This window comes from Bombina bombina, chromosome 7 (assembly GCF_027579735.1).
Source record: "Bombina bombina isolate aBomBom1 chromosome 7, aBomBom1.pri, whole genome shotgun sequence".
NCBI classification, from domain to species: domain Eukaryota; kingdom Metazoa; phylum Chordata; class Amphibia; order Anura; family Bombinatoridae; genus Bombina; species Bombina bombina.
In genome coordinates this window covers 84,566,059-84,838,622 of record NC_069505.1, presented here as the reverse complement: position 1 = coordinate 84,838,622, position 272,564 = coordinate 84,566,059, and the positions used below count along the sequence as shown (strand labels likewise).

General features: G+C 38.0%; 1 protein-coding gene across 1 annotated transcript; it reads right to left on the bottom strand.

Annotated features, from left to right (window-relative positions):
- Positions 1-88,571: 88,571 nt before the first annotated feature.
- Positions 88,572-250,052, bottom strand: LOC128636240 (mucin-5AC). The gene is made up of 28 exons (XM_053689278.1): positions 249,938-250,052; positions 225,391-225,494; positions 224,739-224,961; positions 218,373-218,498; positions 206,704-206,821; positions 202,924-203,062; positions 201,464-201,574; positions 163,080-163,149; positions 158,428-158,565; positions 156,131-156,295; positions 149,722-149,816; positions 147,238-147,364; positions 146,129-146,381; positions 139,725-139,750; positions 139,352-139,368; positions 137,451-137,460; positions 134,024-134,124; positions 129,644-129,795; positions 129,429-129,567; positions 127,102-127,212; positions 124,789-124,968; positions 117,149-117,388; positions 114,864-115,020; positions 100,663-100,791; positions 97,853-97,997; positions 91,190-91,233; positions 90,904-91,101; positions 88,572-88,633 (listed from the first exon to the last, which is right to left on the bottom strand). The coding sequence occupies exons 1-28, from the start codon at positions 250,050-250,052 to the stop codon at positions 88,572-88,574; spliced, it is 3,495 nt and encodes a 1,164-aa protein (XP_053545253.1).
- Positions 250,053-272,564: the final 22,512 nt, after the last annotated feature.

Genomic DNA, 272,564 nt, shown 5'->3' with positions numbered 1-272,564 from the left:
TTCAGATCAGGTGAACAAGGAGGCCATGTCATTAGATTTTCTTCTTTTATACCCTTTCTTGCCAGCCACGCTGTGGAGTACTTGGACGAGTGTGATGGAGCATTGTCCTGCATGAAAATCATGTTTTTCTTGAAGGATGCAGACTTCTTCCTGTACCACTGCTTGAAGAAGGTGTCTTCCAGAAACTGGCAGTAGGACTGGGAGTTGAGCTTGACTCCATCCTCAACCCGAAAAGGCCCCACAAGCTCATCTTTGATGATACCAGCCCAAACCAGTACTCCATCTCCACCTTGCTGGCGTCTGAGTCAGACTGGAGCTCTCTGCCCTTTACCAATCCAGCCACGGGCCCATCCATCTAGCCCATTAAGACTCACTCTCATTTCATCAGTCCATAAAACCTTAGAAAAATCAGTCTTGAGATATTTCTTGGCCCAGTCTTGACGTTTCAGCTTGTGTGTCTTGTTCAGTGGTGGTCGTCTTTCAGCCTTTCTTACCTTGGCCATGTCTCTGAGTATTGCACACCTTGTGCTTTTGGGCACTCCAGTGATGTTGCAGCTCTGAAATATGGCCAAACTGGTGGCAAGTGGCATCTTGGCAGCTGCACGCTTGACTTTTCTCAGTTCATGGGCAGTTATTTTGTGCCTTGGTTTTTCCACACGCTTCTTGCGACCCTGTTGACTATTTTGAATGAAACGCTTGATTGTTTGATGATCACGCTTCAGAAGCTTTGCAATTTTAAGAGTGCTGCATCCCTCTGCAAGATATCTCACTTTTTTTGACTTTTCTGAGCCTGTCAAGTCCTTCTTTTGACCCATTTTGCCAAAGGAAAGGAAGTTGCCTAATAATTATGCACACCTGATATAGGGTGTTGATGTCATTAGACCACACCCCTTCTCATTACAGAGATGCACATCACCTAATATGCTTAATTGGTATTAGGCTTTCAAGCCTATACAGCTTGGAGTAAGACAACATGCATAAAGAGGATGATGTGGTCAAAATACTCATTTGCCTAATAATTCTGCACTCCCTGTATACACTTAAAACACGGCATCGCTGCCTCCACGCCATCCTCCCGTGATGACGTCATCAGAGGCTTACACCTCATGACGTATTATGTGCGCCACTGTTAAGTATTACATATATTTTAATGTGAATAACATTGAAAAGTGTAATATTATAGGTGTTAGGTTTATTTTTTTTTCAGTTTGCGTGCTTCATTGATGCCTATTGGGATAAAAGTTAGCACGGTTGTGGTATCTGAAGTCCAACTCTTTTTGCGTGTCAGGTTTTCATTTGCACGCAACTTTTTACTTTCAACTTGTTATATGAGCATTGCTAAGATGTATGCAAAAAGTTAACTTCTAGCAAAGTTAACACACAAGCGGGAGTGCTAAATAGCGTGCAACTTGTAATATAGCCCTAAATGGGTTGCACATAGCGTATTTCATGGAAGGCAAAGATTCAACACTAAACAAATGGTTTCTTTGAGGTCTCAGAGTTCCTTGGATAACTTGTATCCCTGTGCTCAGAAGCTTGCAACAATACTCCAAATTTGGATATTAAAAATAAAGATTTAAAAAAAAAAAAAAACTTTGAAAAGCTTAAAACATTAAGGACCAGATTACAAGTGGAGTGCTATTCAACGTTCCCGCTCGAGCTTTAACTTCGCTACAAGTAAGAGCAAATTCTACTATGTGCAGAACATTGGAATGTGAAATGTTTACAGTAAATACACAGCATTACTAAATTAAATATGAATATTGCATAAATATGCTTTTACATGTTTTCATCTACTTAACTGCACTTTTTTATGTCTATATATGTATACATTTGTATTTATTTGTTTATATGTGTAAATATGTCTGTAAATACATATATACACACATATAAATACATATATATATATATATATATATATATATATATATATATATACTTATACATATTTAGACATGTATGTATCTCAATGTTAAATCCCTCTGCCTGCTTTTTTTTTTAACACCTGAGACGTCATATCTTTGAGCCCCTATAACTTTTTTGTGCAATATTTTTTTTAAAATAATTTTTATTAGTTGGTGTTAGTATCAGTGTAACTGGACTTTTTAATGTATTTTTTTTTTTTTGTGTGATTTGTGAGACTTTTTTTATTTTGCAAAACAGTTAAATAGAGCTTTGAGTTTGTGCTAACCCAACATGCATTATCTTCAATTCCACTCAAGCGATCGTGTTTATTTTCAACTTGCAATATGAGCGGAAAACTTGACGAACGCAGACACTCGCAAACAATCCACTTTTCACTTGGGTGTAACTGTTGATGTGCCATTGATAATCTAGCCCAATAAAAACTTATTAGCTAAAAAAAACAGACTTTGCTACATGTATATCAGCCCACTGGGATCTTGGCTGTTTTATCAGGCCTGATGAAGGGACAAAGACCCCACTAAACTGAGAACCATGCTGGAAAATGTTATCTCTGCGCAAACCTTTGCCTTTTGCGTGATATGTCATGTGCCCCATTTATATTTTACAGTGATTTAGAAGCACATTTTGGACCATAAGTCCACCGTACCAGTGGAAGAGTAGCCAGTGTAGTGGAATTATTTTTCCTTTTACATTGTGATATTTCATTCACATGAATACTCAAAAAGATATAAAATAATAATAATAATAATAATATATATATATATATATATAGCCACATACTAAGATAGCGCTCACTGGATGAAAATAAAACTTAGCTTTTATTGTAGAATCTTAAAGGTTAAAACGGTCCCATGACGTTTCGGTGCCAACCAGCACCTTTATGAAATGGATCAGACAGTTCCTTCAGGCAGATGACAAAGCCTGACATCCAAAGAAAAAATTAGTTAAAAACATGGGGGAATAGCAGCTTTATATACATACGCCTAGATTTAGAGTTTTGCGGCCAAAGGGGTGCGTTAGCTACGCTGGCTTTTTTCTGGTCGCAACTTTTAAATACCGCTGGTATTAAGAGTTCACAGAAGGGCTGCGTTAGGCTCCAAAAAAGGAGCGTATAGCATATTTACCGCAACTTCAACTCTCGATACCAGCGGTGCTTACGGACGCGGCCAGCTTCAAAAACGTGCTCGATTCCCCCATAGGAAACAATGGGGCTGTTTGAGCTGAAAAAAAAACACCTGCAAAAAAGCCGCGTTCAGCTCCTAACGCAGCCCCATTGTTTTCTATGGGGAAACACTTCCTACGTCTGCACCTAACACCCTAACATGTACCCCGAGTCTACACACCCCTAACCTTAAACTTATTAACCTCTAATCTGCTGCCCCCGCTATCGCTGACACCTGCATATTTTTTTAACCCCTAATCTGCCGCTCCGTAAACCGCCGCTACTTACATTATCCCTATGTACCCCTAATCTGCTACCCCTAACACCGCCGACCCCTATATTATATTTATTAACCCCTAATCTGCCCCCCACAACGTCGCCGCCAGCTACCTACAATAATGCGGCTTGATAGAAGACTTCATCCCGATGATGGAGTTCCGACTTCAGCCCGATGATGGAGTTCTTCAGCCGCCGCTTGGATCCAGACTTCAGCCCGAGGATGGACGTCACTCTTCAGCCCCCCGCTTGGGCTTGGATCAACACTTCTGAGGCTTGGATCAAGACTTCCGAGGACGGATCGGTGAACCTGGTATGGTGAAGATAAGGTAGGAAGATCTTCAGGGGCTTATTGTTAGGTTTATTTAAGGGGGGTTTGGGTTAGATTAGGGGTATGTGGGTGGTGGGTTGTAATGTTGGGGGGGTATTGTATGTGTTTTTTTTACAGGCAAAATAGCTGAATTCTTTGGGGCATGCCCCGCAAAGGGCCCTGTTCAGGGCTGGTAAGGTAAAAGAGTTTTGAACTTTTTAAATTTAGAATAGGGTAGGGCATTTTTTTATTTTGGGGGGTTTTGTTATTTTATTAGGGGGCTTAGAGTAGGTGTAATTAGTTTAAAATTGTTGTAATATTTTTCTAATGTTTGTAAATATTTTTTTATTTTTTGTAACTTAGTTCTTTTTTATTTTTTGTACTTTAGTTAGTTTATTTCATTGTATTTATTTGTAGGTATTGTATTTAATTAATTTATTGATAGTGTAGTGTTAGGTTTAATTGTAGATAATTGTAGGTATTTTATTTAATTAATTTATTGATCGTGTAGTGTTAGGTTTAATTGTAACTTAGGTTAGGATTTATTTTACAGGTAATTTTGTAATTATTTTAACTATTTTAGCTATTAAATAGTTCTTAACTATTTAATAGCTATTGTACCTGGTTAAAATAAATACAAAGTTACCTGTAAAATAAATATAAATCCTAAAATAGCTATAATATAATTATAATTTATATTGTAGCTATATTAGGGTTTATTTTACAGGTAAGTATTTAGCTTTAAATAGGAATAATTTATTTAATAAGAGTTAATTTATTTAGTTAGATTTTAAATTATATTTAACTTAGGGGGGTGTTAGTGTTAGGGTTAGACTTAGCTTTAGGGGTTAATCCATTTATTACAGTAGCGGCGAGATTCGGTCGGCAGATTAGGGGTTAATAATTGAAGTTAGGTGTCGGCGATGTTAGGGAGGGCAGATTAGGGGTTAATACTATTTATAATAGGGTTATTGAGGCGGGAGTGAGGCGGATTAGGGGTTAATAACTTTATTATATTAACGGTGCAGTCCGCTCGGCAGATTAGGGGTTAATAAGTGTAAGCAGGTGGAGGCGATGTTGAGGGGGGCAGATTAGGGGTTAATAAATATAATATAGGGGTCGGCGGTGTTAGGGGCAGCAGATTAGGGGTACATAAGTATAACGTAGGTGGCGGTCGGCAGATTAGGGGTTAAAAAAATTGAATCGAGTGGCGGCAATGTGGGGGGACCTCGGTTTAGGGGTACATAGGTAGTTTATGGGTGTTAGTGTACTTTAGAGCACAGTAGTTAAGAGCTTTATAAACCGGCGTTAGCCCAGAAAGCTCTTAACTACTGACTTTTTTCTGCGGCTGGAGTTTTGTCGTTAGATTTCTAATGCTCACTTCAGACACGACTCTAAATACCGGCGTTAGAAAGATCCCATTGAAAAGATAGGATACGCAAATGACGTAATCTGCGGTATGGAAAAGTCGTGGCTGGAAAGTGAGCGTTAGACCCTTTAATGACTGACTCTAAATACCGGCGGTAGCCCAAAACCAGCGTTAGGAGCCTCTAACGCTGGTTTTGACGGCTACCGCCCAACTCTAAATCTAGGCCATAGTGTCTGGCTTGTTTACAAACTGGTAACCCTGTGTGTTTTCACGTCCGTGTGCACATCACTGAGGCCACGCCCCTTCCGGATTCATAATGAGCTGTAATAGGTGCAACCAGCATCAACATAGCTTGGATCCTTAACAACGGAGTTGCGTGTGGGACATGGCTAATTAGCATATCAACTGCTGCGTGACGTATCAGTACAGGAAAGCTTCTCTATGTAAACCTGCGTAAATCCCATATCGATGTTTAAAATCCCGAACTGTTTGCAGAGGACACAATGGATCTTTAGCAATTGATGTATCATGTCAGACATGTATTAATGTATGATATAATCCAGGTTTAACAGGTATGATTTGAACGTATAATACAGACACATAATAGATATTAGGGTTTCCATAGGGGTTTGATCACATGAGCCAATCAGATGCAGAAAATTGAAATGATCAGGTAAAGAGAGTGGGCATCAGCTGGGGACCCAATTATTATGATGTAAGACTTCATCCTATAAAGGGGCCATAATCAAGCTGTATGTTAAGCCCCCTAGGCTCCACTGTGTCTAAAGTATAAATCCATTTGATCTCACGTTGAAGGAGGGTTCTGCCACAATCACCTCCCCTTGTTAAAGGTGGTATGTGGTCTATGATAATAGTTCTTAAACTGGAGACACTGTGTTTCAGTTGCGCAAAGTGCCGTGCCACTGGTTGGTCTGAGGTGCCCTTCTTGATAGCATCCCTAATGGCGTGTCTATGGTTGGCCATTCTTTCACCGAAGGTTGCAATAGTTTTCCCTACATGGACAAGGGAGCTTGGGCAAATCAGGATATAGACCACATACGTGCTGCTGCACGTCACTCTGTGTTGTATCCTGTAGTGATTATTTCAGTGTGGATGTTGAAAGGTGGGGCCCATTTGCATCCCATTACAGGTAATACAATCACCACATCTGAAACATCCTTTTTTAGTGGATTTGAGCCATGCATCCTTTTGATAGGAATCCTTGGGGTCAGTTTTGACCAAGATATCCTGTATATTCCTGGCACGTCTATATGCCATAAGGGGAGGATTGAGTCTCCAATTTGACAAGTTCTTATGAATCTGTAGAATGTCCCAGCGATTGCGGACCACCTTGGCAACACAGTGATGATCCAGAGTGAATGTCGTGATGAAATTCAAATCAGAGGTCACAGTCTGTTTCTGTATTTTACCCCTTTCTAAAAGTGTATTTTGTGATTGGCCATCCAAGCATTGTCTGGCTGTGCCAATGTTCTTTTTTGCATACCCTCTAGCCTGTAGTTTAATATACATATTGTCTAACTGATATTGGAGGATGGTAGAATCAGAATTATTGTGAACCATCCTCGTTAACTGAGAGGCGATTATACCCTATTTCTGGTGGTCAGGGTGACAGCTTGTAGATAGAAGAAGTGAGTTTCTATCTGTAGTTTTAGTGTATAATGAGGTGTCAAACCTTTATGACCCTTCTGTGGGGACATTAAAGATATTGAGGTCCAGAAAATGTACACTTTGTGTACTACATTACATTTTGAATTTGATAGGTGAATCAATGTGATTCAAATCAAATAGCCACTTTTGAAGATATATTAGACTCCCTGTCAAGACAAAAAATAGATCATCTATGTAGTGAGTGTAAAAAGAAATACATGGATGTGTTGAGGGTTTCATGATAGTAGACTCATAACCCAGCATAAATAGATTGGCATATACAGGGGTCATAATCGACCCCTTAGCCGTGCCAGACAGTTGAAGATAAAAGTACTAGCGTACAGTGTACTCTTGGCTGTTTTATCAGGCCTGATGAAGGGACAAAGACCCCACTAAACTGAGAACCATGCTGGAAAATGTTATCTCTGCGCAAACCTTTGCCTTTTGCGTGATATGTCATGTGCCCCATTTATATTTTACAGTGATTTAGAAGCACATTTTGGACCATAAGTCCACCGTACCAGTGGAAGAGTAGCCAGTGTAGTGGAATTATTTTTCCTTTTACATTGTGATATTTCATTCACATGAATACTCAAAAAGATATAAAATAATAATAATAATAATAATATATATATATATATATAGCCACATACTAAGATAGCGCTCACTGGATGAAAATAAAACTTAGCTTTTATTGTAGAATCTTAAAGGTTAAAACGGTCCCATGACGTTTCGGTGCCAACCAGCACCTTTATGAAATGGATCAGACAGTTCCTTCAGGCAGATGACAAAGCCTGACATCCAAAGAAAAAATTAGTTAAAAACATGGGGGAATAGCAGCTTTATATACATACGCCTAGATTTAGAGTTTTGCGGCCAAAGGGGTGCGTTAGCTACGCTGGCTTTTTTCTGGTCGCAACTTTTAAATACCGCTGGTATTAAGAGTTCACAGAAGGGCTGCGTTAGGCTCCAAAAAAGGAGCGTATAGCATATTTACCGCAACTTCAACTCTCGATACCAGCGGTGCTTACGGACGCGGCCAGCTTCAAAAACGTGCTCGATTCCCCCATAGGAAACAATGGGGCTGTTTGAGCTGAAAAAAAAACACCTGCAAAAAAGCCGCGTTCAGCTCCTAACGCAGCCCCATTGTTTTCTATGGGGAAACACTTCCTACGTCTGCACCTAACACCCTAACATGTACCCCGAGTCTACACACCCCTAACCTTAAACTTATTAACCTCTAATCTGCTGCCCCCGCTATCGCTGACACCTGCATATTTTTTTAACCCCTAATCTGCCGCTCCGTAAACCGCCGCTACTTACATTATCCCTATGTACCCCTAATCTGCTACCCCTAACACCGCCGACCCCTATATTATATTTATTAACCCCTAATCTGCCCCCCACAACGTCGCCGCCAGCTACCTACAATAATGCGGCTTGATAGAAGACTTCATCCCGATGATGGAGTTCCGACTTCAGCCCGATGATGGAGTTCTTCAGCCGCCGCTTGGATCCAGACTTCAGCCCGAGGATGGACGTCACTCTTCAGCCCCCCGCTTGGGCTTGGATCAACACTTCTGAGGCTTGGATCAAGACTTCCGAGGACGGATCGGTGAACCTGGTATGGTGAAGATAAGGTAGGAAGATCTTCAGGGGCTTATTGTTAGGTTTATTTAAGGGGGGTTTGGGTTAGATTAGGGGTATGTGGGTGGTGGGTTGTAATGTTGGGGGGGTATTGTATGTGTTTTTTTTACAGGCAAAATAGCTGAATTCTTTGGGGCATGCCCCGCAAAGGGCCCTGTTCAGGGCTGGTAAGGTAAAAGAGTTTTGAACTTTTTAAATTTAGAATAGGGTAGGGCATTTTTTTATTTTGGGGGGTTTTGTTATTTTATTAGGGGGCTTAGAGTAGGTGTAATTAGTTTAAAATTGTTGTAATATTTTTCTAATGTTTGTAAATATTTTTTTATTTTTTGTAACTTAGTTCTTTTTTATTTTTTGTACTTTAGTTAGTTTATTTCATTGTATTTATTTGTAGGTATTGTATTTAATTAATTTATTGATAGTGTAGTGTTAGGTTTAATTGTAGATAATTGTAGGTATTTTATTTAATTAATTTATTGATCGTGTAGTGTTAGGTTTAATTGTAACTTAGGTTAGGATTTATTTTACAGGTAATTTTGTAATTATTTTAACTATTTTAGCTATTAAATAGTTCTTAACTATTTAATAGCTATTGTACCTGGTTAAAATAAATACAAAGTTACCTGTAAAATAAATATAAATCCTAAAATAGCTATAATATAATTATAATTTATATTGTAGCTATATTAGGGTTTATTTTACAGGTAAGTATTTAGCTTTAAATAGGAATAATTTATTTAATAAGAGTTAATTTATTTAGTTAGATTTTAAATTATATTTAACTTAGGGGGGTGTTAGTGTTAGGGTTAGACTTAGCTTTAGGGGTTAATCCATTTATTACAGTAGCGGCGAGATTCGGTCGGCAGATTAGGGGTTAATAATTGAAGTTAGGTGTCGGCGATGTTAGGGAGGGCAGATTAGGGGTTAATACTATTTATAATAGGGTTATTGAGGCGGGGAGTGAGGCGGATTAGGGGTTAATAACTTTATTATATTAACGGTGCAGTCCGCTCGGCAGATTAGGGGTTAATAAGTGTAAGCAGGTGGAGGCGATGTTGAGGGGGGCAGATTAGGGGTTAATAAATATAATATAGGGGTCGGCGGTGTTAGGGGCAGCAGATTAGGGGTACATAAGTATAACGTAGGTGGCGGTCGGCAGATTAGGGGTTAAAAAAATTGAATCGAGTGGCGGCAATGTGGGGGGACCTCGGTTTAGGGGTACATAGGTAGTTTATGGGTGTTAGTGTACTTTAGAGCACAGTAGTTAAGAGCTTTATAAACCGGCGTTAGCCCAGAAAGCTCTTAACTACTGACTTTTTTCTGCGGCTGGAGTTTTGTCGTTAGATTTCTAATGCTCACTTCAGACACGACTCTAAATACCGGCGTTAGAAAGATCCCATTGAAAAGATAGGATACGCAAATGACGTAATCTGCGGTATGGAAAAGTCGTGGCTGGAAAGTGAGCGTTAGACCCTTTAATGACTGACTCTAAATACCGGCGGTAGCCCAAAACCAGCGTTAGGAGCCTCTAACGCTGGTTTTGACGGCTACCGCCCAACTCTAAATCTAGGCCATAGTGTCTGGCTTGTTTACAAACTGGTAACCCTGTGTGTTTTCACGTCCGTGTGCACATCACTGAGGCCACGCCCCTTCCGGATTCATAATGAGCTGTAATAGGTGCAACCAGCATCAACATAGCTTGGATCCTTAACAACGGAGTTGCGTGTGGGACATGGCTAATTAGCATATCAACTGCTGCGTGACGTATCAGTACAGGAAAGCTTCTCTATGTAAACCTGCGTAAATCCCATATCGATGTTTAAAATCCCGAACTGTTTGCAGAGGACACAATGGATCTTTAGCAATTGATGTATCATGTCAGACATGTATTAATGTATGATATAATCCAGGTTTAACAGGTATGATTTGAACGTATAATACAGACACATAATAGATATTAGGGTTTCCATAGGGGTTTGATCACATGAGCCAATCAGATGCAGAAAATTGAAATGATCAGGTAAAGAGAGTGGGCATCAGCTGGGGACCCAATTATTATGATGTAAGACTTCATCCTATAAAGGGGCCATAATCAAGCTGTATGTTAAGCCCCCTAGGCTCCACTGTGTCTAAAGTATAAATCCATTTGATCTCACGTTGAAGGAGGGTTCTGCCACAATCACCTCCCCTTGTTAAAGGTGGTATGTGGTCTATGATAATAGTTCTTAAACTGGAGACACTGTGTTTCAGTTGCGCAAAGTGCCGTGCCACTGGTTGGTCTGAGGTGCCCTTCTTGATAGCATCCCTAATGGCGTGTCTATGGTTGGCCATTCTTTCACCGAAGGTTGCAATAGTTTTCCCTACATGGACAAGGGAGCTTGGGCAAATCAGGATATAGACCACATACGTGCTGCTGCACGTCACTCTGTGTTGTATCCTGTAGTGATTATTTCAGTGTGGATGTTGAAAGGTGGGGCCCATTTGCATCCCATTACAGGTAATACAATCACCACATCTGAAACATCCTTTTTTAGTGGATTTGAGCCATGCATCCTTTTGATAGGAATCCTTGGGGTCAGTTTTGACCAAGATATCCTGTATATTCCTGGCACGTCTATATGCCATAAGGGGAGGATTGAGTCTCCAATTTGACAAGTTCTTATGAATCTGTAGAATGTCCCAGCGATTGCGGACCACCTTGGCAACACAGTGATGATCCAGAGTGAATGTCGTGATGAAATTCAAATCAGAGGTCACAGTCTGTTTCTGTATTTTACCCCTTTCTAAAAGTGTATTTTGTGATTGGCCATCCAAGCATTGTCTGGCTGTGCCAATGTTCTTTTTTGCATACCCTCTAGCCTGTAGTTTAATATACATATTGTCTAACTGATATTGGAGGATGGTAGAATCAGAATTATTGTGAACCATCCTCGTTAACTGAGAGGCGATTATACCCTATTTCTGGTGGTCAGGGTGACAGCTTGTAGATAGAAGAAGTGAGTTTCTATCTGTAGTTTTAGTGTATAATGAGGTGTCAAACCTTTATGACCCTTCTGTGGGGACATTAAAGATATTGAGGTCCAGAAAATGTACACTTTGTGTACTACATTACATTTTGAATTTGATAGGTGAATCAATGTGATTCAAATCAAATAGCCACTTTTGAAGATATATTAGACTCCCTGTCAAGACAAAAAATAGATCATCTATGTAGTGAGTGTAAAAAGAAATACATGGATGTGTTGAGGGTTTCATGATAGTAGACTCATAACCCAGCATAAATAGATTGGCATATACAGGGGTCATAATCGACCCCTTAGCCGTGCCAGACAGTTGAAGATAAAAGTACTAGCGTACAGTGTACTCCAGTAAAATTATGATGGTGCCGGGTACAGAAAATATGTATGGTTGTATTTATATAACAAGCCCTGGAAAGAGGAATGTCTCTGTATGTGGAGGGTATCGTAGCGGTAAAAGTGAAGAGTGTAAATGCTGAGAGGTAGTAGAACTTGCTATTCACAAGTATGCAAACTCACCCGCTCGACGGGAGAACAGCAACATCCAGCCGGTCCTGTTTCAAAGGCTTATGAGCTGATAGCCCAAGTGTGACCGGTAAAACTGTTTGGCGTTCTGTGCCTTCACCTCAGCGAGGCTGCACGACTATGCGCAACGGCACTTCCTGTTTGCGTGGTCCTACGTCAGCTCTGAATAGCACCAATTGTGAACAACGCTACTCACTTAACCCTCCTCCACACTTAACAACGGTGCTCAGGGAATATACAACCACCCGTGGCTGCAAGGCAACATAAAGACAGAAGGGCTCCTTACCCTTCTAGATAAATAGAAAAAATAAGTCCAAAAATCGCCAATGTAGATAAATAAAATCCAAACTTTATTCAGGATCCAAGGCCAAATTCATTAAAAGCATATGGAGGTAACATCAAGGGATGGTGGAAGATACAAAATAAGTCTTACATGTTTCGGCAGAGTATAGCCGTAATCATAGACATAAATTCATACAGGTGTCACCCTTATTTACACAGGTAAAATGTTCCCCATTGGTTAAAACATAAAACACCCCTCCCCTTTTATCCCTTACAAGTGAACAGAGTTTAACCCTTAACACTCCACTGAAGTTAAACAGTAGTACTTAACATAGAATGGTGTAGGATATCAATTAATTATTCTAGTTTGAGGACCTGCCTTAGGTCTTTATTTTAGGTGTTGGGACTGATGGGTTGGCATTATATGCATTTATATGCTTATGCATGAGTCAATCAATATGAAATTAAATTGTATTTCTCTTTTTTTCTTTTTTGGTATTTTGTAATTGCTATTAATTTTTTGGGAACTCTGATTTACAGTATAGATTAGGACTTCAATGAATCTAACCTAACAGTTTCTATGTTTTTAATTTTATTGCAATTATATTTTATCAATGGCTCTTATATTTATATATATATACCTTTTATAAAGATTTGCCATCCAGAGTCAAACAGTTTTTGTATATATATATGTCATTTCATTGCTATTATGTCTTTTTTTTTTTTTTCTTTTTCTTTTGCATTTTCTCTATGTTAAGTACTACTGTTTAACTTCAGTGGAGTGTTAAGGGTTAAACTCTGTTCACTTGTAAGGGATGGAAGGGGAGGGGTGTTTTATGTTTTAACCAATGGGGAACATTTTACATGTGTAAATAAGGGTGACACCTGTATGAATTTATGTCTATGATTACGGCTATACTCTGCCGAAACATGTAAGACTTATTTTGTATCTTCCACCATCCCTTGATGTTACCTCCATATGCTTTTAATAAATTTGGACTTGGATCTTGAATAAAGTTTGGATTTTATTTATCTACATTGGCGATTTTTGGACTTATTTTTTCTAGTTGAAGATAAAAGTCTTGTTAAAATTTAAAATAGTTTTTCTTCAAACAATGTTCCATAAGTTCTATAATGAACTCAAGTGGTGGACCTGTATAGTCAGAAGAATCCCCCACTATGGTTCTGATAGTGTCTAATCCATTCCTGACTCATAGGGCATAACAGTATATAAACTGTCAATGTCCATGGTAACAACAATATCCTCAGAATGAAGACAAGTGTGCTTTTGCAATTAGCGAATCAAAGATGACTTAGCAGTAGGATTAGTGTCTAGTTTAATATAGGTATGTGCATCATTCAATTGTCTAATGGCCTCTAATTTATAGTCACTGTAATTCTGGACCACTATGGCCCCATCCTTGTCAGCCGGACGTATGATAATACTGTGGTCATGGCTTTATATTCATTAAGTGGAAGATTAGAGAAAGTGCGTGTATTGTCCTGCTTGGTACAATCATTGCGTATTAGCCAAGTGAAACTTTTAATAGAGGGATTAGTAGTTTGTGGATCAAATTTTGATGGTGGTTTGAATCTATTGTTACTGGGTATAGGTCTATCATGTATGTCAACCGAGGTTTGAAAATTATCACATTTAGGTGTTGGAATAAACGACAGGCCCCTGTTGAGGAGATGGTTTTCACTGACAGTCAGTGGTCTAGTGCTTAAATTGTATACTATGTCAGTCATTTGCCTTTTTCTTTGTGCCCCCCTCATCTAATGTGGGGCCTTTCCCATTTTCTGACTGAGAGTGTGGTGGTTTGCAATGCCACTACGTGTATCCCTGTTGTCAATCTGTGTATTAATAGTGCCCCCATCTGAGGAGTCTCCACCACTGTTATCAATAGTATCTACTTGTATTTTATATCTCTGTGTTTGCTGTCTAGGTCTATACGGTCTGCTAGTGTCATCTTTACCATAGAGCCATTTATAGATATGTTTCTCATGGTAGTCTTTTTCTACCGTGTTAAGTTTTCTGTTCTTAAAACTAAGTAGTTCATTGTGGTATTTTGTAACTAAGCCCTCCGATTTGGTCACCCAGTCCTCAGTTTTATCATTAATTAATGCTTGATAACCATTGACTTTAATGATATCAATCTCAATCTGAATTTTCTTTTCCAAGCGACTAACTTTCTCAATGGTAAGTAATATAAGATCATAGGAGCACTTGTTAAGTATGCAGCACCACATTCTGCAAAATTCAGGATTTGATCTACCTAGTGTTGGTACATTACTGACCCTAAAGCCTCTAGGGATATATTTATTCTTGTGATAGATAGAGAGATAAACAGCGTGTAAGTTGTAATCTACCTTACGTTTCCTTAAGTTTACTACCTTATGGTATATATTAATGGGTATTTCCCCCCTCAGTTCACGGACATCCGTGGTAGCATGGAGTCTATCTGCATCCTCCTCAGTGAAGACAAAAATGTCTGTGTTATTATCATCATTACAGTCATAGATTTCTGTTGCATTAGCAGCCATCAGTGTTCTTGTGTCCATTGCAAGCAAACAGTGCAAAAAAGTTAAAAACAAGTCAAATCCAGTAAGATGTCAGAAAGTGCCAGTGTCTTAAATAAAGTAATACTATACAGCAGCAGGTATTATCTCAAAATATAGCAGCAGTTTAGGGTGCACAAAGTCCAAAATCCATACAAATATTAGTACATAGAGACCTGCACTCCAATTCTCAAATATTGAGTGAACAGCCACCAGGGTGCTATATCAAAAAATATAAATAGTCACATAATAAGTTAACACTCACTGGATAAAAATAAAACTTAGCTTTTATTGTAGAATCTTAAAGGTTACAACGGTCTGATAACGTTTTGGTACCAACCAGCACCTTTATCAAATGGATCAGACAGTTCCTTCAAGCAAATGACAAAGCCTGACATCCAAAGAAAAAATGAGTTAAAACATGGGAGAATAGCAGCTTTATATACATAGTGTCTGGCTTGATTATAAACTGTTAACAAACTAGAAACTCACTTCTTCTATCTACAAGCTGTTACCCTGACCACCAGAATTTGGCTATAATCGCCTCTCAGTTAACGAGGGTGGTTCGCAATAATTCTGATTCTACCATCCTCCAATCTCAGTTTGACAATATGTATATTAAACTACAGGCTAGAGGGTATGCAAAAAAGGACATTGACACAGCCAGACAAAACGCTTGGATTGCCAATCACAGAATACACTTTTGGAAAGGGGTAAAGTACAGAAACAGACCGTGACCTCTGATTTGAATTTCATCACAACATTCACTCCGGATCATCATTGTGTTGCCAAGACGGGCTGCAATCATTGGGACATTCTACAGACTGACAAGAACTTGTCAAATTGGAGACTCAATCCTCCCCGTATGGCATATAGACGTGCCAGGAATATACAGGATATCTTGGTCAAAACTGACCCCAAGGATTCCTACCAAAAGTATACATGGCTCAAATCCACTAAAAAATGATGTTTCAGATGTGGTGATTGTATCACCTGTAATGGGATGCAAATGGGCCCCACCTTTCATTATCCACACTGCAATAATCGCTACAGGATGCAACACAGAGTGGCGTGCAGCAATAAGAAGAAGGGCACCTCAGACCAACCAGTGGCACTCAATTTTGCGCAACTGAAACACAGTGTCTCCAGTTTGAGAACTATGATCATAGACCACATACCACCTTTAACAAGGGGAGCTGATCATGGCAGAATCCTCCTTCAACGTGAGACCAAATGGATTTATACTTTGGACACGGTAGAGCATAGGGGGCTTAACATACAGCTTGATTATGGTCCCTTTATAGGATGAAGTCTTACATCATAATAATTGGGTTGGGCAGTGTGCTATTTATTTGGATTGCTGGTTTGGTGCCTATTTAGTCAACAGATGATGCCCACTTTCTTTACCTGAGCATTTCAATGTTCTGCATCTTATTTGCTCAGGTGATCAAACCCCTATGGAAACCATAATGTGTCTGTATTATACGTTCAAATCATACCCTTTAAACCTGGATTATGTTATACATTAATACATGTCTGACATGATACATCAATTGCTAAAGATCCATTGTGTCCTCTGCAAACAGTGCTTGACTTTAAACATCGATATGGGATTTATGCAGGTTTACATAGAGAAGCTTTCCTGGACTGATACGTCACATCACACAGCAGTTGATATGCTAATTAGCCATGTGCCAAACGCAACTCCGTTGTTAAGGATCCAAGCTATGTTGATGCTGTTTGCACCTATTACAGCTCATTATGAATCTGGAAGGGGTGTGGCCTCAGTGACGTGCAAACACACAGGGTTACCAGTTTGTAATCAAGCCAGACACTATGTATATAAAGTTGCTCCCATGTTTTTAACTCGGTTTTTTTTTGGATGTCAGGTTTTGTCATCTGCCTGAAGGAACTGTCTGATCCATTTGATAAAGGTGCTGGTTGGCACCGAAACTTCAAGAGACAGTTTTAACCTCTTCTACTATAAAAGATATAAAAGATAAGTTTTATTTTTCATCCAGTGAGTGCTATCTTATTATGTGCCTATTTATATTTTTTGATATAGCACCCTGGTGGCTGTTCACTCAATATTTGAGAATTGGAGTGCAGGTCTCTATGTACTAATATTTGTATTAATTTTGGACTTTGTGCACCCTAAACTGCTGCTATATTTGAGGTAATAACTACTGCTGTATAGTATTACTCTATTTAAGACTCTGGCACTTTCTGACATCTTATTTGGATTTTTTACTTTTTTGCACTGTTTGCATGCAATGGACACAAGATCACAGATGGCTGCTAATACAGAAGAAATCTATGGATTGTAATGATGATAATGTTAACACAGACATTTTTGTCTTCACTGAGGAGGATGCAGATAGAATCCGTGCTACCACGGATATCTGTGAACTAAGGGGGGATATACCCATTAATATATACCATAAGCTATTAAACTTAAGGAAACGTAAGGTAGATTACAACTTACACTCTGTTTATCTCTCTAACTATCACACGAATAAATATATCCCTTTAGGGTCAGTAATGTACCCACACTAGGTAGATCATATCCTGAATTTTGCAGAAAGTGGTGCTGCATACTTAACAAGTGCTCCTATGATCTTATATTACTTACCATTGAGAAAGTTAGTCGCTTGGAAAAGAAAATGCAGATTGAGATTGATATCATTAAAGTCAATGGTTACCAAGCATTAATTGATGATAAAGCTGAGGACTGGGTGACTAAATTGGAGGGCTTAGTTACAAAATACCACAATGAGCTACTTAGTTTTAAGAACAGGAAACTGAACACGGTAGAAAATGACTACCGTGAGAAACGTATCTATAAATGGCTCTATGGTAAAGATGACACTAGCAGACCATATAGACCTAGACAGCGAACAAAGAGATATAAAACACAAGTACATACTATTGATACCAGCGGTGGAGACTCCTCAGATGGGGGCACTATCAATACACAGAACAACAACAGGGATACACGTAGTTGCATTGCAACTAGATCCTCTTTCATACAACCACACAAAGAAAAAGACAAATGTGGTAAAGAAGTGACTGACATAGTATACAATTTGAGCACTAGACCACTGACTGTCAGTGAAAACCATCTCCTCAACAGGGGTCTGTGGTTTATTCCAACACCTAAATGTGATAATTTTCAAACCTCGGTTGACATACATAAATTTCAGAGGACTTTAAATATCAAGGAGGTTTTCAAACATGATAGAACTATACCCAGTAACAATAGATTCAAACTGCCATCCAAATGTGATCCACAAACTACTAATCCCTCTATTAAAAGTTTCACTTGGCTAATACACAATGATTGTACCAAGCAGGACAATACACGCACTTTCTCTAATCTTCCACTTAATAAATACAAAGCCTTGACCACCTTGTCTAATGACCACAGTATTATCATACGTACAGCTGACAAGGGTGGGGCCATAGTGGTCCAGAATTACAGTGACTATAAATTAGAGGCCATTAGGCAATTGAATGATGCATATACCTATATTAAACTAGACACTAATCCTACTGCTAAGTACAAAAATGTATAGACTTGTCTCTATCTCGTGGTTTACAAATGCAGTACATTAATGAGAATGAATTCAATTATATGTCCATATCTTACCCTAAGATACCATTTTTGTATTTACTCCCTAAAATACACAAGCGTTTAAACAACCCACCTGGCAGACCTATTGTGCCTGCCAGGGGGTACATTTTTTCTGGTATTGCAAAATTTATAAATTTTCATCTGCAGCCAGTGATACGTAACTCTTTTTCATACCTACAAGATACTACATCTTTGATTCACAAATTGCAAAAGCTTGTCTTCATTCTGAGGATATTCTTGTTACCATGGACGTTGACAGTTTTTATACTGTTATTCCCCATGAGTCAGGATAAGACACTATCAGAACTATAGTGGGGGATTCTTCTGACTATAAGGGTCCACCACTTGAGTTCATTATAGAACTTATGGAACATTGTTTGAAGAAAAACTATTTTAAATTTGAACAAGACTTTTAACTTCAAATGTCTGGCACGGCTATGGGGTCGAACATAGCCCCTGCATATGCAAATGTGGTCTATATCCTGATTTGCCAGTGCTCCCTTGTCTATGTAGGGAAAACTATTATAACCTTCCGCAAAAGAATGGCTAACCATAGACACGATATTAGGGATGCTATCAAGAAGGGCACCTCAGACCAACCAGTGGCACGCCTGAAACACAGTGTCTCCAGTTTGAGAACTATGATCATAGACCACATGCCACATTTAAATAGGGGAGGTGATTGTGGAAGAATCCTCCCTCAACGTGAGACCAAATGGATTTATACTTTAGACACAGTGGTGCCTAGGGGGCTTAACATACAGCTTAATTATGGCCCCTTTAAAGGATGAAGTCTTAAATCATAATAATTGGGTTGGGCAGTGTGCTATTTATTTTTTTGGATTGCTGGTTTGGTGCCTATTTGGTCCCCAGCTGATGCCCACTCTCTTTACCTGATCATTTCAATTTTTTGCATCTGATTGGCTCATGTAATCAAACCTCTATGGAAACCCTAATATCTATTATGTGTCTGTATTATACGTTCAAATCATACCCGTTAAACCTGGATTATATCATACATTAATACATGTCTGACATGATACATCAATTGCTAAAGATCCATTGTGTCCTCTGCAAACAGTGCTTGATTTTAAACATCAATATGGGATTTACGCAGGTTTACATAGAGACGCTTTCCTGGACTGATACGTCACACAGCAGTTGATATGCTAATTAGCCATGTGCCACACATAACTCTGTTGTTAAGGATCCAAGCTATGTTGATGCTGGTTGCACCTATTACAGCTCATTATGAATCCGGAAGGGGCGTGGCCTCAGTGACGTGCACGCAGATGTGCAAACACACAGGGTTACCAGTTTGTAATCAAGCCAGATACTAAATATATATATAAAGCTGCTATTCTCCCATGTACCCATGTACCGAAATGTCATGGGACCGTTTTAACCTTTAAGATTCTACAATAAAAGCTAAGTTTTATTTTTATCCAGTGAGTGCTATCTTATTATGTGACTAATTATATTTTTTGATATAGCACCCTGCTGGCTGTTCACTCAATATTTGAGAATTGTAGTGCAGGTCTCTATGTACTAATATTTATTTACTAATTGTATTATAGTGATTATCTATATTGGTGGGAATGTGCACTATCAGATTACTTTTTGTAGCTGTGTATAATATAATATTTGTTGATTTGATAAAAATATTAGGCATAATGAAATAGTGGATGCAAACTAAAAGTAATTGAAACTCCAGTATACATTTGAAATTTAATAATACATTTACCCATTAATGACAAGCAATGTACCCTGTAAGTCGCTGGTTTTTCTATGGGGTTCCATTTTGAATAGCGAGACTGCACTATTTTAGTAAGCTATCTGGATGGAGGGATGGACTTATAGCATGGTCTTGCTGCTGGTGGCAAGACCCGCAATATTATAGGCACGCCATCCCTTAACGACCAGCAGCGTACAGCTCAATTGTTGCGTTATTTTACTTACTCAATTTTATCCAGTACCTCACAATAACCCTAACCATGTCAAGCTTAGATATATTATTTATATGAACTCACCAGTCTTTATTCTTTTTAAGGCTTCAAGAACTATTTGTAAGGAAAAGTTTTCATGATTACATAAATAAATAACAAACTGTTAATGTATTATCAGATCATATATAAACATTGCTTTTAAAGAACAAATAAGTAGGCCTTGGAAATAAGGCTTTGTTTACTTTCCTTGCTTTGCGCATGACATAAACAATATAGGCTTTCAGTATTGCATAGCGCTATGAAAAGCTAACTTTATTATGACAGATTATTTTTAAACAACTGGTAAGAATTAGCAATGTCACTGGCAGTTCTATATGGTGCTCAGGGGTGCTATGCACCTCCCAATTCATGTATAGCACCCCTGTTGACCTGCTCTATATATTGGGTGTGCTGTATCTTCACTACCTCTGTTACCCCCCAAATATTAAGTTCTAGAACCGCTACTGCACTACTTGTTATTTAATATATTGTTCATAGTCTTGTAAAAAAGTTAGTATTGTGGTTCAAAAAAGCGCTCTCTGTCACGATGCCTTTGAAGAGTATGAGACATGCTCCCTTCACCCTTGAATTAGCACATCCCTTACATATAAAAGGGATAATGTTTTAAAGGTTTTCAATCAATGTGTTTATCATTTTTTACTGTAGTGATATGTTTAAAAATTCTTCAGCTAACCAAAGTAAGTGCTCTGTGACCCAGATCTACTCTTTTTAGTTTTATCTGCATGGTGAAAAAAACAACAGCCAAGCTTCTTCACCAGTGCTGAGGTCACACTTTGCTTTACTGTGTTTTCAAGGGATTTCCCCCAAATCTTGCAAGATTTCATAGTAAACTTCCATAAGCTGAAGAGGAAAATAAAATTAATCTTACTGTACGCTCCCTTACTAGTCCTGGGACAAGCATCCTGTTTGGATGGTTAATGTCCTTTTTCACTTGGTTATGGCTAATGAGGAAATTTTGAGGTAAAATGTTTTCATTTTTTTATATAGAGATGTTCATGTAATATTTTCTAGTCAGTTTTTATTAGATATGCAACATCACTTTCAGGTGATTCAATATTTAGGTATCATGTCCTTTTAATTGCATAAATCATGAATAGCAATGTGAAGCAACTGTACTTCATCCATGACGTTTTTTGAAAATCCTTAAGAGAACCTACTTGAAAAACAGACAATACCATGTTTTCCTATAATTTAATGTGTTTATGTGTGTTAACCTTCTCAACAATTGCACAACTAAGAGCTCGCTTCCATTGAGCCATTAAAAATTGAGCTGTAAGCTACCGAAGAGGCCGACAGCTAAAAGTAATTTACGGCTCCATTTTTGTAACAGGTTTCCATTGAAAGGTTTTCCGCTTTGTGAGTGGTCGCTCTTTCTGTGTAGGTGTAAGTTAGCATTGTGTTAATGCTTCCACCCGATGCCGGATTTCTGAAACATTAATAGGTTACTATGATAACCCGACCTTACACTACACTCGATCGCATATACAGCGCTCACTGTTAGAATCAAATCAAACACCTAATGCATGCGTGATATCTACCTTTCCACCGCAACCCCCCACCTCAATAACTAATGTATTAAGCCCTAATCCACCAACCCCCATACTGCAAAGTATCTATCATTTATTAACCCCTAAACAGTCATCCCCCACAACGCAAAATATCTATTAAATCTATTAACTCCTAATCCGCAATGCCCCCACATCACAAACTATCTATTAAATCTATTAACCCCTAATCTGCCTTTAACCCACATCCCAATTAACTTAATAAATCTATTAACCCCTAAACCACCAAACCCCACAACGCAAATAACTAATCACTAAGCCCCCTAACCTAACACCCACTAAATTAACCCCATTACATAAATTAAAATAATCCTAAATTACAATTAAAATAAAAAACCTAGCATTACTTAAAAAAATAAAAAAAATAAGTTTCAAATTAAGCTAAAATTAGAGAAAATAAAAAAACTTACATCACATAAAATAATAAACAAAATGATCAAAAATAAAAAAATTAAACACCCCTCACCCACCAAACCTCCCAAAATAAAAAAAGCTAACACTAAAAAATCCTAAACTACCCATTGCCCCTAAAGGGGCATTTGTATGGGCATTGCCATTAAAAGAACATTTAGCTATTTTACTGCCCTTAAAAGGGCATTCAGCTCTTTTTCAGCGCCCATTAAATCCTAAATCTTAAAAAAATAAAAAAAATAATAAAAAAAAAGCCTAACTCTAACCTCCAGATAGGTACTCACGGTTCCTGAAGTCCGGCGGTGAAGTCTTCTTCCAAGTGGCAACCTCTTCTATCTTCATCCAGGACTGCGGAACTGAAGACCGGTGACCACAGATCCATGGAGCGTGGAGGATCCTCTTCGTACGCTCGCCAGCGTACACTGAATAGTGAATTTAAGGTACACGATTAAATATGGCGTCCCTTGCATTCCTATTGGCTGATTTGATTCTTCAAATTTAAATCAGCCTATAGGATCAGAGCTACTGAAATCCTATTGGCTGTTCAAATCATTAATAGAGGGGTTTTGACGTGTTGGGTTAGATTTCAATGGGAAAAAGGCCTCAAAGATCACCTTTTTCCTGTTTTACACCTCATTGAGCTGTATGTAATTTTTGTTAGTGTATCGGCAGCCTCCGACAGTGTATTAACGGATTGTGTCTGCATTGGAAATCGTGTATAATTTAAAGATTAGCGGCTTCCTATACTTTGTATGGGACACAATAATATTTTAGGCAGCCGGAGTCTGGTTGCCGAAATTGTGTTATAACGGGCCGTTGGAAGCAGTCAATAAATAATATTGCTTCAGACAGCTTGGAATTACGGCTCAATTGAAAATAACCCTAAGTATGATTAGACACTAGCAGTGAAACTTAATAAATCAGTCTCAAATGTCAAGCATGTAACGCAAAGGTAACAATAAATGCTCTGATATATACTCTAAGAGAATATTATCACTACCTCCAAAACATTTGAGAAATAGCAAGTTTCTAGTGACCACTGTTCTAGAATGGGAGTATTTTACCCATAATGCAGTGCACATTGCAACATTCCTCTAAAACCGTATCCCCTTACTGCTCTGTTGTCAAGAACTCTAGTGATATTAGTAGATTAAAAAAGAAAAATTTGAAAAGGGCCAAACCAAATGAGCTTGCAGCTTGGGTGAAAGTGAGCAAGGTTTTGTATCTTAAAACCGATAATCTCTTAAAGAGAATTCCTTAAAAAACTTGCTAAAGTGTCTAATCTTAGTGTGTAATATATCTAGGCCATGCTATGTATAGATGTTAGGGGGCTAGTCAGTGGGTGCAGAAGGAGACATTTTTGACTCACCTGCAGCACCTTGTATTTTAGAAGCTGCCAACAACATTTAGTAGAAGGCCCATCAGTACAGTCTCAGAGGCCCATTTATCAAGCTCCGGACAGAGCTTGAGGGCTTGTGTTTCTGCTGAGTCTTCAGACTCGCCAGAAACAGCAGTTATGAAGCAGCGGTCTAAAGACCGCTGCTCCATAACCCTGTCCGCCTGCTCTGATAAGGCGGACAGGAATCGCGACAATTCAACCCGATCGAGTACGATCGGGTTTATTGACACCGCCCTGCTGGCGTAAAGTGCCTTTTGGCCATGAGTCTGCAGGGGGCGGCGTTGCACCAGCAGCTCTTGTGAGCTGCTGGTGCAATGCTGAATACGGAGAGCGTATTGCTCTCCGCATTCAGCGATGTCTGTCAGACCTGATCTGCACTGTCGGATCAGGTCCTCAGAGTTTAATCTTATACTAATAAATGTTAAGGACAATATACTCTGCACATTGTGAGACTGTCGCCATTTATGAGCTCTGCCTTGCTGTCCTGTCCTAAGTATTTACTCTTGGAAGCAAATGTACCGGTTTCCAAAGCAAAACCAGGGACTTCCATTGATTCTACCCACAGCACAATATTGGCCCATAACTCTGCCCTTCCTTTGAGGCTCTGCCCAAAAAAAAAAAAAAACACCTGGGGTCACCTCTTATGTCTCCCTTATCAATGGCATAATTTAAAGAAAAGCTGCCTTAACAAATATTAGTCTTTCCTGAAGTACATTTTCCTGTAAGTAAAACTGAATGTCATTAACATATTAGGAAATTATTTTGTATCAATAATTATAGTAGATTATAAATCTTAGTTATATTGCTTACACCATTAAAAAAAATTAGATTACAAGTAGGTTCCATAAAAAACAGAAATGCTTTGAATGAATATCAGTTTTTTTTTGTTGCTCCATTAGGTTGGCTCTTGGGACACTAAAAAGTGTTCAACCCTTTAGTAAAAAATATTATAAGACATTATGTAAAAAACACATTATTTTTGTCACCTTTGTTCAGAAAATGAGTTGGTCTAAAATATTTAACAATAAATGTATAAGATGTAGAAGAGTGGATAGAATGTCAAAACGTACTTAGTTCTCCCATTTATTTTTTAAAGACAATCAGCTGGCATAAGGGAGGACATATGAAGTTAGGGCTAACTTGCAATGGATCACCCAGGGTAAGATTATGGTTAAGATAAATAATGGTGGGGAACAGCAAAGGGAACAAATGTAAAATAGGTAACAGTTTAATTACAACCAGGGCCAGAAACTTCCCTGATGGCTAATTGTAGCTACTGTGTGGTGAGCTTTCACTAAAAAGCAGCTGAATATGTGGCTACTATACAAAAAATTAAAACATTATTATTTGTGTTAAAGTTATTTATATGGGTTCTAGATTTAGATATTTTGATACTACGAAGGTATCTCTAATGTGTGTAGTTATTGCTTTAAAAAACATCCAGACACAAAGTCAATTTCTCCCCTTTTATAATCAATTACAATTCAGTTGGGTCACAGTTACCTTTCTTGTACCACAATCTTCAAGCTTAGTAGTTGGGGATAATGTACTAAATGTAGATGTAGATGAAGAGAATGAAGATGGAGGTGGAGTCGTAGGTTGAGGGGTAGACGTTGGTGTTACAGGGGTAGGACAAGGCTCTGCATACCTCTCCGTCACACAGTTTTTACCACAAATTGCATAAGAATAGCAACCAGATCCATCTGATACATTGTATATCAGTTCACCTGTAGTAAAGAAAAACATCTAAGTGTTAAGGTTCATGGGTAAAACTAAATGCAAAATTATACTATCAATAGTAGCATTGCATGGAAAATGTGAAAAGTATGTAGTTACTCTATGCTCCAAACTTATGATACTTTGATAACACTATGACAATTTCTTATGGAGATATACTCATAAGATTGCTTACTTTGAGGGTGAGGAATGACAAATGTGGATAAATCAGTTTTATATATACTGTATATATAAATATATATATATATATATATATATATATATATATATATTACTGTATTTTAATGTTTTACAGAGATGTCATCAGAACATCACGCCGCAAAGGGGGTAAGTACTGCAGTGATGGGTAGGTTTTTAAAATATATATGTATATTGATATAGACATATAGATTTATGTGTTATTATGTGTGTATAAAGATATTAACACAAATATATATGTATATAATCATATATATTTACATTGTGGTCTATGGGTCTATTGTCCGCAATGTAAAGGCACTTTACACTTCCACCAAGTTTAAAGCCCCAAAACAGCCTAGTGTAGTTGTTTTTAATTTTAAAAAATGCTATTTTTTTATTAAAAACTGTAATACACTATTTTGAGGGCATTTGTGGAACTTTTAATAATGAACCAGAGATCGGATCTCTGTTTAAGTTTTTTTTTTTAGCGCTAATTGCTACCGCGAGCTTGCGGTAGCAATAACCATCCACTTGCAATAGCTGGTTAATTATCTCGCTCCCACAAAAGGGCAAATTTGCCCATTTGTGAATCACGATAATTTAGAGCTGCACTTGTAATCTAGCCTTATATGTCTGTTTGACCCAAAAATATTTTAAATTTTTTAAGTTAACGCTATTTTGAAACATTCTGACACTATTGAGTCTCCAAGTTTTGACCCCTTTTTAAAAAACATTTTATAGCAGTTTGGGTGTTTTTTAAATTTACTTTTTAACCAATCCAACCCATCAGAATAACCACATGCTTTGTAAATATTTTTTAGTGTATGTAAGTGTTTTTATGCCTCTTTATCTGGCTTTACTCTTAGTAAAGACCCCATTTATGAAGCTGTGGTTGCAGCTTCAGGGTTGAGAATTTCAGGCTTGTCTGAATGGACCTGAAAGCTAGTTACACAGTACTTGTGGCCTTAAGATCTCATCTATTTAGCCTCCCCACCACCTCAAGGGTCACAGAGTTAAATCATCCCTATGAAATTGGGATGATTGCCCAGCCAATTGGTTATTCTAGAGCAAGGGGCACACTTGTTTGTGCAATCGTAAATGCGGGCAGTAAATCCAGCCTGATTGCCCCTATACCAGACGGATGAGATTCGCGAGAAAGAACCTTGTCTGTTCAGGATTTAATAAATGGGGGACTATTTCATAAGAACGTTATAACCAGCCAATGGAATGTCATTGCATCATCAAACACTTATAATGCAAGTGGAATTTGTAGAGAAAGGGTTTTATGTTTTCCACATAATTTCTTCATATAAACTGCATACACACATAACATACACACATCACACTTTTTGCATTTAGTTTGATCAGTGAGAGGAGTAATGATGGGATTGTTGAAAGAATGGAGAATAGGAAGAAGAGCGACATGAGAGGGAGAGAGATTTGTAATTTGTAAAGTGTTTTTTTTTTTAATATTGTAATATAGGTGTCTCTCTATATCCAATCTCTCCATAGTAAGATAAACAGCTCTCCTGCTAAAAGGTTCCTTTATAATATTCTTTGAGGGACCTCACAGTACTGACAAGACTTCTTAGAAAATCTCTCTAGTGCAGAGAAGTTTGGATCATCAGGCCGTTTGTCACATGAAATAGAAGAAAAGTGTGCAAAGACATTTTTTTTTTCACAATCACATAGTAGAAATGAAAAAAAAAGAGTGCAGTTTTGAGGATTCTACTGAGCATACATAAGAACTTAAAGGTGCATAAAAATCAAGACATGTTCATGAGTGCATTTCAATTTTGTTTTTTTTAAATGTACTTGTTTCTACTAAGAAATGTCACTGTTCTAGCAGCATATTAACATATGCTAAACAATGCACTGTGCACTCTCATTCAAACACCACTTTATCTTGGAGAGCATGTGATGGGAGGTACTATGTCAGCTTTGACTTACTTTGCATCACACAATTGGTCACACAATCGGAACAGCCAATAGAATGATCGGAACAGCCAATAGAATGCGAGCTCAATCTGATTGGCTGATTGGATCAGCCAATTAGATTGAACTTGAATCTGATTGGCTGATTCAATCAGCCAATCAGATTTTTCCTACCTTAATTCCAATTGGCTGATAGAATCCTATCAGCCAATCAGAATTCGAGGGACGCCATCTTGGATGACGTCACTTAAAGGAACCTTCAGTCGTCGGGAGTCGCCGGAAGAAGAGGATGGATCCGCGTCGGCTGCTTCAAGATGGTCCCGCTCCGCACCAGATGGATGAAGATAGAAGACGCCGCCTGGATGAACATGTCTACCGGTCCGGATGTCCTCTTCTTGCCGGATAGGATAAAGACTTCGGACCCTCTTCTGGACCTCTTCTTGCCGGATAGGATGAAGACTTCGGACCCTCTTCTGGACATCTTCTTGCCGGATAGGATGAAGACTTCAGACCCTCTTCTGGACGGATCAGTGATACCCGGGGTGGTGAAGATAAGGTAGAGAGATCTTCAGGGGCTTAGTGTTAGGTTTTTTAAGGGGTGTTTAGGTTAGATTAGGGGTATGTGGGTGGTGGGTTGTAATGTTGGGGGGGGGGTTTTGTATGTTTTTTTTAAATGCAAAAGAGCTGTTTTCTTTGGGGCATGCCCCGCAAAGGCCCTTTTAAGGGCTGGTAAGGTAATAGAGCTGTTATCTTTTTATTTTAGAATAGGGTAGGGCATTTTTTTATTTTGAGGGGCTTTGTTATTTTTTTAGGGGGCTTAGAGTAGGTGTAATTAGTTTAAAATTCTTGTAATTTTTTTTTATTTTTTGTAATTTAGTTTAGTTGATTTAATTGTAGATAATTGTAGATAGTTTAGTTAATTAATTTATTGATAGTGTAGTGTTAGGTTTAATTGTAACTTAGGTTAGGATTTATTTTACAGGTAATTTTGTAATTATTTTAACTAGGTAGCTATTAAATAGTTATTAACTATTTAATAGCTATTGTACCTAGTTAAAATAAATACAAAGTTGCCTGTAAAATAAATATAAATTCTAAAATAGCTACAATATAATTATTTGTTATATTGTAGCTATATTAGGGTTTATTTTACAGGTAAGTATTTAGCTTTTAATAGGATTAATTTATTTAATAAGATTTATTTTATTTCGTTAGATTTAAATTAAATTTAACTTAGAGGGGTGTTAGTGTTAGGGTTAGACTTAGCTTTAGGGGTTAATACATTTATTAGAGTAGCGGCGAGGTCCAGTCGGCAGATTAGGGGTTAATACTTGAAGTTAGGTGTCGGCGATGTTAGGGAGGGCAGATTAGGGGTTAATACTATCTATTATAGGGTTTTTGAGTCGGGAGTGAGGCGGTTTAGGGGTTAATACATTTATTATAGTGGCGGCGAGGTCCGGTTGGCAGATTAGGGGTTAATAAATGTAGTTAGGTAGCAGCGACGTTGGGGGGGGGAGATTAGGGGTTAATAAATATAATATAGGGGTCGGCGATGTTAGGGGCAGCAGATTAGGGGTACATAGCTATAAGGAAGATTGCGGCGGTGTACGGAGCGGCAGATTAGCGGTTAATAATAATATGCAGGGGTCAGCGATAGCGGAGGCGGCAGATTAGGGGTTAATAAGTGTAAGGTTAGGGGTGTTTAGACTCGGGGTACATGTTAGGGTGTTAGGTGCAGACTTAGGAAGTGTTTCCCCATAGGAAACAATGGGGCTGCGTTAGGAGCTCAACGCTGCTTTTTTGCAGGTGTTAGGTTTTTTTCAGCTCAAACTGTCCCATTGTTTCCTATGGGGATATTGTGCACAAGCATGTTTTTGAAGCTGGCCGTGTCCGTAAGCGACGCTGGTATTTAGAGCCTAACGCAGCCCTTCAGAGAACTCTAAATACCAGCGTTGTTTAAAAGGTGCGGGGGAAAAAAACACGCGTAGCTAACGCACCCCTTCTAACGCAAAACTCTAAATCTAGGTGTTTGTTTGTAAAATATGGTTATAAAATTATCATACACATAAAAAAAAATCTTAAAATGACAACTTGACCTATGCTATTCGCACTGAACAAAAATATGATAATTAGAATGTTGATTTATTATAACAAATATAGCCCCAATACAATCTATCTGGGGCAGTGTTTTGCAGTTTGATGTGAAATGGCTACTTTTCAATTCAGTGTCAACACAATATTATGATTTCTGCTGATTCTTGCACTAACAAATGGGTTTTAGGTTGCTAAAAAAAAGCCCTATTTACTCTTTAGAGCCAAAAGCTACTCGACATTAGATTGCAAAAACGCTTTTATTCAAAAAATTCATTCAAATTTTGGATAGAACATTCCTTTAAAGGCAGATATTAAGAAGTTAAAAGGAACTCCATATTTTTGTTTGTTTTTTCAAAATATTGATAGAAAATATTGATGGTGTACTCTTGTCATCCCTAGACTTAAAGGGACAGCAAATAGATTTTTATATAAAATGTTTAGTTATGTGTCATAATGGAGCCCTGTAGGAGTGCCTACTACGTAGGGGCATATGACCCTAATGTAGGTGCAGCACTGTGGATTGGGCAGAGGATGAGAGGAGGAGCAGAGGGGAGTCTCTATAAGAAGAGGAGGCGGGGAGAGAAAAGAGCGCCAAAGCAATTATCAAGGTCCGTGGGGAAGAAGCTTATACGTTCCACCACGAACCTTGGATTGGGACTGTAACGGCCCTGGCTCAGACCAGGGGCATTGACTGGCTGCAGAAGCAGCTATCTGCGGCGGGCATTGTGCCGCCTGTGAGGTCGGGAGAAGCGGTGAGAGGCAGGACGACACGGCCTGGCAATAGGCCAACGAGGAGGGCCAGACCCCCAGCGCGACTCAGCCCGGAGGTGGCGGCCAGACCCAGGACTCGTGGGTCATGTTCCAGGGGCCGCGGCAGATCGGAGGTGGAGGCGGCAGGAGCTGCAATGCCGCGAGTGATGGTGGCTGGCGTGGACTGTGCAGAGCGGCGGACCAGGAGCCGGGAGGATGACGTCACCGCGCGGCGGTCGGGCGGCAGAGGACGGAAGGCCAGAGGCGGAGCAGGTAAGAACGGCTGAGTGCGGCGGGAGTGTGCTGGGGGTTGAGTGCGGGGCCTGGTGCGGGGTCAAGCGGTGGACGCCAGCAGGCTGGGAGCCAAGAACGGCTGGGAAGGCCATGAGTGCAGGCCACTGGGGTGGGGGGGGGGGGGCGCAACAGGAGGGCCCGCAACTGGAGGGGTTGGACATGGATGGTGGGGCTTGGGGGATAAGGTGCAGGGATGAGCACCGGGGGGGGGTGTTGTGGCAAAAGGGAGGATATTTTGGGATGAAGTGGTATTAGTTAGCGCAGGGACAGTTAGGCTACAATTCGTTACAGCTTGTAGGCTAGCGAGGGAGAGGTAGATATGGATGGTAGCTTCCCCCCACTGTAGATAAAGTGGTCTGGGATTAAAGGGCAAAGGGGGGACAGTCCTGTAAGGGGTTGGGATGGTAATGGGGGCCTCAGGGGAATGGGGGGGGGGGGGTAAGGGTTTGAGATGCCATTTGGTAACAGGGTCAAGTTTAGATCTGGCTGGGCCACCTGGCAGTTGGCCTTAGGCCACTGGGAGCATGGGGTTAGGAGGGGACCCCTGACTGGGAGGAGTGTGATGAATTGGGGAAAGTGGGGTTAGGCAAGCCTGCTGGGGAAAGGGGGGTGGCTTGACAGCCAGTTTGACGAAGAGATGCTTTGCCCCCCCCCTTTTTTGTTGGTTGTGCCCCCCCTCTGGTTTTGTTGTGCCCCCCCCCTCCCTCTTGTTTTTGTTGTGCCCCCCCCCTTTCTGCTGTCTGTAACCCCCCCTTCCTTCTGTCTGCCCCCCCTCCCTCTTTTTCTGTATGTCCCCCCTCCCCCGGCATGGTTTTGTGGTTGGATATTAACATGGGGCCTTCTGTGTGCACCTTCTTTCTCTTCTGGTAACGCAACAGGGATTGGAGTGTCGGGCAGGAGCGGGGACGGCGGACCTGTGGAGCAGGGGTCGCCTATGCCGGAGCCAGATTTCAATGAGGCGGATACGGACACCATCTTCTTGGATTCATACAACGAGTTTGAAGAGGAACAACAAGATGGTGGGGACGTTGGAGCTAATACGGCGGATCAGGTAGGCGACATGAGGGTCTTAGCTCAATTGTTGCAAATGGTGACGCCTGGTGCTGCTGGGGGAGAAAGGGGTGGTAGGGGGCCCAGCCAGGAGACGGGCCGGGAGCAGAGGAGCAGTGGCAGCGGGGGCAGGACTGGTACGGGGTGGTCCGGTGGGGCTGGCCTTGACAATCCTTTTTCTTCACAGGCTGGAGCGGGATACGGCGCTAGGCGTAGCGCTCAGAGGAGCAGTGGATCTGGAGCAGGGGGTCGGCGGGAGAGGTCCCGTTCCCCAGTGGACAATAGGAGAAGGAGACAACGGCATGCTTCCCCTACATGGGGCAGGTTGGATAGGTCCCCAAGGAGAGGCAGGAGCATGGATAGGGGGAGGTCTAGGCCCAGAGCGCACTCGGCTGAACGGACGGGAGCAAGCAGGATGGAGAGGAGGTCGGTTGAAAGGAGAAGGACAGACGCAGACAGAAGTGAAAACGGAAGGGCCGGCAGCTCTGGACCGGCGACGGTATCTCCCAGTACAGGTGAGGTGTCTGGAGTAACTCCAATCGCATCTGTAGGCACAAGTACTATAGGGAATTCTTCTGAAGGGGTGGCAACATTATTGAAGGGTTTTAGAGATTTGGTAGCGCAGGTTGAGAAGCAATGTGGGGAGGGAGGAACGGTGGCGGGGGTTTGGGGACAACAGGTGGGGGCTCAGAGTACACTGGCAGGGGCAGCGGTGAGTGGCTCTGGGGGTTCCATTAAAGTGGCGGAAGTGGCCATGACCAGGCCCTGTTTATGCACGATTGGGCTGGGGATTCACTTGTCGCAAGAAGTGAAAGAAAAGATTTGGAAGCAGGAATTCTTGGAGATATTCTCCTTACTCCCTCTTGAGCAATTTGTGGAGATCAAGGAGGATCCGAAGGTGGAGCAAGGAAAGAAAGAAGAGGAGGAGCATAAGAAGCGTTACAGAAAGCTGCCAAAGACATTTGGAAATTGGTCTCGGGCCTTCTGCATCTTAGCCAGCGTGACGGCGGAGAAGTTTCCAGAACAGGGCTCAGCATTATTCTGTTACTATGACGAAATATCAGCGGCCTATCGGACGTACGGGGGGATGGAGTGGTGGAGGTACGATGAGCAGTTCCGGCAGAGGATAGCTGTACGACCAGACATGAAGTGGGACGACCGGGACATGGGACGACTGGGACATGGGGATCTGGTTGGAGATGATGACGCCGCTTAGGGGGGGCAGTCCTTTCGAGGGTCAGGGGGGACGGGGTCCGGGGGGGCAGGAACAACAGCGGCAGTGGCACTCAGAAAGGGCCTGTGTTTCCAGTTTAACGATGGCCAGTGCAGATTCGGACGGTCCTGTAAGTATAAGCACGAATGCTCGGGTTGTGGGGGAGCCCACAGTTTCGCAAAGTGTTTCAAGAAAGGAAAAGAAGTTGGTAAGCCAGGGGAATTGGGTCCACAGGGCCAGGACACCGGTGAGGGTCGTAGAGATGGTCCCTTGGTTAAGACGATACGCTAAGGGGCGGAGGGGGAAGCAGGACGCGGAGCTATTGTTGTCGGGATTTAGCTCTGGGTTCTGGATTCCGTTTGATGACACAATGGGATTTAGGGCGCATGGGAATTTGAAATTGGCTAGGATGTTTCCTGAGGTGGTGAGGGGAAAATTGGGGAAAGAAGTGGCGTTGGGGAGGATGGCGGGCCCATTCAAGGAGATCCCGTTGGATAACCTGAGGGTTTCCCCGCTCGTAGTGGTCCCGAAAAAGACTGTGGGCCAGTTCCGGATGATCCACCATTTATCGTATCCCAAAGGGGAGTCGTTGAATGATGGGATTGTGCCGGAGGTGGCAGCAGTTCGCTACGCGTCATTTGACAGAGCGGTGGAGCTCGTGCGGTCTGCAGGGGTGGGGGCTCGGATGGCTAAGGTGGATGTGGAGGCAGCCTTTCGGCTGTTGCCGGTGCACCCGCGGTGTCACCACTTGCTGGGTTGCTCTTTTGAAGGGGAATATTTTGTTGACCTCTGCCTTCCGATGGGCTGCTCGATATCATGTGCATATTTTGAAAAATTTAGCTGTTTCGTGGTGGTTAGACAAAAATCGGGGTTGGACTCTGTGGTCCACTACCTTGATGATTTTTTATTTGTGGGCCCGGAGGGAACGCAGGATTGCGAACAGTTGATGGATGGTTTCATGGAGGTGGCAGAACAATTTGGTATTCCGGTGGCAGCCGACAAGACAGAGGGCCCGTCTACGTGCCTGAGCTTTTTGGGGATCCAGATCGACTCAGTGCGGATGGAGTGTAGCTTACCAGCAGACAAAGTGAAGGACTTGGCGGAGGCGATTAATGTGGCATTGGGGAAGCGGAAGCTTCAATTGAGGGAGTTGCAGTCGATGATCGACAAGTTTAATTTTGCACGTCGGATCATCCCGGTAGGAAGGATATTTACGAGGAAGCTGTCCTTGGCTACAGCCGGGGTGCGGGAGCCCAGCCATAGAATCCGGTTGGGGGTCGAACTCAAGGAGGATTTAGTCATCTGGAAACAGTTTCTGGAAACATTCAATGGAAAGGCGCTGGTTCAGGAGGCCGCGGCAGCAGAAGAGGAGCTGCACCTGTATACGGATGAGGCAGGGGCGATTGGTTTCGGGGCTTACCTTCAAGGGAAATGGTGCGTGGGACAATGGCCAGAGGAGTGGGTGAAGGTAGGGTTGACTAAGAATTTGGTGTACTTAGAATTGTTTCCCCTGGTGGTAGCACTGGAAGTATGGCCTCATCTGCTAGCGGATAAGAGGGTTACGTTTCACTCAGACAATATGGGCGTGGTGTTAGCCGTAAATCGTTCGTCTGCTTCATCCCTGCCTGTGGTTCATTTGTTACGCTTGTTTGTGTTGAAATGCTTAAAATGCAATGTTCTGTTTCGTGCTGTGCATGTGCCAGGTAAACAGAATAATGTGGCTGATGCTCTTTCCCGTTTGCAGTGGGAGCGATTTCGGTGGTTGGCTCCGGAGGCGGAGGAGAGGGGATCGCAATGTCCAGTGTCGTTATGGGAGAGAGCATTCGTAACAGGTTGAATATGGTGAGGGGAGCGGTAGCTCCAGGCACATGGAAAGCATACACACAGGTATGGTCGCTGTGGTTCGAATTCTTGCAACACTGGGGGGGGGTACAATCACATGTAGATAGGGTGGCGGCCTTACTGGATTGGATGCTGGTGTGGCAGCAAAAAGGGATCTCAAAATCCATGGTGAGGAGAAGGCTAGCATCTATGTCATTCCTGTGGCAACTCATGGGTTTGGAAGACGGGACAAAAAAGTTTATGGTTAGGATGGCGGCGAGAGGATTATGTAAAGGCAAAAAAACGCAGGATGGCAGGAGGCCTGTGGTATTTGCGGTACTGACCAGGATAGTGGACAAGTTAAAGGAAGCGTGTTATTCAGATTTCGAGGTGAGATTGTTCAGGTTAGCGTTTGTGTTAGCGTTTTTTGGGGCCTTTAGGATATCGGAACTGGTGGGGAGGAACAGGAAAGATGGTAGTGGGATCCAGTTGGCGGATGTAGCTATAGGGGAAGGGGTGTTATCAATTTGGTTAAGGAAATCTAAAATGGACCAAGAAGGAAAAGGGTGTCAGATAACGCTGAAAGCTATGGGAGGGGCTTGTTGTCCGGTTGGGGGGTTTCGAGAGTACATGGGAATGAGACCTCAGAAAGGGGGTCCGTTGTTGATCCATAAGGATGGGTCAGTGTTATCACAGTTTCAATTCCAGGCGTTTTTTAGGAGATGTGTCAGCTTAGGGGGTTGGGAGCCGGGGAGTTTGGAACGCATTATTTCAGAATCGGGACGGCGACGGAGGCTCACGCCTTAGGGATAGAGGTGGCAGGGATAAAGAGAATTGGGAGGTGGGCTTCTAGTAGTTATATGTCATATGTTAGACCGGTGCTGATACGATGTTAATGGTTTTTTGTTGTGTGTTGTTATGTTTATACAGGTCCGGTGCAGTGTTGGTTGATGGGCCATTCGTATATATACTGGGCAAAGAAAGCAGCAGTGGTTAAGGACAATAGGGGACAGCTGGGGTGGTCGCCAGAGAAAGTCAACATTCGCTGGCTGGGCTTCAGAGGCATGAGGTGGGACCAGTTGTTGGTGAAGGTGGTGGAATATGCTCGATTGTTCCGGCCTCCTGAGGTATTGTTGATACATGCTGGGGGGAATGATTTAGGGTTTATGTCCCAAAAAGAGTTGGTAGAAAGAATGAAGAGGGATGTGAGGAGGTTTTTGGAGCTTTTTCCGGGGTTAGTATTGTTATGGTCTGAGATTGAGCCTAGACAAGAATGGAGGGCGGCATGGGATGTGGCAAGACTGGAGGCATCTCGAAGGAAAATCAACAGGATGATGAGTAGCTTTATTAGGAGGTTGGGTGGGCTGTCTTTACGGCACGTGAAGTTCGAAGGGGACTCGGGCAAATGTTTTTTCCTTCGAGATGGGGTGCACTTAAACAAAGTAGGTTTACATTTGTTTAATTTTAATTTAAAGGAAGGGGTTACAATCGCCTTGGATTTGGTTGGCAGGGCACGGCGGTAGCCTTTGCCTGTGGCGGAGTGCTTGCCTTGGATTAGCAGTTAGGGGGTACCTCCTGGAGAGGCAGGAGAGAGCTTGGTGGGTAAGGTGTTTTAAAGTGGAATTTGGGACTGCTATGGGCAAGCCTTGTGTGTTTTAAGTTAAAAGATGTTTATAAAGTATGTTATAAATAAAAGCTGCAGCCTTTGTACCCCATGATTGTGTTGTGTATTTATTTAGCAGGTACCGAGTGGAAGGGTCATGGAGCCCTGTAGGAGTGCCTACTACGTAGGGGCATATGACCCTAACGTAGGTGCAGCACTGTGGATTGGGCAGAGGATGAGAGGAGGAGCAGAGGGGAGTCACTATAAGAAGAGGAGGCGGGGAGAGAAAAGAGTGCCAAAGCAATTATCAAGGTCCGTGGAGAAGAAGCTCCCTCCCTCCCTCCCTGTAGTTAGGCAGTTTGTCGCAGCTATAAGGGCGCAGTGCTTGCCTTGGATTAGCAGTTAGGGGGTACCTCCTGGAGAGGCAGGAGAGAGCTTGGTGGGTAAGGTGTTTTAAAGTGGAATTTGGGACTGCTATGGGCAAGCCTTGTGTGTTTTAAGTTAAAAGATGTTTATAAAGTATGTTATAAATAAAAGCTGCGGCCTTTGTACCCCATGATTGTGTTGTGTATTTATTTAGCAGGTACCGAGTGGAAGGGTCATACAGCTTTGTAATATATTTACTCCCATTGCATGTAATTTCTTTCTGAAAATTAAGCTGTTTCTAATTTTCAGAACTTGGAATGCACTCTCAAGTGTAACCCTGTTAAATTTCTTCTAATTACAAGGTGTTTACTGTCCCTTTAATTACAGATTTTAAATGGTTGGCTTGAATCCACTTAATTTTATATAAATAGACCACACCTTACAACAAAGAACATATAAGATATATAAAACAGAAAAAGTTAAATAGATTTCCAATCCCACCCGACACTTGAAAATGTAATATATTTTAAAGGTAATACAGTGGCTTACCTGGTAAGAAAACTGAGTTATTGAAATAACAATAGCATTGAGTTGTTGTTAATTGTGAAGTGTAAAAAGAAGTCTCGGTTGAGGCCATTGTTGGAGAGGTAGTTGTAACTGTACAAAGAAAACAAAAATAAAATCAGTTCTGTGGTCCAATAACAGTCAGTTCTGTGTTAAATTAATAGTCAGTTCTGTTTTCAATCACAGTCAGTTCTGTGTTCCAATAACAGTCAGTTCTGCTTTTCAATCAGAGTCAGTTCTGCGTACCGTGTTATAATAATGGTCACTTCTGATTTCCATTAACAGTCAGTTCTGTGTTCCAATCACAGTCATTTCTGTGTTCCAATCACAGTCAGTTCTGTGTCCTAATTACAGTCAGTTCTGTGATCCAATAAAAGTCAGTTCTGTGTTCTAATAATAGTCCGTTCAGATTTCCAATAACAACAGTCAGTTCTGTATTCCAATCACAGTCAGTTCTGTGTTGTAATAACTGTCAGTTCTGATTTCCATTAACAATTATCAGTTCTGTATTTCAATCATAGTCAGTTCTGCTTTTCAATCACAGTCAGTTCTGTATTTCAATCACAGTCAGTTCTGCTTTTCAATCACAGTCAGTTCGGTGTTCCAATCACAGTCAGTTCTGTAATCTAATAACAGTTAGTTCTGGGATCTAATAACAGTCAGTTTTATGATCTAATAACAGTCAGCTCTGTGATCCAATAACAATTAGTTCTGTGTTCCAAAAAACCCAATAACCCAATATTTATTATATTTAAATGAATAACTTACTTTCAGGTTTCAATACTAACTCCCTAAAAGACTAGTTATTTTATTTTAAAGATGCAGGTGATATAATTAAAACATTTTTTACCAGGAAATTTGAAAATATTATATTTCTAGTCTAGATTACGCTAGACTTGATAGTAGCTTTTAAGGAATTTATGGCTAGAATACAAGTGGTGCGCCATTGTCAGCATGGGACGCGATAAGCAATATCGGGACTATGCTAACTTGTGCACATAATGCATAATAAGTTTAAAGAAATGGGTGCTCTAGAAAATTTGCACTCAGCGAGTTAGTGCAAATGAAGACCTTGCGTAAAGTTTAAGGGGTAAAAAAATGTTCACCAAATACAACATAATATTACACTATTACACTCATATATACACTGCTAAAAAAATATTTCAAATATCTATATGCTTGATACTGGCAAAGGTTTGGATAAAGGATTGTGTACCTGTATACAGGAATATTTGTATATTTGCATCTGTAAAATGGTGCAACTTGGAGAGGGGATGGGACCAAGTGAAAACAACAATAACAATGTAATTTCGGCAATATTTACATGTCATAAATCAGCTTATACATACAACATAAAGGTAGTTTTATATCATGTTTAATACTGTTGTATACATAGTACCATCATAAATATAGTACAGTAATCTAATCAGAAATAGTTGTTGTAAATAATAAATTATCATTTGAATTTCAGAGCACAAAAACCAAATCAAAAGTTCAGATAGAGAAGATGGAACACTGTCATTTTTTTATTGTATTTTATAATATATATATCCAGTTGACTTCTATTAACAAATTTATCTTAACTCCTTTTTATATTACCACCATATTAATCCATCATAATTCATTTTGATAATGTTCCCTTACGAATCCTTTATAATTCTTTTTTATATATTGCCCCCCTATGAATTCATCATACCTCCTTTTTTATATTGCCCCACATGAGTCCATCTTAACTCCTTTGCAAAAACATTGTATGTCCATTTAATCTAGATGAACTATAAATTCACTCTAATTAGTAAACAATATAGGGCTTAATAACAAGTGATGCGTTATGTTTTGTGTGTGCGTGTTTCAGCACTAACTGCACTCTAGATAAACTGCACTTAAGACGAATGTGTGTTAGAAATATTTCACATTCCTATGTTCTTCACATAGAAGAAATCATTTTTTAACTTTTAACCATAATATATATATATATATATATATATATATATATATATATATATATATATATATATACCCAGTCCGGTCTTGGAGTGCAGTCTCCTTCCGTGTCTTATATATATATATTATTTTTTGTAAAATATATTTCTATATGAATATATATATATATATATATATATATATATATATAGAGAGAGAGAGAGAGAGAGAGAGAGAGAGAGAGAGAGAGAAAGAGAGAGAGAATATATTCTATCTATATTTAAATATATATATATATATATATATATATATATATATATATATATATATATAGAAAAATATTATTAGCGAAGAACATAGGAATTTCAAATATTTCTATTCAAAACACATTAAAAAGCATAAGAATTAATATATACACATGTATTGATGAAAATGCCTGGATTTCAGAATAATCTCAGATTTTGGAATTCCAGATTTGGGGATTTTTTTTATTATTATTTTTTTACCTTTATTAGCCTTCCAGTAGAAGTAATATGAACAAGTATTCTGATCATCTTGTTTATTAATAACTAATAAAAGCTTTAGGGTTATCCAGATTAATTGTAATATAGTCTAGAGCAGAAGCTGTTGACCAAATCTATTTCTAGGTAATGACTTTGAAAGTAGAAAAAAAAAAAAAAGAATAGAAAAGATAAAAGTAAAATAAAATATTAGAGCTAAAGATTTTAACCGTTCTCCAGTCAGTGATCTTCCCTTTGGGCACCTTTTGTTGTAGCTAGAGCGCTGATTGGACAACAATTAAAACTTTTAGCTCATAGAAAAAATTACTTTGGAAGTTGCCGGCGGATTGCAGGGAATTTGAATTTTATATCTACATTAAAAAGTAAGTTAAATAGCATCTTTGTTACATCTGATGCATTAAACTCCATCTAAAATATTGCTAACCTTCCGGATCTGTTTTTATCAAGGGGAACGTTTACCATCATTTTAACTATGGGACCCTAACCTTATTAAAGGGACATGAAACCCAAAAAATTTCTTTCATGATTTAGGTAGAACATAAAATTTTAAACAACTTCCCAGTTTACTTATATTAGCAGATTTGATTAATTCTCTTGGTATCCTTTGTTGAAGGAGCAGCAATGCACTACTGGTTTCTAACTGAACAAATGGGTGAGCCAATGACAATAGGTTTATATATATATTGCCACCAATCAGCAGCTAAAACCTAGGTTATTTGCTGCTCCTAAACCTTCCTAGATAAACCTTTCAGCAAAGAATAGCAAGAAAAGGAAGCAAATTAAATAATATAAGTAAATAGGAAAGTTGTTTAAAATGGTGTTTTACCTAAATCATAAAAGACAAAATGTGGGTTTCATGTCCCTTTAACAGAGGATTCATTGGGATACACATCTGCTCTTTTTGAAAACATGACAAAAACATAATTTATGTAAGAACTTAACTGATATATTAATTTCTTTCATAATGGGCAAGAGTCCATGAGCTAGTGACGTATTGGATATACAATCCTATCAGGAGTGGCAAAGTGTCCCAAACCTCAAAATGCCTATAAATACACCCCTCACCACACCCACAATTCAGTTTAACGAATAGCCAAGAAGTGGGGTGATAAAGAAAAGAGTTAAAAAGCATCAACAAAGGAATTTGGAAATAATTGTGCTTTATACAAAAAATCATAACCACCATAAAAAGGGTGGGCCTCATGGACTCTTGCCAATATGAAAGAAATTAATTTATCAGGTAAGTTCTTACATAAATTATGTTTTCTTTCATGTAATTGGCAAGAGTCCATGAGCTAGTGACATATGGGATAGCAATACCCAAGATGTGGAACTCCACGCAAGAGTCACTAGAGAGGGAGGGATAAAATAAAAACAGCCATTTTCCGCTAAAAAAATAAATCCACAACCCAAAATATAAGTTTAAATCTCAAAAATGAAAGGATAAAACTTAAATCAGAAGCAGAAGAATCAAACTGAAACAGCTGCCTGAAGAACTTTTCTACCAAAAACTGCTTCCGAAGAAGCAAATACATCAAAATGGTAGATTTTAGTAAATGTATGCAAAGAAGACTAAGTTGCAGCTTTGCAAATCTGATCAACTGATGCTTTATTCTTAAAAGCCCAGGAAGTTGAAACTGATCTAGTAGAATGAGCTGTAATTCTCTGAGGTGGGGCTTGACCCGACTCCAAATAAGCTTGATTAATAAAAAGTTTTAACCACGAAGCCAAGGAAACGGAAGAAGCCTTCTGACCTTTCCTGGAACCAGAAAATATAACAAATAGACTAGAAGTCTTCCTGAAATCTTTAGTAGCTTCAACATAATATTTCAGAGCTCTCACCACATCCAAAGAATGTAAAGATCTCTCCAAAGAATTCTTAGGATTAGGACACAAAGAAGGAACAAGAATTTCTCTATTAATGTTGTTAGAATTTACAACCTTAGGTAAAAATTTAAATGAAGTCCGCAAAACTGCTTTATCCTGATGAAAAATAAGAAAAGGAGATTCGCAAGAGGGAGCTGATAATTCAGAAACTCTTCTAGCAGAAGAGATGGCCAAAAGAAACATCACTTTCCAAGAAAGTATTTTAATGTCCAAAGAATGCATAGGCCTATATTTATCAAAGTCTGGTGGACCTGATCCGCCAGTGCGAATGAGGTCCGCCAGACCTCGCTGAATACGGAGAGCAATACGCTCTCCATATTCAGCATTGCACCAGCAGCTCACAAGAGCTGCTGGTGCAACGCCGCCCCCTGCAGACTCGCTGCCAATCGGCCGCCAGCAGGGGGGTGTCAATCAACCAGATCGCACTCGATCGGGTTGAATTCCGGTGATGTCTGTCCACCTGCTCAGAGCAGGTGGACAGGTTATGGAGCAGCGGTCTTTGTGACCGCTGCTTCATAACTTCTGTTTCTGGTGAGCCTCCAGGCTCACCAGCAACACGGGGCATCAAGCTCCATTTGGAGCTTGATAGATAGGCCCCATAGGCTCAAATGGAGGAGCCTGTAAAGCCTTCAAAACCAAATTAAAACTCCAAGGAGGAGAGATTGATTTAATGACAGACTTGATACAAACCAAAGCCTGCACAAATCAATGAAAATCAGGAAGTTTAGCAATCTTTCTGTGAAATAAGACAGAAAAGATTTGTCCCTTCAAGGAACTTGCAGGCAAACCTTTATCCAAACCATCCTGAAGAAACTGTAAAATTCTAGAAATTCTAAAAGAATGCCAAGAGAATTTATGAGAGGAAAACCATGAAATTTAAGTCTTCCAGACTCGATAATAAATCTTACTAGAAACAGATTTACGAGCCTGCAACATAGTATTAATCACAGAGTCAGAAAAGCCTCTATAACTAAGCACTAAGCGTTCAATTTCCATACCATCAAATTCAATGATTTGAAAAACGGACCTTGAGATAGAAGGTCTGGCCTTAATGGAAGTGGCCAAGGTTGGCAACTAGACATCTGAACAAGATCCGCATACCAAAACCTGTGAGGCCATGCTGGAGCCACCAGCAGCACAAACAATTGCTCCATGATGATCTTGGAGATCACTCTCGGAAGAAAAACTAGAGGCGGGAAAATATTAGCAGGTTGATAACACCAAGAAAGTGTCAATGCATCCACTGCTTCCGCCTGAGGATCCCTGGACCTGGACATGTACCTGGGAAGTTTCTTGTTTAGATGAGATGCCATCAGATCTATTTCTGGAAGACCCCACATCTGAACAACTTGAGAAAACACATCTGGATGAAGAGACCACTCTCCTTGATATAAAGTCTGACGACTGAGGTAATCTGCTTTCCAATTGTCTATACCTGGTATATGAACCGTAGAAATTAGACAGGAGCTAGATTCTGCCCAAATAAGTATCCAAGATATTTCTTTCATAGCTTGAGGACTGTGAGTCCCACCCTGATGATTTACATATGCCACAGTTTTGATATTGTCTGTCTGAAAACAAATGAACAGTTTTTTTTTTTCAATAGAGGCCAAAACTGAAGAGCCCTGAGAATCGCACGGAGTTCCAAAATATTTATTGGTAATCTCGCATCTTGAGATTTCCAAACCCCTTGTGCTGTCAGAGATCCCCAAAAAATGGTTAGAAGCTTTAAATTTACCCTTAGGTCTTTTATCCTGAGGCAAAAAAACTCCCTTCCCCCCAGTGACAGTGGAAATTATTGAACCCAACTGTGAACCAAATAACTTATTACCTTGGAAAGAAAGAGATAGCAATCTGGACTTAGAAGTCATGTCAGCATTCAAAGATTTAAGCCACAAAGCTCTTCTAGCTAAAATAGCTAAAGACATAGATTTAACATCAATTTTGATGATATCAAAAATGGCATCACGAATAAAATGATTAGCATGTTGAAGCAAGCAAACAATGCTAGACAAATCAGAATCCAATTCTTGTTGTGCTAAATGTTCCAACCAAAAAGTTGATGCAGCTGCAACATCAGCCAAAGAAATTGCAGGCCTGAGAAGATGACCTGAATATAAATAAGTTTTCCTTAGATAAGATTCAAGTTTCCTATCTAAAGGATCTTTAAAAGAAGTAATATCTTCTGTAGGAATAGTAGTACGTTTAGCAAGAGTAGAGATAGCCCCATCAACTTTGGGGATCTTTTCCCAAAACTATAAAGAAACTGCTGGAAAAGGATACAATTTTTTAAACCTTGAAGAAGGAATAAAAGTACCAGGCCTATTCCATTCCTTAGAAATCATATCAGAAATAGCATCAGGAACTGGAAAAAAACTCTGGAATAACCACAGGAGGTTTAGAAACAGAATTTAAACATTTACTAGTTTTAATATCAAGAGGACTCGTTTCCTACATATCCAATGTAATCAACACTTCTTTTAACAAAGAACGAATATACTCCATTTTAAATAAATAAGAAGATTTGTCAGTTTCAATATCTGAGGCAGGATCTTCTGAATCAGATAGATCCCCATCAGAAAAGGATAAATCAGCATGTTGCCGGTCATTTGAAATTTCATCAAATTTATGAGAAGTTTTAAAAGACCTTTTATGTTTATTAGAAGGCAGGATGGCAGACAAAGCCTTCTGAATAGAATCAGAAATAAATTCTTTTAAATTTACAGGTATATCTTGTGCATTAGATGTTGAAGTAACAGCAACAGGTAATTAACTACTACTGATGGAAACATTCTCTTCATGTAAAAGTTTATCATGACAACTATTACAAACCACAGCAGGAGATATAACCTCCACAAGTTTACAACAAATGCACTTAGCTTTGTTTAAACTGTTATCAGGCAACAGGGTTCCAACAGAGACTTCTGAGACAGGATCAGATTTAGATATCTTGCAAATGTAAGAGAAAAAAACAACATATAAAGCAAAATTATCAATTTCCTTATATGGCAGTTTCAGGAATGGGAAAAAAGAATGCAAAAAGCATAGCCCTCCGACAGAGAAAAAAGGCAAGAAGCATATAGGAATGGGGTCTTAAATAATTAAAATATTTGGCGCCAAGTATGACGCATAACAAAGAGAAAAAAAATTTGCTGCCAAAAATGTCCAGAATGGCACACTCGCATCACGGATGACGCAACCTTGTGAAGGACTCGGCGTCAACTAAGACCCCGGAAATGACGAATTTGCGTCAACGAACGTAACTTTGTACCAAAAAAATCTTGCGCCAAGAATGACGCAATAAACTGGCATTTTGCGCCATTCTTGCGAGCCTAATTCTGCCCACAAATTTAAAAGACAGTCAATTGAAAAAAAATTTTTTTTTTTTTTTTATTAAAAAAAACGTTTCCCAGATATGAAACTGACAGTCTGCAAAAGGAAGTATACTGATACCTGAATCATGGCAAATATAAGTACAATACATATATTTAGAACTTTATACAAATACATAAAGTGCCAAACCATAGCTGAGAGTGTCTTAAGTAATAAAAACATACTTACCAAAAGACACCCATCCACATATAGCAGATCGCCAAACCAGTACTGAAACAGTTATCGGTAGAGGTAATGGTAAATTGAGAGTATATCGTCAATCTGAAAAGTGAGGTAGGAGATGAATCTCTACGATCGATAACAGAGAACCTATGAAATAGATCCCCCATGAGGAAAACCATTGCATTCAATAGGTTATACTCCCTTCACATCCCTCTGACATTCACTGTACTCTGAGAGGAATCAGGCTTCAAAATGCTGAGAAGCGCATATCAATGTAGAAATCTTAGCACAAACTTACTTCACCACCTCCATAGGAGGCAAAGTTTGTAAAAACTGAATTGTGGGTGTGGTGAGGGGTGTATTTATAGGCATTTTGAGGTTTGGGAAACTTTGCCCCTCCTGGTAGGATTGTATATCTCATATGTCACTAGCTCATGGACTCTTGCCAATTACATGAAAGAAACAATTTTCATTATTCATCTTTTTCAAATTGCCCTTTTTAAATTCTTACCTTTATGTATCTGAGTACAGTTGTTAACCTTGCAAAAGCTAGAAAGAATGGGTAACATATTAAGTTGAATGTATGTAACATTGCTTAAAAAATGATAAATAAATTCTAATAAGAATATGAACAGATTGATTATTTTGTTAGTTTCAATATGTATAAATGATTACTATTAGACTTGTGCAGCGGCAAATATTTTGTTTATATGAATCTTTTGTAACGAATATTCTGGGAAATTAAATTCCCTGAATATTTGTTGGCTCCACTATTAGGTATTAATTTAGTTTAACACGAAACAAATACTGTATATTGCGTTGCATAACAGTGGGCTCCAATGCTATTATTTACCCCTGAATATGTGCACTTTTTATGGTTTTATTAAATTTATGCTTTTAACTGCAGTTGGAACATAAGTGCTTTTTTCCATTGCTACCGTATATGCTAGTTTGTTTATTTCTCCTGGAGAGAGCCGGTGGCCGTAAATCAGTGAGCTGGGGTCTTGTATCTGCACATTAAGGTGCTACTATACTGTGTGAGTATCCTGTGATTTCATATTGTCCAATTTCTACTGACATATTTATATGCACATGAAGCGCCCTCTGTTTTCTATATCCAGAATTTGTGTCACCATTTTGGGAATTGGTGGAGAGGAGCAGCTGTAATCCTGAGCATTCTGAGAAGAATGAACTATCCTACTGCATTTTAGAAACCAGCTCACTTGGATCTACTCAATTTTGTTACACTTTGTATGGACACTGTAGGACTTTTATCACAAGATATGTTTATATATTTGATAAATGTGTGTGGGTCCGAACACCTGAACTGATTATTAGCACCAGCTAGTGGAACTTAGATTCCCAGTTTTTAGTATTTTAAATACTGAATATTCGTTAAATATTTACATTCATTTTCATTACAACAAATGTACATTTTTAAAAGCTATCAGTATTTTTTTCATTTTCTTTAAATTTCCTTGGGACATTCATTCAGATATTCATTTTGTTAAAAGAAAATTAATGTACATTGTTTTTTACGAATTTGCATTCAAAATTAAACAAATGCACATCTCTAATTACTATGTGATTTTCTTCTTAATACGTCTTCAGTAGGCGTGTAAAGGCAAAAAAAAATATCAGTTTTTCTGAATGACTTGCTTCGGAATTTTTGTCTCATTCTGGTTGACAAAATTTTGTTTTTCATCACGTTCGGTTTTGAATAATAATTTAACGTCTTTAAGAATCCCACAAAACATTTCTTTTAGATACAAACTTACACACTACTAGGGAATCGACAAAAATTCAGTGCTAACTGGGACATGAAAAACATACAGGAAATATAACAGTTTTTATAAAGATAATTACAATAATATGAATTATTCACTAGAACAACCTTTTTTACACCACACTATTGTCTCCCTCCATTAACCTTTCACTTCATACCACTACATCCTTTCCATACAATCTTATTTTTTTCTTCAACTCTCTCATTCTTTTTTAAATCTCTTATGCTACCCACATACCTCAATTTCTCACACACCTGCCCCACAACAGGATTGTTGCTAGTTATCCTTGGAGACTCAATCAGATGGCTAGATTATAAGTCACAAGCTGACTGCAGCGCATGGGTACAATATGTTTTTTCTTTAGGCTCCCTCAAGCACAGGGTCAAAACTGCAGGGTGTGCAGAGGTCACAATTGCAACTGGGCCCCCAAGGGTGGGGGCCCAGCTTCAAAAAAATTTTTTTTTTAATTCTTGCACCTGGGCACTGTGGTTTCTAGTTATGCCTCTGCTCAAGCATCTTCAACCTCTCCTCTCTAGCTTCACCAGTCCTTATTTTATTAAATATTATTTAATAAAATAAGGATTGGTGAGGTTAGAGAGGCTGAAGATGCTCAAAGGAGCCTAAAGAAAAAACATGTTGCACGCAGTAGTCAGCGTGCGACTTGTAATCTCCACGAGAGAAGGGCACGGTATGCAACACCAGCAGGCAGCAGAATTACTGAACAAGTTAGGCCTCTGATTACAAGCACATAAACCTCAAAACTACAAGTCCAAGAAAGGAGGAAAAACATGTGTTTAGAGTCCCTTTTGACACAGTAGCCAGCAGTTCCCTGAGGATTTATCACTGACCGATGATGGCCACCAAAGAGCAGGAAGGGCAGGAGCAGGAGAAGTAGCAGAGTTACCGGATTAGGTAAGCCTCCGGTACAGAAACCCACAAATACACATCAAAAGGAGAAGGGCAAACATGCTTAAAGACCTTTGTGCTAAGAATCCAACAGTTTGCTATAATTTTTTACTTTAACTGATGATGACCACCACAGCAAGGGCAGGAGAGGCAGCAGCAGGCAGCAGAGTTAATGTACCAGGTAGGGCTCTGGTACACAAAGCCCAAACATACACCTCCAAGTGTGGAGGACAAGGACGTGCTTTGATCCCCTTGGACAAAGCATGTAATAATTTGCTGCAATTTTTTTATTTAAACTGATGACGACCACAACAGAGCAGTAAGAGCAGGAGCAGGAGAGGCAACATCAGGCAGCAGACTTACCTCTGCTAAACAAACAACAAAACTACACTTCCAAGAAAGAAGGACAAAGAAGTACATAGAGTCCCTTGGGCACAGCAGGTAACAGTTCCCTGTGAATTTAACTGATTATGACTACCACAGAGCAGGAAGGGAAGGAGCAGGAGAGGCACCAGCAGCAAAAGAGTTACTGGACTAGGTAGGCATCCTGTACACAAATCTTAAAAATACACCTCCAAGAGAGGAATAAACCAATATGTCCCTTTGATACAGTGAGTAACATTTTACTATGATTTAAAACTTTAACTGATGATGACCACTTCAGAGCAGGCAAGGCAGGAGCAGGAGTTGCAGGAGGCAGCAGCAGGCAGCAGAGTTACTGAACTAAGTAGGCCTCACAGTACATAAACTTCAAAAATAGAACTCCACGGGAGGAGAAGACGTGCATAGACCCCCATGGTCACAGCAGCCAGCATTTACCTGAGGATTTGTCATTAATGGATCATGATCACCACAGAGCAGGAAGGGAAGGGACAGGAGTGGAAGCAGCAGCAGGCAGCATACTTACTGAGCTAGGTAGTTCTTACAGTACATTAACCTCACAAAATCACCTCCAAGGGAGGAGGACATCCATGTGTTTTGATTGCCTTGTACACAGCAGTCAACATTTCCATGAGGATTACAGTTTAATTGAAGCTGACTCCCACGGGACAGGAAGGGTAGCAACAGGCAGCATAGTTAATGGACTAGGAATGCCACTGGTACAAAAACTACAAAAAACATAATTTATGCTTACCTGATAAATTTATATCTCTTGTGGTGTATCCAGTCCACGGATCATCCATTACTTGTGGGGATATTCTCGTTCCCAACAGGAAGTTGCAAGAGGACACCCACAGCAGAGCTGCTATATAGCTCCTCCCCTAACTGCCATATCCAGTCATTCGACCGAAAACAAGCAGAGAAAGGAGAAACCATAGGGTGCAGTGGTGACTGTAGTTTAAATTTAAAAATTACCTGCCTTAAAATGACAGGGCGGGCCGTGGACTGGATACACCACAAGAGAAATAAATTTATCAGGTAAGCATAAATTATGTTTTCTCTTGTAAGGTGTATCCAGTCCACGGATCATCCATTACTTGTGGGATACCAATACCAAAGCTAAAGTACACGGATGAAGGGAGGGACAATGCAGGTACTTAAACGGAAGGTACCACTACCTGTAAAACCTTTCTCCCAAAAATAGCCTCAGAGGAAGCAAAAGTATCAAATTTGTAGAATTTTGAAAAAGTATGAAGCGAAGACCAAGTCGCCGCCTTGCAAATCTGTTCAACAGAAGCTTCATTTTTAAAGGCCCAGGTGGAAGCCACAGCTCTAGTAGAATGAGCTGTAATCCTTTCAGGAGGCTGCTGGTCAGCAGTCTCATAGGCTAAGCGGATTATGCTTCTTAGCCAAAAAGAAAGAGAGGCTGCCGAAGCCTTTTGACCTCTCCTCTGTCCAGAGTAGACAACAAACAAAGCAGATGTTTGACAAAAATCTTTAGTAGCTCGTAAGTAAAACTTTAAAGCACGAACCACGTCCAGATTGTGTAATAGACGTTCCTTCTTTGAAGAAGGATTAGGACACAAAGATGGAACAACAATTTCTTGATTGATATTCTTGTTAGATACCACCTTAGGTAAAAACCCAGGTTTGGTACGCAGGACTACCTTATCCGCATGGAAGATCAGATAAGGAGAATCACATTGTAAAACAGATAACTCGGAGACTCTACGAGCTGAGGAAATAGCTACCAAAAAAAGTACTTTCCAAGATAAAAGTTTGATATCTATGGAATGAAGAGGTTAAAACGGAACTCCTTGAAGAACCTTAAGAACCAGATTTAAGCTCCATGGCGGAGCAACAGGTTTAAACACAGGCTTGATTCTAACTAAAGCCTGACAAAATGCCTGAACGTCTGGAACATCTGCTAGACGCTTGTGCAAAAGAATAGACAGGGCAGACATCTGTCCCTTTAAGGAACTAGCTGACAATCCTTTTTCCAAACCTTCTTGGAGAAAGGATAATATCCTGGGAATCCTGACCTTACTCCATGAGTAACCCTTGGATTCACACCAATAAAGATATTTATGCCATATCTTATGGTAAATTTTCCTGGTGACAGGCTTTCGTGCCTGTATTAAAGTATCAATGACTGACTCAGAGAAGCCACGCTTTGATAAAATCAAGCGTTCAATCTCCAGGCAGTCAGTCTCAGAGAAATTAGATTTGGATGATTGAAAGGCCCTTGTAGTAGAAGGTCCTGTCTTAACGGCAGAGTCCAAGGTGGAAAGGATGACATGTCCACCAGATCTGCATACCAGGTCCTGCGTGGCCACGCAGGCGCTATCAAAATCACCAATGCTCTCTCCTGCTTGATTTTGGCAATCAGTCGAGGGAGCAGAGGAAATGGTGGAAACACATAAGCCAGGTTGAAGGACCAAGGCGCTGCTAGAGCATCTATCAGCGTTGCCTTGGGGTCCCTGGACCTGGATCCGTAATAAGGAAGCTTGGCGTTCTGGCGAGACGCCATGAGATCCAGTTCTGGTTTGCCCCAACGATGAATCAATTGAACAAACACCTCCGGATGGAGTTCCCACTCTCCCGGATGAAAAGTCTGACGACTTCGAAAATCCGCCTCCCAGTTCTCTACACCTGGGATATGGATAGCTGATAGGTGGCAAGAGTGAATCTCTGCCCAGCAAATTATCCTTGACACTTCTAACATCGCCAGGGAACTCCTTGTTCCCCCTTGATGGTTGATTTAAGCCACAGTCGTGATGTTGTCCGACTGAAATCTGATGAACCTCGTTGTTGCTAATTGAGGCCAAGCCTGAAGAGCATTGAATATCGCTCTCAGTTCCAGAATATTTATTGGAAGGAGTGTCTCCTCCTGAGTCCATGATCCCTGAGCCTTCAGGGAGTTCCAGACTGCACCCCAACCTAGAAGGCTGGCATCTGTCGTTACAATTGTCCAATCTGGCCTGCGAAAGGTCATACCTTTGGACAGATGGACCCGAGATAGCCACCAGAGAAGAGAATCCCTGGTCTCTTGATCCAGATTTAGTAGAGGAGACAAATCTGTGTAATCCCCATTCCACTGACTGAGCATGCAGAGTTGCAGCTGTCTGAGATGTAGGCATGCAAACGGCACTATGTCCATTGCCACTACCATTAAGCCGATTACTTCCATACACTGAGCCACCGAAGGGCGCGGAATGGAATGAAGAACACGGCAGGAATTTAGAAGCTTTGATAACCTGGACTCCGTCAGGTAAATTTTCATTTCCACAGAATCTATCAGAGTCCCTAGGAAGGAAACTCTTGTGAGTGGGGATAGAGAACTCTTTTCTTCATTCACTTTCCACCCATGCGACCTCAGAAATGCCAGTACTATGTCCGTATGAGACTTGGCAATTTGGAAGTTTGACGCCTGTATCAGGATGTCGTCTAAATAAGGGGCCACTGCTATGCCCCGCAGCCTAAGGACTGCCAGAAGTGACCCCAGAACCTTCGTAAAAATTCTTGGGGCTGTAGCTAATCCAAAGGGAAGAGCTACAAACTGGTAATGCCTGTCTAGAAAGGCAAACCTGAGAAACCGATGATGATCTTTGTGTATTGGAATGTGAAGATAAGCATCCTTTAAATCCACTGTAGTCATATATTGACCCTGCTGGATCATAGGTAGGATGGTACGAATAGTTTCCATCTTGAATGATGGAACTCTGAGGAATTTGTTTAAGATCTTTAGATCCAAAATTGGTCTGAAGATTCCCTCTTTTTTGGGAACCACAAACAGATTTGAGTAAAATCCCTGTCCCTGTTCCTCCCTTGGAACTGGATGGATCACTCCCATAACTAGGAGGTCTTGTACACAGTGTAAGAATGCCTCTCTCTTTATCTGGTTTGCAGATAATTGTGAAAGGTGAAATCTCCCTTTTGGAGGGGAAGCTTTGAAGTCCAGAAGATATCCCTGGGATATAATTTCCAACGCCCAGGGATCCTGGACATCTCTTGCCCACACCTGCGTGAAGAGTGAAAGTCTGCCCCCTACTAGATCCGTTACCGGATAGGGGGATGTTCCTTCATGCTGTCTTAGAGGCAGCAGCAGGCTTTTTGGCCTGCTTACCTTTGTTCCAGGTCTGGTTAGGTCTCCAGACCATCTTGGACTGAGCAAAAGTTCCCTCTTGTTTTGCATTAGAGGAAGTTGATGCCACACTTGCCTTGAAGATTCAAAAGGCACGAAAATTAGACTGTTTGGCCCTTGATTTGGACCTATGCTGAAGAAGGGCATGACCTTTTCCTCCAGTGATATCAACAATAATCTCCTTCAAACCAGGCCCGAATAGGGTCTACCCCTTGATGGGAATGTTAAGCAGCTTAGACTTTGAAGTAACGTCAGCTGACCATGATTTAAGCCATAGCGCCCTGTGCGCCTGGATAGCAAAACCAGAATTCTCAGCCGTTAGTTTAGTCAAATGAACAATGGCATCAGAAACAAAAGAATTGGCTAGCTTAAGTGCTCTAAGCTTGTCAAGTATGTCATCCAATGGAGTCGCTACCTGTAAAGCCTCTTCCAGAGACTCAAACCAGAACGCCGCAGCAGCAGTGACAGGCGCAATGCATGCAAGGGGCTGTAGGATAAAACCTTGTTGAATAAACATTTTCTTAAGGTAACCCTCTAACTTTTTATCCATTGGATCTAAAAAAGCACAACTGTCCTCGACAGGGATAGTAGTACGCTTTGCTAAAGTAGAAACTGCTCCCTCCACCTTAGGGACTGTCTGCCATAAGTCCCGTGTGGTGGCGTCTATTGGAAACATTTTTCTAAAAATAGGAGGGGGAGAGAACGGCACACCTGGTCTATCCCATTCCTTATTAATAATTTCTGTAAACCTTTTAGGTATTGGAAAAACATCAGTACACACCGGCACTGCATAGTATTTATCCAGTCTACACAATTTCTCTGGCACTGCAATTGTATCACAGTCATTCAGAGCAGCTAAAATCTCCCTGAGCAACACGCGGAGGTGTTCAAGCTTAAATTTAAATGTAGAAATATCAGAATCAGGTTGCATCATCTTCCCTGAGTCAGAAACATTACCCACAGACTGAAGCTCTCCTTCCTCAGCTTCTGCATATTGTGAGGCAGTATCAGACATTGTTCTTAAAGCGTCAGTATGCTCTGTATTTCGTCTAACCCCAGAGCTATCTCGCTTTCCTCTAAATTCAGGTAGTCTGGCTAATACCGCTGACAGTGTATTATCCATGACTGCCGCCATGTCTTGTAAAGTAAACGCTATGGGTGCCCTAGATGTACTTGGCGCCATTTGAGCATGAGTCCCTTGAGCGGGAGTCAAAGGATCCTACTCTAAGCCCCCCCCAAAATAAAAAAATGCCCTACCCTATTCTAAATTAAAAAAGTTCAAAGCTCTTTTACCTTACCAGCCCTGAAAAGGGCCCTTTGCGGGGCATGCCCCAAAGAATTCAGCTCTTTTGCCTGTAAAAAAAACACATACAATACCCCCCCAACATTACAACCCACCACCCACATACCCCTAATCTAATCCAAACCCCCCTTAAATAAACCTAACACTAAGCCCCTGAAGATCTTCCTACCTTATCTTCACCTCGCCGGGTATCACACCGATCCATCCTGGCTCCGATGTCTTGATCCAAGCCCAAGCGGGGGGGCTGAAGATGTCCATGATCCGGCTGAAGTCTTCATCCAAGCGGGAGCTGAAGAGGTCCATGATCCGGCTGAAGTCTTCTATCAACGGCATCTTCAATCTTCTTTCTTCCGGAGCCATCATCTTCCAGCCGACGTGGATCCAACCTCTTCTACCGACGCCTACTCGCCGAATGACGGTTCCTTTAAATGAAGTCATCCAAGATGGTGTCCGTCGAATTCCGATTGGCTGATAGGATTCTATCAGCCAATCTGAATTAAGGTAGGAAAATTCTGATTGGCTGATGGAATCAGCCAATCAGAATCAAGTTCAATCCGATTGGCTGATCCGATCAGCCAATCAGATTGAGCTCGCATTCTATTGGCTGATCGGAACAGCCAATAGAATGCGAGCTCAATCTGATTGGCTGATCGGATCAGCCAATCGGATTGAACTTGATTCTGATTGGCTGATTCCATCAGCCAATCAGAATTTTCCTACCTTAATTCCGATTGGCTGATACAATCCTATCAGCCAATCGGAATTCGAGGGACGCCATCTTGGATGACGTCCCTTAAAGGAACCGTCATTCATCGGGAAGTCGTCGTTGAAGATGGATGGATCCGCGCTGGAGGTCTTGAAGATCAGTCGGTCTTCATCGGATTGAAGAACATAGAAGATGCAGCTTGGATGAAGATGTTTGCCGGAGGATGGTCACTCTTTAGCCCCCGCCTGGGCTTGGATGAAGACATTGGAGGCTCTTCTGGATCGATCGGTGATACCTGGCATGGTGAAGACAAGGTAGGAAGATTTTCAGGGGGTAGTGTTAGGTTTATTTAAGGGGGGTTTGGGTTAGATTAGGGGTATGTGGGTGGTGGGTTTTAATGTTTGGGGGGGTATTGTATGTGTTTTTTTTACAGGCAAAAGAGCTTAATTCTTTGGGGCATGCCCCACAAAAGGTCCTTTTAAGGGCTGGTAAGGTAAAAGAGCTTTGAACTTTTTAAATTTAGAATAGGGTAGGGCATTTTTTTATTTTGGGGGTCTTTGTTATTGTATTAGGGGGCTTAGAGTAGGTGTAATTAGTTTAAAATTGTTGTAATATTTTTCTAATGTTTGTAAATATTTTTTTATTTTTTTGTAACTTAGTTCTTTTTTATTTTTTGTACTTTAGTTAGATTATTTAAATGTATTTATTTGTAGGTATTGTATTTAATTAATGTATTGATAGTGTAGTGTTAGGTTTAATTGTAGGTAATTGTAGGTATTTTATTTAATTTATTTATTGATAGTGTAGTGTTAGGTTTAATTGTAACTTAGGTTAGGATTTATTTTACAGGTAATTTTGTAATTATTTTAACTAGGTAACTATTAAATAGTTATTAACTATTTAATAGCTATTATACCTGGTTAAAATAATTACAAAGTTGCCTGTAAAATAAATATTAATCCTAAAATAGCTACAATATAATTTTAATTTATATTGTAGCTATATTAGGATTTATTTTACAGGTAAGTATTTAGCTTTAAATAGGAATAATTTATTTAATAAGAGTTAATTTATTTCGATAGATAAAAATTATATTTAACTTAGGGGGGTGTTAGGGTTAGGGTTAGAATTAGCTTTAGGGGTTAAAAAATTTATTAGAGTAGCGGTGAGCTCCGGTCAGCAGATTAGGGGTTAATGCTTGAAGTTAGGTGTCGGCGATGTTAGGGAGGGCAGATTAGGGGTTAATACTATTTATTATAGGGTTAGTGAGGCGGGAGTGAGGCGGATTAGGGGTTAATAACTTTATTATAGTAGCGGTGCGGTCCGCTCGGCAGATTAGGGGTTAATAAGTGTAGGTAGGTGGCGGCGACGTTGGGGGGGGGCAGATTAGTGGTTAATAAATATAATATAGGTGTCAGCAGTATTAGGGGCAGCAGATTAGGGGTACATAGGGATAATTTAGCTGGCGGCGGTGTACGGAGTGGCAGATTAGGGGTTAAAAAATGGGGTACATAGGTAGTTTATGGGTGTTAGTGTACTTTAGAGCACAGTAGTTAAGAGCTTTATAAACCGGCATTAGCCCATAAAGCTCTTAACTCCTGGGTTTTTTTGTCGTTAGATTTCTAACGCTCACTTCAGCCAAGACTCTAAATACCGGCGTTAGAAAGATCCCATTGAAAAGATAGGATACGCAAATGGCGTAGGGGGATCTGCGGTATGGAAAAGTCACTGCTGTAAAGTGAGCGTTAGACCCTTTCCTGACTGACTCCAAATACCAGAGGGCGGTAAAAACCAGCGTTAGGAGCCTCTAACGCTGGTTTTGACGGCTACCGCCCAACTCTAAATCTAGCCGTTAGTGTTTATGGTATTGATTTGAATTTCTTCTAATATAACAATATGTATGAGGGTAAGAGCTGCAGGATGAACTGGTACTTTTAAGGTAATGAGTTGGCACTTATCATTCCTAAACTAAATGGTCAGTTAGAGTACCTGGGGGAGCAAGTGAATTTAAGAGACTTCTGCACTTGTAGAGAGACACATAGAAAAGAACAAATAACAAACAAATAAATAGCAACAATACTTAATGGTAAATTATTTTAACTTTAGAATTAGACATGTGCATGTCGAAAAAATTTGGTTCGGTTCGGATCGATTCGTTTTTTTTTACAAATTTCGAATTCGGAAAAATTTGAATCAATTAATTTCGGATTTGTTTCGGATTCATTCGGATTCAAATAAATTTGGCTGGATTCGGTTCGATTTGGTTCGGAAATTCGGAATTTCGGTAAGTGTTAGGTGGGATGTGCTGTGTATTAGACTAGTATTATGTACTGTATATTAGGTGTAACCCATAGCAGAGTGATATAACCTAATATACTGTACAATACTAGTGTAATCCATGGCCATCCGAATCTACCGAATAAATCTGAATAAATCCGAACTAATTCGGATTTATTCGGTAGATTCTGCACCATTTTAATTCGGAAATTTGAATCGATCCGAATCCCAAATTTTACGAATTCGGCCGAATTTCCAAATCGATCCGAAACGAATCGCACATTTCTATTTAGAATTCCCACACCCATCCCAACTTCCTTAGTAAAATATATATGTAGATTAATTAGTGGCCTAACTATCACCTAGATTACGAGTTTTGCGCTAAATAAGGTGTGAAACTAACGCCAAAAAAGTTGTGATATTTCACTCTCCATATCGCTGCCATTACGAGTTACTAAAAAGCCTCCTTGTGCATGTGATATGGTGGCGTTAAGCTCCATACCGCACAAAATCCAAGGGCTGCTTTGATATGTTCGTGCATGCTTTCCCCCATAGACATCGATGGGGAGAGAGTGTTAGAAAAAAAACACCTGAAGTGCGGAATGAAAAATCTCCATAACGCAACCCCATTGATGTCTATGGAGAAAAAAAATTATGTTTAAACACCCTAACATAAACCCCAAGCCTAAGCACCCCTTATCTGCCGCCCCATCGCAGAAACCTAAAAATAGTTATTAACCCTTATTCTGCCTGCTCCCCGACATCGCCGACACTATAATAAAGTTATTAACCTCTATTCTGCCGCTCCCCGACACCGCCGACACAAATAAAAGCTTTAAACACCTAATCTGCCGCCCACCCACGTGGCGAGTATTAAATAAACCTAATAACCCCTAATCTGCCGCCTACCTACATTGCAAACACTATTTAAATATATTAACCCCTAAATTCACCATTCCCCGACATTGCCGCCACTATAATAAAGTTATTAACCCCTAAACCTGCGGCCTCCCACATTGCCGCCACTATAATGAAGTTATTAACCCGTAAACCTCCGGCCTCCCACATCGCCGCAACTATAATAAAGTTATTAACTCCTAAACCTCCGGCTCCCACATTGCCGCCACTATAATTAAGTTATTAACCCCTAAACCTCCAGCCTCCCACATCGCAGCCACTAAATAAACATATTAACCCCTAAACCTTAGGACTCTCACATCACTGCCACTAAATAAACCTATTAACCCCTAAACCGCCGCCCCCCCCACATCGCAAAACACTAAATTAAACTAATAACCCCTAAACCTAACACCCCCTAAACTTTAAATTAAAATTACAATATAACTATATTTAAATAAATAAAAATTTACTTGTGAAATAAAAATAAACCCAACATTAAACTATAAATTAACCTAACATAACTATTATAATAAATTTAAAAAAAACTAACACTACGAAAAAAATTAAAAAAATCTAAAATTACAAAAAATAAACACTAAATTACGAAAAATAAAAAACACTCAGCTTACAAAAAATATTAAACAAAATTATCAAAACTAAGAACAATTACACCTAAGCTAATAGCCTTATAAAAATAAAAGCCCCCCAAAAATAAAAAAAAACTCCTAGCCTACAATAAACTACCAATAGCCCTTAAAAAGGGCCTTTGGTAGGGCATTGCCCTAAATTAAACAGCTCTTTTTACTGTAAAAAAAATATAAAGTCCCCCCAACAGTAAAACCCACCACCCACCCAACCCCCCAAAATAAAAAAACCTAACTCTACAAAAAACCTAAGCTACCCATTGCCCCTAAAGGGGCATTTGTATGGGCATTGCCCTTAAAATGGCATTCAGCTCTTTTTCACTTTCACTTAAAAGGGCATTCTTTTACAAAAGCGCTAAGCCCTAATCTAAAAAAAAAAAAAAAAAAAATTAAAAAAAACTAACACTAACCCCAGAATATCTACTCAGGGTTCCTGAAGTCCGGACATCCATCTTCATCCAGGTGGCGAGACCTTCATCCATCTCGGGGACACCTTCTATCTTCATCCTGGTGGCACGGAGCCATCCTGGAAGCTGATCCCATCCTGCACGGAGCATCTTCTTCATACGGTCACCACTATACATTTAAGTTGAATGCAATTCATTTAATGCCGTTTCAAAATGGCGTACCTTGCATTCCTTTTGGCTGATTTGATTCTTCAAATTCAAATCAGCAAATAGGATGAGAGCTTCTGAAATCCTATTGGATGTTCAAAACAGCCAATAGGATGAGAGCTACTTAAATTCTATTGGCTAATTTGATTTTTTTTCAGCATTAAAAGCCGTACCGCAAAACTTGTAATCTAGCCGTATATTAACCGTCTGTCATTGAAAACACAGCATCCATATATACTTTTATATATATTTCAAACTTACACCTTGTACAAATACAATTTTTTAAACAATTAAAATCCCTAAATCAAATTAATCCATAAAAAATTCTTTACCATCCAATATAAGGTCCATTTAAAGTGATGGTAAAGTTACGATCATCACTATCAACTATCACATCAAATGATTAAACAAAACATACTATTTCTATAATTTTATATATAAACATAGTCTATCAGCCAATCGGAATTCAAGGGACGCCATCTTGGATGACGTCCCTTAAAGGGAACCTTCAGTGTACAGCTGGGACCATATGAAGAGGATGCTCTGCGCCGGATGCCTTGAAGATGGAGCCGTTCCGCGCCGGAAGTATAAATATAGAAGATGCCGTCTAGATGAAGACTTCTGCCCGCCTGGATGATGACTTCTTGCCGATTGGATGAAGACTTCTCCCGACTTTGTTGAGGACTTCTTGCCGCTTGGATGAGGACTTTGCCAGCTGGATGAGGATGGATGTCCGGTCTTCCAAAACTGTGTGGATCTTCAGGGGTTAGTGTTAGGTTTCATTAAGGGTTTATTGGGTGGGTTTTATTTTTAGCTTAGGGTTTGGGCAATGTAAAAGAGCTGAATGCCCTTTTAAGGGCAATGCCCATCCAAATGCCCTTTTCAGGGCAATGGGTAGCTTAGGTTTTTTTAGATATAATTTTATTTGGGGGGTTAGTTGTGTGGGTGGTGGGTTTTACTGTTGGGGGGGATTTTTGTATTTTTATCTGCCAGGTAAAAGAGCTGATATCTTTGGGGCAATGCCCCGCAAAATGACCTTTTAAGGGCTATTGGCAGTTTAGTTTAGACTATGGGTTTTATTATTTTGGGTGGCTTTTTTCTTTTGATAGGGCTATTAGATTAGGAGTAATTAGTTTAAATATTTGATAATTTCTTTTTTATATTGTGTAATTTAGTGTTTATGTTTTTTGTAATTTAGTTAATTGTATTTGATTAATGTAATTTATTTAATTTTAGTGTAATGTTAGGTTTTACTGTAAGACAGGTTAGGATTTATTTCACAGGTAAATTTGTATTTATTTTAATTAGGTAGCTAGTAAATAGTTAATAACTATTTAATAACTAATCCACCTAGTTAAAATAAATACAAACTTGCCTGTGAAATAAAAATAAAACCTAAGATAGCTACGATGTAACTATTAGTTATATTGTAGCTATCTTAGGTTTTATTTTACAGGTAAGTATTTATTTTTAAATAGGAATAATTTAGCTATTAATTGTAATTTTTATTTGGAATTATTTTAATTATGTTAAAGTTAGTGGGTGTTAGGGTTAGGTTAGGGTTAGATATAGGGTTAGGTTTAGGGATTAATAACCTAAGTATAGTGGAGGCGACATTGGAGGCAGCAGAATAGGGGTTAATAAGTGTAGTTAGGTTGCAGCGATTTGGGGGGCAGCAGATTAGGGGTAAATAAAAGTAATGTAGGTTGCTGCGATTTTGGGGGCACCAGATTAGGGGTTAATAACAGTAATGTAGGTTGCAGCGATGTTGGAAGCAGCAGATTAGGGGTTAATAACAGTAATGTAGGTTGGGGCGATGTTGAGGGCAGCAGATTAGGGGTGTTTAGACTCGGGGTTTATGTTAGGGTGTTAAACATAAAAATAAATTTCCCCATAGACATCAATGGGGCTGTGTTACGGAGCTTTACGCTCCGTGATTGCAGGTGTTAGGCTTTTTTTTTTAGCCGACTCTCCCCATTGTTGTCTATGGGGAAATCGTGCACGAGCATGTAACAGCAGCTCAAAGCAGCACTGGTATTTGTGTGCGGTATGGAGCTCAAAGCAGCCATATTGCCCACAAACACCGGCTTTTTTTAAACTCGTAATACCAGCGCTATAGGGAGTGAAATACCGCCGAAAATGCTGCGGTCGTTAATTTCCCTATAGAGCTCAAAACTCGTAATCTGGATGATTGTTTTTTAAAAAATAAATATTTTTATAACAAATATTTAGCAAGAATATTTTACATTTCTATACCTAAGAGGAATATTATGTGGCAGTAAAAAATGATTTACATTACATACTATAGTGTCTTTATATAACTTGTAGTTGGCTTTGTAGCACACTCTTTCTTTGTATAGATTGTGGCATTTAAAATTCCACAAGCATTTCTGGTGAAATACTTGTGCAATGCCGCCCCCTGCTCACTGCTTGGATCGGGATGATTTCAGTCCGGCGCGACCTCTGCTTCTTAACTTCCGTTTCAGGTCTGCCTGAAACGATAGGGCTCCAAAGCAGCATCTGCTTAGAATGTTTGTGTAATGGTTGAAAATCAGCTTGGGATGTGTAAAGATGGGATAGTGCCCTGGGATACATGCCCAATAGTGATAGAGAGCTATTATATTTAAGATGATCTCTCCCAGTAGCAAGAGAGACACAATTTGCAGAGCTGGGGGAAGGTAAGGGAGGATGGGAAAACAGTACATAGCACTGACTTTTAGTTTTTTTGTTTTTGTTTATGTTTTTTTTTCATAAAGTTTTTTTTTATAAACAAAGCACGGTTTAATGGCACGTCATTAGTGATTCACCTGGAACTCCTCAGTACTCTCTTTCCAGCTCACCCACACTAGACACCAGGTCCTTCCCCAAGGACCCTCCAGAGAAGAGGTAACTGCTCTGAGGGGATAATATATATGGGTGGAGTAGGAGTATTTTAATGCATAAAAAATAATAGATAAAACCACATAATTTTACTTAAAGGGACAGTCAACACCAGAATGTGTGTTGTTTTAAAAGAAGGCTAATCCCTTTATAACCCAAAGTTTTGCATAACCAACACTGTTATATTAATATACTTTTTACCTCTCTGATTACCTTGTATCTAAGCCTCTGCAGACTGCCCCCTTCTCTCAGTTCTTTTAACAGACATGCAATTTAACCAATCAGTGCTCATTCCAGGGTAACTTCACGTGCATGAGCTCAATGTTATTTATATGAAACACATGAACTAATGCCCTCTAGTGGTCAAAATGCATTCAAATTAGAGGCAGCATTTAAGGTCTAAGAAATTAGTATATGAACCTCCTAGAATTAGCTTTCAACTAAGAATACCAAGAGAACAAAGAAAAAATTTGAAAGTTGTTTAAAATTACATTCCCCATTTAAATCATGAAAGTTTTTTTTGGACTTGAATGTTTAACTTTGACTTTTTTTTTTTTTTTTTTCAATGCTGTGTCTACTATCACAGTTAAGTTAACCAATTCTCCAAAGCTTAGTTTTGCAAGCATATTATTTTATACTTTCAGGAGCATAATAAATTAACATGCTTGGAATTTTAAGGGTAAAATATTCTTAATTAATACCTACAGAACCTTTGAGGCCTATTTATCAAGCCGTCAACCGCAAATACCCTGGAATTCCGCAGCGTAATTGTGGCGAGCCTGATTTGCCCCATTTATCAAAGCCTACAGACCAGCAAAAGTTTAAATTTGTGACATAACATACGATTCTCCGGTCTCAGTCCAACACAGATCGATGCTTACGTCATTACAGATGTTCCAAATACAAATGTGACACTATCTGACACCTTTGCAAGTTATCAAAGTTCTAACAGGTACGCTCGCCACTATTCCGGCCCAGCGTACCTGGTTTTTAATCCGCCACCCTGGAGGCCGCGGATTCCATAGGAATCAATGGGAGTCTGAAAGCAGCAAAAGCTTATGTTCGATGCTGCCAGATATCCCATTCATTTCTATGCTAGAATAAAAGTAATGTTTACACCTAAAACCCTAACATAACCCCGAGTCTAAACACGTCTAATCTGCCACCCAGACATTGCCACAACTTATTAACCCCTATCCCGCCGCTCCCTGAGCCCACCGCAACTAAATAAAGTTATTAACCCCTATACCGCCGCTCCCGGACCCAGCCACAACTAAATAAATGTATTAACCCCTAAACCTCTGGCCTCCCACATCACTACCACTTGCTAAACCTATTAACCCCTAAACCACCATCCCCCCACATCGCTATAAACTAAATTAAGCTATTAACCCCTAAACCTAACAACCCGCTAATTTTACATGAAATATTACCTCATCCCTATCTTATAATACATTTAAACTTACCTTTAGAATTAAAATAAACTATATTAAACTACTAATGAACCTACCCTTACTATTATACTAAAATTACATGAAACTATATTAAACTATTCATTAATCTATCCTAACTATTATACTAAAATTACATTAAATTATATTAAACTATATTAAACTATTCATTAACCTACCCTATTATACTAAAATTACATTAAACTAACAATTAAATTAACTATATTACATATTTAAACACCTCAAATTATTTAAATCTACAATAAAGATATACTAAGTTACAAAAAATAACAACTAAATTACACAAAATAAAAAACACTAGGTTACACAAAATAAAAAACAATGTTACACAAAATAAAAAATAAATTATCAAATATTTAAACTAATTACACCTAATCTAATAGCCCTATGAAAATAAAAAGCCCCCCCAAAATAAAAAACCCTAGTCTACACTAAACTACCAATGGCCCTTAAAAGGGCCTTTTGCGGGGCATTGCCCCAAAGAAATCAGCTATTTTACCTGTAAATAAAAATACAAATACCCCCCAACAGTAAAACCCACCACCCACACACCCAACCCCCCAAATAAAAATCTAAATAAAAAACCTAAACTCCCCATTGCCCTGAAAGGGGCATTTGGATGGGCATTGCCCTTAAGAGGGCATTTAGCTCTTTTTCAGCCCAAACCCCTAATCTAAAATTAAAACCCACTCAATAAACCCTTAAAAAAGCCTAACACTAACCCCCAAAGATCCACTTACAGTTTTTGAAGACCGGACATCCATCCTCAACGAAGCAGTAGAAGTCCTCAGCGAAGCTGGCAAAAGTCTTAATCCAAGCGGGCCAAAGTCTTCATCCAAGCCGGCAGAAGTCTTTATTCAGACAGCATCTTCTATCTTCATCCATCCGGCGTGGAGTGGGTCCATCTTCAAGACATCTGGCGTGGAGCATCCTCTTCTTATGACATCTTCTGAAGAAGGAAGTTTCCCTTTAAATGATGTCATCCAAGATGGCGTACCTTACATTCTGATTGGCTGATAGAATTCTATCAGCCAAAAGGAATTAAGGTTGAAAAAATCCTATTGGCTGTTGCATAGGATTGAGCTTTCATCCTATTGGCTGATCCATTCAGCCAATAGGATTGATCTTGCATTCTATTGGCTGATTGGAATAGCCAATAGAATGCAAGCTCAATCCTATTGGCCGATTGGATCAGCCAATAGGATGAAAGCTCAATCCTATTGGCTGATTGCAACAGCCAATAGGATTTTTTCCACCTTAATTCCTATTGACTGATAGAAATCTATCAGCCAATCGGAATGTAAGGGACACCATAGTGGATGACGTCATTTAAAGGGAAACTTCATTCTTCAGAAGATGTCATAAGAATAGAATGCTCCGCGCCGGATGTCTTGAAGATGGACCCGCTCCACACCGGATGGATGAAGATAGAAGATGCCGTCTGGATGAAGACTTCTGCCAGCTTGGATGAAGACTTCTGCTGGCTTTGTTGAGGACTTCTGTCGCTTCGTTGAGGATGGATGTACGGTCTTCAAAAACTGTAAGTGGATCTTCGGCGGTTAGTGTTAGGTTTTTTTAAGGCTTTATTGGGTGGGTTTTAATTTTAGATTAGGAGTTTGGGCTGAAAAAGAGCTAAATGCCCTTGTTAAGGGCAATGCCCATCCAAATGCCCTTTTCAGGGCAATGGGGAGCTTATGTTTTTTTAGATAGATTTTTATTTGGGCGGTTGGTTGTGTGGTTGGTGGGTTTTACTGTTGGGGAGTTGTTTGTATTTTTATTTACAGGTAAAAGAGCTGATTTCTTTGGGGCAATGCCCCACAAAAGGCCCTTTTAAGGGCCATTGGTAGTTTAGTGTAGGCTAGGCTTTTTTTATTTTGGGGGACTTTTTTATTTTCATAGGGCTATTAGATTAGGTGTAATTAGTTTAAATATTTGATAATTTATTTTTTATTTTGTGTAACTTGGTGTTTTTTATTTTGTGTAACTTAGTAATTTTTTATAGTAGATTTAAATAACTTGAATAGGGTTAGGTTTTTAAATATGTAATACAATTAATTTAATTTGTAGTTTAATGTAATTTTAGTATAATAGGGTAGGTTAATGAATAGTTTAATATCGTTTAATGTAATGTAATTTTAGTATAATAGTTAGGGTAGGTTAATTAATAGTTTAATATAGATTAATGTAATTTAGTATAAAGGTTAGAGTAGGTTCATTAGTAGTTTAATATAGTTTATTTCAAATCTAAAGGTAAGTTTAAATTTATGATAAGATAGGGGTGAGTTAATATTTAATGTAAAGTTAGCGGGTTGTTAGGTTTAGGAGTTAATAGCTTAATTTAGTTTATGGCAATGTGGGGGGCTGGCGGTTTAGGGGTAATAGGTTTAGTAAGTGGTAGTGAAGTGGGAGGCCAGGGGTTTAGGGGTTAATACATTTATTTAGTTGCGGAGGGCTCCAGGAGTGGCGGGATAAGGGTTAATAACTTTATTTAGTTGCGGTGGGCTCCGGGAGCAGAGGGATAGGGGTTAATACCTTTATTTAGTTGCGGTGGGGTCCGGGAGCAGCAGGATAAGGGTTAAACATTTTAGTATAGTGGTGGTGTTTAGTGACAGGGTATAAATAAAGTTGGGAAAAAGCCGAATAGCAGCGAAATCGATGACTTTTAGTTAACAACAGTCCGCTGCTCATCGCCTTGTACTTGGTGCACGGCTTTTTGACAGCTTTTTTTATAAATATAGAGAGCGTATTCAGGTTTGCGGCTGCGATGTTAGGCGAGTGTATTGGTGCCGTAGAATGCAGCGTAGTTGATGGCTTGATAAATAGGTCTCATAGTCTAAATATGAAATTGCAGAAGAGTTCTTCAACACGTATAATGATTGATCATAGGAGTCTGCATTGTGTATATTCAGTGCAGCAAAATATTTAATTAAATACAAATACATAGATTAGTGTGTAAGAAATAAATAATCCTCTGTTGTACAGGGGACAAAATAGCAGACCACTAATCAAAAATAGTATTTGTGCACGTTACAATAGCGTTTTTGTAGTGCTTCTGAAAGTTCAATCAAGCTTTGCATTTACCTATGTTTCCTGTTCTGTTTTTAATTTTGCTTTTCATACTGATGGTCATTTAATGTATATGTATGAACCATTTGCAGAAATAATACTACTGTGAACAAGAAAGTACAAAGGGTTAGACAAAATATGCAGATATGAACAAGGTAAGGGTTAAGACAAAGACTATGGGATCCATTTATTAAGCTGCAAATATAGCTTTGGAGCACCTTTGAAGCAGGTTCCCTTGAGTAAACCTGCAGCTGATAGTGAAAGGGACATGAAGCTCAAAATTGTTTTTGTCATTATACAGATAGAGAATACAATTTTAAAAATGTTTCCAATTTACTTATTTACTATTATCAAATTTACTTCATTCTTATGTTATTCTTTGTTGAAAAGATACCTAGGTAGGTAGTGTGCACATGCCTGAAGCACTACATGACAGTAAATAGTGCTGCCATTTAGTGCTCTTGATAATGTATAACATTGTTGCAAAACTGCTGCCATATAGTGCTATCTGAATCATGAAAGACATTTTTGGGTTTTATGTCCCTTTAAAAAGCAATAATCATCAGACTGCATCAGACAGATCTAACCTGTACACCAGCTCTGTCTGTCTGTCCTTCCTTTCCGTCTATCCACCTGTCTGTCTGTCTGTTTGACTGCCTGTCTGTCTGTCTGTCAATCTATATATCAATCAATCTACAGAACTGATGCAGAATGTCTTGAATATCTAACAAAGTCTGAAATGTCTAACATTAATTTTGTCAATTTACTAGAAGTAGCAGTTAAGGCTTAATAAACTGTTTGCTTCTGAGATTGTGGCAAACAGTAAAGTAGTGGTACCTTTTGTTGTACTTGTTGTTCTCTCTGTTGTGAATGTTGTCAGAGGTTTTGTAGACACTTGAGTAGTCGTCCGTTGTGTTGCACTGGTTGAACTCTCTGTAGCAGTGGTTGTTGGAGATATTGTAGACAGTGACGTAGTTCTGATTTGTGTTGTACTTTTTGCACTCTCTGTAGCGGTGACTGTTGGAGATGACGTAGACAGAGATGTAGTTCTAATTTGTGTTGTAGTTTTTGCACTCATTGTAGCTGTGGCTGTTGGAGATGTAGACAGAAGCGTAGTTCTAATTTGTGTTGTACTTTTTGCACTCTCTGTAGCAGTGGCTGTTGGAGATATCGTAGAAAGAGGCGTAGTTCTAATTTGTGTTGTAGTTTTTGCACTTTCTGTAGTTGTTGGAGATATTGTAGACACTTGAGTAGTTGTGCTTTGTGTTTTACTAGTTGAGCTCTCTGTAGTGGTAGATGTTAGAAATGTAAACAGGGTAGACAGTGGTGTAGTTGTACTTTTTTTAGTACTCGTTGAGCTCCCGGAAGTGGTGGTTGTTGTAGACAGTGGCGTAGTTGTAATTTGTGTTGTACTTTTTGCACTCTCTGTAGCGGTGGCTGATGGAGATATTGTAGACACCTGAGTAGTTGTGCGTTGTGTTTTACTGGTTGAGCTCTCTGTAGTAGTAGATGTTGGAGGTGTTGTAGACAGAGTAGTCCGTGGCGTAGTCGTACTTTGTGCTGTACTGGTTGTGCTCTTTGTAGTGGTGGTTGTAGACAGCGGAGTAGTACTTCTTTGGGTTGTACTGGTTGCACTCTCTGTGGTGGTTAATATAAATATGTCAACATATTAGCTTGATATTTACTGGTGATGTTTTGGTATGGAAGTTAATAATAGGTATATGTAATTGTATATAGAATGCTATTATTTTGTTTGTTCTACAATGAGCAGATATTATAGTTACACAGTAACAGTGATAGTTACAGTCAGAAAATAGGTAAAAACCATTATAAAAAATATTTTAAATTCATATTGTAGTTGAGTGTTTTAAAATTAGTATACAATGACAATATTTTAACCTTAATTAGTTTTTCTTAATTATTTAAACAGTATGCTTAGTTCCAATTTAAATACATCTTCATCCATGAGAAAAATGATCTCTAATGGATTTCAAATGCCTTTGCACAACTTTAACACGTAAGACCAATCTCAAAATTAAAAAAAAAAAACGAAAAAAAACAACTTTTTGCTGCACTTTTGCATGTTTTCTAAAATATTTTTAAGAGATTTTACCTCTTTAAATTATTTTGTGTTCTGCTTTGTAGAGCTTTTTGCAAGATATGTTGGTATATAATGTCGCTCATGCTAAGTTCACATTTTATCAAACAGAACTGATTCCTGATTTCACTTTAACCAATAATATATATACTGTATGTGCACACGTACTTACATCTATACAAATATAAACATATATACAAATGTAACACATATCTATACACTTCTGAGCCCTTCCCAATCAAATAACTATATATATATATATATATATATATATATATATGAGGCAAAGATAAGAACAGAAAAGCGCACAAAAGTACCTACATAGTGCAAATCAGTTTTATATTTTTAAAAAACACACATAAACATATATCTGTATATACTATACGTATCTATAAATCTTTTTATCTATCTATCTATCTATCTATCTATCTATCTATCTATATATATATATGTATCTATATATATATCTATCTATATATATATATATATATATATATATATATATATATATATATATATATGAAAAATTGTAAGGGTAGACAAGCGCACGAGAGGCACTTCTAGTGTAGTATGTCTTAAAATGATGCACTTCTAAAATTAAAAAGAAATATCCACACTCATTTGATTCCACCTCATCCACTATGAGGTATTTATACAGCTCAGTGTTTATAGATGGTGTCTCCTTAGTGTCAGCCCTCAAGCATCTTCCAGTGAACCCAGTTCTCTCTGGATCTCTCTGTGTAATTGTAGTGATACTGGAACAGGCTATGCTTTTCTGAGCTTGCAGTAAGGTTGCCAGCCAATAGGGGGCTTGCGCTTGTCTGTGAAGAGGATAACTCTATACCAGACAAACTGCTGAGTTTAAAGGCACATAAGAACCAGTACCGTGGACTATATTTAAAACTACTGCCCAAGGACTATTCATCCAGAATTGTGCAGATTTAATATATTTTCTGTTTTCTCTTACTATATTGATCTTAATATTGTAGTGCTAGTAGTCCTGCATATAATATATTATTTCTAAGTGCTGATACCTATTCTCTTTTTGTATATATATATATTTAAAAGTAAGTGAAAAACATAGGAATTAGAAGTATTCCGAACATAACTTGCGCTTTAGTGCAGTTGACCTAGCGCACTTAAGTTAGCACGTGAGCAATAACTATTGTTTTATTAGTGCGCCCCATAGATGTCTATGAACAAGGGGGAGTTAGCGCAATGAAAATATCAAAAGTCCTAAAGTTAGTACGTCTTTTGCTAACAAGCTATTTTTTTATTTTTATCCTGTAATACCAGCCCAAATGCAGATGTGCTATTTTTTTAAAATTTGAGCGCAGTTTGCACTCAAGCTGAAAAAATAATAATGTTGCGCCACTTGTTATTTTGCTTTATATCGTTTAATCTATTTAAACATGGTCATGAAGTTGTTCTTCAAAAATTAAATTTTATTAAAAAAAAATTTAAAAAAAAGAAGCAATTTGTATTGAAATTGTGCAGGAAATGAAAATTTAAGGTGCACAGTAAAAATTGTAATAAACACTGCACTATCAAAAATATCAGGGAAATTTATAATTTTAAAAGGAAATTCAAAGCGTTTTATTTACTTTATTGTAAAATTACTTTCCCCTACTTTGCTAGTGAGCTGAACAGGAGTAATATATGGGTGTATCTGAAATTTCTCTTTCAGTTCTGGCATATTCTGTAAATATATTTCACCTGCAGTTCTCTCTGGTTTTTCTCACAAACTATACAGTGGGGAGATTGTGTCAAAATATGAAAAACACTTATAACCCTAATATAAAAACACCTGCATATGAAAATAGAGGAGATTGTAAGGTACTACATGCTGCAGCAGAGTAATCTGATTTGTATTGGCTACAGCAGTGTTTCTCACCCATGATTCTCAAGTATCCTCAACAGGCCAGATTATTATGGTATCTGAACCAGAGCACAGGTGAAATAATCAGTTGATCAGTAAACATGGTTACTAACCTACTTTCAACAATCAGCTGATTTTCCCCCCTGTGCTCTAGTTAATATATCATGAAAATCTGGTCTGTTAGGGGTACTTCAAGACTTGCAGTTGATAAACATTGATCTAGGGAACTAACTGCACAATGAGGTTAATTCAAACGCATTATTAGTTGACGCTATGGGAAAAAGCCCCACAGGCTGAAACTTTTTTTAGCGTTTTAGTGTTTGTCTTAAAGTGTTTCCTTCTTTTATCAGTGAACTCAGGTTGTATGCTTTTCACAGAGTAGAACTTTCCTGTAGTATATCAGTCTGATCCCACCTTTTACGGTCAGTTCAGGGCCAAAATACCAGGCAATTCCTCTCTGAACAAGGAACACAGCAACCCCAGACGATCGTTTCAGCCTTCATTGGGCCTCAGTGAGGTGCACCCATATTCCTCTAAGTACACTGAGCAAGGAGTCCATGTCTGGTTTCCCCTTTTTTCCCATAGGGAGACTAAATACACACAGAGAGAAGCACACTCACAGGAATGAACAACCAGCTCAATACCATTGTTAGCCTCTTCTATGGCGATTTACCATCTGGGTGCAGCTTCTTTTAGCTCAATAATGCTTTTCACAGAGTAGAACTTGTACTATATCAGTCTGATCCCACCTTTTACGGTCAGTTCAGTGCTGAAATACCAGGCAATTCCTCTCTGAACAAGGAACACAGCAACCCCAGACGATCGTTTTGGCCTTCATTGGTCCTCGTCAGTGAGGTGTAGCAGTATTCCTCTAAGCACACTGAGCAAGGAGTCCACATCTGCTTGCCCCTTTTTCCCATAGGGAGACTAAATACACACAGAGAGAAGTGCACTCACAGGAACAAACAACCAGCTCAATACCATTTACCATATATATAAACTTTGCAAACATATGAGGGCACTCACATTACTCTTTTATGTTTTATTCAGATAATTACAACATATATTTCAACCACAAACTCAACATTTTGGCTTTTAATTTAAGGCTTTTTAAGATGTATTATCTTATCCAGCTGAACATTGTTTGGTGTTCTATATCACCACATGAGCACATGAATGGCGATTCTATGTATTGAAGAAGGCTTAAATTAAAAGCCAAAATGTCGACTTTGTGGATGAAATGTTTTTTGAAATGATCTGAATAAAACATTTTTATTTTTTATTTTTTTATATATTTTTTTTTTCTTCAAATTATAGGTTCTGTGAGTGCCCTCATATGTTTGGAAAAGTTTGTGAATATTGACAGAGGAGACAACCGGGCTCATTAAGAGTGACAAAGCTTGGAGTGAGTGCACAGAGTCTGCAGAAAATATACCGTATCTCACAAAAGTGAGTTCACCCCTCACCTGTTTGTAAATATTTTATTATATCTTTTCATGTGACAACACTGAAGAAATGACACTTTGCTACAATGCAAAGTAGTGAGTGTACAGCCTGTATAACAGTGTAAATTTGGTGTCCCCTCAAAATAACTCAACACACAGCCATTGATGTCTAAACCATTGGCAACAAAAGTGAGTAGACCCCTAAGTGGAAATGTTCAAATTTGGCCCAATTAGCCATTTTCCCTCCCCGGTGTCATGTGACTCATTAGTGTTACAAGGTCTCACGTGTGAATGGGGAGCAGATGTGCTAAATTTGCTGTTATCACTTTCACACTCTCTCATACTAGTCACTGGAAGTTCAACATGGCACCTCATGGCAAAGGACTCTCTGAGGATCTGAAAAAAAGAATTGTTGCTCTGCTCTACATAAAGATGGCCTAGGCTATAAGAGGATCTCCAAGACCCTGAAACTAAACTGCAGCACGGTGGGCAAGACCATACAGCGGTTTCACAGGACAGGTTCCACTCAGAACTGTCCTCTCAAAATAACTCAACAAACAGCCATTAATGTTTTAACCGTTGGCAACAAAAGTGAGTACACCCCTAAGTGGAACTGTCCAAATTGGGCCCAAAGTGTAAATATTTTGTGTGGACACCATTATTTACCAGCACTGCCTTACTTTCTTGGGCATGGAGTTCACCAGAGATTCACAGATTGCCACTGGAGTCCTCTTCCACTCCTCCATGACGACATCACAGAGCTGGTGGATGTTAGAGACCTTGCGCTCCCCCACCTTCCGTTTGAGGATACCCCACAGATGCTCGATAGGGTTAGGGTTTGGAGACATGCTTGGCCAGTCTATCACCTTTACCCTCAGTTTCTTTACCAAGGCAGTCGTCGTCTTGGAGGTGTGTTTGGGGTCGTTATCATGTTGAAATACTGCCCTGCGGCCCAGTCACCGAAGTTAGAGGATCATGCCCTGCTTCAGTATGTCACAGTACATGTTGGCATGTACTAAACTAAACTAACAATAGCCCTTAAAAGTTAAACAGCTCTTTTACATAAACAATTCTAAGTCCCCCCCAACAGTAAAACAACCCCACCCACCAAACCCCACAAAATAAAAAAAACTTAACACTAAAAAAACCTAATCTACCCATTGCCCCTAAAGGGGCATTTGTATGGGCATTGGTCTTAAAATGGCAATCAGCTTTTTTGCTGCCCATTAAAATAAAAATACCCTAATCTAAAAAAATCCACTAACACTAAACTACCAATAGACCTTAAAAAGGCCTTTTGTAGGGCATTGCCCAAAGTTATACAAGTCTTACCTAAAAAAAAATTACCAGTTACCCCCTAACACTAAAACCCCCCACCCAACCAACCACCCAAAATAAAAAAAATCTAAGTCTAAAAAAACCTAAGCTACCCATTGCTCCTAAAGGGGCATTTGTATGGGCATTGCCCTTAAAATGGCAATCAGCTCTTTTGCGCCCCAAAAAAAACACCCCCAAAAAATAAAACCTAAAGTCTAAGCCCGAAATAGGTACTCACAATTCCTGAAGTCCAGCGGTGAAGGTCTTTATCCAGGCGGTGAAGGTCTTCATCAAGCATGGGGACATCTTCTTTCTTCATCTGGAGCGAAGGTGGTACGGAGCAGAGGTTATTGCGGAGTGTAGATGACCGTGGAGCAGGATCAGCGATCGCGGAGAAGGACCGGCCGTCATGGAGCAAAACCAGCATGGAGGTTCCTATTCATGCGATCGCCGCACACTGAAGATTGAATGCAAGGTACCCCATTTATAATAGGGTACATTGCATTCCTATTGGCTGAAATTTTAAAATCAGCCAATAGGATGAGAGCTACTGAAATCCTATTGAGCTGATTTGAACAGCCAATAGGATTTCAGTAGCTCTCATCCTATAGAAGATGTCACTGCGCTGGATGAAGACCTTTACCTTCTGGAAGAAGACCTTCGCCATCGGACTTCAGGAACTGTGAGTACCTATTTCGGGGTTAGACTTAGGGTTTTTTTTTATTTTGGGGTGTTTTTTTTTTAATTAGGGATTTTTTTTATGGGCGTAAAAGAGCTGTTTGTAAAAGAGCTGATTTTTTGGGGGGGGAGTTATTTTTATAGGGGTATTAGATTAGGTTTAATTTTTTGTTTTTGATCATTTTGTTTATTATTTTCAGTAATTTTCAATAAACTGGCCTCTGGGCAGGCTTATCGAATAGTATATAAATAAATGAGTAATAGGGGTAGATTTAACAACTGTTTTGGATCATGTATGTCCGAAATCGCTAAATGTGTCAGCATACACTCTCTGCATTTAACATTGCACAAGCAATTCTAGTGAAATGCTTGTGCAGTGCCGCCCCCTGCAGATCCACAGCTAATCTGCAGGGGGGTGTCAATCATCCCGATTGTATCTGATTGGGATGATTGCAATTCGCCACCTCAGAGGTGGCGGACAAGTTAAGGAGCAGTGGTCTTAAGACCACTGCTTCTTAACTTATGTTTCCGGCAAGCAAGAAACATTGGGCGATGAAAGCAGCATTCGCTGATGATATATTAACCCCTATACTGCCAACCCCACCACAACGCAAAAAAACTAATTTAATTACTAAGCCCCCTAACCTAACACCCCCTAAATTAACCCCAATTACTACTAAATTACAATTAAAATAAAAAATCCTAACATTAAATTACAAAAAATAAAAAAAATATAGCTAATCCCTATGAAAAAGCCCCCCCAAAATAAAAACACCCCACCCATCAAACCCCCCAAAATAAAAAAAACCTACCACTACAAAAACCTAAACTACCCATTTCCCCTAAAGGGGCATTTGTATGGGCATTGCATTTAAAAGGGCATTCAGCTATTTTACTGCCCTTAAAAGTGCAATTAGCTCTTTTTCAAGCCCATTAAATCCCTAATCTTAAAAATCAAAAAATTAAAAAATAAAAAACAATCCTAAAACTAAGCCCCAAATAGGTACTCACCGTTCCTGAAGTCCAGCAGAGAAGGTCTTCTTCCAGGCGGCTCCATCATCTTCTATCTTCATCCGGAGCAAAGGCGGTATGGAGCGGAGGTGCGGAGCTGGCTTCCTCGATGTACGGATCCTCAGCGGTGGTCCTCAATGGCGGCAGTCCTCAACGGCATGAAGGCTCCTCTTCATGGGTCATGTTTTGTATATGTCTGGGGTGATTAAATAAGCCTGTGCACCCTTCACTTGTTCCCAGTTTGTTGGATTGAAAGCTTGCATTGTGTGGCTATTTTAGGGTCCCAGGTTTTTGGAAGGGACCTTGAGGTGGTACCTGGGCTTGTCCTATTTGGCCAAATGCGGTAAAAACACTTTCATTTTTGCTTTTAATCTTAGCTGAGAGCTTGTGAGTGCTAGACTTTCTCTGTGTGTTGTATTAATTTGTTTTGTAATTTTCCCTATGGTTCTTGCACGCAGACCTGTCTGTGATTAACTGCCTGGGACTCTAGGGACAGCAAAGCTTCCTGTGAGTGCCACTGAGCACCCAGGGCTGAGCATGTTGCAGGGTCATGGGATATGTACCCGGTCCGGTCTGAGAGTACAGTCCCCTTCCATGTTTTGTATATATATATATATATATATATATATATATATATATAGTCTACAAAATGCTCATAACATAGCAATAGAGTGTCTAAATATTAATAAATTGTCCTTACCGTTAGACATTCATCCACCAGTACAAAGGAAGCAAAACCAGTACTGAAACATATCAGTGGAGGTTATAGAGTAGGAGTATATTATAAATCCATAGAAGGAGGCAAAAGACAAATCCCTGCAACCAATTATGGAAGGTTTTTTAAAAAAATTCCCATCAGGGTGAAAAAAGAATCACAAACTATAACCAATATACATCCCTCTGACAAGCACTGTATTCTGAGTGGAAACCGGGCCTCAATAAAGACTAAAAACCCCTCTCTCTGAAGAATCAAATGCACATCTTCATTTTTCAACCAGCTTCAGAAGAGACAAAGTAAATACTGAGGGATCTTGAGCTTTGGGAATCTTTGCCTCCTCCTACTGGTAGAGAAAAATTATTTCCAGGAGTAGTGGATCTTGGACTCTCACCACCTGTATGAAAGAAATTGGGTTTCATTTCCCTTTAAAGGAGAAATTAGATCATGGACTGTACCTGTAGTGGTCTGTGATGAGATGGCGGTGGTTGATGTTCTTGATACTGAAGTAGTTGTACTTTTGCAGGCTTTATATTCCCTACAGCAGTACACACTGATCTCATAGTTGTAACAAACTGGTATGGAGGTGTCCTGTTCTTTGTTAAGGCAAACAAGACCATAGTTGATATCACAGGTCACACTTTGCCCCAGGTTGTCCAGTGGTGTGCCGGGGAATTTAGCTGCTCTACAGGAAATATTTTCAGGCTTTTCACACACATACAGTCCATTTTTCCTGATGTTGTCGTAGGTTTCAAAATCACCTCCATTATTATCGGGTTTAGGGTAACTCACATCATACCATTTAGTCCATGAACAGTCACGAAAGATTTCAGGGATACAAACTGAAAGTAAAAATAGGCAAATATATAAACATATTTATCTGATGTTTTGGTAGGTAGTATTTTAAAGTTACATGAAACATCTCTTGCTTTTTATTAGTAAAAATTAGCTTTTTCCACATTCCCTAAAGAGGCCAAAAAGTAAATTCTATAAACAAGGTTTATAAAAATAAAATCCTAAATCAGTTTTTTTAATTTTTATACACAATGTTGATATTACAGTGCCAGCTTTAACACTGGCTAGTTATATATGCAAATTATATGGTTAAAAAAATTATTGATAAATACATTTTTTCATTAATTTTGTTAATTGGATATTTTTGTTTGTGTGAACAGATGATTATTCTATATAAAGGGCTAGATTACAAGTGGCGCACTAACTGTTGCACGCGAGTGAAAAAGGGTTTATCTCGGTAATACCTAAACTCTGTTGCGATATACAAAAATTTTACAAAAAAACTGTTCTCTAAATGAGTCTGCACCATGTTAGCTTGGCAAATATTTAAAGGGACAATCTGTCCAATTATTAATTTTACCTACTGGAGTGTATTAAATTGTTAAAAAATAGCTCCTTTACCTTTATTGTGTCATTTGTCGTCACTACCGACACTAAGCATATGAAAACTGTAGTATGCATTATACAAATGCTTTTTATACAAGAGATAGCCGCAGGAATTAACCTCCCAGTGGATTCTGAGAGACAGAAAGTAGCCTAGATTAACTCAGAGATTACTTCCTAATAAAGCCTAGTTTACAAGTGGAGTTCAATTAATACTTGCACAAACACAATATTTTTACCGCATGAACCCATTTCACAAGTTGCACATTTAAAAAGAATATTGCAAAAGCACTTGTGAGAACTTACATCCTATTTTTTTAATAACAAGCCCAAAGTGGATACTCAAGCTCATATTACAAGTCAATGATTGATCGTCACACTTAAATGATAATTACATTAAAGATGGAAATATTAAAAGGACATGAAACACAATTAGTAGTGCATTGCCTCTCCTTCAGCAGAGGATACCAAGAGAATGAAGCCCCTTTGATATTAGAAGTAAATTGGAAAGTTATTTAAACTAGTATGTTCTTTCTAAATGAATTAATAAATTTTTGGGTTTCACGTCCTTTTAACTAAAGTGAAAAGCTTTGGTAAAGTCATTCCGACTGCTCAAACAACCTTTGAATAAAAAGGACTCTGTTGATTAAGTTACTGGAAACTCCTAAATATTAAGGCTTCACTGCAACTTTCATTTGTCTTCAATTTTGAAACAGTATTTGATGGACAGGAGAACTTATTTTCAAGATTGTATTCAAAATATATATTATTTATTAAGTCTCTAAGGGTTCTATTTCAAGTAATTTATTGTATACTCTCTGTGATGTTGGACTCTCTTTATTTTTGTTAAATAAATCATGACACTGTGTAATATGTCATGTGTTGTTGTTCATCTGAGTTTGTATTTATCTAATTTTAAGACCTGCTAAGGACCAGATGATTATTATGATATCCTGATACTTAAAACCATAGAATTCAACGAGGGTCTCCTTTCTTTTTCACATGACTGTATATAAATAAATAGTTTATGTGATTTAGTAAGCACATAAGAATTAATAGTTTTTTTCACTTATTGTTTAAGAATAAGTATGTCTATAAAACCAAATTTAAATCTCCTAATATGACATCTAAAAATAAAAATCACCATAGAAAGAATGTGTATATTTTTAAAGAACAGAATGCATTAGTGAAGTAAATTATGTACAAGGCACTAATAATAATGATTTAGTTTATCAATTAAGCTCACTGTCCACACCACAATTTGACTTAATCCAAAATAGCATAGTTGCCTTATCAAATGAGGTTAAGCAGTTTGCTAATAGACTATCCCAAACTGAACAGAGAATCAGATATCTAAAAGACATATAGGTTCAAAGAGATCAGTCTACACAAACATTACTAGAACAAATAAAGAGTATGCAATTTAAATTTGAAGACATATAGAACTGGAATAATCTAATTAATTGGATTGCCTGATGATATTTTAGATAAGTATTTAAACAAATTTGTGAGAATTCATTTTAACACTTCTAAACATTAAGATAGACAATCCAACAATTCTAGTGGAAAGGATACATAGAATGAGCCCAGCGAAAAAGTCAGCTGAAGGAACTCGTATTAATAGAGCTATCATCATGAGATTGCTAAATTTCCAAGATAAAATTAAAATAATTAATGCCTATAGGGCAATGAATAATAACTTAAATTACATAATTAAAAAAAAAATCTGTTTAATGATTTTGTAGCGGAAACATATGACAAATTATCTTTAATGGCCCCACTATGTGCTATACTAATACAGGAGGGCTGGAAAGCTAGATTCATTTTTCATGCAAAGATGTGTGCTATCTTTTGTTTTGTTTTTTTCAAGACAATCAAATATAAATTTTAACAAAATCTCAGAAAGTATAGATTTGTTTTTTGCTTTTTAAGGCTATAAAGGAAATACAAATAAATTGGAAGTTCTATGGATCTATAAAAACATAAATGTGTGTTGAATATGTTTAAATAATGTCAGCACTTAGTTTATTTTGGGATTAAAATTTCATTGAATCTAGAAGAATTGTATAAATTAAATATTTTTTCAGGGGTTAACATTTTTGTAAAACCATCAAAAGATGGGAATCACTTAGGCCTAGATTTAGAGTTTGGCGTTAGCCGTGAAAACCAGCGTTAGAGGCTCCTAACGCTGGTTTTAGGCTACCGCCGGTATTTGGAGTCACTCAAAATAGGGTCTAACGCTCACTTTTCAGCCGCGACTTTTCCTTACCGCAGATCCCCTTACGTCAATTGCGTATCCTATCTTTTCAATGGGATCTTTCTAACTCCGGTATTTAGAGTCGTGTCTGAAGTGAGCGTTAGACATCTAACGACAAAACTCCAGCCGCAGGAAAAAAGTCAGTAGTTAAGAGCTTTCTGGGCTAACGCCGGTTTATAAAGCACTTAACTACTGTACTGTAAAGTACACTAACACCCATAAACTACCTATGTACCCCTAAACCGAGGTAAACCCACATCGCCGACACTCGAATACATTTTTTAACCCCTAATCTGCCGACCGCCACCTACGTTATCCTTATGTACCCCTAATCTGCTGCCCCTAACATCGCCGACCCCTATATTATATTTATTAACCCCTAATCTGCCCCCCACAACGTCGCCTCCACCAGCCTACACTTATTAACCCCTAATCTGCCGACCGCAAAGAGCCACCACCTACATTATCCTTATGTACCCCTAATCTGCTGCCCCTAACACCGCCGACTCCTATATTATATTTATTAACCCCTAATCTGCCCCCCACAACGTCGCCTCCACCTGCCTACACTTATTAACCCCTAATCTGCCGAGCGGACCTGAGCGCTACTATAATAAAGTTATTAACCCCTAATCTGCCTCACTAACCCTATAATAAATAGTATTAACCCCTAATCTGCCCTCCCTAACATCGCCGACACCTAACTTCAATTATTAACCCCTAATCTGCCGACCGGAGCTCACCGCTATTCTAATAAATGGATTAACCCCTAAAGCTAAGTCTAACCCTAACACCAACACCCCCCTAAATTAAATATAATTTAAATCTAACGAAATTAATTAACTCTTATTAAATAAATTATTCCTATTTAAAGCTAAATACTTACCTGTAAAATAAATCCTAATATAGCTACAATATAAATTATAATTATATTGTAGCTATTTTAGGATTAATATTTATTTTACAGGTAACTTTGTATTTATTTTAACCAGGTACAATAGCTATTAAATAGTTAAGAACTATTTAATAGCTAAAATAGTTAAAATAATTACAAATTTACCTGTAAAATAAATCCTAACCTAAGTTACAATTAAAACTAACACTATACTATCAATAAATTAATTAAATAAAATACCTACAATTACCTACAATTAACCTAACACTACACTATCAATAAATTAATTAAATAAACTACCTACAATTAACCTAACACTACACTATCAATAAATTAATTAAATACAATTCCTACAAATAAATACAAATAAATAAACTTGCTAAAGTACAAAAAATAAAAAAGAAATAAGTTACAAAAAATAAAAAATATCTACAAACATAAGAAAAATATTACAACAATTTTAAACTAATTACACCTACTCTAAGCCCCCTAATAAAACAACAAAGCCCCCCAAAATAAAAAATGCCCTACCCTATTCTAAATTACTAAAGTTAAAAGCTCTTTTACCTTACCAGCCCTGAACAGGGCCCTTTGCGGGGCATGCCCCAAGAAGTTCAGCTCTTTTGCCTGTAAAAAAAAAACATACAATACCCCCCCCCAACATTACAACCCACCACCCACATACCCCTAATCTAACCCAAACCCCCCTTAAATAAACCTAACACTAAGCCCCTGAAGATCATCCTACCTTGTCTTCACCTCACCAGGTATCACCGATCCGTCCTGGCTCCAAAATCTTCATCCAACCCAAGCGGGGGTTGGCGATCCATCATCCGGTGCCTGAAGAGGTCCAGAAGAGGCTCCAAAGTCTTCATCCTATCCGGGAAGAAGAGGCGATCCGGACCGGCAACCATCTTGATCCAAGCGGCATCTTCTATCTTCATCCGATGACGACCGGCTCCATCCTGAAGACCTCCACCGCGGACCCATCTTCTTCCGGCGACGTCCAACTGCAGAATGACGGTTCCTTTAAGGGACGTCATCCAAGATGGCGTCCCTCGACTTCCGATTGGCTGATAGGATTCTATCAGCCAATCGGAATTAAGGTAGGAATATTCTGATTGGCTGATGGAATCAGCCAATCAGAATCAAGTTCAAGCCGATTGGCTGATCCAATCAGCCAATCAGATTGAGCTTGCATTCTATTGGCTGTTCCGATCAGCCAATAGAATGCGAGCTCAATCTGATTGGCTGATTGGATCAGCCAATTGGATTGAACTTGATTCTGATTGGCTGATTCCATCAGCCAATCAGAATATTCCTACCTTAATTCCGATTGGCTGATAGAATCCTATCAGCCAATCGGAATTCGAGGGACGCCATCTTGGATGACGTCCCTTAAAGGAACCGTCATTCTGCAGTTGGACGTCGCCGGAAGAAGATGGGTCCGCGGTGGAGGTCTTCAGGATGGAGCCGGTCGTCATCGGATGAAGATAGAAGATGCCGCTTGGATCAAGATGGTTGCCGGTCCGGATCGCCTCTTCTTCCCGGATAGGATGAAGACACTGGAGCCTCTTCTGGACCTCTTCAGGCACCGGATGATGGATCGCCAAACCCCGCTTGGGTTGGATGAAGATTTTGGAGCCAGGATGGATCGGTTATACCTGGTGAGGTGAAGACAAGGTAGGATGATCTTCAGGGGCTTAGTGTTAGGTTTATTTAAGAGGGGTTTGGGTTAGATTAGGGGTATGTGGGTGGTGGGTTGTAATGTTGGGGGGGGGTATTGTATGTTTTTTTTTTACAGGCAAAAGAGCTGAACTTCTTGGGGCATGCCCCGCAAAGGGCCCTGTTCAGGGCTGGTAAGGTAAAAGAGCTTTTAACTTTAGTAATTTAGAATAGGGTAGGGCATTTTTTTTGGGGGGGGGGGCTTTGTTGTTTTATTAGGGGGCTTAGAGTAGGTGTAATTAGTTTAAAATTGTTGTAATATTTTTCTTATGTTTGTAAATATTTTTTTATTTTTTGTAACTTAGTTCTTTTTTATTTTTTGTACTTTAGCTAGTTTATTTAATTGTATTTATTTGTAGGAATTGTATTTAATTAATTTATTGATAGTGTAGTGTTAGGTTAATTGTAGGTAATTGTAGGTAGTTTATTTAATTAATTTATTGATAGTTTAATTGTAACTTAGGTTAGTATTTATTTTACAGGTAATTTTGTAATTATTTTAACTATTTTAGCTATTAAATAGTTCTTAACTATTTAATAGCTATTGTACCTGGTTAAAATAAATACAAAGTTACCTGTAAAATAAATATTAATCCTAAAATAGCTACAATATAATTATAATTTATATTGTAGCTATATTAGGATTTATTTTACATGTAAGTATTTAGCTTTAAATAGGAATAATTTATTTAATAAGAGTTAATTTATTTAGTTAGATTTAAATTATATTTAAGTTAGGGGGGTGTTAGTGTTAGGGTTAGATTTAGCTTTAGGGGTTAATCCATTTATTAGAATAGCGGTGAGCTCCGGTCGGCAGATTAGGGGTTAATAATTGAAGTTAGGTGTTGGCGATGTTAGGGAGGGCAGATTAGGGGTTAATACTATTTAATATAGGGTTAGTGAGGCGGATTAGGGGTTAATAACTTTATTATAGTAGCGCTCAGGTCCGGTCGGCAGATTAGGGGTTAATTATTGTAGGTAGGTGGAGTCGACGTTGTGGGGGGCAGATTAGGGGTTAATAAATATAATATAGGGGTCGGCGATGTTAGGGAACCAGATTAGGGGTACATAGGGATAATGTAAGTAGCGGCGGTTTACGGATCGGCAGATTAGGGGTTAAAAATAAGATGCAGGGGTCAGCGATAGCGGGGGCGGCAAATTAGGGGTTAATAAGTGTAAGGTTAGGGGTGTTTAGACTCGGGGTACATGTTAGAGTGTTAAGTGCAGACGTAGGAAGGGTTACCGCATAGCAAACAATGGGGCTGCGTTAGGAGCTGAACGCGGCTTTTTTGCAGGTGTTAGTTTTTTTTTCAGCTCAAACAGCCCCATTGTTTCCTATGCGAGAATCGTGCACGAGCACGTTTTTGAGGCTGGCCGCGTCCGTAAGCAACTCTGGTATCGAGAGTTGAAGCTGCGTTAAAAATGCTCTATGCTCCTTTTTTGGAGCCTAACGCAGCCTTTATGTGGACTCTCGATACCAGAGTTATTTTTATGGTGCGGCCAGAAAAAAGCCGGCTTTAGTTTTTCGGGTCGTTACCGACAAAACTCCAAATCTAGGCCTTACACTCTCCCTATCTGTGAAGATTAATTTATTGAAGATTATTGCCTTCCCAAAATTATTCTATTTATTTCAAAATATTACATTGTTGCCAAGTAAAAAAGAGATTAATAAGATGAATGTTTCTATCAAGAATTATCTTTGGGGCAATATGAAACCTAGATTAGTTATAAAAATTAGTTCTGAATAAACATTATTTAGAGTTGGCTCTTACAAACATTACAAGTTACAATATTGTTGCATTAGGTGAAATTGTTTTGGACTGGATATTAAATTTAAGACATTTTACCCTGTTAGATGTAGAATCACAAATTACTAAACCCCTTCTTTTAAGAAATATTGCTCATATGAAGATGATCCCCTGTTTACATCAAGAGAATAGATTTTCTAGAAGATCCTATTGTAGCATGGCATTGAATTTACAAGGTTTAAAAACCATAAAAAATTTAGTAAGCTTACCTGATAAATGTATTTCTTTTTTGACACAGTGAGTCCACGGACCATCATAATTACTGTTGGGAATATCACTCCTGGCCAGCAGGAGGAGGCAAAGAGCACCACAGCAAAGCTGTTAAATATCACTTCCCTACCCACAAACCCCAGTCATTCAACCAAAGGGAAAGGAGAAAGGAAGTAACATAAGGTGCAGAGGTGCCTGAGGTTTATAGAAAAATAAACTGTCTGAAAAATACAGGGCGAGCATAAATTTTCATTTCTTTCTAATGACACGGTGAGCCCACGGATCATCATAATTACTGTTGGCAACCAATACCCAAGCCAGAGGACACAGATGATAAGGGAGGGACAAGACAGTTAACCTAGACAGAAGGCACCACTGCTTGAAGAACCTTTCTCCCAAAAGAAGCCTCAGTCGAAGCAAAAGTATCAAACATGTAAAATTTAGAAAAAGTGTGTAAGATGACCAAGTCGCAGCTTTGCAAATCTGTTCCACAGAAGCTTCATTTTTGAAGGCCCAAGAAGAAGAATAAACCCTTGTGGAATGAGCCGTGATTTTCTCAGGAGGTTGCTGTCCAGCAGTCTCATATGCCAAGCGAATAACACTCCTCAGCCAAAAAGAAAGAGAAATATCCATAGCTTTCTGACCCTTGCACTTCCCAGAAAAAAAGAAGAAGACCCTTAGTTGCCTGCAAATAATATTTCAACACACAAACCACATCCAGGTTGTGCCACAAACACTCCTTATGAGAAGAAGGATTTGGACACAAAGAAGGAACAACAATTTCTTGACTAATATTCCTTCAGAAACTACTTTGGGAAGGAAACCTAAGGCAGTACGCAGGACCACCTTCTCAGAATGAAAAAAGGGGATTCACACTGCAACGCTGAAAGCTCAGAAACTCTTTGAGATGAAGAAATAGCAACCAAAAACAAAACTTTCCAGGATAACATCTTAATATCCAAAAAATGCATAGGCTCAAATGGAGCATGTTGAAAAACTCTAAAAACCAAATTAAGACTCCAAGGAGGAGTAACAAACTTAAACATAGGCCGGATTCTAAGCAGGGCCTGACAAAAAAACAATTGAATGTCTGGCACATCCACCAGACACTTGTGTAACAAAATATATAAAGCAGAAATTTGACCCTTCAAGGTACTTGCAGATAAACCCTTCTCCAGACCCTCCTGGAGAAAAGAAAAAATCCTAGGAATCCTAACTCTACTCCAAGAGAACCCTCTGGATTCACACCAATACAGATATTTACACCATATCTTATAATAAATTATTCTAGTTACAGGCTTACAAGTCTGAATCAAAGTCTCAATATCGACTCAGAAACCCCCCGCTTAGATAATATCAAGTGTTCAATCTCCATGCAGTCAGCTTTAGAGAAACAAAGATTTGGATGAAGGAAGGGCCCCTGAAGTAGAAGATCCTTCCTCAGTGGAAGTCTCCAAGGTGGAATAGATGACATCTCCACCAGATATGCATACCAGATTCTGTGAGGCCACGCCGGTGCGATGAGAATCACTGAGGCCCTCTCCTGTCTGATCCGAGCAATGACCCGAGGAAGGAGAGCAAACAGAGGAAACGCGTATGCCAGACTGAAATTCCAAGGAACTGCCAGAGCATCTATCAGTACAGCCTGAGGATCCCTTGACCTCGACCCGTACCTTGGGAGCTTGCCATTCTGACGAGGTGCCATGAGATCCAACTCCGGCTGTCCCCATTTGAGAATCAAGCTGGAAAACACCTCCCGATGAAGTTCCCACTCCCCCGCATGAAAAGTCTGTCTGCTCAGAAAATGCACTTCCAAATTGTCCACCCCTGAAATGTGGATCGCAGACAGATAGAAGCTGTGAATCTCTGCCCACTAAATAATCTTGGCTACCTCTGTCATGGCCAATGAACTCTGAGTTCCTCCCTGATGATTGATGTAAGCCACTGATGTTATGTTGTCCGACTGAATCCTGATAAACTGGGCTGAAGCTAACTGAGGCCAGGTCAGAAAAGCATTAAAGATTGCCCTCAGCTCTAGGATATTTATGGGAAGAACCGACTTCTCCCGAGTCCATAAACCCTGAGCCTTTAATGAGTGCCAGACAGCAACTCATCCCAGCAGACTGGCATCCGTGTTCACAATCACCCAGGTAGGTCTGCAAAAGCAAGTTCCCTGGGAGAGAAGATCTTGAGACAACCACCACGGAAGAGAATTTATTGTCGCCTGATCCAGAACAATTTGCAGAGACAGATTCGCATAACCCCCATTCCATTGTCTGAGCATGCATAATTGCAGAGGTCTGAGATGGAACCAAGCAAATGGAATGATGTCCATAGCTGACACTATCAGACCAATAACCTCCATACACTGAGCCTCTCATGTCTGAGGAGAGGACTGAAGGGCAAGACAAGAGTTGAAGTTCTTTGTTCTTCTGGCTTCTGTCAGAAAAATATTCATTGCTAGAGAATCTATAATGGTTCCCAAGAACACCACCCTTGTAGCTGGAATCAAGGAACATTTTCCTAAAATCACCTTCCATCTGTGGGAGAGCAGAAAAGACAACAACAACTCCATGTGGGAGTTTGCTAGTTGAAAAGATGGCGCCTGAGCCAGAATGTCATCCAGATAAGGCACCACTGCAACACCCCGCAACCGGAGCACCACCATTAACGCTCCAAGAACCTTTGAGAAAATTCTGGGAGCTGTTGCAAGACCAAATGGAAGAGCCACAAACTGAAAGTGTCTGTCTAGGAATGCAAACCTCAGAAATTTGTGATGGTCCCTGTGGATGGGAATATGCAGATACGAATCCTTTAAATCCACTGTGGTCATAAACTGACCCTCCTGAACAAAAGGAAGAATGGAACGAATAGTGTCCATCTTGAAAGATGGAACTCTGAGGATATCGTTTACGCTCTTGAGATCTAAAATAGGTCTGAAAGTTCCCTCCTTTTTGGGAACTACGAACAGATTGGAATAAAATCCCAGACCCTGCTCCTGTACTGAAACAGGAACTATCACACCTAGGTCAAAAAGATCCTGGACACAACATAAGAAAACCTCTCTCTTTATCTGGTCTACAGATAATCTTGAGAGAAGGAACCTGCCCCTGGGTGGAAAGGTCTTGAACTCTAATTTGTATCCCTGGGAAACAATATCCACCACCCAGTGATCCAGAAAATCCCGAAACCCAGGCTTGAGTGAAAAAGGAAAGTCTGCCCCCTATAAGAGCCGCTCCCCCATCAGGGGCAGACCCTTCATGCTGACTTTGAGTCAGTAACATACTTATTAGATTGCTTCCCCTTGTTCCAAGACTGATTGGACTTTCAGGAGGACTTAGACTGTACCTGCTTGGAAGAGGAGGGGGAAGGTTTATCTGAAAAGTTTTGAAAGGAAAGAAAATTACTCTGATGCCCTTTCTGCTTATTTTTCTTATCCTGAGGGAGAGAATGACCCTTTCCTCTGGTAATATCTGAAATAATCTCAGCCAAACCAGGCCCAAACAAGGTCTTACCCTTGTAAGGAATTGACAAAAGCTTAGACTTAGACGACACATCCACAGACCAAGACTTCAACCACAAGGCTCTGTATGCCAGATCAGCAAATCCAGAAATCTTTGCTCCCAACTTGATGACCTGTAAGGAAGCATCTGTGATAAAGGAATTGGCTAACTTCAAAGCCTTGATCCTATCCTAAATCTCTTCAAGAGGAGAATCAGTCTGAATAGAATCAGACAACGCATTAAACCAGTATGCTGCCGCACTAGTGATAGTAGCAACACACACCGCAGGCTGCCATTGCAAACCCTGGTGAACATACATCCTTTTAAGTAATGCTTCCAACTTCTTATCCATAGGATCCTTAAAAGAACAGCTATCCTCTATGGGAATAGTGGTTCTCTTAGCCAAAGTGGAAACTGCTCCTTCCACCTTGGGAACCGTCTGCCAAGACTCCTTAATAGAATCGGCTATTGGAAACATCTTCTTAAAAATTGGAGAAGGGGAAAAAGGAATCCCAGGCTTCTCCCACACCCATGCAATAATCTCTGTAGCACGGTCTAGAACAGGAAATACCTCCACAGTGGAAGGAACATCAAAGTACTTATTCAGCTTACTAGACTTCTTAGGAGTGACAACAACAGTCGAGTCAGAGTCATCCAACGTAGCCAAAACCTCCTTAAGTACCAAACAGAGGTGTTCTTGTTTAAACCTGAAGGATACAACCTCTGCATCAGAAGGAGTAGCACTATCTGAGTCTGATATTTCACCCTCAGATACTACAGAAGAATCATACTCCTCAGACTTCTGGAAGGGAACATTCGGAATAGTCACAACTGAGTTAGAAACCTTACTCAATGATTCCTTAAATTTCCTCTTGCGCTTTGCCTGCAACATGGGAAAGGCAGACAGCGCATCAGTTACAGCAGAAGATATCTGTGTAGCAATGTCTTGCAATGTAACCCCAACCGTAGGGTGAGAGGAAACGCAGGGCACTGCCTGTATGGACAATAATGTTTGAGACACTTGAGGAGAAAGCAGCGGCATCTATTTGAACAGGAGACCCCTGAACAGCATCCACCTTAGATAATGGTGGCTCAGAATCAAAAAGTCTATCCCTGAAATGTAAAGTTCTATCAATACAAGAGGGACAAAAAGGGATTGGTGGTTCCACATTGGAATCAAAACACAAGCTACATGTAACGTTTTTCAGGGCCTCTTGGTTCATCTTTACCCAAAAACCCAACCAATTAAAGAAAAAAACTGCTTTCATTTACACATAAGAGATTAAAATAAGGTACTTACCTGAATTTACATCTGCCCAGCAGCAAGGCAGCACACCCGGTTTGAGAGGTCTCCTCCCTCCCATGGACCTGTGGAAAAAAAGGAAGACTGAATAAACATACACAGGCTTCCAAGATAGGGCAGCAACAACAGATTGGGAGGCGCAGTGAGGATTATACCCCACAAGTTTCCAGATGCTTAAAAGCCACCACTGCTCTACTGAAGAGACTGACGTGGACTATGGCTTAACCCCCAGGAAGACAGAGCAAACCTGCCATGCTTCAAAATAATAAACTCTTGATAGAAGAAACTTCTTTAAGACAACAAAACACCTCCTTGCAACACAGGCAAAGAGAATAACTGGGGTTTGTGGGTAGGGAAGTGATATTTAACAGCTTTGCTGTGGTGCTTTTTGCTTCCTCCTGCTGGTCTGGAGTAATATTCCCAACAGTAATTATGATGATCCGTGGACTCACCGTGTCATTAGAAAGAAATAATGTTGCTGTTTTACATTTCCGATCTACTATATAAAGGAGAAAGGAAATGCTGATTTCGCAAGGGGACTTTCCTCAAACTTATTCAAACAGTAGTTAGATAAAGGAATAGAATATGTATATCAATTAATCAACAAATAATAAGATAATCCTGTCATACATTTTGATAATTTGAAACTAAATTACTCAATAAGGGATGAATATCTTTTTGCATATTCACAAATAAGACATGAATGTCTAGTATTTTTATAAGATTATATTGGAAATCATGGTATGAGACTCAATTTTAATTAATTTTAGAATAATAGATTTTATATTTCATTACTTTATAAACTGATTAATAATGTGGACTACAAAAGCTTTTTAGATAATCGTGTTAAGAAATGTAGTAACTTACAATTTGCTAATATTGATGAACAAGTAATTTGTCATAGCTTAAAACAAATTGAGGAAGTTTATCTGTCAGCATTTATGAGAACAACATATAAAAAATAATCTTTGGTGTCATATTTAGCATCTGAAAGGATTTCTAACTGGGGGAGTAATACAGTTTGGATTTATTGTATGAAGTGTAAAATGTGCAGTGCAAATACACTGCTTTGCTTTTGGTTATGTCCAAAATTCTGAAATTTTGAAGAACGGTTTATTAATGGATCAACATAACCTGTAATATTCAGATCTTTTTCAACTAGAGCTTTTTTTTTTTCTAATAACAATTATACCCATTTTAAAGATTTTATAAATATTAGTATTCCTGTTGGTGGAAATATAATTTTAAAACATTGTAAATTTAATCTTGTGCCATTATGTAAAATGTTTAAACAATTCCTTATTGAACAATGTGATATTTGATTTAATTTTGAAATGTAGAAATGTTTTTTTGAGAAATGGAAATTTATTATTTTGAGACTAGAATTATACAAGCAAAGTCAATTGGTTAAAAAATGTGAAATGAATCAATAAATTATTGATAGAAATTTTAAAGGGGAATGGCTTTTTCCATCAGATTGACGACTGTTATTATAATATCATTATTATTTGTTTATGATTATGTTCACTATATGCCAAGTTTTAACTCCATTTTTCCATGGATATACATTGTAAACTCTATAAAAAAATAAAATAATAAAAATAGAAAAAGGTTCTGAATGTTTTGTCAAACATTTATACCAGTGTTTATAACCAATACATTGTGTAATCCAGATTTAAGCAATACATTCTTTTTAGCGGGCATTGTGACATATTATTAAGATTTTTTTAAGGAAATATAACATCAGGAATACATTACAAAACTCAGTTTTATATCTTTCTAAACACCATTTGTATTAAGCTTTTATTGTTTAAAATGTTTATTTCTTTAAAGTCTAATTTTCTGACATTTGTTTAATTGTTCAAACATTTGAATTTAAACATCACCCATGCTAATTCTGCTATTTCAAATGTTATTCAAAACACACAAAGGAATATGGTTGACAAAAAATAAATTACTTTTAATTTTCACCATTCACTTTAATGTCATGTTGAAATCAAGGACAATTTTTTTATTATTATTTTATTGAAATAATGCCTTTAAAAATTTTAATACTACAACTGCATATATTAAATGAGTGATATGGAGGAAATCTGATAAATTCAAATTAGATATTATATATAAAAAATATTTATAAAGGAAATTAAGGAATTTTTAAGGAAGCCAATTATCCATAAAAAAAATAAAATAAAATGTTTGTTGTCTTTGCCCACATAATATACAGTACATGAGGATATAGAACTCAATTGTGTTTTAGACGATAAAAAATAAACAAAATTGTTATCAGAATCAAATTCCAAATCTTTAAATTAAATATAATAATTTCAAGTCTTACCTGTAGAACTCTCAGTAGTAAACTCTAATGGGGTTGTTCGAACAGATGTTGTAGATACTGTGGGACATGGGTGGACTTCTCTATAGATGGTTCCATTTTCTTTGCATATTGCAATAATACAGCCTCCAATATTATCTGTGGTGTTGTAAATGACTTCATTGTATTTATAAATCTTTCCTTGATACTCGCACTTACAAGCTGCAAAATAAACGTACAGTTTATAATAATAAAAGTAACATATCAAATATTTAATAAAATGTATATATATATTTTTTTTTTATCATACCTTCTACTTTGTACTTGCATTCAATACCATTTAAGGTACAAAAACTGTGGGGGGAAAATCAGGAGATGTATTTTATTAAATTATATATGAAAGGTTTTATGGTCAAAAGAGTTGAAAATAAATATTTGGGAAAAAAGAGATCTTGGGTTAATTTATCAATGTACGAGCGGACATGATATGATATAGCGTATCATGTCCGCCGTACATCGATAAATGCTGACAACATACACTGTAAGCATTTATCATTATATAAGCAGTTCTCATGAATGTGTGTAGGCAAAAAAATTGTGTAGGCAAAAAAAAGAAATCAAAAAAGAAAAAGAAAAAAGAAATAGGATCTGTTTTGGCACTATGCACATTTACAATAACTTACAAAAAAATTGAATAAATGGTTTTGGCATAGAGAATGGTCTCGCTACCTTTATTGTGCTATTATCAAATATTTTTTCCTTAATGGCATTTTTGAAAGAAAAAATGTAAATGATTTGTGTTTGCTGAAATCAGATATTTGTATTTAATTGAAACCACATAGTAATGTTATTGTTAATGTTTTTTTCTTGACTTTGTACTTTAAAAGTACTTTCACTTTATACTACATATCAGCTGTATATACATGCCTCAGAAATCACTTTTCAATAAAGTTTTCAGATGCTTTTAAAAAATAATATATTTAGGAAAATTTATGGGAAAGGTTTACAAAAACTGTATGTTTTATGCTGTTTCCTGTGTTTATTTAATGGTTGGATCTATGTAAACAGCCTGAAAAACTGTTTCTTACAGATGATTGTTCATTCATTCATTCACTCATTCAAATGTTTATTCCTTATGAAATTCAGGCTGCTTAAATAACCCAAATGACCAGTCTTCTAATGGACTGGAATGCCATAGAAAAGGAAGTACACATTTTTTTGCAAAACATATTCAAATAGATTGGAACATATACCAAACTCTCCAAAATTAGATTACAAAAGGTAAAAAACATTAACTTTAAAAAAGTACAATTATGTGAAAAAAACATGCAAAAAATATTTTCTAATAGGTTTGAATACTAGTGATAAGCAATTTAAAAAGTTGAACATATATTGAGTTATAACTGTGAAAAGTTAAAAAAAGAAATATGGAAAACAGGTTTTCTATTGGATTTGTTATTCATATCCTGTCTTTTTGAAAGAATTTTAAGTTCTTATTCAAATGTTCAAAACCAAAAACATCAAAACATAAATCCTCAACTGTCTGGGATGTTATACAAAATAATTCATGACATCACATACGATTAGCCCTTTCACTGCTGTGCCATTTTTACTCCCCTGTACAAGAGGAGTTTTTAGTTATTTGGCCCTCATCACATTTACATTTTACTTTTCTGTGAGGTAGCTATACAAATTATACATCATTTTATTCAACAGACCAACATTTTTTAGAAATTAACTTCAGTTCATAATGTGGGAAAACACTGCCATTTGGAAAGAAAACAAACGTGTCATTTTCTATGCTGTCTGTAGTAAATAGCAGCATTATTTTTTAAATATTTCAACCTCACATTTTACTTTTTAACTTAAAGGGACAGTCTACTTCAGAATTGTTATTGTTTAAAAAGATAGATACTCCCTTTTATTACCTATTCCTGTGTTTTGCATAACCAACACTGTTATATTAATACACTTTGTACCTCTGTGATTACCTTGTATCTAAGCCTCTGCAGGCTGCCCCCTTATTTCAATTCTTTTGACAGACTTGCTTTCTAGTCAGTCAGTGCTGACTCATAAATAATTCTACAGGAGTGAGCACAATGCTATCTATATGGCACACATGAACTAGCACTGTCTAACTGTGATAAAAATAACCAAATGCTCTGAGGTAAGAGGTGGTCTTCAAGAGTTTAGCAATTAGAATATGAACTTACCTATGGTTTAGATTTCAGCAAAGAATACCAAGAGAAAATGTTTTATTAAAAAAGGAAAGTAGTTTAAAATTGCATGCCCTATCTCAATCATGAAAGTTTAATTTTGACTAGTCTGTCCCTTTAATAATTGATTTGCAGAATTTGCTTTTGGACCTCTCTAGGTAGGGAAGGCGGAAGAGGCGGGGCATTGGAGCGCATGCAGCTTACAGAATCTGTGTGAATCGGATGGAGGATGTGGTCTCCAGGAAAGCAATGGCCCCGTATCAGTCTTGCTTCAGGGGGAGAGGTAGCCCTGTTTGCTTTATGTTGCATGTGGACATGCAGAGAAAAAGATGCCACATTTAGCGTCCACCGGCGGTCTGGCAACAGGGGGCACAGTAGGGAACAGTGTATGGGGGAATAATATACTGAGGAGGAGTATTGGATCCTGTCAGGAGAAGCAGCACTGTGGTAAGCACATCAAAAACCACAACTCTATACATTTGGGACCAACCTCGACTGAAAAACCTATTGGTGAGTGACTGTTTCCTTTTATCTTGTTTTCCTTTTAACGGAATGGCTGGGAATGTATAAACAAGGTGTAGATAGAAAGTCAAGTATGCAAGAGAAGCCATAATCCTGGTCCCCATGGGCGTTAAATGCTGTTTCTTCTGCTTTGTCTTGTCCCTGTGATAAAGTGCTATCGGCCATAAAAAGGAGGCAGAATAAAAAGCAGAGAAAAGGGAATACAAGCAATACATCTGTGGTTATGAATGAGGATATAACAAATGAACAAATACAAGCTAACAACCTATCAAAGCAATTGGGACTTCGGTTTGTAAAATTGATAATGTACAAAACGTCAGGAGGTGCAGCAGATTACAGCTAGAATATCTGGAATTGAACAGCGAGTATCAGATACAGAGGATGCCCAGGTCAATATGGAAAAGAAGGTTAAGATTTTTTAAAAAAGAAAATAAAAAATTGAGTAATAAAACTGATGAACTAGAAAATTATTCAAGAAGAAATAACAGGCTAGTTGGATTCTTCCCATTTAATTGAGTTTGCTGAAAAAACTTTACCAAAAATGCTGGGTTTGGGAACAGATATGCAAAGCTTTCAAGTAGAAACAGCGCACAGGCTTGGGGACCTATTTATGAAAGGTCTTGCAGACCTGATCCGACAGTGCGGATCAGGTCCGCAAGACCTCGCTGAATGCTGACAGCAATATGCTCTCCATATTCAGCATTGCACCAGTAGCTCACAAGAAATGCTGGTGCAACGCCGCCCCCTGCAGACTCGCGGCCAATGGGCTGCCAGCAGGGGGTGTCAAGCAACCCGATCGTACTTGTGCTCAGAGTAGGTGGACAGGGTTATGAAGCAGCAGTCTTTGTGACCGCTGCTTCATAATTGCTGTTTCTGGCGAGTCTGAAGACTCGCCAGAAACACGGGCCCACAAGCTCCGTTCGGAGCTTGATAAATGGGCCCCATGGCCTTAATAATCCAGTGATGCGGAGCCAGCTGAAATCCAGAGTAGTTATTATAAAATATCTTAGCTTTCAGGCAAAATTAAAATCATTAAGAGCATACAGAAATATGGAAAGTGTATTCTTTCAAGAAAAAAAAATTCTGTTGTTTCAAGACTACTCTGCAGATTTGTCAAAACTTAGGAAAATATTCACTGAAGTGTGTCAAAGGCTAGTCAAGTAAAAAAAGCAATTTGTATTGCTATATCCAACAAAATTTAAAATCCAGTAAGGGGACTTAATACAGTTCTTCTATACACCAGCAGAGGTACTCGATTCCTAGACCAAGGACAATATAAGTCTTAGAAAAGCACTCCCAACTGTTAAATTGAATATGTGTAGCCTAATATATGAAGTATTAAACAATGTTACTAGACGACTAGATCATGGCTCTGAGTTGTAGTAGATGGGGGGTGGATGAAGTGATGTAGTTTGATAATAAAGGGGATGGAAGAGGGAAATCACAAAGGGGAGATACACAAGGTGAGTATTGATATGAAACATGAGTTCATAAAAAAAATTAGAATTAGTAGAGGTCTAAAAAATCATAGAAAAAACAATAAATTGATATTTTATATCAACATTTTAAAGCAAATCTGTTTAGTTAAGATGGTAGACACTGGGGTATTTAAGTGGGTATTTTGCTATAGGTATAGGATATGTGTACAAATAAGGCAAGGTGCAATAACACTAATTGATGGTTATTATTGAATATGTTTAGTTAACCACTTGAAGTGTATAATATTAACATTATATGATAGGACGGAGTGAATAATATACTGGGTTTTTTTTTTATTCTAATTTTTTTTTCTTCAAAATTTTTCAATTAAAAATCACAACAAGGGGGATTCACAAGAGCAATATAAAATCACAAAGATTAGACTCATTAGAACTTAAGATTAAAAATGCATAAAAACAACAACATGTGTGAATGTATATATTTTGCTAACACTGTAGGGTTGATTTGTTTAATTTTACTGGTAAACACTAATTGGATATCCTAATTTAGGAATAGGATTTTAGGACATCTAGGCTATGGTAATTATTATTATCTTAGAATGAATACAGTAATAATAATACTTGGAGCACATTATTATAATTATCTAACTTGTATTGCAATATGTATAAATCTATTTAGTTACATATAAATCTATTTAGTTACATATATATATATTTGCAGAGATAACAGCATATAGGAAAGCTGTAATAGCTGGAATGTGACCTGACTTTTGACTTGGACAAAAGGATGGTAGCAGTGGCGATCCCTGCATACCCTGAAGTTACGTTTCTGGGACTTATAGTACTGGAGATTACTTATGGTATATCATAAGCCCAAAGAGCTTTATAGAATTGGCTCAAAGTCATAATTAATGTCTAGATAGTGGAGGACGACAGATGGTTGTCTTCTACAATAAGGACAAATACAGATAAAAGCTCCAGTCTCCTTCTCCATTGTGTGCATGCTGATGTCACAGATAACATGAAACTATGAAACAGCTCATATAGATGCTAAATGCTATAGAGCAACTTGGAGAAAGAAGAAAGAGTTAGAAAAATATTGCATACAATGCCTGTGTGGCTTCACTCACTTCCATTGTGTGCATGCTGATGTTCCAGATAACAAGAAACTCCCTGCAGCAGAAGCTGAATACAACACACCCACAAACTCCCTGTTATATAAATTAGGGAATTACTTATTTTTTGGAAGATAAGGCTACAAGTGGGTATTTACTATATTCCTGGCTTTAAAAGGGACCAAAACCTTTTTTAAAAAAAGAAGCAATTTAATTGGGCAAGTATACCATCTTTTGAAAGAGGATAGATCCCTTTTTTCAATGGAGGGGTCACATTGATTAAAATGGTCTCCTTATAGAATCACAGGCAATTTAAACAATATCAGTATTCCCATGTCACCCCCCAAAAAAAATAAAAAATAATATGTATATAAATTTGAGACCCCTTGCCTAAAATAGCAATCCTGTTCTTTCAAATGTGTGATCCGGTGTCAATCCAGATACCAGGTGTTGTCACTCCAGATACCAGGTGTTTGTCATAATATTGACCAATACCTCCAATGATTAGTTCCATTTTTGGGGTTCTGGTGATTTTTTAAGGGGCCTTGATTATCCACCACCAAAAATACATTTAAATACTATTAATTTGAAAAAGGCATTTCCCTCCATTCAAATAAGGGTTTTGCATCCTCAATAACTATTAAGATTGTGCAAAGATTGTGTTTTTGAAAAATCTAAATATAAAATCCTAAATTTTGGTGTTCTGTGAAGATGAACTGAAGCTAAATGCTACACCAAAAATTTTCTTGTTTTAAAAAAATACTTAGGAAATAAAGTCTCCAGTGTCGTTATATAGCATTTACAGCATAGAAAATGTCTCCAAAAAAAACAAAACAAAAAAACAATTAAAAAAATGCAAAAAAAAAATGCAATGATTTTTGTGGATACCTCTCTCTAATACAATTGTTAACTGTGAAAGAGATGCTTTATATAGCTATGATTGCTAATATAAAATTTTACAATATTTACAGGACATACTCGTCTGTAAGAAAATACATTTCTCTTAATTGGTATATTTACTTTTCTGCAGTATGATTTATTTGAGCTCTAATGTTTGAACAAAAGTGGACATTACTATCATGTTTACAAAATGTAGAGTCTATTTCAGTCCATTAGAAGATGTGTTTTTAATGAATAATAAAAAAAAATAATCTAACAATCATTTAAAAATGTACTTGAAAAGTGTTTTCTGATAGTTTGGAACATAGCTGTTGAATTATGTTAATGAAAAGTATCTATGAAGTTAACACAGTTCCAAATTACTTAAACACACCATGATATATGTTTAAAGGTTCAAAAGGTTCATGCATTGATTATATTGCTCTACTGTCCTGTTTTAAGACACGTTCATTTGCTTTTGCTCATTATCAAAAGTTAGTTAATAAAGAAGTGTATATCTTGGTTTACTAAAATATAAAGTTAGATTTAAAATGATTATTTTCAGTGAAGTAACTGGTATACTGGTCATTAAAAGATTATTTGAACAGCCTGCATTCAAACTTATTAGGCAGGCAGACATTATCAATATTCAAAAAATGTTTCCATTATATTTTACTTTTACATTTACTAGAGAGAATAACATGTGGTGAACACTATACATGATTATGATGGCTATACATGAATATACATAATTAAAATGTATATGAATTCTCTTTTGCTGTAAGGAAATAGATTTGTTTACCAGACTGTGCAGTTTTCATTTGTAGGGACTATGGCACCCAGTTTATAGTGCTTCCTGTCTCCATCATAGCAGCCACATACTGATACACATTCCATTTCATCCTCATCAAAATAGGGCTTATCCTCTGGGCATTTTGGGTAACACCCTTAGGAAAAGAAAAAAGAGGGAAAGGAAATATGTTCAACTTCATTAAAAAGTAGACTTATGACTCTGTGTAATAAACCACAAAATTATGATTAATTTAGTTAAATGTAAATTAATTAAATATATTAATTGATTACATTAAAAGTACATAAAAGTGTAATTAATATTTAAATGTGTTAAAACCTTTCATTATTGCGCTATTGCTTGCATAAAATTGTGTTTAAATCCTACAAAGGTGTTAAATACATTGTAAAAGTCAGCAATGCACCACTGGGGGGCCTAGCTATATACATTGGGTTAGCCAATAATAGCAGCTTTATGTGTGCAGCCACCAATCAGCAGTTAGCTCCCAGTAGTGCATTGCTGCGTTCAAGCTTATTTAGTTATGCTGTTTAACAAAAGATTCCATGTAACTTGAAATATTAGTGTAGTACTAAGTAAATTGATAATACTCAGACAAAGGTAATCAATGGAGTCACAGGGATTAGTACTTGACCCTCTACTTTTTAATATTTTTATTATTGACTTTGAGCAAAGATTAATTAGCAACATCTATATTTTGCAGATGATACAAAGGTTATTAGGTTAGTGCCGGATGGAACTGCTTTACAAGGGGATTTACAAAAATTAGAAGAATGGTCGGGTAAATGGATAATTAGATTTAATGCTGGAAAATGTAAGGTTCTACATTTTGGAATTAAAAATAAAGCAGGCAATGTATTATTTAAATGGGACTAGACTTAGCCAAACAGAGATGGAAAGGGATTTGGGAGTAGTAATAGATAACAAGCTAAAGATGGGTGAACAATGCAGGGCAGCAACTTATAAGGCTAATACAGGTAAGATACTAGCATGTTTTAAAAGAGGCATTAATGCAATGGAGGAAAGCATAATTCTGTCACTGTATAAATCCCTGGTATGACCTCACCTTAAGTATGGAGTGCAGTTCTGGGGACCAATGTAAAAAAAAAAAACATAGCAAACTTAGAAAAAGTTCAGAGAAGGGCCACAAAACTAATCAGGGGAATGGAGAATTTAAGTTTGAGGAGAGGCTAGCCAAACTGGGCGTTTGAGAGGTGATGGTGAAAATTGTTTGTTACAAGACGTTACAATTTAAGACTGGAGGAAAGGAAAATATTTTGCAACGTAAATGTTTTTTCACTGTAAGAGCAATTAAAATATTCTAGTAAAGCAATACAAGGCACAATAGATCAGAGGAACTGAAACCTTACAATACAATACTCTTGCCCCGAGGGGTATCATAAGTGGCAACATGTGCAGAAGCCTCATCATACAGGTATGATACTCATAGAGCCTTAGCAGACCAGATTTCAAATATTTCTATGTTTGTGTGCAGTTCATGCTATCAAACAAATACCAAAAAGCCAAAGAGAAATATTTGAAATCTGAGCTATTAGAGTTCTCTGATATCTGCTTCCTTCCTTTCTTTTTTTATTTGTCCGATTGTAACTGTATTGCCCATGATGGGTGTTCAATTGGAATTGATCAACAGTTAATTGACTTTCATTGCTTAGGGATCAGAAGTAGCTAGCTTAATTTTGTAGGTTGTGTTTTAGTCATAAAAAGGAATCCATAGGTAATACTTCTACAATTCAACTAAAATTTTCAATGAATATTGGACACTTCTATGTTAAAAGTTTGTCAGGACCCTCTTTCTAAAAACTGCACCTTACTTCCACCTAAACATTAAGGGCCAGATTACAAGTAGAACACTAAATATTGCTTTCATGAAAGTGATGTTTGCGCTCCACTGTGTAATACCAGCACACGCTAATGTGCACTGGTATTAGAAATTGACAACAACGCAAACATGAGCTCGCATTCGCATTGCTGGGAAGCATTGTGCTATTTAGAGCAGGCTTCCATAGGCTCAAATGGAAGCCTCGTTCTGTTGCCCTCGTCATTAGAGCCTAAATGCAGTGAAAGGGGTAAGTAGTGCAGTGAAAGCAGCAACTATAAATATATATATATAAATGATTATATTCACAGTTCCCATTGACCGCAATGTAAAGGCACTTCTCAGTGTTTTTTGTTTTTTTTTCTAAAACCCCACTCTTGCCAACTTTACCCACATAATAATGCTTAGTGCAGTTATTTTTATTAAAAACTAAAGATGCTGCTATCTTTATTTTTTTAATAAAATACACTATACTGTATTTTGGGGAACATTTATAAAATTAACCAGAGATCTGATCTCTGGTCAATTGTATAAGCTCTAATTGCTACCTCAAGCTTGTGGTAGCAATAACCAGTCACTTGAAATGGCTGGTTAATTATTGTGCGCCCGCAAATGGCTAGTTTGCCTGCTTGCGGGTGCGCAATTATTTAGCGCTACACTTTTAATCTAGCCCTAAATATACACAAACGTTTAGAAGGAAAAAGGTAACTTTTCTTCTTCATGAAGCATACACAGTATTATTATGGTATGCGTGTCTCTATTATGATCACAGTGCACAAAAACAAGAATACTATCTCAGAATATTCAAAAACGTACAAAAAAGAGACAATTTGTGCAAATCATATAAAAGTGAATAAACTTTTGTAGCAATATAATTTACAGGCTATGTAATGATGAGTAAAAAGTGAGAGATTATGCACAATCATATTCTGTAAAGAGATGTTTGACAGTTTTAGCTTTATTGTACCTTCTAAACCTCTTATCTCATAAGAGCATTTCCCCATGGGATTCCTACAGGTCTTCATACAGTGGGATCCACAAGCTTTATAGTGCCACTCACAATTTCCATCCCGGTTGTAGTAATCACAGAATAAAGCTGTTAAAAAAAATAGAAAATACAAATAAGTCAAACTGGATGCACACATGATAATAATAAAACAGGTCATTACAAATGTATAATGAATATGAGATAAACCCTATTATGATCATTACCAACATTGCTGTATAAAGATGATTAAAAGAATATTTAATCTTCATACCCTTGACAATTCACTACCTTTCTCTCTTGTTCTCTCTTTGTCTATTTTATATTTTTATGTCAAATGATATTGGTATACTTTATAGTTGGCTTTTTACATTATACACTTTCATAGCTTCCAATATTCACTGTTAATATCTGTGGTAGGGAGCAAGAGGTAGAGCTATTGCATCCTGTGTTTGGAGACCCATTGAAGGATGGGTGGAATCAGGGTGGAGCAGGATGTATCAAGGGCAGAGAAGATGCGTATTATCACAGGACTGGGTGATCCAAGGACATTTAAACTCAAAATTTAAAGTAGTGGTAGGCACAGCAGCACAGAGATTGCAAACTGAACATGTTGGATAGTTGGGGGGTCTGCATTTGTCTGCCATAAAGTTTTTACTTTCAATTTCTTGTATCTTTTTTTCTACCTACCATCTCTTCTTCTTCCACTTTCCTATATGTTTATTTATTTTACTCTTTCAACATATCTAACTTGTTTCTGATAAATCCATGTCTGTTTCTCACCTGTCTTTCTCTTTTGTTTCTCCTTTATTTTTCCCCACTCTTATTCCATATTTCTCCTTTTCCTATATAACTGATTTCAGAAGGTTTCATTTCTCTTACATTCTTTATCTCATAGATTTAATTTATTTTAAAACATTAATGGATATTGACTAATGTATCAAATTCCTTTGTGTATTATTCGTTTTTTTGGTTACCAATCTTTTTGCATCTTTATTGATCCCTGGTTACCTATCTAATAAATTACTTTATGTCAATGTGTATGTTGGATTTTTTCTTCACATTGGAGGGATCATTATCTACTTGATCTCTGGGAATTACCCTTGTCAGCCAGTGATCAATCTGCCCCAAGATAGAATTTTCACACATTGATGATATTTATATTTCCTGAGAAAGTATAATTTGTAATCCACTAAAATGATGTTGTTTCATATTTATGTTAAAATGTTTAGATTTTACTTTACTTTAATGAAAACTTGAAAGTAAAATGTATTGTGTTATTTAGTATTCAAAAGTCTGCATTCTGATTTAATAAACAAAGGCAATACACCTGGCACGTTCTAATCACCTACCCCTCTCTAAAAGATGATGTTCTCTTGATTTTTAAGCTTGTATAATGACAAGAATTCAAATAAAAAAAATAATACTTTGGAAGACAATTAAGCTAAAACGATATTATGGGGATTGATTTCCTCTATTTCCAAAATTTCTTGTACCTTAAGAAACTGCAATTAAATGCATCTTCATGTAGAGGTTAAGAAAATGCTAAGGGCCCAATTCCCTACAACTCTCCAAATTGGAGAGAAATTTCTCACAGACCTTGTGGGGAGGGAGGCAGGCCTCACTGAATACTCTAATAAAAGAGGGGACCTAAAAGTCCCAGGACCTGATGACATAAATCTCTCTGCTTAGATGAGATGCTATAAAAGGATCCTCCAGGGTTGCGTTTTTACAAATTCTAAAAATGTTTTGTAGGTTTCTGTGTAACTTTTTTCTCTGTGCTTTGTATATTTTTGTGTATATTTTACAAAAACTGAAAAAACAAGTCAGCTTCAGTTTCCAAGAGAGCTTCATTACTTTCTATGGGGTCAATAATAAAAAAATTCAATATTCTGGAGAGAAATTATAGTGAATACTTCACAGGGGCTGGAAACCCCAGAGATATATGAGATGCAATCCATAGAAAGTAATAATAATCTCTGGGATACAGAATTTCACAGGGGAGATGGAAGTTAGGTTGGCCAGACTTCTATATCTTTTACTGGAATTGACATGATTGGTCAGTCCTCAGACTTCTTCCACTTAGCAGTGCCCCTTACCATTCTGTATTGCTTCTAAAAAGTTTACAGAGAGCGTTTTATATCTGATATTATAACTCACAGAATACAGAGCCTGTTAAAGAGCACAAATGGCATCTGGGTGAGCTTCCAATGAGTTCATAATGACTACCTAGCTTACATACTTTAGGCCTTGTTTATTCTCATGAGACCTATATAATGGACTTTGCCTGGTCAAATAATTATTTATTTCAGATCATTTGCTACATATACTTTGCACTTTGGTGTTTTAGAGTTTGGAGGTACTGATAAAACACTGCAGTTATGTGGTTGTTGGTAAAACACAGAATATATATATATATATATATATATATATATATATATATATATATATATATATATATATACAGTATATATATATATATATATATATATATATATATATATATACTTTTTTTCTTATTTTTTGCCCTTACTTGACTAAGATTTAAAAAACACAGAGCAGGCAGATTAAATTCCCCTTTTACACTTACATACAAAGCACTGAAGCCTCAAACAAATACAATAAAATAATAAGGCATAAGCAACCTTTTAAACCTATCTGCATCTCAGATGATCTAATAAAGCTGTATATTTAAGTGTGTAGTTTTTATGTAGACATTGGGCTCCATTTATTAAGCAGCACAGTCTGCTTTAAAGCCCTTGCCGTACGACTGCTACTTCTTAACCTCTCTGCCACTTCAGATGAGGTGGTGATAATTCCCCTGAACTCATTTGTTTGGGGTGACTGACAGGTCATGCTCTCATGCAATTGGTCACACAAGAGCAGGGGTCAATGTTGCAATAATTGCAGGCATCGAAAGTACAGCATCTGCTGTCTGGTTGCTGTAAAGTTGGGCAGACTGATGATTATCTTTAATTTGTTTGATAGTAGTTTGTAGACTCTTTGCACAATCTCTGTTCCTGATATGTGCATTTTGGATCCCCTCCATTCATCTTGTTTCAAAATATATTCAGTCTTCATAATACCCAAAAGTTTAACTGCAGTTATAAAATTCAGAACATATTTTATAGTTTAAAAGTTTGATTTAGTCACTATTTAATATTTGAATGAAACAAGTGTTTATTAAAATGTGTAAGGTACAGTCTAGTCAGAATCAAACTTTCTTTTTTTTTAATTTTTTAATTTTATTTATTTATTTAAAACCAACAGGGTATACAGTATACAACATACAGTGGGGCAAAAAAGTATTTAGTCAGTCACCAATTGTGCAAGTTCTCCCACTTAAGAAGATGAGAGAGGCCTTTAATTTTCATCATAGGTATACCTCAACTATGAGAGACAAAATGTTGAAACAAATCCAGACAATCACATTGTCTGATTTGGAAAGAATTTATTTGCAAATTATGGTGGAAAATAAGTATTTGGTCAATATCAAAAGTTCATCTTAATACTTTGTTATATATCCTTTGTTGGCAATGACAGAGGTCAAACGCTTTCTGTAAGTCTTCACAAGGTTGTCACACACTGTTGCTGGCTGGTATGTTGGCCCATTCCTGCATGCATATCTCCTCTAGAGCAGTAATGTTTTGGGGCTGTCGCTGGGCAAAACGGACTTTCAACTCCCTCCAAAGGTTTTCTATGGGGTTAAGATCTGGAGACTGGCTAGGCCACTCCAGGACCTTGAAATGCTTCTTACGAAGCCACTCCTTCATTGCCCGGCAGTGTGTTTGGGATTATTGTCATGCTGAAAGATCCAGCCACGTTTCATCTTCAATGCCCTTGCTGATGGAAGGAGGTTTGCACTCAAAATCTCACAATACATGGCCCCATTCATTCTTTCATGTACACAGATCAGTCGTCCAGTTCCCTTTGCAGAGAAACAGCCCCAAAGCATGATGTTGCCACCCCCATGCTTCACAGTAGGTATGGTGTTCTTTGGTTGCAACTCAGCATTCTCTCTCCTCCAAACACGACGAGTTGTGTTTCTACCAAACAGTTCTACTTTGGTTTCATCTGACCATATGACATTCTCCCAATCCGCTTCTGGATCATCCAAATGCTCTCTAGCATAATTCAGATGGGCCTGGAAATGTACTGGCTTAAGCAGGGGGACATGTCTAGCACTACAGGATATACTGCCAGGAGTCCCTAGCGGCGTAGTGTGTTACTGATGGTAGCCTTTGTTACGTTGGTCCCAGCTCTCTGCAGGTCATTCACTAGGTCCCCCCCATGTGGTTTTGGGATGTTTGCTCACCGTTCTTGTGATCATTTTGACCCCACAGGGTGAGATCTTGCGTGGAGCCCCAGATTGAGGGAGATTATCAGTGGTCTTGTATGTCTTCCATTTTCTAATTATTGCTCCCACAGTTGATTTCTTCACACCAAATTGCTTGCCTATTGCAGATTCAGTCTTCCCAGCCTTGTGCAGGTCTACAATTTTGTTTCTGGTGTCCTTCAACAGCTCTTTGGTCTTCACCATAGTGGAGTTTGGAGTGTGACTGTTTGAGGTTGTGGACAGGTGTCTTTTATACTGATAGCAAGTTCAAACAGGTGCCATTAATACAGGTAATTAGTGGAGGACAGAGGAGCCTCTTAAAGAAGAAGATACAGGTCTGTGAGAGCCAGACATCTTGCTTGTTTGTAGGTGACCAAATACTTATTTTCCACCATTATATGCAAATAAATTCTTTCCAAATCAAACAATGTGTTTGTCTGGATTTGTTTCCACATTTTGTCTCTCATAGTTGAGGTATACCTATGATGACAATTACAGGCCTCTCTCATCTTCTTAAGTGGCAGAACTTGCACAATTGGTGGGCTGGCTGACTAAATACTTTTTTGCCCCACTGTAGGTAATGAGTCGCCACACAGGGAAACACATATTACGGTTGATATCTTCAAGTAAATCTTAACACAATTTTAGTCTAAATAATCCTTTTTTTTTTTTTTTCTTTTTTTTAACCGAAATTAACAAAGAAAAAACTAAATCAAAAACTGAGCTATACACTGTTGGAGTTTTTCAGATATTCATATCCGAAGAAGAAAATAAGACATATCAATTAATAAGACAGTCCCCTTCACGTCTCCACCTTTAGGAAAAGTAATGTTTTGGCGAGCTTGCTAGCTAAACAGGGGGAACAGAGTTTCCATACTCTCAAGTGGGCAATGAAGCCAGATAGTAAATTAAGATTAAATTTCTTAATATTTTGCCCTCCGTATTAGTTTCAGAGGACGGAGAAGAGAGGGAAGAAAAAGATGAGAGAAAAAAAGGAAGAAGATAAAACAACAAGAAAAGGAGACAGGAGAAAAAAAAAAAAAAAAGAAGGGCGGCCCCATTACCTCCTCTTACCACCCCCACCTCAAGAAATTAGCCAAATGCCCATGCTGATGGGAACATTTCTCTTAATGCCAAATACTGAAGTGCCTCAGAGCTATGCAATTGCAAGCATATATATATTGCTGAACATGAAAGGATAATCTTGGGCCATTTCAAAAAGAAATTAGATATACCTATCCCTTGAGGTGTCATTATATTAAACTGTTCAAATATAAACTGTGTATATATACCATTTTAATGAACATAAATAGGGTGGGTGCTTTTCTGCTCTTCCAATTCTTTAGAATTAGTTTGCGACCTATCATGATACAGGTATTGATCGCATTAGATTCTTGTCTACTACTTGTGTATATAAAAAAATTATTTCCTTTGAGTGTAATGTAATTTGTAAAGTTCCATAGTTTTATTTAACCAGAAACAGACTCTTTTCCAGAATTGATTTATTTTTGGACAGTACCACAGGCAGTGCATAATATCTGCTTGCAAGAAGTTGCATCTAGTGCAAATTATATTCTCATCTTTTTCCACTTAGCTAATCTTTGGGGAGTGATGTAAGTTTTATTTAATAATTTGATATGTGATTCTTTCCATATATTGGAAATCAGTGCATTTCAAATTCATTTGATACTAGATTTTAACTCTCTAACCTCAAGGTCAGGAAAATAAATTAGCCATTTAGCCTGGAGTAAGTCCAGAGAATCTTTAACGTATTTAGTTAGAGATATTTTATAGAGAAGAGAAGATGAATGTCAGCCCTTTTGATAGAGTCCAATGTAGCCGGCCTGTTCTCTTAGTCCATCTTACCTTTGTATACTTTCTATATTGTCAAATACAAAGTGCCTAATTTGCAGGTAGGCAAAAAAAGTTTTGTTAGAAATGTTATATTCTTGTGAAATAGTTTCAAAAGACTTAATCTGTTTATTACTATGTAGAATTTGGTTTAAGAAAACCAGACCTTTCTGTTCCCAGGACTTAAAGACCTGTGAGTTCAACCCGGGAACGAAGTTTGGATCACCCCTAATTGTAAGGAAAGGAGAAATTTGATAGTTTATTCCTAACATTGTACATAGCATTTGCCAACTGCCAAGCAGTAATAGTATTGCAGATTATAATTCTATTCTGAATGTTTGCTGGAAGTTGGTTTTTCTTACAATGTAGGACTGCATTAAGCGAGAAAGGAGATATTAAACTCTCTTTGAGGTCATAGTCTGTTAGGTAATTTTCTTTGGTAAGCTAATCCGCTGCATATCTGGCTAGAGTAATGATATTGTATGATTTAATATCCAGAAAGGCAAACCCACCTAAGCTTGTAAATTGTGATAGTTTATGTATCAATAGTATATGTCTTTTGCCAGCCCATATGAACGTAGCACATGCTCTATAAAAAGATGTAATATCTTTGTTAGAAATAAACAACGGAACATTCTGTTTTATATATAGCAGTTGAGACAGTAAGATAATTTTTGCTGAGAAGGATATGGGGAATGCTTGTACCTTTGCAAAGGAATTTGTGTAATTAGATTTATACCGATTATTTGGATGCTTATGAAATAAGATTCCAAGATATCTTATTGATTCTACTTCTCTAAATGAATGATGGTGATAACTATTTTTGTGCTTAGATAGCCATAAAATTTCTGTTTTGGATATATTAATTTTATATCCTGATATTGAGCTAAATAGGTCAAAATCTGGAGGGATAAGGGAATGCTTTTCTTTGTATTTCTTTGCATATAGGGAGAGTGTTAGTTCCTTCTTTCCTAGTCTAATTCCCTTTAATTCTTACCTAAAGAGTATAGCCAAGGGTTCTAAAGCAAGATTGAATAAAAGGGGGGAGTGGGCACCCATGTCTTGTCTCTTTATTTAGAATTAAGTTTGAGGTGAGGCAGCCATTTACCATAATAGATGGAAGTGGATGATTATAAATTTCTTTAACAAACAAGGTTTAATGACCTGAAAACCCAAAATTATAAAGAGTGATGAGTATAAGTGATCCCATATTATGAAATCAAATGCTTTCTCAGCGTCTACTGTTAAAATCTCAAAATCTGTATCACCATTTTCCGTTTTATTATACAAGTCATTCCAAAATAGGTCAATCAAAAGGGCTACTTTCCTAGTATATTTAACCGGAGATCTACCAGCCATAAATCCAGACTGATCTTCATGGATAATCACATTCAGAGATTTTTTAAGTCTATTTGTCAGAATTGAGGTAAGTATTTTGTAATCTACATTTAATAGCGAAATAGGTCTGTAGGAACCTAACGGCTAGATTTAGAGTTTTGTCTGTAACGACCTGCATAGCTAACGCTGGCTTTTTTCTGGCCGCACCTTTAAAATAACTCTGGTATTGAGAGTCCACAGAATGGCTGCGTTAGGCTCCAAAAAGGGAGCATACAGGCATATTTAACGCCACTGCAACTCTCGATACCAGAGTTGCTTACGGACGCGGCCAGCCTCAAAAACGTGCTCATGCACGATTCCCCCATAGGAAACAATGGGGCTGTTTGAGCTGAAAAAAAACCTAACACCTGCAAAAAAGCAGCGTTTAGCTCCTAACGCAGCCCCATTGTTGTCTATGGGGAAACACTTCCTACGTCTGCACCTAACACTCTAACATGTACCCCGAGTCTAAACACCCCTAACCTTACACTTATTAACCCCTAATCTGCCGCCCCCGCTATCGCTGACCCCTGCATATTATTTTTAACCCCTAATCTGTTGCTCCGTAAACCGCCGCTACTTACATTATCCCTATGTACCCCTAATCTGCTGCCCCTAACACCGCCGACCCCTATATTATATTTATTAACCCCTAATCTGCTGCCCCTAACACCGCCGACCCCTATATTATATTTATTAACCCCTAATCTGCCCCCCACAACGTCGCCTCCACCTAACTACACTTATTAACCCCTAATCTGCCGAGCGGACCGCACCACTATTATAATAAAGTTATTAACCCCTAATCCGCCTCACTAACCCTATAATAAATAGTATTAACCCCTAATCTGCCCTCCCTAACATCGCCGAAACCTAACTTCAAACATTAACCCCTAATCTGCCGACTGGAGCTCACCGCTATTCTAATAAATTTATTAACCCCTAAAGCTAAGTCTAACCCTAACACTAACACCCCCTAATTAAATATAATTTAAATCTAACGAAATTAATTAACTCTTATTAAATAAATTATTCCTATTTAAAGCTAAATACTTACCTGTAAAATAAACCCTAATATAGCTACAATATAAATTATAATTATATTATAGCTATTTTAGGATTTATATTTATTTTACAGGTAACTTTGTATTTATTTTAACCAGGTACAATAGCTAAAATAGTTAAAATATTTACAAAATTACCTGTAAAATAAATCCTAACCTAAGTTACAATCAAACCTAACACTACACTATCAATACATTAATTAAATACAATATCTACAAATAAATACAATTAAATAAACTAACTAAAGTACAAAAAATAAAAAAGAACTAAGTTACAAAAAATAAAAAAATATTTACAAACATCAGAAAAATATTACAACAATTTTAAACTAATTACACCTACTCTAAGCCCCCTAATAAAATAACAAAGACCCCAAAATAATTAAATGCCCTACCCTATTCTAAATTACTAAAGTTCAAAGCTCTTTTACCTTACCAGCCCTGAACAGGGCCCTTTGCGGGGCATGCCCCAAAGAATTCAGCTCTTTTGCCTGTAAAAAAACACATACAATACCCCCCCAACATTACAACCCACCACCCACATACCCCTAATCTAACCCAAACCCCCCTTAAATAAACCTAACACTAAGCCCCTGAAGATCTTCCTACCTTATCTTCACCATACCAGGTTCACCGATCGATCCAGAAGAGCTCCTCCGATGTCCTGATCCAAGCCCAAGCAGGGGGCTGAAGATGTCCATGATCCGGCTGAAGTCATCATCCAAGCGGGAGCTGAAGAGGTCCATGATCCGGCTGAAGTCATCATCCAAGCAGGAGCTGAAGAGGTCCATGATCCGGCTGAAGTCTTCTATCAACGGCGTCTTCAATCTTCTTTCTTCCGGATCCATCTTGAAGACCTCCGACGCGGAACATCCTGCTGGCCCGACGGACTACCGATGAATGAAGGCTCCTTTAAGGGACGTCATCCAAGATGGCGTCCCTCGAATTCCGATTGGCTGATAGGATTCTATCAGCCAATCGGAATTAAGGTAGGAAAATTCTGATTGGCTGATGGAATCAGCCAATCAGAATCAAGTTCAATCCGATTGGCTGATCCGGTCAGCCAATCAGATTGAGCTCGCATTCTATTGGCTGTTCCGATCAGCCAATAGAATGCGAGCTCAATCTGATTGGCTGATCGGATCGGCCAATCGGATTGAACTTTATTCTGATTGGCTGATTCCATCAGCCAATCAGAATTTTCCTACCTTAATTCCAATTGGCTGATAGAATCCTATCAGCCAATCGGAATTCGAGGGACGCCATCTTGGATGACGTCCCTTAAAGGAGCCTTCATTCGTCGGTAGTCCGTCGGGCCAGCAGAATGTTCCGCGTCGGAGGTCTTCAAGATGGATCCGGAAGAAAGAAGATTGAAGATGCCGTTGATAGAAGACTTCAGCCGGATCATGGACCTCTTCAGCTCCCGCTTGGATGATGACTTCAGCCGGATCATGGACCTCTTCAGCTCCCGCTTGGATGATGACTTCAGCCGGATCATGGACATCTTCAGCCCCCTGCTTGGGCTTGGATCAGGACATCGGAGGAGCTCTTCTGGATCGATCGGTGAACCTGGTATGGTGAAGATAAGGTAGGAAGATCTTCAGGGGCTTAGTGTTAGGTTTATTTAAGGGGGGTTTGGGTTAGATTAGGGGTATGTGGGTGGTGGGTTGTAATGTTGGGGGGGTATTGTATGTGTTTTTTTACAGGCAAAAGAGCTGAATTCTTTGGGGCATGCCCCGCAAAGGGCCCTGTTCAGGGCTGGTAAGGTAAAAGAGCTTTGAACTTTCGTAATTTAGAATAGGGTAGGGCATTTTTTTTATTTTGGGGATATTTGTTATTTTATTAGGGGGCTTAGAGTAGGTGTAATTAGTTTAAAATTGTTGTAATATTTTTCTGATGTTTGTAAATATTTTTTTATTTTTTGTAACTTAGTTCTTTTTTATTTTTTGTACTTTAGTTAGTTTTTTTAATTGTATTTATTTGTAGATATTGTATTTAATTAATGTATTGATAGTGTAGTGTTAGGTTTAATTGTAGGTAATTGTAGGTATTTTATTTAATTAATTTATTGATAGTGTAGTGTTAGGTTTAATTGTAACTTAGGTTAGGATTTATTTTACAGGTAATTTTGTAATTATTTTAACTATTTTAGCTATTAAATAGTTCTTAGCTATTTAATAGCTATTGTACCTGGTTAAAATAAATACAAAGTTGCCTGTAAAATAAATATAAATCCTAAAATAGCTATCATATAATTATAATTTATGTTGTAGCTATATTAGGGTTTATTTTACAGGTAAGTATTTAGCTTTAAATAGGAATAATTTATTTAATAAGAGTTAATTTATTTAGTTAGAATAAAATTATATTTAACTTAGGGGGGTGTTAGGGTTAGGGTTAAACTTAGCTTTAGGGGTTAAAAAATTTATTAGAGTAGCAGTGAGCTCCGATCAGCAGATTAGGGGTTAATACTTGAAGTTAGGTGTCGGCGATGTTAGGGAGGGAAGATTAGGGGTTAATACTATTTATTATAGGGTTATTGAGGTGGGAGTGAGGCGGATTAGGGGTTAATAACTTTATTATAGTAGCGGTGAGATCCGCTCGTCAGATTAGGGGTTAATAAGTGTAGGCAGGTGGAGGCGACGTTGAGGGGGGCAGGTTAGGGGTTAATAAATATAATATAGGGGTCGGCGGTGTTAGGGGCAGCAGATTAGGGGTACATAGCTATAATGTAGCTGGCGGCGGCGTGCGGATGGCAGATTAGGGGTTAATAAGTGTAGGTAGCTGGCGGCGACGTTGTGGGGGGCAGATTAGGGGTTAATAAATATAATATAGGGGTCGGCGGTGTTAGGGACAGCAGATTAGGGGTACATAAGGATAACGTAGTTGGCGGTCGGCAGATTAGGGGTTAAAAAATTTAATCGAGCTTCGGCGATGTGGGGGGGCTCGGTTTAGGGGTACATAGGTAGTTTATGGGTGTTAGTGTACTTTAGAGCACAGTAGTTAAGAGCTTTATGAACCGGCGTTAGCCCAAAAAGCTCTTAACTACTGACTTTTTTCTGCGGCTGGAGTTTTGTCGTTAGAATTCTAACGCTCACTTCAGACACGACTCTAAATACCGGAGTTAGGAAGATTCCATTGAAAAGATAGGATACGCAATTGACGTAAGGGGATCTGCGGTATGGAAAAGTCGCGGCTGAAAAGTGAGCGTTAGACCCTTTCCTGACTGACTCCAAATACCGGCGGTAGCCTAAAACCAGCGTTAGGAGCCTCTAACGCTGGTTTTCACGGCTACCGCCAAACTCCAAATCTAGGCCTAAGTCTGTAGGCTCTTTGTCTTTCTTTAGGATTAATGTAATCAAAGAGGCGGTAAATATGTTGGACATCGGGTAATTCTTAATATAATAGTTATTGTATAACTGATTCAGAACCTCAATAATTTATACTTTTAATATTTTAAAAAACTCTGTTGGGATCTGGTCTGGACCTGGCATTTTATTTAATTTAGCTGCGTCAATAATTTCTTCAATTTCTTTTACTGCTATTGGGCTTTTTAGATCTTCTAAGAGATCTGGTGTAATACAAGGGGATTTAACCTTATTCCAGGATAGGGTTTTATTTACAAGATCTACTTCTTTTGCTGTATATATCTTTTTATAGTATTCAAAAAAGGAGTTTTCAATATTCAATAGGTCTGTGTGTGTTTTATTGGCTTCTACGATTTTTACGATAGTGTTAGATTTTTTCCTTGCTTTGTCTAAGTATGTGGCTGACTTACCGACTTGACCTCTATATCTTGCATTTATTTTAAGTTCTTCCATTTTCATTTTGTGTCTAAGAAAAAGATCTCTCTCTTATCTTGAGGTAATATATTTATTCCATGATAAGCTATTCGGTGAGGCTAAATGCATCCTATAAGCTTTTCTAACTAAATTTGCAAGTCGTAACTCCTGTGCTCTAGCTTTCTTCTTCTGTTTTACCATGTAAGCTTTAATTTCTCCTCTAAGGTAGGCTTTGGCTGTTTCCCAAAATATTTCAGATTTTTTGTAATAGGCCCCATTATATTTTTTATATACTCTATTTCTGTATTAACCAATTTCAAAATTGTACATTATTTATTAGAAATTTAGGGGGAAAAAAGTTGGAAGTTTGTTCAGGGTTAACTATTTTATTTGGTATTTGTAGCGAAATAATCGCATGGTCAGAGATAAGTATGTCAGTAATTTCAGTTTTAGTCTCTTGGGAGAGGAAAGACTCTGAAATTAAGAAATAATCAATTCTGGAGAAAGCTCTGGCTGATTCGGATTCACAGGAATATTCCTTAGCATCCGGGTGTTGGATTCGCCAAATATCATGCAATTTTAAGTCTTTAGAGACTTGTTTGCAGATTTTAGTTTTTTGGGTCACATATCCTAGGTCTTTTTGGCCAATTCTGTCTAAAGCTGGGAAGGGAATCATGTTAAAGTCCCCCCTCTGCTATTATGTTTTGTCCGATATATTTAGAAAGATGGAAGATAACTTTATACCAAAACGTTTGTTCTACTTTATTTGGACCATATATGTTATATAGTATAAATTTGATACCCTGGATTTCTACTTCTACTAATATCCATCTATCCTCTGAATCTATTTCAGTATTTAAAATATTGAAGGAAAGATTTTTATTAAAAAGGATTGATACGCCTCTTTTCCTATGAGTACATGAGGAGGCAACCACTTCCCCGACCCATTTAGCTTTTAGTTTATCTATTTCCTTATTTCTGAGGTGTGTTTCTTGAATAAAAATTATGTCCGGATTATGTTTACCAAGTTGTTTTAATATCAGTTTTCTTTTAATTTAATAAGTGATACCTCCTACATTCCAAGAGAGGTACTGAATATAATTTTTCATTCTTTAAAAAATATGTTTAAACTTCCAATAAGAGAAAAACAGAAGAGAAAGGGGGAAGAGGAGGTGAAAGAGAGAGAGAGAGAAAAAAAAAAAAAAACCTTCCTTTAATTCAGATAGGGAATGCAATTTTAAACAACTTTCCAACTTACTTTTATTATCAAATTTGCTTTGTTCCCTTGGTATTCTTTGTTGGAAGCTAAACCTAGGCTCATTTGCTAATGTCTAAGCAATTGAAGGCCACCTCTTATCTCAGTGCATTATGACAGTTTTTTTCACAGCTAGAAAGCATTAATTAATACATGCTATATAGATAAACATTGCTAAACCCCAAAATGTCTGTTCTCCACTTTCAATACTCTTCTCCGCCCACCCCCTAATACAACTTCTCTGTCAGCTCCAGACTTTGCCAGCCACTTCAATAACAAAATTGACTCCATCAGAAATGAAATCAGCTCTCAACATACTTCCATTCTCTCACCCCCTCAAACGCTCACAATCTTTGAAGCGGCTATCACAGCTTGATATATAGAGCCCATAGAGATGCAATGAATTAGAATATTTAACTATAATGGATCTTTACATGTTTAGCTTGATTTTAAGTTTCAACCAACCAACACTATTTACGTTACACACAATAGAAAATAGAGGTTTCTATGTAACTTACGACAGATGATTGGTGTCCTCCATGAAATACAAATACCCAAATCTCCACAGGCAAGAGCATAGGCAGCCACAGCCGTGCAGAAACATTCACAGTCTCCTCCAGTGTTACATGCACAAGAGTCAGAAACACAGGCCTCATAATATTTCAATGGATCCACCTAAAAAGAACACAAAAAAGCAAAAGGTTAGCTAAAGTTAGCTAACACAATCAGCTCACTTCTAATACAAAGTACAAGATGTCATGGAATTATGGAGTAGAAAATCAGAGAACAGAAATTGTATACAATTATATTACATTTATAGTTTTAATTGACCCATTGTACTGCCAATGTGTGGTGCTGGATTATATGCACCTGTTAGCAATGTGTGAGGCTGAGAACCTGAACTAATTAATTAGTAGGGGTATCCATGTATTTTTGGCCATATGGTGTCTATATTTATTTTACTACTATTGCACACATGAAAATTGTTTGATTATTCCTAGCTTTTGCCTGAAAATAATTATTGAGCAGTACCTTTAACAAATGAATACAATAATAAAAATGTGTTGATTGCTTTGTTCATTCATTAAACCATTTCACTAATAGCAGCAACCAACAAGGGCTTCACTTTTAGACTAAGCAATAAAAAGCCACCAAGGTCCTTGTCATTTGATTGATTTCTGTGTTACCAAAGCTTCACTTTGTTTTTGGCCAATCCTGACCCCATTAGAGGATGTTTAAAAATGCAATAAAGGTCCCAGCCAGACATAATTTCTTTTACTTAAAGGACCATTAAACTTGACATTTCAACAATGTATGCAATGTTTCATTAATGCAAGTGAAACATTATATACATTTCATATTTACTGTATGTTGCTGCCTTTTGCCGTAAAATACATCTAAAAATTTTGCTTGATTCACTTTCTCCTAGGGAGGTTTGGGTTAATACTTTTAGGCAATTTATGTAAGCTTTTGTTTACTTCAATCTCTCCCCTAAGATTGTAAGCAGTCACGTTTGTAAAAGGTGGTTTGTGAGTTTTGCATCAACAATTATGATAGGAGGCGCATTCTTTGCAATAGTAACTAAGTTGAATCAGTGCTAAACCACCTTACAGGAGGAGATAAGGGCAGACTTACTCAGTGGCTTCCAATTTCACATGTGAAAACAGAGTTTGTGCTATATCTGAATATTAGTTTGTGATTGGTTAGTAGGGATTCTTTCATTCTGGGGGACAAGGAAATAAGTTAAACGAATAAACATTAAACTAATTTGACAAAATAGAGCTGCTGTTTTGATTGCCAAAGTATTCTCAGATATAAAGGTTAAAAATCATGTAGTTTACAATTTGTGCTTAGTGGTCCTTTAACATACAGTGTCATGATCCAGCCTAGAATTGAACCCAGGATCCGTTTCTATTTCTGCTGCAGGCTGAAAATATTGGTATTCTGTTTGCTGCAACGTTAGCTCTCTTGCTCCACCTGCCTACCAGCTGTAACAAATCATATAATGAGCAGCCTACTATATTAGGAAGGTTTGCTTTCAGTTTTGGGCCTTGACATTGAGTGTTGCACTCTGACAGAGCCTTTGTTCTAGATTACGGTTTGAATACAGGCTTGTTGGATTTCCTGGTGCCTGATTACTGCTTCATTTTGAGACTACTCTTATGCAAGTATCATGCCTGTTATTACAAAGTTACCTGACGACAGCATATCTACGTATCTACCTGTTACTGCCAAGTTTTGGCCTACAGCATATCTACGTATCCTGTCTGCTATTGCCAAGTGTCTTGTCTACAGTTTATTTACATGTCTGCCTGCTTTAAGACTGTCTGAGCCAAGTTACTTTGTATTCTCGTCTGCACAGAGACTTTGTCTTTATCTAGTTTGCATCTCTCTGTATTGCTAATTAATCTATCAATAAAACCTTTACCTTTATTTCCTAAAATCCTTGTACCAGCTTAATTATGCCAAAAAAGGAAAGACTCATGCAGATAAAACACAACTTTAATCCCAGAACCTGACATCTCTGCACAAGCGCTCCTAACACGTCAACCTACTCCTTTTAAGAGCGTGACAATCAGGCACCTTGCTGCTTACTTAGATTGTGCCATTAGATAAAGTGCTGCCAGAAAAAGTTAGGAGTGTGGAGACTAAGATAGAAAGGATAAAATGTAAAGAAGAAGGAAGGAGTTTAGGGGGGCAAAAGACACCAAAAACAATATAGAAAAAAATGTAAAGGGCAATTCATTTGAAACATTTTGTCTATGTATGGTTGTGTTTTGTTTTTTTAAGATAAATAACTTACGTGCGGGTGGCAAGCAGAGAATACATTGCTATTGATAATACTACATTGTTTTTGTGCCCATGATTGTCTGTAGGGGTTAATGATACAGGGATCCTTGGTGTCTTTTGCATCTGGGCAGTTTGTAGACATTTTCCAGCTGTTTCCAAATTCGTCAGCGCTTGCTACAACCGCATTGCCTCGGGTAGTAAAATCATTATTTCTATTCCCATCATAGTTACCACAGAGTCCACAAAGTTTCCCCTGGGAAAAAAATGATAACCCATAATTTGGTGATAAGATATCAATTCTATACATATTAACTTCAGACTGTGGCTGTTCTATAACATCTCTTAATTCAATATAATTTGATTTTATAGTCAACTAGCAACCACATTAGTTTAAGTTAAAAGACTGAACACTATTAGAGTCAATACAATCCATATCTTTTATGAAAGTGGAAATCTTATGGATCTTTTTAGACCAGGTAAAATTATTTGTAGCTTAATGTGCTTTTCTAAAAATCCTAAAAGTTTCACTTTAACTTGTTATGTTTAAAGGGACAGACTAGTCAAAATTAAACTTTCATAGGGCTTTTTATTAATTTTGCTCTTTTGGTATTTTTTGTGCAAATCTTAACCAAGGTAGGCTCATATTTCTAAGCCATTCAACTGCCTCTTATCTCAGTAATGAAAGTCTCTCAAAAGAACTGTAATAAGGGGACAGTCTGCAGAGGCTTAGATACAAGGTAATCACAGGGGTAAAAAGTGTATTAATATAGCAATGTCGGTTATGCAAAAACAATACAAATGCTGGTGTGGACGGTCCCTTTAACCATTAAAGTTTTCATTTTCTTAAAGAGATCTAAATGCATCTATCTATTGCAATTACTTGTTGAGTTGCACAGTTCTTTTCTTTTGCAGACTTGTTTAAAAAGATTATCCCTTTTTTACCCATTCCCTAGTTTTGCATAACAAACACTTATATTAATACACTTTTGTCTCTGTAATTAACTTGCATCTAAACATCTGCAGACTGTCCCCTTATTTCAGTTCTTTTGACAAACTTGCAGTTTAGCTAACCAGTGCTGACTCCTAGGTAAATTCACAGGAGTGAGCACAATGTTATCTATATGCACACATAAACTAGCGTTGTCTAGCTGTGAAAAACCGTCAAAATTCACAGACACAAGAGACAGTTTTCAAGGGCTTAGAAATTAGCATATGAGTCTACCTAGGTTTAGCTTTCAACAAAGAACCAACACCAAGATTACAAATTGTGCAGTAAACCCTTGCGTACACACCGCGCAAAGTGGGTCCTTACTGCTATTTCCATAGCGCCGGCAAGTCACCATAAAACTTTCTTTTGTTGTGTCACCATAAAACTTTCTGACTTGGCGTGCACGTATTCCCTCATAGAGATAAATGGAGAAAAATTGCTACCACATTTTCTCATTCCCCATTGCAATCTATGGAGAAAAGAAAGTTTTACAAAAACCTAACATAAGCCCCTAGTCTAATAACCCCTAAACTGCCACCCCCCACATTACCAACACTAAATAAACTGATTAACTTATAAACGCATTGCTACTACTAAAAGAAACCAATTAACCCCTAAACCGCCATTCCACATCACTACTACAATAATCCTATTAACCCTTAAACCGCCACCCCCACATTGTTACTATTAAAATTAACCTATTAACCCCTAAACCACCACCCCTCCACATTGTGACTACCTAAATTAAACCTATTAACCCCTAAACCTAACACCCCCTAATGTAAAATTAAAGTTACAATTTACTAACTACCTTAAAATCAATAAAAACTTACCTGTGAAAAAAATAAAACCGAAGCTTAAACTATAAAAAAACTAACATTACAGAAAATATTAAAGGGACAGTCAACACCAGCATTTCTGTTGTTTTAAAAGATAGATAATCCCTTTATTACCCATTCCCCCGTTTTGCATAACCAACACTGTTATAATATTATACTTTTTACCTCTGTAATTACCTTGTATCTAAGCCTCTGCAAACTGCCCCCTTATTTCAATTATTTTGACAGACTTGCATTTTAGCCAAACAGTGCTAACTCCTCTGTAAATTAATGTGCATGTGCTCAATGTTATCTATATGAAATACATGAACTAACACCCTCTAGTGGTGAAAAACAGTCAAATGCAGAGGTGGCCTTCAAGGTCTAAGAAATTAGCATATAATCCTCCTAGGTTTAGCTTTCAACTAAGAATACCAAGAGAACAAAGCCAAATTGGTGATTAAAGTAAATTGGAAAGTTGTTTAAAATTACATTCCCTATTTAAATCATGAAAGTTTTTTTTTTTTACTTGACTGTCCCTAAACTTCCGTCACCTATTATCTCACAGTCTTAGTCCCTTCTCTACACTGCGCCAATCGCCCATTCTTAGAAACACTCCAAAGGTAGTTGCAACTCACTGAGACCATGGAGGAACAAATAAACACCACCAGCATCTGGTGTCCCCTCCTTTCAAGCAGGTTGAATGGCAGACTGACTCCACTGTCTCCTTGTATTTCTCTTGTTTTCAATTAAAAGACTGTTTTAACATGTGAGAGCTAACTCTCCTGTGTGCTGAACCTCTTAGTGTTACAGATGCTTCATTTAAGGGGACGTTAAACAACTTTTTTTAATGCAATTATTTTTCATTGGTCAAACTCCACCAAACAATTGCCTTATTTAGAGGAGCCAATATGTGCTTTATTCCACAGACAATAAGGCGAGCTACTGTCATAAAGTTAGTATAAAGCACCTTGTTTTGCAGTTGTTATCTGATCAATCCAATTAGGGACATATATGTAGCAGAGTTAGCCCTGAAAAGCAGGGCAGTTTGTCAGAGCTAACTTACATGAAAAGGAGACAAAATAAATAATGAAAATATAATGCAATGTTGTTTCCTTACCAATAACTAAACATACAATTCACAAGCGGCTAGATTTAGAGTTGGGCGGTAGCCGTCAAAACCAGCGTTAGAGGCTCCTAACGCTGGTTTTTACCGCCCGCTGGTATTTGGAGTCAGTCAGGAAAGGGTCTAACGCTCACTTTGCAGCCGCGACTTTTCCATACCGCAGATCCCCCTACGCCATTTGCGTATCCTATCTTTTCAATGGGATCTTTCTAACGCCGGTATTTAGAGTCGTGGCTGAAATGAGCGTTAGAAATCTAACGACAAAACTCCAGCCGCAGAAAAAAGTCAGTAGTTAAGAGCTTTCTGGGCTAACGCCGGTTTATAAAGCTCCTAACTACTGTGCTCTAAAGTACACTAACACCCATAAACTACCTATGTACCCCTAAACCGAGGTCCGCCCACATCGCCACCACTCTATTAAAAATGTTTAACCCCTAATCTGCCGACCGCACACCGCCGCAACCTACGTTATCCCTATGTACCCCTAATCTGCTGCCCCTAACATCGCCGACACCTACATAATATTTATTACCCCCTAATTTGCCCCCCCCCCCCCAACGTCGCCGCTACCTACCTACACTTATTAACCCCTAATCTGCCGACCGGACCGCACCGCTACTATAATAAATGTATTAACCCCTAATCCGCCTCACTGCCGCCTCAATAACCGTATAATAAATAGTATTAACCCCTAATCTGCTCTCCCTAACATCGCCGACATCTAACTTCAAGTATTAACCCCTAATCTGCCGACCGGAGCTCACCGCTACTCTAATAAATTTTTTAACCCCTAAAGCTAATTCTAACCCTATCCCTAACACCCCCCTAAGTTAAATATAATTTTTATCTAACAAAATAAATTAACTCTTATTAAATAAATTATTCCTATTTAAATCTAAATACTTACCTGTAAAATAAACCCTTATATAGCTACAATATAAATTATAATTATATTGTAGCTATTTTAGGATTAATATTTATTTTACAGGCAACTTTGTAATTATTTTAACCAGGTACAATAGCTATTAAATAGTTAATAACTATTTAATAGCTACCTAGTTAAAATAATTACAAAATTACCTGTAAAATAAATCCTAACCTAAGTTACAATTAAACCTAACACTACACTATCAATAAATTAATTAAATAAAATACCTACAATTATCTACAATTAAACCTAACACTACACTATCAATAAATTAATTAAATACAATACCTACAAATAAATACAATTAAATAAACTAACTAAAGTACAAAAAATAAAAAAGAACAAAGTTACAAAAAATAAAAAAATATTTACAAACATTAGAAAAATATTACAACAATGTTAAACTAATTACACTTACTCTAAGCCCCCTAATAAAATAACAAAGACCCCCAAAATAAAAAAATGCCCTACCCTATTCTAAAATAAAAAAGTACAAAGCTCTTTTACCTTACCAGCCCTGAAAAGGGCCCTTTGCGGGGCAGGCCCCAAAGAATTCAGCTCTTTTGCCTGTAAAAAAAAAACATACAATACCCCCCCCCCAACATTACAACCCACCACCCACATACCCCTAATCTAACCCAAACCCCCCTTAAATAAACCTAACACTAAGCCCCTGAAGATCTTCCTACCTTATCTTCACCTCGCCGGGTATCAGCGATCCGTCCAGGCTCCGATGTCTTGATCCAAGCGGGGGGCTGAAGACATCCATCCTCCGGCTGAAGTCTTGATCCAAGCAGGCAGAAGAGGACATGCGGACCGGCAAACATCTTCATCCAGGAGGCATCTTCTATGTTCTTCCATCCAATGACGACCGGCTCCATCTTGAAGACCTCCACCGCGGATCCATCCTCTTCTTCCGACGACTAGACGACGAATGAAGGTTCCTTTAAGGGACGTCATCCAAGATGGCGTCCCTCGAATTCCGATTGGCTGATAGGATTCTATCAGCCAATCGGAATTAAGGTAGGAAAATTCTGATTGGCTGATGGAATCAGCCAATCAGAATCAAGTTCAATCCGATTGGCTGATCCGATCAGCCAATCAGATTGAGCTCGCATTCTATTGGCTGATCGGAATAGCCAATAGAATGCGAGCTCAATCTGATTGGCTGATTGGATCAGCCAATCGGATTGAACTTGAATTTTCCTACCTTAATTTCGATTGGCTGATCAGCCAATCCTATCAGCCAATCGGAATTTGAGGGACGCCATCTTGGATGACGTCCCTTAAAGGAACCTTCATTCGTCGTCTAGTCGTCGGAAGAAGAGGATGGATCCGCGGTGGAGGTCTTCAAGATGGAGCCGGTCGTCATCGGATGGAAGAACATAGAAGATGCCTCCTGGATGAAGATGTTTGCCGGTCCAGATGTCCTCTTCTGCCCGCTTGGATCAAGACATCAGCCGGAGGATGGATGTCTTCAGCCCCCCGCTTGGGCTTATATCAAGACATCGGAGCCTGGATGGATCGCTGATACCCGGCGTGGTGAAGATAAGGTAGGAAGATCTTCAGGGGCTTAGTGTTAGGTTTATTTAAGTGGGGTTTGGGTTAGATTAGGGGTATGTGGGTGGTGGGTTTTAATGTTGGGGGGGGGTATTGTATGTTTTTTTTTACAGGCAAAAGAGCTAAATTCTTTGGGGCATGCCCCGCAAAGGGCCCTTTTCAGGGCCGGTAAGGTAAAAGAGCTTTGTACTTTTTTATTTTAGAATAGGGTAGGGCATTTTTTTATTTTATTAGGGGGCTTAGAGTAGGTGTAATTAGTTTAAAATTGTTGTAATATTTTTCTAATGTTTGTAAATATTTTTTATTTTTTTGTAACTTAGTCCTTTTTTATTTTTTGTACTTTAGTTAGTTTATTTAATTGTATTTATTTGTAGGTATTGTATTTAATTAATTTATGATAGTGTAGTGTTAGGTTTAATTGTAACCTAGGTTAGGATTTATTTTACAGGTAATTTTGTAATTATTTTAACTAGGTAACTATTAAATAGTTATTAACTATTTAATAGCTATTGTACCTGGTTAAAATAATTACAAAGTTGCCTGTAAAATAAATATTAATTCTAAAATAGCTACAATATAATTATAATTTATATTGTAGCTATATTAGGGTTTATTTTACAGGTAAATATTTAGCTTTAAATTGGAGTAATTTATTTAATAAGAGTTAATTTATTTAGTTAGAATAACATTATATTTAACTTAGGAGGGTGTTAGTGTTAGGGTTAGACTTAGCTTTAGGGGTTAATACATTTATTAGAGTAGCGGTGAGATCCGGTCGGCAGATTAGGGGTTAATAATTGTAAGTAGGTGGAGGCAACATTGGGGGCGGCAGATTAGGGGTTAATAAATATAATATAGGTGTCGGCGGTGTTAGGGGCAGCAGATTAGGGGTACATAGGGATAAAATAGGTTGTGGCGGTGTACGGAGCGGCAGATTAGGGGTTAATAATAATATGCAGGGGTCAACGATAGCGGGGGCGGCAAATTAGGGGTTAATAAGTGTAAGATTAGGGGTGTTTAGACTCGGGGTACATGTTAGGGTGTTAGGTGCAGACTTAGGAAGTGTTTCCCCATAGAAAACAATGGGGCTGCGTTAGGAGCTGAACGCTGCTTTTTTGCAGGTGTTAGGTTTTTTTTCAACTCAAACAGCCCCATTGTTTTCTATGGGGGAATCGTGCACGAGCACGTTTTTGAAGCTGGGCGCGTCCGTAAGCACCGCTGGAATTTAGAGTTGCAGTGACGGTAAATGTGCTATACGCTCCCTTTTTGGAGCCTAACGCAGCCCTTCTGTGAACTCTAAATACCAGCGGTATTTAAAAGGTGCGGGCGAAAAAAAGCCGGCGTAGCTAACGTACCAGTTTGGCCGCAGAACTCTAAATCTAGCCGAAGGTGTTTACTCTCCCTTTTACAAGATAACTCAACCCAAGTGCAGGGTTACAGAATTGCTAAAGATCTCAGCTAAAAGAAATGGCAAACATTCATCTGTATGAGAAAAAAAAATGAATGGAGTGCTAAATTAAAATATTTATATGTATATGAAACCCACAATTTGTATTTCATGATTCAGATAGAGCATGTGATTTTAAACAACTTTCTAATTTACTTCCAGTATCATTTTTTCTTCGTTCTCTTGGAATCTTTTGTTTAAAAGCATTGGCATATGCTCAGGAGCCGGCTCGTTTCTAGAGCACTATATGGCAGCAGTTTTATAAGAATGTTATTCATTTGCAGAAGCACTAGATGGCTGCACTATTTCCTGCCATTTAGTGCTCCAGATGCCTACCTAGGTATCTCTTCAATACAGAATATCATGGGAATGATGCAAATTTGAAAATAGAAGTAAATTGAAAACCTTTTTAAAAATTGTATGTTCTGTTTGAATCACAAAAGAAAATTGTTGGTGTTTATATCCCTTTAATAATTCTATTGTATTTGTATTCCAGTATTTCTCGAACACTTAAAATATATTTAAATCATGTTATTTATATGGAATTCTGTTTTCTTTTTATATAGTTTTGCATTTTAAGATATCGTGATATAAAACCATTTTTTTTCCTTCTAAATGTAATCTAAATATGTGTGCGCTACTATTTGCCAGATAAAAAAGGATTCCCTTTCCTTTCATTAAATATGCAAGGAAGATACATTTGGCAACTAAGGAAACATGTTTTGAAATATATTCTGAGAGTTACTGCATTACATAATGGGAAACAGTCCACTGTTTTTTACATACCTTATATTCACTGGATACTTTGATAAATATGCTGGTTTTCTTATCCCACAACAGCAGCAATCCACTCTTAGTCTCTATCACCAAATAAATACCCATTAAACGGACCCTGTATGGAACAGGCACTCCGAAGCCTCTTTCTATTACATTTAGATGATCGTCAGCAAGGATAAGCTCAAAGGTCTGTAGAGAAAATCTTATTATAGTCAGAATACTAGCAAGACAATTGTAAGTGAAAATAAAGGTATTAGATTAGGGTGACCAGATGTCCCGTTTTAACTGGATTGTCCTGTTTTAATATACTGACCCTTTGTCCCCAGAACTTTTTGAAGGGACAACAAAAAGTATTTTTTTTTAGCATGACTGTGTAGGGATGGGCGAATGTGTTTATATTTGAATTCGAATGTTAGAACGAATGTTATTGTAGAAATTCAATTTACATAATAGAATGTTGATAAGAACGAATATTCTTAAAAATTCTATTTTTTGGAATGTTATTTACAGTGTCTGAATGTCACTTTCGAATTTGAATATTACATTTATAAAACACAATTGTAGACTAGAAACACTATTTTCAAATTTAAATGTCACATTTGAATCGAATATCACATTCAAATTTGAATATTACATTTATAAAACACAGTATTAGACTAGAAATACTATTTTGAATTTGAATGTCACATTCAAATCGAATATCACATTTATTAAACAAAGTTGTAAACTAGAAATATTATTTTCGAATTCGAATGTCACATTCAAATTCGAATATTACATTTAAAAAACACAGTATTAGACTAGAAATACTATTTCAAATTCGAATGTAGCATTCAAATTCCAATATTACATTTATTAAACAAAGTTGTAGACTAGAAATACTATTTTCGAATTTGAATGTCATATTTCTAATACATAGCTAAACATTCTATTATTTTATTTTATTTTATTGAAAAATTCGAAAATGAAAATTTGAAAATAAAATGTTAGAATGTTATATAAACATTCGAAATTCGATTTGAACGAACGAATGTATCAAAATTTGTTTTAAATTTTGAATTTTTAGAAACATTCACCCATCCCTATGACTGTGTACTTATTTCATTTGAATTATATATACGCAACACATGCACTGGTATTATTTTTATGTCCATCACAGCGCTAAAATATATCGACAAAATAAATGAAAAGCTCACAGTTTCTGAAAGGAATTACAGGAAAAGGGGACCAAATAAATAATAAAAGTATGTTGAAAATGTTTTTTTATATATATGATTTATCTTTTATATTTTATATTACCATCTTAAAGTATTTAACGTCCCTTTAATAACTAATAATGTATTTTATTGTGAAGTGATATATGTTGTGAATATTATATTTATATTACTAGATGTGTTAGGGTGTGTGAGAGGTAGAACAATCATCTTTCAAATAATAAAATTTGGTTATATAAAGATGGAGTCTTCTGCCTAACAAATTTATTTTTTAAAAATCACCATTTACACACGCTAGCAGGGGTGGACTGAGACCAATCAGGGCCCCCGGGCAAAAATTAGGGAAGGGCTTCCACTGTCTCACACTGACCCAAATGTATTCAAATGTATGCAAATGAACATAGTAGCCTTCCTGCCCTACCCCTACCAGCCCCCCCCCCCCCGACCTCCAGGGCAATGACCCCCAATGTCAAGTGCCAGAGAAAGGGCCCCCAACCTCCAGGGTCAGAATGCACACTCCATGGCCCTCACAGCAACAGACCCCCGACAAGACTACCCGCACACTATAGGGCCCCCAAGCAGCAAACCCCACATCCAGACACAAGGCCCCCACTCTGATGTCAGGTCCTCCAATAAACCCACTACTTAGTTACTGATAAGACAGCTGTAAGCCCCAGCTTAAACAGCATACCAGGACCCATGGAGATGCCATTTGTGGGCCCCCTGACATGCTGGGCCCTCGGTCTAGGTACTATTTGCCCGGCTAATCAGCCCACCCCTGCACGCTAGTGGTATATATTGCATATCTTGTTATATTGACATCTGTATGTTTTCAGCAATGTTGCTTGGGAAGTTCTTAACTAAAAAAAGTGATTATAGCTATTTTCATTCATTATTTAATTTACAATAAATGGTTTGAAATGTTGCAACCAAAACCTAGTCTAATAATTCATTCTTTTTGTTTTAATTATGTTGTGTGTTATTAATGAAGTGACCTTTTTTTTTTGTTCCTCGGATCTGGTCACCCTATACTAGACAAACTAATGTTATACAACTGGCATTTATATAAAATTAATTTATTGCAAAGGGAAGAAAATGCTTAACTCACCCCTAGAAAGATCTTGATAGATTTGGAGCAGGTGGTTCCTGTTGTACCACATGCGATGTTCTCAGTGATAATCCTAAAGTTGCTTTCACTGGAATTCAGGTTGCAGTAATCCTTGATGTTACACAGAGGTAAGAAATGTATTTTATTTTAAAACTGTTGAGTTCAGTAGCAGAAAACATGAGGTTCTTATACCACATTAATTATCAGTAGTTAGATTTGATTTTAATATTGTGTACAGTTCTGGAGAGCATAGCGTCAAAAGCATATTATAAGTAACCTAGACATTGTTCTACTAAAATTGTATAATGTCCATAAAATAAAACTGACAATGACTTAATGATCTTACATTGCATAGCTTATAGGAGATAAGACAAAAAGTATTTGAAGGGATATAAAGGTCAGAAGCAATGAAATACTGGGTGCTAGCTGGTAATTGGTGGCTACACACATAAGCTGCTTATCATTGACTCACCAGATATGTTAAAGGGAAACTAAACCCAAATTTATTATTTCATGATTTGGACAGAGCATGCAATTTTAAGAAACTTTCTAATTTACTCCTAATATCAATTCTCTGCGTTCTCTTGGTATCTTTATTTCAAAAGCAGGAATGAAAGCTTAGGAGCCAGCCCACTTTAGGTTCAGCACCTGGGTAGTGCTTGCTGATTGGTGTTAGCAAACAGCAAAATGTACGTTGGAACTTTACCTACGCTGTACACGCCATCACGTGCCAGTGAAGTCAGGGGCAGAGCGAAACCTTGCCGGTTGGAGATAGCAGTGTGTGGAGCAACAATATGAATGTTCTCTATCTGTGTCCATCTGGTTTGTTGGTAAACTATGGACAGTGTTTATTTACTATCTCATATTGGAACCCTACGCACTAACAAAATACACTGAGCATTTGACTTTTTATTATTTTAATAAATTATTTTTATTATACATGCCATGGGATACTGTTTGCCTACCAGTATAAAAGTGCATGTGCGCTTTACACAGAGTTTGTCTTAGCTCTATTATGTGTGAGTAGTGAATCGTCCATCAAAATTGGAATTATTATTCATTTACAGTATTACACTATATTCTGTTTTCTCTTACTTGAGGACCATCTGAAGGCTTTGATCAATACATTTGTTCTTACTATCATTATTTTGGATGGGCATATCCTTCATTTTTAATAGATATTGCACTTATACTTATTTGCACTTTATCAAATTTATTATCACTAAGCTGTTTTCACACACCCCCGCAATAAAAAAAAAAAAAAAATACCGGAAAAAAAGGGTCATAATCTCAAGTTATGGAACAGGTTTAGTAATAATTTGTGTAAGCACTTTTCATGTTCGCCTGACATTGATAAATGCCAACAACATACGCTGTCGGCATTTATCATCGCACAAGAATTTTGTATGAAATGCTAGTTCAATACCGCCCCCTGCACATTCGCGGCCAATCGGCCGCTTGCAGGGGGTGTCATTCCTCCCGATCATATCCATGGCGGATGAGTTAAGGAACAGCAGTCTTAAGACCGCTGCTTCTTAATTTATGTTTCCGTAAGCCTGAAGGCTTGCGCGGAAACTGCTGCATCCTCAGTATCATAATTCGGCCCTATGGAGGAAATAACAAATGCTTTAATGGAATTCAAGAATACCTGAAATATGCAGAAGGATATTATGAAAATGAATAATGTTAATACTTGAGAATTAATTATTGACAGAATGGACTATCTTGCTCTTATCATATTACTGTTTCTATATGTTAACATGCTTAAATACAGATCTTTTACTATATTTATGAAAATCATTGAGTTTTATGTTATATGTTTATACCCAAAGATGTGGAATTATCCATTTTTCTTTCATTTATAAAGTTGTAAAAAAAAAAATTAAGGTTTTGTTGATCATTTACTATTTCTGTGTTCAAGTCCCGACAGTTTAAAGCTTAAATCAGCCCAATATATTCTGTAGATGTCTATGCAAAATTGGACACCTTACGTTACATCAAGGGACAAATAGTTTGATATGCAAAGGACAGTGCTTTCGATTTAGAGCTTTTTCTAAATACATTTTTTTTAGATAAAATAGTCAGTTTAAATGTAAAAAGGAGTGATCAGTGAAAATATATTGTTCTATTGCGATTACAGAATAGTCTTTGCTTTTAATTTAAAGCTGAAGAAAACAATAAAATTGCTGAATATAAAATGTTTTTTCATAATAAAGTACATTTTGATCTTCATCTCTAATCTTTACACATTTTATTACATATTTATACAATCTGGTTAGTTCTTATCATTACTTTTTTACGTGTTTATAATAGGGCAAGATCAGTACCTCTGCCAGAGTATATTGACAGTCTCCATTAAAGCTGTAACGTTTCCCATCAAATGTAATATAGTGTCCATCTCCATAAACAGTACAGGTTGAAAGACAAGTATTGTTGGTACATTTCCACATTCTATCCTTGCAAACACTGTGGGAAAACATGATGCATATATAAGCAGTCATCCTCCACTTTGAAATAAACTTTATTAATTGTCTATACATACCAAGTGTTACATCTAATTTTGATCTCGTCGCCTGTATTATAAATGGCCTCATTGTGAATGCATGGACAATTGATAGGATCGATGCAGCCACCATTTTCATCAGAAACAAGTCCAGGAGGGCAGACACAGCCAGATTTACATCTTGTGCTGTACTATGGGAACCAAAGACAAAAAAATTAAGTATAAAAAATATTTTCCTGTCAAAAAAACTTTTCTTCCTCACTTTCAAAGCTCCAAAGATACCACTCTCTTCAATGCTTTGCACTAGCCTTCATTTTGTGTCAACGTGAATAGTTCCTGATTTTATGGTTAATTCGTTTTTTGCCCTTTTTTTATCATAGTAGATATTATAGATGTGCATTTGTGAGAATCCTAATTTGGAAGTAGGCGGTCAGCGTCACTTGTGTCATTCAGATCTTTTCGAAGAAATGTATAGTGGCAAATAGATGTAGGCATTCGGATGTTAGCATCCAAATGCAGAAGAAGGTGGCCTCTTGTGCCATTGCAGGTTTCATTCTTGTTAAAGTACAACACACTTTGCACAGATGTAGTTTGTTGCAATTTCACAAGAATAAATACGGCTCCAAGTAGAGCTGAACTGTCTTCATCCGCATTCAGATACTTACAAAGCATTTGAATTGGCAAGTCTATTTGAAAACACTGCTGGAATAAATGACTGTAGCCCCACTGAGCTATAATAATAACAGCATAACTGAATATTAGTATAAAAACAGCCCTTAATAAAACAATATAACTAAGTGTATAAGGCAGACACTTTCAAAGCAGAAAAACACTCCTTCTCCATGTGTGCAGGGACTAGCTTTTGACATCTTAAAGATGGCCACCACACAGTAAAAATAGGAGAGTGAATAGCCAGTAGGTACGCTAATAAAAAGATAACTCTTAACCCCCGGGCTCAGTTGGACAAAATTCTTCTAAAAGTGTAGAAGTGTGTGGAAATCTCAGACTATGTTAGTCATGTAATAAAACAACAGTTTTTCTCAAAAAGATAGAAAATGTAGAGGGTGCTATACTAAAACTAATAAACAAACTAAAAAAATAAATAAAAAATAAGAAAGAAAATAATGGTAATAAAAGAAAAGAATGTCTCTAAGTGGTAGGTAAAGGGTCCACAAGTAAGCTCTTCTGGTGGATTGGGCTTGCCAGTATGATCTATAAGTGGAATAAAAAAGAGTGCCTAATGGTGCAGAGATCCTGGTTTGTAAAATGGACATTCACATAGTGATTTGCACTGTGAAATGGTGCAGTGAACAAAGGCTGGGTTTCTAAGTCTCCAGCTGACTTATGCCAAGCGGTCTCCCAGGATATTTGGGAAGTGGTAATCAGTTAGGAGTGTGGTATTCCTATCCTTTCAATAGAAAAGAGAAGAAAGGAGTGTCCAATGGGCGCAGAAAAGACAAACATAAAGGATGTTTTTATTATTATTATTATCAGGTATTTGTAGAGCGCAAACAGATTCCGCAGCGCTGTAAACATAGTCAATATACAGGATAGCTTTTGCAGAGAACAAGTGGGTACCAAGAGTTTCACTGTTGTAGTCGGCTCTTATGAAGGCAATCTGAAAACAGCTAGGCTCATAGGCTTACATTCTAAGGGGTTCAAGGGGAAAGCATTGTAGTTAGGAAAGGTTAGTGTTGGTTGTAAGCATCCCTGAATAGTAGAGTTTTTAGGGAGCGCTTGAAGCTGCTAAAACTAGGGGAGAGTCTTGTGGAGCAAGGCAGGGAGTTCCACAAGATCGGGGCCAGTCTGGAGAAGTCCTGTAGACGGGAATGTGAGGAAGTAACAAGAGAGGAGGAGAGGAGGAGATCCTGAGCTGATCGAAGGGGACGGGAGGGAGAGTATCTGGAGACAAGTTCTGAAATGTAGGGGGGGCTAGTGCAGTTGAGGGCATTGTGAGGAGAGTGACGTTTCCAATAATTGTCACAAATGGGTACTCACATGTAAGTTTGCACTGTAGGGAAGTGCATGCAAAGCAGACAGGGCCTTATACTCTCCAGCTGACTAATTCCTTTTAGGTCTCCATTGGTGAAAAGTTCAGTGCTGGTTTTGATATAATTGTTCCCTATAAGCTGGGATAACCACTCTAGTTCTCCTCCTCTGCGGTATACGTGAGCGCTATACATGCCTGTTTCTCATTCAGACAAAATGTTTCTGCACCATGAGGTGCTCTTTTTTAATTCCACTTATATGTTAGTCATGTGTAAATGTTCATGATAATAGCTGGTGGGCCATGGAAGATGTAATGGACTTTCAATGAAGTGGAACAGAAGAAGGCACCACAATAGTGCACAATCAGTTGTACTTGGTCTACAAACACGCAGTTTATATTATACTCACAAAGTATAAGGCACTTGTATAAGGCACTTGCATGCTGGACCTTTAGTAGCTGTCCAGATAGCTATCCCCTCAGCAACGCAATAACATCAGCTGTGGATATTCCCCGATCCGGAAAGGCTTACATGAGCACCAACCCAATCTCTGCACAAGATGGAGGCATCATATAATATTTATGGGTTGAAATATATTTTTGTATGTATATATATTTTTTTAAAAGGTTCTGTATATTATGTATTTATGCTGTATTATCCCACTAGATACACATATGATTGTATCTATTAATTCTTGTAAATATTGTTAATTAACTTGTTTTATTCATACAATCAAGTCCGTAAAGATATATGTATAGATTAATGACATGCTATATGAAATGTTTTAGATAATAATAGAAATATTTTTTATTAGCCATTTGCAGGGGTTCACTTTCATATATGAGATGAACAGTTCAAACTCTATGAATTGGCTACATAATCTGTATTTCCTCCAGTAACATTGAATCGATGAATTGTGTCGGCAAGACAATATATTGTACATGTTTACTTTAAGGGGGGTGTGATTGTTTCCTCATATTAGCATTGGTTGTTCACACTCCAATCACAATTGGGAACTAGGAATGAAGATAGCTCATTTGTGCAGGTGAACCCATGCATCTGCGCTCTAAACAGCATTAGACGCTGAAAAGGGTTTAAAAGTCGTGATAGTTTTAATGATGTATACACCTGATGAAACGGTCAGTACGACCGAGAAACACGTTGTATGATATTACTATTTTAATAAAAGTCTGTTTATGTTTTAGACTTTTTGGATCTTGACTTTTTATCTGTTACTATTATCTCCCTATCACTCCTATATCACCATTGTGATTTCAAGTGCCATATCCAGAGGAATATATTGCCTCCATCTTGTGCAGAGATTGGGTTGGCACTAATAAAAGCCAATTCCGGACCGTAGAATATCCACAGCTGGTGTTATTGCATTGCTGAGGGGATAGCTATCTAGACAGCTACTAAAGGTCCAGCAGGAGTTTATGGCACTTCTCAAGTGCCTTATACTTTGTTAAATAATATAATCTGCATGTTTGTAGACCAAGTACAACTTATTGTGCACTATTGTGGCGCCTTTTTCTGTTCCACTTCATTTTTAGATCCGAATCACTTGCATTGCCAGCAAGCTCTGGAAGAAGTCTGCAGCCTTTGTTTTTTTACAGGACATTTTCGTCATATGTTTTACATAGTGGAGACATCTCTATCCTTTAATAGTATATTCACAACAATAGTTATATATTTGGGCAATGGATATTGTATTTTATACGGAATACACAGCAATTTGTGTATAGACCTATTGCTTAGTGAGTTGTGTTTAGACATACCACACATTTTTGTTCACACAATCATTTTTTGTATTACACATATTGCACTACAAATCACAACTATTATTATACGCTAATATTTAGAGTATTAGGCGCATCCAACATTGTTTCGTTAATACTGTTGTAATGGACTTTCCTCTACCATTTTTATCGCAGCTGCAGGAGACAGCATCCAGTAAAAGGGCGCATCCAAGGCAGATACATCCATATTTTCAGATGGCAAACCTGTGGCATAGCCACAGGGGGAAAATATTTTTACCTCCTGGATGAACTCCTGTTCACATCTTTGTCCAAGAGGCACAAATAAAGAGGATAATGGGTCCCAGGTCAGTTAGATAAATCATATCAATAATGTAAAAAACAGCAGCACTTTTAAGTTCATCCCACATCATCTTGGAGGCAAAAAGCTATGGTATGTACAATATATTGTATTCAAAAATAGTGAAAAAGGAGATATTGAGCTGCAATGTTAAAAATGGGCCAAATTAGATGTTGCAGTGTTTGAGTGGTCAAATTAAAAGCACAGGGTGCGTTCAGCTTCTAGGACTTAGGTTTCATGGCTCTTTTGTAGAACATAAAATTACTGCATGTTCTGTTATAATGCTAAAATAATATTAACAGACATCCTTGCCATTCATATCTGTGATACTTACACACTGCAAATCCAGAGTTTGACAACTTTTAAAGCATTCAGCTCCATTGGTGCCTGGTTCAGATTTGCTGCAATCAACAAAGACCATTGGAGCAGTACATACTAGAAAAAGAAATAAACTTGTCAGTTGGGTGTTTTTATCATACCGGGTTAATACACTACAGGAAATTTACATTTTATTTAGTAATATAATAACATAGTAGATATGGTGGAAAGAAGATTGAAGTCCATTGAGTTCAAATTATACAAAATCAATTATAAAGCTGATCCATTTAACACAAGCAATCATATTCAAGAATTCAGTTACTAGCTAGAAAGGTATCTAAGCCATTTTTAAAAGTATATGTTATTTACATTCACTACCTCAATAGGCACAATTGTATTGCTCTTACAGTGAACAAATGTTAATGTTGCTGGAGATTAAATCTCTGTTCCTCTAGCCTTAAATTGTGACCTCTTGTCACAATTGATCGCCTTGAAATAAAGAGCACTTCCACCAAATCAGTATATGAGCCTTGAGTATATTAATACAAAATAATCATAGCAACACTCACACTCTTTGGCTAACCCCAACTTATAGTCTATATCCTTATTAGATCCCTTATTAGGTTTGTGGCCCTTCTATTAAAAAAATCTAATATATCCTTTTTTTTAATTGTTCCCCAGAACTGCACTTCATTTAATGATAGAATTATCCTTTCCTCCCTTGAATCTCCTCCCTTCCATGTCTCTTTTAATATATGCTAGTATCTTATTAGCTGTAAAAGCTGCTGCCTTTCTATTGAACACACATTGTAGCTTGTTATCTATAAGTACAGATAGCTGCTTTTCTTCCTCTATCTTTCCAAGTATAGTCCTATTTAAATAATAGGTAGCCTGCATAGTTTTAACTTCCAAAATGTAGAACCTTACATTTACCAGTATTAAATCTCTTCTGTCATTTACCAGCTCATTCTTCCAATTTTTTGTAAACCCCCTAGCAAAACAATTATATCCTTCTCTGGCCCACCTCACCTTACAGACTCATCTGCAAAAGTATACATGTTGCTATTTAGTCCTTCCTCCAACTCATTATTAAAAATATTAAAATAGTATTAATATTAAAAATAAAAAATAGAACAGGGACTAGTGCTGATCGTTGGGTGAACCCACTGATTACTTTGTCCAATCTGAGTATTATCCATTTACTACTATACAGTACTCTCTGTCTTTTATTTCAAATTTTAAGGTATCTGAATGGGAAGGGCTATAATGTATATATACATACATAGACATGTCTGAATATGTGTGTGTATGTATCTATATATATATATATATATACATATATGTGTATATATGTGTATTTATGTGTGCAAATATGTATATACATACATATATACACATATAAACACACACACACATTTATATGTATATGTGTGTATCGGTTTGTATATGTGTTTATATGTGTATATATGTATGTATATACTATTTACATATTGAAACACATAAATACACATGTATTATCATATATAATATGTATATATACATACATACACATACTGTATTTAGACATGTATATGTATGTATATATACACAATATAGCCCTTTCCATTCAAATACCTTGTCATGTACTGTATACCCTTATAAAACTCATTTTTAATAATTATGTAAATATTTATATTATATGAGTGTATATGAGTGTAACACTTTAATTTAATATGTTTATATTATGTTTAGTGCTACTTTAATTTAAAGGGACAGTATACTGTAAAATAGTTTTTCCCTTAATGTGTTTACAATTGCTTTTTTACCAACTGCAGAGTAAAAAATGTATGAAAATTAGCTTTTTAAGGCTTATTTCTGTATATTAAAGCTCTGATTTTGTGTTTTGAAGCCACAGCCTAATAAAATGGGTTGAGCTTGTAGGTATAATCAGATCTCATTACTGTATCACATTGTGCACATATACCTGCTTCTTTATCTTATATCTGTCCTTAAAACAATCACCAATACTTTGAGAGAACAATGGAAAATCAACATTTTATTACCTTATCTCTGCTTTATCGCACTGGGAGTGTAATTTCTTCTGCTGGCTGTGTTTACAAAGCTTATCTATAGCTGGTACGCGCGGCCACAAACTTTCAGAATAGGTGGGGATACCACATGTTAAATTAACTATTTCAAATGCCAATATAAGGGTAAAGGAGCTACTTGTAAACAATTTAATACACTCCAGCAGGTAAAGTGGATCATTGGGAACAAATTAAAGGGGAGAAAAATTTTGAGTAAACTGTCCCTTTAAGCTGTAACCCTTTACACAAGGACTTCAGTCGCACCAATCCAATGATCAAAAATTTAGTTTGCAGTCGTGCGGTTGTGTTAACTTTCAACTTCTAATACACATGCAAAGCTAGCACAGGCGCAATATTTCAATATCATGCGCTAAAGTTAGCACATAACTTGTAATGTAGCCCTAAAATTTTAATTTTTTTTTGATGATTATACATAGTTAAAAGAGAACAAGAAATTGATTGTTAATATTATCCTTATTGCTCGTAAAGATGGATTAGTAATGTCTCTCCTACTATTCAAAAGGTTAATAATATGTTACAGAAACAAATGGTTATTGAACAAGATGATATGTTATTTACTATGACTCAGATAAACATGATTCACTACAGCAAATTATTTACGCTGTCTGCATTTAACATTGCACAAGTAATACTGGCTAATCGCTGGCAGCCAATTGGCCTCTAGCAGGTGCTGTCAATCATACCAATTATATCGGATCAGGTTGATTTAAATATGCTATTTTTAGGTGGTGGACAGGCTACTTAACTATTGTTTCAGGTGATCCTCAAACGATGAACTTCCAAAGCAACCCATTGTATATTCCTAACATTTTAACTCCTTTTCTAGAGATGTACATTAATTTTCGGACAAATGCAAATTCCTCCCGAAAATGAGATTTTTATTTTAATAAATAAAAACGAAAATATGAATGCACCAACTAAAATTAAAGAAAATGAAAACACCTTAATGCTTGAGAGTGCACTAACCCTATCCTCTTCTTGCCAGAACCGCAACCGCGCTAACAGCAGGCTTAGTGTGCTTGGCTAACAGGACCTGCACTAAAGTTAGCGTTAAGCCAGGATTGGGTTAGCACACTCTCCAGAGGAAGTTAAGTTAAAGGGACATTATACACTCATTTTTTCTTTGCATAAATGTTTTGTAGATGATCTATTTATATAATCCATGAAGTTTTTTTAAAAAAAAAAATGTATAGTTTTGCTTATTTTTAAATAACATTGCTCTGATTTTCAGACACCTAACCAAGCCCCAAAGTTTTATGTGAATACTGTCAGCTACCTTCTCCAGCTTGCTTCTGTTTGTGTAAAGGGTCTTTTCATATGCAAAAGAAGGGGCAGGGGGAATGTCTTATTTCCCACTTGCAGTGGGCTTTCCAGCTACCTTTTCAACAAAGCTAAACTGAGAGCTTCTAAGTAAGTTTTTAAACAGTTTTATACTGGATTTTTATATCAGTATCTGTGCATCTTATTCTTTATAGTAGTGTCTATTACATGTAGTTATATAAAAATGAGTGTATACTGTCCCTTTAAGTATTTGTAGCTACAAGTGAACTTTTCACCTGTAGCTTTAAAATATTTAGATTTGTTTTCATTAGATGTTTAATGAAAATTCGATTGTTTCACTTTTTAACTAAACAAAAACTAATAGTGCAGCCACCGAATATTTGGGGGAAACAAAAAATTTCCTTGAATATCTGAAATTAAAATTTTGTCCGAAACTAAATGTTCTGGCCTGCACATCTTTATCCTTTATGGATTTATCTTAACAAATGTATGCAGGTGAGTTTGACTCAAAATACGCAATAAGCTAATTAGACTGATAGAAGCAGATATGAATGTGAAGCTAGAAGAAAATAATTTTATTTGCTTTAAAAATTTCTGATGCCAGTTCTGTGTGCTAATAGAAACATTTTCTTTCTATTCTAGAGAATGTCAATACTTCCTAAGGATGGTAACGTTCTACTTGCTGGGATGCCAAGGTTCAGCCTTCTTTTGTAGAGAATTGAGTGAGGTCTGCTCGTGTGAGGATCAGCATGGGGATTTCACTCCATGCTAATGAGTTTTATAGAACTGAGTCTAAAGTAACAAAATATGGGACTCTTCCATTCCCAGTGTATTTCTCATATCATACAGCATTTTAGTGCCTACATGCTTTTAGAGAGGCCCCAGATAATAATGCAAAATCTGCTCCCCTTAACTAGAAAAACTGAAAGGTAGGTTCTGGACGAAGAGAAGTCCCATGTAGTAAATGTATATGTTTATCTCATACTAAACAGGAAGGGGTATATTTATTATAGTGCGAGCGGACATGGTGAACTGCTGGTGCAATGCTGCCCCCTGCAGATTCAGGGGTTTCAATCAACCTGATCGTATTTGATGGGGTTGAGTTCTGTCTGTGGCCTCAGAGCAGATGGACAAGTTATGGAGCAGCGGTCTTTAGACTACTACTTCATAACTTCTGTTTCCGGCGAGCCTGAAACAAGTGGCATCAAGCTCCATACGGAGCTTGATAAATCAGCCCTGAAGACTCAACAAAAAACTATTGCTTAACCAGTTACCCTGCAATTTGCGGTCATGACATATTGTTTTGGTGTTGTTCTTTAAGTGAAAAATTATTAATTTTTATTTTGACCTTTATTTAAAGGGACACTGTACCCAAATTTTTTCTTTTGTAATTCAGAAAGAGCATGCAATTTTAAGCAACTTTCTAATTTACTCCTATTATCAATTTTTCTTCGTTCTCTTGCTATCATTATTTGAAAAAGAAGGCATCTAAGCTTTTTTTTGGTTTTAGTACTCTGGACAGCACTTTTTTATTGGTGGATGAATTTATCCACCAATCAGCAAGGACAACCCAGGTTGTTCACCAAAAATGGGCCGGCATCTAAACTTACATTCTTGCATTTCAAATAAAGATACCAAGAGAATGAAGAAAATTTGATAACAGTAGTAAATTAGAAAGTTGCTTAAAATTTCATGCTCAATCTGAATCACGAAAGAATTTTTTTGGGTACAGTGTCCCTTTAAGACTTCAATATTTGTGAAGGTTTCTATCATATCACTACTCATTTTTTCTCTCAGCAAAGCTATACCTATGTGTTAAATATTTTATTTATAGACCATATAATATTTTATTATATTCTGTTTGAACCGTTTCAAGCTAATATATGTCTTTCTGAAAATATAATAACATAAACTATGCACAGTATTTCAGATGGGTTTGACTAGTCCTCTTAGGAGTTGCATATAGTATATCACACTTTTTTGCCTCCAATACCTTTTCTTCTTAATATTGTAAATATTTCTGATTACCATTACTCCATATTTTATTTCAGCAATACATTTATATTATCAACATTATCATCATCAATACAATACAAAATGGAAATTATACACAATCACTTTTATATCTCATTGTATGATTCTAATCTTTAATTAAAGAACTGTGAGTTATATTATTTTGAAAAATCATTTTCTTTTTAAATTGTTCTTACAATATTCATTGGAAATCTGATTTATATTTATTTCTTAACCCATCTTATGAAATACCCCAGGTCATTTTACAGTATAAAGAAAAATAATTAAATCTCTTTATTAAAAATACATAATTACCTTCGGAATAAGATCCAGTACAAGTTAGATTTCCTTTGTTACAGGTGCTATGAATATGAAAAGAAAAAAAAAGTTAATAGATTCACTAATTTTGACAAAACTGTTATGTGAAATAAAAAACACTGAACTAAAAATCTGATCCCTCATAAAAGCATTTGAGCATTCATAAAGTCTTGTCCTGCTTTTTATATGGAAAGGACTGGGATTAGACTTCCACATAAACTATTTGATGGGTTAGAAAAAAATGCAATAATAATATGAATAATAATAAATAATATTATTAATAATAATAAATACGTATAATACTATTAATAATAAGAAGTAGTATGAGAACTATTCCAAACAAGTATTCCAAACAAGAAAAAGTACCAAAAATGCTTATATAAAATAAAAATAAATAATTTAAAACAAATGTAAAAAAATAATAATAATGATAATAATGATAAATAGTAGCAGATCTAACATGAGAACAAAAATGCCTGCTGCTCATATAAAAAATATAAATTATGTAAAAAGGAAAAAGGCAAAATATAAACTAATAATTAAATATTAACTTGGTGTTTTTGATTGAAAGCAAAAACAAAATGAATTTTTGTAAATAGAATTTAGCTGTGCCGCAACTTAAAGGGACATAATACTCATATGCTAAATCACTTGAAACTGATGCAGTATAACTGTAAAAAGCTGACAGGAAAATATCACCTGAGCATCTCTATGTAAAAAAGGAAGATATTTTACCTCACAATCTCCTCAGCTCAGCAGAGTAAGTTCTGTGTAAAAAGTTATACTCAGCTGCTCCCAGCTGCAGGTAAAAATAAAAACAAATGAAGAAATGAACAGCAGCCAATCAGCATCAGCAGTGCTGAGGTCATGAACTCTTACTGTGATCTCATGAGATTTGACTTAACTCTCATGAGATTTCATAGTAAGCTTCCTTTACCTGATTGGTGAAATAATATGAGAGTGCACGAAGCTCATCCTTTCAGATGTCCCAGGACAGACACACTAAAATGCTGCTTAGAAATCCTTTACAATGGGAGGTGGCTACTGAGGAACTTTTGAGGTAAAATATCTTTCTTTTTTACATAGAGATGCTCAGGAGATATTTTCTAGTCAGCTTTTTACAGCTATGCTGCATCACTTTCAAGTGTTTAAACATTTGGGTATTATGGCCTTTTAAGGCTCATTTCCATTGAGTCATTAAATATGGAGCCATAAGCTACTGACAATAGCTAAAAGTAGTTTATGGCTCCATTTTAGTACCACGTTTCCATTGAAATGTTTTGCACAGTGCGTGCAGTCGGTCTTTTCATGTATATGTAAGTTAACTTTGTGTTAACACTTCCATCCGGTTTCAGATTTCTCAAAAAACGCACAATAATAAGTTTGTTTCTAGGGTTACCTGACCTTAGATTAAAAAATATAATGTTAGCATCTGCACTCCTTACCTTTGATTGGCTAGAGAGGGAAAGACACGGTAGCTAGTTGCAGGGTTAGAAGTTTGGTGGGTTTTTTTTAAAACCAGGTAAATTGATTTGGTCAGCTAATTAATAATCAAATATTTTAAAGAATGTATTTAAAATTAAGTTCTGCCTTTTTTTCTCTTTAACTTATTGTTATATTTATTTCCATATGTCACATTTAGTGCTGCACCAGGCATAGAGATAGTTAAGTGATGTATGTGCTTAATTATATTTTTATATGTAAGTACATATTGAAAAATAATTAACAACTTAACACCCACATGAAACACTAAATATTACAAATAGAAATAATATTAAAAAGAGAAAAGTTGCATTGTTTGTAAACTTTAAAATCTCAATAGAAAAGAGGCCTCAAAAATTTATTTTTACTCTTTTACACCTGGTTGAGCACGCCGTAATGTATGGTTTTGACAGTGTTTAAACAGTTTTTGCATTCAATGGAAACGGGGTCTAATTTGGCGCTTTCAGACATTATTATTTTTTATGGGATACATTTTTTTTTGTCAGCCGGACCACAGCTTCCGGTAATGAGTAATTAAGGAAAAAGCGGCATTGCAAACTGTTGATAAGGGTAATGGCTCTTGACAGCAGTTTTTTTTTTCATTTTGCGACCTTGCGCAAAACCATTTATGGCTCAATGGAAACAAGTCCTCTACTGTTAGATTGTGGAGAAGGACACATTTTCATCCACTGCACTGAGCCCAGATTGCAAAGGACAATAACAACATATACTATATATATAATATGCCAGAGTTTAAGTTTGTAATTGATAGTTAAAAAGCAAGAAAATCCTAAACATAAACTGCCCCATCCCTCAAAGGAATTTTGCAAAACATAATCAATGACATAACAGTGAGATCATTAGACAGACACAATACTCAATTTTTTTTTAATTAATAAGATAGAACATACAATTTTAAACAACTTTTAAATTTACTTCTATTATCAAATTTGCTTCATTCTCCAAACACATTGGATAAGCCAATGACAAGAGTTGTGCAGTCACAGTCAGTAGCTAGCTCCCAGTAGTGTATTGTTGCTCCCGAACCTAGTTATGTATGCTTTTCAACAAAGGGTACCAAAAAACAAAGCAAATTAATTAATAAAAGTAAACTGCAAAGTTGTTTAAATTAGCATGCTCTATCTGAATCATGACAGTTTAATATTCACTGTACTGTCCCTTTAATATCATAGAGGACATTAACTATGACTTTATCAATTACACAACAGTCAAATAAGCTCTGGATCTACTGAACTTTGTCAATCCCTTCAACCTCATAACAACTCCAGTTTACCATCTAAGTCCTCCTCTCCCTCACATCATTCTCTAATCACCCTCACACTTTTTTCCTTCCTCACACACAACCACCTTCTTACCAACTAATCTCCCCATTATGTCAACTCCTCACTTTCTCAGTCCTCCTGTTCCTATAATAAGCGTCTACTCACCTTTATGTCATATATTTACCACCCCACACACCACCAGTTTCCTATCTCCCACTTCCCATTCCGCCATTACCTCATTCTTCTACACTTACAGCATACCTTCTCTTTATATTTTTATTATTTTTTTCTTAAACACTGCCTCATTATTGTATTGTCACACACATTCACCTCACCCTATCAGCCCAACTCTCCATTATATAAGTCCTTGTTCACACTTTCAGTCACCATATTCCTCACACATCAGAACCTATATTCATCTCCCTGGCAAACAGCACCCTCCCCATCCTCCCACCACCTGTGTCTTATATATAGGCTCTGTGGGGGTGCAAAAACCTCCACCAACCTTTGTTTCCTCCTCATTTTGAAACACTTCTGGTAGCATTTCTATTATGCAAAACATTATAATTTACACAGGATTCAGAGTCAGCTCTGTCCTCCTATCACAGCCTTGGTGTTTCTCACTCTGGCCCTGTTATCCAAAGGATTCTCCAAGTTGGAGATAAATTGCAGTTCAGTATTCACAGGGGCTGAAATCACTGAATATTCAAAAAAAAAAAAAGTTCTCCAGCACTGCAAGATCTCTCTCTTTATATGTGAAGGAGAGACACTTTGGGGCCTATTTATTAAGGTGCGAGACAACATGATCTGATATAGTGGATCATGTCCGCTGCATATCTATAAATGCCGACAGCATACGGTGTCAGCATTTATCATTGTTGAACTGCTTGTGCAATGCCAGCCCCTGCAGATTCATGGCCAATCGTCCGCTAGCAGGGGGTGTCAATCAGCCCGATCATATAGGATTGTGCGAATTGATGTCCACGGCCTCAGAGTTATAGAGCAAGTTTAGACCGCTGCTTCATAACCGCTGTTTCCGGTGAGCCTGAAGGCTCGCGTGGAAAAAGGGGCATCAAGCTCCATTCGGAGCTTGATAATTCAGCCCCTTTGTATTTTATATCACTTTATATTTCAGTATTATTACAGTATTTATACTTTCAGTATTATTACATTTAAGCTTTTTTACTTTCTCATTTATATTTAAAAAAATAGCTCTAGTGGTGATTTTACAAATTCTGATTATGTTTTTAAAGTTTTGGATCATAAATACTCATCATACTGTATATTTGTGTGTCGCTTTTACAAATTACATTGCACCTTGTATTTGCTGCATTGCAAACTAAAACTGACAGTTTCAGAATGTGGGAGGAACAGGGCAATTCACTGGGCTAAACAGGGGAGTTCCCAGGATATGTCTGAAGCTCTCTCACCAATCTCTTGAAATTTTGTAAGCTGGTCTCACTGATTTATCTCACCAGCTGTATGCAGGTGAAGTTTGCTCAAAATTCACAATACACCTATTTTAACAAACCGTAAAATAATATATACAAAAAATATAGACAAAAGCAAGTTAAATTGTAGTGAAAATATTTGAGTATAATTTGTAATTCATGCAAATTGAGCACCAGGTGTTTTCCAGTTACCCTTTCTCTCTTATGTGAAATTGCGTATCCCATAGAGCTTTATTGCTTTCTATGGAAGGAATCTCTCATCTCTTTGTAAATTTCAGGGTTTTCCCCTTTTCTTAGAAAAATCAGTGAATTCAGCCACTGTGAAGTCTGCTCTATAATTTCTCTCCCAACTAGAGAATGTTTAATTATCTGACCTATAGGAAGTAATTATGTTTTCTGGGAAACTAACAGTTTTTCAGTTTAATTTTAAATAGAAGACATGCGAAGTGCCATGTAATTTGTAAAAGATACACATACATATACAAAGTATGCATCTAATTTGTTAAAGTTGCTGTGAAAGCATAATCAGAATTTGTAAAATCACAATCCTAAATAAACTGCTGTATACAAAATAACACAAAATAGAAAGTGCAAAATTTAAATGTAATAAAAGTGAATCTGAAGTGTAAAGTGTAAATAGATATATATTACAAAGCACAGAGTGTAAATGCAGCAGAACTCTCATGTCATGCAATGCTCCAATGCACTGGGCTTGTCTCTCCTTCACATACAGAAATGCAGGCAGCGCCCCTTGGAGAAGCATAGCAAAATCTGCCTTTTTTGAAATGTCACTAGAAATCTTGCAGTGCTGGAGGATCACTTTATAATATCTCACCTGAGTGGAGAGGTTTTGAATATCAGGCCCTCTGTGAGTAAGGTCAATGATGAGACCAAACCCCCTCACTGTTTAACAGGATTGACATAATGCACTACATTTGTAGAGGAGTATAGTGTCATTATCAGGTTAAGCAGCTAGTTGGGTCTTTTGAGTACAATAATTTTTTGCATTTTTTGACATGTATGCAATTAAACTGTGGTGCTTCAAAACCCTAGAGATATGTGTATGTGACTGTATTATCATTATAGTGAGCATGCCTGCTTGTTGGGTTATCAATTACACACATTTTTATTAGTGTAAAAGTACTTATTGGTTGAGCGAGAAACTATTGTATCGGTTTGGTGATGATACCATCAAATGAGTAATTTCAGCGTATTTTGATCATGTTCAAAATAAATGTAATATTTGACAATATTTTGGATACTGGGTAATAATTTGAAAATATTGTTTGTAGTATTTTTTTAGCAGATTAATTTTATAAGGGAAAAAGGACCCTTAAATGTGTCATTAAGTGTCAAAAAAGTGAACTGCGATCATAAAAACAAAACTGGAACATGACTGTACTGGGTCATTTTTCACTGAAATAATAAAACAAATTAAACTGGCTGATTGTAATACCATTGACATAACAAAAACAGCTCATCAACAGTCATTATAATTAACTTGGTGATAATTATGAAACAATAGATTGCAATCAACCCCAAAATGTTTCAAGATGATGAGCTTTACAGGTAACATTACTACAAGACATTAAAGGGACATAATACTCATATGCTAAATCACTTGAAACTGATGCAGTATAACTGTAAAAAGCTCACAGGAAAATATCACCTGAGCATCTCTATGTAAAAAAAGAAGATATTTTACCTCACAATCTCCTCAGCTCAGCAGAGTAAGTTCTGTGTGAAAAGTTATACTCAGCTGCTCCCAGCTGCAGGTAAAAAAAAAAAATGAAGAAATGAACAGCAGCCAATCAGCATCAGCAGTGCTGAGGTCATGAACTCTTACTGTGATCTCATGAGATTTGACTTAACTCTCATGAGATTTCATAGTAAGCTTCCTTTACCTGATTGGTGAAATAATATGAGAGTTCACAAGGCTCATCCTTTCAGCTGTCCCAGGACAGACACACTAAAATGCTGCTTAGAAATCCTTTACAATGGGATGTGGCTACTGAGGAACTTTTGAGGTAAAATATATTTCTTTTTTACATAGAGATGTTCAGGAGATATTTTCTAGTCAGCTTTTTACAACTATGCTGCATCACTTTCAAGTGTTTAAACATTTGGGTATTATGGCCCTTTAAAATACAAACATTAACAAAACACAGATCACAAGTTATAGTGATGGTAAATATTTTATGCTCACCATATGACACCTCTGTCATTAATACTTTCTCCAGAGGGTATAGGAAGACCACGATAGTAACATGGACAGGAAATTGCAGGAACACATTTACCACTTTTATCCAAATAATATCCTTTATTACACACGCAACCTTCCAGGGGATCAAAGATTACTTTGCAGATCATGTCGGGTTCACTGATAGAGCGGCAGGTAGGTTGGTAAGAAGTGACTGAATAGCTAAAGACCAGGTTATTTGGGCATTGTGTGTATTTGTCTGCAGAAAAAGGCATTTGTCATTGGTTTGTTATTATGGTATTAAAAACAGTAAAAGGGACATGAAACCCAAACATTTTCTTTTGTGATTCAGACAGAGCTTACAATTTTAAAAAGGTTTACAATTTACTTCTATTATCAAATTTGCGTCATTCTTCTATTATTCTTTGTTGAAGAGATATCTGCATAGGTAGCATGCACATGTCTGGAAGACCACACAACAGGGAATAGTGCTGCCATCTAGTGCTCTTGCTAATGTATAACATTCTTATAAAACTGCTGCCATCTAGTGCTCTTGCTAATGTGTAACATTCTTATAAAACTGCTGCCATCTAGTGCTCTTGCTAATGTATAACATTCTTATAAAACTGCTGCCATCTAGTGCTCTTGCTAATGTATAACATTCTTATAAAACTGCTGCCATCTAGTGGTCTTGCTAATATATAACATTCTTGCAAAACTGCTGCCATATAGGGCTGCAGACACGGGCATGCTCCTGAGCTTACCTTCCTGCTTTATAGGATAACAAGACAACAAAGAAAATTTGATAATAGAAGTAAATTGGAAATTTGTCTAAAATTGTCTGCTGAATCATGGAAGAATATTTTGTGTTTTATGCCCCTTTAAAGTAAATAATAAAACAAATATTTATAACATATATGGATAACGTATAAACAACATGAAAATAAACAAAAAAACAAGTAAAATAGAAAATATCTTATTTCTACATACTGTAGTTAATGTCATTATTTTATCTGCTTTCCATGTAAAGTCATTGAGCACAACTAAAATAATAATAATATAAATGAATAAATAAGTCAAATAATGTAAGGAGTCAACACAGAGGGTGAACTTACAGCAGGCTTTCTGTCGCCATCCATATAATACAACTCCGTTGGCAGCACACAATTTTGCATATGAGGCTAGAGCAGCGCACATGCATTCTTCACTCTTCTCACAGCTACATGTATCAATCAAGCAATTCTGCAAAGTTATTTGGTACAAGACATTGGTTAGCTTCATTTATCTTTTCTGAAACTTAGTTTACAGTTGATGAGAATAATGTGTTTAAATCCTGTGTATTCCTCTTTAAAGGGACAGTCTACACCTTAGTCATCTTAAAGTCTTACCTTAGATTAAGCTGCAAATAGCCTTCTGCACCCTTTCTATTTCATGCAGCAGTAATGGTAAAAAGTTACTTTAAAATGAATATTGTTTTCTGGACATTTTGAAATAGCTGCCAAGCGCCTCCCACTGATGACATCACAATCTGGGCTGCATATGGCTTCCAATCACAAAAGGCTTACTATTTGGATTCCACAGACTGTCAATGCTATTCAACAGAGTGCCTAGATGTAGCCAAGATCATGATGTCATCAGTGGGTGGAGCTTAGCAGATATTTCAAAGTGGCCAGAAATGATATTCATTTTAAAATAACTGTTTTAACATTTATGTTGCATGTTATAGAAAGGGTGTTGGGGTCTATTTGCTGTTTAATCTATGGTAAATAAGATGACTAAGGTGTAGATTGTCCATTTAAGTGTAATAAATCAGTGTGGATAAATAGAAATAAAATAATATATACCCATAAGGATTAATGAGTTCTCCCATAAACTAAACAGTTTACAAAAATAGATCAGTAAATAATAATAATATTTAGCACCTTGGACAAAAACTACTCAAGATTTATATTAAAGACATTCTTGAATTCAGTATCTTCGAAGAGTTTATTATTTCTAGATCCCAGATGGTAAATTTAATACACATGCAGTTTTATAATTTATTTGATTGACCTTGCCTTTATAAACCCAAATGAGATAGATAGAAATGGTCTATTTTGAACATAGTTCTAACCTATAAATTTGATTGTTTCAGAAATAATAGGAATATTTATGCTTAAAGGGACACTGAACCAAATTTTTTTATTTTGTGATTCAGATAGAGCATGACATTGTAAGCAACTTTCTAATTTACTCTTATTATCAAATTGTTTCATTCTCTTGGTATCTTTATTTGAATTGCAATAATGTAAGTTTAGATGCCGGTCCATTTTTGGTGAACAACCTGGGTTGTTCTTGCTGATTGGTGGATAAATTCATCCACCAATAAAAAAGTGCTGTCCAGAGGTCCAAACCAAAAAAAAAAAGCTTAGATTCCTTTTTTTTTTTTCAAATAAAGATAGCAAGAAAACGAAGAAAATTGATAAAAGGAGTAAATTAGAAAGTTGCTTAAAATTGCATGCTCTATCAGAATCACAAATTTGTGTTCAGTGTCCCTTAAAGGGTCATTAAACCTATTTTTTTTTCTTCATAATTATCTAGCTGGTTAAAACCAATGAGCAGCATACAAATTCCTCTTAGTGATTTTTTTATTTCCTCTGATGTTCTATAATATACCTGTGATTTTGCCAGGAGATAACAATAATAATGTAATACTTACAATAATATAATACATTTAAGCTTTATTGACTTCTGATGCACTCTGTTGCAGTAGCAACTCAATTGTGAGTAGCATTTTGAGACAAGTGTTCATCTTTTAATCATCAAACAAGTTATATTATGTGGTGCCCCCTCTTTTATATTTTATATGAAAAATACCCTATTCTTGCACCCTCTATTATGCTACCAGCATGCTTTTTTATTAACAAATATAAGCTACAGATAATAATGACTGTATTATGGTTTCTGACTGCCTATAGTGTCTAAGCCTTTTTTTTTGGGGGGGGGGGGGGGCTACACACAGGCAAAGGGTTAGATTAATTAATAAAATAAAACATGCATGCTTATTTTTTTATCTATTAAACAGCACTTCAATGTCTCTTTAATTATGAAAATGGGCATTACAGTTTACTTAAACACAATATTTTACAACAAAGAGCAACTGATATTGTTATATTTGCTTGACATGTTCCCTGATATTTTACCTTCTATATATTATAGTATAACCTAGTGGGTTGAGCAAAAAAATAACAAATTATTGGGGGTACTATGACAAAGATATATTTTAACAAATCTTCTTTATTTCCATAAAATATATCATCCCAAATTATATTGTAAAATTAACGAAGCAGTAATACAACATAATTTTTGTTTTCATTGGTGAAGTGGTACACAATAAAATAATGTGTTATATTATATGAATTTGGAATGTAAGGAGGGTGAGTATCAATAGTAAATTAGTCAAGGTAGCTTATTATCCACACTTAATCATGCAGAAAATGTTATAAATTAATAATAACATACAGATCATAAATCTAAAATGATTCTTAAAAAAAACAAAACTATCTCACATATAGTTAGTATGGTTACAATTTCTCTTGAAAAAGATATTGTAAGTTTACCTGATAGTAAATATTTGGATTTACAAGAATGTGACATGGGCCGAATACATCATCAGGATCAAGAAGCAGACCACACCAATGTTTAGCGTATACCTCTGTAGAACGGAAATATTAATATATATTTGTTATTACAATATATATTTTAATTAATTATAATATTTGTTGTCTTTCTTTATATATATATATATATATATATATATATATACACACAGTATATATACACTATTGAGGTCGTCGAAGTTGAATACCTTGAAACATTCAATATCATTTTTATTCAATTTTGATTTGTTTTAATGTGTGTTAAATAGAAATACTTGCAATCCTTATGTTCTTCACTTATTAAAAAATCTTAAAAAAATATTTTAAAATAGATTTTTCTCTCTCTCTATATATATATGGTTATGTACATACTGTATATATATATATATAACTGTGTATGTGTGTATGTATGTATGCATGTATGTGTGTGTGTGTATGTTTGTGGAACCAGCAAATTACAGACCTTCTTACTACAGCATGGGGGAGGGGGGGGAACAGTGTCACTATACAGCATCACTATATACAGTATGGAGGGCTGGACTATGTCACAAACTACTGTGGTCACTTTATAAAGTACTGAGTTGGGTAGGATCATGCCAGCCATCTCGCCGGCAGATTACAGACTGTGTCACTGACTCACTATATACAGTACTGGTGGGTTAAACAGTGTCACTATATACAGTAACAGGGGGTCAGACTATCTCACAGACTGTGGGCACAGGGTACCTCCTTTTGCAGATATGTAATCTGATTCACATTTTTTTTTTCTGTTTTAAATGTAAAAAAAAAAGATATGTATGAAATTCACTTTTTTTTTGGGAGGGGGGGGAGTGGGGGGCCCTTCTTAGATTCTTGCACCTGGGCCCTGTGGTTTCTAGTTACGCCTCTGAATCCTGTAGCAACTCCTAGTAACAGTCACAGTATCTATTATCTGTTCGCTTTGAAGCCAGAATATATTGCATACATATGTTTTACACTTCATTAACCATGCAATAGCTCCTTGCAACTATGAATCACATAATCTCAACTATCCATGTCCAGGATATTCTTCCCCGGGTCAGGGGTTGGTGTCTCCAAATCCCTACCACTGCTCCGAGGGTCTGTCTCCTGAGCAGCTATAAACCGGAACGTGACAACGATGCAGATCCTATTCAGTAAAATGTACATTATAGAGTTTACCTAATAGAAACCTAACAAGAAATAAGTAGAAATCTAACATTCTCAGATATATGTAAATCTATTTTTCAAAGCGAATAAAGCTGATAATTGTTTTTATATCTCATTTTCAAAAACTTTGATACATATAATAAAGATGCAATAAGGGGAACACATTCCTTAAACTTTTAAATTTAAGGGATATTGTAATTTATTTTAGTGTTAGGATTACGTTTTTTTATTTTGGGTAATGGAGTTTATTATTTTTGGTAACTTACATTTTTGGTAATTTTGTGGGGGTTAGTTTAGAGTGAGGGTTTATTTTAGAGGGGGTTAGGTGTTAGGTAGAGTATTCGAAATTTAAAACGAATTTTCGTTTTCGAATTTTTCAATAAAATTCGAAAATATGTTTAGCTATCTATTCATTCAATTTTGAAATGTAATATTCAAATTTGAATGTCACATTCAAATTCGAAATAGTATTTCTAGTCTAATACTGTTTTATAAATGTAATATTCAAATTTGAATGTGATATTTGATTCGAATGTGACATTCGAATTCAAAATAGTGTTTCTAGTCTACAATTGTGTTTTATAAATGTAATATTCGAATTTGAAAGTGACATTCAAATTTGAATATGACATTCTAATTTGAATGTGACATTCGGAAACTAAATAACATTCGAAAATCGAATTTTTAAGAATATTTGTTCTTATCAACATTCTATTATGTAAATCGAATTTCTACAATAACATTCGTTCTAACATTCGAATTCGAATATAAACACATTCACCCATCCCTAGATGCAATGTGGGTAACACATTCCTTATACTTCTAAAGATTGCCAGCAACGTTTAAAAAGTAAATATTTCAATTTAAACTGTCTATCTAACGCCTAGATTTAGAGTTCTGCGGCCAAAGGGGTGCTTTAGCTACGCATGCTTTTTTTCTCCCGCACCTTTTAAATACCACTGGTATTTAGAGTTCACAGAATGGCTGGGTTTTCAGTGCGTTAGGCTCCAAAAAGGGAGCGTAGAGCATAATTTAACGCCACTGCAACTCTCGATACCAGCAGTGCTTACGGACGCGGCCAGCTTCAAAAGCGTGCTCATGCACGATTCCCCCATAGAAAACAATGGGGCTGTTTCAGCTGAAAAAAAACCTAACACCTGCAAAAAAGCTGCGTTCAGCTCCTAACGCAGCCCCATTGTTTTCTATGGGGAAACACTTCCTACGTCTGCACCTAACACCCTAACATGTACCCCGAGTCTAAACACCCCTAACCTTACACTTATTAACCTCTAATCTGCCGCCCCCGCTATCGCTTTCACCTGCATATTTTTTTTAACCCCTAATCTGCCGCTCGGTAAACCGCCGCTACTTACATTATCCCTATGTACCCCTAATCTGCTGCCCCTAACACCGCCGACCCCTATATTATATTAATTAACCCCTAATCTGCCCCCCACAATGTCGCCTCCACCTGCCTACACTTATTAACCCCTAATCTGCCGAGCGGACCACACCGCTACTATAATAAAGTTATTAACCCCTAATCCGCCTCACTCCCGCCTCAATAACCCTATAATAAATAGTATTAACCCCTAATCTGCCCTCCCTAACATCGCCGACACCTAACTTCAATTATTAACCCCTAATCTGCCGACCGATTCTCGCCGCTACTGTAATAAATGGATTAACCCCTAAAGCTAAGTCTAACCCTAACACTAACACCCCCCCTAAGTTAAATATAATTTAAATCTAACGAAATAAATTAACTCTTATTAAATAAATTATTCCTATTTAAAGCTTACCTGTAATACTTACCTGTAAAATAAACCCTAATATAGCTAAATGGATTAACCCCTAAAGCTAAGTCTAACCCTAACACTAACACCCCCCCCCCCCCTAAGTTAAATATAATTTAAATCTAACGAAATAAATTAACTCTTATTAAATAAATTATTCCTATTTAAAGCTTACCTGTAATACTTACCTGTAAAATAAACCCTAATATAGCTACAATATAAATTATAATTATATTATAGCTATTTTAGGATTTATATTTATTTTTACAGGTAACTTTGTATTTATTTTAACCAGGTACAATAGCTTTAAATAGTTAAGAACTATTTAATAGCTAAAATAGTTACAATAATTAGAAGATTACCTGTAAAATAAATCCTAACCTAAGTTACAATTAAACCTAACACTACACGATCAATAAATTAATTAAATAAAATACCTACAATTATCTACAATTAAACCTAACACTATACTATCAATAAATTAATTAAATACAATATCTACAAATAAATACAATGAAATAAACTAAATGAAGTACAAAAAATAAAAAGAACTAAGTTACAAAAAATAAAAAAATATTTACAAACATTAGAAAAATATTACAACAATTTTAAACTAATTACACCTACTCTAAGCCCCCTAATAAAATAACAAAGCCCCCAAAATAAAAAAATGCCCTACCCTATTCTAAATTTCAAAAGTTCAAAGCTCTTTTACCTTACCAGCCCTGAACAGGGCCCTTTGCGGGGCATGCCCCAAAGAATTCAGCTCTTTTGCCTGTAAAAAAAACACATACAATACCCCCCCCAACATTACAACCCACCGCCCACATACCCCTAATCTAACCCAAACCCCCCTTAAATAAACCTAACACTAAGCCCCTGAAGATCTTCCTACCTTATCTTCACCTCGCCGGGTATCACACCAATCCGTCCTGGCTCCGGAATCTTCATCCAAGCCCAAGCAGGGGCTGGCGATCCATAATCCGGTGGCTGAAGAGGTCCAGAAGAGGCTCCATGTCTTCATCCTATCCGGGAAGAAGAGGCGATCCGGACCGGCAACCATCTTGATCCAAGCGGCATCTTCTATCTTCATCCGATGAGGAACAGCTCCATCTTGCAGACCTCCGACGCGGAACATCCTGCTGGCCCGACGGACTACCGACGAATGAAGGCTCCTTTAAGGGACGTCATCCAAGATGGCGTCCCTCGAATTCCGATTGGCTGATAGGATTCTATCAGCCAATCGGAATTAAGGTAGGAAAATTCTGATTGGCTGATGGAATCAGCCAATCAGAATCAAGTTCAATCCGATTGGCTGATCCGATCAGCCAATCAGATTGAGCTCGCATTCTATTGGCTGATCGGAACAGCCAATAGAATGCAAGCTCAATCTGATCAGCCAATCAGAATATTCCTACCTTAATTCCGATTGGCTGATAGAATCCTACCAGCCAATCGGAATTCGAGGGACGCCATCTTGGATGACGTCCCTTAAAGGAGCCTTCATTCATCGGTAGTCCGTCGGGCCAGCAGGATGTTCCGCATCGGAGGTCTGCAAGATGAAGCTGTTCCTCATCGGATGAAGATAGAAGATGCCGCTTGGATCAAGATGGTTGCCGGTCCGGATCGCCTCTTCTTCCCGGATAGGATGAAGACTTTGGAGCCTCTTCTGGACCTCTTCAGCCGCCAGATTATGGATCGCCAGCCCCCGCTTGGGCTTAAATGAAGATTCCGGAGCCAGGGCGGATCGGTGTGATACCCGGCGAGGTGAAGATAAGGTAGGAAGATCTTCAGGGGCTTAGTGTTTATTTAAGGGGGGTTTGGGTTAGATTAGGGGTATGTGGGTGGTGGGTTGTAATGTTGGGGGGGTATTGTATGTGGTTTTTTTACAGGCAAAAGAGCTGAATTCTTTGGGGCATGCCCCGCAAAGGGCCCTGTTCAGGGCTGGTAAGGTAAAAGAGCTTTGAACTTTTGTAATTTAGAATAGGGTAGGGCATTTTTTTATTTTGGGGGGCTTTGTTATTTTATTAGGGGGCTTAGAGTAGGTGTAATTAGTTTAAAATTGTTGTAATATTTTTCTAATGTTTGTAAATATTTTTTTATTTTTTGTAACTTAGTTATTTTTTATTTTTTGTACTTTAGTTAGTTTATTTCATTGTATTTATTTGTAGATATTGTATTTAATTAATTTATTGATAGTGTAGTGTTAGGTTTAATTGTAGATAATTGTAGGTATTTTATTTAATTAATTTATTGCTAGTGTAGTGTTAGGTTTAATTGTAACTTAGGTTAGGATTTATTTTACAGGTAATTTTGTAATTATTTTAACTAGGTAGCTATTAAATAGTTCTTAACTATTTAATAGCTATTGTACCAGGTTAAAATAATTACAAAGTTGCCTGTAAAATAAATATTAATCCTAAAATAGCTAAGATATAATTATAATTTATATTGTAGCTATATTAGGATTTATTTTACAGGTAAGTATTTAGATTTAAATAGGAATAATTTATTTAATAAGACAATTTATTTCGTTAGATAAAAATTATATTTAACTTAGGGGGGTGTTAGTGTTAGGGTTAGAATTAGCTTAAGGGGTTAAACAATTTATTAGAGTAGCGGTGAGCTCCGATCGGCAGATTAGGGGTTAATACTTGAAGTTAGCTGTCGGCGATGTTAGGGAGGGCAGATTAGGGGTTAATACTATTTATTATAGGGTTATTGAGGCGGGAGTGAGGCGGATTAGGGGTTAATACATTTATTATACTAGCGGTGAGCTCCGGTCGGCAGATTAGGGGTTAATAATTGTAGGTAGGTGGCGGCGACGTTGTGGGGGGCAGATTAGGGGTTAATAAATATAATATAGGGGTCGACGGTGTTAGGGGCAGCAGATTAGGGGTACATAAGTATAACGTAGGTGGCGGTCTGCAGATTAGGGGTTAAAAAAAATTAATCGAGTGGCGGCGATGTGGGGGGACCTCGGTTTAGGGGTACATAGGTAGTTTATGGGTGTTAGTGTACTTTAGAGCACAGTAGTTAAGAGCTTTATAAACGTTAGCCCAGAAAGCTCTTAACTACTGACTTTTTTCTGCGGCTGGAGTTTTGTCGTTAGATTTCTAACGCTCACTTCAGCCACGACTCTAAATACCGGCGTTAGAAAGATCCCATTGAAAAGATAGGATACGCAAATGACGTAAGGGGATCTGCGGTATGGAAAAGTCGCGGCTGGAAAGTGAGCGTTAGACCCTTTAATGACTGGCTCCAAATACCAGAGGGCGGTAAAAACCAGCGTTAGGAGCCTCTAACGCTGGTTTTCACGGCTACCGCCCAACTCTAAATCTAGGCCTAAGAAACCTGAGATACCCAAAGAGCCTACTGTAATTCTGAATAGACCAATTAGCACTTACCACTTTCCACACTTATTGAACATGGATGATCAAAGACAATGTTAGCACTTGGACAATTTGCTTCTGTTTTCCAGGTATTAATAAAAGAGACTGCAGTACCCTCTACAATCCCACTGATGATTTTGAATTCATCTGATTGCCTGTTGTTGTAGTTTCCACAGAGTCCTGGGGAAGTTATAGTTTAGTTAGCTTGGATATAGAGTAGATATAGATTCATACTATAAAATATTTACCTTAAAGTGTTAAATTAAAGGGTCACAAAACCCTTTTTTTTCATGATAGACCTTACCATTTTTAAAAGTTTCCAATTAACTTTTATTATCAAATTTGCTTTGTTTTCATGTTATATGTTGTTGAAGAGATAACTAGGTAGGTAGTGTGCATATGCCTGGGGCACTACATGACAGCACACCTTCTCAATCGGAGACAGGTCAGGATTGCTGACAGGCCATGCTATCACCCGCACTCTCACACTCGTGCATTCAGAAGTGGTTTTCGGTCTTGCCCTTTATGTACCAAGATTTGACTGGATTCTTTTAATCTTTTAATTATATTGTGTGATGTAGAAGGTGAAACGCACAAAATCCAACCGATTTATCGTTGGGGAATGTGTTGGAAGATTGACGAGCCTTGACCCAACCTTGTTCTTGAAGGACTAGGCCTTTTTTGGATGTTCCTTTTATACTATGATTACACAAATACCTCTCCTGTTTTACATCACCTTCTTATTTCAACTTGTCACATCCCTATCCCTATTCCTCCTAAATTGCCCCTGTCCCAACTTTTTTGGAATGTGTTGCAGTCATCAGATTTGAAATGAGTGTATATTTTCAAAAATACATTAAATTCACAAAGTAAAACATAAAATAATTTGTTAATAATGTGTTTTCAATATAGTACAGAGTGAATTGAATTTTAATTTTTTTTTTTTTTTGCATTTTCCATACTATCCCGAAATTTTTGGAATTGGGGTTGTAAATGAGCTGTGATCTGTGCAGCACCTTCTTGTTTGCTGTATTTCTGACTCACCATTTCTGTACTCTTTGATATGCTTTAAAGGGCCACTAAACCCAAAATCTTTCTTTCATGATTCAGATAGAGAATATAAATTTAAACAACATTACAATTTACTTCAATTATTTATTTTGCTTAATTTTTTTGATATCCTTAGTTGAAGAAAAAGCAATGCACATGGTGAGCCAATCACACGAGGCCTCTATGTGCAGCAACCAATCAGCAGCTACTGAGCATATCTAGATATGCTTTTCAGCAAAGAATATCAAGAGAATAAAACAAATTAGATAATATAAGTAAATTAGAAAGATGTTTAAAATTGCATTCTCTTTCTAAATCATAAAAGAAAAAATGTGGGTGTCATGTCCCTTTAATTTGTATTTATTTTAAAACCTTTCAATAAAAATAAATTTAAAAAAATGTACAACCTATGTTCCATTTATCAAGCAGATGCCGCTTTGGAGCTCCTGCAGTGCAGACTCACATGAGCGAGCTGGGGTGATTGACAGCCCCTGCTCTTAAGTGATTGGTTGCACTAAAGAAGAAGCTGAAAAGCGGCCACAAGGGCAATGATAAATACAGGCAGCAGGATGCTGTCCTTAAGCTGCATATGCTGTCGGCATTTAACAATGTCAGCCGGACATGATTCGCTACAGTGAATTCTGTCCGCCTGCCATTTAATAAATCGGCCCCTACAAAGTAAGAGGGTGAAAAAGGTAGGGATCACCATTTTCTAGCATTTATTTCTGCTTTTCTAATTTAAATACCTGTTTCTCATTATTTTCTGGTCTCCTGCAAATTTATGGCGTGTTTGAGAATTAGGAGTATTATAGTAATGAATTAATGGTGCTACAACTACAACTGAGAGTATTTTATTTTACAGAATAGACTTTTTTGCATTTAATCTAATAACCACCTATTCTTTGAAATTATATATACATTTTATATTCTGGCAAGCTAAATTTTTGCAAGGAATTAAATAGGAGGCCAGCAATTTTGGTGGCGTTATAAATGGCAGTCAATTATCTCTATATCAATAATCTGGAATAATGTACTTGCAAGACTTCTTCCTTATATTTGTTTTACTTCCTTCGCTCCATTTTCATTTTAAGTAGATTAAATCCCATTTTGTGCAAATTTGAAGTCTAGAATTCTTCACATGAGCTAAATTTCCCCCAAAAAATGATTATCATTTAACCTGTTGTACCTTGATGACTTTTATATCACTGACAACATTGAACTGCAGTAGACGGAATAGCAAGAATGAAATATAAAAGTCATACCACATGTCTGGGACGTATAAGATGGTTCCAGAACCACATACAACTGCATTATGGGTATGATCTGACTTATAATCTGGAGTCCAAAGTTTGTGTTCAGAACAATATATAAAGGAGATGGTCTGAAGATAGTAAAACTAGCTGTAAAAACAAAAAAGATGATTAATAAATTCATATTATTTGTTCATCATATGTGCATCTTATATTTTTCTACATTAATAATACACAGATTTATTAATATTTTAAAAATAAAAACAATAACAGTAGGTGCAAACATTTTTGTTTGTTTTTGTTTTTTATTGTTATATAGAGACATATTTAATAAATTCATACATACCTAATAAGATAAACTATCTATTACACCTTTGCCCTTTAAAAAATGTTCTCATGACCAGTCATTCATGATATAGGTTTAAATTTATCAAACCTGGAATTCTCCCATTTTACCAACATATGTACAGTACGTTGGTACAGGACCGACTGGTTATAGTAGTAATAGAGGTTAGACAATGACACAAAATAAACAATCAGTGGATGAATCAAGCATTGGTATAAACATCAACTGGAAACAAGATATTAGCAGACAAAAAAGAATGATGCACAAGAAGCAGCAATCAGATCACATGAGCTCACTTCAGTGAATAGCAAACAGGGTAACTGAAGAAAGAGGTACTGCAACACATGATAAACAGATTATATAAGATGTCTAGCACAATAGGTACTGCAAGAATGGAGCAAAGTGTTAAAAAGTTTTAGGAACACACGGCTAGATTACGAGTTGTGCGTTAGGGTTAAAAATAAGCGTTGGCCGGTCCCAACGCTGCTTTTTAACGCCCGCTGGTATTACAAGTCTTGCAGGTACAAGTGTACCGCTCACTTTTTTGGCCAGACTCGGAAATACCGCAAATCCACTTACGTCAATTGCGTATCCTCTTTTTTTCAATGGGACTTGCATAGCGACGGTATTACGAGTCTGACCAAAAGTGAGAGGTAGACCCTCTCATGTCAAGCCTGGTACCGCATTTTAAATTCAGTAGTTAAGAGTTTTACACTACAATGCCGTAGCATAAAACTCTTAACTAAAGTGCTATAAAGTACACTAACACCCATAAACTACCTATTAACCCCTAAACCAAGGCCCTCTCACATCGCAAACACTAAAATAAATTTTTTAACCCCTAATCTGCCGAACCGGACATCGCCATAACTATAATAAAAATATTAACCCCTAAACCGCTGCACTCCCGCATCGCAAACACTATTTAAATATTATTAACCCCTAATCTGTCGGCCCTAACATTGCTGCCACCTACCAACATTTATTAACTCCTAATCTGCCGCCCCCAACATCGCCGCCACTATAATAAAGTTATTAACCCCTAAACCTAAGTCTAACCCTAACTCTAACGCCCCCTAACTTAAATATAATTTAAATAAATCTAAATAAAATTACTACAATTCACTAAATTATTCCTATTTAAAACGAAATACTTACATGTAAAATAAACCCTAAGATAGCTACAATATAACTAGTAGTTACATTGTAGCTATCTTAGGGTTTATTTTTATTTTACAGGCAACTTTGTATTTATTTTAACTAGGTACAATAGTTATTAAATAGTTATTAACTATTTAATAACTACCTAGTTAAAATAAAGACAAATTTACCTGTAAAATAAAACCTAACCTAAGTTACAATTACACCTAACACTACACTACAATTAAATTAATTACCTAAACTAAATACAATTAATTTCAATATAATTTTTTTTTCTAAAGAACGAACCCCCCCCACTAAATTACAGATTGGAACCACCAATAGAATGCAAGCTCAATCCTATTGGCTGATTTGATCAGCCAATAGGATTGAACTTCAATCCTATTGGCTGATTGCATCAGCCAATAGGATTTTTCCTACCTTAATTCCAATTGGCTGATAGAATTCTATTAGCGAATTGGAATTGAAGGGAAGCTATATTGTATGACGTCACTTAAAGGAACCGTCATTGTTGAAGAAGACTCCGGATGAAGAGGATGCTCCGAGTTGGATGTCTTGAAGGTGGACCCGCTCCGCGCCGGATGGATGAATATAGAAGATGCCGTCTGGATGAAGACTTCTGCCCGTCTGTAGGACCACTTCTGCCTGGTTGGATGAAGACTTCTGCCTGTCTGGAGGACCACTTCTGCCCGGTTGGGTGAAGACGTCTCACGGTAGGGTGATCTTCAAGGGGTTAGTGTTAGGTTTTTTTAAGGGGGGATTGGGTGGGTTTTAGAGTAGGGTTGGTTGTGTGGATGGTGGGTTTTAATGTTGGGGGGGTATTTGTACTTTTTTTTTTACAGGTAAAAGAGCTGATTACTTTGGGGCAATGCCTTGCAAAAGGCCCTTTTAAGGGCTATTTGTAATTTAGTGTAGGGTAGGGCTTTTTATTTTGGGGGGCTTTTTTTATTTTATTAGGGGGATTAGAGTAGGTGTAATTAGTTTAAAAATCTTGTAATTATTTTATTATTTTCTGTAATTTAGTGGGGGTTTTTTCCGTACTTTAGATAATTTTATTTAATTGTAATTAATTGTATTTAATTTAGATAATTTATTTAATTATAGTGTAGTGTTAGGTGTTAGTGTAACTTAGGTTAGGTTTTATTTTACAGGTAAATTTGTCTTTATTTTAACTAGGTAGTTATTAAATAGTTAATATCTATTTAATAACTATTGTACCTAGTTAAAATAAATACAAAGTTGCCTGTAAAATAAAAATAAACCCTAAGATAGCTACAATGTAACTATTAGTTATATCGTAGCTAGCTTAGGGTTTATTTTATAGGTAAGTATTTAGTTTTAAATAGGAATAATTTAGTGAATTGTAGTAATTTTATTTAGATTTATTGTAATTATATTTAAGTTAGGGGGGTTAGGGTTAGACTTAGGTTTAGGGGTTAATAACTTTATTATAGTGGTGGCGAGGTTGTGGGCAGCAGATTAGGGGTTAATAAATGTAGTTAGGTTGCGGCGACATTGGGGTTAATAAATATAATGTAGGGTTCGGCGATGTTGGGGGCAGCAGATTAGGGGTTCATAACTATAATGTAGGTGGCGGCGGTGTCCGGAGCGGCAGATTAGGGGTTAATAATATAATGCAGGTGTCAGCGATGTCGGGGGCAGCAGATTAGGGGTTAATAAGTGTAAGATTAGGGGTGTTTAGACTCGGGTTCATGTTAGGGTGTTAGGTGTAGACATAACTTTTATTTCCCCACAGGAATCAATGGGGCTGCGGTAGGAGCTAAACACTGCTTTTTTGCAGGTGTTAGGTTTTTTTTCAGCCGGCTCTCCCCCATTGATCCCTATGCGGAAATTGTGCATGAGCACGTTTTAGCAGCTCACCGCTAACGTAAGCAGCGCTGGTATTGAGGTGAGATGTGGAGCAAAATTTTGCTCTTCGCTCACTTTTTTGCGGTTAACGCCAGGTTTCTAAAAACCCGTAATACCAGCGCTGTCTGTAAGTGAGCGGTGAGCATAAACTGCTCGTTAGCACCGCACAGCTTCTAACGCAAAACTTGTAATCTATGTGACAGTTTGCTAAGTAAAACCAAGGCAATTCAATAGTATTCAGGCAGCCAGTAAGAAGCTAAACTTGTAGCAGCATGAAATAAGCACAGTCATTTAAAATAATCCAGGTCATACACAGGTTAATACAACAATATGTTAAACTGTAGAGATTTCCAGTAGGCTAATTTCAGGAAAACCGGCAGGGTCCTATGCACATATACAGACAGTAAGTAAAGATAACGCAGTTAGAGATAACCTGGACAGAGCAAATAGGGCCATGCATATACATTCAAGCAGTAAGAGACTAAACTGCAGAAGTTACAGATTATCTAGTTAAAGGGACAGTCTGTATTTTAGTCATCTTAGCTTAGATTAAGCTGCAAATTGCCTCTTGCACCTCTTCTATATTATGCAACAGGATGGGTAAAAAAGTTATGTAAAAATGAATATTTTTTCTGGCCACTTTAAAATGGCTGCCAAGTCCTGCCCAAGGCAACATCACAATCTGGACTGCCTTTGGCGTACAATCACAAAAGGCTCACTAGTTGGATTCAACAGACTGTCAATGTAATTTAGCAGAGTGCCTAGATGCAGCCCAGATCATGATGTCATCAATGGGCAGAGCTTGGCAGCCATTTCAAAGTGGGGAAAACAATATTAATTTTCAAATAACGTTTTACCATTCATGCTGCATGATATAGAAAGGGTGCAGGAGGGTATTGGCAGGTTACTCTAAGATAAGACTTTAGGATGACTAAGGTGTAGACTGTCCCTTTAAAATACCATGAATATCTGGCCTGTTTGGGTACCTGAGTACTGGAGTTGAGAAACACTGTGATTCATACTTTGATTAATGTGTGCTTTAGAATTTGTGTGTATTTCAGATATACCCCTATATGCTAATGAATACATTTAGCACTTAATTTATGTTAATCAGGAGGCCATAACGTTTTAAGCAATGTAACACTTTTTTTTTTTAATTGAAGCAGTATGTACTGGAGCATATCATGGAATAACTGGTTTTGCTCACATAGGGAATAGTCCTCTTAAAGACAGCTGTTGGAGAACGGTCAAACACAACAAGTTTTAACACTTTACATATGTTTTGTACCTGCAGATATTGGCAGCTGAGTGTATATAAAATTTACGTATACATCCCCTGAAGGGTTCAACTCAATTATCTAGAAAAAAGAAAAAGAGCATTGTATCAAAGCATTGCTAAATAACAGTAAATGAATAAATAGTACCAAGTAAATAAAAAATACAGGTAGACAAATCTTTATCTACACTGCTTGGGAGCGCTGCACATGCTCGCACTTATGTCACAACTTTGTGTGGAATACTAGTGCGTATTTGTGCCCATGCACAGTGCTAGAGGTAGCTTTTTCTATGGAGATACTTGTGTACTTCAACATTTTATTGAGTGACATTTGTGCATGCTCATAACGATTGCTTAGTAGCAAATTTTGACGGCTCTTGCTGGGTAGCAAATTTTGATGGGCTCTTATTAAACACTTTGATAGCGCATGCGCACAGTTAAGTGCACATTCCATTCACATCCAAAGTCTGCATTCCATCACAGAGAGAATAACAATCCCTAACTTTTTGAAAAATGTCCTCTGCTCCTTGCAATACTCTGCCCTTTGTGAATTGCCTGTGGACCCGCACGGGAAGAGGACGTTTTTCAAAAAGCTATGGATTATTATTCACTTTGTGATGGAATGCAGACTTTGGATTGAAAAACCCTATTTTTTCTTGACCCCACACATGAAATGTATAATCATCCTCAGGTTCTGGTGAGATGATCTAATTAGTCTCTACATTAAGACGAGGTCCCTCAAATTATTTTAGAAACATAAATGTTACCTTGAGAGATGTGTATCTCACTATTCAGGTTTCTGTATGTGAAGAAGAGACTCCTCCTATATTACAATAGATCTAAAACAAATCCCCAACACGTTGTGTGATTTTTCTCCATTACAGCATGTTTTTGATCATCAGGACGTGGAAGAGATGATTGTGGTGCCTCTATTTAAACCCTTTATGCTAAGCTATTTAACAACACCTGGTGCTAAAGCTGTTTATCTTTTAGAAATAACTGTAGTTTTTAGAAGTGCCCAAAATTGATAAAAAGACATCATAAAAATGCAAGAAAACTTACTTTTTGCCATTATCTACAGTATAGCTTACATGATATAAATGAATATGGGTCTCATTTTTTGCTAATTATTTTAAACGCACACTTTATGGTTCCATATTATGCATCAATTCAAATCCAAAAAGGCATCAATGAGGCTTTACCTAAATTACTCAAGATAGATTGCAAACAGACTATTCAATTTATTATTTTTTGTCACCATCTTGTAGTTTATGCAGATAATGAATAGGAAGTATAAATTGCATTGTCATAAAAATATAAGATACATTTTAAATTAACTAAAATGTTGAAAGCTCATTTTGGCAATGTTTGAATGATCCTACCCCTTTGTTTTGAGGCAAAAAACATTAACCTATTAAACCTGTGTGAAGTGATTGCAGCTTCTGTTATTCACTATGTTTAAATTAATCTATATGCTGCTTTACAAGTGCAAAAAAAAAATTGTCAGGTGGTGTGTAACTTCCCCATTTTAATTAAAGTTCAGCAACTTGGTAGTCTGTAGAAGAAAAACTCAATGCAGATGGTAAACCAATGTGTTTGTATGTTCAACATTCAACAGTGATCGACTCAGCAGCAATAGGCATGCAAATATATTTATATAACGCCAAACATAAAATGAATGCACCAAAAATAATTTTACTTAGAATTTCTCAAAATATCATATCAACACCCATTCAGTTCTTTCATTTATTATTAGGATACTTGGGAAAAAATGTAAAAGCTCAGGATCTATGACCTCTTAATTCAACAATTCCCAAAAACAAAAGGTGGCTAACAATTGCTGCCAGGTGATCATTATACTAGGATGATAACTTGACACCTATAAGACAAGAAACTTCATTAGAATGGTGGGTGGGACATAAGTCTTTTAAATGAGCAACTTATGAAAGTGCCGGGGGGTATTTGAACTTGTTATGGCAATAATCCGGCTGCTGGACAGACATGATACCACTAATGTGTTGTGTGTGTGTGGAAGTGTGAGATAGGTGCTACCCCTCCCCCATGATTTTCTTCCATATCCATATGGTTTACTATGATAGACAGTACACCTGATAACTACCTGCACGTATAACCACTTGTTTGCTTAAATGGGTATGTTAGGGTCACATTTAGACACCATGGGGCCTAGTTATCAAGCTGTCAACCTCAAATACGCTGGAATTCCGCAGCGTATTTGTGGCCAGGCTGATTCGCCTTAGTTATCAAAGGCTCGAGACCGGCAAAAGTAGAATTTTGTGACTTAACTTCGATCCGCAGGACTCAGTCCGACACAGATCGATTCTTACGTCACTCCAGATGTTCCGCACACAAGTGCGGCACAATCTCACTACTTTTGCTAGTTATCAAAAAACTAGCAGGTACGCTCGGCACTTTTACGGCCCAGCGTACCTGGTTTTCAAAGCGCCAGCCTGGAGGCGGCGGATCCCATAGGAATCAATGGGAGTCTGACCATAGCGAAAGTACAAGTTCGCTGCTGACAGACATCCCATTGATTCCTATGGGAGCTGTCTACACCTAACACCCTAACATGTACCCCGAGTCTAAACACCGCTAATCTGACCCCCCCTACACCGCCGCAACTAAATAAAGTTATTACCCCCTAAACCGCCGCTCCCGGAGCCCACCGCAAGCTACTCTATACATATTAACCCCTAAACCACCGCTCCCGGAGCCCACCGCAACTATAATAAATGTATTTACCCCTAAACCGCCGCTCCCTGAACCCGCCGCAACCTATATTAAATGTATTAACCCCTATCCTGCCCCCCCTACACCGTCGCCACCTATAATAAATTTATTAACCCCTAATCTGCCCCCCCTACACCGTCGCCACCTATAATAAATTTATTAACCCCTATCCTGCCCCCCACTACACCGCCGCCACTGTAATAAAATTATTAACCCCTAAACCTAAGTCTAACCCTAACCCTAACGCCCCCCTAACTTAAATATTAATTAAATAAATCTAAATAAATTAACTCTTATTAACAAAATGAATCCTATTTAAAACTAAATACTTACCTTTAAAATAAACCCTAATATAGCTACAATATAAATAATAATTATATTCTAGCTATCTAAGGCCTAGATTTAGAGTTCGGCGGTAGCCGTCAAAACCAGCGTTAGAGGCTCCTAACGCGGGTTTTTTACGCACTCCGGTATTTAGAGTTTATTTACCGCGACTCAAAATACACCTAACGCTCAACTTTCTACCGCCACCTCAGACCCAGTAGTAAACATATACCGCACAAAAAAACATCCACGAATCACAAAACAAATATTACACAAAGTACACTTACACTCATACAAACACAACACTATCTTTATTTTTCGGAATTGTTATTTTTTCTTTAAAATACAAAGGATTAAAGTTGCGAGATCTCGGGTGTTTGAAAAAAATCCACACAAATCCATTTTCCCATTGACTTACATGGACATACGGGAAAAGACCCTCATATACCTACATCTAACGAATAACATTATCACAAACATACACTCATCGATGCATACAAACAATATACACCACATTACATACACAAAATATTTATTTATTACAAAAAGAACACGATTTAGTTACTTTTTCACACAAGCTCATGACGTCACTCACTTTACGAGGAAAACCAGTCTTAGAAAAAAAAATATAGAAATCTTTGGAGCCTCCATTGACTTCTATTGGGAAGACGTGCTCGTGCACGCGAAACCCTCATTTCCCTAACGCACGCAAATAGCGTAGACGGAAAAACTCCAAATACCAGCGCTAGAAAATACATGCTTTTATGCGTTAGACCCAGCTATGATAAATAGATCAAGAAATGACTATTTCCCTATGGTGGATTTATGTTTTTTAATATTAAATATTCACCACACCATAAATATTTTTAACACTTTTAGATTACATCAACTACAAATCCCCATCACTAGTAACACATTATTATTTCAATAAAATTACATTTACAATTAAAATAAAATTCAATACACATTTCTGGATTCACAAACACTACACAATGGGAAACATCTCTCATTTACCTTTATTATTGCATTTCTGTTATTCAACTCATATGCTTGCAGCAACTGCATATCTACATAGGCTTAACACATGATCACTCATGGATGCACATACATTACTTTTAACATTCACTCATACATGTGCATTCAAATGATGGGGGAAAAACACATTACATTCTCTCGAGGAATCACAAAACACAACATATGGATTTTACTGTACTTTTAACATCATGATTCCATCACCAGAAACCATTAGGAATTACCTACAACAAGAACATCATTACACCAGATTACAGATGTCACTTTATGGGAAGGAACAACAATGCCAGACCGCTATATAGAAGTCAGCATATGTGGGACACAATCACAATATATACGTACATGTACATAACACGCATCACCCATCACGCAACCACAAAGCACACATTTAGATTTTATTCAGCACACAATAACAATGTAGCACAATACAACAACACAATGAGGATTTCACAACTACATAGGCAGGTTAATAATATCATGACGTCATTACAAGATTCAACCATACACATCACAGATTCACCACTGTACCGCCCCTTTAGGAACTTTAACACTCAATACTACAATACAACATATACGTAAAACACACTTTTGAACAGCATTATTATGGAGATTTCAATGGGACAATTCAGAAATATTGTCAGATCGCACATCAATTATATATATAATACTACAGATGGCAGCCGGAAGTTATTCAGTATTCGTGCAATTTTTATGGGACGCATACAATATCGTCAGATCGAAAATCACTTATATATATAATACTACAGATGACAGACGGGAAGTTCGGAATTATTATTGCGATTTTAAAGGGACGCGTACAATATTCACATCTCGGCAATCACTTATATATACAATACTACAGATGACAGCCGGAAGTTATTCAGTATTAGTGCGATTTGAAAGGGACGCGTACAATATTCACATCTCGGCAATCACTTATATATACAATACTACAGATGACAGCCGGAAGTTATTCAGTATTAGTGCCATTTGAAAGGGACGCATACAATATTGACATCTCGGCAATCACTTATATATACAATACTACAGATGACAGCCGGAAGTTATTCAGTATTAGTGCCATTTGAAAGGGACGCATACAATATTGACAGCTCGGCAATCACTTATATATACAATACTACAGATGGCAGACGGGAATTTCGGAATTATTATTGCGATTTGAAAGGGACGCGTACAATATATTACAGCTCGGCAATCACTTATATATACAATACTACAGATGGCAGACGGGAAGTTCGGAATTATTATTGCGATTTTAAAGGGACGCGTACAATATTGACAGCTCGGCAATCACTTATATATATAATACTACAGATGGCAGACGGGAAGTTCTGAATTATTATTGCGATTTTAAAGGGACGCATACAATATTGACAGCTCGGCAATAACTTATATATACAATCCTACAGATGGCAGATGTTCCTTTATCATTTACAAACAATATTGCAGCAACATTGATCGATCACATTCGATGCACATTATACACAACTATGCACTTTCATTCATGTTAGCCTGGACGTGTGCTTGTTACTATAACATCGCGTTTAGGAAATATTGATTACGCATATGAACAAACATTACAAACATGCACTGTATGTGTGATATTTGACACTTTCACATTGAGAATCATTGTTTGAAACTAACATTTCAGCAAACAACAAATAAACGCCCACTGTGAAAGCATTCGCGCCGCTCACATACAAACAGGTGAATACAATCAGCAATCATTACAAACTCACTACCATTGGACTAATTGTACTATAAATCCCCCAAACAACATGGCCAATGCATCACTTGTGATCCACATCAGATCAAGTGCTTACCTTGTTACGCTGTTTTGAAAGATGGATGACGATGACATGGTAGACGCTGCTGGTGGTGCTATTGGCGAACTAGCTGTTGGTCGAATCAGGCAGCCTCGGCGGCTCAGACCGAGACGAAGGGGTCGTCTGGTTCGAGGTCCTCGTGTCTACAGGGTGAGACCCACCTTGGAAAACATGAGTGACTTTGAGGTTTTTGATAAGTATCGGCTCGATCGCGAACAGCTCATTGGCCTTTACGAGCTTCTTAAACCTCATTTGGAGCCACGTATACAAATAAGGACTGCTGTTCCCCCCATGAGTAAGATGCTAAGCTGTCTATACGTCCTGGCCTCCGGGAGTTTTCAATCCGGAGAACTGTACATGCATGGCCTGGCTCAAGGTACATTCTCTGGGGTGTTTGATAACTTTCTGAACGCCATGGTACGTATCAGTAAGCAATACATAGGATTCCCACAGAATGATGGTGATTGGAGGCGCCTGAAGCGGGAATTCTTTGATATTGCTCAATTGCCCAATGTCTTGGGAGCCATTGATTGTACCCACATTGCGCTGCGTGCTCCAATTGATGACTTGCCCTTCAGAAATCGCAAACATTTTCATAGCCTCAACGTGCAGTATGTTTGTGACGCACGGATGAGGATTATGCATGTGTATGCGAATTTTGGAGGTGCTTGTCATGATGCCCGCATCCTCTCTCTGTCGTCCCTGTGGAGACAGTTTGAGGAAAGACAAATGCCCCCTGGTTATCTCGTTGGTGAGTATTTGTGCACAACATGGTTAATTATTTTGACAATTGCCCCTGTATTTTTTAACTGTTAGCGTCATGTTCAGCTATAGGATTAAATTTAACCATTTGTTATTTACCGACGCTAATGTCTATTTTTATTGAAATGCAGATATGTAGCATGTCTTACATTAAGTGTTCAGATAGAGAATGCAATGTAAACATGTAGTTAGCATTTTACACAAGGTTTGTTTTAGGAGAAATACGCATATGTAGCATGTCTTAGATGAAATGGCAATATATTATCTCATGCAATTTAACCCTGTCATTGTATTTTTCTGCTAATGTCTATTTTTATTGAAAAGCAGATATGTAGCATGTCTTACCTTAAGTGTTCATATAGAGAATGCAATGTAAACATGTAGTTAGCATTTTACACAAGGTTTGGTTTAGGAGAAATACGCATATGTAGCATGTCTTAGATGAAATGGCAATATATTATCTCATGCAATTTAACCCTGTCATTGTCTTTTTCTGCTAATGTCTATTTTTATTGAAAAGCAGATATGTAGCATGTCTTACCTTAAGTGTTCATATAGAGAATGCAATGTAAACATGTAGTTAGCATTTTACACAAGGTTTGGTTTAGGAGAAATACGCATATGTAGCATGTCTTAGATGAAATGGCAATATATTATCTCATGCAATTTAACCCTGTCATTTTATTTTTCTGCTAATGTCTATTTTTATTGAAATGCAGATATGTAGCATGTCTTACCTTAAGTGTTCATATAGAGAATGCAATGTAAACATGTAGTTAGCATTTTACACAAGGTTTGGTTTAGGAGAAATACGCATATGTAGCATGTCTTAGATGAAATGGCAAGATATTATCTCATTCAATTTAACCCTGTCATTGTCTATTTCTGCTAATGTCTAGTTTTATTGAAATGCAGATATGTAGCATGTCTTACCTTAAGTGTTCATATAGAGAATGCAATGTAAACATGTAGTTAGCATTTTACACAAGGTTTGGTTTAGGAGAAATACGCATATGTAGCATGTCTTCGATGAAATGGCTAGATACAGATTTAGATATAATTTTTTTTTTTTTTTTTATGTTTCTGACAACTTTTAATATGGATTATGGTTTTTAAAAAATATATTTATACAACAATATACTAGTTTAAGTATTCTGTTTGAATTATGTTCTGTTCTAAATTTATAGGTGATTCTGGGTACATGAGCCGGCCTTGGCTCATTACCCCCTTGCGTAGCCCAACTGATGTGTCTGAGGAGCGCTACAATAGGGCTCATAAGAGAACCAGGGCGGTGGTTGAAAGGATGTTCGGGCTCCTGAAGATGAGATTCAGGTGCCTGGACCGTTCTGGAGGAGCACTCCAGTACAACCCAAAGAAGGTGGCTAAGATCGTTGTAGCCTGTAGCGTCCTGCATAATATTGCACAGCGGGCTGGGATGCTGCAGGCCGTCCCGGTGGACAGAGACCTCCTCAGAGATGAGGAGGATGATCCTGTTCTAGAGGGGGAATTCCAGGACGAGGGACTTGATGTCAGAGCAGACGTCATCAACCGCCACTTTAGACGGTAAATAATAGAAGTTACACTGGAGTATTTTCAATAGATGTGAACTCTAGGGAAATGACAAGTAGAGAATTGTGCAAACATGTTAGTATTGATAAAATGTTATAATAATATTTATTTCTCATAATATAGGTGATGCTCTGGGCATTGGGTCCTATAGCGAGTCTTTGCCACCTGGTTTTTATAGAGGACATCAGATGGTAAGTAGAAATGTATGGACTGTTGCTGGCATGATTTGTACACAAATACATAATATGGCATAAATTTTTAAAAATATAACTTTGTTTACACATTACTTATGTACATAATCAGAAAGGGATACTCTAGAATGACTATGGTTCAATGTCACACAGAGGTTTGTTCTGCTCAATATGACTCATCTTCACACTTGATAGAAAATAACACAGGTTCATACACAGGCTTAGTAAGCTAGTGATAGATATTTATTATGAAATGGGGGGTGGGAGAGGGGTACAGAACTGATTCACACACTTGTATGAAATCTTTATATATAATTTCTTACATTAGGGAGATGACTTAATATAAAGACTGAAAGGGAACAATTTGAAGCCTGACAGTGAAGATTTCCAAGACTGACAGTGGGGAAAAAGCCAAGATTGAAATTGAAGTATACCAATGGGATCATGTCTGGCATATTTAAATTCTGCTGACCTTGAAAACCATACAAAGACATGTTCACATGGTAAGTGCAAACTATTTGATAGAATAAGGCTGTGGAGACATCCTATTGGAGACACTTAGATGATTTTCTATTTTGTAGATGGTATTTCCCAGTCCTCTATTTAATGAACTGATGAATAAGACACCTATTGAAGATCAACTGTTTACCCCTGAATTGACATTCAAAGACCATGCATTGTCCAGGTTGGTGTACCAATGCATGCTAGTGAAGACTGTAGAATATTAGTAGCTTACATACATTAGTCATATTTAGTTCTTAATTAGATATTTAGGGATCACAATCAGACACTTAGATGATTTTACTTTTTTAGATGGTATTTCCCAGTCCTCTATTTAATGAACTGATGAATAAGACACCTATTGAAGATCAACTGTTTACCCCTGAATTGACATTCAAAGACCATGCATTGTCCAGGTTGGTGTACCAATGCATGCTAGTGAAGACTGTAGAATATTAGTAGCTTACATACATTAGTCATATTTAGTTCTTAATTAGATATTTAGGGATCACAATCAGACACTTAGATGATTTTACTTTTTTAGATGGTATTTCCCAGTCCTCTATTTAATGAACTGATGAATAAGACACCTATTGAAGATCAACTGTTTACCCCTGAATTGACATTCAAAGACCATGCATTGTCCAGGTTGGTGTACCAATGCATGCTAGTGAAGACTGTAGAATATTAGTAGCTTACATACATTAGTCATATTTAGTTCTTAATTAGATATTTAGGGATCACAATCAGAAAAAGGAATACATATTATAGTTGATATAGAGGTATTTGAATGGACATGAAATATTACATTTATGTTCAGCATACATATATTGTTTACATGTGATATACATTATTATGTATAAATTTAATTTTTGAAATTTAAATATTATTTTTAATCAACAATATAATGGTGTATGTATTTCATTAATTTAAAATGAATGTAATGATTATCTTTAAAAAATGTTGATCAAAGTTAGAGCATAGACACCATATGATTTTAAATGTATTTTATGAATATTTTACAACGTGTGTATTAACTTTGTTCCATTTTTATTATTTGTCATTTCAGATTGGCATCTGATGACTTCATGGAATATTTATTTATTTTCTATTAAATATATATTTTTTTTTTAGCAGATTCTAATATATATCAATATAATCTGTAAATAAATAAAACTTGGACTCCCATGACTGGTAGTTGGCTATTTGACAAGCACATGCATAAGAGAAAATAATGCATTAATAGTAGAAAATAAAATTCTTCAGAGAATATTAAAAGATATATTTTAACATTAATTGGGGAGTCATATTCTTCAATGCTTTTATATTGAAAAAGTATATATTAAAAATATTTAGGATATGTATTAATATTATGATTGTTTTAACATTTAATAAGGTGAAGTGGTTCAATTACATGAAAGTGACAGTGTTGTTGAATGTAAAAAGAATTGTATAAGATCATGTATCTTCCTTAGGTATCTCAAAACATTATTAGAAAATATTTTACAATTATTACATTTATAAATGGTAGGTCATTTAACTTTATAATTTTTAATAATTAGTTATTGGATGCCAGGTTAATCTATGTAATTTTCTAGTGGAGTCATTTAACTATACTTAGTAATATTATGTATTTATTACAATCTTACCTCTTGGGTTAGACATCAAATATCTATATAGAATGTAATTTCCCCTTTAGTTTATTTTGTCAATGTTAAATAAAAATACAATATGTTTGGGTCCTTAAAGGGGTCATTCAAAATGTATATTTTGTATACATTGTTACAAATATCATACAAGAATTTAAACATATTTAGAATGTACTATAGAATTACATTCAGTCTTTAAATATACTTGTTAAAATAAAAATAAATGCACATATCTTAGTGAATGATATAAGGCATCTATATGCAAACAACAATCAGCATCAAAATAGCCTATGTAGAGATGTATTTAATCCACGAATATATATAATTACAATATAATGATTGAATAACAAAACATATTAAGTTGGTCAAATATAAGATTATGATACAAAATGCATACATAACATATAGCTTAATGTCCCTCTACGCTGAAGGCTAAAAAATACCTCATTTAATAAATATATTTCAGTCAGTGTGTAAAACAATCTAGAAGTTAATCTAAATTTGCTTTACTCATATGTTAGACTCATTTAGCAAAAGGAAGGTGCCTAGGTTTATGATATATTAAGCATTATTGTGAAATGTTTATTTAAAGGGACATGAACTCAAAATATACTTAAAGGTAGCCATTTAAAAAAACAATGATTTATACATTCTGAATGAGTATTCTATTTTAATCAACTTTAAAACTTGTCTCATATTATGAATGCTCATTGTGATGTTGCTATCATTACTTTAGAAATAAGGCAGTAAATAGCTAATTTATTTGCTTCAGTACTCTGGACAGAACTTGATTGTTTGGAATAATTGATGCAACAATCGTCAAGGACAACCCAGGTTTTTATTAAACAATTGTCCGTAATATAAAATATCATTATTGATTTTCAAAGAAACATAACAAGATAACTTAACATTTGATAATCGTATTAAATAATAAAGTTGATTAACATTTAATGCTCAATCACCAATGGTAAATTTGTTTGGACAGTGTCCCTTTAAGAGCTTGAAATAGTGTATTTACTTCTCTTCCTATCTTGACATACTTTGCTTGAAAAGCATATCGAGATAGGCTCAGTAGATGAAGATTGGTGGATGCACAGAGATGCCTTATGTGATTGGCTCAACCATGTGCATTTAAATTTCTTATGTTGAGGATATATAAATACTAAGAGAAAATGATTTACATTTTAAAGTCTAAACAATCTTCTATCTCTACAGATCATTTGATACAATTGTTTGTAATGTCTCTTTAAAACTAAAGACGCCATTGCACAATAACATATATGAGCACTTCAGAGAAATACAAGCTCGAGGTTTATTTGCGAATAACAAAGCTGTAGTTTAACATTTATAAACAGATTATCAAAGTTACTGACATTCTTCCCGGAATTTTAACATTAATAAATATTGCGTGGGAAACGCATCTTCAAACACCAGATTAGCATATTTAAACATTAGTGTAATGTCACGCAATAGCACACAATCAATGTGCATTATAAATACATTTAATAGAGCAATGTCAATACTTCACAATCAATTTATTTAAAGAACAATAAAGACATACAATATTAAATGTGTATTTGTATTAAAGAAACAGACCGTTATTAAACCGAGAAATGTCTACAACATTAATAATGTGACAGGATGAGATTTTAAAGAGTATTTAATCATTAATATTTCACGGATCACGGATATTAAATCTGCGTCACACATATCCGCATGACAGGCCCATGAGTTACAAATAAGTCTACATGAAAAATGAAGTTACAGCACCACCAAGCGGTATGTGTAAGGAAGTTACTAAGATATGAAACATTAAGGAACGGCCAATCAGAGTTCATCACACAAACACAACTTGAGTCAGGATGGTCTCACAGACATTATAACAATATTTCAAACTTTTATCCAATCAGATGTACAGATAAATTGTCCCATGGTGCATCTCATGTTTACTTCACCATATAAAAGTCCATTACACGTTGCCATCTTTGTCAGTTCTCTAATGCCTGCAGGCAGTCTTATATATTAATATTATTATAATATATTTAGTAGCCAACCGAGCAGGCATGTCAGTTCCCAGGTTCACCAAGGAGGAGAGCGCTGCACTGGTCCACGCCGTCAAGGACTTTTATCCCCAGCTGTTTGGGAACAAGAGGAGCTCGACAGATGCGCCTGTTAAGAAGGCCCTCTGGGAGTCTATCACCAATGCGGTTAGATTGGTGTGTGACGTCCAGAGGACCCAGGATCAGATCATGAGGAGATTCGGAGATATGAGGTTGCGTTTATCGAAAAAAGTCAACCTCATAAGGGACTGGGTACAAGCCCGTAAAAGAGGGGGCCAAAGAAAGGCCCCGCGGAAACTGTACCTACTCCCTTATGAGGTGACTTTATGCGAGCTCCTCAATCTCCGGGTCCCCAAAAGATTTAGATCCTCGCCATCCTCGGCCTCCTCTTCTTCCCTCCCAGCTGCGGGATCTGAAAGTCCTGACGCGGGGGACAGGGCAGATGCTTCTCCGTCCGGTGGCCTGGGAGGACCCGATAGAGAATCTGAACCAGGTAATTATCCAACTTCATATAATATTTATAATGTTAAAAATCCAAAATGTGTATTTAGTCAGATACTAAACCTATACAGATCTCACAACATACACTACATATGATGTTTAGATATCTGATTTTACATTAGTGATACATGAAATTGGAATGATGTTTATTGCGCTCTACAGAATATGCGTCACAGAGCGGAAATCTAATTTCGCATCCACGTTAACATGGGTTTGCGGAAAGTGGCATTGCTTTATACATGTTGGTCAAATGACGGATGCGTAATTCCGCTTGGAATCATTGCGCAATGATCGCGAAAATGGCATTTCTCATCCACGTTAACATGGGTTTGCGGAAAGTGGCATTGCTTTATACATGTTGTTAAAAATTAAATGGAAAATCTTAGATTAGTGAAGAATACAGTATTCTTATTTTAAATATTATATCTAATAAAAAACGAATAATACTAATAAATTATAACATATGGCCATCAATTGATGATTATGTAATAACAAGCATATATTCTTAAAGATACAGTAAACAACACAACTGATTGAAAATAAGAGTCCAGGATATATTTATCATTCATTTAATTGCGGAAACTATTAACTCATGGGACTACCAAAGGATTAATATTTTTCTATTGATTTGTTATTAATGTAAATATTTTAAACATGGCATGATTAGTATTAATGATATGCAATCCTCATTTAATATATTACAGATATGGATGTGGCTGCTGGATCCTCAAGCCAGGGCTTGTCACAGTATGGTATGTCTCATTTTAATTGACATTTGTCTTAGAAACATGGAATGAACATTACATACTAAATACACATTGTTCTATATTTATATGTAATGTCTATTTAATAGATGAAAATTATATAATTATTCGGATATACTTAAATAACATATTTGATTTTAATTGCATGCTCAATACCATTCATTACATCAACATATGGAGTAGATAATTCATTAACAAACAACAACATTGTGGAATCTATTTAATTTTAGATTAAAGGGATACTGAACTACAATTATTAATATTGTCTTTCACATACAGTATGCAATATTAATAAACATAAAATATAATACTATCATCATATGTGACATATTCTATTGCTAAATGTATTTTAAAATAAATAAAGTACGTTTATGTGCATCTAAATATTTGTTGACCAACCTGGGTTTATATTGATGATTGGTGGATACCTTCAACAAACAATATTTATTGAATCCAATATTCCTTATCTGCCTTTAAGATTAATATCGAACAACATTCGAATTATAATAGGAGTCAATGTTAAATCATTTTTTACAGTTTGAACATAGAAATCAATTATTTAAATTAATCATGTCAGTGTCCCTTTAAGACAAAATAGATTCATTCATCATTACATTATTTTTATTAAAAACTATTGATATATAAATCTAATTATCTGTTGGAGTTACTTTATATATATCTGCATACTCTAACAGCACCATGATTACATATTTGTAATAATAAAGTTTGTTATGTATTGTGATAAATATGTGTTGTGTCCTAAACAAGATTACTGTACATTGAAAAAATGGCTCGATGTGACACATGTTTGTTTAGATTTGTCAACAGATGCTCCTCAATATGTGGTTTGTGTGTATTCTTGTAACTTCTTAAGGACATATGACGGAATTATTCCGTCATAAAACAATTGAGCTAAGTGAAAGCTGTGTCCTTAAATGGTTAAGAACATTGATCATTGGGTATATTTAGATATGCAATAGCAGCATCTGAGATGAATTTGATGTCTAATGTAGTCTGACATTAAACATATGTTGAATACAGATATGTTTACAGAATCCCCTTGATTCAATCAAGCATTTTCTGGTGTAATGACTGCTCTATTCTTCACATTTTAAAGTTGATTAATGTTAAAATTCTAGACAGATGTGATTTAGTGATATCCAAAATGTGTTTAATAATATATATCTATATCATTCATAGAGAGAGTTGGTGTGGGGAGCCCACAGGAATCCAGCAGTGACATAGAGCCGCCTTTGCGGTCTCCTGGTAAGTCCATTGACTCATTTATATGTAATTGAAGGTGTATTGCTAATCAATATTATGATCATGATTCCGATGAAGCATAACATTATAAAAAATCATAGAATTTATCTTCTGATTATATATTTATTTTTTATATTGAGCGATTAATAATTTCTACTTTATTATTCTACACATTTGTTATTCATAAGATGTCTAACATATGTTTTTTTAAATTTTTTTTTTTTAACAACAGTCATCAAGTGATACACACATGAGAAATCTTAAATGTTCTATGTACTATGCTTTTATGAATTTATCATTAAGACAAACAATACATTAATATTCTGATTTATTGACAATAACAAATCTATTGTCATTTGTATGCTCCATCAAAATGATGTAAATCATAACTTTGTGTGTGTATATCTTTAATGCAACATTGATGTGCGTATTTGAGCAACAGTAACATATGTTATAATATCTGATCTTAAGGTGTACACAACATGTTATGTTTTACAGAGATTGATGTCACATGTGGGATGGAGGAGGAAGAGGCTGCCTTGGAGTCTGATGGTATGTGAAATATATCTATCATGTTTCCAACATGTTTCTTTTTTTGAAATCATTTTATTGAAGACATTCAAAGTCTACAGCTTTTTCCCTTTAAAAAGGAATATTATTTGTCTGTTCAAATACACTACTGCCCCCTTTCTATATCAGGCAGCATGAAAATCTGCTTGTATATATTTTTTTAAGAATATATAATTCATGCCATCATTATGTCACATGCATATTCCATGCCAAAACACAATAATAAGTTTCACATTGTACAGACAGTCATTGAGATTCATCTGAGTGCCTATATAGATACCATATCCTCATTTCAGAATAGTTTACAGATTCAAACACACTTCGAGGTATATTGAAAACATAATCAATTTTAAATGCGTTGATTTGATGTCAGGATGTATGAGATGTTAATATATTTATTTTACATTTTCAGATGGATCCACCACTTCTGGTCATCTGGATTCCGCCCCTGCCCAGTCACAGACCCCTCCCCGTGCACACACCCCTGACCATGGCCACACCTCTGCACACACCCAGAGCCCTTCCCATCACCAAACCCATGACCATGCCCCGACCACTGCCAGCCCTTCCCATATTTCATATCCTGTCCCTCCCAAAAAACGCCCATACACCCCCCTTCGCCGCTCTCCCCGTATTCTGGCCCGTACAGCTGCCCAGACCCAAACTCCCCACTCCCCAGCTGTACGGCCTACCCTGGAGCAGCAGCTCACCACTCCCCAAGCCATTCCCATCCCTCCCCGAGCCAATCCCATCCCTCCCCCCTGTTTAAACCTTCATTGTCCTGGGTGTCAGATTGTCCTTCCCAGGCACAGCTGTAAGTATCATTCTAAATACACTTTATAAGATACTTAAAGGTACAGTGAAGTTAAATTGGTTAAATTGTGATTCAAATCCAGCATGCAATGTTAAGCCAATGTATAATAGAATACTCTTATGAATTATTCGTCATTCTCTTGATATATTAATTGAAAACAACTTATTCCTATAATTAGTTTAAACAATAAAATAAATGTGGCCATCATTTCTTTATTGTTGGATGAATGTATCCATCAACCAGCATGCACAAACAAGGTTCATCAACAAATATTGGCTTCCATAAAAACCAACATTCTTGCATTCAAAATATAGCTTGACAATTAAAACATATAATGAATATGTGTAATTTCTAAAGATTTGTCATGTCATGCTCTATCTGAATCAGTCCATTAAATATTTAGGTTCAGTGTCCCTTTAATTGGATATCACTACATATACCAAACACCACTACTTGGATACAAAATTTTATGTCCAAATGTGGATACATTATCTCTTGTCTAACCCAGTGGGAATGTAATTTCTTCTGGTTGCTATGTTTACACAGCTTGTCCTCAATGCCAAAATGTTTAAGGATATGTGTGCCTACCACAGTCTAAATTGAATTTTTAAATTGCTAATGTAAGTACAATGTAAATCCTTTAACAAGATTTGATACACTCAAGCTGTATAAGTGGATCATCTAAAACCAATTAAAGGGTTCAACATGTTTGAGTAACATGAGCCTTTAATGATTTCTGTCTGTCTGAATAACCTAATTCATGTGTAAAGAATATATGAAAAATAATTGATGTAAATAATTATTTGTCTTTATGATGACAATGTATGTATTAAAATCTTTTATTCTGTTGTGTAATTATCCTTAATATTAATTTTTATTTTATTTTAGGCTGTGACTCAGCATGGCTCATGCTAGAAGGGATAGCAAGAGTAGAGCAGGCCGTGTTGAGGAACGCAGCTGTCCTGAGAGGGATGAACGACACCATGCAGGCCCAGCTCCGGGTTCAGGACTTGACTCTGCGTGAAATTATGCAATTACGTTCAAGGCCTGAATCTGGAGCTGGACATGCACAGGACAATGAAGAGGATGACCAGTAAGTGGAGGATCTGGATATGCTCCATGGTGGCAGATAATAATCCTCTGTCCACATGTTGAATTTGTATTTATATTGTTGCCATTTGGCCTTTTTATCAGTTTTTTGTTGTGCCTGTTGCACTCTTTTACCTTGTCATGTGTCTCCAATGAGGCTATGCTGGCCCTTGGCAACTCTCTTCATGGACTGTGATGCACTGTGTTACCTTGCCATGTGTCTCCAATGGGGCTATGCTGGCCCTTGGCAACTCTCTTCATGGACTGTGATGCACTGTGTTACCTTGCCATGTGTCTCCAATGGGGCTATGCTGGCCCTTGGCAACTCTCTTCATGGACTGTGATGCACTGTGTTACCTTGTCATGTGTCTCCAATGGGGCTATGCTGGCCCTTGGCAACTCTCTTCATGGACTGTGATGCACTGTGTTACCTTGTCATGTGTCTCCAATGAGGCTATGCTGGCCCTTGGCAACTCTCTTCATGGACTGTGATGCACTGTGTTACCTTGTCATGTGTCTCCAATGGGGCTATGCTGGCCCTTGGCAACTCTCTTCATGGACTGTGATGCACTGTGTTACCTTGTCATGTGTCTCCAATGAGGCTATGCTGGCCCTTGGCAACTCTCTTCATGGACTGTGATGCACTGTGTTACCTTGCCATGTGTCTCCAATGGGGCTATGCTGGCCCTTGGCAACTCTCTTCATGGACTGTGATGCACTGTGTTACCTTGTCATGTGTCTCCAATGGGGCTATGCTGGCCCTTGGCAACTCTCTTCATGGACTGTGATGCACTGTGTTACCTTGTCATGTGTCTCCAATGGGGCTATGCTGGCCCTTGGCAACTCTCTTCATGGACTGTGATGCACTGTGTTACCTTGTCATGTGTCTCCAATGGGGCTATGCTGGCCCTTGGCAACTCTCTTCATGGACTGTGATGCACTGTGTTACCTTGTCATGTGTCTCCAATGAGGCTATGCTGGCCCTTGGCAACTCTCTTCATGGACTGTGATGCACTGTGTTACCTTGTCATGTGTCTCCAATGGGGCTATGCTGGCCCTTGGCAACTCTCTTCATGGACTGTGATGCACTGTGTTACCTTGTCATATGGCTCATATATTCCTTATTTTTACAAGATTATTTATAAACGTTGTGTATGTTTTCTTACATACTAATAAAATAAATTTTATTTCACAAATCTTTGTCCTCATTCTTCCTGTTATTTTTTGCAAGCTCTAGTTTATGTTGTTTATCCTTAAAGGGACCTAACAAATCTATTTGTTATAATGAAATCATATATGTAAGACAATAGTAAATGACTTTAAGATTAACATCTCCAATGTAATCTTATTATTTGTGTTTATATTATTTTCTCTTAGCTCTATCATTGCCTGATTATGATTAGCAGAGTAATTTCTTTATATATGTATATATATTTTTGTATTTGTGTATATATGTATATTTAAATGTTCATATCCATGTGTGTATTTATAAACTCTGCATGAATTGATGCACCTTTACCAAATGATCTGAGTATTGATACAATGATATAATCCCTGTAAAGTGTTCATTTTATTTAAATAGTATTGACTATGTGTATGCTCTTTTTAAAAACAAAATAATGTCCCTTTAAGTGATGTTGATCACTATTGTAAATGAATGTATTTCCATTTGTAAAGCGTTTTTGTCCTTTTTACAAGAACAAGGACATATAGTTTTATTAATAAACAATCTTATTGTAATGTTGACAGCACCTGTATTTCATTTTCAAATCTATATTATTGTCAAAGTGTAACCAAATCAATCTCTGTGTGTAATACAAATAATGTAGATGATGAATATTAGTTAACTAATATGTTAACAAAATACATCTCCTCCCATATATGGCTATAGGTAGGCTGACCATAATTAAACTTGAATAAATGACACGTTTAATCAATACATGTATAACTATTGTTATTCAACAACAATCCAAAGATATCTTAAAACATCAATGGCATATGTATTTCTCATGTGTATCTTTTAAATGTTAAAGATATACACCATAGCTATAGTTCAAGGGACAGTCAAGTCCGAAAAGATGATTCATAATTTGGTGACATTCCTAGATAGCAATCTACACACATACTAGTTCCTAAAATATAAATACGTTTCTTAATGATATGCCAAGATGTCACTGAGTCCTTGTATTGTCTGCGGTTTTTCAGCGATCTCGGATGCGCCATGTTGCTTAAGACGTCACCTGCCAGGCTGTCCAATGATTCCTTGTATTGACTGACGTTCTTACGTGATCAGGAATATGCCTTTTATTGGATTGCGTTTTGACGCGATCAAGGATGCGCCTTTTTTTTTTGGGCGTTCTTACGTGATCAATAATGTGCCTTTCATTGGATGGCGTTCTTACGTGATCAAGGAAGCGCCATGTTAAGACGGCACATGTAAAGTTAAAAAAACGTGTGATTGGATTGCGTAGTCCCGCAATATTTGTGCACGTTAAAAACGTTTGTGACTGCATGCAATTTTAAAAAGCTTGCGAATATGTATTATTTGCATCATGTTACATTGTTGACCCGTAGCTGATAAAGACCAACACATTCTCTTTTGCTGGATGTCTGGTTGAATCAACGAACGAAAGCAAAATGTTTTCATGCATAGGATATTTCTAGGCAAGTGCAAATCTCTACAGTCCATGTTTAATATGTTTGTCAACAATGTTCCTTTTTCTTAAAAATTAATGTTGTGTTTAATGTTGAACATATCTAATTAATAAATATGCGCTATTGTGTTTGAATAAAGTAATCAATATGCATTTATCATATGCTAAATATATGATGCCGACTTCTTCTAAATGTAATTTCGTTGTATATTTTATGAAAGGTTCATTAGACACTCACATTATAAATAAAAATATTTGATTTTGTCTCTAGTTAGATAGTCCATTGTTTAACCAATAGGTTTATTTTGTCTTGTGTTGTAAGAAAATGTAAGTAATTTTCTTACTCCTCGCAAAGCCAATGAGTTTCATGTGAGTACCATCTCCAGCTTTGTCCAGTTTGTGTAAAGGTTCTTTTCATATGTTAATGATGGGGTATTGTGTTTTACGGTTGTAATGGTGGTTCATCTATATTTAAAATATAGCTAACCCTATTTTATTTGCAAGTGTTTGAAGCTTTTTAATATTGCTATCAGTATATGTTAATCTTGTTGTTTGTAGTAGTGTCTATTACATACAGTTATGTAAAAAATATAGGATACTGTCCCTTGAATGCAAATGTTGTTTTTTTGTATCATGTATGAGATCCACATAGTTTAATCTTCAAATATATTTTTGTTAGCATATTTCACCCCCCCACTCCTAAAAGGACTTTAAACCATATTCATTGTTAAAATAAAAATAGTTACAATAAAATATTAACACAATAATGTCTCTTAAAGAAAATAGACTTTATTTAACACGTCAATATAAATGTGATTTTCAAATATTTTTTTTGACAAAGTACATGTAGATATAGCAACAAGCTTAAAATGTGTTAGCATATGTAATGTTGTTAAAGGGACAGTTTCGAAAAAAAATATTTTTACATTATTCGAAAAGTCAATTCTGTAATAACAAGGATATCAAATGTTTCTCAACAATTGAACATTTGCTATCTAAATTTGCTATCTAAACCTATGAGGTTGGTGTGCTCATTTCTTAAATCTTGAAGAGTGCTTGTAATCATTATACAATTTGAGCACTAGAGGGCATTTGGATAGCATTTGTATATGTAAAATCTTGTGCTCATACAGCATATTATTGACCATGTATTGATCATTGATATCTAAAATGTTGTTATGTCAGAACAACAAATAAGTGGTCATTTTTCATAGTCATAGATACAAGGGTAAGCACATAAGTCACACATGTATTTCTCCATGTTTTGTTGTTTCAAACTTTATAATGCGTAATACAGTGTTTTCTTTGTAATCAATAATTTTCTGACTGTCCCTTTAAGCTGTGTTATTGGCATTCAAACAGTAATATGCCATCATGGATAATTGTTATGGTAATTTAGTTAGCGATTCGGGAAACAGTTTGGACATCACATCACAGAAACCAATCAATATCATGAACAAGGATAGGTATGTGATGATGTGGTTTTCACACACTTATAACCCACACTCTGCAAAGAATCTTCCTCCATGGACCCGGTCCCATAGATGTCGATTATATACAGAGTGTGGTCCACAAGTGTATGAAAACCACATCATCACATACCTATCCATTACACAAAAAACAAAATTTAAGATTGAAAAAAAAACTTACTTCCTCTTCCTTCCCCTCTTCCCACGGGGCTGAGGCTCTGGGAGAGGCAACTGCCGACTCCGAAGAGTCCTCCTTGGAGCTGTTGTGGGAGGAGTGGAAGGAAGAGTACTGGGACGACCAAGGTGAGGAGTAGATGGCTGAGGAGGAGGAGGAGAAGATGGCTGAGGAGGAGGAGGAGAAGATGGCTGAGGAGGAGGAGGAGTAGATGGCTGAGGAGGAGGATGAGATGGGCCGGCAGGAGGAGATGGCCCAGCAGCAAGAGGCCCAGCAACAAGAGGCCCAGCAACAGGAGGTAGACCAGCATGCGCCTCCCGGAAAAATGTGAACATTTCCTGATGAAGATTGAACATTCTTGTTTGTCCTTCTTGTATTGTATTCAGTATACTGATTATTTCGTTTTGGCCTTGAATTATTTGATTCTGCCCATCAAGTATTCTGCGTCGTCCTTCTATGTTTTCTATCCGGGAGGTACGCATCTGGTCTATGTACTCCAGTAGAACCCGCACCTCCGCTATTTCTTCTTGTTGTGCCTGTTGAACCCGTGCACGGCGGGGTGCCCGTGCACGGCGGAGTGCGGGTCTTTGAGGGACCTCGGGTTCCGCGGCTTCAGCGGCATCCTCCTGTGCTTCCGGGGCCTCTTGATCATCTCCCGTGCGCTGTTCGTCACGGGGGGCCTCTTCCCTCCGAAGTGGGAATTCCTCACCACCACTCTCATCCCGGGGAGATGCAGGAGGCTGTGCTGCCTCGTCCCCAGACTCTGTATATTAAAAAAAAAAAAAAAAAAGAAATGTATATATTAGCATATTTGCAAATAAAGGTTTAAATGACTTAGCTTACGATACAATTACAAATGCAGAATCATTAATCCACTTTGAAATCTAACAAACAATCAATACGATTTCCGCTTTTTCTAAACAGTGTTTGTGATATCTGGTCAATGTGAATGTTTTTGCGTTTGTTTTCAGTCTGTTTAAATGCACACCTAACCTATAGCCTAGATACTGATGTAACCGCTAAGTAATAGAATGCGTGTAAACAGCGTAATAGCATTAATCGGATCCTTAACACATGAAACCCAATGTTTTATCTTTCATGATTTATAAGCATACATTTAGTATCAACTTTCGAATGTACTTTTGTTATCTAATTAGCTTCATTCTCTGGATATTCTTTGCTGAAAAGCATATCTAAATATGTTTATAAGATTCTGATTGTTAGCTGAATATAGCTGCCTCCTGTGATTGTTTCACCGTGTGCATGGCTATTTCTTCATTAAAATATATCTCAAGAATTAATCAAATTATGTAATATAAGTACATTTGAATGTTTTGTCAAATTGTATTCGCTACCTCAATCATGAAAGTAAATGTTTGCGTATAGTGTCCATTGAAATACATTCGTATGTGAAATTATTGTTAAATGAGCTTACCGTCAGATGAGAGTGGCAGGTTCCCGGTATCGATTCCTCCGATACCGACTACTTCCACCTCGGAGATGCTGGGCCGCAACATTTCCTCCCATCTGCAGTACTCCATTTCAAGGGCAGGGCCGCCACCGGTCCCTGCGGCATGTCGGGCCTCCAGGCTTAACTTTTTTTTAAGTTCAAGTTTACAGTCCCGGTACCGATGTTTGATGGAATCCATATCCCTGTTCCGGCAACCCACTGCATTGACTGCATTCCGAATCTCGTTCCAGAGCCTCCTCCTGTCAGTCGGGGTAGTCTTCTGGTGCTGCAGCATCCTATACCTGGCCATATAGGCCTCTACGAGGGCCTCCTTCTCCTCCATCGTAAACCTTGCCTCCCTAGTCGCCTTGGCCTTCCCCTGTGACGATGCCCTCTGTTTCCCGGACTGTGAAGCCCTACTCTGACCGCCACTGGGCCCAGCCACTTGGTCATCTTGAACCAAGTGGCTGGGTCCACCCACCGCTTCCACCCCCGCTTCCTGCCCCCCTTCCTGCCCCCCTTCCTGCCCTGTTCCTCTCCCCCTCCCTCTACTCCCCCCTCTACCTGTCCCCTGCCTGGCCTCCATCTCCTCCCTAAACTAAACCCCAAATAATAAAAAAAAAGTGAGTGTGATGAAATGAAAGGGGGTCAAAATAAAGAACTAAAAAGACAAAAAAGGTGCTTAAAGTGTGAGGGATGTAAAAAAAAACAAAGAGGGTAAGGAGTATTTAAATAAACGAAAAGAATAAGACTAAAAGGAGGATATGTAAACTAAATGTAACTAGGGGATGGGTATGGGATGGGTATGGGGTATGGGATAAGAGTAAATGGGATGAAAGGGAATGGGACTACAAGGAATGGGGTATGGAGTGTAGTATGAGGGGGTAGGGGGTATGGAGTGTATGTAGTGTTATTGATAAGTGTATGTATGTATTGAATGTGTTTGCGTGTAAATGTGTTAAGTGTACAGATAAATCACTCGCTCGCTAACTAACACTACTTCTAATTCTCAATAACAAACACTCCCACTAACGCTCACTAACTACCACTAACTGACGCTCACACTAACAACTATCACTAATAACTCCCACTAACTCACTCACGCTCCCACTAACAGACTCTCTCCCACTCCCGCTACCTCCCACTAACTCACTCACTCTCTCACGCTAACACTACCAACTGACTATCTCACGCTAACACTACCAACTGACTCTCTCACGCTAACACTACCAACTGACTCTCTCACACTAACACTAACTCACTCTCAAAAAATCGCAAAATCTCTATTCTTAACTCTCCAAAGACCCACCAGCAACACAGTCAAAGAAGCCCTGCTTGTGTGGTGCTTATATACCCTGTGTAAATGTTTAATGATGTCCCAATTTCCATTGTAATTAGTGTTCAGGTGTGCTTTATTAGCAATTAATATTATTGCAATGTGTATTAGGTGTGTTAATTTGCGCATGCTCATTTTGAGTTGGTATTTGTGGAATGTGTAGAATGCGATGATGTCATAGTGGTCGTTTTCTCTAACATTGTCCAATAGTATTCTTTTTAAATGTGAATTTGCGATGGTGTGTTCTTCGTGAAGTGTTGTATATGTATGTTTTTCATAATATATAATGATATTGAATGCGATTTTTTTTTTAGTGTATGTATATATTTTTTAATCCTTGTTGTTATTGTGCGATTTTCCGCATCTTAAAGTATATGCGTATTCCACGTATAAATAGTATTAAAACTTCCCCCGCTTGTGAATGTGTAATGCTTGTGTGCTTTGTTGATTGATTGATGTTGTGACATTTGCGGCGTGTTATTGTTGTGCATGATGTGGTATGCGTCATATGACCGAGCTGTGCGTATTTCTCGCGAGATCGAGTGTTAGGTGAAAAAAGCTATTTTTTGCCTTTCCCATTGTTCTCTATGGGAGACTGTCTAACGCGGGCAGGATTACGCGTGTGACATACACGCGTTAGGAGCATCGTTAGATGGTCTTATATTAACTCTAAATACCGGAGTCAAACAATGCCGTGCGTTAGACATAAAACACGCGTGGCGTTAACAGCCCATCTACCGCCGAACTCTAAATCTAGCCGTTAGGATTTATATTTATTTTACAGGTAACTTTCAATTTATTTTAACCATGTACAATAACTATTAAATAGTTATTAACTATTTAATAGCTTACCTAGCTAAAATAAAGAGAAATGTACCTGTGAAATAAATCCTAACCTAAGTTACAATTACACCTAACACTACACTATACTTTAATAAATTATTCCTATTTAAAAATAAATACTTACCTGTAAAATAAACCCTAAGATAGCTACAATATAATTAATAATTATATTATAGCTATCTTAGGATTTATATTTATTTTACAGGTAACTTTGTATTTATTTTAGCTAGTTAGAATAGTTATTAAATAGTTATTAACTATTTAATAACTACCTAGCTAAAAGAAATACAAAATTACCTGTAAAATAAATCCTAACCTAAGTTACAATTAAACCTAATACTACACTATCATTAAATTAACTAAATAAACTACCTACAAATAACTACAATTAAATACAATTACATAAACTAACTAAAGTACAAAAAATAAAAAAAGCTAAGTTACAAAAAATAAAAAATTAAGTTACAAACATGTTAAAAATATTACAACAATTTTAAGCTACTTACACCTAATCTAAGCCCCCTAATAAAATAACAAACCCCCCAAAATAAAAAAAATCCCTACCCTATTCTAAATTAAATAAATTTCAAAGCTCTTTTACCTTACCAGCCCTTAAAAGGGCCATTTGTGGGGGCATGCCCCAAAAAGTTCAGCTCTTTTGCCTGTAAAAGAAAAATACAACCCCCCCCAACATTAAAACCCACCACCCACATACCCCTAATCTAACCCAAACCCCCCTTACAAAAACCTAACACTAATCCCCTGAAGATCATCCTACCTTGAGTCGTCTTCACTCAGCCGAGCCACCGATGGAACTGAAGAGGACATCCGGAGCGGAAGAAGTTAATCCTCCAAGCGGCGCTGAAGACGACTCAAGGTAGGATGATCTTCAGGGGATTAGTGTTAGGTTTTTGTAAGGGGGGTTTGGGTTAGATTAGGGGTATGTGGGTGGTGGGTTTTAATGTTGGGGGGGTTGTATTTTTCTTTTACAGGCAAAAGAGCTGAACTTTTTGGGGCATGCCCCCACAAATGGCCCTTTTAAGGGCTGGTAAGGTAAAAGAGCTTTGAAATTTATTTAATTTAGAATAGGGTAGGGATTTTTTTTATTTTGGGGGGGTTTGTTATTTTATTAGGGGGCTTAGATTAGGTGTAAGTAGCTTAAAATTGTTGTAATATTTTTAACATGTTTGTAACTTAATTTTTTATTTTTTGTAACTTAGCTTTTTTTATTTTTTGTACTTTAGTTAGTTTATGTAATTGTATTTAATTGTAGTTATTTGTAGGTAGTTTATTTAGTTAATTTAATGATAGTGTAGTATTAGGTTTAATTGTAACTTAGGTTAGGATTTATTTTACAGGTAATTTTGTATTTCTTTTAGCTAGGTAGTTATTAAATAGTTAATAAATATTTAATAACTATTCTAACTAGCTAAAATAAATACAAAGTTACCTGTAAAATAAATATAAATCCTAAGATAGCTATAATATAATTATTAATTATATTGTAGCTATCTTAGGGTTTATTTTACAGGTAAGTATTTATTTTTAAATAGGAATAATTTATTAAAGTATAGTGTAGTGTTAGGTGTAATTGTAACTTAGGTTAGGATTTATTTCACAGGTACATTTCTCTTTATTTTAGCTAGGTAAGCTATTAAATAGTTAATAACTATTTAATAGTTATTGTACATGGTTAAAATAAATTGAAAGTTACCTGTAAAATAAATATAAATCCTAAGATAGCTAGAATATAATTATTATTTATATTGTAGCTATATTAGGGTTTATTTTAAAGGTAAGTATTTAGTTTTAAATAGGATTCATTTAGTTAATAAGAGTTAATTGATTTAGATTTATTTAATTAATATTTAAGTTAGGGGGGCGTTAGGGTTAGGGTTAGACTTAGGTTTAGGGGTTAATAATTTTATTACAGTGGCGGCGGCGTAGTGGGGGGCAGGATAGGGGTTAATAAATTTATTATAGGTGGCGACGGTGTAGGGGGGGCAGATTAGGGGTTAATAAATTTATTATAGGTGGCGACGGTGTAGGGGGGGCAGGATAGGGGTTAATAGGTTTAATATAGGTTGCGGCGGGTTCATGGAGCGGCGGTTTAGGGGTTAAACTATTTATTTAGTTGCGGAGAGGTGCGGGATCAGCAGGATAGGGGTTAATCATTTTATAATAGAGGGCGACGGTATAGGGGGGGCAGGATAGGGGTTACTAGGTATAATGTAGGTGGCAGCGGTGTCCGGGAGCGGCGGTTTAGGGGTTAATACATTTATAAGACTTGCGGCAGGGTCTAGGAGCGGCGGTTTAGGGGTTAATACATTTATAAGAGTTGCGGCAGGGTCTAGGAGCGGCGGTTTTGGGGTTAGTAACTTTATTTAGTTGCGGGGGGCTCCGGGGGCGCCGGTATAGGGGGTAGAACAGTGCAGTTTAGTGTGAGTGCTTAGTGACAGGCTAGCAATAAAGCTGGGAAAAAGCCGAAGGGCAGCGAGATCGGATGAGTGATAACTGTCACAGTCTGCTGCTCATCACCCCGCGGCTTTTTGACAGCTTTATTTGATAACTTAGGCGTATTTTTTCAGGTCCGCGGCGGCGAAGGTAGGCGAGCTTAGGCGGACGTATTGGGCCGGCGAAGCCAGAAAAGTAGACGGCTTGATAACTACCCCCCCATAACACTTTAAAGGTCACTTTGTAGATTGATTAGTTGTATTCTAATATTAATTGTGTGCTACATAGAAGGTCATAAGATCCCTCTTTAAATTAATGAAATCCCCTCATATGAGTGTTAGCTAAAGTTCTTTGAGAAATTAGGATTATGTTTTAATTTTTATGGCAATCACCCACTAATGAAAGGAGTTGCAGACCCTAAATTGAAAATAGAAGGGCCACTTTATAAAAAAAACACTATTCTCCCTCCAGCAAAGGCAGGTGATAAAGCATTACCATAGTGATCATCTAAAAATTAGAGATGCATGTGACTTCATCTTTCAAAAGAAGGAAGATTTCCTCTTTCAAATAAGGGGTCTTATCTTTCCTCTATTGTCTATTCATATTTTTTTGGACTGCTCACTGTATTTTCAACACTCTGTTATTAGTAGTCATAATATTTTTCTTAATCTAAATAGGACATTCAGAATCTGTTTCTTAATGAAAAATGCATTTGTTTGCTTGGAAACATCTTCAGGGCATCAGGGGAGCAATCGGACAGCAGCTTACCTTGTGCTACAGCTACAAGCCTGCAGCAGCATTTTTTTTTTTTGTTGTTTGCATTTACATTATGAATGCAGTGGCTCCAAAGGCACCCCAAACCCTAAAGACAGCATACACAAACACACAAAATGTCCATCATAGGCTTCTCATTCCTTTAGATAGCTTGTGAATGCTCTAGAAATGTCAAATCACCTGTGTACTAAGTGCCATTTACTGGCCTCTGGCCTATAAAAGGGATTCTGGCAAAAAACTAATAAGAAGCACACTAGGACAAGTGATTCCTCCTTTAAAAAAGTAAAGTTTTCCCTTTTGAAGGAGGGGTAGCATTCCCAGGTGGCTATCAGCTGATTACCATGGCAACAGTGGTCACCTGACAGAAACAGGCATAAGGAAAAATATCAGGGAAGGTGGGGTATCACCTATATTATCCCACAATAAATATGAAAACTTGAGATCTCTTATTTGGAAGCAGAAATCCTTCTCCTTTATGTGTGTCCTTCCAGCTGCTACTTAATAAACATAACTATAAAACATACCTCTCAGTATTGGTTCTATTTTAGAGCTTTTAGCAAAAGAGGTCTTTATTATCCCCTTAACATAGAAATATATAATAGGACCCAATATTTAAAAGTGGGGTTCTCTAATTCAAATATTATATATTATAGCTATCAAGTGATAATGACCACCTTCCAGTATGCCAGTAACTGCTAGCCTGATTTTATGGTGTTAGTGATCAGTGTTCCATCTAAGGCCAGTTTTGTGAGCGGCCCAGCAGTAAAACAGTTAATTAGAGCAATTAGCAAACTCTACACAATGCAGACTGTGAAGCATGGTTCCCTTATTAACTTTTTAACTGCTGGGACACTTACAAAACTGGCCTTAGGGGGAAAACTGTTAGTGATATTAGATATCTTATTGTTTTATTTCTCTTAACTAATACAACATCCTAGGAAATAAAATGGCAGAAATGTATATGTAAAAATTGGAATTCTATATTTTTCCCTACACTGAACAAGTTTAGACACAAGTAACACTATGGAGACAGGAAAAAAGAGAGAGCGCCTAATAGTGCAATATTGTACTGACGACTCAGGATCAAGAACAGTAACAGAATCGTTAGAAAGGTACTCACAAGAGAGTTGGCACTCACAAGTAGTGCATGCAGGCAGGCTGACCTTTTTCAGCAATCAGTACGCTGGGGGATCAATCCTGTACAAGATCCACCTTAGATAGATGTCAGGAAAACTGGGGTAGAAGCAGGTCTCTTTGTACACGGGATGTGTGTAAGGTAGGTCCGTCAGCAGTCCTGGTCAGAAGATACGACCAGATAGTCGGTCCCGCTCTCGGTCACAAGCTGCGGTGGTGGAAATTCCTCTGCACACAGAATGTGTGTGTGATGGGTGCGTCTGCAATCTCAATTAGTCAGCTAAGCAGGTGTTAGGATTCTCCAAAGAACAACATGTGTGAAGCGGTGTAGCATTAAAGCAATAAACAGTCCGTATGACTAAGAAGAAAACACCAATGCTCGTGGAGAGAAAAGTGATGGCTGAAAAACACTCACAGCGTAGTCAGATGTATTAAAATATAAAAATAGAACATTTATTTTAAAAGCAAACAACGCGTTTCTCTGCCGTTTCATCAGGTAATTTAACAGGTATAGCCCTACACTGGGCTTTAAAAATACTCAAAACACTCGTGATTGGATATACAGTTACCAATGAGAAATCACAATACATCTGCTACAAGGTGTTTGGAATGAAAGCATACTGTTTACGCTGTAGTGCATATAAAACAGGCTATGTATGTAATATAGTATATAATTAAAAAAAATATATATACGTTTAAAACCAATTTAGAGAGAATATATGTTTAAGACCAATTTGGAGAAAACAATAGAACACAAGAGACCGTAAATACATCCAGTTAGGTGTGGGAAAACGGACAAACTGGCAATAACTATAATTACAGATACTCAACGATTGTATTTGCTAAAATCCAATATTAAAAAATAAAAAATGGTATATAAATAAGATAATATGTAGTCCCCGTTAAAGATTGTATGGTTGTAGTCTATATAAGCTAGATCGCATAAGCATACTTAGTATGCGATATTATTAAAGATACTCCACGATTGTATTTACTAAAATCAAATACTAAATGGTATATAGATAAGGTAATATGTATAAGGTAATATGTAGTCCCAGTTTAAATTTATATGTCTATGATCTATATAATCTATGATTACAGTATATATATATATATAATATATGATCTAAAGTTTTGTCAGATCAATGCAGTGAAAACATAGATAAAATTCAGGAAGATTTAATGAAATATATTGATAACCCTGATTATGAACGTCTTTTGAAAAGTATGTATAAACAAACTGACAAATTTCAGGAAGAACTTGTTCAGTCCAAAAATAAAAAGCTAGAAAGAGATAATGAGGACTGTATGAATGACAGGGTCTACACGTATAATCGTATACAAAAATTTAACCCTGATATTCCTAATTCTAACAATCAGAGGAACACTGAACAAGAACTAAGAAACACAGAACAACACAATTTTAATACACCATCATACAGACAAGATAGGTCTGATCACAGAGAGAATTGGACCACTGTACACTACAAAAATGGCAATAGGAATCACCAAAACAATTACAATCAGAATTCATACCATCAGACTAGACAAACACATCAACATAGAAAACATATGACACCACACTATCAAGAGAGAAATCATAATAATTACCAATATTACAACCAACACGATATTTCATACAGACACCAATCCCGTAACCAGTCCCACTATCCACAGAGACACCAGTATGGCAACCGTGGGGCCCCAAATGAGGATAGTAATCATTTCGAGAATAGAAGATATCAGAGAGAAAATTTTAGGTCTAATTCAGACAATCGTTCTGATAGCAACCACACTCAATACCTTTCCAACTATAGATCTCCAGCCTATTCTAACCATCATACAAATAAAGAAACAAATCCCAGAGTTCATTATAACTCAAATCATCAGACACATTACAACCGTTTCCAACCTTTAGCCTCTGTAACAGAAGATAATGTTTTTATAGAACGAATGCCCAGAACCAATACACCCTCATCTTCTTCTTTTTTAGACCATGCCCCCCAATACCGCAGGATTCCAATAGAAGAACCAAACCCCAAAAAAAGACCACTTTATGTAGACCAAGAGGCTCAAGAGGCAGAGGCCTTACCACCAAGAAAGAGAAATCAAATAAATTAGACAAAGGTATTTTTAATTTGTCCACGCACACTCTATCTTTGGAAGAAAAAAGAATCCTTAATAAAGGCCTATCCTTTTGCCCACCTAATCCACATAATATTTTCAACCTTTTTGTAGATCTAAATCGTTTCACAAGAAAATTAGCATTACAGAAATATTTCTCCCAGAAAAATCTTAAAAAACAAAACTGTTGGGATGATAATACTATGTGCATCCTAACAGATACTATGGATATAGGACTAAATAAGACCAATACACAGAGCCCAGTAAATCATCTTACCAATCATCTCTTTGAAGATGTTATTCATACTAACGTCAAAAACAAATCTTCCTTCTCTCCTCCACTAGGATGTAGCCAATATATTGAAATCTATCAAAATCTAGTAATAGATGATCTAGAGAAAATCACCTCAAAAATGTCAAAAAAAAACTTTTATAAAAAGCAGAGTGAAAAGAGAGCTATCTCCTCTCTAACCAACAATCCCAACATCATCATACGTGATGCAGATAAGGGAGGAGGGATAGTTATACAAGATCTAAGTGACTATTTGATGGAGGCAGAAAGGATATTAAATGACACCAATTATTATAGAATCTTAAAATCTGATCCCACACCTATTTTTTTAAAAAGCTATCAAAAACTTATTGAAAAAGGTTCAAGCCTTAAAATTTTCAATAAAGATGAAAGAAACTTCTTAAAGGTCAGTAATCCTAGCGTGGCACATTACTACCATTTGCCCAAGATCCCTAAAGACCTAAAACATCCACCCGGCCGGCCAATTATTGCCGGAATTGATAATCTGACCTATAATCTATCTTACTATATTGACCTTATTCTACAAAAAATATGTAGTAGGTTTAAAATCCTATATTAAAGATAGTACTGACCTTTTAAATAAAATCAAAGATTATAAAAATAATGGTGATCTTATATGGATCACTTGCGATGTCAGCTCCTTATACTCAAATATATCTCATGAATTAGGACTCCAGACAATAGATTTGACTCTAAAACAAAATCACTATATGCCTGACTTTCAAAGAGAATATACTGTTGAATGCATTAAATTTATTTTACAACACAATTATTTTATGTTCCAGGACACTTACTATCTTCAGATAAAAGGTACGGCCATGGGCACCAGATTCGCCCCTAGCTTTGCCAATATTTTTATGGGCATCTTTGAGGAAACCTTCATCTATAATTCCTCAGCTGGGGCGAGTCTGGTGTTCTATGGCCGCTACATAGATGATCTCTTTTTTATTTGGAAGGGAGACTCCACAGCGGCTGCCACTTTTGTGGCCTCTCTTAATCAGAATGATTTTGGTCTCTCCTTTACAGCCAGTATTAATGAACACTCAATAGACTTTTTAGATCTCACACTCAGTTGGGACACTGTAGGAAATATTTGTTCAAAAACCTTTTTTAAAAAGGTAGATAGCAACAGCTATTTAAACTTCACTAGTAACCATCATAAGAGTTGGCTATCTAATATTCCTTATAGCCAATTTGAGAGAATCAGACGGAATTGCTCCACTCTAGACACCTTTGACTCACAGAGCCAAATCATTTACCAAAGATTTCTAGATAAGGGATACCCCAAGGATCTCCTAATTTCTAGTAGAGATAAAGCCAGACTCCTAGACAGAGATATTTTACTCAACAAAAATAAAAATAAGAATAAGGAAACAGACAACACTTTTTCCACAAATCCTATGTTCATAACCCAATACAATAGCAACTACAAACAAATCAGACAGGCTCTAAATAAATATTGGTATATTATTCTTAAAGATCCTATTCTAAAAACCATAGTAGACGAATATCCCAAAATAGTGTACACCAGAGCCCCCACTCTTAGGGGCAAGCTAGCTCCCAGCAAAAAGGTTAAACACTGTAATTCCAAAAAAATTCAAAAGACACAAACCACCTTTCTAAGCCATACAGGGGCTTTCAAATGTGGGAGAAAGGGATGCAATACTTGCAAATATATTCCCTCTGGTAAAAAAACTTTCTCCTCCAACAGCACTGGAGAGCTTTTCCATATAAAGAAATTTCTTAATTGTAATTCTAGTTACGTTGTATATGTTCTGGAGTGTGTTTGCGGGGTCCAGTACGTGATCTGCACCTCTAGAAAAGCCAGAATCCGCTGTGGAGAACACTTACACAATTGTAAAAATTGCAAAAAGAATAAAATCAAACACAGTGTACCTGAACACTGTCTCAATAAACATTTTGGTAATCCCGAAATTTTCAAATTCTACCCCATAGATTATATTCCACCATCTACTGATTACAATAGAATTACCAAATTGAGGCAACGTGAAACCTTCTGGATTCATAAACTTAACACCTTGTGGCCATCAGGACTCAACTCCAATCTAGATTTGGCAGCTTTCAACTAAATTAGTTTTTCAATTATTTCATTTTTTCATATTTTGCATTTTTCTTTCTCACCTTTTTGAGTCACTCAATACCTTTCCTTACATATTAGGACCATTCGTTATTGGTATCCCATATTAACTCATCACTAGTATTCCCCATCATCCATCACCATATTTTTGTGTACACAGTTTTGTTGTAGGCAATATTGTCCTTGATACATTCATTACTTTTCATTCATTATTCATCCTTTTATTTCTTTGTTCATCTGTTTTTTTTTTCTATGCTCTGGCATCTCACCATTTTATTTTACTCTTACACACATCCCTAACACTAGTACCACCACAGCACTTCCCACACCTTCTCCCACCCTCTATCTATATTATCCACATTCACTCCCGTACTACCCACCACTTAATCATTGTTCCTTGTATATATATATATATATTTTTTGTGTATCATTATTTTTTACATGGCCCATTACTACTTCCATATAGCCATCCCGTTAGTACCCCACATCCCACCCTATCACCCTCGCATACCCCCTCCATGTATCCATTGGTCCGTTCACACTATTCAGACATGCCTCCTTATTTTATAGGTTACCGTACCCACATTCACGTTTTAATACGATCAGATTTCTCTGATTTTCCTTACAATAACCGCATCTGTCTTTCACATCGATTATACATTATTTTCCTATCCACCTGTTATCATCCATCATACTACTCAGACACCTGGACATCACTTGTCACCATCTATCATACTATTTAGATACCTGGACATCTCTGGTACTACCATACATATTGTCTTGAGACCTTTTATATGTATACTACATGCCTTATTCCATCTTCTCAGATTTCAAGCCTCCTATTTAGTCCGTCACCTTATTACAGGGATATTTACTTATCTCATTTTTTCTACACCTACTAAATTCGTACACATATATATGCTATATATATCATTACAGCTACGATCCACATAGGTCACTAGTCATTTATACAATTTGCAGAAAAATAGCAACATTGACTGACTGTGCATCTCGCAATCTTCTCTGTACATCTTTTATATACAACATGCGGGAAGAAAAATTATTATATTTTTTTATATATATATTTTTTTTTATTATTATTATTTTTTTTTTTTTTATCTTTCTTGTTGTATATATAATTTAATTCTTGCTGCATATACATTGTTTTATCTTGCATATTAAGTATGCTTATGCGATCTGATTTATATAGATCATAGACATATAAATTTCAACTGGGACTACATATTACCTTATACATATTACCTTATCTATATACCATTTAGTATTTGATTTTAGTAAATACAATCGTGGAGTATCTTTAATAATATTGCATACTAAGTATACTTATGCGATCTAGCTTATATAGACTACAACCATACAATCTTTAACGGGGACTACATATTATCTCATTTATATACCATTTTTTAATTTTTAATATTGGATTTTAGCAAATACAATCGTTGAGTATCTGTAATTATAGTTATTGCCAGTTTGTCCGTTTTCCTACACCTAACTGGATGTATTTACGGTCTCTTGTGTTCTATTGTTTTCTCCAAATTGGTCTTAAACATATATTCTCTCTAAATTGGTTTTAAACGTATATATATATATTTTAATTATATACTATATTACATACATAGCCTGTTTTATATGCACTACAGCGTAAACAGTATGCTTTCATTCCAAACACCTTGTAGCAGATGTATTGTGATTTCTCATTGGTAACTGTATATCCAATCACGAGTGTTTTGAGTATTTTTAAAGCCCAGTGTAGGGCTATACCTGTTAAATTACCTGATGAAACGGCCAGAGAGCTTTAACGGCCGAGAAATGCGTTGTTTGCTTTTAAAATAAATGTTCTATTTTTATATTTTAATACATCTGACTACGCTGTGAGTGTTTTTCAGCCATCACTTTTCTCTCCACGAGCATTGGTGTTTTCTTCTTAGTCATACGGACTGTTTATTGCTTTAATGCTACACCGCTTCACACATGTTGTTCTTTGGAGAATCCTAACACCTGCTTAGCTGACTAATTGAGATTGCAGACGCACCCATCACACACACATTCTGTGTGCAGAGGAATTTCCACCACCGCAGCTTGTGACCGAGAGCGGGACCGACTATCTGGTCGTATCTTCTGACCGGGACTGCTGACGGACCTACCTTACACACATCCCGTGTACAAAGAGACCTGCTTCTACCCCAGTTTTCCTGACATCTATCTAAGGTGGATCTTGTACAGGATTGATCCCCCAGCATACTGACTGCTGAAAAAGGTCAGCCTGCCTGCATGCACTACTTGTGAGTGCCAACTCTCTTGTGAGTACCTTTCTAACGATTCTGTTACTGTTCTTGATCCTGAGTCGTCAGTACAATATTGCACTATTAGGTGCTCTCTCTTTTTTCCTGTCTCCACTTTCCAGATTATCCGACTTACCACCGGTTTTGGAGAGAAGCAGCCTTTAACCTATATGAATTGGTTCAACGTCTTTTGTCATTAATAACAGTTTTCATAAGGCTGACAAAACCTACAACCATCTAACAGAACGTTTTATGTTAAACAGATCGGTTCATGTAAAGGAACTTTCACTTCTTTGAACTGTTGGTATTATATATACATCTATTTTTAACATACATATACATTATTAATTGTCTTTTATATTGCATTGTCTTTTTATTTTTTTCTTATTCCCTTTGCTTTTTGAATTGCTTTTTTTAGTGCCTATCATTTTACTATATTTCATTTTGATAACTTTATTTTTATAACTTCGTTGCAGATTGAGGGAATTTAGTATTAAACACAGACACAGACCAGGTATTTTTTTCAGCAAACACATTTTGGTCATTACACCCCATTCATTTGACACATTCGAATTCTACACTACTAGTGGTATTAGGGCACTTTTTTACAGTCCCAATTGTACTTGCTTGTTATAATTACGATTTTTATGGGTTTTTTTTCACATTTCTTGTATTGATTAGATACTACTTCAGTCAATACTGAGTAATCTAACTATTTTATTTACTGGACATCATCATATGTACATTGCACAATTATTTTTTATCTTCTCATATCTTTTGTTGAACGATTTACGTTTGTGATTCACAGATCTAGCTTTATATTGTCATACCACTGACTAAGTTCCAACTCTTCACTACAGCACAACCCCCTACACTATTTTTTGAGGTGTATCACTATTCAACCGGCGCACCCTATTGTATGCTTTTTTGCATACATATTACAAGTAACACTATGCATACATTGTCACAAATATATTAACCCGCCCCTCTGTGAATTCAGAATTTTGTGAATTTTTAAAATGTATCTAATATGTTTACAGTTAGATGCTGTGACCAGAAATAATACATTTTATCTTCTGATTTTTATTATTGAACAATATAGGTACCAAATCCTACATTTGAGTGTTTTTTGGAAGGTGAACTGGTTCTAAATCTGGTAATGGCTCATACGCAGCTATTTACCATGTATGCTCTAGAAAATGACGAAACAATATCATTTTGTTGCACATCATATTGTGTCATTTTTCCATGATATGGTATTTTTGAAAACTAAAGTTATTGTCTAACAATGCTTGGCCTGCTAAAAAAAAAACAAAAAAAAAAACAAGGCATGGTTTGTGTGGCTGCCTCACAGAAAAAAAAATGTTTTTGTGTAAATGCAGCAAGTGACAAATACGCCACAAGAAATCTGAAAATAAGGTAGCATTTACAAGAATATAATATTCCCACAATAAAATTGGGGAAAAAAATGCAAATCATAATAGTATTTACTACACTATTAAGTAGATACTATTTAGTAAATATTCAACAGGCAATAGTAAAAATGAATAAACACATAAATAAAATGCACAGCTTGTTCACTTACAGTTTCTTCGTCATTTAGGATAACCGTTACCCCCACCAAGCATGTTTCTGTTTCTTTCTTTCCACATGGCCTTAGTTCACCCAAAACAGTAAATAAGCTTTGTGTACACAGCTACAGAGAAAGAAATACAATGCACTTATATAACAAGAATTTAAAACTTTAGGACATAAGGACAAGTAATACATTCTTTACAATAAGGAAAAAAATATTTCAGAGAGTATTTGTTGTTTCTGTAAAAAATGTCTTCTTTCTTACGTTCCTTCCTATTTTTCTAACTTCTTCCTTTCCCTTTTCCCTCTCTCCATCCATCCCTCCCTTCTTCCTTCCTTCCTTCCTTCCCTCCCCCTTATCTTCTTTCCTTCCTTCCCTACTTCACTCCTCTCTTCTATCTTTCCTTCCCTTCTTCCCTCCTTTCTTCCCTTCTGTCTTCCTTCCTTCCCCCCTCCCTTCCACCTTTCCTTCCTTCCCTTCTTCCTTTCCCTAATTTCCTCCTTTATTCCCTACTTCCCTCCTTCCTTCCATCTTCCCTCCTTCCTTCCATCTTCCCTCCCTCCCTCCCTTCTTCCCTCCCTCTCTTCTTCCCTTCCCTTCCTCCTTCCCTTCCCTACTTCCCTCCTTCCCTACTTCTTCCTTCCTTCCATCTTCCCTCCATCCCATATTCCCTGCCTTCTTTCCTTCCCTTCTTCCCTCCTTCCTTCCCTACTTCCCTCCTCTTTCCCTTCTTCCTTCCTTCCTTCCTTCCTTCCCTCCCTCCCATCTTCCCTCAATCCCTTCTTCCTTCCCTTCTTCCCTCCCTCTCTTCTTCCCTTCCCTTCCTCCTTCCCTTCCCTACTTCCCTCCTTCCCTACTTCTTCCTTCCTTCCATCTTCCCTCCATCTCTTATTCCCTCCCTTCTTTCCTTCCCTTCTTCTCTCCTTCCTTCCCTACTTCCCTCCTCTTTCCCTTCTTCCTTCCTTCCCTCCCTCCCATCTTCCCTCCATCCCGTATTCCCTCCCTTCTTCCCTCCCTCTCTTTCCTTCCCTTCCCTTCCTCCTTCCCTGCCCTACTTCCCTCCTTCCCTACTTCTTCATTCCTCCCATCTTCCCTCCCTCCCTTCTTCCCTCCCTCTCTTCTTTCCTTCCCTTCCTCCTTCCCTTCCCTACTTCCTTCCTTCCCTACTTCTTCATTCCTCACATCTTCCCTCCCTCCCTTCTTCCCTCCCTTATTGGAAAAAATACTTTACATTTCCATTTCTTTTAATAATATATACACTATGGCCCATATTTATCAAGCTCAGTACGGAGCTTGAAGGGCCGTGTTTCTGGCGAGTCAGAAGACTCGCCAGAAACACAAGTTATGAAGCAGCGGTCTCAAGACCACTGCTCCATAACCCTATCCGCCTGCCCCGAGTACGATCGGGTTGATTTATGTCCTTTTGATTTAATTTTGACTTTCCAAATGAAAAAACTAATTTTGCTCACCTTAGAGAAGACATAGTAACAATCACCATACGCTGTGTATCGCATTTCATCAAATGTGGTGATATGGGACCCTCCTTCAATAGCACAAGTTGCGGAACAAGGAAGAAATTCACACTGCCACTTCCCAGAGCTACAAGTGCTGGGAAAACAAAGAACACAAGTAATATTTTATAAAACTGTTACGCACAATTACAATATGATTGCTCCTACTCACCACACTATTGTTTTACCTCGTGTGTCTTTACATCAATCTTTTCAAAGCTCTTCTCCTATTTAAATTCTAAGATAAAGTAGCTAAGAGCACTTATTTGCTACACAATATAAACATGGAGCAGTTTTCAGTGTCTAACCATGTGACCACTACACAGACAATTATATCAGAAATTTTCCTAATTTGACTAAAAATACTAAATAGTGATTGGTTTAGTTGTAAAGTAGCCAAAACACAAATTTGTTATACATAAAAACATTACTCATATTTTAACTAAATTATAAAAAAGTCAACACCTGCTGATTACGCATTTCAGCCATAGATGATTACTGCCCGGAGGTCTAAAAGCTTCAGCATAATGAATTGATGCATATGCCCATGTTTAAACAAAGTTATAATAAAAACTATTGTATATGACAAATGAGTCGCTCTGGCTATTATACATCTAAACCAACTACTGTTTGCCTTCAGTGGCATTTTAAGTGGAATTGGGAGCATCTGGGAGTGGTCACTTGGGTTGATACACTGAGCTGCTTGCATCACACAGAACACTACTTTATAAAGAGACTATCCATGGTGGAGGAGATGCCAACACTAGTAAAGGAGAGATGGCTCTGTTTTTGCAGAAGGTTGAGTTTGTCATTAAATTTAATGAGCACAGAAAGTAAGAGGGACTGTGAGGTGTGCAAAATGTAAAAACCATGAATTTTAATGAAAAAGTTTTAAAAAGGATAATGCAGACATAGCATAGCATCCAAGCATGGGAATTTCTAATGTGTTTTGCACCCTCTAGTGTGTATGAATAAGCATCACTAGGGGGCACGAAACGCGACAGTCATTCCCATGCTTGGAGGCTATGCCTAGCATAAAATTAGTGTTTTCTACATGTTGCACTCCTCGCAGTGCCTGTTACTTTCTGTGCTCAATGTGGTGGTGTGCGGCTTGATCTGCCACAGTAACGGTACCCTGGACCAAAGGAGAGCCTCATTGTGAAACCTTAGCACTTCCCTGTTTTCAGAGCTGGAGAGAGCTTGGAGCCGTGGTCACTGTTTTGGACACTGCTTGACATTTAATTCCCCTTTTTATTTTAATCCATTAGAGGTGCCAGTTGCTGAAACTCTGCAAGTTCATATTGGGTTGTGCTTTGTTGGGTTGTGCTTTGAAGATAAAGAATTCTGCCTGTGGCAGAAGTGGTCCTGATTCACAAATCTGTGAATTTGCATAATTTATTTTCAGCTTTATCATGAATCGAGGATACAAGAGGGAGCTTTACCTTTTGTGTGTGTGTGTATATACAGTACTAGTACTAAAGCCCGTTCACACGGACCATTTTTTGCAGTACAGCGGTCCCACCCCTTGCGCTCTCTCCCTCCTCCTCTCTTTTGCTCTCTCTCTCCCTCCCCCCTCTCTTTTGCTCTCTCTCTCTCTCCCCCTCTCTTTTGCGCTCTCTCTTCCTCTCTTTTGAGCTCTCTCCCTCCCCGCTCTCTTTTGAGCTTTCTCCCTATCTCTTTTGCGCTCTCTCTCTCTCCCCCTCTCTTTTGCATTCTCTCTCTCCCCCTCTCGTTTGCGCTCTCTCTCTCCCCCTCTATTCTATGCTCTCTCCCCCCTCTCTCTCCCCTCTCTTTTGCGCTCTCTCCCCCTCTCTTTTGCACTCTCTCTCCCCCTCTCTTTTGTGCTCTCTCTCCCCTCTCTTTTGCGCTCTCCCCCTCTCTTTTGCGCTCTCTCCCCCCTCTCTTTTGCGCTCTCTCTCCCCCTCTCTTTTGCGCTCTCACCCCCTCTCTTTTGCGCTCTCTTTCTCTCTTCCCCTCTTTTGCGCTCTCTCTCTCCCCCCTCTCTTTTGCGCTCTCTCTCCCCCCTCTCTTTTGCACTCTCCCCCTCTCTTTTGTGCACTCTCCCCCCTCTCTTTTGCTGTCTCTCTCCCTATCTTTATCCCCCCTCTTCTGCTCTCTCTCCCTCTCTTTTGAGCTCTCTCTCTCCCCCCTCTCTTTTGCACTCTCCCCCCGCTCTCTTTTGTGCTCTCTCTCTCCCCCCTTCCTTTTGCGCTCTCTCTCTCTCTCCCCCCTCTCTTTTGCGCTCTCTCTCCCCCCTCTCTTTTGAGCTTTCTCTCTCCCCCCTGTCTTTTGCGCTCTCTATCCCCCCCTCTCTTTTGCACTCTCTCTCTCCCCCCTCTCTTTTGCACTCTCCCCCTCTCTTTTGTACTCTCTCCCCCTCTATTTTACGCTCTCTCCCACCTCTCTTTTGCGCTCTCCCCCCTCTCTTTTGTGCTCTCTCTCCCCCTCCCTTTTGCACTCTCCCCCCTCTCTTTTGCGCTCTCTTCTCTACCCCCCGCTTTTGCGCTCTCTCTCTCCCCCTCTCTTTTGCACTCTCTCTCCCCCCCTGTGTTTTGCGCTCTCTCCCACCCTATTTTGTGCTCTCTCTCTCCCCCCTCTCTTTTGCTCTCTCTCTCCCCCTCTCTCTCTCTCCCTCCCCCGCTCTCTCTCTCTCCCTCTCCCCCTCTCTCTCTCTCCCTCCCCCTCTCTCTCTCTCCCTCCCCCTCTCTCTCTCTCCCTCCCCCTCTCCCCCCTCTCTCTCTCCCCTCTCTTTTTATCTCTCCCCCTCTCTATCTCTCTCCCCTTTATCTTGCGAGTGATCACACCTGGCCACTCCCCTTTACGCCCGACCAGGCCCCCTTCACGGGCCTTCATGCCCGACCACGCCCCCTTCACGCCACGCCCCTGATCATGCTTGGCCACACCCACCACTGCTGTAGATCAGGTATGGATTGCAAAGGCCAGGTGTGTATATATATATATATATATATATATATATTGTGTGTTTATATATAAATATATATATATATATGTAAAGCCCTCAACAATAATATATAGCAGTGTAAAAAAAAAGTTAAATCCTCTCCTATATCATGCACATTAATCTGAAGTGCAGGATACAGCTACCAAACAGCATTACTGATCTGTGAATATGCACCACTTCTGTCATATTGTGTATGCAGGAATAGAATATCTAAGTTCCAAGATGCAGGAGCTAAGTATGAAAAAGCAGAGTTTCACCAACCAGCTCCCGTTAGGGGTTAAAATAATGAGAATGGTAAAGAGAGCTTCAGACACATGATAAAAAACAATAGCATGGTGAATAGTAATCATTACATTGTAGTTGCACAGTAATGTCTCATTAAACAAATATGAGACCAAAATGTTTCTTTCATGATTCAGAAAGAGAATTTAATTTTTAAACAATTTTCCAAAATACTTTAATTATCTAATTTGCTTCATTCCCTTGGTATCCTTTGTTGAAGAAGCAGCAATGCATTACTTGGAGCTATTTAACACATTGGGTGAGCCAATAACAGGAGGCATACATGTGCAGCTATCAATCAGCTGCTCTAAGCATACCTAGGTATCCTTTTCAACAAAGGATACCAAGGGAACAAAACAAAATAGATAATATAAGTAAATTGGAAAGTTGTTTAAAATCACACGCTCTATCTGAAACATGAAAGAAAATACGTGGGTTTCATGTCCCTTTAATCATATAGTAAAAAGCTGGATATCGCTAATATTTTTACTTACCAAGATCTGTCTGATGTTGAATATGATGCGCCTGGAATATAGCTGTGACCATTGTAAGTACAAGAACAATTTTCTATTGCAATGCAACCATTGGTGCCAATGTCATCAAATAGTAAACCTATAAAATAGTGATAAAGGAATATAGAATTCTCTTTTAATCTCATATGCAAGTTTTCATTTGGAAAACCTCATTCTTCATTATCATCAAATTACTATTAAGTGAGGTTTTATAATTAAGGCCAAGTTTTATCAAACACTAATTTATTGTTACCACATAACAGTTCTGTGAAAACTTTTATTTTTTTTCTCCATGTGTGAAACCAGTTTGAGGATCTTGTTATTTGCAGCATTTGCCTTCAATATTTGATTCATGTAAGATCTTCAAATCCTTGTTTTTAATAAGAACTGAAGAAACAGTGGTGGGAAAATACACAGGAGCAAGCTCATATGCATAAAATAGAATCACTATGTACTTCTTATGTTAGGTTAAAAGTGGATTGGACAAGTCTGTTTGGTATTTAATGCCTGACTCGCTGGCCCTCACATCAATCATTTAGTAAAGCTACGTCATGATTGGACAGGGGAAGTTGTACACATGAATGGTCAGACAACCTGTACATCACTGCAAACAATTGAGCTGATCTGTCAAACGATCTCAATTCCTTCCCACTTTCCTGAGTCTTTTGCCCCTGAGTCTTCTGCCCCTTTATTTTGGTGCCTTAAAGGCACAGTATACACCAATTTTCATATAACTGCATGTAATAGACACTACTATAAAAATAATGTGCACAGATACTGATATAAAATCCAGTATAAAACCTCTTAAAAATCTACTTAGAAACTTCCAGTTTAGCATTGTTGAAAAGGTTAATCTGGGACGCCCAATAAAAGGGTCTGGAAAGCAAAAAGAGCAGACACTCCCCCACTCCCCTGTATATGAAAAGACCCTTTGCACAAACAGGAGCAAGCTGGAGTAGGTAGACAACACTCTACTTTTAAAACTTTCTGGCTTGGTTAGGAGCCTGAAAATCAGCACAATGTTATTTAAAAATAAGCAAAACTATACATTTAAAAAAAAAAAAAACCTGTATATGCAAAGAAAAGTCTAGTATATAATGTCCCTTTAAGTGCCAAACAAAAATAAAATGAATGCGACTAATAACTATAAAAAAAATCATTATTTTAATACCTCTTAAAAAAAAACATCTCAAAATAAAAATAAAAACTATACTAAAAATAAACTAACAATAGCCCTTTAAAGGGTCTTTTGTAGGGCATTGACCTAAAGTGATTAGCTCTTTTGCTGCCCAAATTAAAAAAAAAAACAAAAAAAAACTAAGACTAACCCCAAAGTTGATAGTCACCGATGATGATGGGCAGCACTCCATCTTTATCCTGGCGGCGCTCCATTTTCATTGCGGGTCCATCTTTTTTCATCATCCCGGTTGGAGCGTCGAGGTCAGCGGCAACGTCAGTGGTCCTCTTCAGACCATTAACACGGAGGTCCTCTTCATGCGGTATTCAGCCACACGCTTATATAGGGGTATCCTTGCATTTCTATTGGTTGATTTTAATCTTTAAATTAAAATCAGCCAATAGAATGAAAGGAAAAATGTTTCTGGAATTTATGTTAGACTAGAATCAAACTCTCACAGAATGTTCTATAATACTAATGGAAAAACTGGTCAGGTTTAAACTTATTCAGAAAGATGAGATATTAACAGAAATTATTGGAATAATTTAAGGAATAAACTAATTCCCCATATTTCAGAAACAACTGGATGGTACGCTGGACAAACTGGGAACTGAATTTTCTGATACTAAACTTAAAATATATGAGATTGTTAAGATTACGAAGTTGGAGATGTATATATTTAAAATATAGTAAATAAAGCAAAGTAAAAATGGCAAGGAGAAATTTGAGAACAATAGATCTAGAAGATTTACTTTTTCTAGCTTTAAAAGTACAATATCAATAAATGTATCTAAAGATACTTCCCTGAGTGGTCCAAGGTCCTCTTGGACCCCATTAGGATGCAAGAGCAATCCATAGAAGAGATGGGAGCAAGACCAAAAAAACTGGTTGATAAAACTGGCATCAGCTCAAATCCAGTCAGAAAAAGGGGTACTATAGACACAACAATCACCAAGATACCCCAGTTTCTAATCACAAAAGAAAAATGCCAAAAACTTGAGGTTATTTGTATTTCTCCCATTGAACTGAGTGACTCTGAACAGAGGGTTTTGTGTAACGGTTTATGGTTTTCTCCTTCACAAAATATCAATTTATTTGACACCATGCTTGATATTAATAAATATGTTCGCAAAATCACTCTAAAGAAACGTTTTAAAGATTTAAATGACTAATAAGGGTGATAATATAAATACTAATTTGGATACAAATAAAGAAGTAGGCATTTGGGGAAAATGGAAGTTTGATGAATTATGTGATTTGGTAACATTAGCGAATCTACAAATGTAATCTAGAGATGAGGACAGCACTAATATTAAACAACATTATAGTAGTGATAGTAAAGGTAGTTCATGTTATCAGTTACATTCACACAATGATGTGATATAAATATTTCACTCTATTATTGAACAAGATTTGATTTCACTTTTTGAGCAGACACAGAAAAGAGGAAAGATAGGTAATAATAGGAAGAGCTATTGGCACTAGATAAAATTAAAAAGAACCCAGGTCTAGTGGTTGTTGACTCTGGCAAGGGATTCTCCATAGTAATTTTAGTAAACAACAATATTTGGATGAAGCCTATAGACAATTACAAGTTGTTAAATCATATAAGAAATTAAGCTTTAATCCTACTAAAAGGTTTTCCAAAGAACTAAGGAACCTCCTTGATAGTGGTTTTGAGAATACCATTTTCTAATTGATTTTCTGAGAACACCAGTTTTAAGTACTTACTGAAAATTATTAAGTCTCTGATCAAACCCCGGGTAAGGCTCATAATTTCAGCGAAAGGGTCTCTAGGAGAAAGGTTAGGAGAATGGCTTGATGTACAATTACAACCTGTGTTACAAATTATGCCTTTTGGAAAATATTGACTGGAAAAGGGTCATATATTTGTTACTATAGATGTGGAGTTTCTTTATTCATGTATGAATAGAGGCTGTGCATAGGATGTTCAAAATAGTTTTTATTAGAGACTATCAAATTCTTATAGAATCACAAATATTTAGATTTTTTAATGGGGAATTTTTCATCCAACAGATAGGCACAGCGAATGCCACATTGTATTTTAATTTATTTTTAGCAGATTACGGAAACAGTGCTTTTTTTGTGGGAAAAGACCCTAAAGAAAAACATATAAAAATCTTTACACAATTCATTGATGACATGTTACTGATTTGGGATGGCTCAATAGGAGTAATAAAAAAAGGGGGTTAAATAAACTAGCGCTTAAGAGTTAATATCCCTTGCCTTATTCTCCTACTATCTACTTCCCAGATAGAAAGGTGTATAAAGTGAAAAAGTTATGGAGATTAGGCGCTTAATCTTCAAAAGGGATAAAGGTGTGTATGGAAGTCGTTAGCTAAATCTGTAGAAAAAACTGGACCTTGGACAGAATAAGTGAAAAATTCTTCTACAATTTATTTTCAAAATAAAAACATGATAATACCAAGATAAAATAAATCACAATCCCTAAGTGTTGCAACACTATATCGATCAATTCATAAAATTTCTAAAATTCAGATACATTTGTTTCATACACAAATAAAAGGATTTATCTGCTCTTTTGTATCCTTTGTTCAAAGATTTTAGATAGAATGTATTCTTTTATTTCAACACAATTAATAATATTTGTCTCTATTTGATATTTTATATCTATATTTCATCAACTTTAAAATTACAAATATGTAGCAAAAACTAACAATTAGTTAAAACAATTTAAATGCAAGACTGATTATAAATGGTGTCCCCACAATGGCTGTTTACTTATATTGGTTGTAATTTTGTGTATCTAAAAAGTTCATCAAAGCATTTGTAAGTAATTGGAGATAAATTACTGAGGGCTGTGTTCTTTATCCTTATATTTATGTTGTGATATATTACGGTTTCACAGTTACCTCTTTGTATCCTCAGTGAGCTTAATTTGTAGAAAAGGAATGTTCCAAACAGTGTTTAGGGGTGATTTTCTTACCCTCTCTTGTGAGCTGTTACTACTCACGGCTTCCCGGCGGTTCCTATGTGTCCTCAGTTTGACTCTCAGACAAGGGGTTCCGGTAGGTAATTTTCTTTGTGTTACCTTGTCACTGGTCTTTGTAGAAGTGCTCTGATTACAGCACCAAACTGTAGACAATCCTTTTGTTTCTGTAACTTGCGCAAGTTAGCTTTTGTGTTTGTAGTTCCTCAATCTCCTGCACTTAAGTACTTCTGTAGGCAGGAAAAAAAACAGGCTTTTTCTTTCTTGGTGTTCACACAGATATCAACATGTTTCGCCAGCAACCCTGGCTTTATCAAGATGTTGATAAAGCCAGGGTTGCTGGCGAAACATGTGACATGGTAACACAAAGAAAATTACCTACCGGAACCCCTTGTCTGAGAGTCAAACTGAGGACACATAGGAACCGCCGGGAAGCCGTGAGTAGTAACAGCTCACAAGAGAGGGTAAGAAAATCACCCCTAAACACTGTTTGGAACATTCCTTTTCTACAAATTAAGCTCACTGAGGATACAAAGAAGTAACTGTGAAACCGTAATATATCACAACATAAATATAAGGATAAAGAACACAGCCCTCAGTAATTTATCTCCAATTACTTACAAATGCTTTGATGAACTTTTTAGATACACAAAATTACAACCAATATAAGTAAACAGCCATTGTGGGGACACCATTTATAATCAGTCTTGCATTTAAATTGTTTTAACTAATTGTTAGTTTTTGCTACATATTTGTAATTTTAAAGTTGATGAAATATAGATATAAAATATCAAATAGAGACAAATATTATTAATTGTGTTGAAATAAAAGAATACATTCTATCTAAAATCTTTGAACAAAGGATACAAAAGAGCAGATAAATCCTTTTATTTGTGTATGAAACAAATGTATATCTGAATTTTAGAAATTTTATGAATTGATAGATATAGTGTTGCAACACTTAGGGATTGTGATTTATTTTATCTTGGTATTATCATGTTTTTATTTTGAAATTAAATTGTAGAAGAATGTTTCACTTATTCTGTCCAAGGTCCAGTTTTTTCTACATATTTAGCTAACAACTTCCATACACACCTTTATCCCTTTTGCAGATTAAGCTCCTAATCTCCATAACTTTTTCACTCAATAGGAGTAATGGCAGATTTCATAGCACATCTATTTAATAAGGAGAGAAAATTGAAATGTACATATAATTTATTTTGGATATGAACATTTCTTATTAGGATGTGCTATTGAGTCACAAAGGAAATATTATAGTACTGGTTATAATGAACCATCAGCATGAGAGCGGGCAAGGCTGTATAATTCAATCCCAATGTGATAACTGACCGATATGGAAAGTTTCTTGAGAGTGGTCATCGGAATCTCTTGATTCTTGCCATGTCCAGTTGATGGTGGACACAAGGGATACTAACCAGTTACTTGAAGGTCAGTTATAAAGCTATTATAAGTGTTTAATGTATCCACTAACATGACTGGCATTGAATTTCTGTAACAGAATGGAGAATTACATAGTAACATAGTAGATAAGGTTGAAAAAAGACTGAAGTCCATCGAGTTCAACCTATACAAATCTAAAATACTTACAAAAAGCTCCAGTTAAGCTTAAATAACCCCATTAAAATGTGACCCATTTAATACTAGCAATCATATCCATGAATTTTGTTTATATACAGAAATTTATCCAGACTATTTTTAAATGTATCTATGGTATTGGCATTCACTACCTCCTTTGGTAATGAGTTCCACAATTTTATTGCTCTTACAGTGAAAAAACGTTTCCGTTGCAGGAGATTAAATCTCCTTTCCTCCAACCTTAAATTATGACCTCTTGTCAGAACCAATTTTCTTGGAATAAAAAGAGCTTCTGCCATCTCTGTATATGGGCCTTGAATATATTTATATAAAGTAATCATGTCACCTCTCAAGCGCCTTTTTTCTAAAGAGAACAGACCCAGTTTGGCTAGCCTCTCCTCATAGGTTAATTTCTCCAATCCCCTTATTAGCTTTGTGGCCCTTCTCTGAACTTTTTCTAGTTCTGCAATATCTTTTTTAGCAATCGGTCCCCAGAACTGCACTCCAAACTCAAGTTGAGGTCTTACCAGGGCTTTATATAATGACAGAATTATGCTTTCCTCCCTTGAATCAATGCCTCTTTTAATACATGCTAGTATCTTATTAGCCTTTGAAGCCACTGCCCTGCATTGTGCACTCATCTTTAGCTTGTTATCTATTACTACTCCCAAATCCCTTTCCTCCTGTGTTTGGCTAAGTCTTGTCCCATTTAAAAAATACATAGCCTGCTTATTTTTACTTCCAAAATGTAGAACCTTACATTTTTCCGTATTAAATCTCATTTTCCATTCACTTGCCCATAGTTCTAATTTTAGCAAATCCCTTTGCAAAGAGAGTTCATCCTGCTCTGACCTAATGACCTTACTTAACTTAGTATCATCTGCAAAAATAGAGATGTCGCTATTTAATCCTTGCTCCAAGTCATTTATAAAAATATTAAAAAGAACAGGGCCCAGTACTGATCCCTGGGGGACGCCACTGATTACCTTTGTCCAATCTGAGTATGATCCATTTACTGCTACTCGTTGCTCCCTATCTTTTATCCAGTTATTTATCCATGAGCTAACATTTTCAGCTATTCCCAGTCCCTTAAATAGTGTTCTTCCATAATGTCAAGGTGTTACATAATACTATCTTTCCCTTAATTCTTAGATCACATATTGTGGCAAACATGAACTCTTGGGTGCCATCCTGCATTTCTTTCATTTAACTTCTTAATTTCTTCTTTAGCGTCCAAATTATTGTACCTACCTCTATATACATACCCTCACCAAGTAAAAGCTTGACATTATTATAAAAACATCCATTTTATGTAGAAGGTGGGTGAATAAAGGGATTACATGGTCCAGGCGTGCTGTGGAATGTTCTGTCACGTCCCTTAAAGGTTTTAGGATTGACACTACCTGGCCTATTGCTGCCCATTCCTCTCTACCTAGTGAGCATGTTCAGAGGACAGGGAGTGCATTATCCTCCACCTCCTCAGATGTCACCTTCCTCACGAAACCTGGCTGAACTCCACATCAATGCCTGACATTGCCATCCCCGATGGATGCAAGATCTCCCACAAGGACTGCAGCAACCGACTGGGAGGAGGCATCGGCATTGTCAATAAACACTCTCTCCACATCACAACCAGCTCTGACTACCACTCACCAGGCTTGGAACACCTACACTTCAAGATCCAGGTCAGTCCCAACACCACCCTTGGTGACACCCTCATCTACAGACCTCCCGGACCTCGTCCTGCCTTCTGCGACTCCATCACCGACCTCATCTTGCCCTTGCCTCAACAGACTTCATCCTTCTCCGTGACCTCAACTTCCACCTAGACAACCCAAATGACCACAACACCACCAACCTCTTTGAAAACCGTGAAACCATTGAAATGGAAGCAACTCATCAACTACCCAACCCACTTAGCCGGACACACCCGTATCTTCTCTGCAGGCAACCACATCTCAGTCAACCACATCACCGAACTCCATTGGACTGACCACCATTTCATACAATTTTCCTTCAACAAACCCACCACACACCTCCAGCAGCACCACCCACCCCTCCTATACGACGTCAGCATACACGACAAAGCCCTGGAATAAATCACCTCCTTCCTTACCAGTAGAACCCAGAAAGTTAGACTCCCAGCCTTCACCTCCAAACCCACAGAGATCAGCTGTGGTGTACCCCAAGGCTCTCTGCTGAGCCCCACCATGTTCAACATCTACATGGCCCCTTTCGCCACCATCACCTGACGACATGATCTCAACATCGTCTCCTATGCTGACGACACCCAGCTAATAATCTCACTCACCAGTGACCCCATCACCACCAAGAGAAACATCCACAAAGGGCTGACAGCAGTCGCCACCTGGATGAGCTACAACTGTCTAAAGCTGAGTGCAGACAAGACCAAAGTCCTCCTCCTCGGTCCCACCACATCCGCCTGGAATAAATCCTGGTGGCCCACAGCCCTTCAGACACCCTCCAACCCCTCTGACCATGCATGAAATCTAGGCATCATCCTGGACTCATCGCTCTCCATGGACCGACAAATCAACGCAGTCTCCTCTGCATGCTTCCACACACTCCACCTGCTGTTAAAGATCTTCAAATGGATCCCAAACCAGGAAGACTGCCACCCACACCCTCATCAGCAGCTGACTGGACTACAGCAATGCACTCTACGTTGGCTCCACCATCAAGCTCCAAAAGAGACTCCACCGCATCAGGAACGCCTCGGCCAGACTCTTCCTCGACATCCCACATCACCAAACACCTGCGGGACCTGCACTGGCTCCCCATCAACAAAAGAATAACCTTCAAACTTCTCACCCACACATTCAAGGCCCTCTACAACATTGGTCCTGAATACATGAACCACCACGTTACCTTCTACACCCCTGCCAGACAACTTTGAATGGCCGACCAAGCCCTCGCAGTCATCCCCCGCATCAGGAAAACCACAGCGGAAGGCAGATCCTTCTCTCACCTGGCAGCCAAGACTTGGAACACCCTCCCGCTGCACCTCAGACAAGCTACCGCACTAACTAAGTTCAGAAAGGACCTCAAGACCTGGCTTTTTGATTAAACTGCTACCCTCAGCGCCTTGAGACCTTTACGGCTGAATAGCCGCGCTTTACAAGAACCCAATAGATAGACAGATATCCTCTGCTGCGACAGGATATGCTTCATCATCTATAAGGTAGAGTTCAACCGAGTCATGATATCTTTTTGGAAACAGTGCTTTGGTAGGTATTCTCTTGCTCTTGCCTTAGCATATGGCTAGCTTTAACACTGCAGTTTAAGTGCCCATAAATATTACAACACTGCTCTTTAATGCTAATCAGCCTGCCACTGTCTTCTGTGTCTCCACTGGGAAGAACAGCTCTCACCACTAGGTGTAAAATATGTGCAGCACAGCACTTGCCGATAAAGTCCCCATCACTTATTGCTTTCGCCATATTTTCTCCGCTGTGGCTAACCACAAACAACATTTATACTGCTGTGCCTGCCTCTTCTCCAACCCAGTGTGCCATCATTATTCAAAGAGCTGCCATTATCTTTCTAATAGCTGAGGTGTGCTGCCTATCTTAAATCTCAGTGTGTAGAAAAAAAGACTTATATCCTAGCTCCATTCCACGACCACCACTACCACAACTTGTGTCACATAATGTGCCTGCTACTGCATTGTCAGAGACATTTGTCTGCCACCATTGTGCTGTTAAAGAAAGGAAGGCATGCTCTGTGCAGGGTGCACTGCATATATCCAGAGGACTTTGACAGCTCCTACTTTAACAGTAATACACATGAACAGTGGAGAGAAGGGACAACTTTACTGCTAAAGGTGGTTCTTGAAGGCAAGTGTCAATTGTGAGCAAAAGCTTGGATTAGCTGCCTGGAGGTGTCCCTTTCTATGATAGAGAAGAGAGCTCCTCTAACTGCAATAAGCTGCCAAATCAGCTATGTTTCCATATTAGATTGCTGCTTTGACATAACCCTTTAATGTACAACTACAAATTGTTCAAGGATAGGTTGATAGAATGGCCCCTGCCCCATCTGTTTTTGTGAGACACTTTTAGAAGGACAAGTAGAAGCCTTGACATGGCCCTGCCCTACCATACAGTTAAACTGCTAATGCTGCTAGTGCCAGTGGTGGTTCTGCTGTTATGGGTGACTTGTGTGGTAGTGGTGGCTGCTGTGCGTGTTGCTATCGTTGCTGCCACTCTGCTCCCACAGCAGAAATGAGCTTTGGTTTGCATACGTGCTGGTTTATACTTGTGCAAAGCAGGTGTCCCAACACTTTGCCCCTACTGACCAACCACCCACACAGTTTGCACTTGAACTGTGTCCATCTCCCACACTGACAAAATAGCCCCCCCCCCCACCTTGCCATAGCCTTCTATGCCAGCTACTACTCAACATGACATAGAGGACATACTGCTGCTCTTCCTCTGGTAGTTTCGGTACTGCTTGTTGTGGAACCACATGCAGATAAGGAAACTGTCTCAGGGATGTTAAACTGTTGCTTCTGCTGAAAACTAGGATATGAGGTAAGAGTAGACTGAGTAGAAGGGTTAGGCTCTAGCTCCTCCATCTCCTCTAGCTCATAGTCCATTTTGCATGATCCAAGCTAACTATTTAATCATAGATATTGACTGTGAGGGGACCCTGGGGTGTTTAAAGGGAACTACTGCCTCTAGGTGATTTTCGGGTGACCACTGTGGCCTCCCCTTCCTCTCTGACTACTCTGCTGCTAGTTCTTTGTACATGCTATGTTGGCTGTGGGTTGTTTGAAATAGTATGGGCTACCTAAAATTGAGGCACTGGTGGCACTAGGTATGCTGCTAGTTGTTTCAGTAGTAGAAGCAGTTTTGGTGGTGGCACTGCTGTCGCTCTGCAGTGTTTCAACAAAAAAGCCTACAAGAAAATGTCTGGGAGCTTTTTTTATGTAAGCTAATTGTGCTGCTGCATCTTGCCCTTCCTTTAGCTTTGTGAATATGATTTCTTTTAGTAGCTGGGCCAATGAAGATTTCTTTACTGACAATCACAATGTTAAGTGCACTGCAGTTTTGTTCCTGCCTATTTCCACTGCTGTTTTTTTTAATATATCACTGATATCATCAATCAGATATTAGATATGAGATGACAAATTATAAAGATAAAACTTGCACCAGGTAACTGAGAATTCATCTGCCAGTGCCAAACAAACACTCAGCAATATATTATAATATACATAATAATATTACAAAATCAAACTAAATCACAGAGATTAATTATAATATATTATTAATAATAAAATTAAAGATATATAAAACAGTCTGTTTCATTGTTGTAATAAAAAGACACTAAGCAGTGGATTATAGTTAATATAAATCATTGCGATATGTATTATTTATCACAATAAAAGGATTTGACCTTTTATTACTTGTTTAACTTTATTTTTGCAGTGTCCATTGCTTCCTCTCACAGTCCAAAAAGAAATCGGGGGCCTCTGCAGGAAGGCAAAATTAGCCATTTGTCCTTGGAAATGTTGCTAGGAGACACCTATCTATTAGCTGCAATTAGTTTATTGTCCATGTTCACTATAGGAATTTTGCTGCAAAAAATCATTTGACCATGACACCTAAGTTCTGTAATGGTAGGTCTCTTATCTAGTTGTGGGCAGTGGCCACACTGAGATATTTCTAAGTGCTCATTTAGCAAGAAAACAGGTACGTTTGCTGTTTCTAACACAATCTGTTTCTTTTTATGTTTACTTAAATTTAACATATTTCAGTAGAATAACTGTTTAATATCCCTTTAATATGTTGCGGCAGGCAAGCTCAACAACTCTGCTTGCTGATATCTCTTAAACTAAAGGATTGTGATTGACCCCATAGTTTATTAAAGACTGTGAATTAGAGTTACCTTCTGGACAATAGCAACCATCGACACAATGTTGGTCACATGCAAGTGTACTATCTGGGTTGGAGCAACTGTCACCACAAGGGGAGCCACATTCCTGGTACTCCAGATTTTGGGGACATTCTCTAGCTATATTGAAGAAAACAGAAGACAGATTGATAGACAATAATCAAATAAGCCTTCCTTGATACATTTAAAATTCAAAATAAACCATAGATACTAAAAGCCTAATTATCAAAGATTCTCCAGCTTGGAGAGAAAGTATTGCGCTGAATTCACAGGGGCTAAAGTCACTGAGTGCTATTAGAAAAAGGGTGGAAACCTGGAAGTCCCAGAGATATTAGCAATACCTCCCATAAAGCTCTCTGCACAGATGAGATTATCTAAAATGATTCTCCAGCACTGACAGCTATCTCACAAAATTCTAGACAAGACATTTTTGCTTTTTTATTTTAGGCTTCAGTTTGGGTCCTTTAAGTTGTATTAAATGTAAGCTTTGCACTTTATTTTGTATTTTAATGCACTTAGATTCCGTATACAACAGTGATTTCGAAAATTCTGATTATTCTTCGAAAGTTTCTGTGTAACTTTAACAAATTTGGATCAAACGTTGTATATTTCTGTGTATCTTTTACAAATTGCACTGCACTTTGTATTTGTTTTATGTAAAATAAGACTGAATGTTTCATAAAGTTTGAAGGACAGGGAAATTTATGGTCTTAACAGGGGAATTCCCAGGGTATGTCTGAAGCTCTCTCACAATTCTCATTGATTTATCTCACCAGCTGTATGCATGTGATAGAAATGTATACTAAACTAGAGGCGAATTCAATTTAAATTGTAGTTAAAACATTTCAATTTAATTTGTATTTGCTGCAAACTAAAAATTGATATCAGTGTCAGGTGGTCCACCGCTAACTTCACTCTTCCCAGTCAAATTCTGTATCTCAGAGAGCCTAATTAATTTTTATTGAAGGCATCTCTCATCTACCTAGGACTTCCAAGCATTCAGTGAGTTCAGCTCCTGTGAATTCTGCACTATAATTTCTCAAGATTCAGATAGAGCTTACAATTTTAAACAACTTTCTGATTTTAATTTAATTTTTACATTTTATTAATTCTCTTTTTTTCTTTGTTGAAAGAGCAGCAAAGCACTACTGGGAGCTAGCTGAATACATCTGGTTAGTCAATGACAAGAGGCATATACAATACTGTGAAAAAGTTTTAGGCAGGTATGAAAATATGCTGTAAAGTAAGAATACTTTCAAAAATAGAAATGTTAATAGTTAATTAACAAAATGTGAAGTAAGTGAACAAAATACAAATCTAAATTAAATCTACAGTATATTTGGTGTGACCACCCTTTGCCTTTTTTAAGGACATTGTAGATAGATTGTTTTAAACATCTTAGAGAACTAACAACAATTATTTTGTGGATTTAGGCAGCCTCAATTGCTTCTTTCTCCTCATGTAATCCTGGAAAGATTTGAAGATGCTGAGAACATTGATATGTGGGGACAATATCATCACTTCCCGGACTCCTTCTTCGTCTTTATGCTGAAGATAGTTCTTAATGACTTTGTCTGTATGTTTGAGGCCATTGCCATGCGGCAGAATACATTTGGGGCTATCAGATGCCTATTTGATGGTATTGCATGAAGGGTAACTCTCAGCATTGAGGAGACTATTCATTCTAACCAAATCCACAACTTAATTTGCAGAAATGCAGCCCCAAAATACAAGGAACTTCCTCCACTATTCTTCACTTTTGCCTGCAGACAATCATTTGTGTACCACTCTCCAGCCCTTTCGACAAACAAACTGCCTTCTGCTACAACCAAATAGTTCAAATGTTGGCTCATCAGTCAAGAGCACCTGCTGCCATTTTTCTGCACCCAGTTTCTGTGTTTTTATGCATAGTTGAGTTGCTTGGCCTTGTTTTTATGTCAGAGGTATGGCTTTTTGGCTGCACATCTTTCATGAAGACCACTTCTGACCACACTTCTCCGGACAGTAGATTGGTGTACCAGGGTCCCACTGGTTTCTACTTATTTTGAGCTGCTGGACATCTTCAGATTGTAATGAAGTAAGCATGCCATGTCTTTCATCTGCTTCACTATGTTTTCTTTGCCAATCACTGCATCTACAATCCTCAACATTGCCTGTTTCTTTGTGCTTCTTCAGAAGACCTTAGAGAGCACATCTGAAAACCCCTGTCTGATTTTAAATTTCTGCCTGGGAGAGACCTTGCTGATGCAGAATAAATACCTTGTGTCTTCTCGCTATGGTGTATGACTTTGAACATTAAACTGTCTTCAGACCTCACTTTGTTAGCAGAGTTTCTCACCCAGTTTTTATTTTCTATTTCAGCTAATGACTGGGTTTCATACAGAAAGAGAAGCACACTCTCAGGAACGAACACCAGATAAATAACTTGTTAGATTGTTCTATGGCAATTTACCACCTGGATGCAGCTTCTTTTAGCCCAATTATGCTTTTCACAGAGAAAAATGTTCCTGACGTATATCAGTCTGATCCCGCCTAGTAATGTCATTTTAGCCCCAAAATAGCAGGCAATGCATCTTTGAACAAGGAACATGACAACCCCAGATAATCGTTTCAGACTTCAATGGGCCTAGTCATTAAGGTGCAGCCATATTCCTCTAAGCACACTAGGCAAGGAATTCATGTCTGGTTTCCCCTTTTCCCCCTTAGGGAGACTAAATACATATAGAAAGAGAAGCGTACTCTCAGGAACGAACACCAGCTCAATAACTTGCTAGCTTAAAAAAAAGGAGGATGAACCTCTAAAAGAAGTGCTAAGCAACAATATGGGTAAATGCACTGCTTACTTAAAACTCAGAGGCACACAATGTGCAAATTGTGCAAATACAAACTTTATGAATAGCATGACAGTGACAACTAACTGTTGCTTAGCTGACAAATACTTCTGCACACTCCTGCACCTTGCACAGTCCTGAAGAATCATATCAGTCCCTTTTGTGACAGCGTCTTAGAGCAGCTCCATGGCCGACGCCATTCCTCTCACACACTGGAACGTCAGGTGACCGGAAGTGGAACGGCTGTAGTATTCTGGTTTGCGATGGGTGCTTTTTTTCATATACCTGAGGTGGAAGTGATGAAAATGGATAGGAACCAAAGTGGATAGCTAACACGGACTCCTTAGAAGTAGCAGACTCCTGCCAATCCTCAAAAAAAGTGTATCAAAAAAGAAAAAAGGAAGTCCATAATCCCGATCCACAATAATAAAAAAAACAACTCTTTATTGAATTTAGTTAAAAGAAACTGAGATAGGATAACACAGAAAAAAGGCACATAGCCAGCAAAAAGTCTGACCGGTTTCGGTCAAAAGACCTTAATCATAGACATCTATGTCTATGATTACTGTGTTTTGACCGAAACCGGTCAGACTTTTTGCTGGCTATGTGCCTTTTTTCTGTGTTATCCTATCTCTGTTTCTTTTAACTATATTCAATAAAGAGTTTTTTTTTTATTTATTTTTATTATTGTGGATCCGGATTATGGACTTCCTTTTTTCTTTTTTGATAAACTTTCTAGCTTGTTCTATGGTTTACAACCTGGTTGCAGGTTCTATTAGGCCAAAGATACTTTTAACAGAGAAAAACTTTCCTCTAAGCACTCTGGGCAAGGAATCCACGTTTGGTTTCCCCTTCTCCCCTAAGTGAGACTAAATTGTGTTTCAACCTACATATTAAATTGATGATCATTAGCACCTGTTTAGTATAATTGTTTAATCATGCACCTGACCATACGCCTACAAAATCCCTGACTTTTTTTTGCTCCCATATATTTCTGGTCTCAGCATCATCAAGTCTTTCCAGAATTACATGAGGAGAAAGAGGCAACTGAGGCTGTCTAAATTCACAGAATAATTGTTGTTAGTTCTCCAAGATGTTTGGAACAATCTTTATGCTATGTTCCTTAAAAAACTGTGTGCAAGTGTACCTAGAAGAATTGATGCAGTTTTGAAAGCAAAGTTTGGTCACAACAAATATTGACTTCATTTAGATTTTTCTTCTTTTCACTCACTTTGCATTTTGTTAATTGATAAAAAAACAAACTATTAATATTTCTATTTTAGAAAGCACCTGCCTAAAATGTTTGGACACTACTGTATGTGTAGTCACTAATCAGCAGCAAGCTCTTTGTAATGCAACGCTGCTCCTGAGCCTACCTAAGTAAGCTTTTCAACAAAAGCTACCAAAAGAACAAAGCACATTATATAATACAAATACATTGTAAAGTTGTTTAAAAATGTATGCTCTATCTGAAAAAAATGAGTTTCATGTCCCTTTAACAGGGGAGCACGATACTAATAGTTTAGTATACTGTATATTACTTTCCTGTCAGTTAAATAAGTGCAGAGGTGAGACCTGAAGGTGTAAAATGCTTAGAGCATATTATCAGAATTGTGAGAAAGATTCAGACAGACCCTGTGGACTATCCTGTCCATCACACTTTCTGAATTTGTCAATTACTAAGTGCAATGTAATGTTTAAATTATATGCATAAACATACAAAATACGATTTAAATATGTTTAAATTACACAGAAAATGTCAAAGCATAATCAGAATTTCACAGAGCCCCACAGTGGCCACACAATTAATTTTTTTAAGAAATTGTGCTTACAATTTACTACAATTTCCTCCTCATATGCCATATTTTATCAACCCTGTAGATCTCTTCCTTGTAAGTAGATGACAGACAGCTCAGGTCAGCTCCCTGCCTGGTATATTGGGATTCCATGCCATGCTTTTGGATTGACTCCGCTGGTCACTTCCTTCCCCACTTCCATGACACATGTAAATATCATTACTGAAAAAACAAGCCGGGAGTTGTAGTAAATGCTTGCAAAAACAGAACCTCATCCCTTTTACCGACTACTGCAAGTTCAACTACATACACAATTTAGTAAATCATGAGCACATTTTAGTAAATCGTGTGCATGATTTAAAAAACAAATGTGTGGTCACTCTGTGGCTAGATATAACTTGTAATATCACAATCCTTAATATACTGCTGTTGTAAATGCATTAAAATAGAAAATAGAAAGTGCAAAGTTTAAATGTAATAAAACTTAAAGGACACATGACTCCATTTATCAAGCTGCAAGTGCATGTGAGTCAGCCAGAAATGCTAGTTAAGTAGCAGCAGTCTTAAGACCGCTGCTACTATACCTCTCTGCTACTTAAAGTGTGGTGTATTTCAGTTATCCCAATAAGATTAGCGGCTTGTACAGCTTGTGCCGTGAAGTTAGGCAGACAAGGTTCATGATAGCGAACCTCATCTGTCCCGCAAGTTGATAAATGGAACACATAATCTAAAGTCTAACGTAATATAAAATACAAAGCACAAAGTGTAAATGTAAGAAAACTATCATTGCACTGGGCTTGTCTCTCCTTCACATCTAGAAATGCAGGAAACACCCCTTAGAGAAGTAAAGCAAAATCTGCCTTTTTAGAATCTTAACACGGATCTTGCAGTGCTGGAGGATCATTTAGATCATCTCATCTGAGCGGAGAGCTTTAGATCGTCAGGCCCTAAATGTGTAATAAAAATGGTCAACAACATTGGTTGCAAAGATTAGTTTACTGAATATTTTTTATACCTATGTAAGCTGTTTTAAATAGTATCAATAGTATCTGCTAATTACAAAACCATATGGTTTTAAAAACCTCTCAATTTTTAAAACTGGTTCTTATTAAGCATTGCACAAGACAGCTTCTTGCAAATAATATTCATTAGTATCCTTAAAGGGACATGAAACCCCAAATGTTCATTTCATGACTCAGATAGAGCATACAATTTTAAACAATTTTCTATTTTACTTCTATTATCAAATTGTTCTTTGTTCTCTTAGTATCTTTTGTTGAAAAGCACAGATGTATGCTTAGGAGCCAGTCCATTTCTAGATCACTATATGGCAGCAATTTTGCAAAAATGTAATAATTTAGCAAGAGCACTAGATGGCAGCACTATTGCCTACTATGTAGTGTACTCCAGATGCCTACCTGGATATTCCTCAACAAAGCAAATTTGAAAGTAAAAGTAAATTGGAAGCTTTTTTAAAATGGTCTGCTCTGTCTGAATCACAAAAGAAAATGCTTGGGTTTCATATCCCTTTAATGATTTGCTAGCAAAACAATTTTTATTGTTTATTATTTCATATTTGTCAAGAAGCTTTTTTGAAAGCTTTAGACAATAAATTACAGGTTTGATATATGAGATCAGAGATACAGGCGAGCTTTATTTACATTTGCCCAGTTAATCAATACAGTCATTGAATATAAATATATATATATATAGAAATAAAAATGAACACCTACGACATAAATCTGGGGTTCTCCAATTTCCTGGTTTGCCTCCAGCTAGAGCGCATTGACGAGAAAACTCAGTAATGATTGAGCAGAGACAGGAAGTGCGATTCTCCTCTTTACATAAACATAAATTTAGAAAGCACAAAACTGTATATTGATAGGGATCAATCAAAGTCTTGCAGCTTGAAAAGATTTGATCTGTGAATATCTTCTGACACAACATAAAGTCATCCTAGGTAAAAAAACAATACATTAGATGTTATAATTACTATTATTATTACTACTATTATAATTACTATTATTATTACTACTATTATTATTACTATTATTATTACTACTATTATTATTAATATTGTTGTTGTAGGGGCTATTATTCAGGTAATAAAAAGCACAGAAAAGCCAATGGGTGAAAATATATATATTTTTTTATTTCTTATTGTTCTTATGTTTGTGTAGTTTGGAATCAGTATGTGTCTATTTTCACTTGAGCTATTGGCATTGACTTTATCATTATGGAATATGTATTAACATTATGATAATGGTCCCTTATGCGTTTTGGTTAGCACATATATATATTTATTTTTTTACAGCAGTTGGGATATCCAAATGCACTGACAATACAAATGCCTGCAGTAAGGTTGTACCCCTAAATTATATATACCGTGTTTCTGCAGGAGTTAATATTTTCTTCTTTGACTTCACATACTTCATTTGGTAGATTCATTTGTTGTTGAATGCCAAACTCAATTTGTGAAAAATACATGCCTAAAAAATTAATAAAAAATAAATATTAATAGTTAAAAATAAAATAAAAAATAGTAGTAATGTGGTGTAGCAATGTTAGAAATAATTCCATATATATTTTTACTCAGTTAAAACTTTTTTTATGATCTCTTCTTGTACTTCCGGTGTATAATTCCAAGAACAGAAATATAAAGAAAGAAAAACTATAGGTAGGTAGAAATACGTACTAACAAGCACTGTGTAAACCTTGTCAAAGTCTCTCCTCCAAGTATACTGGAAATACAGGACAATTATACTGTAAATAGCCAAATTGGCCTTACAGTAAGGTCTCGTCCCTAGTTAAGGTAGATGAGAAGGGCTAAACTATCCCAATGTACCTCTCAAATACTAAAGCCCATGAGTATGTTTACATATAATTATATATAGCTTGTGAATTTGCTAATGGCTATTCTAGTGCATGAATCTCGGCTTCCACAAGATGTTTTTGCTCCATTTGTTCAATGTAATGTCATCATTAGCATGATCTCACACCAAAATAATAACTAGCTAGATCCTATACACAACTCTTAAAACTAGTCACTACACAAAAAAAAGTTGTGATTAGGGCTGCAACTTACAATTATTTTTCATAATCGATTAATCGTCCGATAATTTTTTCGATTAATCGACTAATCGGATAAAAAAAAAGTCAATCATTTTTTTCCACATTTAAAATAAAATCCACATACTGAAAGTTACAAATATAAACTTCAGACTAAGAGGCCCATTTATCAAGCTCTGAATAGCGCTAAAGACCGCTGCTCCATATCCTGTCCGCCTGCTCTGATGAGGCGGACAGACATCGCCACAATTCAAACTGATCGAGTACGATCGGGTTGATTGACACCCCTCTGATGGAGCAGAACACATATTTATCAATCAGCTAGATTACGAGTTTTGTGCACTATAGGGATTTTAATGCAACAAAATCAGCGTTATTTCACCTCCCTATAGCACTGGTATTACAGGTTTTTAAAAACAAGCTTGTGCGGGCAATTTGATGATGTTGAGCTCCATACTGCACCGAAATCAAGCGCTGCTTTGATGTGCTCGTGCACGATTTCCCCATAGACATCAATGGGGAGAGCCGGCCAAAATAAAGCCTAACACCTGCGATCACGGAATGAAAAGCTCCATAACGCAGCCCCATTGATGTCTAGGGGGAAAAAAATACCCTAACATAAACCGCCCATCTAAACACCCCTAATCTATCACCCCCATCATAACCGCCACCTACATTACAGTTATTAACCCCTAATCTGCCTTCCCCAACATTGCTACCACCTACATACATGTTATTAACCCCTAATCTGCCTTCCCCAACATTGCTACCACCTACATACATGTTATTAACCCCTAATCTGCCTTCCCCAACATTGCTACCACCTACATACATGTTATTAACCCCTAATCTGCCTTCCCCAACATTGCTACCACCTACATACATGTTATTAACCCCTAATCTGCCACTCCTGATGTCGCCGCCACTATACTAAAGTTATTAACCCCTAAACCTAACCCTAACCCTAGCACCCCCTAACTTTAACATAATTAAAATACAGCTAAATTAAAGTTACAATTATTAACTAAATAATAACTATTTAAAACTAAATACAAAATTACCTGTAAATTAAAACCTAAGCTAGCTACAATATAACTAATAGTTATATTGTAGCTAGCTTAGGTTTTATTTTTATTTTACAGGTAAGTTTGTATTTATCATAACTAGGTAGACTAGTTAGTAAATAGTTATTAACTATTTATGAACTACCTAGTTAAAATAAATACAAACTTACCTGTGAACTAAAACCTAACCTGCCTTACACTAAAAACTTACATCACAAAAAATAAAAACATTAAAATTACTAATTGAAAAATTACTAAATTACAAAAACAAACAATAAATTACAAAAAATAACAAACAAAATTATCAAAAATAAAAAAGAATTACACCTAATCCAATAGCCCTATCAAAATAAAAAAGCCCCTCCAAAATAAAAAAAAAACCCTAGCCTACAATAAAATACCAATAGCCCTTAAAAGGGCATTTTGCTGTGCATTGCCCTAAGTTTAACAGCTCTATTACCTGTAAAAAAAAATACAAACACCCCCCCAACAGTAAAACCCACCACCCACCCAACTAACCCCCCAAATAAAATAACTATCTAAAATAGCCTAAGCTAACCATTGCCCTGAAAAGGGCATTTGTATGGGCATTGTCCTTAAAAGGGCATTTTGCTCTTTTGCGAAAAGCCCAAACCCTAAGCTAAAATAAAAACCCACCCCCAAAAAAAACCCTGAAAAAACCTAACACTAACCCCCGACGATCCACTTACAGACTGCATCTTCTATCTTTATCCATCTGACGCAGAGTGGGTCCATCTTGAAGACATCCGGCGTGGAGCATCCTCTTCATACGGTCGCCGCCGTAAATGGGAACTTCAATGCAAGTGACGCAATCAAAGATGGCGTCCCTTGCATTCCTATTGGCTGAAAGATTTCAATTAGCCAATAGGAATTAGAGCTGCTAAAATCCTATTGGGTGTTCCAATCAGCTAATAGGATTGAGCTCTCATCCTATTGGCTGTTGCAATCAGCCAATAGGATTGAGCTCTCATCCTATTGGCTCCGCACTGGATGGATGAAGATAGAAGATGGCGTCTGGACGAAGACTTCTTGCTGCCTGGATGAGGACTTCGACGTCTGGATGAAGATCGAAAAGGCCGCCTGGATGAAGACTTCTTGCCGCCTGGATGATGACTTCGCTGGCTGGATGGATCCTTCAAGCGGGACTGTCACTTCAACAACTGTAAGTGGATTGTCGGGGGTTAGTGTTAGTTTTTTTTTAAGGGGTTTTATTTTAGCTTAGGGTTTGGGCTTTTCGCAAAAGAGCTAAATGCCCTTTTCAGGGCAATGGTTAGCTTAGGTTATTTTAGATAGTTATTTTATTTGGGGGGGTTGGTTGGTTGGTTGGGTGGGTGGTGGATTTTACTGTCTGGGAGGGTGTTTGGTAGATTATTGTAGGCTAAGGTTTTTTTTATTTTGCGGGGGCTTTTTTTTATTTTGATAGGGCTATTAGATTAGGTGTAATTTTATTTTTGATAATTTTGTTTGTTATTTTTCGTACTTTAGTGTTTGTTTTTTTGTAATTTAGTTTTTTTATGTAATTAGTTACTTTGTAATTTTTAGAGTAGTGTTAAGATTTTTTTATTGTGTAGTTTAGTTTTATTTAATTGGTAATTAGTTTAATTTTAGTTTAATAATTATAATAGTTTAATTGTTAGTTTAGAATTAATTTCTTTAATTTGACAGGTAAGTTTTAATTTAATTTAAGATAGGAAAATTGTAATTTTAATATAAAGTTAGGGGGTTGTTAGGTTTAGGGGTTAATAGTTTATTTTTAGTATATTTCTTTGTGGGGGGCTTTCGGCTTAGGGGTTAATAGATTATTACTAGTCCTAAAGCCCGTTCACACTGGCCATTTTTTGCAGTACAGCGTTCCCACCCCTTGCTCTCTCTCTCTCCCACATCTCTTTTGCGCTCTCTCTCCCCCTCTCTTTTGAGCTTTCTCTCTCCCCCATCTCTTTTGCGCTCTCTCTCCCCCTCTCTTTTGAGCTCTCTCCCCCCTATCCTCTCTCTCTCTCCCCTCCTCTCTCTCTCCCCCTCTCTCTCTCTCCCTCTCTCTCTCCCCCCTCTCCTCTCTCCCCCCCCTCTTTTGAGCTCTCTCTCTCCCCATCTCTTTTGCGCTCTCTCTCCCCCCTCTCTTTTGAGCTCTCTCTCTCCCCCATCTCTTTTGTGCTCTCTCTCTCCCACTCCTCTCTCTCTCTCCCCCTCTCTCTCTTCCCTCTCTCTCTCTCTCTCTCTCTCTCCCCTCTCTTTTGTGCTCTCTCTCTCTCTCCCCCTCTTTTGCTCTCGCTCTCTCTCCCCCCTCTCTTTTGCGCTCTCTCCCCCTCTCTTTTGCGCTCTCTCCCCCTCTCTTTTGCACTCTCTCCCCCCTCTCTTTTGCGCTCTCGCCCCCTGCTCTTTTGCTCTCTCTCCCCCTCTCTTTTGTGCTCTCTTTCTCCCCCCTCTTTTGCTCTCTCTCTCCCCCTCTCTTTTGCGCTCTCTCTCTCCCTCTCTTTTGCGCTCTCTCTCTCCCCTTCTCTTTTGTGCTCTCTCTCTCCCCCTCTCTTTTGCACTCTCTCCCCTCTCTTCACACTCTCTCCCCCCTCTCTTTTGCTCTCTCTCTCCCCCATCTCTTTTGCGCTCTCTCTCCCCCATCTCTTTTGCGCTCTCTCTCCCCCTCTTTTTTGAGCTCTCTCCCCCATCTCTTTTGCGCTCTCTCTCCCCCTCTCTTTTGAGCTCTCTCTCTCCCCCTCTCTCTCTCCCCCCCCTCTCTCTCTCTCCCCTCTCTCTCTCTCCCTCCTCTATCTCTCCCGCCCCCTCTCTCTCTCCCTGCCCTCTCTCTCTCCCGCCACTCCTCTCTCTCTTCCACCCCTCTCTCTCCCCCCCTCCTCTCTCTCTCCCCCTCCTCTCTCTCTCCCCCTCCTCTCTCTCTCCCCCCTCCTCCATCTCACTCCCCCCTCCTCTCTCTCTTCCCCCCTCCTCTCTTTCTCCCCCCCTCCTCTCTCTCTCCCACCCTCTCTCCCCCCCTCCTCTCTCTCTCCCCTCCTCTCTCTCTCTCCCCCCTCCTCTCTCTCCCCTCTCTCTCTCTCCCCCCCTACTCTCTCTCTCCCCTCCTCTCTCTCTCTCCCCCTCTCTCTCTCTCCTCTCTCCCCCCTCTTTTGTGCTCTCTCTCCCCCTCTTTTGCTTCTCTTTCTCTCTCTCTCTCTCCACCCTCTTTTGTGCTCTCTCTTTTCCCTCTCGTTTGCGCTCTCTCCCCTCTCTTTTGTGCTCTCTCTCTCCCCTCTTTTGCTCTCTCTCCCCCCTCTCTTTTGCGCTCTCTCTCCCCCTCTCTTTTGCGCTCTCTCCCCCCTCTCTTCGCACTCTCTCCCCCCTCTCTTTTGCATGCTCTCCCCCCTTTCTTCGCGATCTCTCCCCCCTCTCTTTTGCGATCTCTCGCTCCCCCATCTATTTTGCGCTCTCTATCCCCCTCTCTTTTGCTCTCTCCCCCATATCTTTTGCGCTCTCTATCCCCCTCTCTTTTGAGCTCTCTCTCTCCCCCATCTCTTTTGCGCTCTCTCTCCCCCTCTCTTTTGAGCTCTCTCTCTCCCCCCTCTCTCCCCCTATCCTCTCTCTCCCCTCCTCTCTCTCTCTCTCTCCCCCTCTCTCTCTCCCCCCTCTCCTCTCTCCCCCCCTCCCCTCCTCTCCCCCTCCCCTCCTCTCTCTCTCCCCTCCTCTCTCTCTATCTCTCTATTAATTTAGTTTAAGATAGGAAAATTGTAATTTTAATATAAAGTTAAGGGGTCGGTAGGTTTAGGGGTTAATAGTTTATTTTTAGTATATTTCTTTGTGGGGGGCTTTCGCCTTAGGGGTTAATAGATTATTATCATACTAGTCCTAAAGCCCGTTCACACGGGCCATTTTTTTGCAGTACAGCGCTCTCTCTCTCCCCTTCTCTTTTGTGCTCTCTCTCTACCCCTCTCTTTTGCACTCTCTTCCCCCTCTCTTCACGCTCTCTCCCCCCTCTCTTTTGTTCTCTCTCTCCTCCATCTCTTTTGCGCTCTCTCTCCCCCATCTCTTTTGCGCTCTCTCTCCCCCTCTTTTTTGAGCTCTCTCTCTCCCCCATCTCTTTTGCGCTCTCTCTCCCCCTCTCTTTTGAGCTCTCTCTCTCCCCCCTCTCGCTCTCCCCCCCTCTCTCTCCCTCCCCTCTCTCTGTCCCCCCTCCTCTATCTCTCCCTCCCCTCTCTCTCTCTCTCTCCCCTCCTCTCTCTCGCCCCCTCTCTCTCTCCCTCCCCTCTCTCTCTCCCGCCCCTCCTCTCTCTCTTCATCCCCTCTCTCTCCCCCCTCCTCTCTCTCTCCCCCTCCTCTCTTTATCCCCCTCCTCTCTCTCTCCCCCCTCCTCTCTCTCCCTCCCCCCTCCTCTCTCTCTCCCCCCTCCTCTCTCTCTCTCCCCGCCTCCTCTCTCTCTCCCCCCTCCTCTCTCTCTCCCACCCTCCTCTCTCTCTCCCCCCTCCTCTCTCTCTCTCTCCACCCTCCTCTCTCTCTCCCACCCCCTCCTCTCTCTCTCCCCCCCACCTCTCTCCCCCCCTCTCTCTCTCTCCCCCTCCTCTCTCTCCCCTCTCTCTCTCTCCCCCCTACTCTCTCTCTCCCCTCCTCTCTCTCTCCCCCTCTCTCTCTCTCCTCTCTCCCCCCCTCTTTTGTGCTCTCTCTCCCACTCTTTTGCTTCTTTTTCTCTCTCTCCACCCTCTTTTGTGCTCTCTCTTTTCCCTCTCTTTTGCGCTATCTCCCCCCTCTCTTTTGCGCTCTCTCTCTCTCCCCTCTTTTGCTCTCTCTCTCTTTTCCCTCTCTTTTGCGCTCTCTCTCTCCCCCTCTCTTTTGCGCTCTCTCCCCCCTCCTCTCACTCTCTCCCCCCCTCCTCTCTCTCTCCCACCCTCCTCTCTCTCTCCCCCCTCCTCTCTCTCTCGCCCCCCTCCTCTCTCTCTCTCCCACCCTCCTCTCTCTCTCTCCCCCCACCTCTCTCTCCCCCCCTCCTCTCCCTCCCCCCCTCCTCTCTCTCTCCCCCCTCCTCTCCCTCCCCCCTCCTCTCTCTCTCTCCCCCTCCTCTCTCTCCCCTCTCTCTCTCTCTCTCCCCCCTACTCTCTCTCTCTCCCCTCCTCTCTCTCTCCCCCTCTCTCTCTCTCCTCTCTCCCCCCTCTTTTGTGCTCTCTCTCCCCCTCTTTTGCTTCTCTTTCTCTATCTCTCTCTCCACCCTCTTTTGTGCTCTCTCTTTTCCCTCTCTTTTGCGCTCTCTTCCCCTTCTCTTTTGTGCTCTCTCTCTCTCCCCTCTTTTGCTCTCTCTCTCTTTCCCCTCTCTTTTGCGCTCTCTCTCTCCCCCTCTCTTTTGCGCTCTCTCCCCCTCTCTTCGCGCTCTCTCCCACTCTCTTTTGCGCACTCTCCCCCCCTCCTCTCTCTCTCCCCCCTCCTCTCCCTCCCCCCTCCTCTCTCTCTCTCCCCCTCCTCTCTCTCCCCTCTCTCTCTCTCTCCCCCTACTCTCTCTCTCTCCCCTCCTCTCTCTCTCCCCCACTCTCTCTCTCCTCTCTCCCCCTCTTTTGTGCTCTCTCTCCCCCTCTTTTGCTTCTCTTTCTCTCTCTCTCTCCACCCGCTTTTGTGCTCTCTCTTTTCCCTCTCTTTTGCGCTCTCTTCCCCTTCTCTTTTGTGCTCTCTCTCTCTCCCCTCTTTTGCTCTCTCTCTCTCCCCCCTCTCTTTTGCGGTCTCTCTCTCCCCCATCTCTTTTGCGCTCTCTATCCCCCTCTCTTTTGCTCTCTCTCTCTCCCCCATCTCTTTTGCGCTCTCTATCCCCCTCTCTTTTGAGCTCTCTCTCTCCCCCATCTCTTTTGCGCTCTCTCCCCCCCCTCTCTTTTGAGCTCTCTCTCTCCCCCTTCTCTCTCTCCCCCTATCCTCTCTCTTTCTCCCCTCCTCTCTCTCTCTCCCCCTCTCTCTCTCTCCCCCCTCTCCTCTCTCTCCCCCCTCTCCCCTCCTCTCTCTCTCCCCTCCTCTCTCTCTATCTCTCCCCCCTCTCTATTTCTCTCCCCTCTCTATCTCCCGACCGCGCCCGGCCATGCCCCATTCACGCTTGGCCATGCTCCCTTCACGGCCATTCCCGCCCGCTCTCTCCCCCCTCTCTTCGCGCTCTCTCCCCCCTCTCTTTTGCTCTCTCTCTCATCTCTTTTGCGCTCTCTATCCCCCTCTCTTTTGCTCTCTCTCTCTCATCTCTTTTGCGCTCTCTATCCCCCTCTCTTTTGAGCTCTCTCTCTCCCCCATCTCTTTTGCGCTCTCTCTCCCCCCCTCTCTTTTGAGCTCTCTTTCTCCCACCCTCTCTCTCTCCTATCTCTCTCCCCCTATCCTCTCTCTCTCTCTCGCCTCCTCTCTCTCCCCTCCTCTCTCTGTCTCCCCCTCTCTCTCTCTCCCTCTCTCCCCCCTCTCCTCTCTTTCTCTCCCCCTCTCCTCTCTGTCTCCCCCCTCTCCTCTCTCCCCTCCTCTCTCTCCCCTCCTCTCTCTACATCTCTCCCCCCCTCTATCTCTCTCCCCTCTCTATCTCCCAACTGCACCCGGCCACGCCCCCTTCATGCTTGACCACGCCCCAACCACGCCCCGATCGGCCACACCCCCTTTTGCATCGGCCACGCCCCCGCTCACGCCCGGCCATGCCCACTTCTGCCGCAGGCGGCAGATCAGCTAGTTAGGGAGCAGGACTCAAAGGCCAGGTGTGTTTGTCCTTGTGCTGTCTCTACTGCGCATGACAGCTTCGGACAAACACACTTGGCCTTTTATATAATAGGATATTTACTTGTGGGGGCTTGGGGGTTAGGGGTTAATAGGTTTATTATAGCGGCAGTGTGGGCAGATGGCCGATTAGGGGTTAATTCTATTTAAATAGTGTTTGCGATGCGGGAGGGCGGCGGTTTAATAGGGTTAATAGGTTTATTTTAATCGCGACGATGTCGGGGAGCGGAGGAGTAAAGTTTAATAAATTGTAATAGTGCCGGCGATGTCCGGAGTGGCAGAATAGTTGTAAATAAATTTATTATAGTGTTTTGCGGTGTGGGGGGGGGGCCTCGGTTTAGGGGTTAAAAGGTAGTTTATGGGTGTTAGTGTACTTTTTAACACTTTAGTTATGAGTTTTATGTTACAGCTTTGTAACATAAAACTCATAACTACTGACTTTTAGATGGCGGTACAGATCTTGTCGGTATAGGGTGTACCGATCGCTTTTGGCCTCCCAGGAAAACCCGTAAAACCGGCGCTATGGAAGACCCATTCAAAAACGTCATTTTTAAAAGTGTGGTACTTACGTTGCATTACAGGCTAAAAGGCCTGCGGTACACCTATACCGACAAGACTTGTAATAGCAGCGTTAGGGAAAATGAAGCGTTATGGGCCATAACGCTGCTATTTGACTCATAACGTCAAACTTTTAATCAAGGTGTTAGTTAGCTCTCCAGCAATGCAAGGGGACTCTTAACTAAGTAAGCCTTGACTTCATTCAAACATAAAAATATCTTAAATATCTATATGCAATGGTAAATAACCAGCTGTAATGTTAAGAAAAAAATATCTAGTTTGCTCGTAAAATAACAGATTTATACTTATAGAAGTTGAATCGGGTACATATTACAATTAATTGAAAATATAAAAAAAAACAATTAAAAAAATGGTCAAAATTACTAAGTACTATATATCAATAACAGGACAAATCCTTACACATTTACTTTATCTATACAGTACATAAAATCAGCAATAGCAAGCAATCCGCTAATAATTGTGCAAACAGATAATAGTGCACATCAATTCAAATAACAACTCCCATTAATCTAGGGCTAGGTGTAAATAACAATCTCAACACTATATCAAGCAAGGCATAGTCCCAATTCACTGGATTTATTATAAACAATCCAAATGATGACTCATATTATTTAAGCCAAGTAGTTGTAACCTTATACTGTCCTGAAAAAGTGAAAAGTAAGTCTGTAGAAGGCATAACCATAAAACACAATACGATGTGCAGGAGCTCATTGGAGTAATTATTCGTTGACAACTATTTTCATAATCGAGTATAATCGATTATATTGATTAGTTGTTGCAGTTCTAGTTGTGATTACCTATTTTTGTAGAGATTTCCTGACATTACTATTTAGTAATAGACTAATACTTGTTGCACACTAAATAGTGGCTGGACATAAATACTTTTCATTATGGACAGTCATTAAACATTATCTTACCCCCTTGTTGTGACAAGGCTGGTAACAATGTTGCAAAGGTACCAGTGATGCAACTTATAAAAGAAAATGCAATCCACCACCACAAATAAAACTAACAGCAACCTCTTCCACAACATTTTACTTTTTCAGAGCTGCTCCAAGTACTTAAGCTGCTAGTTAACCCTAACCATGACCTCACTACCATATTTAACTCTATCCCCAACTTCCTAAAATAACTTCAAACATAACAAATAACACTCAAAAATATCCATTTCAAGTTAATAGTATTAGTAACTGCGACTGACTGAAACCATCAAATAGCACAATTAACTATAAACTTAAATCTGAAATCCCAGTGCAATTAGATTTTATTACAACATATTTTTACCCCTACAGTACAACAATTAACCTTAACTGCAACTAATGCAATTAACATTAAACTCAACTATTCTGAACCCACAGTGCAACTAACCAAAAAAAAAACAGTCACTGTGAATTAACCTTAACTACAACTAGCCTGAACACCCTGCTGTAAATAAATCTAGCAATAACTAACAAGACTCCTTAATGGTATTAACCCTAACCAAAATGAATCAAAAACCATCCAACAAAATGGACCACAACTGCAACTAACCCTATTCCAAGAGCAAATATCCCTAACAAATAACACTCAAATGGAAACCTCTTGGTAGCATTTAAACCTAACTGCAACCTATCAAGCCCATAAGTAATATTGACGTAAACTTTAGCATGAACATTCAGCACAATTATTATTATTATTATTATTATTATTATTATCATTTATTTGTAGAGCACCAAAAGATTCTGCAGCACTATCAAAATAGGTATAATATGCAAAGGTGACATTCATAAGAAGCAGACATTTAGAGTTGCCAACTGTTGCAGATCACCTAACATGAAGGTGGTCTACAGTAGAGATGGACTTCTTACATGCTAAGAAGGTTGAAAGGGACAACAAAAGAAGAAGAGGAGCTGGAGTAAGAAAACGTTATCATACATTGTATGCATCCCAGAACAGTAGTCTTTTTAGTGGACTAGAATCTTTGAAAACAAAGGGGAATATCTTGTGGAATGAGGTAGAGAGTTCCACAGAAGTGAAGCCATTCTAAAAAAAAGTCCTGTAGATGGAAATACAAGGAGATAACAAGAGAGGAGGAGAGAAGTTGGTCATGAACAGAGCAAATTGGACGAGAAGTGCGGTATTGGTAGACAGGGTTAGAGATATAGGGGGAGTGGTGTTATTGAGTGCCTTGAATGTAAGGGTAATGATTGTGGGCTAGATTATGAGTGGAGCACTATTTAACACTCCCGTTAAAGCATTAACTCCACTAGAATCTTTTTGCGCTCATCAGGTTGTACTCGTATTATGAGTTGAAAGTAAACAGTTTTTGTTCTTGCAGGATATCTATTTATAAATACTTAAAACATAATCTGCTATGTGCAGAACATTGGAATGTCAAATATTTACAGCAAATATATAGTTAAACTTTTATTAAATATGAATATTGCATAAATATGATTTTACATGTTTTCATCTACTTAAAGGGACCCTAAACACCTGTCTTCTAATAATCCCTAAAACCTACTTTTTCTTAATAATAATAATAAAAAAAAAATCACTGCTGTCTATTTCATATGTTAATCTTACCCCAAACTATTGAAGGAGATTGTTTTGAAGTACAGCAATGGGCTCCAATGCACTTCTGTATATGTCAATATAAGAATACATATGTACGTATGTGCATATATGTCTGTAAATACATAAATACACACACATATATATATATATATATATATATATATATATATATATATATATATATATATATATATATATATATATAGTGAAGATTGGAGTAGCTGTGTTAGTCCAGTAGATAGGTGCTCAAAAAACAAAGTATTGCAGTATGCAGTGATACCTTTTTTATTGGACTAACATAATATTTAAAAGACAAGCTTTCGAGAGTTTTCCTCTCTTCCTCAGGTCTAAAGCAATACTGATCATTCTGATATAGATACACATCACATACAACAAATGGAAGGGAGGGAGGGGGGTGAGAGGGGGGTCATAAAAGCAAAGAATGTGTCTGAAGGAGAAAATAGCTGAGAATAGCCAGAAAGAATAAATAAACAGAGGAGAATAAATAAGCCAGATGAGAGGAAAAACAAAAGGAAAAAGAAACCAATATAGGACAATAAGATGAGAGATTATAGAAAGTTATGGTAGTGTGTGAGAAAGCCAGAGTCTACATTAAGTCCTTTATTTCTGGTATTGAAATGTGTGATCATTTTCATCTCAAACGTCTTTTGTTCATGAGAGTCTTTGAAATTCCCTTTAAGAATTTTAATCCTGAGGTTAAGGATGGAGTGACCAGTCTGGGTGAAGTGATGACCAACAGGGGTACAATATATGGACTTTTCAAATCATAGTGTAAACTTCTTGGACTGCACAATAACTGTCACCAATGGCATCCTTCATTCATCTATATACAGAAAACCCACAGACAGGTACAGCTACCTCCACAATTCCAGCTTCCATCCCAATCACACCAAACAAGGTATCATCTACAGCCAAGCTATCAGATATCATTGCATTTGCTCTGACACAAAAGACAGAGATCAGCACCAGAATACACTGTCAGAGTCATTTAAGCAAAAGGGCTACAAGGAAAGCAATATCTAAAAACATCAAATCTGCCCTAAAAATACCACGGGAAAGACTCCTACAATACAAAGAAAAGGAAAACAAAACAAGAACCCCTCTAGTAGTCACTTACAACCCTACTCTGGAAGGAGTGTGTAAAATTATTAAAGAGCTACAACCACAATTTCAGAGGACCCCACACTCAAAAAAATATTTCCTGAACCCCCCATACTAGCATTCAAACAACCGCCTAACCTGAGACAGAGATTGGTCCGCAGCAAATTAACCACAGAACAGAAGCTTACACAGAATGGCACTGCACGATGCAACAAATCACTCTGCAAACTGTGTCAACATATATGTGACAACAACACAGCCAGACACAACAATGCGTCATACAATATTAAAGGATCCTATTCGTGCTCATCTGCTTATGTGGTGTACATGATACAGTGTACAGCGTGTGGCAGAGGTTGCTACATTGGAGAAACTGGCCTAAAGCTGCATCTCAGAATGAATCTACACAGACGCTCGATCAAAAACCACAAGGAAAATGAATATTGTACCCCTGTTGGTCATCACTTCACCCAGACTGGTCACTCCATCCTTAACCTCAGGATTAAAATTCTTAAAGGGAATTTCAAAGACTCTCATGAACGAAAGACGTTTGAGATGAAAATGATCACACATTTCAATACCAGAAATGAAGGACTTAATGTAGACTCTGGCTTTCTCACATACTACCATAACTTTCTATAATCTCTCATCTTATTGTCCTATATTGGTTTCTTTTTCATTTTGTTTTTCCTCTCATCTGGCCTATTTACTCTCCTCTGTTTATTTATTCTTTCTGGCTATTTTCAGCTATTTTCTCCTTCAGACACATTCTCTGCTTTTATGACCCCCCTCTCACCCCCTCTCTCCCTTCAATTTGTTGTATGTGATGTGTATCTATATCAGAATGATCAGTATTGCTTTAGACCTGAGGAAGAGAGGAAAACTCTCGAAAGCTTGTCTTTTAAATATTATGTTAGTCCAATAAAAAAGGTATCACTGCATACTGTAATACTTTGTTTTTTGAGCATCTATATATATAGATGTCAAGTAAGCAAGTGCTGTTTAAGGGGTGGACTTTTTGAGCCAATGAGAGTATAAAAGCAGATACACACCCCTCAACCAATACATCTGATGAGGCCCCGACACTCAGCCCTATGTGGGAGGGGAGAAACGCATCATGATTGAGCATGCACAGGAGGTGAACAGCTGTGAACGAGCCAGCGGAATTTGAAATCGAACAACAACGCTGAAGCGTACATGGCGGTGAGCAAGTGAAGAAGCCGAAAGTAAACTAAGAACTGTTCAGGTTGATCCAACTGGAAAGCAGGTACAGCTGACATTATTCCTGTATAAGGCTGGATAGTCTTGCGGTGGACGGCCTGGTCTGTCCTGCCATAGTACATTGTGCGTTGTTTATCCTAATGATTCAGTTGCCGATGGAGCCAGTTATATGCACAGTATAACAAGCACAGCAGAAAGGTGTTACCATATTGCATTGATACCTGGAAGAATTGAACTTACCAGAGCGTGTTTTCAACACTAAGTGCCTGGACTTTTATCAATCCATAACAAGCAGTATAATTGCAATTTTTGGGGCCCCATGTAAATTTAAATGGACCTTTTGGAAATCGATATAGATACATAGTTCATATTTTCATGGTCGCATAACATCACAGCTGTAATAATTAGTTACTGTTGAAATTTGGCTTGTCTGCCGGCCGGCTTGTTCTAATGTTTATGTAATTTATTAGGGTATAGTTGCACGGTTTTAGGAATAGGGTGGAGGGTAGACGGCCTGTTAAAACTGTTTGAGTTTTTTGATAATAAAGGCTTTTGATAGACTTTTAGTGCAGCCAGTGTCCCGCTTTGATTGACTTAGATATATGTTCAATCCTCTCTTTTTAAGCTGCATCTATATATATATATATATATATATATATATATATATATATATATATATATTCATACAGATGCATATTTAGACACTTGACCGCATTTTTCTTTCTAATACCTGAGACCTCATATATTTGAGCCCTTAGAACTTTTGTGTGCAATATTTTTTTTAATAAATGTTAATAGATGGTGTTATTATGAGTGTAACTGTACTTTGTAATGTATTTTTGATGTGTTTTGTGACACTTTTTTGTTTTTTAAAACAGTTACCAGAGTCCTGAAATCCAACAAGCACAAACACCCACGGTAAATGCATTATCACTTGCGCATAACTGTTAATGCTCCACTGGTAATCTGGCCCTGTATGTTTTATTCTAGAAGCTAGAGGAAGCTATTGAAGGGATTGGCAGAAAGGTACAGCAGATGAAGGGTGACATGTAAGAAAGATCAGCCTGGCAGATGCATTCTTTATGGATTGTAAAGGAGATAGAAGGCAGTTAGGTAAACCAGAGCGGATGGAGTTGAAAAAGTCAAGGAAAGAAATGATGAGAGAGTGGATGCAAATCTTAGCATTGTCATGTGTGAGGAAATGGCATATTTTGGAGATGTTTTTAAGGTGGGAATTTGCCAAAGACTAGATGGGAAAAAAAGAGTCAAGTGTGACCCCAAGGTATTGGAAATGAGGGATTGGGGTAATGATTTTATTATCAACAGTTATAGAAAGTTGGATCAAAGTTTTTGAAAAATGGGGGAAAAAGGGTTTTGGTAAGATTCAGCGTAAGATAGTGAAATCCAGGATGAAATATTAGAAAGACAGTTTTTGACACAAGTTAGCAAGGAAGGAGATATTGTAGGTTTTATGTAGAGAGGTACATTTAGGTGGCATCAGTATACAAATGATACATAAACCCATGGGATCTTATTAAAGTACCTAAGAAGGAAGTACAGCTTGATAAGCAAAGGGGACCAAAACAGAGCCTTGTGTTACTCCAACAGAAAGTGATGAATGGGCAGAGCATGTGCTAGAGAAAGATATTTAAAGGTATGATTAGACAAGAAGGAAGAGAAACACAATAGGGATTGGAGGGTTTGGAATAAGAGAGAAAGTATAGAGACAGATCAAGAAGGATCAATAGTGAGAAAGGCCTTTAGATTTTGTAGGCCGTAGATGACCTTAGTGATTAATAACTTTGGGGTACTGGGAAAAATCCAGATTACAAAGGATCAAGGATGGAGTTTGATGTGAGGACATGTGATAGATGTAAACATACTAGCCTTTCCAGAAGTTTTGAAGCAAGGGGACTAGGGAAATAGGATTGTAATTGGAGGGGAAGGTTGTATTAAGAGAAGATTTTTTGAGGATACCTGTGACAAATGCATGTTTAAGGGATAAATTAAATATACCAGTGCTGAGGGAAAGAGTGAATATATGTGTGAGTATTGGAGTGAGAGTAGGAGAGAGGAAATTCACTAGTAGTTATTGGATGGGATCAAGAGGACTGGTGATGTGGGTGGATAATATAAGAACAGAAATGTAATCCTCAGGGGCAAAAGAGCTGAATTTGTGGCTATGTGGGTTTTGGACATTTGCAAAAAAAGTTGAGGGGCCTGTAGATTGATAGTACTTTGAGAGATTATTTAATTTTTAATTTAATCTATTTTGTTGCTGAACTGGCTGGCAAAATTGTGAACTGAGATAGAACTGGTAATATAAAGTAGACAGAGCAGGGAACTAAAAGTGGAGATCAATGCAGAAATAGTGTTGTGACCTCTATGCTTATTAACATGTTAACCCCTTAATTTGACACAGCATCTTCTTACCAGACCTCTGGAGCCTTAAGAGGAGTGCTGTGGGACAAGCGAGCATTGAATCCGGATCTCTTTGCAAGGAGGCCAGCACACACTACACCTCTATAAATAATGCGTACAATTTTCTTCTCCTTACTACCGGAACCTCATCTCCCTTCCGTCTTCTGCATATGGCTTTCTCTTAGCCTCTCCATCCGCTCCTCCGGTCGCCATCTGTATGATGTCACAACCTGCGTGATTTCCCAGTCTTTGCTGGACTTACAGCTGCAGGTAGTGACAGGGGGTGCGCGTATGTGCTATGAGCTGTGTTGAAGGTAATAGTAAATCCAAAAGAAGGTACGCTCAAAAAAGTAGACACATACACCAAGGAGGTAGAAAGTTGTGTGAAAAAACACAACCTTCTAACTTCTTGGTGTATGTGTCTCCTTTTTTACTATGAATTGTCCAATAAAGTTTTATTCATTGAACTTTTGTGCTTGAGCATACCTTCTTTTGGATTAACTAAAAGTGGAGAACAGACATTTTGGGTTTGAAGAAAGCAATAGAGTAGACTAGAGATAAGATTAGAAAAGTAATCCTGCTTAGAGAGGTCAAGGGCAGAATAGTAGAGCAAGATGAACTTGTAGCAAAGAAAGTCAGTTGAAAAGAAAAACTTTCTTCACTGCTGGAAACATTTGCATAGGTAGTACATAAGAGTAAGTAGTTTGCAAGTTTAGTAGAAAAGGCCAAATTTTCAAGTACCAATGTAAGAATAGAGTTGTGACAGATAGAGTGGTCAGGGCAGGAAAAGGAGTAGATAGAAGAGATCCAAAGTTTGAAAGAGCAGAGAGATGCTGTGGATCTATTGATTTAATGCTTCTTTGGAATTTGATGTAGGGGATAGTTGTTGGGGAGTATTAGGTGTGTTGTGATGCTTCAAGTGAGGAACTGGTGGTCAGAAACAGGAAAATGGGAGTTTGTGAAGTGTGAGAGAATGTATCCATAGCTGAAGATCAGATCAATGGAGTGTCCATCTTTGTGAGTGAGTTTGTCCACTGTGAGAAACCATAAATGGAAGTGCGTTGGTGAAGTGTTGTTGTTTAAGGGCAGTGGGATTGTCAACTAAAAGGCTGAAATGACAGAAAATGAGGGCAGGAGTGATTGAGGGGAGTTATTAGGGTAGACAGGCAGAAAAATGATCAAGAAATTGTGTTGGGGGTGATGTATAACTGTGACATGTAGAGAGAGATAGAGGGGAAAGAATTAAAAAATCATGTGGGTTTCGAAGGAAGAAAAAGTAAAGGAAACAATGGGGTGTATTGTTGAAAGGTTCAAAGAGAGGAAAATAAAATACCTACACCATTTCCTTGTCTGTGTTCAGGCCTAGGAGTGTGGCTGAAGTGGAGACCCCTATGTGATAATGTAGCAATGGAAGCTGTCTCTGAGGGAGTTTTGTGAGAGTCAGAAATTTGAGAGAATAGGCGATGAAGAGGTCATGGATAGAAGTGAGCTTTTTGCAGAGTGAGAATTCTAGAGCTCACAGTTGAAGGGGGTGTTGACTTTAGATATACAAGGAATTGGAGTTAGGTTTCCAGAGTTATGGGCTGATGAGATTAGGAAGTTGTTGAGGACTAGGTTTGGGGTAGATATCACCAGCAGGTATTATTAGTAAGAGAGTGTGACAAAAGATGAGATACAGAGTTGCAGTTTTGTTTTTGGGTGGTGCAGGGAGGAGAGAAAGAGTTTAGCAATGTGTGAGCAAAAATGAGCCAAGGGTAGGAAAGATGGGACAAAGAATGTTTCAGGTGGTGAGGGGAAAGTAGTATGTACAGTTTGTTATAAAGGTGGTAGCAAAAACAGGGAGATATAAAGAATGTATACAAATGTAATCAGTGAAACACATGGAACAACAATAATAATGCAGTATTTGCCTTCTGCTTAGTCAATTGTTTAATCCTTGAATTTTCACTTAAAGGGACAGTAAACCTTAAAAATAATGTTATATAATTCTGCACATAGTGCAGAATTATATAATATTATATTAGCCAGACATTTATAAAACATAATTTCCCCTATTAATTTAAAAAAAACCCCTGCTGTTTCACAGACCCGCTCTCTGCTCTCTGCTGAGCGGGTCTGTTATATTTACTCAGCGCATCGGGCCAGATGTATAATCACAGCCCGGCCCGACCGCGCCATAGGACTAAGTGCAGCTCGCTCCTGTCATAGACGTGGGTGAGCTCCCACCAACCCATGTTCAGGTTGGAGTATGAGGGGGTGAATTTTGACTCCATAGCTGTCCCACTTCTCTGCAGATAGCAAACACCCTTGAATTCAAAATAATTGTGGGTCAATAGAAAAGAGACCACTTGAAGAATAAATATTTGAAATGAGATATCAAAATCATAATACCGGGACAAAAATATTCAACAGCTATTAAACACTTATCATGAGGTATAGAAGAGTAAAGTGCTGTAACGTCTATGTTTAACCACACTGATGTATCATCCCAAATTACTCTGCATGAGATGATTTGTGTCTCTCAGGAAAGTCAGGAGAGAATTGGCCAAACGTTGTAATATTATGTCCATCCACTGGGATAGGGGCTCAAATAAAGAATCAATACCATTGACTATAGGTCAACCTTGTACATCTTCAATGGACTTATATATTTTAGGTAGATGATGAAACAATGGGACTTTCTGATGCTCAACATACAAAAAATCTGAAGTATCCTTATCCAAAAAAACATTGTGTACCCCATCATCTAATAAATCAGCCAATTCTCTCTTGAAAGTAGGATCCCTAGGCAAAACTGTATACATTTTTTGTATCAGTAAGCTGTCTCAAGGCCTCTGAAATATAATCACCTCTATCCAACAGAACAACACCTTTGACGGCAGCACAAACTACAAAATCATGACTATTTTGAAGCTCACAAAGTGCTTCACGCTCTGCTATAGACAAATTAGAAGTGGTTCTAGTGTTCTGGGGTCCCTTTGGGGTAGTGGCTACTTTTTATTAGGTGTAACTACTGGGGCCTGTGGAACTGGAGCTGCATTTTTTAGTATACCTGATACACTGGATGCACTCTCTTCCCCACTAGACCCTTGCATGCTATCAGAGGAATCAACATCACTATCTGAAATCAGTCATCTTCAGTGTCTTGAGAAAGTCCGCAGAAACCAGACGAAATGTGTATACAGGACGGTCTACTTTAAATCTGCCAGCTTTAAGTAAGAGACATAAGAGACCTAAGAGCATTAACTTGAAAGCCAGAATGGAGGATATACAGAACAACTCCCTTCAATCATCACGAAGGTTGAGGTTGTGCGGAACTGTCACCCTGATCTGCATTACGGGCTTGTTGTAACCATGGCTCAATGATTTTAACCTTCTTGTAAGTGCAATTGATTATGTGCTTGTAATAAAAATTGTTTAAGAGCACCTTCAGTCGTGGATGCGCTCTTGTGCTTTGTTGTTCCAGTGTATTTGTTGTCAGAGCATTCCTTAGTGCCCTGTGAAAGAGGGTGTGTTTATTCACAACGTTCTGTATGTTCATATTTATATATGTTTAAACCTAATATTTTTTCCAGCTCTGCATGCATGTATGCATGCACACAAATATACATTTTGTAGTAATGTCTCGACAATTTGTGCATAAAATTACCATCAACATAGTTTGTATATATATATATATATATATATATATATATATATATATGTTTATATATATATAAATATCCACAATCAAGGACTGCACTCATTGCATTCAGATAAATTATAAATTATTTAATAGGTAGTGACGTTTCGGGGGTTCACAGACCCCTTCCTCAGACCTAGGTGAGTGCAGTCCTTGATTGTGGATACTTATTGATATATTGACTATCACCCTGGCCGTTGACCATATTGTATTGAGAGTGCAGATACACATGGGAGATATATATATATTTATTCAATACTACTGTATTTAGTGGCCCTTTAATATTAGGTAACATTTACCAAGATTACCAGTTGTGCGCTAAACTCGGTGCGTAATTAACGCTAAAAATTTAGCAGTACCACACTTTCCATGGCGCTGCCATTACAAGTTACAGAAAAACCTTCTTGTGCTGTGTGTTATGGAACGTTAAGCTCCATACCGCACAAAAGCCAAGGCCTGACTTGACTTGCTCAAGCACTTTTTCCCTCATAGACATCAATGGAGAGAAAGTGTTAGAAAGAAACGAACACATGTGATTGCGGAATGGCGATTGCTATAACAAAATCCCCATTGATGTCTATGGAGACAAGAAAGTTTAGTTAAAATCTAACACCCTAACATAAAACCCTAGTCTAAATATTGCTAATTTGCCAACCCAACACCGCCAACAGTAAATAAAGTGATTAACCCTTAATACCACCACCCCCCACATTGCTAACACCTAAATAAAGCTATTAACCCCTAAACCGCCGGCCCCCCACATTGCAACTACTATAAAAAAGCTATTAACTTCTAAACCGCCACCCCCACATCGCAACTACTATAATAAAGCTATTATCCCCTAAACTGCCACCCCCCAACATTACAACTACTATAATAAAGCTATTAACCCCTAAACTGCCCCCCCCAACATCGCAACTACTAAACTAAACTATTAACCCCTAAAGCAAACACGCCCCTAACTTTAAATTTACGTTATAATATAACTATCTTAAAATATATAAAAACTTACCTGTGAAATAAAAAAAACTAGTTACAAAATTAAAAAACTAACACTACGGAAAAAAACTAAACTAATATTACAAAAACCCCCACTAAAATTACGAAAAATAAAAAAATCTAAGATTACAAAAAATAATAAGCGAAATTATCCAAAATACTAAAAATTAAACCTAATCTAATACCCCTATAAAAATAAAAAGCCCCCCAAAATAAAAACACCCCCTAATCTAACGAATAACTACCAATAGCACTTAAAAGGGCCTTTTGTAGGGCATTGCCCTGAAGCAATCAGCTCTTTTACCTAAAAAAATTACAAAGTACCACCTAAAAGTAACCCCCCCAACCAACCAACCCCCCAAAATAAAAAAAGCCTAAGTCTAATGCTGAAATAGGTTTTCACAGTTCCTAAGGTCTGGCGGTGAAGGTCTTCTTCCAGGCAGCTCCATCTTCATCAAACGCAGGACCATCTTCTATCTTCTTTCCAGTGGTGCGGTGCGATCTTCCCCCGATGGGCAGATCCGGAGTGGCAGTTTTCAGCAACCGCGGTCCTCAGCGGCGTGGAAGCTCCTCTTCATGCAATCTCCACTGCACACTGAAGATTGAATGCAAGGTACCCGTTTAATATTTGGGGTACCTTGCATTCATATTGGCTGACATTTTCAAACCAGCCAATAGAATGAGAGCTGCTTAAATCCTATTGGCTGATTTGAACAGCCAATAGGATTTAAGCAACTCTCATCCTATTGGCTTATTTGAATATTTCAGCCAATAGGAATGCAAGGTACTTCAAATATAAAATGGATACCTTGCATTCAATCTTCAGTGTGCGGCGGAGATCGCATGAAGAGGAGACTCTGCACTGGATGTCGCCAGTCCTGCTCAGCTCCAAGCAGCCACCGGGATAAAGATCGAAGATGCCCCGTGATGGATGAAGATGTTGCTGCCTGGATGAAGACTTGTCGCCGACGCCGCCTGGATGAAGATGGATGTCCGGACTTCAGGAACTGTGAGTACATTTTTTGGGGTTAGTGTTAGGTGTTTTTTTATTTTTTGGGGTGTTTTTTTAGATTAGGGCTTTTTTTTTAAATGAGCACTAAAGAGCTGATGGCCCTTTTAAAAGCAATGCCCATACAAATGCCCCTTTAGTGGCAATGGGTAGCTTAGGTTTTTTTAGACTGTTTTTTTGGGGGGGGTTGGTTGGCTGGGGGGTTTACTGTTAGTGTGTACTGTCATTTTGTTTTATGTAAAAGAGCAATGCCCTACAAAAGGCCCTTTTAAGGGCTATTGGTAGTTTATTGTTAGATTAGGTGGTGTTTTTATTTTGGGGTGGCTTTTTTTTTTTTTTTTAAATAAATATTTTTATTGAGGTCATAAAAAGTACAGGGATACATTTGCAAGACATTTTTAGGTAAGCCTGCTCATTTTACAAAGTAAGCATAACAGTGTAGATTGAATGTCCTACTCATATAAGGCGGCCAGGCCACAGGGGGCTTCTGGCTCATATAGTGAGACCTCCTTTCCTTAATGATGATACATATAGAGCATGGCATCTAACAGAAATTGGTATAAACATTAACCAGAGAACCTTCATAACAGATAGCCTAAGTGGATATATTAGAGCTGTGGATCTCAGCTCAATGTACATAAACATAGATAAAAAAAGGAAAACAAAACAAAAAAAGAAAGAAAATATATGAACATCACTCAAATAAACTTTGCAGTAATATTAGTTAGTATCAACATATATCAGCATGAAAGTATCTTTAAACGGTACTATAAAAAATATACCATGTAAGATAGAAGCATCTGAAGACAGACCAAAAGAGAAGGAAAGAACATATTTAAGAAAAGAAAATACAGGGGGGAAAGGGGAGAGAAGGGTAGCTGGGAGGGGGGAGGGTCAGCAGGTCTAGGTCTGCACGTTTTGTGGGAGCATGTCCCATATGGACCACGTGTTGGATTGCAAGTAAATAAGCCCCCTGTTTATGCACACTGCTTCCTCCATTGTTCGCACTGAAAATCTCTATGACTTTCCCCAAATGGGGAGCATTGGGTTTCCAGTGTCTTGCAATAGCAAGTTACGTGGACATCAGCAGATACACAAAGAGGTGCTTTAGTGGCTTGGGGAGTTTAGATATATTAAGGTGTAGTAAATAGGTCTCAGAGCCTCTATCTGTTGGGAGGTCAAGGAGTCCACCCAGGGCAAGGACTCTAGTCCATAGCTTCTGGATTTCAGGGCAGCCCCACCAGATATGTAAGTCATCCCCTTTTTTATTACAATCTCCCCAGCACCTGTCAGAGGTATTAGGTGCAAATCTACATAGTCGGCTGGGTACCCAATGCCACCTCGTCAAAAGTTTGTAAAAGAGTTCAAAGAGAGTTACACTATGTATGGCCTGTCTTGTGTGTGCTATAGCTCTCATCCTTTCTGGACTGTCAAAGACCATGTCAAGATCTCTCTCCCAGGCCAGAATATTATGTGTCTTCTGAAGTGTGGGAAGATCCTGAATACATTGGTAGTGAACCGTCAGAGGACGGTGTCCCTGTATACCCAATTGGTACCTGGACTCCCATAATGAGAGTATGCAAGGTGCGGATTTAAAAAAGTTCCAACTATGTAACAGTGACCGGAGATGTGTGACCTCGAAATGCATGTTACGTGGGATGGAGAAGCGTGTTATAAGAGTGGGTCCTGAAGCCCAATCACCATCTAAGTACATATCTCTAATGGTCTCAACGGGAAGAGAGGACCAACCTGAGGCGTTGGAGTCCTGGAGCCCCCTTAGGAGCCCCCAAATGCTATGGATAGGGGATGGATGAGGAGCCACCCTGGGAGAGTGGCGTAATTTATGCCAAAGGTCCAGGCAGTGTTTTATGATGGGGTTGGGAGTAATGGAAAGTGGTTTACAGTGCTGTGGGATCCATACTAGGTTGCAAAGTAATATGTCGTGAGGTAAAGAAGCCTGCTCTATTTCGTACCATCGGGGGTATTCCTTGTTGGGACCCCAACTCGATATATGGGTTAGCATAGCAGCCTCATAATACATTCTAAGATTAGGGAGGCCTAGACCTCCCCTATCTATCGGGGCCTGTAATATCTTCCTTGCAACTCTGGGATGAGTGTCAGCCCAGACATATCTATTAAGAAGCGATTGAGAACTATTTAGGAAGGCATTGGGGGGCCGAAGGGGAAGGCCTCTAAACAGATAGGTGAGTTTTGGGAGAAGCATCATTTTGAAGGCAGAGATCCTACCCATCCAAAAGACCTCCTTATATCTAGGGTACAAGAGCGTCTGCCTGAAATCCCGGAGAAAGCGGTCATAGTTTGTCGTTGCTACATCCTTAAAGTCGTGTGATAAAAAAACACCTAAATGTCGCAGACCCTTTAGATTCCATTTAAAATTGTGGGTAGATTGGAGGGCTTGGAGCTGGGCAGTGGGAATATGGATCGGGTAAGCCTCCGTTTTGGACACATTTAGCTTGTAGAACGATACCTTACCAAAGAAGTCAAAGAGATTCAAGAGATGGCAGAGCGATCGAGCAGGGTCATACTGGAAGACCGTAAGATCATCTGCGAAGAGGCTAAGTTTCTGGTAGGTCCCCTGGATATACATGCCTTTAATGTCTGTGTTTGTGCGGATCGCCTCGGCCAGTGGTTCAATGGCGAGGACAAAAAGAAGGGGGGAGAGTAGGCATCCCTTACGGGTGCCATTTCTGAGGACAAATGGCTCGGAGCAAAACCCCAAACCTCTCACTCTAGCTGTCGGCTTGGAGTATAGGGCTCCCACAGCTCTGCAGAAAACCTCGGGTAAGCCAACGGTTTTGAGGACTGCCATCAGTTACTCCCAATGCACCCTGTCAAAAGCCTTCTCTGCATCAAACGACAGGGTGAGAAGGGGTCTATTCATTCTATTGGCCTCCGCAAACACGTTAAGAAGGCAGTGTGTACTATCGTTACCCTGCCGGTTGAGAATAAAGCCCACCTGGTCTTTGTGGATGTGCTTAGGCAGTAGATGGCCTAATCTAGTGGCCCGTATTTTAGTGAAAATCTTAACATCAAGGTTAATAAGTGAGATTGGCCGATAGCTTTGGCAAAGCATCGGGTCCTTTCCCTCTTTTAGTATGGTCATTATAGAAGCTTCTAAGTATTCGTGTGGCAGCGAACTGGTCGTAAGAATTTCGGAATATAATCGCTGTAAATATGGTGTCAGGAGGGGGGCATATGTTTTGAAGAACAGAGGGGTAAATTCATCCAGGCCGGGGGCCTTGTATAATTTTAGGGATTTAATGGCTTCTTTTATTTCTAGGATTGTTATTGGAAGGGCTAAGCTATTCGCCTCATCGCTCTCTAATTTAGGGATACGGACGGAGGATAAGAAATTGTTGATGGTGTGGGAGTCTGCTTTATGCGTAATAGGGCTAGTTTCTAGGTTATATAGCTCTCTATAGTAAGACATAAATGCCTTTCCAATGTTCCGAGGGGTGTGGAACGTTTTACCTGAGTAGCAAATCTTTTGAATCCTGGTAGCCTTTGTTCTAGCACTGAGTTTGGTGGCTAGAAGTCTATCTGCTCTATTACCCTGGTAGTAAAAAAGTTTCCGAAACTGGAGCAAATCCCTATTAGTGATTTCAGATCTAATTTTGCCTATACGCGTGGCTAGTGCTGGGTTAGGGTGACGCTTGCTAAATATTTCTAAGGGTGTAAGTTCCCCAAAGAGTTGTGCTAATGTGGCCCCCCTTTCTCGTCTAAGGCATGCAGCCCATTTTAAAAAAGTCCCCCGGAGATAAGCCTTCAAAGAGGCCCATAAAATAGTGTCATCAGTTTGTTTGTCATCATTATCTGTAAGCAGATAATCTATTCAGGAGTATGAATGGTGCGCAGCAGAATAGAATGTGTAGTCCCTCTCTGTTCTGTGTAAGCATCTCCATATGTCAAAATAATTATATCTCATTATTAAGTTGCGGAATCTCCTCGATGGGAGACCTGTTGCTTTATCTGGGTCTATGTCCCTGTATGAGCGTCTGTCTACTATGTGATCCCAGGTGGCATTGAAGTCTCCTCCCAAGAGGATAGACCCCCATTTTAACTCAGCCACTCTCTCCAGCAGCTTCCCCAGGAATGAGGACTGTTGAGTGTTAGGAGCATAGACATTGACCAGGGTGAACATAGTATCATTCAGGGTGCATACAATAATCAAGAATCTGCCTTCAGGGTCTCTTTCTATCATAATGGGGTATATTTAACATCTTATCTAAGGAGAATAGCTACTCCTCTTTTTCTTAGTGTATGAAGCAGCCTCGCATGTTGAGTAGAAGGTAGATCTAAGGGTGTGGGGGGACAGGTCAGTCCAGTGTGTCTCCTGGATGTAAGCTACCTTAAATTTATTTAGTTGTCTTACCAGCAGGCTCCTTTTTGTGGGTGTGTTTAATCCCTTGACATTCAAGGTGGAAAATGTCAACTCAGTCATAAAGTGTCCGTTCGGGTACATGGATGAAATCTTGAGTGTAGACCTGCTGATGGGAAGGCTAAAACAAAGGGGAAGGAGAGGAAAGAGTTAAAGTAGAGAAGTAGAGGAGATGCAGAAACAGAAGAAAAGATCATATTTTGCTGTTCCTTGTTGTGTTGAAAGAAGACGTATCCAATAGTGCGTATAAGCACTTTCCATGGCTTCTCTGGAACCTCCATATTTGGAGGTCCAGAGTTACTCTAGTATAGGCACTAGTGCAGTACCTACAAAATGGGGGGGTAGTGTTAGGGAAATGAGAGGGGCCCACACAAAAGAGGGGATGAGGACTAGGTTTTTTTTTTTTTTACCTAAATAAGTTAAGGTAATTGGCAATTTCTTCAGCATTGATGAGTTGGTTCTTAAATATGAAGTAGTGGAGTCTGGTCACTACATCTCTTGGTTTATCAGCTGCTAACGAGCGTGGGCGCGCAACTCTGTGAGCCCTGTCCATCAGAAGATCAGACTCCTTAGCCTCCGGAATTATTGCTTTAAAAAGCTACTTTAGGTAGCCCTCTAGCTCTTGAGGAGAGACAGATTCCGGAACTCCTCTAATTCGCAGGTTGTTCCTTCTGGACCTATCCTCCAGGTCCTCTAGCTTAGCCTCCAAAGAAGAAATCTGACAAGCCAAATTTTCAGAATAAGAGAGAAGGTTAGTATGGTCTATGAGCAGGTCTTCTTGTATACGTTCTAGAGCATCAGTTCTTTCACCAATTGAGGCTATATCTCTCTTCAGGTCTGCGTGGGATCTCTCAAATTTCTTTGATAGGGATTCATGGTGACCTGCCAGTAGAGATGTAATAGTATCAATTAGAGGCAGCGAATCCTCAGAGGGTGGTCTGCTCTTGGCACGAACATTTCCCAAAGTAGTTCCCAGCAGGGATTCATATGTGGTATTAGAGTCTGACATTTCTTCTTCTGAGGGGTACTGCTGTAGCGAGGAAGTTGGATGGAAATGATCTAAGACAGTCTTTTTATGGAGCTTTTGAGCCTTTGATTTCCGTCTCTGAGGTTGAGACATGGCGCAGCCTTTCGGCACAAATAAGACTTCTGAAAAGTATTTTATTGGGTAAGCCTGTAGAGAAAAAGTGTATGCCGCCTTTAAACTCATTTTAGGGTAGTACTTCCTCCAACTAAGACATATAGATGTAGCTGGTATCTCTAGAGGAGCATTCTGTATGTCACATGAGTGGATCTCTAGTCCTCTATGAAAGCATTTGGGATTTTTAGGCCCCTCTCTTCATCCCCAAACTTCTAAGCAGGCATCACGTCATTGCAGGGCCAAGGCCCACTCTCCAGGGGATTTGTCTCCTGTCGACCAAGCTGGAGAAGGGATCTGGGGTATGACCCACATGAGAGGGCAGGTGGGAAAGGGGGGAGAGTGAGACCAGGGCCCAGCAATAGGGGTCTACTGAAAGTGGGGCAGGGTCTTAAGCCGGGTCTGTTCAAGCCTGTGAACTAATGAGGCCGATGGTTATGAAGTTCTTTTTTCCCCAGCTAGACTGTGCGTGTTATTGCCCCAGAGTCAGCAGGAAGGGAGTACATCTGGGAGGGTGCCCTGAATAAATGATGAAACCTCTTCTTCAAACTCGGTATCTGCTTGATTGAAAAGTGTCCCAGATAGCAGTGGCCCATACAAGGGGAGTAAGTGGTTGAGTAAGTGAGTGGCCCCTAAGGTTGTTTGGGTGCAGGGTTTAGACTATGTAGGCCCCGGAATCCTGCAAGGGGGGGCCTTCTGGGCTCTCAGCAATTTAGGCCTATACCCAGCGTGCTTAGGTATTTGTATCTGGGTAGTGTGGGGCCCCAGGGGAGGCAGAGTTGACTAGACTGATATGGGCTACCCCTGCTAGTGATAACTAGTTTATATCCCCCTTAGTCAGAGCCCTCTCCTCTACGGTCTCACCTGACCTCTGGCTGTGCGTGTAAGCCTCCACTCTAGAATAGACTCCGGTGTCCTCTGGTGTGTGCTGGCTGGGGTCTGAAAACAGCGGTTGGGTCTATGTGAGTCCCACTGATCTCCTTTGCATGTGAGATGGAGGACAGACTGGTAGGCCGTCCCCCCAACACCTCCAGCAGCAAGTCCTGGCATTCAGGAGAAGGAAGGCTTTAGGCAAGATGGCGGGTCTTTGCGCCAAAACCGCCGAGGTGTGAGGGATCTTGTTGTGCCGGGCAGATATATGGAGCCGGTCCGGAGTGGGGTATATTAGATGCTGTGGCTCACTGTATTCGCGGGTGGTAGCAGACAATACACCCCTGTGTCTCTCACCTAGGAAAGGCGCTGCTGGGACCAGACAAAGCTGAATATGATCTCCGAGGCTCCGATCACCGTTCAGTAGTGTGGGAGGTTGTTTGGCCTGCTTAATTGTCGTCCAGTATTATCTTTCTGCTCCGGAGTGGAATCCCGACCCTCCGGAGCAGATGTAGGTCTCTCTTGTCTAGCTGGGTGGGGTGGCTTTTTTTTATAGGGGTATTAAATGAATTAAATTTTTATTATTTTGGATAATTTGGTAATTATTTTTGTAATCTTCGATTTTTTTTATTTTATTATTATTGTTTTTTTGTAATGTTATTTTTTTTATTTTTTTTTCGTAGCGTTAGGATTTTTTAATTTTGTAGCTTTTGTTTTTTATTTTTTGTTTATTTTAGATTTTTAAAATAATAATGTTAAGTTATTTTATAGTTTAAGTTTAGTTTTTTTAATTTCACAGGTAAGATTTTATTTAAGGTAGTTTCATTTAAAATTAGGGGGTGTTAGGTTTAGGGGTTAATAGTTTAATTTAGTGTGTTGCAATGTGGGGGGCCAGTGGTTTAGGGGTTAATAGGTTTAGTTTAGTATTTGCAATGTGGGGGGCAGCAGTTTAGGGGTTAATAGGTTTATTATAGTAGTTGCGATGTAGGGGGGTTGGCAGTTTAAGAGTCAATAGGGGTAATACTTTATATTAGTGTTGGCTATGTGGGTGGGCGGCGGATTAGGGGTTAATAAGTTTAATAAAGTATTTGTGATGTGGGGGATGGCAGTTTAGGTGTTAATAGTGTAGTTTATGGGTGTTAGTGTATTTTGTAACATTTTTGTTATGAGTTTTGCGAAACATTTTTGTTTTGCAAAATCCATAACTACTGGTCTCTGACCATGGAATGGATTGCGGCGGTATAAGCTATAACGCTAGCGTAATAACCTGACTGAACAACTTGTAATACAGACGCCATTAAAATTGCACACTCAAAAGCTATTTTTTGAGTGTTGAATGGAGAGTTGTGTTACCGGTTAAAACGCTAGCGGTGTAGCCGTATCGCTGCCACTTGAAAAAAGGGAGACCTGCCATTCCGCACTCAAAGACCAATTTTCAGCAGATTAATCGTACCACAAAATTTATAATTTGACCCGTTGTACTTTAAACCATAAACACTAGCAAATTTAAAATAAAATGCTCTAGTAAAACTAGAGTTTGCTGCTTCCTTTTTGATGGGTTTTAACACATAATTATATTCAAGCAATATATCAATGATAAAATGCTCAAAAACATGAGCGTTTCTGTTCCTTTAATATTTTGGCTACATTACGAGTTGAGCACATATTTGTGTTTCCGCAAAACCATAATCTGTGCTTATTTTTGTGATATTGTTGCACACTACTGAGCATGAGATTATGGTTGGGAATTACAAGCATGAAAAAAGCTAAACCTAAGTAGTCTCAAACTGATTTCTAAACTGTTGAAAACTTCTTTTCTTAGCTTAGAGCATTTTGAAAGTTTTACACAGTTAGACAGTACTAGTTCATGTGTGTCATATAGATAACATTGTGCTAACCTCCGTGGAGTTATTTAGGAGTCTGCACTGATTGGCTCAACTGCATGTCTGTCAAAAGCACTGAGATAAGGGGACAGTCTGCAGAGGCTTAGATACAAGGTGATCAAAGAGGTAAAAAGTGTATCACTATAACTGTGTTGGACATACAAAACTGGGGAATGGGTAATAAAGGGATTATCTATGTTTTTAAATAGTAAAAAATCTAGTGTAGACTGCCCCTTTAATATTTATGTATATGAATGTGTACATATATATTTATGTGTTTATATGTCTATATATGTATGAATAACTACATAGCTACAAGTTAGGATTTTAAAGCTGTTCATTTGGAAGCATTGTCAGCTGCTGAAAGTGGAAAAAGGTGGTTGCTCACATTCTTTACCTGTTTTTAGAAACAGATTTCTTATTGTAAAAGTGCAACACACTAACATTTGTGCAAATCCAGATTTAGGCCTCTATTTACCAAAGTCTGGCGGACCTGATCCGACAGTGTGGATCAGGTCCGCCAGACTTTGCTGAATACAGAGAGCAATACGCTCTCCGTATTCAGCATTGCACCAGCAGCTCACAAGAGCTGCTGGTGCAACGCTGCCCCCTGCAGACTCGCGGCCAATCAGCCGCCAGCAGGGGGGTGTCAATCAACCCGATCGGGTTGAATTCCGGCGATGTCTGCCTGCCTGCTCAGAGCAGGCGGACAGGTTATGGAGCAGTGGTAGATAGGCCCCTTAGTCTTTTGCCCTTTCACAAGAAGAAATCCAGCTCTGAAAAGAACCAAATGCCGCAAGCAGCTACCTACTTACGCATTTGGCAGCAAACGAAGCTGCCCAATGCACAGGCCTATTATAGCTGGTGTAATAAAAAATATTGGAATGTAGCTTAAAACCACTTACAATGCTTTGTAGATTGTATCATCCCACAACAAGATATATATGAAATAAATATCCTCACCATTGTATTTTAAATCATCAAAACGTTCTCCGTTAAAGTCTCCACAAAGGCCACAAGTCTGGGTGCCATATTTTTCATCGAGCTGGAGCTAAATTTAAGAAATACATAAGTTAAGAACTTGCAAGTAGACAAGAGATTTAGACAGTTTAAATTCTTGTTATAGAAAACGTTATTTTTTGTATATAACACATCACTTAAGTTTCTCCACAATTGCTGCTATTGCTTTAAAGAATATAAACTAAATGATTTTAAAATGTTTTTAATCTCCCAGACGTTGATTCATATCCTGAAGTCTGCCTGGGATGGGGATGCTGTTGGCTTAGTCAGGGAGATCTAGGCCTAAAAAAAACCAAACTGGCAGCAGAGTTACATCACGTAAGTAGAAAATCTGGGTAGGGAGTGGGTGGAGCTGGGCAGACTGAGGCAGATTAAAGAGTGGCCAATCACTCATCAGCAAACCAGGACTTTTTTTAACCACATGAAATGAGAGCTCTGGACTTACCACAATTGTATGTTCTGTATTAATCATATTTGGTTTCATTAAGAGCAACAGAGCATGAGAAGCCCTAAAAAGCAGAGTAGAAAGTCTGCAAACAGTACATGGTTGAGTGTCAAACCTGGGTGAGATGGCTTCAGCAAGGCTGCACACTTTTAGATGAGGTATTTTTAAAACTTCTAAGTAGATGACATTTAGTGAATTAAATTGTTTCAGAAAATCTAAATTATATTTTTAATTGCATATTGAAGCTAATTGTTTGCACTTTTGCTACATGACACAAACCTCCCTAAACAGGTTAAAGGGATATGTTTTGTGTTTTGTGATTCAGATAGAACATACCATTTTTAAAAGGTTCCAATTTACTTCTATTATCAAATTTGCTTCATTCCCATGGTATACTTTGTTAAAGAAATACCTAGGTAGGCATCTGAAGCACTACAAGGCAGGGAATAGTGCTGACATCTAGTGCTCTTGCAAATGGATAACATTCTTGCAAAACTGCTGCTATATAGTGTTCCAGATATGCTCTTGGGCTTATATAGCGCTCCAGATATGCTCTTTAGCTTATATAGTGCTCCAGATATGCTCTTGAGCTTATATAGTGCTCCAGATATGCACTTGAGCTTATATAGCGCTCCAGATATGCTCTTGAGCTTATATAGTGCTCCAGATATGCTCTTGAGCTTATATAGCGCTCCAGATATGCTCTTGAGCTTATATAGTGCTCCAGATATGCTCTTGAGCTTATATGTGTGTGTTTGTGTGCCTAAATAATAATTTAATAATAATATGTAATAATGTGTTTTATCTGTGTATTTACTATAAATATTTAACATTCCAATGTTCTTTATTTAGGGGAAAATGCTATTTTTATTTTGAAATAGATATTCCTATATATATATATATATATATATATATATATATATATATATATATATATATATATATATATATATATATACACAGAGGCGTCACTACGGTTGGTGTCACCCGGTGCGGAAAATCATAGTGTCACCCCCTCCCCAGTAATGTTTTTTTTTTTTTAATTGAAGATTACTATAGCACTATAATTAGAGAAAACAGCTGCAGGGCACATTACATCATTTGAAATAACTTGGCTATCTACATTTAAAATGTTTATTGACCATAATGCCACAGTTTCACACAACCTTGTTTAATATAACATATGATGCTATAATAACTTGTGAACCATGTTATAATATCATCATATTGTAAGAATTCCAATGTGCATCAGTTTAAGCCTTAACCCCTTAATGACCGACGACGTGCAGGGTACGTCCTAAAAAAAATACCCTTAGCGACTGAGGATGTACCCTGCACGTCGTCAGTCTGGGAAAGCAGTGGAATAGATCCTGATCGCTTCCTGCTGCTTTCTGGTTATTGCAGTGATGCCTCGATATCGAGACATCCTGCAATAATACCCCTTGGCCATCAGATGCAGAGAGAGACACTCTGTGGCCCTCTCTGCACGAGACATCGATGGCCGGTATCGTTGGTGAGTGGGAGCCGATGTGGGAGGCAAGTGGCAGCCATCGATGGGCCCTGTGATGTGTAGGGGAGCGGGATCGTGAGCAGGGGTAGCCGGGGGCACGCACAGACGTGCACGCATGCATGGGAGCAGGTGCGTGCACGGGGAGGGGGGAGCAGGTGGGAACCGCTACACTACAGAAAATTGTTTAGTTAAAAGTGGGAAAAAGGGGGGGGGGATAAGTAAAAAAAAATGATCAGTCAGGGGTGGGGGGTTGGTCTGTGGGGGGGGGAAGCTACACTACAGAAAAAAAAACAGAAAACATAAAATAAAACTTTTTTTTTTGTTGCAAACTGGGTACTGGCAAACAGCTGCCAATATCCAAGATGGCCCCCAATAAGGCAGAGGGAGAGGGTTATAGAGCTGTTTGGGGTGGGGATCAGGGAGGTTGGGGGCTAAGGGGGGATCCTACACAGCAGCATATGTAAATATGCTAAAAATATAAAAAAAATTCAAAGATACCTTTTATTTTAGTACTGGCAGACTTTCTGCCAGTACTTAAGATGGTGGGGACAATTGTGGTGTACTGGAGGGAAGGGAGCTGTTTGGGAGGGATCAGGGGGTGTGATGTGTAAGGTGGGAGGCTGATATCTATACTAAAGCTAAAATTAACCCTGCAAGTTCCCTACAAGCTACCTAATTAACCCCTTCACTGCTAGCCATAATATACGTGTGATGCGCAGCTGCATTTAGCGGCCTTCTAATTACCAAAAAGCAACACCAAAGCCATATATGTCTGCTATTTCTGAACAAAGGAGATCACAGAGAAGCATTTACAACCATTTGTGCCATAATTTCTCAAGCTGTTTGTAAATAATTTAAGTGAGAAACCTAAAGTTCGTGAAAAGTAAACAATTTTTTTTTATTTGATCGCTTTTGGCGGTGAAATGGTGGCATGAAATATACCTAAATGGGCCTAGATCACTACTTTGGGTTGTCTACTACACTACACTAAAGCTAAAATTAATCCTATAAACTCCCTACAAGCTCCCTAATTAACCCCATTCACTGCTGGGCATAATAAACGTGTAGTGTGCAGCAGTATTTAGCGGCCTTCTAATTACCAAAAAGCAACGATAAAGCCTGCTATTTCTGAAGAAAGGGGATCCCAGAGAAGTAATTACAACCATTTGTGCCATAATTGCACAAGCTGTTTGTAAATAATTTCAATGAGAAACCTAAAATTGTGAAAAATGTTTTTTTTTTAATTTGATCACATTTGGTGGTGAAAGGGTGGCATGAAATATACCAAAATGGGCCTAGATCAATACTTGCGATTGTCTACTACACTACACTAAAGCTAAAATTAACCCTAGAAGCTCCCTACATGCTCCCTAATCAACTCCTTCACTGCTGGGCATAATACACGTGTGGTGCACGGCGGCATTTAGCGGCCTTCTAATTGCCAAAAAGCAAAGCCAAATCCTTATATGTCTGCTATTCCAGAACAAAGGGGATACCAGACAAGCATTTACAACCATTTATGCCATAATTGCACAAGTTGTTTGTAAATAATTTCAGTGAGAAACCTAAAGTTTGTGAAAACAATTGTGGAAAAGTGAACTTTTTTTTTTATTTCATGGCATTTGGCGGTGAAATGGTGGCATGAAATATACCATAATGGGCCTAAATCAATACTTTGGGATGTCTTCTAAAAAATATATGTACATGTCAAGGGATATTCAGGGATTCCTGAAAGATATCAGTGTCCCAATGTAACTAGCGCTAATTTTGAAAAAAAAGTGGTTTGGAAATAGCAAAGTGCTACTTGTATTTATTGCCCTATAACTTGCATAAAAAGCAAATAACCTGTAAACATTGGGTATTTCTAAACTCAGTACAAAATTTAGAAACTAATTAGCATGGGTGTGTTTTGGTCTTTGTAGATGTGTAATCGATTTTGGGGGTCAAAGTTAGACAAAGTGTGATTTTTTCCATTTTTTTCCTCATATTTTGTATTTTTTTTTATAGCAAATTATAAGATATGATGAAAATAATGGCATGTTTAGAAAGTCCATTTAATGGCGAGATAAACGATATATAATATGTGTGGGTACAGTAAATGAGTAAGAGGAAAATGACAGCTAAACACAAACACAACAAAAATGTAAAAATAGCCTTGGTCCCAAACGGACAGAAAATGGAAAAGTGCTGTGGTCATTAGGGGTTAAAGGGACACTAAACCCTCTACTCAGATAGAGAATACAATTTTAAGCAATATTCCAATTTACTTTTATTATCTAATTTGCTTCATTCTTTAGGTATCCTTTGTTGAAGAAATAGCAATGCACATGGGTGAGCCAAACACACAAGGCATCTGTGTGCAGCCACCAATCAGCAGCTACTGAGCCTATCTAGATATACTTTTCAGCATAGAATATCAAGAGAATGAAGCAAATTAGATAATAGAAGTAAATTAGAAAGTTGTTTAAAATTGCATGCTTTTTCTAAATCATAAAAGAAAACATTTGGGTTTTATGATCCTTTAAAGTAAAGTGATGTACATTGGAATTCTTACAATTTACAATAAACCAAAATATACAACTAGTATTGCAGTGCAGCTTATCGTGTAATCATGGGAGGACTGGAATTAATGGTACTCATATTCAGAGAAATACCAATGTACTGGTAAGTAAGGGGCAGAGTGAGACAGAGTCAGTCAGGCTCAGAGTCAGCACAGACCCTAGAGTAGCAGCACCCACTATCAGATCTCTCCTGAGTCTCCTTGAATATAAAATGGCGCTGGGTGCAGGGCTGGGCAGGTCAGGCTAGCTGTGCATCTGATGCCTGCTATGAGGAGGAGGAGTCTATCTGTCACTGTGACTGCCTACTAAGCATCCTATGGCATGTGCACAGCTGAGCTCTCCGAAGTCCAGAGGTGTTCCCATTAATTTTTTTCCTAGTGGGCAATTTTTTTTTTATGTGTGCATGCTTGATACTGCTCGTGTGTGGCCCTATTTTATGTTTATATATACACACACACACACACTCACACACCCTGTACACACACATACTCTCTCATCTCTCTCTCTCTTTTTTTCTCTCTCTCTCTCTCTCTCTCTCTCTCTCTCTCTCTCTATATATATATATATATATATATATATATACACACACACACACACTCACACACCCTGTACACACACATACTCTCTCATCTCTCTCTCTCTTTCTCTCTCTCTCTCTCTCTCTCTCTCTCTCTCTTTCTCTCTCTCTCTCTCTCTCTCTCTCTTTCTCTCTCTCTCTCTCTCTCTCTCTCTCTCTCTCTCTCTCTCTCTCTCTCTCTATATATATATATATATATATATATCTATATATATATACACACACACACACACATATGTGTACATAAATATATTAAACCCACACACACGTGTATATATGTATATATATAAACAAAGTCAAGCGGTCAAGCACTCTCAAATACTGTCCGGGGTGCACAGCAAGTAGCTACAAACAGTAAGGGTATAAGTATGCTACTGTTTGTAATCACAGTTCATGTAAGTCTGAGGACGGGGGTGAAACCCCGAAAAGTCACTTAGTAAATTTTGCAGTTTAAACGGAGAGTGCCTGCTTTTTTTCTTGGACTGTATATAATATCTCCAAGGGAATAAAGTCCTCCACATACCCTAAGACCATCTGACTTCTCATCCTCAGATTCTACAGTGCTCAGGGTCAAGACACCGGTTTGGAGATATATGGCTAGGGGCATGCAAAACTCGCTGATATAAAAATATTTCACTTTCCACTCCCTCTGCCTCTGGTGTCATGCGGCCTACTATGCTGCCTGCGGTATACTAAGATGTAAGGTGCGCGGCCACACACTTTAGGGGGAACATCGTGCAGACCCCACCCACTAATTCTGAATGGCTCTCTGTGGCTCCGCCTTGGACGCTCACATTGAGCGCATTGAAACACAATTAGGCACGTAATTATTGAGAGCCTGAGTGCCTCCTAAAGGTTTTTTTGGTGCCTGATTGCATTTGCATGTGTTGTATGCACTGCATTATACCGTAAGCATGTGTACACTGACCTCTATCTGTATCATTGCTGCCCAAAGTGCCCATGCGGCTGCGCAGGTGTCAGTTCCATTCTGCAGTGTCACCCTCTCTGAGGGTGTCACCCAGGTGCGGTCTGCACCCCCTTACCCCCCTAGTGATGCCTCTGTATATATATTTGTATATACCTATACCTTTTATTTTATTTTACATTAACACGGTTCAGGTTGCATAAGTCTAATGCGGTATCGGGTAAGCACACATAAATATATTTATCAGAAGACAGAGCTTTGCTTTCCTGAGATAGAACAACGTCCATGCCTGTTCATTTCCATTGCAATTCAGGGTGCACACTCTTTTAGCACACTATGCATTTTTACAGAGAAAAAATATCCTGTAGCATATCAGTCTGACCCTGCCCAATGACAGTCCAGCGCCAAAATACCAGGCAATTCCTCTCTGAACAAGAGAAACAACAACCCCAGACAATCATTTCGGCCTTCTGTGGGCCTCGTCAGTGAAGTGCAGTTGTATCTCTCTAAGGGCATGTGTGCAAGGAGTCCACGTCTAGTTTCCCCATTACTCTTAGGGATACCCAAGAGTAATTTGCATAAATATCAGAAGACAAAGCCGCACTCCTGAGAACTCTCTGTGTGTGTGAATATATATATATATATATATATATATATATTTCATACAGGTGGTTAGAGTCCATGATCCATTACTCCTGGGAATTACTCTTCCTTACCACTAGGAGGATGCAAAGATTCCCAAACCCCAAGAGCTCTATAAAACCCCTCCCACCTCACATGTAACTCAGTCTAATGTATAGTCAAGCAAATTAGGTAAGAAAAAGGAATAAGAGCCATATAAGGAGCAAGGAAAAAAGATCAAGATAAAAAATATAAATAAAATAAACATAGGGAGGGGTCCCGTGGACTCTCAACACCATGAAAGAAATTAATTTATCAGGTAAGCATAAATTATATTTTCTTCCATAGAGGTGGTGAGATTCCACAATACAATACAATGCCCAAGCTGTGTAGTCAACGAGTAATAACATAGAGGGAGGGATTTAAAGTAAAACATAATTTTCACTGAGAAAATAAATCCACAAACAAGCAATAAAAAAGATCAATCAAGCTAAGACAACTGCCTGAAGGACCTTAGTACAAAAGGCTGCCTCAGAAGAAGCAAAAACATAAAAATGGTAGAATTTTGTAATAGTATGCAAGGAAGACCAAGCAGCTGCCTTGCAAATTTAGTTATCTGAAGCCTCGCTTTTAAAAGCCCAAGCAGTAGACACTGACCTAGTAGAATGAGCAGTAATGTATTGCAGTGGATGCTGACCTGCCTGCAAGTGAGCCTTGTGAATCAAGAGTTTTAACCAAGAGGCCAAATAAATAACAGAAACTTTCTGTCCTTTTCTAGAACCAGAAAAGTGAATGAACAAACTAGAATTCTATCTAAAGTCTTTAGTTGCATCAATATAATATTTTAATGCTCTAACAACATCCAAATTATGCAAAGATACCTCTGAAGATTTGTTAGGATTAGGACACAAGGAAGGAACCACAATTTCTCTGCTAATATTATCTGAAGAAATAACTTTAGGCAAAAAGTAAAAAGTAGTCCTTAAAACTACCTTATCCTGATGAAAAATAAGATGAGGATCACAAGAAATAGCAGATGACCCTGAAACTCATCTAGCAGAAGAGATAGCCAATAGGAATAAATCCTTCCAAGAAAGCAGTTTAATATCTACCTTATGCATAGGTTGAAAAATGGGAGCCTGCAAAACCCAAACACCAAATAAAGATTCCATGGAAGAGAAATTGGCTTGATTACATAAACAGGAAAATTAGCAATCTTCCTCTGAAACAAAACTGAAAGAGCAGAAATCTGCCCCTTAAGATAGCTGGCAGATAGGCCTTTATCCAGACCATCCTGTAAGAAATGCATAATCCTAAGAATCCTTAAAGAATGGCAGGAATAACCATATACAACAAGATATGAAGGCCTTCCATACCTTAAAATAGATTCTCCTTTACAGGGTTACAAGCCTGAAATAAGGTTTCAAACACTGAATCAGAGAAACCTCTGCATCTAAGGACTAACCGTTCAATTTCCATGCCATCAAGTTCAAAGACTTAAGATCCTGATGGAAAAAATGGACCTTGAGACAGAAGGTCTGTCCAAAGAGGATGGGGCCAAGAACGGCAACTGGACATCTCTCTGGAAAGAAGAAGCAGAGGATGAAACAGATAAGCAAGCTGTAGAGCATCCACAAAATCTGCTTGAAGGTCCCTGGACCTTGAAAAGTACCTGTCAGGGTCCTTACCCTAGCAAATGTGGGGCCCCGGCGGTCCGTCTCGGCGTCCCACGTGCAGAGAAGCCAAGACCAGTCTGTTCACTAGTTGCAGCTCTCTAGGTGCACGCGGCCACACACTGCCTAGATTTTTAGGGCCAGCCTCTGATTACTAGGACTCCCACCTGGAAGGCATAGGCGTAGGAGTTCCTATATAAGGCTGCTTAGTACATCACTCTCTACTGAGTTATTGCCTAGGAAGGTTCTTATTATCTTGTACCTACTCCTCTGCTGTTATTCTTGGGTATGCTTATACTACTGCTGAGAACAAAGACCTCTGCTGTGATACTTGTGTATGCTTTTTCTACTGCTGAGACCAATGACTTCTGCTGTGATACTTGGGTATGCTTATACTACTGCTGAGACCAAAAACCTCTGCTGTGATACTTGTATATGCTTTTCCTGCTGCTGAGACCAAAGACCTCTGCTGTGATACTTGGGTATGCTTATATTACAGCTAGGACCAAAGACCTCTGCCGTGATACTTGTGTATGCTTATCCTGCTGTTGACACCAAAGACCTCCGCTGTGATACTTGTGCATGCTTATCCTACTTCTTAGACCAAAGACCACTGCTGTGATACTTGTGTATGCTTATCCTACTGCTGAGACCTAAGGCCCCTGCTGTTAAACTTGTGTATGCTTATACTACTGCTGAGACCAAAGACATCTGCTGTGATACTTATATATGCTCTCTTGTTCCTGGACATTCCTCACCAACAGTACCCGCTGGGTTCTGTGATTGCTGAGAGACTTGTGCTTACTTATATAAGTTCTCTTGTTCCTGGACATTCCTCACCAACGTTACCCACTGGGTTCTGTGCTTGCTGAGAGACTTGTGCTTAAAGTTTTCATTGTAAAAACTTTATCTGGTTCAATATTGACCTCAATTTGATTTACCTTTTTCTGCATTACATTTCTTTACTAAATTTTATTCAAGAAAATACTTTCTTTGTTTTGGTTTTCCCTTCCTGTATACTGAGTTCCAGTACCTGTGAAGTTAGTTGTTTAAACAAGAAACCATCAGCTCTCTGGTAGACCTCAAAAATCCACAATTTGATTGAACACATCCTGGTAAAGATGTAATATCTCTTTAAGTGGAGTTCTTTGAATCTCCAGCCTTCTACTTGGATTCATGGGTATCTTACACTTTTGTGAAGGCTCTCATTTTGATCTCAATATTCCATCAATTTTATCCTAGAAAACCAGGGCTATAGAATCCTCGCAGTGGATGTTCTTTTTGGGGGTCCTGTAATACCTCTTTAAGAGGAGTACTTTGAGTCTCCACCCCTCTACTTGGATTCCTACAAAGCTGTGCACTTGTTACTGCTTGGTGCTTCAATACCACACAAGCTGCAGTAGTAACTCAGTGTTTCTATTGTCCTGCATTGTTCCTGTACAGATTTTTTCCTGTGAGGAATTCTTTTGGCATATTGTAATCTATCAGCAAGTATTAATGCCCAGTGTTTTTGTCACTAAACTGTTTGCTTAAATCGATCTGTTATTTTATTCAGCAGTCTATCTGACCTTTCCTATCTCAACCTCCTATGGGCTAGATCACATATTTGGTGACGTCCGCAAAACCCAGTGTCTACAATTTTAAGTCTAATTGAGTAACCACATACCCCACGCAGCAGACAAGTTACGCGTGTATATTTTACACGTTGCTTGCATTTTTTACTCCCATAAACTAACATAGAACTGGCATCACCAGTCGGTATCACATATGCAGTGCAAGGACTTACGTACGCAGAATGGAGATATTCAATTCAGCCAGCCAATAGGATGTAAGCCAACAGGAATGCAAGTGTACCCCTATATAAAAGGGGTACTATGCATAAAATCTTAAGTGTGTGGCAGAAGATCTCATGAAGAGGACCTTTGTGTCGGAAAGACGTTGCCGATGACCGCTATGCCTCCACATGAAGATTGAAGATGGTTCTGCGATGGATGAATATGGAGCTTGACTTCTTTTGCCGATGGGAGGAAGATGTTTTGTGGGACTTCAGCAATGGTGAGTACTGATTTTGGGGTTAGTGTTTTTATGGTGGGGGGTGGTTTTTTTAGATTAGGGCTTTTTTTATTTATCATGGGTGGAAAAAGTGCTGAATTCCCTTTTAAGGGCAATGTCCATACAAATCCCCTTTTTTGGGGCAATGGGTAGATTCGTTTTTTGGCTTGCAAAGACATGTAAAGGCTACTCCTGACCTAACTTGAATACATTAGACATATGAGTACACTGTGACTACAAGTTGAATACACTTAATAAATATTCATCGAAGTTGGAGCCCACGAGCAGAGGAGTTCTTTAGAGTTGTCTTTACTAATTTGTGTTTTTGCCTCTGCGTGAGATCAGCCTTTGTTTCTTTCTAAACGCTCTTAATATAATATTACGAGAACATTATCATATAAAGGCACGTGCACACAGGGGGGAAAATTAGCTTATTTTCTCATTAGCCACTGACTGACATGGACACTAACAGACTATCTTTGGAAGATACGTTCATTAGACAACAAGAAAATTTGGACATTAGTGAAATCTTTCTTTTAATGGAACGGACTCTTATTAAAGAATACCGGACCTGGTGGGACAAGAGAGCTCTGGAAAAATATTTGTTACTTGAACTTATACCCAGAGGGCTACACTTAAAAAAGTTTCCAACTTTTCAAGTAGATGACTATGATTTTATTAATGAGTGGAATGTAGCTCTCTCTGATTGTTCCAAAGTATTGATGGGTCTAATTATTAAGTTTAAAGATAAACAACTAATGAAAATCAGAGATGAATTAGCCAATGTCCAGGTTCAACTTAATGATTTCACTGAACATCCCAAGTATGATGACTTAGACAAAGTATTGAAGGAGAGTGTAGGCAAATTTAGGGTGGAGCTTGATCATTTCAAGCTAAGAAAGTTTAATCGTGATAATGATGATTACATCAATAACAAGGTTTATGTTTGGCATGCACCACACAGAACACACATACAAAAGAGAAGGTGGTCTAATAACAAACTTAAAGCATCTGATCAAGAAAAGAGGGTTACTTTTTCTGATTTTGAATACACTGATAATGAGCAAACTGGTTTTTCCACTAAACGTGGTTCCAGTGACCAATCAGATGAGGAGGTGTTAGTGGTTCAGCCTAAACAAGGTAGTAATAATAAAATACAGGGTAAATATGATCCCACTACTTGTAGAACTGAACCAGTGGCCACTAGGAACTCTAGTTTAAGGGATAGAAACCAAGATAATGATGATGTAAGACGTAAGGAATTTTTTGAGTGACAATGACAGTGATCCACCGACTTTAAGTGTTATTCCTAAACCATGCCTCAAAACCAACAACCAACAGAGACAGTACCCTTTAGGACAGGTGGAGATGGAAACAGAGGAAGAGGTCAAAGAGGTCGAAGGGGCAGAGGGCAGTACAACAAATACAGAATATAAAAGTTATCAACCTCTATAATTCAACTCTGAATGAGGATGAATTATCAGTTCTGAATTTAGGTCTGGGTTTTGTCCCAAATGTAACTTTCAATCTCGTTGAGACTATTACTGACATCAACCGTCTAGTAAGGAATTTGACTATTAGAAAGTTCTTTTGGGACAAAGACCTACGGATCACGGATGCTGATATTCCGGGGGTGACAAACCTACAAGACAACCTCAATGACTTGCCCCCAATAATAGACATTATAGATTTTAGGGAAGCTAGTGATTACTTCCTGTTAAATGATCTAAATTATGAATCTAATACTCCTAATCCCCTCACTAAAAAACACATGGAAGATTTAAACCAAGATCCATCTTCTATCCCACCAAAGAGAGGGGTCCCTTTTTGGAGGCTCTTCATTGAAGGGTTGAAGAGGACCTTATACAATTGTCCAAATACCACAATGCTGCCCCCCCCCCTAATCTCACTCAAGCACAGAGATATGCTCTAGAGAACTTGAGTAAGAGAGATGAATTAGTCATCAGACAAGCTATCAAGGGGGGCAGCATTGTGGTATTGGAAAAACAACTTATATTCAAGAAGCAGAAAAGACAAATATTTGATACAGAGGTTTACCTTACCCTTCCTAGTGACCCAACAAATGTTTTCAAGTTGCAACTTTTAGTTTTGCTGGATGATGGACTCCAGGAAGGCATCTTTGATCAAGATACATTTGACTATCTTTTTGTCAACTCACCAGTTATTCCTATCTTCCATCACCTCCCCAAGGTACATAAATCTTTGGAGGAGGTGAGAGGTAGGCCTATAGTTTCTGGTATAGGCTCTCTCTTTGAGAGAATCTCAGGTTGGGTTGAGCCTCTCCTGCAACCCATTGTCCAGCAATTACCATCCTACCTTAAGGACACTACCCACCTGCTTACCATCTTAGAACAGATAAACTGGGACACTGATTGTTCCTGGCTAACGGTCGACGTAGTGGATCTATATTCATGTATTCCACATGAATTTGGTCTGGAAGCTATCAAATATTCTCTAGACATGTACAGCAATTATGACATACAACTTAAAGGGTATTTGATGAAAGTTCTGGACTTTCTCTTAGTTCATAACTATTTTAAATTTGCCTATCTTTTCTTTCTCCAGAGAGGAATCCACACAGAGAGAACATTCGGTCATATAAAAGCTATATTGATGACCTTCTCTTTGTGTGGAAGGGAACAGAACCAGAGATGAAGGATTTCATCAAATATCTGAATAGTAATCACCTTAACCTTCAATTTACTTCAACTTTTGAGAAAATCAAGGTATCTTATCTTGATCTTTACTTGATAGGTGATCCAGCTAGTTCACGGATCAATACCACTTTGTATAGAAAACCCATTACATCAAACACCATTCTGCATGCCAGATTCTGCCATCTCAAACATACTGGTTTTGGGGTGGCTAAAGGCCAGTTTATCAGGTTAAAAAGAAACTGTTCAACAGATATAGATTTTCAAAATTAATCAGATATTATGAAGAAACAGCTCTCAGACAGAGGTTATTCACAAAAGACCATTAGAAGAGCTTTTCATGAGGTGAATAGAATGGACAGAAGGGCCATGTTACAGCAGGTTAAGGCTTTGCCAAATTCTAATTTTGATAGCCTTAAGCCCAGGTTCATTACTACCTTTAGTTAACAGTTTTCAGAAATCTGTGACATCATAGCTAAACATCTACCATTTTTAACAGGTGAAGATAGCCTTAAAAATCTGGTTTCAAATGGCTGTAACTATATACCCAGAAAAGGGCGCACACTTGGGAATATTCTAGCACCAAGTATGCTTAAGAAGCCAGTTGTAGGAGGTAGTAGTTGGTTACAAGAGAAAGGACATTTCAAATGCCATTTTTCAACCTGCATAGCATGTAGTCATACTCGAGTTACCAATAGGTTCCAGTCTAAGGTCACCCAAAGGGTCTTCCTCTCTTTAAGTTGTACAAATTGTCGTACTTAATTTGTCATCTACTTAGTAGAGTGCACTGAGTGTGACAAGCAGTACGTGGGGTGTACCACTCGTGAAGTACGTTCACGGATTAGAGAACATTTGAATAATATTGATAAGGAAATAGATGTATCAGATTTAGTACATCACATTATAACATATCACAATAAAAGGGTCACAACATTTAAATGGCAAGTGATTGAAACAATATTCAACACTCCTAGGGGGGCAGACAAAACCACTAAACTCTTACACAGAGAGGCTTTCTGGATTTTCACCCTGCAAACCAGACGCCCCAAAGGATTCAATGCAGTGGGTGATATCATTAATCACTGGCAATTGAGATAAATACTACATAATACACTTCAATGGAAAGGTGCCGTTATTTAGTCTGTTGAGGCTTTGATCTAATTTAGCACACATATATACACATTAATCTACATATGTGCATGAGTTTTTGTTCTGATGTGTTCAGTGGCTACATCCTCAATCATTGTTTTTTTATGGGCATAAGTCAATTATGAAACACCTTGTTATAAAGCCCTTTCACAATTTTGTCTACACAGACTTATAAACCTTTGATATGACAATTATAATAGTGATGGTATACTTGTTGTTCCTTTTTATTGTGGTCACATTTTGCTAAGACTTAACAATTAGTGTCTTTCTATATATCTCTATATCAATACACATTTATGTCAGTGCATGTCACTTGTTTAGTATGCTAAACCAGATGGCTGAGTGATACGCTAATTCTCACAGCTGTACACCCTTTATGCACATTAGTGGAGCTATTAAAGGGTGTAAACTGGATGTATGTCCATGGTCTATGATTAAGGCATTTTCTCAGCCGAAACGCGTAAGGCCGTCAGGGAGCCGTGGGTCATAGCATGTTTCTGTGCTTTTAGCTCACATTATTTTTTTGTACCCTGTATTTAGTATGTGTGCCTGTTTTACTTTTTGAATAAAATCCTACTTTTTTGGAGATCGCTGGATCTTCGTTTTTTTCTATTTCTTTTTTTTTTTGTTAGGATTTTTTTTTTATTCTGGGGGCTTGTAATTTTAGGGGGTAATGTGTTTTTTTTATTTGCAAAAGAGCTGTTAATAGTGATGTCACAATTAGTTCGCCGACGAATAGTTTCCGGCGAACATAGCATGTTCGTGTTCGCTGCGAACAGCGAACATATATAATGTTCGGTCCGCCCCCTGTTCATCATCATTGAGTAAACTTTGACCCTGTACCTCACAGTCAGCAGACACATTCCAGCCAATCAGCAGCAGACCCTCCCTCCCAGACCCTCCCAGACCCTCCCACCTCCTGGACAGCATCCATTTTAGATTCATTCGGAAGCTGCATTCTTAGTGAGAGGAGGGACAGTGTAGCTGCTGCTGATTTAATAGGGAAATCGATAGCTAGGCTAGTGTATTCAGTGTCCACTACAGTCCTGAAGGACTCATCTGATCTCTGCTGTAAGGAGAGCACCCCAAAAAGCCCTTTTTAGGGCTAGAACATCAGTCTGTTTTTTTTTTCCCTGTGTAATCTAATTGCAGTTGCCTGCCTGCCAGCGTGTGTGTCATGCTCACAGAGTATACTGTGCCCACTTGCCCAGTGCCACCACTCATATCTGGTGCAACAGTAGTGTACATTTAAAAAAAAACAAAAACTTTTTTGACTGTGAAATAATAGCAGTCAGTTTCCTTCACACGTGTGCGTTTCAGTGCCTGCCAGGGCACAGTGTCACCCCAGTGCAACTCATATCTGGTGTAACAGTAGTGTACATTAACCCCTTAATGACCACAGCACTTTTCCATTTTCTGTCCGTTTGGGACCAGGGCTATTTTTACATTTCTGCGGTGTTTGTGTTTAGCTGTAATTTTCCTCTTACTCGTTTACTGTACCCACACATATTATATACCGTTTTTCTCGCCATTAAATGGACTTTCTAAAGATACCATTATTTTCATCATATCCTATAATTTACTATAAAAAAATGATAAAATATGAGGAAAAAATTGAAAAC

Bases quoted from the DNA above. Each gene is read 5' to 3' on its own strand.
- LOC128636240 (XM_053689278.1), bottom strand. From the start codon at position 250,052: ATGTATATCCAGGGGACCTACCAGAAACTTAGCCTCTTCGCAGATGAT. The intron at 156,296-158,427 runs GTATGACTTTTA...TAACTTCCCCAG, and splicing joins TTATACGTCCCAGACATGTG to GACTCTGTGGAAACTACAAC. The intron at 124,969-127,101 runs GTGAGTTAAGCA...TTTTCTCTACAG, and splicing joins CTATCAAGATCTTTCTAGGG to ACCTTTGAGCTTATCCTTGC.